The 269477-nt window shown below is 40.3% G+C and overlaps 6 protein-coding genes across 9 annotated transcripts; 4 read left to right on the top strand and 2 right to left on the bottom strand.

The window, feature by feature from the left end:
- Positions 1 to 100863: 100863 nt before the first annotated feature.
- Positions 100864 to 132039, top strand: RANBP3L (RAN binding protein 3 like). 2 transcript variants are annotated; one of them, XM_069001806.1, is made up of 16 exons: positions 100864 to 101294; positions 110932 to 110990; positions 111246 to 111282; positions 111875 to 111952; positions 112995 to 113069; positions 114860 to 114934; positions 115572 to 115696; positions 116209 to 116312; positions 118944 to 119064; positions 120465 to 120564; positions 121673 to 121803; positions 122729 to 122849; positions 123397 to 123539; positions 124904 to 125090; positions 129107 to 129171; positions 129522 to 132039. In XM_069001806.1, the coding sequence occupies exons 1-15, from the start codon at positions 101042 to 101044 to the stop codon at positions 129151 to 129153; spliced, it is 1656 nt and encodes a 551-aa protein (XP_068857907.1). In that variant the 5' UTR covers positions 100864 to 101041; the 3' UTR covers positions 129154 to 129171; positions 129522 to 132039. The 2 variants fall into 2 exon arrangements, with proteins under 2 accessions (XP_068857907.1, XP_068857908.1); XM_069001807.1 differs by lacking the exon at positions 129107 to 129171.
- A 6782-nt stretch (positions 132040 to 138821) lies between these two features.
- NADK2 (NAD kinase 2, mitochondrial) lies at positions 138822 to 171312 on the top strand. Of its 2 annotated transcripts, none has more exons than XM_069002399.1 (12): positions 138822 to 139241; positions 154836 to 154924; positions 155277 to 155365; positions 156874 to 156955; positions 158266 to 158349; positions 160592 to 160728; positions 161513 to 161591; positions 163821 to 163916; positions 166009 to 166064; positions 166148 to 166201; positions 166655 to 166778; positions 168605 to 171312. In XM_069002399.1, exons 1-12 carry the CDS (start codon positions 138894 to 138896, stop codon positions 168741 to 168743), a joined length of 1377 nt encoding a protein of 458 aa, XP_068858500.1. In that variant the 5' UTR covers positions 138822 to 138893; the 3' UTR covers positions 168744 to 171312. The 2 variants fall into 2 exon arrangements, with proteins under 2 accessions (XP_068858500.1, XP_068858499.1); XM_069002398.1 differs by having other exon boundaries at positions 163773 to 163916.
- Positions 171313 to 171844: 532 nt separating this feature from the next.
- SKP2 (S-phase kinase associated protein 2) lies at positions 171845 to 184897 on the bottom strand. 2 transcript variants are annotated; one of them, XM_069002402.1, is made up of 10 exons: positions 184820 to 184897; positions 183780 to 184036; positions 182135 to 182246; positions 181688 to 181831; positions 181069 to 181203; positions 179280 to 179378; positions 177668 to 177795; positions 176023 to 176074; positions 174751 to 174858; positions 171845 to 173799 (listed from the first exon to the last, which is right to left on the bottom strand). In XM_069002402.1, the coding sequence occupies exons 1-10, from the start codon at positions 184825 to 184827 to the stop codon at positions 173586 to 173588; spliced, it is 1257 nt and encodes a 418-aa protein (XP_068858503.1). In that variant the 5' UTR covers positions 184828 to 184897; the 3' UTR covers positions 171845 to 173585. The 2 variants fall into 2 exon arrangements, with proteins under 2 accessions (XP_068858503.1, XP_068858501.1); XM_069002400.1 differs by lacking the exon at positions 184820 to 184897 and having other exon boundaries at positions 183780 to 184296.
- A 102-nt stretch (positions 184898 to 184999) lies between these two features.
- LMBRD2 (LMBR1 domain containing 2) lies at positions 185000 to 217596 on the top strand. The gene is made up of 18 exons (XM_069001070.1): positions 185000 to 185145; positions 191640 to 191866; positions 192308 to 192387; positions 194557 to 194652; positions 195468 to 195635; positions 196455 to 196665; positions 198090 to 198164; positions 198505 to 198618; positions 199196 to 199379; positions 199702 to 199883; positions 200685 to 200818; positions 201025 to 201130; positions 201814 to 201911; positions 203696 to 203799; positions 206057 to 206103; positions 207243 to 207345; positions 208548 to 208677; positions 211138 to 217596. Exons 2-18 carry the CDS (start codon positions 191693 to 191695, stop codon positions 211196 to 211198), a joined length of 2067 nt encoding a protein of 688 aa, XP_068857171.1. The 5' UTR covers positions 185000 to 185145; positions 191640 to 191692; the 3' UTR covers positions 211199 to 217596.
- A 16544-nt stretch (positions 217597 to 234140) lies between these two features.
- On the top strand, positions 234141 to 244307 carry CAPSL (calcyphosine like). Its single transcript, XM_069001729.1, has 5 exons — positions 234141 to 234318; positions 238253 to 238389; positions 239186 to 239363; positions 240004 to 240213; positions 243163 to 244307. Exons 2-5 carry the CDS (start codon positions 238253 to 238255, stop codon positions 243262 to 243264), a joined length of 627 nt encoding a protein of 208 aa, XP_068857830.1. The 5' UTR covers positions 234141 to 234318; the 3' UTR covers positions 243265 to 244307.
- Positions 244308 to 249591: 5284 nt separating this feature from the next.
- On the bottom strand, positions 249592 to 267149 carry IL7R (interleukin 7 receptor). Its single transcript, XM_069001775.1, has 8 exons — positions 266992 to 267149; positions 262175 to 262313; positions 260712 to 260866; positions 258965 to 259119; positions 257076 to 257253; positions 256131 to 256221; positions 254182 to 254257; positions 249592 to 252834 (listed from the first exon to the last, which is right to left on the bottom strand). The coding sequence occupies exons 1-8, from the start codon at positions 267080 to 267082 to the stop codon at positions 252331 to 252333; spliced, it is 1389 nt and encodes a 462-aa protein (XP_068857876.1). The 5' UTR covers positions 267083 to 267149; the 3' UTR covers positions 249592 to 252330.
- Between the last annotated feature and the right edge of the window lie 2328 nt (positions 267150 to 269477).

Raw genomic sequence — 269477 nt, 5'->3', positions numbered from 1 at the left:
TTTATCCCTCAACCACTTTTTAGAAGATATGCCTTTGACAATTTTATGTTGATAACATTAATCTTTTAGCTGTATAAACTACTCCAAGCACATCTGTAAAACATTAGAAGTAATATCCCACTTAACTTGTTTCTTCAGACTGTAATACCAACTCACATTGGAGAGTAATGTTTAGCTTGTCCTGACAGCAATTATAAGCATATATCATAAAATCACAGAACATACTAAATTGGAAGGGACACATCAGGATCATTGAGTCCAAATCCTGGCCCTGTGCAGGACAACCCAAGAATCACACCATATCTGATTTTAAGAAATTACACACTGAATCAACCTTAAACTGTTCTAATATTAAATGTTTTTCATTAAGATATTACCTTTTACTTTAGTTGGTAGTTTGGGGTGTTTTTTTTTTGTTTGTTTTGATGACTGCTGGGTGTGAGAGCCTCCTCAAAGGTATTTTCCAGACTGAGAATCCCATTTTCTGAAGTCTTAGTTAATATACACTGGCATGGTTTATTAAAGAAATTAGAAATGAATAAATGGATGAAGTTAGGTGCTTCTGCTGAAATTTGTCTCTGTTTATAGGCAGTTCAACTCTAACATCTAATTTTCAACAAATTTAGTGTGAAAACAACTTTTTTTTTTTTTTAGGACGCACCTAAAATATAAATACGCAGGGGTTTCAGCCAGCATGTTTTAAAAAAAATCACATGCTGTAACAAGTTTATTTTGGTAGATTTTGATCACTGCTTTTACCATATGTTTCAAGACTGGCACTTTAGCGCAATATCCTCCCTGAATTTCAACAGAACACTATAAACTTTGCTGCATTAGGGAGTGGAAACATTCTGAGACCGAGCTAAATATTTAAATTACTAGGTGGTCTACCGTGGACAAGACTGCTGTGTGGAAGCAGGATTTTTTTTTCTTTTTTTTTTTTTTTTTTTTTCCTGACCGATTAATGTAAGCATTTTGTAAAAAAAAAAAAAAAAAAAAAAAAAGATCGTTCACAGTGCCTTTCTTTCCAGGATGTTTAATGCAGCTAATCTGTCCTGTACAATTTACATCAAGATCAAGAAAGAATATGGGTGCAGCCAAAAGGATCATTACATTAATTAAGACACAAAGGCAGAGTGAAAAATGCAACACTTCGCGCTTAAACCCGCACGGGAAGGACAGGATGGACTCACCTTTTCGGACCTTCCGTACTTTTAAGAGCCCGGTGGATAAAGCGGGGGCTTCCCGGCGGAGACCACGGAGCTGCGGAGCGGAGCGAGCGCCAGGGAGAAAACTGACATCTGCATGTGCTCTGGAATACGGCAACTTACTATCACTGTAACTTAAGGAAAGGGGAGGAGACTGCGAGCCCGGCGCTGGGAAAAAAAAAAAAAAAAAAAAAAAAAGACAAAACCAACCCACCCCAAACCACACATCGGCAGAGAGGAGAGAGCGGGGCTTCTGGAATATTGATTAGTCTTGGCACAGTGAAAGCAGGGTCACTTTCTTTGTTTTTCCCTTTAGACCACTTTCACGCTTTGTCAGTTCAGCTTCGTTAGAAATGCAAAATCGGGATCCGGGAAGAATTGAAGGATCGCGCACACACAGAGCAGGGGAGGCTGGAGCGCTTCTTTATTAGGCATTCCAGACTGGACATCTGAAAAGCCTAAACATAATTATATAACGCTATCCCTGTGCTTTTATAAATAAGCGATAAAATATCTGAGCATGCTGCTTTGCTCTGAAAACAGGCACGGTGTGAAGCTATCACGTATTTTCTAATTCTTAAAGACAGCTATTCAAGATCTACTCTTCCCAGGGTGGGGAACCAGACCTATCTTCCAGAAGCAACTGGAGCATTATCAAGGAAAGAGTTTTCTCTCTAACATGATCAGTTACAATTCTTTGTATGTTTCTCGTAGATATTGAAAATACATAGTAAAACTTGCCTCTTGTTTGGCAATTTAAACGCACTGATAGCAAGTCCCATTCCACCTGTTTCAATAGCAGAGAATGAATGAACGAATGAATGAATGAATGAATGAATGAATGAATGAATAGTGTAAAATATCCACTTTTGAGAAATAAGTGACTTTCAGTTTTTCTAGCATTTCAAAGTATGCATTATTGAAAAGGTATTTGCTGATGGGAGTCAGGGGAATTCCCAAAGAACTTTCCTTTTAGGAAGAGCACTTTCATTTTAAACATTGGTAAAGTCAGCTTAAAATATTCCATAATTGTATTTCAGTGCATCTTCCATGGGATTTAAAGTATTTTCTTATAAGACAAATATTGTAAATTGAAATGTATATAAGCTTATCCTAAATATATAATTCATCTATATATATTAATCTGTAAAGATTTGTTTATAGATTATGTTTAAATTCTTTCCAGAGAAGTCATTTTAGGTATACAGGGAAAAGAGTTACGTACTAGACATACAAAGAATAGTTAGGTACAAAGAAAATTAACAGCAGATTTGCTTCCACACAGTCAGTGTAAATGGTTTTGCTAAAGTGTTTTCCAATTTGAATGTGAGTCAAATAATGATGTATAATGTAGAGAAAAATAATCTAACAGTCATTTCAAATTTCCTTATGATTAATGCAGGTTTGAGATTGATCTGTGTACCACGGAATCTTGATCTTTGGTATCTAACTTAAGAAAAGAAACATCTAAATTAACTTATTAATTGACTTTAAAAATGAAGAAAAAATGTTGACAGCGTGTGTTGCAAAGACAGAAACACGTGCTGTATTTTCTTGCACCTGGCATCTTAAATGTCTATCTCATTTTTATTTTTTGTGGTGCAGTTTTTAAATACTTTCACCGTTTTTTCTGTAGATGGGGACTGACCTTTTAACTAACCTTTGGCCTCTAGCAATCTGCTCGTTTGATCTTTCTTTTTGGAGTATGTCTTGCCTTCTGCAAAACCTCCCAGATAGTTCTGCCCTCTTCTCATATGAATAGTAATGAACCACTTGACTTAATGGGACAGGGTCAGGCCCCAAGTGAGGTGATCCAAAAGTATGTCATCATTTAATTCTTTCATTAATACTGGAGTCAATGGGAAATGAGGATAATCCTGAGAGAATTAGCTATTCAGTGAGACAAAATGAAAATAAACAATAATCCGTCGGACACCTCAGTTTAACTTCAGCAGTGATACTTTTATTATCTCTAAGAGAACAACAGATATTACTACACAGCTCGTAGAAAAACAAAATATTAAGAGCTTTTATGGCAATATGTTAAAAATTTTCTGTCTTTTTTCCTCTCTCCTTCATTTTCTGATATTCATTTATTTTATTGATTTCAACTTCCAAGAGTATTATCCCTTATATTATAAAACCTCATGTATTTTAGATACCCCTGGATAGCAATAATAAAGAGTCAAATAAGTTCAAAGCATGGTGGCACCCTGCAAGACATGACACGTAATTCAAATGTACTGGAATTTCCCTTAATAGGTACAATAGATTTAACAGGTTTAGTATGCAGTATTTAATAGTAGGACAAATTTTAAATGTTATTGGCTATGTTCTTCTACCTGTAGCATTTTCAGCAGTGTTAGTTTCTAAGAAGAGCAATTTAGAAATTAGACACATTGTAGACTTTAGTTTGGATTAGCCAAGGCAAAGAATATACAAAAACATTGTTAAGTTTCGTAGACTAACACGACGTACCAGCCATAGGTGCAAACGCCAATTTTACGTAGATGAAATAATCTCTACGTGATTCAGGGTGGTATTTTTTTTCCATAAAAATTGACAAGGAATGTCCAAAGGCCTGGGTGAGCCTGTCTGTGTTGACATACTAGCTCAGCACACTAATGTGTGCTTTGGGTTCCAGCTTCAGCCCTTCTTTGATAATGCCTGAGGTGGCTTGCAAAGCAGCGAAGTGCAAGTATAGGGCAAGGACTGGCTATGACTTGAACTTCATCCTCCCAAGCAGTGTGGATTCAGCCAGCTGAAATCATGTGTTGTGGCAAACCCAAGCCCCGTTTGGTTGTGCCCGACAAAGTTAGTCAGTAGATGTACTTTGCACAGTATCTGAGTGCCTTTGTGAAATAAGTAAAGGTATTAGAGTGGAAGCTGCTGTTCCAACACAAAGTATTGTTATTTCCAGCTGACAAGAGCTATCAAACAAAAACCCATGGAAGCCAGTTGTAGCAAATGCAAAAAGTGGAAATGAAGCAACAAATCCTTTAATTTCCCAGATAGCAATAAATGTGGAATACAACTGCATGGATCCCAGCTGAAATAAACTTTACCATTCAAAGTAACTTAGGTTTCACATTAATAAGCCAGCACTATAAATTAATATTGGCTTAAAATCTGAAGTGTTGGACTTTTAGTTGGAAGCTCAGAGAAATACTGTTGATAACACAATGGTAAAACTGGAGTAAAATTCTTGTGAAAGAATATGTTTATTCATGGTAAATGGCCTGTCAGTATGTCCCCAGACTTCAAGTAAGTTGAACAAAATAAGAAAATATATGACTCCCTTTCAAGCTCCAATCCATCTTAGAACTCTTTATTACGATTATACACTGTTGTATCAGTGAAGAAGCTGAGTCTCTAAGAGGTTGAATTTAATCCATACAAGTTAGCAAATATTTGGCAGAACTAAGCCTTAGGCTCCTGAATATTTCCACAGGACTATGGCATGGTTTTCTTTCTGAGATACTTGATTGGCTTTTTTGAGCATGCTAAGATGAGTAGGAGAAATTGAGGTTTAGAGTTTTCTTCTTTTCAAATATCAGAGGGGAATTTGATTTTGGCCAGCCAAGCATGAAAAATGTACTGTATATTCTATTAAGATTTGATGCACAGAAAGCTATTACACGGCTTTATTGAAGACATTGTGCTGTGATTTATATACTTGCATGTGCACTGCATTCATCACGAAAGACACAGGCTATGTTCAGTTAGCAAGTATGAAGAGCTGCAGGAAAAGATCTGCAGATCCATAGCTGGTTCTGAGCATGACGTTTGCAGAATCTGCACAGTAGGAGTGTTACACTGAATTGCTTCTAACATTGTTTTGTGCCCCAAACACTTTTTAGTGCTTAGACTGTATGATCTGGTTTTGTTTCTACTAAGGGAATCCAGTTCACACCTTCTAAGACCACTCCAGGAAATGCATCAAGCATGTCTTGATCATTTTTAGAGGAAGCTTCCTCTACTGGTTATGCTGAACTTCAGTTTATCTTTCATATGTTGCAAACCACTGGGCAAGATCATCTACACAAAAAAAATAAAAGAAAAAAAAAACGTATTAAGATGTTCTGTTGATGGTAAGGATTAAATTATTTTAGAAAATGCTACTATTCCATCAAAAGAACATTTCAAAAGCAAAGTTTTTTGTGTAAGATTAGGATGAATGACTTGTAGTACAGGCCAATCTAACCAGCAGGGCTTTAATTTTTCAGGGATCTTTTTCTATCTTTCTATTTAGTGTCCCATTACAGTCTTAACACTGCTCACTCAAGCCAGCCAACAAATCCTCTTGGTCATTTTTATTCGTATATTTCAAGGTCTTGTGCCGTGAGAATAAATGTGATTTTACGCTTTTGAGCTCTGTCAGTAGTCAGTCGGAAGTTACAAACAAAAAGATGGCATTCCTTTTCTGCTCTGTGAAAATTCCCAGCAGAGAAACATGAAGCTTTAGTATCTCTACTCAGCATCATGGGCTGTCTGGGCCTTAACACACACTGTATGTCTGACTGCAGCTGAATAGACAACCTTGTTTCCTTTCAACACAGGGAGTCAGATCAGCACTCACTCTTGGGAGGAGGGGGAAGGGAAATGAAGTTATACCAGCAGAGGATGTGGCTCGTGAACTTTTCCCCTAACTGTTTTATCGAGGATGTGAATGTCTGTATGTACAGTGGGGCAATTCTCACTGAAGAATAGGCAAGGTTGTCTAGGAAGGATTGGGGATAGGATAGGACTGTGTCATTGTAAGAAATCTAATGGGATCTTGTTGGTAGCCAATAGCATTTCAGATGCAAAAGGCTCTACAGTAGGCTTCACTGGCTTTCCCACAGCCAGTGGCAATCACTTAAAAGGGTGTTGAGGGAGAGGCAGGGTCATTTGAAAAGTTAATACAGTATTGTGGCTAGTTACAGCATTGGAGCCGGAAATTTGCTGCTCCCTGTCACTCAGGTCCCTCTTAGTTTCCTCTTCCCGATTTCTTTTTTTTTTAAAAACCTTTTCTCTGATCAGCTGCTAAACTTTGGTAGCTTGTGAATCGACAGAGCTACTGAGAGTGCCCTGGGGAAGCTCTGGCAGAGAGCACGCACTGCCATGAGTACTTTAAATCATGACCTCCAATCCCTGTCTGTCATGGTAGCAACAGAACAATGATCCCACATGGGTCCTGATTTGGGATAAGAGCACCATTTGTGGGTGTCCCACTGGCTGAACGGTTTTCTGTCTTAATTCCCAGACCTGTTGTTGAAGAAGATCCATTTCTTGGGTCTTGTGTTGTTGGATATTCTTTAAACAAGGTACAGGCTTATCACTTGCACATGTGCTAGCCTGTACAACAGATTGGTCTCCGATTATTTTTTTCCTTTTCCACTGCTTTCGTTTTTTCTTGACATGACTTCCTTACAAAGAAAAGGCAGATAGGTGAGAAACAACACAAAAGAGGAATGGACATTCCTGAATTAGAATATGGTATTATCTGCATGAAGCACTTTTCATATAAAATACTGCTTTTCATTTGACATCTTTGTCTGTAGCTATTTTTATAACAAAACAGTGATTTATCAGCTGTTTAATACATCCTAGTTTGTTGTTAGCATAGCAAGTAAGATAAATACAGAGAAAACCACTCATTTGTATGAAGTTCATTTAAGGAAACTAATTTATCTGGAGCAGTAAGCTAACGTGACTTTTTAAATAGACATTTACTACTATGGATCATAATTACTGCAATCAAGACTCACAAAAATCTTTTGTAAAAATAATTATAATTTAAAAGCACACAGCTCAAAGTTGCTGCTATAATAATGACTATAATAGCAACTGTTTAGCATTTGGACATTTTTTTGGCAGGAGGGTTTTGCATTGTTTATTGTGAGAAAGAAACAGGCTCTGAGAAAAACATGCAAATTTTCAGCAAAGGAAAAAGCAGCATCAGGTTTGCAAAACAGAGTGGCAGAAAGTCTATTTTGCTTCTATGTCTTTAGTTTACATAGGCTAGGATGTTTTAAAGTAAATAGGTTATTTTGGAGGATCTATGTTTAATACACCATGGAAGATCTCAAAATATCTGTTTCATAGTATCCCTGGCATCCAGACAGTCAGGCTGTGTGGTGGTCAGCATTTATTTTCTTGCTGTGTTTTTCATTCTGAAATTCCATTCCCTGTTGGGATCCAGAGTTCACAGAACTCATTGCTAATCAGCAATTTGCTTAAAACAAGAATTGTCCTTTAATATTTATTACTCATTGTTCTTCTTGAAATGTGATCAAATGCCTGTCATCATATATATAGAAAAATTAAGGATTAGATAATTAGATTGTGAACAATTTAGTAGATTAAGATTGTGAACAAGTATGTTTCAAAGGAAAGATGGCATATCACTGGTGTGATATATTACCTCAATTTGTTCTGTCAGCACTCATTTCTTCACTCAGCTTCTGAAAGGGTATGGATATTATTGTTGTACAAAAGAAATTCAGATCATTGTAATCAAAAATTAATTACAATAATGAAAAAAGATACACTGAGTCCACATTTTAATGCTGTCTTTCTGTAACAAGATGAAGGATTGATACACTGTAGATTGCTTTTATTTAGATTTGTGTGGTATACAATGAAAGCTTTTCTGACATATATTGTAAATGTATCTATAGAAAAACAACAGAGTAGTCCTTTCATTCAAACCAGAAATTGTTAAAAGGAAGATGTAAATCAAATATCTCTCCCATAATGTGGCATCCTATCCCTCATTTACAGATTCACTACACATTATGTATAAGATTTGTTTTCATGCTGTCACTTACTCCACCCATACTATTCCTTTCTGAACTTGTATGCCAATACATATTAATTTAATGTCCTTGTCTCCCCTTGCCCTCTTTTCCTTGGTAAAGCAACTACTCTCCATGCTTTCACAGGTTCACTGCTCTTCTTTTCCCTTTACTTCCATTAACTCTATCTCTACTTTTACTCTTTAGTCCACCACTAGTTTCCTTTGAGTTAGAGAAAAATGGCTCAGGACAGGTCTTGTCTTTGTTTGAATCAATGAACCCAGGTTTTGAGGGAAGGTTAGACCTTGGCCCTACTTGATTCTCAGACGCCTATTCCATTCCTTATTTTATGAGCTTTTTGTAGTCTGTAATACTCCTTTTCTTTCTGTTCTCTCATGTTATTTTTTTATCCTGCCATCTTGTTCTTTTTCTTTAGTTCACTGTATCTTCTTTTTCACCTTTAGTTTTCACTTGTGTTCTTCTTATACCAGCTCTCCGTGGTTTGGGAAGCAGGATTGAAGGTCTTGTTCATACTGACGTGGATTCATGGAGGAGTTTGTATCATCAACATGTAGCCTGGGATGTCTCTACAGACAGTGGATATGCACTCACACAGCTGCATGCTGAAAACTGGCTAGTGAGAAACCTCTCCCTCCTCCGACTAAACAGTGATAGACCCTATGGACAGTGGAACAGATTTCCTTTTTAAACTGCAAGGGTGTCAATTCTTCCCTTCCAAACAGGGACGTCTCTTCCGCCTACAAACTACATGCGAAAAGGAAATTATTTTAATTAATTTGTTAAACCAAAGGGAATGTCGGAATGAACAGCCAGATACCTTTCAAAACAAAAACATTTAGGCCAAAATAAGAGGAAATAAGAGACAATGAGTTTGAAATGCTGCTTTATACAAGTCTTTCACATGGCTCCAAAAATGTCTGTGTTTCTTCCAGTTATGTCTACCACCTAGTGTTAACTTCAGAATGGTGATGTATTGGGTGCTTTGCTCAGCCACTCTGTGAATGGCTCCCATTCACCAGAAGTCTCAGCTCACTCCATATGCAGGCAAAACTCCCAGTGAAGACAATGCGAGTCCAGGTCCCCTGACTCACATTTTGCTCAGGCAAAACCCCCATTGTCCAGTGACTGCTTTGCTCAATAAGCAGTGATTCAGAAGTGCTGAATAGGAGCCCAGTCAGCTGTGCTTTGATATTATTTTCCTGATGATTCATTAATTCTGTAAAATCATTATAAATTTCTTTGTAGAATTACCCAGTAATTTTGGTTTAGGCTAAATGTTAAAAACAGATCACCTATGAGAAGAGGGCACTCTGGGAAAAGTATCACTAAACCAGGATTTTTTCTGAGATCTGAATACTTCTTATAAATTATTTGTAATTCCTGACTTCCTCCGGGACCAGCAATATGAGAGCATTTCAGTCTTTGTTCAGGTTCCTGAAAAATTATTACAGAGCGAGTTCCAGTGATTCAATGGCACAAAATAGGAGAATAAAATGAGAGATGAGTGAAATGAGATGATCGCATTCAATTGCTTTTGTCATGCTGTATTAAAACAGTTTAAAACAAGTTATGAGAACTTTTTAAAATCACAAGCTATTAAACCCTACAGTGGTTCAGTAACAAATGAGACTCAGAACTCCTATTTGCACAAAAAACATAAACAGTTGAAGTTTGACTGTAGGAATAACATTTTACTTTGATGGACCTATGTGAATACCATGAAAATCAAATATTCTTTGTCTCAGATTAAAACTTTTGGTTTTCTATTTCCTCTATATTATCAGAGATGTGTGAGGAGCTTCATCCCTTTCTTTCCTGATGCCTAAGGGCTTTCTTGATGTAAAAAATAAGTGTAAAATGCTACTAATTTCACTTCCCCCTAATTTCAGTGCTGTGAATTGTACAACAATATACTACAGAATTATGCTTTAAATAGATATGTAGCATAACCCTCAATGTATTTCATTTTCATTATCAGAAACCCCAGGAACCCTCTCTCACTGTGAGTCCCATCTTCCACAGACAAGTCCCTGCTCTGTAAAATGTGGACCAGTGATCCAGAAAGTACAGCTCTCTGCCCATCACAGAACTTTTCCTCATTCACATTAAAAATACTTAGCAGATATTTATTAAAAGCCCCTCAAAGCCTCAAAAAAGTCAGTGTAGTGCAGAGGTCATGAATCACACTGTTTGTGTTTCAGATGAATGTATTAATAGAGAATGTATTAAATTGGAATATCTAGATAATCCTGGAAATCCATTTTGCCCAGTAATCCAAGATGGACGCCATCGAGGTACCCAATTTCCACCACCTATAGTTTTGCTTTCACTTGGATTTTTGTACGAGAACATTTTAGACATAGTATTCATATAGAATATTTCAACACTCTTCATCCTGCTTCATAAACTCTCTGCTAATGATTCTTTTCACTGGATTGCTTTTACTTATTTTAACAGCTTTTTCAGGTGCTTTTTTTACCCCAGATGTAAACTTTTCCTACTAGACTCTTGTAGTTGATGCAGTTTAATGCTCACAGGCCTTCTTCCCATCCCAAATATTGTTTTCCTCAAGTTTCTTCAAGTAAAAAAAAACTAAACTTGCAAATTTCCATACAAGTTTGAAAAGTAAAAATAAACTCAGATTTTTTTTTTCTACTGTGTCAAACTGTTTTCTGAACTTTTTCCTCTGAAGCCACAGTGGTATGTGTAAAAGAAGCTATCATGTCCCTTTTTATGAATCATCTCTGTGTTGAAGCTCTTATTCCCCTTTGCTATTATGTAGATTACTGTAAAAAAGTTGTCTCAGAAGGAGCTCAAGAAATCTTTTAGCATCCTCTTGAATTTTTAATTTTTCAAAAAAATTTACTGTTAAACTGCTTTTCAGAGTCAGCTTTCAGCTCTGGTTTCCTAAGCACTGTTAGAGAAATTTACAGTCCTATTCATTGTCTGAGAGCTTCACATAAGGTCCTTGGAGGAGGAGTGTATTCAGTTCCTGCAGTAGGGCATCAGGTCATGATAATATCCCCTCTCAGTCTCACCACCTCAGAACTATTTTTATCATTCTGGTACTTTCAACAGAGTACAATATAATAGGATACTCATACTTCACATCTAGATGAGGTTCTTAGCACCCAGAATAAATAGCAATCTTCAATCTTCAAGCAGCAAGATGATTTCAGCCTCCTTTTCTTTCCTTATTCCTTATTCCTTATTCCTTATTCCTTATTCCTTATCCCTTATTCCTTATTCCTTATTCCTTATTCCTTATTCCTTATTCCTTTTTCCTTTTTCCTTTTCCTTTTCCTTTTCCTTTTCCTTTTCCTTTTCCTTTTCCTTTCCTTCTTTTCTTTCAAAATAAATATAACCTTTCCGTTATTTTTACGTTTTTAATATGGATTCCACCAGATGCCAAATTAACTCTGAGTCAGAAGGTTCTGAGGTAATTCCTAATCATCATAAAAAATAGCAGAAATTGTCCATTCTTCTAGTAGAGAATAATCAGCATATTTCTACACTCTAATGTTAAGGTCACTTGTAGATAAAAGTTTATTTTACTTGGCATTAGTATAAATCAGCGTCTTTGACTGTGTTGAAAGCTAGATGTTTTGAGAAGATCCTCCACTGTGGAGGATCCTGTGAAAATTCTGCTAAGCAGGTGATTTCAGTCTTGTTCACAAGATATTCTTCAATCTGAGAAAACATGTTAAGGTATCCACTGATTTCTTTGGGCATTTCTTAAGTAAAGATCTTTCAAAATTACTTTTACCCTCATCAATATTCTGTAGGTGGTCATTTGATCACATTACTTGCCAGGAAAAGTCCTCAGAAGAAAGAACTTTCCTGAAATCTGTATTTGCCTTTTATGAGCCTGCAAAAATTAGTTTTGTTTTAAGACCTATATGTGGCTTTTGAATGAATCCTTGACCAACCAGTGAGATTACTGGAATAAAACCTGGGCTGCAAAGTCATCTACAAATCATTTAGGAACTTTCCTATTTCAAAACTTCTCATTGCTTTGTAACTTGGACCAAATCACAGAAGGATCCAGCAAGCATCAGAGACAGGTGACAATAAAAGAGAGGAAAGTTCAGCTGGTGGTAGAAATGTGGTCAGAGCTGAGAGAAGACAACTCTTTGGAAGAGCTGTGGTCTTTGCCAGTCTCAACCAGCACTTCAACTCAGCTGGCATAGGATATAAAATTATTTCCAGAGAACCAAAGGATGGCTCTGCATGTTTACTTGCCCCTTCTTCCCACTATCAACAAATCAAAAATTCCTGAATGAAACATCAGTGAAATCTGGATACTGACATAGAGCGAGTGAGTGCAGTGTTGTGATTCTAAACCCTGACTTCAATATTTGAAGAACCTATATGTGTTAACCTTAAAACTATTCTTCTCATGCTAAGGTCTTTGAAGTCTCTCACTCTCTGGACAGGAATGTTAGCTCTACCACAGGGCAGAGAAAGCAGACGCAGTTTTACTTGGAATTAATGAGAGCAGCCAGACCTGAGGAAGTTATGTACTGCCAATATTGCAATACTAATAATATCCTTCTATTCCTGAATTTGTTCCAAAACAAACAATCAAAAAAGAGCCTTGCCCTTACTAACGTTGCTTTCTCCTTTTCTAACAATGTATGTAAGATCATTCCCTGACTTTTTTTTCTATACTCAAGCATGTGAAAGTCAGTCTTGCACTCATTTTTGAATCACAGGAGCTCTGTGTAAACCACAAAACCAGTCAGTGATTACGCAAAGAAAAAAGTTCTGGACTGATGAATTTGTAGCAGAAAAATCTTAAAAGGGATCATCAAAGAATAAATGCACTAGTACCACATTTATATACTATTTCTCTGGTTTTACTGCCACTGTGGTTTACTCACTTAAGTTGACTTGATCATGACATTTGGAAAATGTTTCTTACAGTATTTTGAGGCTCTCAATGTAGCATTCTATAGAATATTTGAACAAGAGTCTTGCAGACAGGAAAACATTAACTTCTCCCTCTAGGCACTCCTGCATTTTGACACTGTAAATTTTAATAAGAGTGAAACAAAATTGTTATTAGAAAAGTTTAATATTGCAATACTTTTGCCATAGATACTCTCACAACATTTTTGGAGAGACTGTTCAGAATAGCACACCACTTTTAAACTAGACATTCTCCTGAGTTCAGAAAAGCTTCCAAACCTCTCACTTCCAGCATGTTAATCCATCAATGATTATATTTCACACATGTGAAACTTGAGGGAGAAATCTCTCAGTTGCATTTTTCAACCTCATTATTGTCATTCTGCCTTTCCTTTTTATGCTTGCCTCTCCCTTTTGTTCACAAATGTGGTAATGAGTGAAATCTTCTTGGTATGAATGTACAATGACTTTGCATAGTTAAAGTGGTTTTGTTTTCCTATTCTTCATTGTTTTCTTGATAAATCTGCGCTTTGATCTTGAAGCTGCCTTACCCCTGGCACAGCTCTCATTCCGGTGGTGCCTGTGGATTCTTTGTGAATGAAGAGTAAAATGTTGAGTTTCTAAACACATGAAAATGTGAGAGTTATGATTCAGATGAAGTATAGAAATTTTGCTGGTTTGTTTCCAGAAAAATGTGTATCCTCTGAGCAAAATCAGAGAAAAAAACATTATATATCACACAGCTTGCAGTAAGAGCTATGAATTTCTTCCCAGGGGTATTGTGAAGAAATTTCATGTAAAACCTAGGTGCAAGTTAGCTGAAAGAGTGAAACTGGATTGAAACAGCAATCCCAGTATTTCTCATCATTATGATATCTTCTATCAAAGGTTAAAAACAGGACAATAAAAACAACTTTAGAAAAACATCTATTTTCCTCAGATCTGTTTCAAATTACATTATAACAATGAAAACTGACAATTCAAATTATTAGAATTTCTTTTGCCACACAGGTTTTATGTGAAATTCTATTCCTACAGAATGCAGCCTGCTCAGTACAGGGAGCTGCTGACTGAGGGTTCAGGGAGAGCTGTTTTTCTGGAACACTGCATTACAGGGGTACACTTTAGATATATTTTAATAACTATCAATGATTTCAGGTACACCATAATGAGAAAATAAAAACTGAAAAGGCAGCAAGAAAAGAAATTTAAACTAGATTTCTCCTTGTAGGATCTTTATACAAGTTGAGAAAAAATATTCCCATCAGATGTTGTGGGTTTAGAAATGCATAATTTTAGAGGGAAAAGGCAGTGGAACCCCCACAAAGATATTTTAATTCAGAGCATTTGCACTAGAATAATAAATACAGCATGTACCTATGGCATGATATGGTTGTGCTGCTTCTTGGTTTTCATTCCATATTTGTGTTTACAAAGGTTGATATGTTGGCTCAGCAGGAATCTTATGTTTGCCCTCTAGCCATATACACTCCTGGGTCATACAGGCAGCCACACTGGGAGCTCCCTGGTACCCTGCCAAAAACCTCAATCCTGCAATCAAAAGCAATATTTTCTTCAGGGACAACAGGTAATTCAGTCTCTGTGGGTGTTTGGTTTGGTCCTAGTGTGATGAGCAGTTTAGAAAACACTCTGTATTTGCATGGTGATTTTGTAACTCCATATGGGCAGCGGAGTCACAATGCTCACAGAGGTTTGTGTTCCAGGTACTTACTGCCATGACTATGGCATCTGCAAATTCTGCATGTTCAAAAATCCACATTTGACTGTGTATATTGGGATGTTTGGTTTCTGACTATCAGGCCAGATTATACTGGACTGCAAACAACTACAGGGTCCTGTGTGGGTAAACTGTGCCCAGATTTGGCCACAGCTTCATTGTGCTGAGACTGACATACTGGGAGACTAAGGACAAGGTGTTCTTTTAAAAGAAATAGAAGAAATGTACCTTCATTTTTATATGGATTTAATGTCTGGTGACAACTGTTGAAGAGCCTCAGCAGACCAATCATCAGCCTGATGATATCTTGTTGGGATGGCCTGACGATGAAGGGAGATAAAGCATCTCTTAGAATCCAGATAGCACCCAGGTTCCCCGGGCGGGTTGGGCCTTTTGTGTCTTTTAACCACAGAAGAGAGACACACTGTGCCCTGAAGGGCTTTCTGTCTGAAGACATCGGATAATGTAGGTTGTACCAAACAAATCAATTTGTTGGGGAATTGGGTCTGCTGTAACATTTGTATGGAATGCACTCTCTGTCTTTTCTTCTGAGTCTGGAGACTGGGGAGGAAGTACCTTTAAAAGGAATACAGGGACTGAAAACAGCCGCAAAATCTTTATAGCTGGAAATTTGCCAGGAGGGGGAGGCCTTATGGAGGGTTTTGGTGGAAGATAAAGATATGTCTGGTTATTTATTGCAATTATAAGATGCAGGCTTTTCAAACCACGATTATCATGATAGAGGAAGTTTTAATATTGTTTAGGATTTTGTTGATAAAAGGAAATAAGAAGAGATACAAGATTCTTACAGCAACAGGTATTACTTATGGCATCATTACTTTATCAATTTCAATTACTATAAATTAGCCTGGACATATGCTTTGAATTGTTAGAACTTATTATTTAAACTATACATACATGTAAGTTTCCCACTGAATCCTGTAAATTTGACTCAATTTGCCTGAAATGTTTTAGGAGGTGCTTACAGGAAAGCTCTGCTGGCAGGAGAGAAAGCATGGCAAACACTGCAAGGGGTGCACCAGTGAGTAGCCAAGGATGAATAGGAGCTGTAGCAGTGAGAGCTGGCACAGCTGCAGGCAGAAAGGACACACAGCCCATGTGTGCCCTAAAATACATTCTAGTACAAGCAGGTATCTCTAGTGGAGCATGCCAGCTCAGCCGGGAACATGTGGAAAAAGCAACAGCAAAAGAGCAGAACAATCTCCTTGCCTGCCCAGTCGTACAAATGACATCGTTTGGCTCAAATGTAAACTGATCCTGTCTGTATGTCTTCCAGGCAGGGCTCAACATCTTCATATAGTCACACTGAGTAAAAAGCTGGGCAGATCTGGTTGGCATTTGTACTGTGCAGAAATTTAAGATCATATGGCTGTACTGCTGGGGTTCAAAATTTATCTGTTTTCGGCATTCTGCTATGTTTAACAAACAGAACAGAGAACATTCCCTTACTGTTTTGTGGAGAGACAAATTTCAAGTGCAGTTTGCTAATATCTCTATAAGAGACTCAGGATTGGAGATAAATGAAGTGCTAATAATTTTTTTTTCAGTTTTTGGAATTTTTGATCTCTTCATTGCACTATGGAAAAAAGTACTTTTCTTCAGTACTTATGATATTGTATTTCATTTTTAGTAATAAAGATAATTTCCTTTTTGTTGATTTCTGCTATGCAAACACAACAACTTTTACATAACTTTATGATGGAGACTCTAACAAATAAATGTAACATCTTCTCATCTTTGTTAAGCTGTTACAGTTGACTGTCTTCATTCTTTTTTTTTTTTCACACTGCTGTGACTTTGGGACAGCTGCTGAGCATTTTTTGGTTCCATTGATAGGTTTGCACACCATCTCCACCTGCATTAGCCTCCAGGGCTGACTGTAAAATGCTTATAAAAGGCAATTAAGCAGACTGGGCATGTGAAAGCTTCAATAATAAACTCTGCTGACCTTTCTAGACGGTGCATCTTTGATCATTTTGATTTTCTCAACAGCTCTTTTTCTCAGAGTTGTTTTTTCTTGGCTCTTCTCTTGGCAGAACAGCTGCTTCTCTCTGGCCACTGGGTATGGCCTTATTTTATTTATTCTTGCCTTTAACTTTTGTAGGGCAGCCAGATACATGGGGATGGGTGTTATATAACAAATACAATAAATAAATAAAGCCCAATTTGCAACGTTTTTGCTGTCCACAGTGAAAGCTGTGGTCATGGAGAAAGGAGTTCATTTCACAAAAATGCCCTGTTTGATCCTGTTGGGGCAAATGGCTAAAAAAATGGGAGGGTAGTTTGAATAAAAAACTCGAAAGCTGAAAAGCAAAATTAACAGAAAATCAACTGGTTTAGGAACTGTTGCAAGACTTGTTGAGTGATTTTGTTAAAAAATAAATTTGAAGCATAGAATGTCTCTTTAAGCCAAACCAGTCACTGAATTTAGATTTAAATCCTTCCAAATTTAAAATGGTTGAAACTCAGGTTGCTGCTGGCACTGGCCACTGAGGAGCAATGCCAGAGTCTTAGTGTACTGTGGAAAGTTGATTATGCAGAGCCAAAAGACTGATCAAGGATTCACGCACTGCAAGCAGTCACTGAGTTTATTTGAAACACTAGGATAGATTTTATAGTGTTTAGAACTTTAAAAGGGTTTGAAAGAGGAGGTCAGCAGGGTCTGTTTTTGCAGTAGGCTCTGGGGCTTGAGAAGAGGCCTTTGCTAGTGTTGCCAGACTTTCCAGATGCTTTTAAAGACTAAAGACTATTTCTTCCCAGCTTTCACCTCTACAATAATTCTCTTGCCCTTTCCCCTACCATTTCTCATTTTGCCCTTTCCTTAGTTCCTCTTTCTTTCTTCCCATGTCATTACGTCTCCCTGTTCCTTCTCATTACATCTCTTCCCTTGAACCAGTTTTTCCTATTACACTCTTCAGTCTTTGGGATCAAATACTGTTTGTATTATTTTTCCCTTAGGGAGTAAGAACTAAGTTGCCATCTTGAGTGGAGAATGTCTCCTAAGGTGGATGATAAAGTATAAGAGATCCATGACTGTTTTGTTTGAAATCAGAGTAAGAAAGGCCTGATGATAAAATTTAAGTGTACAGTCCAAACAGAAGCTTTGTTGTTGCTGGCCTTGTAATTCAGCGTCAGTACCATAGGTACCTTTATCTCTGCTAGGAGCAGCATATTTTCACAAGATATGTTAGTGTGCCCTTGCAGAAGGCCAACCACATTAACATGATGACTTTTAGAGTGCAGCCAGTAGGTCAAAGGAGCCTATTATTCTCCTTTATTTGGCACTAGTTAAACCTCAGTTGGACTACAGTGTCAAGCCTTGCACTCCCAAGTGCAAGAAAGACATCGACATGCTGGAGAAGTCCAGCAGAGAGCTGTAAAGCTGATCATGGGGCTGGAGCACATGTGAGATGGGAGGAGAGAACTGGGGTGGTTCTGCCTTCAAAAGAGAAGGAAAAAAAAGAGGCAGATCTTACTGCTCTCATCAAGTATTTCCCATGTGGGAGGGGGTACAGAAGACAGACACAATCTATTCTCAGAGGTATCCAGTGGAAGGACAGAGGGCAATGGACACAAGTTGGAACAAGGGACTTCATATGAGATGTTTTTTTTAATGAGACGGTGATAGACTTTGAAATAGGGACCAGAGAGGTTGTGGACTCCCTATCACTGGAGATATTCAAAATTTCACTGGACAAGGTCTTGTGCAGCAAGGCCTTAAATCAAACAGATCTGTCATTGTGTTGACATATGGTTGTCTTGAGGGCGTTACCTTAAAAGACATAACAGGTTGTAATTTGGGCAGCAGCATACTACAGATAAAGGGAGGGAATCAAAACTATCTTCAGCTGCCAAACTTATTGATATTTTCCTGAAGTGAATATAATGTTCTTTAAACATGGCCTGAGACGTGCATCATCACAAAGTAAACTCAAGGTCTCCTTCCAGTCTCTGTTATGAAATCCAGCAGGGCAGACTTAGGCATTAGGGTGTAGCACACAGGGGATGTATTTGTGCTGGAAGGGAATTTCTCACATAGCCACACAGTCCTTTTGGAAAGTGTAAAAAGTGACATAAGGAATACAGAGGCAAAGGTATTGCTGACACAGGGATAAAAAATACTTAGGTCTTGCAGGACACTGGTGCATTACTTCTTGCATTCCAGATGTCAAGATTACTGTAATTCAATCACTATTAATAGTATCTCTTCACCCAAACACAAGTATTTGATGAAGGAGAACACTGAATCCGTCTGGATATGAAGTCACAAAAGAAGAGGTTTGGGAGAGTACTACATGCAATTCATAAACATCAGAATTAGGCTCACATAATTAAAATTTGTAAAGAGACAAATCCTAAATGTATACAAAATTGATGCTCTGAACAAGATCAGTTTCAACAGGATTCAATTAGAAGACTTTTGCTACTTTATTTCCCTTATGGTTCCTGTAGAATATTTAGCTTTAGGACATAGAATAAGAGAGAGTGTTCCATTCTGTTTTTGTAATTGTGTAAACTTACACTTTATTAGGGAACAATTTAGGAAAAATCTGATCTTATGAATAAAAGTGGCTACAAAACTAGTCATGCCAGCTACAGGAATAATTTGGTGTTAAGATGTCCTAGTAAAGTGGTCTAGAAGGAATTCAAATTACTGGGCAAATTTGGAGAAGATAAGAATGAGATCATTTACACCCACTTCTGTGCTGCATAAACCCTCAGGACAAATTCTTCTCTTCACTCAGAGTTTCCATCTCCAAGTAAATATTAGCTTCACTTTCCCTACTGCAGAGGACCCCTCTTTTTTTTTTTTTCCCCTTTTCTCCCCTTTTTTATTTTATTTTTTTTTTCTAAGGTCTTAGGCACAGGGATGAGTTGCTGTGAGTTCCAAGTGGCCTCAGGTGAGAGCTGCATAGCTGACAGTGCATCTGGAATGCAGAGCTTGTCAAGTTTGGACAGGTAAATAATTTTGGTTTAAAACATTTGGTACTGCAGATGTTGCTTATCACGAATGAAAGCATTCAAGTTCTGCAAAAATTACACTTTGAGTGCCTGATTTTGATCTTCTTTTGATTTTGCCAAAGATGGGGACTAAGAACAAAAGAGTTCTTTTGAATGAAAGATGAAAAAAAGAAAAAAGGGCTTATTTAATTAAGGTTTGAAATTTATTTCTACTCTGCTTCATCTTGTCCTGAAGGGGTAAAATAAGAAATTGTAACAGCTGTGACTTCAGTATCTGCATAACATGATTAAAGCATTAGCAATGACTACACACTCATTTTACTTACACATGAATTGTTTCAGCTGAGAGATGTGTGTGGAAATGCAGGAAATGCCATTTCTAGAACTGAATTACTAGAAATCACATCCTCAGTGACATTTAGAGAATCTTGAACAAATATTTCTTTTCATGCTTTTCCTTTGGTCTGAAGTTTTCCTCTGGCAACATGAAAAACAGGTTCTTTTATTCTGCATTTGTTAGCACTTGGATGTCTATAAAGACTCCTAACAATAAGTAGGCAATGGACTGAATGCCTTAAAACCTGGAGAAACTTTTTAGGGCTAACTAATGTTGCATATAAAGTTCTGAAACGGAGGAAAAGTAAAGAAAGCCATGCTATTTTGTACTCACTATTCAGGGATTTGTGTATCCAGAGTAAAGTAAGAGTCCAAAGAAGAGGAAGATAAGGACATAGCTATACTCCATGGAGTGGACAGAGTAAAAAAGAAAGTTCGTTAATATATATCTGCTCTTGTGTTGGGACAGATTGTATTTCTAGACAGAACAAGCATTAAAACATTACAGACAGCAACACAAAGGGTAATAATTTTATAGAAGGTGGGTTTATATTTACAGAATTAACTGTATTTATATTTTTTAAAAAATCTCATTTATGTTTCCCACATTATTTTGTAATTACCTCATTTATCCTGTGATGAAAAACAGAATGCTTTCTATCTTTACTGACATCTTTACTCACTCTGCAAAACCCAAAATACTCCAAAATACTCCAAACATTTCATGTGCTCACATCTCACAGTTGTACTTCATATGTGATGTAACACCAAAATACAACCCCTCTCTGAAAATAGAACACAACCAGCATTTCCCAATGACAAGGAAAGTGTTCAAATCAGTAGATTGCCATGCTAAAGATAAAACTACTGGTCTTTACTTACATAATTTTACACTTTTAGGAGAAAACAATGATCTTTGTGTCAGTATTGAAATTCTTGACTTTGGTTTTTGCTGTTAATAGCTGGTGAGATCTACTGCAAACAGTTCTGACATTCCAGCAGCAAGTCCAGCCTGTCTCCTCTTCGCTCCCTGTATATGCTGCCCTTGCCTCATTTCTCTGACTCCCTGTTGCCCTCCTCAGTGTTTTGCACAGTATGGAGGTGGATGCACAGACAGTGGGATGATCTGATGGGAATGCAGCTTTTCTCCCCCTATAATGTAGTTTTAAGTCAGTTTAGCTTCCTGACTGGGGTGACTGAAGTGCCAAAGAAGCACCATTGCTAATGCAAGGGAAAGGAACAAACACCCATAGGCCAAGAGGAGTGCTGCTCTGCCTGTTAGCAGCATTCAGCTTTAGCTGCCCTTAGCTGTACCATTATACCATATCCTTATGCTGCAGTTCCTTGATTTCTGTAAGCCTTTGCTCAACTTGCTGTCCAAAGTCTTATTTGCCAGAATGAATTCTAGCCAAGCGAAACAGTTGGCCAATTTGAGGGACTGATCTGGCTGAGAATTAACTTGTGACATCAATAACAAAACAGCAGTTTCAGCTCAATCACCTCCTTGACTGGGAAGTGTCTCCCCAGGTAAATGTGTCAGCACCACGTGTCCAAGGTCTCTGAGTTCTGAAGTTTCATCACTGCAGTTTTCAGGCAGGCAAGCCACAGAATTCTGGGATTTCTTTTTCCTTAGCATTTCCTGCCACTTGGGTGTATTGCCTCCTTTTTAGACTGGCTCCTACCTAGATATGTCACTTCTTCTCAGTCACTGTATAGGTGATTTCTCAGCACCTTGGGTTTTTCCTTTTTGGCACTGAAGCATTAAGCATTGTAATACCAAACTAATTTTTTGGATCTCACCTGATGAATGAAATTAGAAAACAGCTCTGAAAAGATTGTAGAAAGCATCTCAAAGATTTAGTGACTCATTTTATTGGGGGGAAAGGGGTGGAGAAAAAGAGTGAAATATTTCTATCTTATTACTTTTGTCTGTAAAGAAGTTCAGGTAATTTTTGAGCTCAGACCTGACATCCTTTAAAGACATTTTTCAGAGAATGATTTTTGAAGTAAGCCCATGTTTTCAAACAATGCTAGCTGACACCAGAATGTGGCATCTTCTCATAAAATACAGTTCTTAGACATAATGTATAAAAAAGAAGATTATTGATTTTCCTTGCTGAATATATTACTTTCTCAGCTACATTTTCGTTGGTTTGTTTGGTTGTTAACAGTATATTATAAATCTATGTGGAATAAAAGGCTTCCCTGTGTGTTAGACATAAATTCTGAGTTTAGACTCCTGTTTACAAATATACTAATATAAAAAATTACCTTCTTGGTCACAGTGCTTTGAAAAAAAAATGAAAATTTGATGTGATTACCTTGCATTGGCATTGTCTGCAAATTAAGCATTCTGCAAAGCTGGGTATTTGCTAGTAATTCTGTGACTCCTTATATTTTATAATTCCATTGCCAAATATTGTTAATTGTGATTGTGAGTAGTTAAATTGCTTACTTTCTTTACTTCGCAATGGCTTCTTCTTTCCACAGCTGATGACTGAGATTTACTAAATAATTGTGCTGTTTTTGACTGGGTGAAAGTTAATTTCTCCCATAGCATCTTCTATGGCTCTGTGGTTTAGATTTGGGCTGAAATAAATGCTGATAATTCAAGGATGTTTTTGTTATTGTTGAGAAGTGCTTGCACAAGGGCAAGGCCTCTTCTCACATCACCCCACCAGGCTGACAAAGCACAAGAAGTTTGTTTGGGGGGAGATACAGCCAGGATGGCTGACCACAAATGACCACAAGGACATTCCATACCATGTGGTGTCATCTTCAGAATACAAAGCTGGGGGAAGAAGAAGGAAGCAGGGGACACTTGGCATTTGTCACCATTACAAGTCACCATTACATGTGATGGAACCCAGTTTTCCTGGGGTCGGCTGAACATCTACCTGCCCATGGGAAGCAGTGAATTAATTCCTTACTTTGCTTTGCTTACATGCACAGCTTTTGCATCTCCTATTAAACTGCCTTTATCTTAACCTGTGAGTTTTCTTACTTTCACCCATCCAATTTTCTTCACCATCATGCTGCTGGGGGGAAGTGAGTGTATGGCTGTGTGGTGCTTGGATATTGGTTGGGGTTGGAACATAAAAATAACACACTAGCAAAACAAATACTTTAAATAGTTGCATTAATTACTTCTAGGAACAGATACTCCTGGGCTGCTTATTCTGCAGGCCAGATAGAGACTTCTTGAAAATGATTATGAGAAGAAAAAAAGTTGCCTTTTCTTGGTTTTTGCTTTGGCAGATCTTGGTTCTTGGTTTGGCAGATTAAAAACCCCACTAGTTGTATCCAAGAGAGGTCATACATTGCTGACTCTCTGGGGGAGGGTTTCAGAGTTTATGTACTTTCCCTTCTGTCACACTGATGTCTAAGAACCTCTGCTCTACTTACCTAAAGTCTGCCTTTCATGTGTTACAGCCTATCTTCTAAGCGTTACAAAACGCCTGCCCATGCAGGAAGCTGTTTACTTACTATCCCATTACTTCATGGACACCCTTAAGATGTTCTGTGTGCTCTCAGGAAGGTCACACCTTCCAGTTTTCATGTGGCGCTCTGTCCTCGAACTGTTGTCTTACTCAGGCTGAATCTGCACCCTTCTCTTCTGCACTTAGGATTTCTGTTAACCGAATAAGGATGTTGACTCACTTCTACATAATGTATAAAAAACATAAAGTCAGAAATGCCTATTTAGGTTGAAAAAGCTTCAGTCCAAAAAACAAATACAACCTGCTAAGAGCTGTCAATTTTTCAAATGAGTAGAATACTATTTTCCACCCTGTGACCTGGAATTTAATTTGAAACTTAAAGCCTAAATTGAAACTTAGAACATTTATAAATATGGCCATGCTGGTACCTGTCTATTTATGAACAAAAATAAGATATTCAGGTTGTTTTGAACCTTCTGAGACTGAACATCGTAGTGACAAAATATTCCTGTAATAGATTTGGGTTTCATGTCTTTTAACTTAGGATTTAAGATAACTTGAATGCTCTCATAGAGCATTTCTGAACCTATAAGGCAATGACTTCTTTTTTCACCTTTGCCATGGCTAGGACCAAGCATAAGATGGTATCATGCCTTTGCTCTCAACTGCAATTCATGACACTACATGCACTAAATGTCTGTATGTCTAAGTGAGGTTTCTGTATCTCAGTCTTCCTTCTGCAAAATGTTTGTCCAGCTCATTAGACTGTCTGTACAGAAGTTTTTTGAAGCTAAATACACTAAGAATTATCTGGTACTTACAATGTGAATGATTCATGTAACTTGTAAAAACAGTGATGGTGACAGATTTTAAATTAAGGTCTGTTTAAAAGAAGCACTTTTTTTGTCAGCAGTATAGTGAGAATTAAAAAGAGCTCTGCGGAAGTGGGAAACTTAACCTCATGGGGTAAATTAGGATAGTCTGATTCATTCTGTTAGCTTTTTTCTCTTTCAGGTCTGTGCCTCCACTTACTAAGTGAGAAAGGGGATTGGAATCTGGTCCTGCAACAAGCGAGCTGAAGTAAAAATGTTTTATCTTCCTGCAATTTAGCTCAAGATGTGTTCTCTTTTATTCCTTTCCTCTTTTCTTTTCTTTTATCTTTTCTTTCGTAGTGTCAGTTTATTAAGTGTTGCCATAGCAGTCAGCGTTGCCATAGTAATTGTAAACAAGTGAATTATATGACTAAAAGTTGGAAGAGGTAGAGCACAAAAACAGCAGCCCTGTGGGCAGTTCCTGTTACTACCAGAGAGCAAAGGGAGCATTTAAAAAACCCCAAAACCTATGAGTACTCACCATCCATAAGTGGCACATAAAAATAAACAGAGGTTTCCGTTGAACAGGATTCAGTTACAAGTGATGGGTCTCACTTTATTGAAGTCGAAGATGCAGGTATTCTGCAACTCCCCCACACTTTCTGCTGTGGCTTTTCTCTGGAATTGCATTCAGGCCCATTTGTAATGCATCAGTGCACAGAGGAAAATAATAGTTATTAGAACCCGCTTCATGATTTTGTTCTTCCTTTTTGCTGTGTCACAGGGTACATAAGCCTGTATGCTTTCATGATTTCTTGATTTTTCCATTTTTTTTTTTTCTTCTCCTTGAGAATTCTAAATTTCTCATTCAGAAGCTGCAATTTTTATCAACACAAAAAACAGCTAAAAAGGTCTAGCATTTTCTTGGTAATTTAGCTGGACTTCATGCCCAGGGTTTTATTATATCAAAGATGTAATGTGGTAAAATAACACTCATTATGAAACAAGCAGTGTTTATTTGAATTAAAAAAAAAAAAAAATCAGACACAATACATCCTCCCTCATCTTTCTGATAGGCTGGGGCTGGAAGGGAGATGTGGAACTGCTCAGTTTGGATGGTCTTTGTGAAATGGAAGAGATGTATGAACCAGGCACCTTAATTCCTCTTTGTGGATTCTTGCGCTTGCTTTACCAGCAAAAATGCAAAGTATGTCTGCATGGAAGTGTGTTTTAAAAGAAACCACAAATCATTGTAGTATGCCAGGAACAAGAGCTATGACTCTCAGAAGTAAATACCATTGATAAAAGGGAAACTGACTGTATCTTTTCCACGGATCTATTATTTCAAGCGCCAGTGCTACATATGGAGATTACTCCAGTCTCTGTTTTTCTCCTGCTACTGAAAGTAAAATTTAAATATTAAACTATTAAAGAAACCAAACACAAAGCTGATATTGCACGGAAATTTGCAGAATACTGCAACAAAGTTACAGTCCAAAAAGTCAGGATATAACTGGGAGGCATGCTCTGACTTGCCAGTACTAATAGTTTTATAAAGAGAAATTTGGAGAATTTGAACACAGGCAAGACTTTCCATAGCTAGTTCTATCTGAGAGACTTTTGCAACCTTAATGTTTTGAAACTAAGATCTGAGAAAAAGCCCAGTTATTTAAAAGGGAAACTACAAGGAGAAAATCATCAAATTTAGTAGGGTGAAACAAATATAGTTCTTTCAAAATAATTTCAAAATAAGTAAATACAAGGATAACAGTTGCTTGTTTTTTCCGACTTTATTACTTGGTCAAAAAAAGACCAGCTTCCTCTTTCTATAGACCTTCCTTGCCCATTGCTTCAACCATTTTTATCCAAGGTTTCAAGGCCTTCTATAACAATATAAAATTCTGTAAAATTCCATCAGGGAGATGCCCAAAACCCACACAAGTGACTTATACTGAATATAACACTTTTAATATAATAACTCACTACTTAGATAACTAATAGGCAGTAGGTGTAAGTTACTGTTTTTGTACTGTTGGAGGACACAAATTCTAATGCTTGTCACTGTTGTTTGTTTACTAAAATGTTGGTGCAGCAAAATTTACTGGAGGACATCCCCACCCTTCTGTTGGTGTTTGTTGTACTTCAGAGCATAAAAGGAAGATGCATACCTTTCTCATTTTCCTCTTTAATTTTGCCTGCCTTTTATGGCTTTTCAGTCATGTTTAGAAGCTGCAGGCAACCCAGCTCCACTGGCTGAATTCCTGCAGAAATTTTATATAATAAGTGTTGGTCTGCCATAGGACAGCTTCGGACAGCATGTTGCTGTTCTCTGTTTAGGTTTGTTCCTAAGCTTTGCTAGCACAGTCCACTAGTAAAATAGATGGCAGGGAACTGCTGTATTTCTATTTCATTCTAAGCAGGCTTGCACGAAACAATATCACAAAATATGCAGCAGATAATATATGGAAGGTAGTTTTTACATTTGTCATTAAGTACTGTTTGCTTGGACAGGAACATGAAATGTATTTTTCCTTTGTTCATCAGAAAAATTTCAAAAAAAAAGACAGTAATAAGAAGACTCATATCAGTCTAATTTTTCCCCAGTATATATGTCCCAGAACATTAATGAAGTTTCCTAAAGGCATTTCTGTAGAAGAGATATCCATCCAGAAATGATGCAGTATTTTATCTACCAACCAGTAATAAAAATTATTCTAGTGAAGAAATATTAGAAGGATGTAGAATAACAGTGAAATCTTTAATTTTATAAACAACCAAGCAGTTAATATCAGAAATCACAAAGAAGTCTGTTACTATCTTATCATTCACAGGTAATTCATGCAGGAAATGCTTGAGCTGCATTGTGTTTTTTGCTGTAGGTTCTTCAACTATGTAGTCAGAAATATTGCCTTCTCAAATGGAAAAACAGTCTTGATTTTTCAGAAAGAACAAAGCATGAATCATGTTAATCAAAAGCATTTAATGAAATAAATCTAAATTGAACTGTAATCTGAATCTGCAATTGAATCTGAATCTCGAATGAGGTTTAATTTTATTTGATCTAAATCATTTGATTTAGAGAGAATAGTTTATGCACATTCATACAGAAGTGTGTTCAGTAAATTTATAGAATGGCATAAAAATGCTTAAGGCAAGGGTAGTGGTTTTGACATCTTTAAAGAGATGGAATGGATGAAACCTTGCGAATGAATTAAAATGTTTTGATTTATATTTTGGTTCCAGACGTGATCCTGAGGGAGCATACCTGCACGGTAGCCAACTACTTGAAATCTGCAACAAACCCACAGCTGACTCTTCATGGAATTTATAGCTTCCAGTCCCAGTAAAGGGTACACATTTTCTGGTTTATTCACTGCTTTCATAGGCCACAGTTTCATGGGGCACTATCCATGGATTAGTGTCAATGTGGAGGAAAGAATTAGGCAAAATAATGGGCTGTGAATTACCTATAACCCAAGTGGTGCTTCTTTTGTCCAAATAGGTAAAATCAAGACACCAAAGCAAAATACCAACCCCCAAACCTCCCCCCCCCCGGAAAATCTGTTATTCACTATGTTAACAACCTGAAGAATGATGATATGTTAATATTCATAAATTAGCATTCCCACAAAGAGATATATTCTGGTGTAGAGATTAATATTACTCACTTCACAACAGCAAAGCAGTATTTTATTCTGTAGGTCAGACACAAAAATGAAAATTACCTCTAATAAAAGGTAGGCTGAACTAAATAAACAGTTTTGATATCTGAACAAAGGAAAAGACAACATTTTGGGTTGATGCTGGCCAGATGCCAGGCCCCCACCCAAGCTGATTTCACTCCTCTCTGCAGCTGGACAGGGGAGAGAAAATTTAACAAATGGTTCATGGTTTGAGATAAGGACCAGGAGAGATCACTCACCAAATATCGTTGTGGGCAAAACAGGATCAACTTAGAGATATGAAGGGAATTTTCTACTAACCAAATCAGAGTATGATAATGAGAAGTAAAATAAGCCCTTAGAAACACCTTCCCCACCCTGTTCCCTCCTTCCCAGCTCTACCTCCTACCCCAGCAGTGCAAGGAGACAGGGAATGAGGTTTGTGGTCAGTTCATCACCTGGGGCTTCTCTCACTGGTGAGGGAGAGGAGTCATTCCCCTGCTGCACCGTGGGGTCCCTCCCATGGGAGACAGCTCTCCATGAATTTCTCCAGCATGGCTCCATCCCACGAGCAACAGCTCCCTGCAAACTGCTGCAATGTGAGTCCATCCCATGGGCACCAGTCCCCAGTGGGTCACTGTTCCCTGTGGTGCAGTCCTTCAAGGACAGGCTGCTCCAGCCTGGGAGCTGGGCCCCTCTCCCTGGGTCTCCTGTGGGCTCTCAGGCACCCACCTGCTCTGGGGTGGGGCTCATCCCCAGGCTGCAGGGGCACAGCTGCCTCACCATGGGCATCTCCTCCCCCTCCTACCTCACTGGCCTTGGTGACTGCAGAGTTGTTCTTCCTACTTGGTCTCATTCCACTCTTCTCTACTCAGAATTACAACTACGCCACAACATTTGGGTTGATTTCTTCTTACGTACATTATCACAGAAGCATTACCACCATTTCCAATCGGCCCAGCCTTGGCCAGCAGCACCTCCATCTTTGGAGCCACCAGGGATTGGCTCTGCTGGACGTGGAAGAAGCTTCTGGCAGCTTCTCAGAGAAGCCAACCCTGTAGCCCACCCCCCTGCTACCAAAAAACAGGCCATGCAAACCCAATGCACATGAAAAGAGTTTTCCTGGAATATTTTAAGTACGGTTAAACCCATGTCTATTGGAAAGCTACATTATCTATGGAAAACTGGAAACTTTTATTAGACCCTCATTTTCAATTCTTAAGGCCAAGAGTGATGTCAGAGGACATGTGTAGAGTGAAAAACTATATACTGGTTGCATGCATTATCCAGATTATCATGAACATTTTCCCTAAGGTTTCAAATTTTCAGGCCTGTCTTTTCAGACTGTCTAATGTTGTTTGTTACACATCCAGAATCCTGTCTCCTATTAGACTCTGAAAGGAAAGTACGGTAAGATGAGTTTGTCAAATACTGCCTTGCTGTACAGCTGCTTGGATGAAAAGAAATATAAATATATATTTATGCTTAATCGGTGTCTCTATAAGGGTGTCTAAATTAGCAAAAGTTCTATGTGTAAACTAGTTTCCCAAAATGTAGATTTTACTCAATATCACTAATGTTAGTTATAATAAATAATATCTGGTTCCCATGCAGAGATTCCCATCTGCAGATTTGAAAATATTTCACACAGTAACTCATTATCTTCTCTTTATTTTACAGATGGAGAAACCATAGTGAGAGGACAAGGCAAGATTTGGGTTGATTGTTTCTTAATATTTCTGTATGTTCTCTACCATGGATGGCTTCAGTTATTTTATGTCACAAATACTGGTTTTGGTTGTGTAAGTGGAAGAACAAGTTTCAAATTATCAAACAGCATATCACAAATAGTATTTATACAATGAGAAGAATTATGGAAAAAAGGCATTCCTCTTCTAAAATTTTGACTTCAGTAAACCGAGAGTAAGAGGGTGTGTATGCTTATGGTGATGGTTTTTTAAGGTGACTTTTTCTTAAAAATTAACCATTCACAGCTATTTGGGAATGTTTTAACAATGCAGTCTTTCTATGCCTTATTATTTAACAAAATAGAAGTGGAATTCCTTCACCTTTGCTCACAATTCTTTGAACAGCTCTTAGTTCTCCTTCAACGGGAAGTGACAGATACATGTGTGTCATTTTAGAATAAAAAGACAGAAAACTCTTTCTCATGACTTAGATACTTGAACTATTAGCAAGTAATCCAAACACATTGTCTAAGTCACCTCAAACATTTTAAGACTAAAGGTAAGGAACACTGAACAGGAAAATTGACAACACCAGCAAAATATGTATATGTATATGTATATGTATGTGTATGTGTATGTGTATATGTATATGTATATGTATATGTATATGTATATGTATATGTATATGTATATGTTCCAGAGTAATAATCCAACCTTTTTTTTCTCAAATCTGTTGAACAGGATGAAAAGGGGTAAAATTCTTGATGTGCGATGCTCAAACATGATACATAAATATGACTTTTAAAATCAAGTTCTCACAATCTTTCAATCTTTCAACTCACTATCTTTCAATCAGGTTGAATAACTCTGTCCTTGTTCCAGACTTTTTTCCTCATTTTTAGTTACATACAATTGTCACAATATACATTAAGCATAAGGGAAAGAATCATAGGTCATTATTTATGACTCAATTCAACTCCAGATATGTGCACAAAGTAGAGCTCTGCCAAGCCTGTCACATGACAGTATCACATTTCTAAAGAGAAATAATCAAGAATCTTGAAAACCTGAGGTCCAGTAAAGTTTCAAGACTCTATTTACATTTGCCAGAATTTATAAATAATGATGGTTTAGTTGTTTGTGCCTTGAAAGCAGAGATAGAAGAAAGAAGGATCAATAACTTTTTTCAAGCCTACCACGGATTTTCCAGTAACACACTTTAAAGTGTCATCTTGCAGCTTCTCAGATCTTTCTAATCAGAGAAAATGCTGTAGGTATTGATAGACTAACCACATCCTATGTCAGTCATCAATCTAAACAGGTCCCTCAAATTATTCTGAAAGATTCAACAGTTGTATGTCATAGCCTGGAAAGTGTTTGCTGCTGCCATGTTAGCATTTCAGCTTGTAGTAGTTTCTCTGAGCTAATCTCACACATGATCTCAGTGATGCTACTTGAATGAAATATGACATCAAGCCCTTGCCCTCCTCTGAACAGTGAAAATATTTACAGCACTATTCTTAAAAGCAGGGTTATTGGCTTTGTGTCTTTGCCAAGGTTGAAAGGGAAAAGAATGAAAAGACCATCCAGTCCAGTTACCATCTTTGCACTCTTCACCAAGTTGCTGCACATTGTGAAACAACTGTGGCCTCTTCACAGGCCGTGGGGCTGAGGGGCAGGTCTGCACTTCTGCAGGGGGAGCATTCATTCAAGAAAATTACAGAGATTTCAGTGTGTTCTGGGAGTTAAAAAGCAGAGTGCACTTCTGCTTACATCTTCCACAGAGATTTTAAATCTACTGCTTATCATATATTAAAACTCCTCCAATCTTTGCAGATTTCAACGGAGGCTTACTGTTTTTAAGAATTTCATTAAAATATGCTGCTAAAATATTTTTTAAATTAATTTTTTAATTTAAAAGAGGCATTTGCAACCAGGACTTTACTTTTATGATCTGAATTTGAGATAAAATTTGAGGGTTTTGTGGGGTTTTCTGTTGTTTGTTTGTTTGTTTGAGGGTTTTGTTTGTTTTTGTTTTTTGAGCATTATACTTTATGTCTTCATTTTGATTTTGTTCATTCATTTATTCCAAGCACTTTAAACTACTTCACTGCTGTTGGAAGCATCACAGGTTATTCCATGGCTGACAACATGAGGACTGTACTCCATGGGATGGAAACATAATTGTTTGATGTTCTGAGAGCAGAAGGATTTAAGCTTGCTTGGCATGGTTAAATACAGAGTGGACCAAATAACTTCTCACACAAAACCTAGAGTATACTATTTGGCTGCCATAGTTCTCACTATATTTTTCTGACCTTGCAGTCCCGTAACATTAGAAATTTTACTTTCATCATGGGCAACTGCACATCTGGTAAACATTGAAATAGAAGAATTCCATCAACTCTGCCTGAATAATATTTTGAAGTGGAAAAACGAGGCCAGACTCTGGAAGAGTAGGCATGCAGTCCTGTGGTCTTTAGAGTGGATCTTGTTTCTGAGTTATGTGACAATTCCTGTATTTTGTATAGATCAAGATGATCCCCAATTTTTACTGAAAAAATTATGATCTTGTTATTGGACCACAGGGTGGAAGCAACACATACAGTGTCTGCTACCAGCTTTGCACAAGGGGCTTAGTGTGACCCAGGATAAGTTACCTAAATCCTTTAAGCCTGAGGGTCTCCTCATCTGCAAATATGGTCTAAGAAGAGAGACCTTTTCTAGATCCATAAAGTGCTCTGAGATTCAGGAAGAGAAGCTAGCTATTATTACTTCACAGTGCACTTCAGCAAGACAGATCCCAAAATATTTAACAAGCCATGTAGTTTAAATTTGTTTTCTCCAAGACGAAATCGCTTCTCAGAAGATACAGACTAGGTTGTACCAGAGGAACATCCACATCTGCATTTAGGCAAGGTGGACTCCATATTCCCTGCCAGCCCTCAGCTCTGTTCCACAGCCATCATAACAAGGTATACTTTAAAGTACAAACTGAAGCCATGTGGTGACTTTTGGTAAATAAGACAGGTATTCCAAAATGAAATTTGTCAGAATACCTAGTCCTGTTTTTGCAAGAAGTGCTAAAAGGGGAGATTCTCAAATGCTGAGGGCAATGACAGAGATATACCTGTGATTAAATTCTGTCAACTTTTGAAAATGCTTTCTTATACCATCATCTCATTTACAGTACATACTAACATACTATAAAGCCTTCAAAAAAAAAAAAAGCTTAAGCCATTAACATAACTAAAATACCAAAAGGCAATTTTCTGTGAGAAAGCCTTACTTCTCTGAGCATAAATCTAATTCTGATAAAATAAACAGTTTTAAAAAATAACTGTACTTCATGAAAGTGCGTGTTTAGAGTCCCAAGTACTGTTTGATTTTGTACAAGCAATTTAAAGTACAATTAGCAGTAAAATAGCCAGTTGTTAAGGCCACCAATAAATTAAAGCCAGAATACAATGGTGACTTGTGCTTAGTATGCAGATCATATAAACCCCAACTGCAGAGCCCAGCATTAGGATTCTGGACACCTGGTCTGCTCTGGCGGTGAATAAAGAGCAGGGCTGAATGTTGGGCTTCAGTTGTACACTTCTAGTGGTTAATCCTCTTTGTAATGGTCGATTTACATGTTAGAAGATCTAAAAGACAGGAAGTACAGTGTCTGGCTTTGAGTCTTGGTTCAAGAGATTTCTGTTCATCTTCCTATGGCAGGAATTGCCATTTATTACCCTCTATTTTGTAGCTTGCTTTGAAAAATTTTTGTATTTTATACAGTGATTTAGCAATCAACAACCATGAATATAGTTCAGATTGTTTGTATGCTGTGTTTTTTACAGCTGAAAATAGGGCTGTTCACGGTATATATATTAGAAACTGAATATTGTCTATGTAGTGTAACAGCACTACTGACTATGACTCAAATATGGAAAAAAATGTTCAGGAGGATCTCAAGCAACTTCATTCATAATACATAATATATTCATGCCTGAATGAAGTAACTCTGTTTTTCAAATTTTTGAAAATATTACTAAGCCAGTTATAAACCTGCTCGAAGTGCAGCAGTCAGCAGTCAGCCACCATGGGTCACAGAATAGGCAAAAATTTATCAAGGTAACCAAACACATGAACATGCCCTCCATGTGTCAGAGGGTCCACAGTTCTTAAATGAAGCCTGTGAGCAAAAGAAATACAAATCTCAGTGCCCCCCATGATCACCAGACTGCCCCCCTGCGATGTCTGTGCTGGCCTGACTGGACTTTAGAGCAGGGGGGTTGGAAACAGATAATCCTTAAGGCTCCTTTTCCATACAAACCATTCTATGACCTATGAGTCTGTATCTTTTCTTCTGGATCAAATTGTGGCCTGATGAAGCACAGGGAAGTCAGTTGAGAAACCACCATGCTGGCCAGCCCAGCTTCTGTCCTGGGCCGTGCCACAGCTTTTGCACAAGGCGCAAGTGGTGGCACTTGTTGACATTCAACTACAAGTGTGTGGCTGAACATGCTCTGGTATCTGAGCCCATTTAGTCACTTCAGTCTCAACATCAGTTTGGTCTAAGACAGACTCAGACTGGTGGTTGTGTTTTCTCCCCAGATATTTTGTGCCCCTCTGGGTCTCTCCTCACAGCAAGTTCTTTTGGAGAGCACTTTAATTACTCACATCAGTTTGAGTCTACATTTCTGTCAGGTATTTACTGTGACTCTTACCTTTTCCAGTACAGCCAAATACGCAGATGAGATTTTGTTTGTAGCTCATTAGTGAAAAAATATGGCATGTTATGCTAGATGCTGAATCGCTGCTAGTGAATGCATTTTTGATCTAAGGAGTCCTCAGACTGCACTCAAGCTGATAGGTATGTTAGCTGCTGCCCACTCAGTCAAAATGTGGAAACAAGTGCATTTATTGTTCTTTGATTGATGGCTGAAACAGTGACACATCATCCAAACACAAAACCTGGAGAATGGTTTGGATTCATCTGTAAACAAGGCTATGCTGGTTTCCCCAATTAGGAAAGAAATGTTTGCCAGAAATTTTTGAAGCATAAATGCTGCTAACATATGATACTGACTCCAGCTTCCCTTGCTGCTTCTCAGTGTTCCCAAGCTTTGCAATGTGAGCAGATGAAGGTCGATGACTGAGTAGCCTTTTTAGTATCTAAAGACTCAGCTGTTTGTAGATCAGTGTCTGAGATTTTTGGTTCTTGCTGTGTCTTGCAGAATATCTATAAAAGAGAAGACAAGGACATAGGTGTGTGTATGTATTAAAAGGATCTAAAGAGTGGAAGAATGGTGGAAACATTCATGTACTGAGATACTAGCAAACAGAGAGGGTAAGAGGCTTCTTTTCTGTGTGCTGTGTGGAAAGACAACCTTGGGCTTGTGAGCAAGGAATTCTCTGAAGTATTCTGATCTTACCACAGTCAATAAAAAGAGAGTTCTTATCAATTATGTTAAAAAAAATAAAACCAACTTAAAAAACAAACAAGCCAGCAACATCCCATCGTGTTTCTTTTCTTTAATTGGAATTCAAAATAATCTGGACAGTGTTTATATTCTGGCCACAATGGATAATAGTAATTTTCTCTGTTAATGAAGAATTGGACTAGCTTACACATGCTTATTTTCTGATCAAATTCTTGACCAACAGCATTACAAGGATACAGGTTTTAGTTTTATCACCAAAAAAATCTAGGCCAGCAATATAGTGCTGTCTACTTTTCAGATCCAGTGCTTGCTACTATTGATCTTTGCTAGCTTTCTTCATTCATAGTTTTTTTTTTTTTTTTTGAGAGATACGCAGAACTCAGGTGATCAATATAATAAAAGGTTTTATGGTAATTTGGTATCTTTGGGAATTTTCTTGTTTTCTTTTGCTGTTTTGGACTGCATCTGCTACATTTATCACAGGTGAACAAAATTCATAAAACTGCAAAAGAAGTTACTGTTTACCATTTTCCCAAATATAGTTAAATAATTTCAAATAATCACAATCAATCATTTAACCAAACTAAAACAGAAGTGAACAAATGGATAGAGGTTGGAAAAATTAGAAAATGAAGTGTAAGTGAGAAATTAATCTCAGTGAAAACTTGTCCAACTCAATAAATAATTTCAGGTATTTTGATATAGAGATTTTTATGAGCATATTTCATATTTCTGTTATAGTTTTGAAATCACTTTCCTACATTTAACTGAAAAGAAGCAAAACACAAGAAAGCAAGGGGCACCATCTTATTTCAGGCAACAAATTATCTAGCTCTTTATTAGGTGAACTGAAGGATCAGTTACTCACTCAGTTCCACAGAGTGACTTCATGCCATGCTGTTGTACAGCTCTGCCAGAATGGTAAGAAAAAAAACATTCAGAAGTGAAAAAAATTTGGCAGAGATTTCCAGAATTAGTTAACATTGGCCTTACTTTATTTTGCTTCCAATTGTCTCATCCAAAGCTTTAGAGATATATCAGTGGAATCCTCCTTTCATTTATGCCTATCCAAAAAATATTGTCATTGGTGTTAAGTTGCCATTAACTCAATCTCCAAGGATAAACAAACCTGTATTAACAAGAGGTTCAAGAGTGAGGTAACCTTCAGCTATTAAAAATTAGAGAAAGGTCTGATTTTAAGGAAGTCTAAATGTATGCTATACATTTAGCTCTAATGTATGTTGTAAATGTAAACTATAAAGTGCTTTAAGATAAGTTTCTTTAGCAGAAAATGAGCCTTTTAAGTACATAAATTATAGCCCCTTAAAGTTTCTGAAGCAATTAATGAAATATTTCTAGTCTACCATCTGACTGCATTGCTTACCTTGTGGAATAATGTCATAAACTAACTTCTGTCCCTGGTCTACAGTTCTTAACCTTGCATTTCAAGTCTTTGATAATCTCATAATCTCAAAAACTTCCTGTTTGCCCACACACTTACATCATATTGTCCCATTTAAAGTGCTGATAAATTTGACTTCTGCTGTGAATTTGACTGTTGTTTAAAACATCATGGCTGTTGGGGTTTTTTTAGTGGTTTTTGTTTCTTTGTTGTTTTTTGTTGCTGTTGCTTTCTTTCTTATTTGTCTGAATGTACTGCCTAAACTAATTCCTGTGAAATTATTTTCTCCTATCAGATAATTCCACAAGACCCACTTCCTTGAACTTGCAAGAAATAAGATGTAACTTGTATAAACTAGGAGGAGAACACATGGATGTGTAGCTGTACATATACAACAATAATTAAAGTTAGGGCTGGTAGCAGTCTTTTATGAAAGCTAACTGACTTTTTTTAGGAATCTATCATTGGTTGCTTATAAAATTTTCAAGCTTTTACTCACATTTCAGACTGAATTTCTGTTTTAATTGGGCATTTGGAGGTATGTTTTTGTATGTAATTCTTCCATTCAGATAGAAGAAAACTTTCAAATTAAGAAAGATATCCATCAACCTCTTCTTTGAACAGCCCTGCCATCTCTTTACTATGGTATTTGCAGCTTGGCAGAGTGCTTGCAGCTATTCCCATGGAGCTCCACCCACACACAGCCAAGTTACGCTTTGAATTACTTCACTTGGAATATGCTGCAAGACTTCAGAAGAGTTCAGCACCTTAATCTCGAGATGGATGGAGACGGCCTCTCGCGCTGGCCAGCCTGTACACATCACTCTGAAAACACAGCTGTGCATGCTGTGCAGTAGCCAAGGCACAAAACTTCTCTCAGCACAGTCACTCCCAGCTGCTTGTGGGCCAGCTCTGCTCCAGGCAAGCAGCTGCTGGGGGCAGAAGGGTCTATCCTGCACCCCAGCTGAGCAGGCAATGCTGGGGCAGGAGATACCTGGCTGGAATGCAGTGGAGAAAAGGACTGACCCAGGGAAAGCATGGGGACTGGAATGTTGGCTTGCAGGGGGCAGATGGGCAAGGAGAATGGAGCACTGAATTGGGGGTGGTGCATGGGATATGCACACACACACAGAGTGCAATATTATGGACAGGGAACTGACAAGAAATGGAGCTGAAAAATGCTTAGCAAGACAGATAAGAAAATATTTAGGCTGCAGTTCCTTATGAAAGTTAGGAAACCAAGATGTGCCATGTCCCTTAATCCCCACTCCCTTCCTGCTTGCCCCCCTTCCCCTTCTTGCATTTGTTATGTTATCCTATTCCTTGCTGTGACACTGGTAATTGACAGCTGCCTCAGTGCACCATACCCAGCAGAAACTACCCATCCTTTTCCACTGTTTGTCTTAAGCAACGTTAAGAGACTAAAGTGACTGTTCAAGGGCTGCAACAGGAGCCAATTCCAACATGAAGTACATTGGAGGAGGATATAGCCCACAGCACAGAAGAGAGAACGGTAAAGTGCCACCATTGAGAAAGTCTCCCTTTTTGAGGCACTTTGTTCAGTGTAATTCATGGAACAGAGTTCCAAGAGGGACTTGATGGATGCCTAAAATGGCAGGTAATGGTGGGGCCATGGGCTGAAGGTCAAGGAAGAGAAAACTGACAAGATTCCCTATGGAAGCAAGATGGGTTTGAATGGAACAAAAGAACAGAGATAAGGTCTGAAAATGGATTTGAAGGAACAAAGGAATGTTGCTGGTAATGGTAAAGTGAATGGTAAACCACGAGTGTGAATTTATTCCCTTTTAGTTTTTATCGCTGTATACTTAGGGACTGCAAGTCTAAACATGGATAAAATTGGAAGGGGAGAACAAAAGATGGACCCATTTGTTCTGTAGACTGCTTAGGTAAGGGGAATGGGACCGAAATTAGGATAACATAGATCTTTAGAACTGTAGACCCCCTCAAAGGGTGGATGCAATATAGACTGATGTTTGGAAGACCTGTGAGTGTCAATGCATGACACATTCTTCACAGCACTTTTAGCACCCTTTAGCATAATGAAATACAGAGAAGAGAGGAGGAGATGTGAAAAAGAGTACATAAAAGTACACTTATGACCCAGTTTTCTGTATTCCACTGCTCTTGTGTGAGCTAGTATATCTGTGTCTGGCCAAGTGGTAATTTTTCCTGGTGCATCTCAGGGCCTTGCTGAGGACAGCAACTGCTACTGATGGGTTACTCCTTTAGCACAGTTGCTGTGTTTTTAGCTTAAAATTCTTCTCTTTAGTTTACAAAACATAAAAGAACAAACTTTTAAAAAGGTAACAATGAAAAAAAAAGGAAAACCAGAGAGAATAAAAAGGACAAACCTCATAGCCTGGGGGCTTTTTTTGGTTGGTTGGTTCTTGTTTCTCATTTGCTTTTCAGGGAAAGCCTAGAAAAGAATGCAAACTTCAGAGTAATTGCCTAGAATATATAAGTATGTACTCAACAACTCTAATGTATCTGAAAGGTGGTATGTCCCCTTCATTCCATATCAGTGTCATAAAAGTTAAATTAACAAGAATGAACAACAGATATTGTATTAATAAATGTTAGAGAAAAACAAGGAAAGCAAAAATTCTTGTTGTCAGACAGGATTTTAACAGTATGCAGTCAATTTCTAGAGCTACTTCTAAGGGAGAAACACTGCCATTATAACTTGAATGAGCATAAAAATTTCTTTGATATATAAACAATGCAATATCATGCCTGTATGTGACAAATGTTTATTGCAAGTAAAATTGTTACCACTAATAGCATTAAGAGGAAGGAAAAAATGCCAAGTTGTCATGTCAGTGATGGTGTTGGGGACTCATTGGCTTAGCATGATTCCCACCCACTGTTTTGCAGTTTAGGCATTAGCTGAGACCCTGGTGATCTGGGATCATGTCTTGGCTAAGTTACAGATGTGTTATGAAATATAGTTAACTCATATAGACTCAGTGGCCTTAGTTCTTATCTAATTTCTCATCTTATTTCTTTTCTCTTTTACATAAAAATTTCAGGCCATAAACTCAAGACAAGAGCTATAATGCCTGTATGCACTGCCATAGCATTGGGAGGCACCTGGTGTTAACTGTGGTCACAGAGAAAGATTTGAATGGTCTTAAGACTGGAGAAACAGAATGATAGCATGAAGTGTAAGGTAATGTATTTCTAGATAATTGAAAACCTTCTTAGGAGCTTAACTGTTGGGAAAGTTCTCTCCAACGGATGAAAAAGAATTTAATGTGCTACTCTAACCTATGTGCTGAGTCCAGAATTACAGGCATGGTTGCAATAGAACTGCACAAAATGCAGACAGGCCCTTTTTGCTTAATGTCAGCTTATTTGGGTATATGCACTTCAAAATATATTGGGTTTTAGCCATCGCTCTTTGCACACTTACATGTTATTTTTCATGTGTTACTACTGGCTGTGATGCCAAAATGTTATTGGGACATTTGTCTGTCTTTCCACTCACTCCTCTTTAAGTTTATCCTGCATTTGTGGGTATAGGATTATGCTTACATGGGTTCTGTGTGTTTGTATAGAAGGTATATAACAATGTATATGTGTGAGATGCTGAATTACTTCCATAGTGGACTTGATTTTACTTTCCACAAGCAGATCCTATTTTGCTATTTCATGCTTATGTTTTATCAGTGTCCCTGGCTTTTGCTTGCTTGACACCTTTCATGTTTTAATTTCTTGCAAAATACAGTATCCCAGTTGGTTCTCTTCCTCTGTAGGTTAGTAACGTTTGATGAGGGGCACTTTGCTCCCCTCTTTACAGATTGGATGGGGAATTTAAGCAGCAAAATATTAGTTTTATAGCACAAGGATTGCTTTCTAGTCTCTCTTTGGACACATATAACACAGTGCCATTGTTCATTAAAAACACTGATAAAGATGTGCTTTAGAAAGTAATGGAACAATTACATTGCAGAAGAAAATGCAGATATAATGAGATACTAATCGGTCATTGACTCTTTTTTAACAAATGGACACAGTTTTGCAATCAATGCACAAATCAAATAACCAGGACTCCTACTGTCTAGATGAAGGGGTTATTTTGATTATATTAGTGATTCATATCAATATTAAACAGAAAGAAAGTCACTGGTACGTCAGTTACCAATTTAGCCAAATCTCCCTCGGTAATTAACTTCAAACTCTGCTGTTTAGTCTTCATGCTTTATATCCCTTTTTTTCATTTTCTAATGTTGTTAAAGATATGTACTTTCATTTCTATAGCAGCCAAAGAAATGTGATACTGCACACATTACACATCTTTTAAAGTACACAGAGCCATGGGAACTGAGCTCTGGAGTCTTTGGGGGCAGCAAATGTTTGCAATAGAAGCAATTCAAATACATCATTCAAACAAATGGTAGAAGTCCCACACAAGTGATGCAAGACAAAGACTGAGGGTCTGTGCTGCTGTAGGATCCTTCAGATATTTCCTTTTATTGCTTGTGGCCTGGGAATTTTAGGCATTCTAGTCAGAAAGATGGAACGCTATGATCCCTTTGCAATGGAAATATCTTTCTAAACCCACCAGTAATCTGGTTGTTGTGACTATATTTTTTTTACAATACTTACCTTTCTAAAACTTCCCATAGTCTTCTGTTTGGTTATGCTCTTTAATTTACTTTTATTAAGAATCTCTGATTTGGACATTGTATAATATGTTATTGCAGATAACTTTGAATGTCTACAGATGCATCTCAACTCTATGCCAATGACTATGTAGACAAAGAGAGCAAATATTTTAGAAGTTTCAGCAGAAAAAGTCAGTCCATAAGCCATGGGTTTGGGAACTATACAGACCTTCTTAATTAGGATCAACTTAAAATTCTTCCTCCTTAATTATAGCTGTTTTCCTATTTTATGCTGAGTTTGTAGACACCTAGAAGATAAAGGGGGTAATGTGTAGGTATCCAGGTATATCCACTAATAGCTGGATAGCTGTGGAGCCAGCTAAGGTTGTTGGTAATTCCAAGCAAAGATTGTTGTTAAGAACATGCTGTAAGAAAGAACAGGACGTGACTACAGAAGGTGACATACACAGCAAGGGCAGCACTTTTTGGGACAACTGTCCTTGTTCTGGCTCCTGGAGATAAACACAACACAGCACAGCACAGCAGGAATGAGGCCAAGATGTAGCCATGGACTGTAGGGGGGATCAGGACCACCCAAGACCCCCAAAGCCCCTGACCCATTTCCAGAAAGGTCTGAAAGAGTGAACTGCTCATGAGAACTGATTTGCATAGAAAGAGAGAAATTTATCTCCAGGGTGGGGAAAACTTATCTGTAAAAAGGCACCACCACCAATCTGGGTGTACATGGGCTCCAGGACACTGGACACCCCATCAGCTGGGTCAGCTCTGGAGCCAGGACTGTGATCTCTTTTTCTCTCTTTCTTCCTTTTTCTCTCTCTCACTGACTGCTTCATCTCTCTCTTTCTCTCTTTACTTTTGCCATTCTGTGCCATACCAAAAATGTCTGTCAAACTCTTTCCTGCAGCAGTGGTCATAAATGAAAGCCAGGAGAATGGAAAGAGCAGACAAATGTTACCTGTATTTTCACTCAGTTCTTTTCACCTCAGACTTGCTGTGTCTCTTTGGGTGTTATGGGTGCAGTTGAAGAGGAATAGTTGTATAAAAGAATTCTACTGATAAACGAAGTGTTTCTTTTCCTCAAATATGTGCCCAGTGTCTAAAGTAAGATTTGTGGTCTAAAGGGATAGCATGTGTGTTCATTCACCAAATCAGGGAGATAATTCTAAATAATAGAATATGAACTTCAATTGTACTTGCTCAATCAGTAAATGCACACTGGATCTACCTTTACAAACAACTAAAGTTACCTTACCAGAGTGAATAGCTGCTCTCGCTGAATCAATTGATTTCGCAGGAACTGTGATTCATCCTCAAAAAAGCTATTTCCTTCCTTTATAGATAAATTGCTTAAACTGCCTTCTTTCATTGCCAGCCTTATCATCTGGTGTTTTGCAAGACCTTTTGAACTATGTGGCATAGAAATGTAACACTGCAGCATCCCAGTTACCTGTAAATAAATCTTGCATCTATTATTTAATCCTTCTAACCTCCTGAAGGTGGGGGAGTGTCCATCCTCAGGGGACTGCCTGCATTGATGCTGAGAAGGGGAACAGGAGCCCTTCAGGGTCATTCTGAGGACAGAAATATGACCAGCACACTGGAACCTGTGCTGCTACTGTGATCCTCCTGAATTAAACTTCAAATGAGCCCTGCTATTCTCTTCAATTACTGTTGACTATTAATAGCTATTGCTTGTTCTCATGTCTGAAGGAGAACATGATCCTTTTTGTCAGGACCTGCTTGATAGCAGATATGTGATTTTAGCCTTTTCTTAGGCAATTACTAAATGTGTCCTTAAAAAATCGGTTGAGCATACAGTAGCTGCTTTCACATTTAAACCAAATGCAAATTAGAGACCACCCAAATTAGAGACCACCAAAATAAAGGAGAAAGCATAAGCCTTCAGTTATTTGCAAGATGCAGCACTGCTAGAGTACTTCCAAGTGACTCACCATGAAAGAGAGAGCAGTACCCTGAGAAAGGGAGCACTTTGAAATGAAGAAGAAAAGACAGTACAATTCCTTACAAAAAAAATGTGAATACTGCATTGTGCAGATTGGTGCATGATGAAAGTCTCACTGGTCTAAATTGAAAGAAAAAAGCATTACACCATATCCAAAAGAATGTAAGTGTTGCCATTAAAATCAAGTTGTCTGGATGTTACCTACAGTACAAGTTTATGTTATGGATGCTTCACAAATTCTTTTAAAAATTGCAAATTATACCTTTGCATATTTTAATAGCATTGTAGCTGTTAGAATGGCACAAAGTTTCCGTAGTATTTTTGCCAGTCTGGACTAGTTCTGTATATACATCTGTGCCTGCAGCTGTGTGTACATTATGTATTTGTTATTAATAAATTTAGCTCCAATTTCTAGTAAAACTTTATAAAAGCTTATTTTCCAATTGTTAGACTTTTGTGCAAATCTGAGTGTCTTGGGCTGGAGTATTTTTGTAGGAGTATCAGCTCGGCTGTTGCTAAAATGACACTAGAAGAAGCTATCTTTTCCTAAAAAAAACTCAAAAAACTTTTTGGGTCAGGAACATGTAATTTGTTCGAGCAGGATATTCAGTGTGAGAAATACAGTGGAATTGTGAAAGCCAAGGTTGCAGAGGGTATTTCCTAATTTTTCAATGCTTGAATTTTTCAACATCAGTGAAGATTTTATGGCTATTTCCTAAATACAAAACTATCCAACCAAATAGTTTGTTATTTAGGTATTGTCTCTAAGTCTTTAAAGTCTCCTGTCCTCAAGAACACAGAACATGTTCTCAAGCAGTAAACAGGGCTCTATCATGGTCTTGTATGTGCAGAATTGTACTCATGTACCTGCCCTTATAGGTGCTCTTGAACTTACATTATGTGAGAGGATAAATTTTTACTCTCTGCTGGCGACAGCAGAAAGAGTAGCAGTTTATATAGGATTTGAAATCTCAAATTCTTCCATAGCACCTGGTGGTATATCTGTTAACCAAACTTTAAAATGTGGTAGCAGTGGAGATCAGATAATTGTGGTTTCTTATCAGGACAATAAATGAGTAAAAGTTTAAAAAAATTAAAAATTCATCTAAACAGTTTGCAAATCTATCTCGGTTTCTAGGATTGGCATTTTAAGGAGGAAAGAATTTAGTCTGAGTGGGCAAAACACAGTTTTAATTCTGCATTAATTTCCTTGCTGACTTAATTTCTGACCTTAGTATTTTAAAGCAGTAATTAATCTGTTTCTTTTAAAGAATTCTTTCCATGCATCCAATGTGTAATGTATCAATCAATGCCTGTGTCACTGTCAGTCCAGCAGTTTTGTAACCCAAAGTAATGCAGCTCTCATGATACAGATTTCTCTCTCATTCCCTTGTGGAAAAAAACAGTAGCTAACACTAAGAATTATTCCTAAAAAGAGATTCAGTGTGATTTCCACTCTGAGATACAAAAGGGCTTTCAACCTTAAAATGTGTTCTGCTTTTGCACAGGTGATTTACTTGACTAGGTGTTTTGTTGAAGTTATTTTGATGCTGTGATTTCCCCGTATTTTTCACTTCTGTTTTAGTTGCTCATGCTTAATTTTGAAAGCAGATCTTGGACAGTCATCAGGAAAGCAGCACTCTTATTTTTTCAGAGATATTTCAGGAGAGATTTCTCTGTGTGTGTAAGAGATATTATTTAAGCTATCTAGCTGGAATTTGTGGTCATTATTGTGTAGGAGAGAGGAATATGAAAGGAAGCTAGAAAGAATAACATTAGTAAGTTTTGGGTGATGTGCTGTCTTAAAAGGAAAGTGAAGAAGCATTAAATAAAGACAATTTGGGAACACTGTATATGTACTACATTTTGCTCATGCTGAGGAATGTGACAGTTCTGAGCAGGAGTTGAGTATGAAGGTATGAGTGGTTTATAGTATGGTATATTCATTACAGTAATGAAAGCTTAAACACAATTTGTCTTCTACAATGGTTTTTAAAATGTCTGATTGGAACCACAGGAGTGTGCCTGAGATTTGGGAATTTCAGTGCACAGGTACATTAAAAATCGTTCTATCAGCAGATGGCAGCAGATGCAGGTATAGAGAAAACCAATCTTTTTACAGTAATGTTGATATTCTTCACTATTACCACATTTATTTTCAGGGCTTTTTTTTTTTTTTTTTTATATTCTGTCTAGGTAATGTGTCCAAGATTTCTGAAAATCCCATGGTTCTATTAGAGTTTGCCCAGTGGATCTAAGCCTTTCTTGAAGGGCAGTGCCTCACACTGGATGCCCTATCCTGCACACCCTGTGGTTTTATCAGTGCTGATCCGACCAGACAGATTACATCACTTGTTTTGTGGTATATATCCTGTTTATATAACCTAGTCTGAGTCTTTGCTTCTTCTGTAAGAGCAAGCCTGTCTTGGCTCACTTTCAGCTTCTGATTTACCCCTAGTTCCTCCTTAGCCAGCTGTTCTGTATATGGTATTTGTATAGTTGGTAGATTACCCCTGCTATTCTACTTTTATGCATGCCTGCTGGGCTTCATTCAGGTCATGGCGTCACTCAATACTGCCTTCCATTTTGACAGCTGAATATAAACAAGCACACTCTGGATATGGATTTCCAACAACTTATCCTTTCTATGTTAAGAGAGTAAAAAAACGTTCTGTAAGCTGTTGAAGAGGATGTCTTATGGGACAGTTGTCTAAAGCCTGTATAGCGTCTGGAAACACGGAATTATCTGCTGCATCCTCATCTGCAAGTCCTGGTACTTTATAGAAAAGGCTTGACATGATTTCATAGAATCATAGAATGTCTTGAGTTGGAGGGGACCCATAAGGCTCACCAAGTCCAACTCCCTGCTCCCCACAGGAATACCTAAAACATTATTCTTGACAATGTTTGCTAGTTGTTAATTTGCTAGTGGGATTTTCTCAGTCATTGAACACTTTATCTTTCTTTCTATCTCTCCAAATAAAGTTATGTATTGTATTTTCCTTCTGTAGAGGCTTCTTACCCCTGTTTTCTTTCACAAGTGCTCAGAGGACTTCTTATGTCTTGAGGTTGTATCAGGCATTTTGCTAAGTAAATTTTGATAATGGGTCAAATTGATATGAAAGCTATTTTGAGTTGTTTTCACATATAACATATTTAAAAATTGCCTAGCTTGTTCTTTCTTTATAAGTTCAAGTCTTATATTTTAGCACTCGGTGTGTTAGCTTCGTGTTCTCAAGTGATCTCTTTAGTGGTTTCTGAAGTCCTGTAGTTTTGCCTCTCTCCTATTATTCCTTCTCTATTATTCTTGTTTTGCTTATTGTTGATAATGTAATTATTGCTTATATATTTCTTTCTTGTTCTTCTTTGTCTTCCTTGCTAATTGCAGCTCTTTGTGCCTTGGCCTGAGTTTTGTATCTTCTGAAAAATACTTGTCCCCAGCAGTGTAACCTAATTTCCACTTTCTCTGTGCTCTCTTCCTGTGTTTGGGGCTAATAACAAGCTCATGACTTAGCCAGGCTGGTCTCTTTCTACGCTTTCCATCCTTCCTCTGCATTGGGCCAGTTTGTACTTGTGCCTCAATACCATTTCTTTGAGGAATTGCCAGATCTCTTTAAGTCCTTTCCCCCATGAACTTGCTTGCCATAAATTCTTAACTAATGTCTCCCCGACAGGAATCTACCTTCCTGAATTTTATTGTTTTTATTTTGCCTTCCTCTCTTTGGTTTCACTGCTCTTTACTGTTATGCTCATAACAGATTTCTCTGTGGTGAGTAGTCCTGGTACTCCAAGGGAGCAGTGGAAGGCTTCTGAAGCTTTAGAAGTACACAAAAATCACATTCAGAATCCAAGATTTATCCAAGAATCCTCCCCATGCTCTTTCAGCACTGCATGGTCCCTTCAGTTTTATCCACTTAGACCATGTAATGGGAAAGTATTTAATACATCTTTGTAGTGTCTTTTATTTCTGTTTACAAGGTTACAGCCAGCACCGTGTGACAAGCCAGCTCTCCGTGGATGACTGCAAACAATAGTTTGAAAACTACTGATTTAGAGTACAGGAGTTGCTCTATTGGAGCAAGTCCTTGGTCCATGCAAAACAATGTAGAAAAAACCCCTTAATGATTTAGAATGCAAAGCATGCATGTGAAGATTACTCAGGATAAAGTTCAAGAAAGAATTACAGGGAGACCATAATTGCAGAGAGTATTCAAAGATTGACTCAGTCCTTAAAATTCAAGCACTTCATTTTCCAGACTAATCCAAGTTTTATAACCAAAAGAAAATTGACATTCCCACTGAGAACTTAATGTTATTAGAATAGGCAGGGTTTTTTTTCCTCAGCTTTCAAACTTTTCTTTGAATTAGCTTTGTTTCATTTTCTCCTCAAGCATGTGAATTCTCTGAAAATCCTTTCCTCCTCAAAGAGGTCTCCTGCATCAAACCATCTGTTTTTGAAAAGTTAATCTAATCCATTCTGTCTGTGCTCAAGTCATAATTTCAGAAAAACTTATGATTTTGTCTATCCTGATTAACCAGTCCTTTCTCTCTTTTAACCCCATATTCATATTTCTTACCTCTGAAGAAAACATCATATGTATTAGGTGAGAGAATGAACCTATTTCTTCAATATACAATGCTTTTAAATACTAAGTATTTTGTATAAGATGATGCACATACAACAGTGACCTTTAAAAAGAAATCTTTGACTGTACATGACATATGTCACCAGGGTTACATAGGTCTTAGTTTTTTTTGTTAGAGATTCATTTCCTAAATCCTCTAGTCCCTTTGCAATGACAACCTCTCCTCAAAAACCCTTTTATTAGTTTGCATCCAGGAAGAAAGCCTGATCAATTTTTTTTTCAGTGTACTGTAAACTTCCACTGCAGTAGAATGAAGGGTTTGACATGCATGTCAGGGAAGTTGGTGCTTTAAGACATGAACTTAGCACTGTAGCAGCAACTCTTCAACTGGTCCTATAACATTTCTGGGAGGGGGAGAAATAATATGTAGTAGTGAAGTGATTAATCAAGAGGTTTATGTTAATGTATGCAGAGTGCTTGAAGATGAAAAGGAAATTTAAGAGTATTGGGCAAATATAATATTACTAGTTGTTAAAAGTCAGTAAAAGATATATAAAATACCATGTAAACATGCAAAGTGGGTGTGTGACAAACTGGGATTGTTCAACATAGGGTAGTCCTGTAAACTTCATGCTGCTACTGCATGGATGTATAGCACTATCAATCCTCCTGTAACTACTGGTGAAATAATCCTGAAAAAATTTTACAAGTTAAAAAAAAAATAGTGTTTTAATCTAATTTGACTAATGAGGGTACATTAGGATGGAAAAATCCTTACTTTGTAAAATACTGCATTTTATTTAAAGGGAAGGTTGTGACTTTGGGTTTGGTGAACAGTCTGTGCATACTCTTGTGAAAATCAAGATCTGTGGTTCAGATCTTCCTTTAGAAAGGACCCCAGTTTTCCCCCACATGTGATGCAGCAAGCCTCAGCTCTGTGTGGGCTGAATAACTCCACATCCAGTGTAGACATGCCTGTGCTCTTCTTGTCTGGAACAGTTCTGCAGCAACCATCCTGCAGTGCCTTACACCGACATCCAGGACAGAGGTTTTGGCTCTGCTGGCTGAGGGGTGCTCAGCAGTTCCTCTTGGAAACCTGGAGTAAAAAGTCTATTTCTGCCAGCTCAAGCTTTTAAAGAGCTCATAACACTTCAATCCTGTTATGTTGATAGATCAAGTAGTGATCAAGCACTGTGAGGGCAGTGACTACACAGGCCACACTTCCTGGGAAACTCTGGGAAAGAAGTGGCTATTGAAGGATTTCCAGGCACCAGGAGGAAGAGTGAGGTGAGAGGCAGAGTTACATCCCTGTTGGAGATACTGGACTGACTAGTTGGAGTAAGAAGTGGTTCAGTGAATGCTGGGCTAAGTGAAGCCTGGTTTCCTGTATGCGCTGTGTAAGTGCTTAACCAAAACCTGCTGAGGTAACGCCTTCAGCCCAGCCCTTATCAGAGCTCTGACTTCTTCAGTTTCTAATGGAAGAATCTACCTGTAGCTGGTTAAAGTAGCTTCAAGAAAACAGAAACTCATCTCTGGTTCTTTCTGGAAGCCTGGAGATGTTTGACTCAGACTCCCCATTCCTGATTCTAAAGGAGATAAACCATCAGGGCCCTGAACTTTGGCTAACTTTTTAACTCACTAGTAGTAAGAAGTTGACAGGCTCTGTCAAGGAAGCAGATAGTGTAACGAATATCCAAATTTGCATACTTAAATTAATCAGCCATTTCCCTTTGGCTGCAATTCTGATTTGGTTTTGTGGTTGTTTTGGGGTTTTTTTGTTTTGTTTTGGTTTTTGTTCGTTTGTTTTGTTTGGTTTTGGTTTGGTTTTTTTGTTGGTTTTTGTTGTTGTTGTTGTTGGTTTTGTTTTGTTTTGTTTTGAATTATTATATTGGTTCAGGTTCACAAAAGAATTGTCATACCATGGAGCTAACAATACAGACAGACACTACCCTCCCAAGAGTCTCCAGTCAGATATCTGCCTGATTCAATACAGTTACCAACCAACCCATAAACTCATCTAAATGCCTTTACCCAGCAGAGAACTTGAGCAAGACACGGGTCTGCAATGAAGGCTGCATGTTTATGGGGCGTGAACCAGGTCATGTGGCCAGGAAACTCTGTGGTGACTGTAGCACTATAGCATTTTAGGTATCAGAATAGTTTGTGTTTCTGGGGAGATGATGTGCTCTGGGTTAACAGTGAATTTATGGAGGTACAGACACTACATAAGAGCACTTCCTGTGCCTTCAGTTCCTGTAAGAAATCAGTGACTGAGGCCATCTGTTCAACGCTGTCTAAGCAGAGCTTCAGACCGGAACAGATAAGTTTTCAAGTACTTACAAAGAGCTGATAACAGAAGTAAAGGATGCAATCCTCACCTCTTCAAATTGGCTTTTGAAATAGAACTTAATAAATTCTAGATATTATATACCAAAGCTTCTAAAATAATTTCTGTGTTCCTGCTGCATGAAAAATATTGCATAAACTAAAATGCTGGTTTTTTTTAAATAAATTAGGGGTTTTATGGATTCTTTTGACACTCAGAACTTCACATTTTAATGCCAAAGAAATTATTTTGAGCTTATTTTTGTGAACATATTTTTATCTTCACTTTCTGGCTTTAGAAAACATTTTCTTAATCCAAAGTAGTAAAAATCAGTTATTAAAATTGCAGCAAGATAGTGAAGATCAGTTATCAAAACTACATCTTCTTGCCAGGTATATGTTTGTACAAAATTAAATAACCCATACTTAAAACACCTTACATGTTCTTATATTTTAACAAAAAATTATAAATTATTTCTTATTGTTTTGGGCATGGACTAATGTTCAACAACAGCCAAAACCTATTTCACTGTTAGTGCATATAAAGTGACATGAGAGCATGTTTTAGAAAACTTGGAGAAGTCATTTCTGTGGAAGAAAGATACCTGTTTGTTACCTTGACTGTTCAATTAGTCTTTTCAAAATGAAGAAGTCAGGGACCATCGTTTATTTTATGTTCAATCATGTGAGAAACTTGCCTGAAATTGGAGGACTGCGTTGTGGTTTTCATTTAGTGGCACAGAAGCACCACCTTCTGGGGAAAGCCAGTACTTCCCAATGGCTTATAGGAGTAGAGCAGATCCCATTTGTTTATTAATGAAAGGATGTATTTGAATTTTTATTGCTCTGTGATATTGTCAGTTTTTACACTATAACAAGATGAAAAGCTTAAATAAATGTATTTATATTGTTAATAATAGTCTTCATAATTATTATTCTTACCCAATTACTATTGCTACTATTGTTAGTCACATTACCTCATAGGATAATAACAGCATTACTTTAATGGCAATAAACCTGATTTATGGACCAGAAGTCCACAGAGTGATTCCTTTGGGTCAAAAATCTAATAGTAGAAAACAAATTACATTAGATACCATCAGCTAAGCCCAAGGAGACATTAAGATATCATTGGTTTGTATGACAAGCAAACCACAAACTCAATTATCATCCTTTTGTTGGCAGTCCACTGAAGAATCATTTAGAGTGCTGCTTGTAAGGAACCAGGATATTTCAGGAGAAAGTAGTTGATGAAACACTGAAGTCAGTATGTCAGTAAAAATTGGAAATAGTACACAGGGCTGTGGGCCCAACAGTCTTTGAAATGGAGAAAGAGGACAGTGGCTTGTATTTTCTAGAGAAGAAGAATATAGTGTCAGTGAAAAACTGTGTGGAAGATTGTATACAGAACAAACAAGTTGAAAAATGCTTTCTTCTTCATACATATGAGCAGAAGAACATACCATCTGTCAAAGGCAGAAAAACCCTAATAGAAATGTGAAAATAAAGCTTGGAGAGTTTTCTTAGGCAAGTGAAAAGGGATCTCTGCATCTCAGAAAAAAAAAGATATCAGTGTCAATCAAGCACAGCCTCAGTGTGAGACTGTGAAACCTTGAACAAAGTGTGACCTCAGTGCAATGGCCAGGTTACACAGTAATTCTGGTGCTCTGAACTTGCCACCAGCCAGGGGTTAGAGGGGCAGGAATGAATGGGCTTTTCAACCCCTTTTGTTGTTCCATCCCAGGGAAGAGGCAAAATGACTGTTATATTGGTCCCTTTCTAGTTCTGTGTACAGATGGCAATTCCTTATGGGAGAAAGCTGCACCAATGCTGAGTTTTCTGGATGGTAAGGGAAGTGTTTCAATACTCTTTCAAAGCTGCCCAATACCCAACAGAACAAAAAGGAAATGGGCCATATTAGACATGAGGACTATTGGTGCAATAAAGGCAGGCCCATGTGTTGCTGGGATACACTTCCTGAGAAATATCTGGCTCACTCAGGGCAAGATAAAATAATAAACAATATTAATCACTAATGTCATAAAAATGCTGTACTTTGCCTGGTGTGTCTTTGAACTACAAGCAAGGAGAGAAACACTGGCAAGACAAAACAGACTTCAGGAACTTCAGCAAGGAACTGCACAACAGGGGGTAGTTTTTAAAGGCACCAGCCACGAAAGAATTGGGCAACTTGTCAGACTGCTTCAAGATTATATTGTTAGACAGCATTTTTATTACAAAGTCTTCAGTTTGTTTTTTCAAACTTGCTCACAAAAAGCAGATGTTTTAAATTATTTGGTGTTGTTTATTCAGTTAATATTTTGCAGGTGGTAATAATTCTTCAGCCTTTGAAAACCAGCTTATCAGAGAAAGTAGAAAACCCTCCTTTTCCAAGTGTCCTACTAGGGAAATATGAGACAAACCATCTAGATAAGTACAGAGTGTAATTGAATCAGTCATTGGAATTCTCTGTAGATTGTCGTGCTATGTTTTATTAACATACAAGATAGGAGGGTACCTGTTTAGAGGGATTTATGGGGTGAATTAAATGGTAAAATCACTGAAGATTGGAGGCTGGAAGGGACCTCCAGAGAATGCCTAGTCCAACCTGCATTCTCAGAGCAGGGTCTGTGAGGGCAGGCAGCCCAGGGCTGGGCCCTTTCATGTTTTGAATATTGCCATGGATAGAGACCCTATAACTTCTCTGGGCAACCTGGTTTTGTGTTCCATCACTATATATTAAAAAAAACCTATGCTGTTTAAACTGAGTTTCCTGTATTTCGGTTTCTTCCCAGTGCCTCTTGTCATTGCCTCCACTGGGCATCACTGAGCAGAGCCTGGCTCCATCTTCTTTAGCCTGCCAGCCCCATGCTCCTGGTATTTATACTCATTGATAACAACTCCCTGAGCTTTCTCCTCTCCAGGCTGAGCAGTCCCAGCTCTCTCAGCTTCTCCTTGTATTCAGGCACTCCAATCACTTAATTGTCTTCATGGCCTCTCAGAGGATTCACTCCAGTATCGATGCCAGTACTGACCCCTAAGGTCAAGTGACTGGCTTCCAGCTGGATTTGTGCCACTTAAAACAGGGTTTTGAGCCTGAAGTCCAGCCAGCTTTCCATTCACTTCTCTGTCTACTCACCTGGTCTGTGCTTCATCAGTTTGTCTATAAGGATGTCTCAAGAGACTGTGTCAAAAGCCTTACTGAAACTGAAATAAACACCACCCACTACTTCCTCACCGTCACCAAGTCCTCTGGTTGTTTAGTGAACAGCAAAACATGCAAAGAGAAATATATGAGAGATGGTTGTAGTCATAGCATACATTAATTTGACTAAAACAGTACACTACCTGGCTGCCATTCTTTTCTAGAAAGGTTTAAAATGTGTAATTTGAGGATGTGTGATCATATCAGAAATTGAGAACATCACTGCTACTGAAACAAACCTTGAATAATCACCACAGTGAAGACATGGTCAGATTCTAAGAGATTTAAGCCCCTTTTGTAATTATTTCTGGTAAATCAGATAGAAACTTGTATTCTTTTAAAAACTGTGAGTCGGAGGTGTAAGCTTTAAAGGCATTTTTGTAATAATTTATTTTAAGTCTCTAAGAGTCTCAAAAATTCTAGTCCAAAGTAGTCATATTTGTTATCTTCAAGTATATAAACTTTAGCCTTTCTCATCACCACAAGTAATGTAGTGCTTCTAATACGCCCCAGCTTCAGATATTCTGTTACTTCTGTCCTTTTGATAAACAGGTCAGCATGAACTAGAATTTTTTACTGCACATCTATTAAGATGTTAATTTTTAAAACTAATTTAAAACTTCATTTCTGAGAGGGACTTTAAATTTTTTTCTGATTGTTAACTGTGTCTTTTCTGACAAGTATCTGCCATGATCTCAGTTATATTTATTATAGTAGGAGATGTTTTTAGAAAACCTCAGTTCAGAAGAAGATAATGTAAAGGACTTAATGCCTCACAATCAAGGTGAAAAGAGAAATGTGTCTGAAGTTTCCAGACACCAGTGACTCATAACAAATTCTTTGTTCTTGTCTCAATTCTCAAAACACAAAACTGTCGTTTTTAGCTAAATGTAACTGATACCAACGATGTTGCTTTTCAAAATAATTTCATGTCTCTTCTTCTGACATTAGAAATATGTGAAATCTAATGTTGTCTTCTGACCTGTCATCAGTTCAGAAAAGTTTTTATGATTTAATAGTAGCATTCACCATAAAAACATATTTCTTACATTTTGCTGCATTTCTGCCTTATTTTTCTTAACCTCACTAACACCTAAGTGACAAGAAGAGAGGTTGAAATCTCAGTAGAAGTCAAAGGCTTAACATATTACTTTAGAAAAAGTTTATCAAACTCTAGATGAGCTGCAGGCAGAAACCTTACCATACCTGTGCAGTTTGGTTGGCAAAAGTAATGCAGTGTGGCACCATACGATGCAGCACTTCCAAGGGGAACCACTTGCACGAGTCACAGAGGAGCAGCACTCAGGAGCTTCCCTTTATATCCTGCTTTACTTCTTCATTGTGACAATTCATTCCTTGCCATATGCCTAACTAAGATCACTACCAATTCTGTTAGAGAAATATGTTCCCCTATTTTATCTCATTAAGAGAACTAAGGCCAAGCAGATTTACCTCCCTTCCAAGTTAGATAGTTCTGGCCAATTTCCTTGGAAATTTGCTTGCAGCAGAGAGCATTTGGTCTGTTTTTGTCCATATGTCTGACTGTGTGTCTTGGGTGTGATTGTTGCATGTTTTCAATTTCCCTTAGGCTAAATTATAGGTGTCCTGTGTCTTAAATGCTCTTCTTCACATATGGATGGGAGTCATCTGGAAAGACAGGGGACACATGATACCCCATAAGGAACATGACTCCATCACTTATGACAGTTTTAATTTCAACCCCAGAAGTATGACCCTTTGTTCATTGAGTGATGATCATGATCCCATATTTTGTTGGGATTTTGTATACTTTTCATTTTAAACCCCACTTTGATGATAGTAAGTTTTCTATTTTCTAGCCTTCCTTTAAACTGGGAGGTGACAAACCAGATTTCATTAGTGCTGTTCCTGATTTAACAATACTAAGAATGGATAAGGGTCAGACTTTTCATCCTCAGTGAGTAGTTTATTTATTATTTTAGCATTGTTTTCAGTAGCCAGCAGTGGCTTCAATACATCCACTTCAATGAAACTGAAACTCATTTGGATTGAACTTAATAAAAATTGTTCAAATACATACCCATGAACCCCTTGTTAGATACAGGGTATAAGGTATCTATCAATAGCATCTGTCTTGTTTTGCTACCGCTTGCTTAAAATCGATGCGTAACACTTTGAAAAGTCTTTCAATCCAGTCTAACCTTGCCTTGATCCAAGCAGCCAGTTCTTTTAGCACTAGACTGTGTATTTCTGCTTAGCTTGGCCTGTAATTCTGGTGTGTCGATCAAAACTTCATAATTTGTTGCTACTGACACAAATCTGGCTTAAAACATTTCTCACCATTCCACTAGATTTGATTCCAAATGAAATTTATAGCTCCTCTTAATGTCTTAGGCACCTTTGTGCAACACAGGGAATCACTACTGCCTACAAATATAATTCCACAGAGGAATGACATCTTCCCCTCAAACACATACTTGGAGTGTTATTCACTTGATATTACTTGACATCCTGAACTACTGCTTTAGCTATTACAGTCCATGTTTCTTCTATGAGCAAACTGGATTTTCGTCAAGAGGATATTATGTAGCTGTAGGCTTGGTTCCTCTGTATTTTTGCAGAAAAATGAATTCTCTCTAATTTGCAACAGCAGTGATGGTTGGGTCTGTGCTTCACACCTCACTTCAGTGCAGGTGGAAGCATTGTGCCAGAAGACGAAAGCTCTGAGTCAAAGTCGGTTTGAAGCCTGTGAATCCTTTCTCAAGTCAGTATTCTAAGGCTACCAGCTGTTGTAAAGTGTAGTTAAACATGCAGTTATTTTTTCCATTAGAAAGGTGTCTGGAAGATCTGGTATTCTTGTCCCGGCAACTGGAAGAATTAATCTGACAAGTTTGATGGCTTATTTAATCTGTGTGTGAGGATACAGGGTGAATTTTGGTTTTGAAAATCTCCACTGGTAATATTTTTGGCTAATTAATTTTTAAAGGTGGATGTAAAATTAGTTAAAAAACCTTTGGGCCAGATTCAAATTTTCCTGTGAAACAGAGTTTCTGAGCTCTGTGTGGCTTCAGAATGATGACCACTACATTCTATATAGATGAAGACTTCACAAAACAGCAAAACAAATTATGACAGAAAGTGGCTGAAACAGTAATAAAACTTTACATTTTTCTTTGTATCTTCACCTAAAAATGCTTGATCAGCATAAAAAGGAATTAATAATTCACACAGTGTATAGTAAAGCATACAGGAATAACAATAGCTTAGTACTTGAACTAATAGCAACTTCATACTTATAATAACAGCAGCCACATATCACAGTACCTTAGAGTTGTAAATTATTGTAAATGCTCTAAGTTTCAGCAGAGTTGTCAAACTGAAGCAGAACACACCAAACATTTTTTCCCTTTATGAAGGATAGCTGTGACCACATAAGCTTTGTAAATCAGTGATAGAAAATTGACTTAGAAATAAAAATAGGCAGTAATAGGAGTTGGTGATCATTCCCAAGAAAAGATACAACTCTTTTTGGAACAGATGGTGATTAATTCACAGCAGGCGTATCATAAAATGCAAGCAAATGCATCTAAATGCCTTCTTTGATTTTCAAATACTTCTTATTCAAAATATATCCCAAGACAGGAGAAAACAAAAAATTAGGATTGTCAAATTGGATCCACTTCTTATTATAATCTATGTTAATATGCAACGAATTCTAACATTGGACAAGAAACCATGAGGAAACATTAATGGATTACTGCATTCTGCATTGACTGATCTCCTTAAAGAAGCAAAAAAAAATTCATTGGCAGACACTAAGTTTCAAATTTAAAGAAAATTAAAAAGCTTCATAAGAAAAAATCAAACATTTTTTTAATATTAAAGCGAGCCATTTTGCCTGCTGCCATTTTGCCTTACTACATTTTGCAGTTTCTTTTCCCTAAAATTAATTAGATGTGCAAATGTATATCCTGAGAATGAATCAGAGACGTATGGTTAACTGTTTATGTTTTTCTCTTTCATGTTGAGAAATGAGCTTACTTCTATTGAGTTGATGTTCATTCTATAAACTGCATGACCAAATGTTGTACAAAGATCTGGTATAATTACCGTGATATTATCCTAGGTCAGTCCAAAAGTCCATCTAGCCCAGAATCCTGTTCTTGCCAATGGCCAAAAGCAGCTGCTCAACGGAAGAGTTTGCAAGCAATACAGGAACATAGTGGTGTTTCCTTTGATGTGCCCATTCTATCCTGAGGCAGTATGGGACTTGTGAATGAAATTTATAAATGTGGGGGTTTTGTTTAGAAGCTTTTACTTGTGTTTTTTTTTCTTCCATTATTTTGCCTAATTGATTTTTAGCTTACATTTATAGTGTTTATGTTCAGAGAACCCTGTGACAGTTTCATCATTTAATTATTCACTGTGTGGAATACAGTCCTATCCAAACCACCCGTGGCATAGCTCTGAATCATTCCCATGCATCCTTTCACTGAGTAACAGGGAGAAGAGCTCAGCATGTCCCTGTCCCCCCCCTCATGAAGCTGCAGAGAGCAATGAGGTCATCCCTCAGCCTCCTTTTCTTCTGCTGAACAACCCAAAGTCCTCAGCTGCTCCTCACAGGACATTCCTTTCAGGCTTTCTCACCAGTTTTTTTGCCCCCCTCAGGATGCATTAAAGGACCTTCACATCACCTTCACACAGTGCCCACGCTGAGGCCACCCCAAGGCTGAGCCCAGCAGGACCATCCCCCTCTGGGCCGTTGTGCTGTGCTTGGTGCTCTGGGATGGGATTTGCCCTTGGGGCTGCCCAGGCACTGCTGACCCACACTGAGCCCAGCATCAGCCAGCTCCACATCCATCTCTGCAGGGTGATCAGTCACCAGCCAGATGTAGCCCCATTCACTACAGCACTCTGAGCGCTGTTGTTCATTTACTTTCGTTACAAATGTCTTGGTTTCACAGGTTTTAGATATTGGTGTCAGGTTATTGTTAAATGTGGCATTTTGTGTAAGTTTAGTGTAAGAAAGATTTATTTGTCATGTTAGGAAATCCCCAAGTTCTGTCTCATCTCAGAATTTTCCTTCTAGCATGGCTCCGCTGAAGGTTCTTGTGGAAGACTCAGAGAGCAAACACTCTGCTTGGGCATCCTTTCCCTGAGTATTTGCTGAGTGAGCAGCTGCAAAGCTTCACCCCTGCTCGTGAGATTCACTGCATTTTGTCACTTTCCTTTTGAAGCCCTTAAAATACTGACTACCACAACACTTTACAGCAACAAATGCCTCAGTGGACTGCATTACCTTTACAGACGGTTTTACCCTGAGAGGATCAGTTTTTCTGCTGGGTGATCTCAGTGGTGTCCTCCAGTGTTCAAAGAGAGATACATATTTAATAAGCATTTACTTCATATAGGTGACAGCCCTACCAGAGGGGCTGCTTTACTGGACCTGTCAGTCACCAATCCAAGTGAGCTAATCAGTGACATGACTGGAGGCAGTCAGGGCTGCAGTGATCATGCACTGGTGAAGTTCACAGTCCTGAGGGATATGAGTCAGGAGAAGAGTGAAGTCAGGACACCAAATTTTAAGAAAGCAAACTTTGAGTTGTTTACGGAGTTTGCCAGTGGTGCCCCCTGAGAAACTGCCTCCAGAGACAAGGGCGTGGAACAGAGCTGGCAGATTTTGGAGGGTGTGGTCCAGGAAGCACCAGAGCTCTTGCTCCCCATAAGTAAAAAATCAGGAAAGGGAATGACATGGCTGCTTGAACTAAAGGGTAAGAAGGAAATGCTCAGTGGAAGCAGGGATGGGTATCCAGCGAAGAGTATAGGGATGCTATCCAGTTGTGTAGGGATGGGTTCGGGATGGAAAAGAATTTACTACAGCTGAACTTCACAAAGGACACCAAGAATCAAGGTAAAGGTCAGAGAAAATGTAGCCCCCTGATAAGCACAACTGAGAAATTGGTGACAGCAGATGAGAAAGCTGAGGTACTCAACAATATTTTTCCTCAGTCTTCACTGGCAACCTCTCTTCCCACATCTCCCAAATTGATGGAGCTTCATCCAGGAACTGGGAGAGTAAAGTCCCTCCCACTGCAAGAGAAGATCAGGTTAAAGACTCCTAAAGAATCTGAACAGACATGAGTCTACAGTACCTGACACGCATCCCAGAGATCTGAGGGTATCAGCTGATGTAGTTCCCAAGGTGCTGTCCATCATATTTGAAAAGTCATGGCAGTCAGGTAATGTCCCAGCTGACTGGAAAAGAGGAAACATTGTACTCATCTTTGAGAAGGGAAGAAAGGAGGGTCCCTGGGAATTATCTGTCACCCTCCCCTCTGTGCCTGGGAAGATCATGGAACAGATTCTCCTAGAGACTGTGCTACGGCACTTGGAGGACGGGGATGTGATTGGGGAGAACCAGCACAGCTTCACCAAGGCTAAGTCCTGCCTGACCAGCCCAGTCATCTTCTATGATCAAGTGACTACCTCAGTGGACAAGGGAAGGGCTTCAGATGTCATTTTTCTGGACTTCTGTAAAGCCTTTGATATGGTCACCTACAAGATCCTTCTCTCTAAATTGGAGAGACATGGGTTTGATGGGTGGAATGTTCAGTGAATGAGGAATTAGTTGGATGGTCATATCCAGAGGTTTGTGGTGAATGGCTCAGAGTCCTGATGGACATCTGTGCCAAGCGGTGCCCTCAGAGGTCTGTATTGGGACCAGTGTTATTTAATATTTATGTTAATGACATAGATGAAGGATTGGGTGCACCCTCAGCAAATCTGCAGATGACACCAAGCTGAGTTGTACAGCTGACATGTCTGAATGACAGGATGCCATCCAGAGGGACCTGGACAAGCTCGAGAAGTGGCCCACAGGAATATCATGAGGTGCAGTAAGACCAAGTGCTGGCGCTTCATCTGGGTTGGGGCGACGCCTGGAATCAACCCAGTCTGGGGATGGAGAGACCAAGAGCAGCCCTGCCCAGAAGGACTTGGGGGTGCTGTGGGTGAGAGGCTGGACATGCCCCAGCCATGGCACTCACAGCCCAGAGAGCCAAACGTGTCCTGGGCTGCATCCAGAGCCCCGTGGGCAGCAGGGGAGGGAGGGGATTCTGCCCCTCTGCTCCGCTCTGCTGAGACCCACCTGGAGCACTGCATCCAGCTCTGGGGTCCCAGCATAGGAGGTGATGCCTTTTTCCTGATCTTAGAATTAAGAGTCAGACACAGTTAAGAGATAAAAGGGTTTTTACTTTGGTATTTAATAGGGATCTTTATGGTGCAACAGTTTGTCAAGGTGGAATACACCAAAATGCACACACCCCATATATCGCATATATATATATATATTTTATAGACCTTGCAAATCAGCATATCTGACAAAGATTCCCCAGTGAGAGGCTTAAATGAATGGTGTGACATCTCCCTATTCGAAAGTATTCCCCCCTCAAATGGGGCTAATCTTAGTTTAGAGAATACATTCTAGAGAGGGCCTTGGTTTTTCAAGATAGTACAAAGCTTTCTGGCCTCCAGCTGTGAGGCCTTCAGGATGTGTGGTGTTCTGGCCTAGCAGAATTCCAGGACTATGCTAAGATATCAGGCTTAAAGAATTACAAGTATGTGTGCTAAGGACACTGAGAATACATGAAAGGTATGTAAAAGGAAAAGGCAAAAAAAATCATCGTGGCATCAGAGAGACATGGACCTGTTGGAGTGCGCCCAGAGGAGAGACACAAGAAGATCAGAGCACCTCTCCTATAAGGAAAGGCTAAAAGAATTGGGCTTGTTCCGCCTTAACAAGAGAAGGCTACAAGGACACCCTGTTGTGGCCTTTCAGTATTTAAAAGTGGCCTACAAGAAAGATGGGGACAGACCATTTAGCTGTGTCTGTTGCAACAGGACAAAGGGTAATGGCTCTAAATGAAAAGAGGGTAGATTGAGACTAGATATAAGGAAGAATTTTTTAAACAATAAGGGTGGTGAGACAATGGAATAGGTCGCCTGAAGAGGTGATGGATACCCCACCCCTGGAAACATCCAAGGCCAGGTTGGACAAGGCTCTGAGCAACCTGATCTAGCTGAAGATGTCTCTGCTCATTAGGTTACATATTAGCTGGGTATGACCTACAGAACATCCCTACCCATTATCCCCCCAAGTCATTAACTGGGCATAAATTTACTCAGCCTTTGCAAGATTTTCAGATCATACCCAAAGAAATCTGTATTTCTGATTAACTTTCATTTGCTATAGGTGAAATATTTTAATAATATTTTTGGGGGGGGTTTTTTGTTTTTTTTAAAGGTATATGTTAACATATTTGTTCCAAGTGATGGGAGTGCTTGGAGGGTTCCTCATGAGATCTAACCTTTCACCTAGTCCCAAGATCACAGAATTATAGAATAGTTTAGGCTGGAAGAGATCTTTGAAGATCACCTAAATCCAACCACCCTGACATGGGCAGGGATATATTTCACCAGATCAGATTGCTCAAATCCCCATCCAATCTGGCCTTAAACACCTCCAGGGTAGCCACTAGATGACCTTTAAAGGTCCTTTCCAACACAAACCATTCTATGATTCTGTGATCTGTTGTCTATTTACTCTCAGTCAAATAATGATTTTGAGTAATTTTGATATATTTCTTTTTTTAAGATGAAAAGTCCTTCTTTGCTCGGGTTCTTTTAATGAGAAAACCATATCTTTCTGTCATTCATTTCTTTATACCTTTTCAGTTTCCAACATACTCAGTTTGGCAGTGAGAAAGGAACTGTGATCAAAATTCAGGATTTATTATCAAGATGGATTTATAAAGAGGCCTAACCATCTATTTTTCTTTTTTCCTTTCATCATAATTCACAGGGTTGTGTTATGTTCTGATTCCCACTTTTGGACAACTATTCACATTGACTAAAGTTTTATAACTTATGCCAAAAACTTAATTAAGCCCATATTTCTACATCTACATAGTGACTTTTTAAAATTCTGTTAACCCTTTCCTATCTTGTGTTTGTCCTTTCAACACACAAACTGTGTATTTTAGCAGTTCCTTTGCAGTTCCTTTAATCTTGACTGTTATAAATATCAGTGCTGCACAATCTGCTGCTTCACTACTTAAGACATTTTCCAGATCATTGACAAATAAATTGAACACCTTGGGTTCCAGTACTGAGCTTTTTTGACCTTCTAGGTAACTTCTCTCCAAGTATTCCTAACTTCCCTCTTGTATCCTCTAACCAATTACTAGTTTAGAAGCACAGTAATTACTGTTGTACAGACAGAAGAACAGGTTTTGTCCTTACACTTTTTCCCATACCCATAATTATGTATTTGCTTTGCAGAGTTTGAAAAAAGACAGTGTTACATTCAATAATAAAAAGGGTGACTGAGTGAATGGGTGACAAAGATCGGAGAATGCTACAGAGAGTGCAATGCACCAGCATGAGAAAACAGTAGAGGAGCCTGATACGGTCCTGCAGCTTGTCCTCAGGAAAATGTCCCTCAGGTTTTAGTGGATCAGTGTGCATTGTGACCCTGGAAAACTCAGGGGGACCAAAACCAAACACTGGTCAGAAAACTGGAAGGAAAAATATCGTGACACAGCATTCCAACGTGTTTATGAAGAGACCACACTCCCAGCCCCCCTTATCATGGGTAAGGCTCATTCCTCTGCCAATAAAGCATGCAGTGGAAATTTCCACTGCAAGTTACAGCACATTTCCACCCTTTAACCCTACACACACTGAAGTTTTGCAATTCTTTATGGTAGTTGAAATATATAACCTTTACTTTACGAAAGATAACCAATCTGCTTTTTTCTAACCTAAACTAATCTAATCTTGTTTAATCAAAAAAAAATTTTTTACAGTTCTAGTGAGAAATACGAGGATGTAATAATTTGAATGATGAGCAGACATGTTACCAAAAGCATAAGTATTTGTTTTAAATTGAAATAATTTCACTTAGGCATATTTGTAAATGAGATTGGTAGTCATATGTATGGCAAATATCAGTATTTTTTGTTTTATTAGTTAATAGTTGTTAATATGTAATAAATTGTTTCTTTTATTCATAGCAAATTGTTTTTATCCTGAACGTGCTGATTAGCAGGATGCTTTGTGATCAGAAGACATCTCCGTTGCTGTTTGATGGGCAGAGGTTTTTAACCTGTACAACTCATGATTGCAAACCAAAATGCATGCCAGTAAGCATTTGTGAATAAGATCATGTTAATAATCCTTAAAGGATTATTGTTTAAAGCAGATAGAATTAAAAGAATGTAGCAGATTGGCAGAGAAGTAGCAAGGAGAAATAAGCAGTAAAAGGGCATGAAGCATTTCCAGGAAAATGTTTTTTAAGGCAAAATTTTGAGAAATAAGAGAACAAAAGCTCTAGAAATGAGGATGGTTGGAAAAACAACAGTGTCTTGGAGTTGCTAAGTATGAAGAAAAAAATTATATATGGCTTGGGAGTATGAGACAAGGGAAAAGTAAAGACTGCTTAAGATACAACGGAGACATGATAAAACTTTCCAAGATTCCTTCACCTTTGTTTGTGTTTTTTTCCCCACAATATTCTGCTATGAAAATTCCTGGACAAGCTACACAGGCCTCCCACACCATCCTGAAAGGCTTTCATGTCGTGGTTTTGACTGTTACTTCTGCAACTCTGTTGTTGCCTTCCTCCACCGTGCTGCATAAACACAAAACAGTAAGGGAGGAAGGAGAAAGTGGCAAGGATGGTCATGCAGGGCCTTAATGTTCCAAAACAAGAGTCCTTTTTCCTGTGAGTCTTTGATAGCAGGATTAATTTTGTTCAGATCTGAACTATGAAGACTTGACGAAGATTTGCAAGCTGTCCACTCCTCAGACATCACCAGTTTGTCTTTATTTTATCTGAACACTCGTGATAGTATTATGTCCCTGCCCAGGGTTATGCATTCAGTGCTTTTTAGTAGAAAATATTTCCTTTTTCTTGAAGAAAGATCTCAGTATTGGTTGACCTTTAAGCCTTCCACACCTCAACTTCTCCATTTTAGTGCAAACTGGGAGATTTATATTTCTCCTTCCTTGTCTCATGTATTTAAGCTACTTTTAGTGTTGTTACTTCTACTTGTTTGACACCCCTTTTTGTTAACATTCACAGTTGTATGTCTTGATATCAAGCCTCATTACCTCTGCAACATCATTTGCTTGAGCAAATCCCTTAAAGATGCTGACACTGAAAGCCACGTTTCCGTCCCTCTATTTGACCATGGTCTTCCCATATTGGCAAACTTTCCACCTGCCATCTCATCAGATTAAAGTTTCTTGTCCACAATTTGTTCAATTTCTTATAATTCTTCTTTCTTTTTTTTTTTTTTTTCCTAGAATAAAGGGATTTTCCTATTTTCCCATGTCAGGAATAACCTTCAGGCACAAGGAATTGACTGACTCTTGTATTAAAATCTCAACTCTTGCTCCCATTCTGTCCTAGTGACCCATCTGGACTGTTGCTTACCGGTCCTCCAAACTGTGTCATCTGCAGGTTTTAACAATGATAATTTTACCTTTCTTCCAGGTAACTGGCTGAGATAACTCTGAGTACAGAGTCAGTTGTCATACACAAGGGTGAGAAAGGAACTCCAATCTTGGCATCTTAGTCAAAAAAGTCACTTGTGTAGTCAGGCTTTATTTTCCTTATGGTTATATTGACAGACATTTTTAGTACCATCTGAAAATTCTCTATTAATTAATTTGCATTGTGATTGATTTTGTAAGAATCAGTTTCAAGTGGATAAATATGCAATTATCTGGACTGCCAACCTTTTAAATGCATGTGAAGCATTAGTTTTCTTTCCTGATTTCTGGAACTTTTCCAGTGTTCCAACAGTTACTGAAAATCAACAGTTATGGTTCAGATAACTCTGAACTCTCTAGCTTGTTAAAACTTTAAGTGCAAATTACACTGATCTTCTGACTTCTCCCCTGCTTCATTAGTATGATATCCTTTCCTAGGTTTTGCATGAAAATTGTATAATTATCTCCCTAGTCTCCAGATTTTAGTTTATTTTTCTTGCTGACAGTTTCCTGCTCCTTTCATTAGAGTATATATTTTTGTATATAGATACAGATGTACATACAGATCATTGCTGCTGCCACATTTATCAGAAAATTGGGGGTTTTTTTCCAAATTTTTCATGCTATCCTTAAAATGCTTCCTACTACCATTCACGCTTTTCTCCCAGGCAGCTGATTCACTGATTTCTTTTGGCAATATAAAATTAGCCTTTTAAAACGCCAATAGGTATGCACATTTGTAACTTCAGTTTTCTTCTGTTTGACTGTGTAATCTGCTCAAATTAGAGTTCCTTGCCACTCAACTGGCACAGTTGTCTTTGAAGTTACAAATTTTTAATTGATAATTACTGTTATTGCTATTTCATTAGTGATACCTAGGAATTATAAAGTTGGAAGAATAAGCATAGATACCTTCTGCTCACACGACGAGTGGGTATAGTCCATCACCTGCATTTAGGTTTTGTGCCATTATTTATTTGCTTCTCAGACTAAGTGACTTTTGATAATACAGCTTTCTAGTCTACACATGATGGCCTGATTCTTACAGTGTTATCTCATGCTCTCTAGTGTGATAGTTACCCAGCCCCACACAGTATGTTGCTTTGTTTTTCCTTCTGGACATTGATTTGTGAGCACTCAAGAGCTCTATTTCTAACCTCCCAGTGACTTGTGAAGAAGCAATGCCCTTTTTCATGTAGGCTGAGACTCTCCTTTCACATATTGCCCCCTCAGCTCTTCCCAAGTAGTTGAGACTGAGTGTGAAGTGGAAAGTTACAGGTATGCCTGAGAGTAAACCTTCCAAATTACTGGCTGAGGTCAGGCAAACTGTGAGCAGTATCCTAACAGTTCTTTCAAATGAGAGCAAACAAAGCTTCAGACCTTGTAAAATATTTAAAGCTGTGTGAAACTCAGCAGTTTTTGCTAGCAAGGGTTCTGACTTTGGTCTGGCTGCAGTTTGCATAAGGTTTGCATACACTGAGAATTCAAACAAAAATGCAAGAGGAAACTCACTTAAAAGTATCACGGTTTTGATAAAAACCTCAAAGCAAATAATCCGGATGACTTTCACTAAAAATTCAATCATGGTATAAAAACTTTTCATACCTTGGGTCTAGGTTTATCCAAAAGCTAAGAGCTGCATTTTCCCTGTCCCTGTTGTAAGGCCAAAATTCAAGTTGTATGGAAAACAGATGAATCCTATTGAATTGTATAATTATAGAAAAATTCCCAGCTCTCAAAATATTGTTGTTATTTCCTCTGGAAATGTGGGTTCCCTGATAACCCTCATAGTACCATTGTGGAGATTCTTCCGTCTCATATCAGCTCTTAGTTTGATCTGTAGGAAACAAAATCATAGCATTAAATTTTTCTAGAAGTGCATTCATCTGACTTTGCAAAAGGATAGAGAAAGGAATATCAGCTTCCTCTAACTCAGTACAACAGTTTTAAACTGGTGGAAAGGTAAAATTGAACTATGTCTTCTGATTTCAGACCAGAGAGTTTCATTTATTGCAGTGAGTGTGGAGCATATAAGATCACTAAATTCAGCAATATTGGAAACAAAATCAATTTAAACTTTTTGTCAGTTCTTAGAGCAGTGTAGGGCTTGTTGTCATGTGCTTTCTTGCATTCTCAAACACAAATTTACATTTGACAGAAATGAAACAAAGTGGGAATGTGGAGACACATACTGTATACGGCTTCTTTCAACACATATTAAAACATATTTTATAGAGCCAGGCTGTTTTGGGTTCAGCCTTAAAAGAGCTGCGTGGTTCAGAATGTTAGAATACAATCATTATCACCTTCATAATAACAGGTGTAGAACCAATATAGAATACCTACCCTGCCTGCTCCAGCTGGTGTCACAGATAAAATTTATTTCAGTGAGACCATAGTCATAGAATCATTGAATGACCTGGGTTGGAAGGTACCTTAAAGACTATCTTGTTCCAATCCCCTGCCATGGGCAAGGACACCAGCTTGCTCAGAGCTCCATCCAACATGGCCTTGAACACTCACAGGGATAGGGCACCCTCATCTTCTCTGGGCCACCTGTCCCAGTTCCTTACCACCCTCACAGTAAAGAACTTCTTTCTAGTATCTAAGCTAAACTTGTCCTATTTCAGTTTAAGGCCACTCCCCCTTGTCCTATCACTACCTGTCCCTGTAAAAAGTCCCTCTCCAGCATTCCTATGGGCCCCCTCTGAGTACTGAAATCAGCTCTAAGGTCTCCTCAGAGCCTTCTCTTCTCCAGCTGAAGCACCAACTCTCCCAGCCTGTCCTTGTAGAAGAGGTGCTCCAGCCCCCTGAACATCTTCGTGGCCTCCTCTGGACTTGCTCCAAGAGGTCCATGTCCTCCATATGTTGGAGGTCTGAGATCTGGACACAGTACTGCAGGTGGGGTCCTACTAGAGCAGAGGAGTGGAGGATAATATGTATCTTGAAACTAAAAAATAAATGGTGGCATCTTTCAGAACGACTTTCCAATGCTCAGATATTTTATTAGATGTTCCTCTTTGTGCAGTTGGAACAGTTAATCACGAGATACAAAATCTACTGCCTGCATGTCTGAATATTATCTTTTTTCCTGTACACCAGTAGAAGACAAATTTTCAAGGAATCTCAGCAGCAGTTATGGAGTGGTTGTGGTGTCTTTTCTTTCTGGTTGAAGGTCTCTGGATCCTTGGGGGATAGATAACAATCTCCTTTGGGTTTTGCAAATAAATTATTGCTGAGGCTGACTAGAAAAGCTCCAACATGGCAATATCATGGCAAAATGTCTCTTTTTGTATAGCAGATAAATTCTCCATTGTTGAAAAATTTTCACATAAATTAGGAAAATGGCCGTAACTTAGATATTAAAACACAGTTCCATTTATAAACCACTCCACCCTCAGTTTCCTGAAGGAAAACTGAATGGGAAATCCAGGATGTTTTTCATACAAGATTGTAATACTTCTTAATGTTAAGAAAGAGACACTTGACATTGTGTTTGTCCCTTCTTGAAACTATTAATATTATAACAAACCAGCTTCTGTCATTAAACACTTAAAAATTCAGTCAGTTCCTCACTTCACTCATGGTTTTCCTACCCAGTTTACATTCTCTAACTAATCTGGACTTTGTCTATAAATTTTAAAAGATATTTGCGGACATTAAAATAACACCTGATTAATAGAATGCTGTAAAGAAAAAGAACTTTGTCTAAAGAGAGACATTTACAGTTTTCTAGCACCTCATAGGCTGTTCTTAGAGCATTTTAAGATTCTAAGGGACAAGATTATTGTCAGGTGAACAAGGGACCCAGATGGATTAAAGTATTACAATTAGAAAGGCTCTTAAGAATCTTGTAATAATTGCCAAAGAGTCAAATTTTTGTAAGGTTTGAAATAGGGTATAAAGGAAGTACTTATTATATATTTTCAAATTTTATCATTTTTAAGTTTGTTTGGTTGTTTTTTTTTTAATTGTAACTAATGGTGTTGCAGAAGCCTGGAAGATAAGGGGATATATCTCAAACATGGTTAACTGGATAGTTGTGGGGCCAACCAAGGATTGTTGGCAAGAACATGCTGTGAGAAAGAACAGGATGTGGCTGCAGAAGGTGACATACACGGCAAGGGCAGCACTTCCGCAACAAATGTAATGTTCTGGCTCCTGGAGATAAGCACAACACAGCACAGCACAGCAGGAATGAGGCCAAGATGTGGCCATGGACTGTAGGGGGGATCAGGACCACCCAAGACCCCCAAAGCCCCTGACCCATTTCCAGAAAGGTCTGAAAGAGTGAACTGCTCATGAGAACTGATTTGCATAGAAAGAGAGAAATTTATCTCCAGGGTGGGCAAAACTTATCTGTAAAAAGGCACCACCACCAATCTGGGTGTACATGGGCTCCAGGACACTGGAGCACCCAGCTGGGTCAGCTCTGGAGATGGGATTGGTGATCTCTCTCTTGCATTCTTCCTTTTCTTCTCTCTCCAACTCTTCAATCCATCTGTCTCTCTTCCCTTTCACCCCACCCTTTTGTTCAAAACCCACTTCTGTGTGCTTAGACAAGGAGATCAGGGACTGATTTCTAGCAATGCCCATGCCCAGTGTGTAATCTACTAATAAAACTTCTTAATAAGGTTTCCGTGGATCCTCTGAATTCTTTTCCTTTCTACCACCAGCATCTATGAATCTTTGATGCTTCCTTTCCCCTTAAGGGTGGGGCACCACAGATGGATGTCACTGTATTTAAATGGATATATTAAAATTGTATAGAAATCATGGCATCATATTGGTATGTTTATATTGATAGACTCAAAGTCTTAGACAAAAAACTGCAAAAGTTGCAGGAAACGTAAGTATAATTTATAAATATATATTATGACTTTCAATAAAGTAAAACTTCATTATTGCACAGGAATTTTAAAAGGTCCACCTTTTCAACATGTCCATTAAAACTAGATTTGGGTAAAAATTACCTTGTGAATATTGGCTACATGTTATCTGCTTTTGTCTTTTCTGAGCTTTAAAGGACAAAGGCACCAAAGAATTGGTTCTTATACAAAGCTATGTTGAGGTTTCACTGTTTATCATAATTACTGTGGAAAGGCTCTCCCTTCCCACCTAGATAACTGTGCAACTGTTCTTCCTAAGGCTCTCCTTGCTTCTGCTATCATTCCCCCATGGGTGTGTGCTCAGTTGTACCCTCTCACTCCATCCATCCATAATTTAGGAGTTCTAGAACCCATAACTGCATCTTGAAGTCTTCTGTTGCCCCTATCGTAGCTCTCTTGCCTGCAGTGACCGAGGGTTTCCTGTACATTTCTTTTCTCCCTTCCACACTTCAGTCTACTGGAACTACTCTTCCCCCCATCTTAGAGTGTTCAAGTCCCTTTTCTTCACTTTTCCTGGTGTCAGCGTATGGTTTGTTTTCCATGCCACTTCAGCTGATTCAGGCTGGGTTTTAGACTCAAAGCTGACCTTCTGCTCATTTGTGTATGTAGATAAGTACAGCTTTTATCTCTCCCAGAAGCTAAGTTGTGTTTTCTCACACAGGTCTAGGAAAAAAGATGCTCACTTTAATCTAAGCAGAGAACAAACAGATTAAATGTTCTTTTGGTCAGAGTGGGAACTTTAGTCAAATCTTCAATAACAACTGGCTAGAGAACTGTTTTAAATTGTGTAGACAAAATTACATCACAAGTATTGTTGGAGCCATTCGTGTGTTTTGAAATTTGGGGAAGGAACAAACTATACAAAAAGAAAACCAAATGCGTGTATTTATGGCACCAGGGAGAGCCGAAGTTCAAAGTTCTGACAGTGCATTGGAAGGGGGGAAACCTATTTAGAGATTGAAAGGTTGAAGATAATAAACTTATCATTATTTTAAAAGTAAAAAATTCACTAACAGTCAATGTCTGAGCAGTTAAGTTTTTTTCATTTGGGCTAAAACTTGTTACTTCAAAGGTACTTTTGATAATAGGTTTTCCTTTGTGTTATAACATGTACTTTTTGAAGGCCTTGAAAAATTAGACATAATATTACTTTAAACAGTCAAGAATACTAAACCAGGATGCTAAGAAAGTGCATGAAACATAGCAAAGCGATAAAAATAATCTCTCAAAACTGTTATAGACCCTGCAGTTAATATATTTGAAGCCTTGTAGATGCATTACATATGTACAATTAGTTACATTATTGTTGGGGTTTCAGTTTAGTCCTAGTTTTTTTTCTGTTAAAGGAATTTTTTCCCATAGCATGTTGCTAGGAGATAAATGGCCATACTTGAGAGGAGATAGCCATACTTAAGAAAGACAAAAGGGCCCGGCCAGGCTTTTGTTCTCACCTGGCGGGCAGTTCAGTTCGCTCTCAGCGTCTGGAGAGAGAAGCCGCGGAGAGAGGAGCTGCTGGTTCCCGTTTTCGGCGTCTTTCCTTTCTGCTGGGAACAACACCGGGGATCCCAGGGCTGCTTTCCCTGCCCTGCTGGAGGCTGGGGCTGTGGCCGCCCGCCCCGCTGCTGCTTCGAGCCTTCGCTACGCTGTAGCCGTGCTTGCCCTGCCTGCCTGGAGCCCCGGGGGGTTCCCCTTTTGGATACATCTCGTCTGCCACCCGGGATTTGTGTTTGTGCCTGCCGCTCCAGCCTACCAGTCCAGCCTGCTGTTTCCGAGACTCCGGGACCAGCTGCCCACCGGTTTGTGAAGCTCCTTTGTTCCATCCTTCCCCGGGATCCCAGGGCATCAGAGCAGCCGCGTGCTCCCCGAGCTCGCTCCGGAGCGCCCCCTGCAGCCGCGGGGGAACCATCGCACCTGCCCTGCTCCCCGGGAGCCGCCAGCGATCCCTGTCGGCTGCAAGCGGAACTGCACCCGAGGGGAAATAGCCTGACAGCCGAGAAGGCTGGGACTGGGTTTGTGTTTGCTGTTACTGCCATAGTTGTTGTTGTTTTGTTTGACTAGTTATATATATATATATATATATATATAGTAAAGAACTGTTATTCCTATTTTCCCACATCTTTGCCTAAAGACCCTTGATTTCAAAATTATAATAACTCAGAGGGAAAGGGGTTACATCTGCCACTCCAAGGGAGGCTTCTGCCTTCCTTAGCAGACACCTGTCTTTCAAACCGAGACAGATCTTGGCGCCCAACCGTGGGGCCTGAGGGCATTAAGAGAGAGAGGTGAAAAAGGAATAACAGTTCCTGGATAACTTAATTCGGTGTGTTGGATATAGGAACCTTGGTAGGCAGCACTATGTGGTCTACTTTGCCCTGGTTCGGGTGGCATGTGGCCGTGGCTATATTCTTCCCCTTTGCAGCTCCCTACTTGAATATGGGTCCTCTCACTAAGGCTACCATTGCTGTTATCCAGCTTGTGCTATGGGTCGAGAAGGTGAGGAATTCATGGGTTTTTAACTTCCTCCGGAATGTGGGCACGTGGATAAATGGCTATCACACACTGAGCGCATGTTTTTGGGGTTATGTTAACAATGGTACCTTCTGTGAGGAAATGACACCAGGGGAAGTTTTCCCCCAACCCCTCAACCAGTTATTTGGACCCACCCCATCAATTTTTGAAGGGTTTAGATTCCTTCTGAATACTAACCACCTGCTGCTGGTAGGCCTACTCTATTTAGCATTCAAGGATAAGTTGAGATTGGCTTGGATAACTACCCAGACACCAGCCCCAGAGACTAGAGATCCTGCCCCAGAGCCTGACCCTGCCCCAGAACCTGACATGGCCCCAGAGAGTAGAGTTCCTACCCCAGAGCCTGATCCTGCCCCGGAACCTGACACGGCCCCAGACACTAGAGATCCTACCCCAGAGCCTGATTCAGCCCCAGAGCCTGACACAGCCCCAGACACTAGAGACCCTGCCCCACAACCTGATACCGCCCAACAGCCCACCTCAGAAATGGACTACCCGAAATGGGTGGGGGTACTGGCGAAAGGGATGCAGGAGATGTGCCAGGAGATGGGCCAGGTGCGCAAGGAGATGTGCCAGGAGATGGGCCAGGTGCGCCAGGAGATATGCCAATTGCTAAGGGAATACACCTCCTCAGCTAGTGAAAAAACCTCTCCCTGCCCCAAAGAGGGTGAGTCCGACGGTGCAGCAGTGGAACCCACGGATGTTACAACCGCCCAGGTTTCAGCTGAACCCCAAGGACAAGTACAGCCAGCAGCAGTCGCCCCTGTGCAAAGGAGGAAGTGTAAGACCAAATCAGTACGACCAGTTAATGATGATGGGGAACCAGGGCCCTCACAACCAGCAGGGGAGCCAGAGCCAGAAATCATCATTGAGTCCCTGTCGTACGACAGTCTCCGTGGTATGCGAGACGACATTGTGCGAAGGGGGCGTGAGCCTTATACCACCTGGCTGCTTCGGGTTTGGGACCTCATGGGCACAAGTGTGCAACTGGATAGTGGTGAGGCAAGGTATCTGGGATCGTTGACCCAGGACCCAGGTGTGAACCAGATATTTGTGAGGGAGCCAGGACCCCTTTCTCTCTGGGACCGGCTCTTAATGAGTGTGAGAGAAAGGTTCATTCACAAAGAGAGAATGCAGGAGTACCATCATAGAATGCAGTGGAAGACACTTGAGGAAGGGATCCAACAGCTAAGAGAAGTGGCAGTATTAGAGGTACTCTTTGGGAGGGATGGACAGCACGGTAATGACCCCGATAAGGTCAGGTGCACAGGACAGATGATGTGGAACCTGGCAAGGCTAGGGCCATCGCAATACACCACCTTCATTGCAACCATTGATGCTGACAATAACCGAGAAACAGTGGGCTCTGTTGCCAACAAGCTCAGGAATTATGACAGTATGGTCAATGGCCCGCTGAAAACTCATGTCTCTGCTGTGGTCCAGGACCTCAAAGAGGAGATAAAGGAGATAAGGGAGGAGATGAGAAAGGTCAGTGTGGCACCAGTGCGAGTCACAGGCCCCCAGGTCAGAGCCCGTCGTCCCCCTGCTAGAGAGAGAGGGTACACCCCACGAGCTGAGCTCTGGTTTTTCCTGTGTGAGCATGGGGAAGACATGAGAAGGTGGGATGGGAAACCTACCTCTGTCCTGGCAGCGCGGGTGCGTGAACTCAAGGAGGGAGGCACTAACCGAGGGGGTTCCGCTAAAGTGAAAGTAGCCTCAGCCTCCCGTGACTGAGCTGCCAGGTATTACAGACAGGAGGATGATATGTCAGATCCCCTCGAAGGTACCTCTAGTATGTATGCCCAGGGAAAGAATGATAACCAGGGCTAGAGGGGCCCTGCCTCTAGCCAGGAAGAGGCACGGGAGAACCGGGTTTTCTGGACGGTGTGGATCCGATGGCCTGGCACATCAGAGCCACAAAAATATGATGCATTGGTTGATACTGGGGCACAGTGTACTTTAATGCCATCGGGACATGTGGGGGCAGAACCTGTATCCATTGCTGGAGTGACTGGGGGATCACAGCAGTTGACCCTTTTGGAAGCTGAGGTGAGCCTGACTGGGAAGGAGTGGCAAAAGCATCCGATTGTGACCGGCCCAGAGGCCCCATGTATTCTGGGCATAGACTTCCTCCGGAATGGTTATTACAAAGACCCAAAGGGACTCAGGTGGGCGTTTGGGATTGCTGCTGTGGAGGCAGAGGGCATTAGGCAGTTGAACACCCTGTCCGGACTGTCTGAGAATCCTTCTGCAGTTGGGCTCCTGAAAGTGGAAGAGCAACGAGTGCCAATTGCCACCTCGACAGTGCACCGCCGGCAGTATCGGACAAATCGAGATGCTGTGATTCCCATCCACAAGATGATTCGTGAGCTGGAGAGCCAAGGGGTGGTCAGCAAGACCCACTCACCCTTCAACAGCCCCATTTGGCCTGTGCGCAAGTCTGATGGGGAATGGAGATTGACTGTGGACTATCGTGGCTTGAATGAAGTGACTCCACCGCTGAGCGCTGCTGTGCCCGACATGTTGGAGCTCCAGTATGAGCTGGAGTCCAAAGCAGCAAAGTGGTATGCCACTATTGACATTGCCAATGCATTTTTCTCCATTCCTCTGGCAGCAGAGTGCAGGCCCCAGTTTGCTTTCACCTGGAGGGGTGTGCAGTACACCTGGAACCGACTGCCCCAGGGGTGGAAGCACAGTCCCACCATCTGCCATGGACTGATCCAGGCTGCACTGGAAAAGGGTGAGGCCCCAGAACATCTGCAGTACATTGATGACATCATTGTGTGGGGGAACACCGCAACAGAAGTGTTTGAGAAAGGAGAGAGAATAATCCAAATTCTCCTAAAAGCTGGTTTCGCCATCAAGAAGAGCAAAGTCAAGGGGCCTGCCCGAGAGATCCAGTTCCTGGGAGTGAAGTGGCAAGATGGACGGCGTCAGATTCCCACTGAGGTCATCAATAAGATCACTGCGATGTCTCCACCAACCAACAAGAAGGAAACACAAGCTTTCCTAGGCGCCATAGGTTTCTGGAGGATGCACATTCCTGAGTACAGCCAGATTGTGAGCCCTCTCTACCTGGTTACCCGCAAGAAGAACGATTTCCACTGGGGCCCAGAACAACAGCAAGCCTTTGCCCAGATCAAGCAGGAAATCGCTCACGCCGTAGCCCTTGGCCCAGTCAGGACAGGACCAGAGGTGAAGAACGTGCTCTACTCTGCAGCCGGGAACAATGGTCTGTCCTGGAGCCTCTGGCAGAAGGTGCCTGGTGAGACTCGGGGCCGACCGCTGGGATTCTGGAGCCGAAGCTACAGAGGGTCCGAAGCCAACTACACTCCCACAGAGAAAGAAATCTTGGCAGCTTATGAAGGAGTCCAAGCTGCCTCAGAGGTAATTGGAACTGAGGCACAACTCCTCCTGGCACCCCGACTACCGGTGCTGGGGTGGATGTTCAAAGGAAAGGTTCCCTCCACGCATCACGCCACCGATGCTACTTGGAGCAAATGGATCGCCCTCATCACGCAGCGCGCCCGAATTGGAAACCCAAGTCGCCCTGGGATCTTGGAAATAATTACGAACTGGCCAGAAGGTGAGACTTTTGGGTTATCTTCTGAAGAAGAAGAGGAGCAGGTGACGCGTGCCGAAGAAGCCCCACCGTATAACGAGCTACCAGAGAGTGAAAAACAATATGCCCTCTTCACTGATGGTTCCTGCCGAATTGTAGGCGCTAGCCGGAAATGGAAAGCCGCTGTATGGAGCCCCACACGACAAGTTGCACAGGCTACGGAAGGAGAAGGTGGATCGAGCCAATTTGCTGAACTCAAAGCCGTTCAATTAGCTCTGGACATTGCTGAAAGAGAGAAGTGGCCAAAGCTCTACCTTTACACTGATTCATGGATGGTAGCCAATGCTCTGTGGGGTTGGCTGGAAAGGTGGAATAAGGCAAAATGGCAGCGCAGAGGAAAACCAATCTGGGCTGCTGAGGAGTGGAAAGACATTGCCGCTCGAGTAGAGAAGCTATCTGTGAAGGTCCGTCATGTAGATGCTCACATTCCCAAGAGCCGGGCTAATGAAGAACATCGTAATAACAAGCAGGTAGATCAGGCTGCGAAAATAGAGGTGTCCCAGATAGACCTGGATTGGCAACATAAAGGAGAGTTGCTCCTAGCTCGATGGGCCCATGATGCCTCAGGCCATCAGGGCAGAGATGCCACCTATAAGTGGGCACGAGACCGAGGGGTGGATCTGACCATGGACAGTATCTCCCAGGTCATCCATGACTGTGAGACATGCGCTGCGATCAAGCAGGCCAAGCGGGTGAAGCCCCTGTGGTATGGTGGGCGGTGGTCCAAATATAAGTATGGGGAGGCCTGGCAGGTTGATTACATCACACTGCCTCAAACCCGCCAAGGCAAGCGCCATGTGCTCACAATGGTAGAAGCCACCACAGGATGGCTGGAGACCTACCCTGTGCCTCACGCTACTGCCCGGAACACCATCCTGGGCCTTGAAAAGCAAGTCCTTTGGAGGCATGGTACCCCTGAGAGGATTGAATCTGACAATGGGACTCACTTCAAGAACAGCCTTATAAACACCTGGGCTAGAGAACATGGCATTGAGTGGGTGTACCACATCCCTTACCATGCACCAGCAGCTGGGAAGGTTGAGCGGTGTAATGGACTGCTTAAAACCACCTTGAAGGCACTGGGTGGGGGGAGTTTCAAAAACTGGGAGGTGCATTTAGCAAAAGCCACCTGGTTAGTTAACACCCGAGGCTCCACCAGCCGAGCCGGCCCTGCCCAATCCGAGCCCCTACAAACAACAGATGGGGATAAGGTTCCAGTGGTGCACATGAGAGGTATGCTTGGAAAAACTGTTTGGGTAAAGTCTGCCTTGAGCAAAGACAAACCCATCCGTGGGGTTGTTTTTGCTCAGGGACCAGGTTGTACCTGGTGGGTGATGCAAAGGGATGGAGAGACCCGATGCATACCTCAAGGGGACCTTGTTTTAGGGTGAACTACCCATGGCTCTGTACTTGTATCAGTATCAGCATGTACATATGTATATAATTTAGGTGATGCTTGTATTTATATGGTTAAAAAGTTAAGTTTCATGTAACATGTTAGTATGGAAAAAAAAATTCGGGGTGGATAATGTTGGGGTTTCAGTTTAGTCCTAGTTTTTTTTCTGTTAAAGGAATTTTTTCCCATAGCATGTTGCTAGGAGATAAATGGCCATACTTGAGAGGAGATAGCCATACTTAAGAAAGACAAAAGGGCCCGGCCAGGCTTTTGTTCTCACCTGGCGGGCAGTTCAGTTCGCTCTCAGCGTCTGGAGAGAGAAGCTGCGGAGAGAGGAGCTGCTGGTTCCCGTTTTCGGCGTCTTTCCTTTCTGCTGGGAACAACACCGGGGATCCCAGGGCTGCTTTCCCTGCCCTGCTGGAGGCTGGGGCTGTGGCCGCCCGCCCCGCTGCTGCTTCGAGCCTTCGCTACGCTGTAGCCGTGCTTGCCCTGCCTGCCTGGAGCCCCGGGGGGTTCCCCTTTTGGATACATCTCGTCTGCCACCCGGGATTTGTGTTTGTGCCTGCCGCTCCAGCCTACCAGTCCAGCCTGCTGTTTCCGAGACTCCGGGACCAGCTGCCCACCGGTTTGTGAAGCTCCTTTGTTCCATCCTTCCCCGGGATCCCAGGGCATCAGAGCAGCCGCGTGCTCCCCGAGCTCGCTCCGGAGCGCCCCCTGCAGCCGCGGGGGAACCATCGCACCTGCCCTGCTCCCCGGGAGCCGCCAGCGATCCCTGTCGGCTGCAAGCGGAACTGCACCCGAGGGGAAATAGCCTGACAGCCGAGAAGGCTGGGACTGGGTTTGTGTTTGCTGTTACTGCCATAGTTGTTGTTGTTTTGTTTGACTAGTTATATATATATATATATATATATATAGTAAAGAACTGTTATTCCTATTTTCCCACATCTTTGCCTAAAGACCCTTGATTTCAAAATTATAATAACTCAGAGGGAAAGGGGTTACATCTGCCACTCCAAGGGAGGCTTCTGCCTTCCTTAGCAGACACCTGTCTTTCAAACCGAGACAATTATGTATACAAGGGACAGGAACCAGGAGTCATATTGTCCCAGAAATATCATCTAGCCTGGAAGAAAGCCGTTATGACTGAAATCCAGTAGGGCCTGACACTCTCAGGCAGGTTTTGATCCATTACTTGCGATTTTAAGGAATGGTACTGCCAAACTGGACTGAACCACATGCAGCACACTCCGGCACAGCAAACGTTGACTTCAAGAGTGAGCACTTCACAGTGCAGCCAGCATATGCATCTGATTTTTTTAAAAAAATTCATTTAAAATGGATCTAATTAAAGAGCAGGCTGGAAATATCCAAGCCAACTAAATACAACTTTTGAATTTTAAGTGTCAAATACAACAGGCTGTAGAAGATCAAAATAATCAACTTGACCACATTGAAGCATTAGATTTTTAGCAAGTACATTTTCTGAAATTCAATAAATGAATTTTTTTTATTAAATTTTCAGTGTTAATGAGATGATGTAAATTTTTCTCAGTTTTAAATTCTTACCTGTTTAAGGGTATGTAATACTATGTTCCTGCTTCTTTGTATCCTTTACTTTCATATTCCCTCCTGAAAGAACTTAAGTGAATTGAAGCAATGGAATAGAAAACCTTTAAAAAGTTTTGAAGTAAAATTAAAATTCTGAAGAACCAAAGTAGAAAAAATACCTTAACAGTTACACATAAAGAAGATGTGGAAAATAAGTATGCATGTGTATTAAGACTTTTGAACTTTCTATATATGTGAATTTCACTGGCAGTTATAACAAACAAGAAGCTCAGTTTTTAGATGGATAAATGGATGTGACTTCAACAATCTGTGGAATAATTCTCCCAGCAATATACAGAATGTGTGAGGTATGAAAACTTGAAAATAAAGCTGGCTTAAAAATACATGCAAACTTTTACTGTCTATCTTGCTCTTTGTAGCAGACTGTAAGAAGTACTCCAAAGAAATTTTGATCGAACATTCTCAGCTAATATTGGGGATTTGACAGAAAGAAACTAGATTTCTATCCAGTCACTGAGAAGCATCTCATGGTTTGTCACTTTATAAAGCTTTTTAATGAGTTAGAATTATTAAACTCCTTTCCATACATCATCATCCTTTAAATTGCTGATAACAACAACCATGTTTCAACTTAGTCAAAAGTGTCAGCAGAAAATTAAGGGACTCCTCAATCCTTTTAAGGATGAACTTTGGAAGTGAAATTGATGAGGAAAGCTGAAATCATAATGTCAGTTACTTTATATTATACAGTATTTTGGCTTTACACACCAACTGTACTGGGACTGTAATTGAGCAAAGAACTTAAGCATATGCTTAAATCTTGTTGAAATAAATGGGATTTAAGCATGAGCTTGTGCTATGGATATATATATATATATGCATTGAAAAGCTTTGTCACATAGGGGCAGGTTGTTAAACTAGAACTAAATCAACATTCTTTTCTTATATTTTCCAAGTCTTCATTTAAATTACACTTTTTTCTGACTTGAATTTTGCAAATTATTTTTAGGATGGGCAGTCTGCTGGCAATAAGAGTTAGAATCTGATACCTTTACTTGCACTTAATAGTATCTTCCCTGTGTTTTTTATTTTATGTACTTAAGATGAAAAATTAAAAGTCAGGCTAGACTAGAAATACTTTTTGTATGATTTAAGATTGCTGTATATTTATCCAAATTAATTGTATGATTAATTTGTCTTTCAAAAAAAGCCCTGTGTAGCCTATAAAAAATGATATGTAGTATAAACCTGCTGCATGCAGAGAAATCATATATAGTTGCCATTAGAAAAAAAAATAAGAATGCTTGTAAGAGTGTAAATATATGACAAGTACTCTTCAGTAATTTAGTAATGAATACTGCTTCCATCTTTTATTTTTGGGATCTGCATTCAGAAGGCATTTCATGTAAACTTTTATATTGAGGGTGAGAGGGAGACTAAGTCTCAAACATTTACACCTATAAGATGTCCTGTGTTTAGTATTATTTGTGTAAGAAAGGTTTCTGATACCGGAAGCCCTAACCCTGGATTTTAAAAAAAAGAATACAGTCTCAGTAAATGAGAAAAATCTTTTCATTCCACAATGAGATTATAGCTCTAATTAGTAGTATTAGAACTGACATTTGTAACACATCAAACTACACTTTTGCATTAGCTTCTATAAATAAAATATTTTCATCAACTTTACATTTGCCTGTGTGGCAGATGTACTGATTATTCTGCACTTGTCTGGAAAACACTTCAGAATCTTGATATGGAGCCAAAATATGCATGGAGACAAGTAAATTGCCAATTGCAACATTTTTTTGCCAGCAGCTTCCTTAGTTAAGCAAATCAAGTACCATTCTATCAGCACTAAAATCAGACAGCTTGAGACTCTGCTACCATTTTAAAACTTTCCCTTAGCAAAGACACTGTAGTGGAAAATCCCCAGCTCAGAGGTGGGGATAGAGAAAATGTAATCATTTACTTGTCACTATGTGCGCCTGTAAGCAGGACCAGCTTTCCAGGTATTCCAACCCCCAATTATAGGGCTCAAGCGTGGAAAAGGATCAGAAATATATTAGATAGATTAGAAATGAGACTGTTTTTCATAAAAGCACATAGCTACAGCACAGCTACATTGTAACCCTCAACAAACATGGTTTGTTAAGTTCTGTGCAAGCAGGGGAATAATGATGTTTTTGCATGTTCACCTTTCATTCCCCTCTCTGATGGAGCCTTTGGGCCCTCTGAAATAGCTGAGACAGAAAGACAAAACTTCTGGACAAATATCACAGGGTAAGGCCAGGGCATGGCTGATCTCTGAGGTGCATTTCTGTGACAATGTAGCCTAAACACTTGAATGACCCATATTTCATATAGCTACCTGTCCCCTCTTTCCAAGTACGTACTTTCCCGCTGCTGATGGTCAGTTAGTCTCTATGTTCTAGTAAAATAATGATAATAGCAAACAAAACTGGATCCTGGAGAGAAATTTTTTCATATCACAGTCTCCGTTATTTCCAGAATTAAATCCCAATAGGCATTCTCTTGAGTGACATTTTGCCTCACTCAGTTTAATTTTATAGCAGAGTTCATTCCACTCACAATGTGAGTGTTTTTCCTGCTTTTAACCCATTCACTCAGAAACCCCAACTCTTCTTTCAGCTCAGGCTGGCTGTCTGCTCTGGGGTGAACTATGGCTCAAACCAGCACAACCCACCAGCAGCTAACACAGCCTTTCTGAGGAAGAGTTACTGATTCCATTGAACACTGCTAGGCCTCCATCAGTAAAGACACAGGAGATCTTCCATGGCTCTCCAGGAAGGATTGTGGCAGGTGATTTGCTCAGCTGTGGTGACAAAAACCCAGCAGGTTGTTTCTAGAAGGATAATACCTATACAACATGGTAATACCAGCACAGACAGAGTAACCCAAGGGTTCTGACAACGGTCACAGCCAAACTCAGATCTGCCAGCTCAAGTGATTGGAATTACCAGTTTTCTGGTCTGCTGGGCCACCAGAAATCACTTTCTTGGTAGCAGAAATATTGTTTGTTGCTGAATGGAACTGTTTTGTTTGTTTTTTAGCTGCACCAGTCCATAGGCCACTACATTAAAACCGACAATGACCAACTCAGTTCTGCATTATTTTGAGATCTCTAGGCTGTAGTTGCCATGTTCAAATACCAGTTGGTGGCGTCCTGCACAAGAATTGGGTTGCTAGAAGGGGTGTTATCCATAGCTGGCAAATCCCTCTGCAGTTGTCTGCAGCACACCTGAGGTAAAACTATCACTGAATTTGAATTTGTTGTAGAGCACTGTACTGACATCAAGTCAGGTGTTTCACAAAACATCTGTTCCATCAACAGCTCAGCCACCACTGTATGAGGAATGGGCCAAATTGAAGATGGAGATAAGATTTGTCAGCTGTTCACTGATTTGGAACCTCAGGCAGATGAGTTAACCTGAGAAGATGATCTCATTCTTTTAATCACCCTCTATAAGACAAACATAGTGATTGTGTCTGAGACTGACCTTTTCAAAATATGGCCCCTCTCAGCCGTGAGAATTTGCAGGCTTGATTGCAATGCTGGAGATGATGTAAGAGCTAAAGAACTGCTGGATTTCCCCTGGTGGCATTTCAAGTTTTGCATACACATGGGTACAGTTAGGATAAAGCCATTGGAAAATAAAAGTCATTAAGCTGATACTAAGCTTTCCAGCTGAACCTGTCCCCATTACATGTTACACACATGCATTATGGAGAAAAAAGAAGTAAGAAAAGAGAACTATCAGTAAGCCTGACTTGTTATCAGAAGTTGCTGACTGGGTTTACAAAAAACATTTGTAAGTGGGTTATCATACGGCATTTCCTTCCCAACTTCCCAGCATCTCAGTCATCACAGCCTTATGGATGCTTAGGACTGATTAATTAGTTAATGACATAGATTAATCAGGTGAGCACAAGAGAAGCTTCACATCTTTCACTTTCTTTTCTTCCGCTACGTTATGCAGTATGTCCTATAATCTATCAGATAAGCCTGCCATTTTCTAGCAAGCAAAATTTCTCAAGTTTCTCAGGAACAGCCCACAGAGAGGTCCCATACTAAAAAAAAAAAAAAAAAAAAAAAAAAAGAAGCGAAACTTTAGAAATGTTTTCTCAGTTTAGCTAAGGCAGGTTGAACAATAAAAGAACCATTGCACATGAGAACCATGAATACATAAATAATAATATTGCTACAGAATTAATAATAGATTTTTTCAATTTCTTTTAACTTTTAATTCAAACTGGCCACATTTCTATGACCTTTGTGTAGTTTAAGCAAATGTTTAAATTTTGGTGCAGAAATTAGCAGCTGCCAGAATAATTTTTTGGCCATTATTCAGCATGACTGGCTATATTTTTATAATATTGTAAGCATGTTGATTCTGGGAAGCTAACAAAGACCTTCCATTTCTTAAAATGGCAGCTTGACTGTGAAATTAGGTAAAGAAAGTGCATCAGCAAAGATGGTACTTTAAGCCACATACCGCTATTTCACAAATGTATGTTGTGATTTATTTTGCGTTTGTATCATATATAGCCTCTCAGTTTATTTCTCCTTTGCAGAAACTTCCATGGAAACATTGTTTGTAACTGTAAATAGCATTACAAAATTCTATTTTCACTTAGTCCTGGCTCTTAGTCTGAAGACAGATGAAGACTTCAGTGAAAGAAGTGCTGAAGCAGATATAATTTTTCTAAAGAAAACAAATGACAAAAAGTCCACAGAGAGCATGACATTGAACAGTTTCAAGATGCTAAAATTTCCCGTGGGAGTGCCAAACCCACACAATCTACCATGATGTCTTCAGCATAGCATGCAGGTGACACAACTGTAATTATATTACAAAGGGACAAAATAGATCAGGTCAGATAAAACTGGTGGAGTTAGTGAAATTTCAATTATTGATTTAGGAGGAATATTATATAGATCAAATTTCTGATTTGCAACTGCAAATTCATTAAGTTGCTGTAGTAACTTGTGCCAGCTACTTTCGATAGATAGATAGATAGATAGATAGATAGATAGATAGATAGATGGATAGATAGATAGATGGATAGATAGATAGATAGATATGCCTACTTCACCAACACACTTGAATAAGGTAATACTTGGCACCTTCTGATCTCCATAGCAAGGAAAACAGACAATCCACTAATCCACTAACATAAATTGCATATTGCTTCTTTGATCTGCTTAGCAATTCTCAGTCAGGTATTCCTGCATACTTCTAAGCAGGGACTGACTGTAAGATAATCCCATGATCCCATGACAAACCAGTATTTATTTGTGACCTTTTTGTTAACAGATTGGATTTGTGTATGTGTTTGAACAACTGTCAAAGGACTTATACTTTGAATGAGTCAGCACTGAGTGTAATTTATGTGGTGCCTTCTTATTTTTAAAAACACACATCTAGATTTTTCAGTATCTGAGGCAGTGTGCTGAGGCAGCACAAATAATCTATTTTTCCTAGCAATGTATATTTTGTCACAATATAGGTGTATCAAGAGCATTGTATTTCTTTGTTTCTCTGTCTTTGAGAACATGATTTATTAAAGGAAAGCCTGATGTTACAGATACCCAGGACTTTGGGCAGTGGAAGGACACAAATCAATACATTAAACCACTGCAAGCTAAGAAGAGATCTGAGACTGCAAAGCCACAATTATTTATTATAGAACAGTAGTAAAAGAACATTATTAAAATAGATGCTTTTTGAGTTAAATACATGGGGAGATCATGTATCTAAAGTTATGCAATAATCTTATTGTGAAACAGTGGATCATCCTGAATTCAAACAAGACTTGCAAGAAGCAGAAGAAAATAAATCTGGCATCAGTTTCTCTCTGTCACTCAAGCATTTATATTTGAAAACTGAGAAGTACCCCAGAAGAAAATAGGGAAACATTGGAGACCTTGGCTGTCTTTATGACTGGCATTCTCTGGAGTAAACAAAGTCACTATAACTAATGATATGATTCATATATATGTGTATATAGATTTAAGATTCACATTTATTGAGCATTCCAGAACTGAAATGTGTTTAATCAAAAAAGTGAGATACTCTCGATAAATTTATGCTTGAGAATGATAATTTACATTCAGTCTTTTAGCTAAACTTGATCAATACTGACAGGTAACATTGATTCTCCTTATAAAGGAAGCCTGAGAGAGAGGGAGAATCTATCCTAAGGTGATTTGGTTTGTCTGTGATAGTTGCTACTGAAGAACCTAAATGAACAGGTAATGTTTATAACCTGAGTGTGTGAACTAGCACAGGCAAGACTAAGGAACAACCACAGATGAAATGCAAAGAGTAAATTTAATTTTATTACCTCACCAGCCAGGGTATCCCTGATGAAGCACCCAGGCAGAGGCACCAAAAAGCTTGGTCCATGCAGAGGATCAACTAAACTGCTGTTTCCACCTGTTCTTCAGGGATTCATGCAGGTGTAGTTTACTACTCTGCTTGGATCTTTCCCCCAGCAGAGTAGAAAGAAAGAGAGAAAGAGAGAGAGGTAGAGAGAGAGAGAGAGAGAGAGAGAGAGAGAGAGAGATCACCAGTCCTGGTTCCAGCATCAGTGTCAGGCCAGACACTGGGATGTCCAGGATCCTGGGGCACACACTCTGGTTTCATGGGGGTACTGTCCCAGAGGTATAAGGCTCTTGCAACTTCTTAAGTCTCATACACAGAGCAAAGTGGCCTTGAATGCCCTTGGGTGATAAATTTCATCCAAAAGTCATTGCATGACCTCATCAAGGCCCTTAAATAACCACTTTGACCCCACTTCTTATGTACATTTGAAAGGTGACCTACTTTATCATATATAAAAGATGCTGTCTCATTCCATTCATCTACCAGACTGATGCAGCAAAAACCAGAAGGACTGGCTTCTCTGAGAAATCAGAATTCTACATTCTGCCCCATCTCAATACTACCTGTCATGGCAGCCCACATAAGGTAGGACACAACCTCAGGAGAGAAAATCTCTATTATGTAAGACCACACTCCTTACTGATGAATCCTAAAAAGCCTTACAAAGGCCAAAGGATTTTTGTTTTCCTTCTAACAGTGCCTACAGTGAGAGCAGAACAGGCTCCCAAACACGTAAAACAGGGACCAAAGACAAGCATTTCCAATGCTGTCACTTGAAGCTGGTCTCCAGAGAAGATAAAAGGCTGTCTGAAAGCAGTCCAGTTTGGGAAAAACAGTGAGCAGTCTCTAGAAGAAAAATTACAAAGTTAAAACCAAATCCTACTGGATGGGGGATTTCACTAGGCTTTCTCCCTTGCCCAGAACTCACTGTGCATGAGAACGTCAAATTAGGTCCACTAAGAAGTTTTTCGGTAATTCATTTCAGTCATTCTCAAGTCTTCATATTTCAATTGACTTGGTTAGGAGAGACACAGCTCCCAAATTCCTCACAGGACCGCCAATATCTCTCAGCATAAATCATTCTCAATTCTTTTGTGTTGTGCTTTGGGAAGACACAGGGCAGTAAGGCACAGGCGAGAGCTTCTCAGTGAAGACAGAGCCCATGAATGTATGGGCTGAAGTGGCCGTTTATGAATAGAAGAAAATAGATGGATAAATAATCTTCAGCATGAAGGCTAGCTCCATCTTGTAAGCACCTGTGGAGGGGGGCATCTGTAGTGAGTCCACAGACCGTGAAATCACTGGTTGCAAGGCTGAAGTTTTACCTCTGAGAGTGCCCAAAGAGGAGCAGTGACCTGGCTTGCAATATGAACAGGACCGTGAAAGGGCACTCACAGAGCATCTTCTGCCCAAGTTTATTATCCCTCCTCCAGCTCCACTCTCACAATGGACATGGCTATTCCTGGGCAACCTGGAGGATAGGGGATACTTTCACCTAAAGGTGCTTGAATAAACATGTAAGAGGTTTTACACTCCTGCTCACAGACTGTTCTTATTATCTCATCCCTTAGTTACTTTTATTGCTTTTATATTTTCTTCTTTTACTTCTTCTTCATCTTTTTAGCTGTTCTTCCTAATAATATTCCTTCGTTCAATCTAACATAGGTATAAATATGGTTGGTCTATCAAATATGAATAATTGTCATTTATGATAATGCAGAATTATAAATTTCATTAATAAAGATCCTGCATTACTGTGAAGTAGAGATTTCCATATTTCATACTTTTTGTATTTAGAAAATATTCCATATTTATATATTTATAGAAATAATCAGAAAATTATCTGAATAGATTCTAATATCTGGGACAATTCTTGGAAGTGATCTAATACAAACCTAATGGAGATATAAAACACATTCAGCTCTGGATCTTTGAGAGTTTTAAAAAGTGTATTTCTACATATTTAGCCTCATACCTGCCTTCGTGGTTTTTGGTTGGTTTGTTGGTTTTTTTTTTTTTTTTTTTAACTGGGTCCACAATGTATTGTCTCAGAAAACAAATCCTTTGCAAATCTATGAAATTTCTGCCTAGTTTTAATTTATCTTTCATCTTCTTTGAGGTAAACTCCCAAAACAAATCTGCTGGACTTTTGGCAGAAGATCCTGTCCTTTGATTAACTAATAAATTTTGACTTAGGACCAAATCTTCAGGAAATACATTTTTAAAAGTTTATTTAATGAGATTTTATTTACATTAAAATGAACAGAAGGAACACGCACTATGAATTGCTTAAAAAACTAGAGAGGAAAGATGTCTCATACTTGTATATCCTTCACTGGGACAAGCATAATCTCATTTCCAAATCCTAAAAGTGAAATACAAGCCAAGTTATTCTGAATCAAGTAATTGTGCCTGTATTTAACACTAGGGAATTCCTGAGAAGAATAAAACTAATTAAGCTTGGGAATTTAATGGCCAATAAATACCTTTTCTTCTTGGGTCTCCTTCGGCTTTTGTGTATCAGCTCACTGTAAATTCCAAGGCTGAGCACTAGATGGTTAATTAATTCTGCAAAGAGCAGTTTTAGTCAGCCTTTCAGAAAGTAAGGCTAGGATTTCAAAGGAGCCTAACCATTTATGTACTCCTCACCTAATGGATGTCAAAGGGGGTTAAATCCCTTAAAGATTCCTACAGGGAGAGGAAAAACAGTAGGTCTTTTTGGTACAATAGTAATAATAAAAGTCTTGTTCCAGGCAGATATACAAACACAAAATATTTATTAGTCACCAGTGATAAGTTTTTTGCTAAAACTGCAAGAAAAATGAATTCTGATTCTTTTAATATTTTACTGGGGAACTAAGAAATCCCTTGTAGACAACAAGGAGCTCTCCTGGATACCATTAAAAACATTCATGCGAATAGAGTTTGAAAATTTTAATTCAATAAAAAAGTAAAACAGCATGCACAGCACTACACAGAATGAAAATAGATCTTTCCTGACCTTTCAGAAGCAAGGACAGAAGTCTTCTGGATGGCTGTAATACACTCCCATCACACCATAAATCAAGACCACCTTTCCAGACTTACTCTTCCCATTTTGATCTACAAAGGCATGCAAATTTTTTTAAAACTTAAACCTGAAAAAAACTAAAAGAGGAAGGATCCTGAATGTACTTTAAAAAATCTGAGTATTTGAACAGTCCCTTTTGGTTTTGGTAGTGAGATCTGACAATACTGACAATCTGAATTCCCTGCCTCGCACAACTCAGAAAAAAGAAACAGGCCATGCTACTTTATTGTCTGTCTGTGAAGCTGACATTTCTTTTTACATTTTATTTTGTTCTTGACTGTTCAGTTATTTGTGTTAGAACAAAAATGGTATCATTTCTATTTACAGGCAATTCATTTTCAATGGAAAAAAGATAGTGGCTGATGAGATTACAGCATGAAAGGTGTAGGCAATTTCAAATGAAAATGCATTTGAACTGAAATGTTTCTCTAGCTATGGAAAGGTTTTTTACCATTAACATTGATGAGAAAGGAACATATCTACAGATATAGGTTCCATCTGAATGAACTGACACAATATAGGTACACCACAGCAAATTCTAAGCCAGCACGTTTGCATAATAAAAACACTTTAGCTGTATCATAGATCTTCGCTGTTGTTGCCATCTCCCTGGAACATACTGGCAATATACTCCAACATTTCATGTAGACACTCTCACAAAAGCTTCACAAAGTCAAGAAATTGAATCTTGCACTGACTGTCAGAAGGTGATGAAGATTCTTGAAACAGTAACAGCAGTTACTGGGTTTTTTCTATTCAAGAAATCCTAAACACAAATTCTGATGTTAAAAAGACAGTCAATAATGATGTGTAAAGAACAGTGCAAAGGACACTTCTACAAGTATCTAACAAGTGTCTAACAGCTAACTAGAATGTAAATACAGTTAGGGTTTTTAATATCCTTAAAAAAATGTCTGGAAGGATTCCATGCTTGTAAGTACCATAAGCCATTGTGCTTTCCATCACATAGATGGCTCTGCTGCAGTACCTGTGACTTCGCACATGTTGCCTTTGGGCAGCATTCCATTGGACAGCCTTCACCTGGCCAGCCTTGGACTCTGGACTTTTTTATTCATGACAGACTATGACATACCAAACCCCTGTTTTTCTTAATATTCATTACTCTGCTGCAGATTAATATTTTCATGGGCTCACCCTTGCACACCTCACTTCTGCCGAGTGTGTGTGGCATCGGATCCGAGCAGTCTTCCATATTTAGAGCAGATGCAACACTATAGATTGAGTGCTTTATATAACTTGAGTTTGTAATCCTGTGTCCAGATGTGAAATTGATAGTCAAGATAACTTTCTTTGAAGCAGTAAGCCTTTGACTTCTGAGTACAGTTCTACTTCTGCCTCAGAGGAGGGGTGAAAAAAGTCAGAGAAGGACCTAGGCAAGAACAAGTGTGTATTCTAGTCCAAGTGAGGAACCAGAGTTGTAGCCTCAAAAGAGGAAGAAGATGCACGCCTAAAGAGATACAGTAAAAGGGTATGATTTATTTCAACTAGAGAGGTAAGGAAAGTACCTGCCTGTGTCCCTATTAGGGTTTTGTATGTACTCTTTTCTAGGACTAGATATGACTTCCAGATAAACCTCTGGAAATCACAAAGTCCCATTTATTTCTGTGGAAGTCTTGCCAGTTGACAAAGTACTGATTCAGGGCTTTTACATTATGGGGCACTGTTCCACAGTGTAGTAAACTAGAAGTGGTCCCTAGTAGATGGATTTCTATCCCTGCCCTTGACCTGGATCCTCTGCCTTGTAAGCTTCTAGTTTTCATTAACTTGTTATGTCTTAAATTGTTGGTTTTCTTCTTCCTCCAAATCCTTTATTTATTTCAACAACTTCTTCCTGTCCCCCTACCCTTATAGGTGAATCAATTTTGAGGAGGAATGTTTGTGCAGATGATTTCCTCAGTTGTTTGGTTTCCTCCATCTCTTCCCAATCTACTTTGTTATTTTATCCTTTTACCTAATTATTATCAGAGTATGCTCAGGTCTTTAGCAAAAGTCACCTGATAAATAAAGTCAGGAAATGAGTATTAACAAAATCACAGAATCAGAAAACTTATATTTTGATAGAAAGCAGAAACAGTTTCTTTGAGGAAAGACAGACATTGTGTGACTAACATATGACAGTTCTTAACATGCAGGGAAGTGACACAGCTTTCCAAATCAAAAGAAGTCCAGTGTTTCACAAAAGGTTTCACACAAATCTAAATGCAGGACTTAAAAAAAGCCAGATCCTGCTTTAAGGCTGTTATTTTTAGACACATATGAGATAAATGGTTTTTCATTCTGTCCATGAAGGTAGATTGAGTGAACTTCAGAGGAATGTGCAATACCATAATACCTCAACTCTGTATTTCTTCCCACCTCTTGTAGATGCATTGGTGGTCTATGCCTTGAGTCGTAAGAATTTATCCCTTACTCATTTATGACTCTATATAATTGTTATTCCTATATATAGGACTTTTACACACTTACTAATGTCTTGCCAGAAGTTTGTCTTGTGGCAGAGTGTTCCAAGTTGTCGTTATCCATTCTGTTAATAATGTTTTTGCTCAGTTTTAGGGTTTTTATTGTGCAGTTTCAGGATAAGCAGCTGTTATCTGAGCTGGGGCCCGGTGCAGGAACACTCAGCTCTCTATTATACACAGATGTAGTTATTCTCAGGACAAATGTTGAACAGCAAATTGGTTTGTTGAATTGCTTAATAGAGTTGTGCAATAGTGTATAACACTGGCTAGCTCTCATTTCTCACTAGTTTTACATAAGTAAAGTATCTCAAAATTTTCAATGAAGTGCAGTTGTGGAGAAACAAAGGTATGTCGTTACTTATGTTTTAAGACTATGGAAACACATTTTATTTTACTGGTCAGACACAAAGGGAGATATCTGTCATTATATTTCCTGGGAAAAAACTCACAATAATGTATGTTACAATGCTGCCTTTTTACCTTTTATCATTTAACATCAGTAGCTGTGGGTTTTATCGTTTTCATTTCCCTGGCAATTTATGTCCAGTCATATGGAGGAACTCTGTGAACACTATTAAAAAATGAAACCTTTCTGGATTACAGTGAAATTTGTCCATTATTCTTGTTATTATAATCTCCATGCAATCAAAGAGGAAACTGACAAAGCATCTGTGATTAGGAGAGACAAAACTACTTGAGTTTTTCCTCCTAATTTGTTCTGTCTAGTTTTCCCTTAAAAGAACAGAAGTGCTTCTCTTTCCCCTTGATTTTCTTTTCACTTGCTGATGTCTTACACAAAAGACCAATGTCTTAATCCCCATATTTGCCATAGTCCCAGTGACCCAAATCAGGCTTTTGACTCTGGCCTTGAGCAATAGCTTTTGATTTCAACTTTTTCTTTGTGTATTAGCCTGCTTGGTACTCTGATTTTTTTGGAATAAAGGATAATAAAAATACAGCATTTGTAACTTAGTTCCTGTTTGTGTTTGGCTAATGATGAAAAACTAATCTGATAGTAAGATAACAGTTTCCACAGTAGCAACATTAATTATAGTAATTTTAATATACTGTATCACACCTATCACATAAAAACATATTCATGCAGAAATGCTTCCTTTAACTCTTGTTTACTCTAAAATGAGCTGGCAGCTGTGAGTAGTTAGTTACTTGATCAACAATGTACATGTACACACAAAGGTAAAGTAATATAAAGATATTGACACTGAAAACAAAACCAAAACAAATTATTCACTTACAGGGAGATTATATCAGCACAGTAGCTTTCATGAGGTTTGATGAAGTTTCTCTGCTCAATAATTTAGTTTATTAAGAGGAAATTCAGGGCAACAAAATGCAGCCTTGCCATGTCTGTGTCAGCAAGGTCCAACAGCCACTTTAGGATGTGGGAAGTGATTCTTCTCTCCTTTGTGCTGAACACTGAGAAATCATTCACAGACAAGCAGAGGATCTGGGCTTAAAAACTGGCAGTCCTGCAGTACCCCTGGCAGCTGCAGGATAGGGTCTCCCAAGGAAGGAAGCCTTCTTGTGTCTAGTGCCTGCCAGCATGGTACAGCAGCAGCTGAAATTCCATTTTCTTTGACTGGGACCTTCCCATTTGTTCACCATACAAACTACAGCAGCATACTCTTGAAACTGAGCCTAAACAGCAGACAAATGAGGGAGATTTCAGTGTTTATCAGAGATGTGTGATATATGACACTTGCATCCCACAGGGCTTTTTTCATCATTTCACTAAATGTACGCTTTAACAACCCAAGGTTTGCTTTGAGTATCAGCTTCCAATGAACTCCAAAGGGTTCAGACTCCAAAAATATTAAAATATGTTTTGATATGAATATGAATTCCATATAAGGAAACCTAGTCCACAGAATAAGCCTGGATAATTTAATGAGACAGGAAGTAATAAAAAACCAGTGACTGGATTGTGTATGCGTGTTTTATACTAAAAGGACTACACACTTAATCTCTATTTAAGCAAGGTGAAAAGAGTGATATAAATAAAACTTCATGTTTCATATCACAAAACTGTCAGGTTGCCTGCTTCAAGGAATTAGAGCTTAGTATGTTTAATAGGATTTATTAAGGGTTTGAACAGTCTCGTGTGAAATAAAAAGTATTTCCCAGACTTTCATAAAGTTTATATGGTTCTGGCCTTTAGATGCCTCAAGTTTTAGTCATAATTTTTGTGAAACGTTGACCCCGGCTAGCTAACTGATTTCATGTACTGTGTTACTGACAGACAATTCTGCTTAAAAAAATTACTAATTAATCACCTTTGAAGTGGGGAGGTGTTTTGCCAACACTCTTAGAGAAATACTGTTTCATTTAGTTAGCCTCTTTGTTATATTGTAGAATTAAGGCTTTGTTTTTACCCAGGTTTTGTAGCATAGGATCAGATTTGGCCAGAGACACTATATATTTTTGGTTTGATCATACCAAGTTTGAATTAATTGCAGCAGTAGAAAGGGACCTTATGGTTATATTCCTCTCCCAATTCTTAGGTAAATGAGAATTGAGTTGAAGAATGTGATTTCCTTCCCAGCAGGAGAAAAATACTACTTTTAGCAATTTGAATATTACAGTGATACAACTTTTGCACTGAGAAAAGGACTAAGGAATTTCCTCTGCATGTCTCCAGAAGCAAAAAAAGTGAGAAGGGATTGTTCTGCATGCAATTAAACACTAATGAGACCTAACAGCTGAAGCAGCTTTTTCTATTCATTGATTTACAGATTAATACAGATTATTGCTAGAAGGGGTAATCCTGAACATTTCATGACCTCCTGCATAGTTCAGGCAAAGAATTTCAGTTATTCTTGCCCTGTACTCTGGGAAGTCACTTTGTACTTGCAAAGAACCAAAAGAAAACACATAAAAATGTATTACTATGGGACCACAAGCAACTGAATGATTCTTACAATTCAGTAATCTAATTTGCAAATGTTTGAAAGATAAACCAATGGATAATAAAACCTAGTTTTGCCTGAAGTCTGAAGTAATCATCAAAAATGTCTGTTCTACTGCACAATAATCTGCTGATAGCTCTTGCTAACTGAGTTGCCAAATGCAAACCCTTCCAGGACCAAAAAGGCCTGCAGCTTTTTTTTTTGTTTGTTTGTTTGGGTTTTTTTTGAGTTTGTTGGTTTGTTTTGTTTTGTTTTTTTTCCCCAACAAATATGAACAGTGTAATTGTCTTTCATCTGATGGGTGGGAATCTTTTGGGAAATTGCTCCTCTGACATAACACCATAATAAAATAGAAAACAATTTTTCTATCAAAATCATCCATTTGCTCTTGTCCTGACAGATAACCGAAGTGATAGGGATCCTACTCTCTACATTCTTGTCCTTAAAATATTTGCATTTTCAAGGCATAATTGTATTAGTAGCATAACTTCATCCATTATTAATCAGCATTATTTTTTGTGATGCTAAACTAAATTTTCTTGCCTATTAGCATTTACTCAAATGCTACACACAGCTTGGCGTCCTCAGAAAAGTTGCTGAGGGTGCCCTCTACACCACTGTTCAAGCTGCTAACAAAGATGTGAAACAGTGCTGATGGAAGAAGGGAAAACACAAACCATCGGTAGAAAGAAGCAAACCTACTGCAAAGAGTGTAATGGTTTCAGTTTAATACACATCATTCATAATATGCATAGTTAAACCTAAGTGGCCTGTTAATCAGTGAATTTTCTGCCACTCAAAAGCAGCTTTGCACTACAAATAAAATTTTACAGATATTTGAAATATTTGAAATACATATATAAATTACAGCATAAAAATGAGATTTATAGGTAAGTCTCGTAGACCATTGTGCTTCTGTATTTGATTACAGATCTGATGGTAATGAGTCCATTTCCTATCCCAGGAGGAATGAGAGTTCAATGACAACAGAGAATATAATGGAAACTCAGTGAAAAAGGGGTATATTAAGACTCAGACACCAAAAGAGAATACAGTACTTGTTAAAAGCAAGGCAAAAAATCCCTCAGTTATTCCTAAGCAAAAGCAGGTTTTCATTACAACTTTCAAGGCCTTAAGCTTCTGTGCACCACAAGACCTAATGGCACGTTCATTTCTTTTGTTTTAATCAGTAATATCTTGCTTTCCTAGATGTCTCTTCTTCATTCCTTTTCATTCTTTCAGTTCCATCTCTCTACTAGCTCCTAGAGAAATCTTTGAGGTGGCTGTTAAAATGGCTTGAGATCAACAGATAGAGCAGACAGAGGACCTTTTCCTGTCCTCTCCTTCTCTTGAAGAGCAAGCAAGACAGTCCATGCTCTGATCCTGTCCTGCTGAGCACAGCAGGAGTTTTACGTCCTAGTTCTCCTTCAATTTTCTTTCAATAATTATAGGAGGCAGGTTGATTAAAACCAAGCCTTTTGTACATAGCATTAAGTAATGTCAATGATGTCCAAGCATATCTATTACAGAAACACTGGAAAGTTGCCAGGATATTGCATGGAGCTAATTTAATGTGTCACTTACAGAGAACGAGCAGTATTGTCATAGCAACAATGCAGCACAGTATCAGATTTGACATTTTGCAATGCCATGATGCTGTTAATACCCTGTGAAACACATCAGTTGGATGAGGAAGGTAGTTGAAGAATAACAAGAAGTTATTCTTTACACCTGTGTATTTTTTGAATACAAAGATATTCCAAATGACTAACAAATTTAAAAAAAAGCCTGAGAAGAAGGCCCGTCTATTGTCTTTTATAATAAGTGGTGGCAAGAATTTTAATGTATATGAAAAGCAGGTATGATTCTACAAATACTTAAAGCTTTTAATGTATTTATTTTTACGCACAAGCTATAGTAAAGTATTCCACAGAGTTCAGAGGGACAGTTCTCTCAGTGTGGACTATACAAGAAATTACTCATCTTTCTCACTTGGAAGTTTTCTGAAGGGAATCCTTGAGAGTCCATGCTCCTTCCACAGTCACTGGACAGTCACAGTCACAGTGTCTGTCCAGAGGCAGCTCAGATCACTGGAATCACTCAGGTCACAGTAGCAAAACAGTTGCATCCTGCAGATAAATTTTGCCTTAAACAAGCTGTTTTTGAACTAAAAGACAAGCTGCCATTAAGCAATAGATCCTGCAGAGGCAGGGTAGAGGTTTTTTCTCTGCTGGTCTCTTTCCCACACCGTGATCCACCACTGTGCCGACGCACAACTCAGGAACTTTACTCAGGAGCTTTGTCCACGTGCACACAGATGCACAGACAGTCACACTCTCACCCCCTCCTCTCGATGCTACCCCTCCTCCAGAATCTTCCAGAAATAAGACTCTGCATGGCCAGAACTCCTGGTGGAGTTCTGGGGCATTTATGGGGAGAACCAGGGTTATAAAAACCCAATTTCCGATCTGTATCTGGGTCCCCACCCAATAGACCAGGGCTGAATATCACAACCACACACCACAATCACCCACACATGGCTGGAGCCGTGGGTAGGGATATCTCTTCCCTTATCTCTCTTTCCCTCTTTTTCTCTTTCCAATTTTCCTCTTTTAGGGTGATCACACCCTCCAGAACAGCTATATACCCCTTTCTATTCTTTTCCAGTTATGGTTTCAATGGAGTTGTTCATTGTTATATCAGTTATTCAGTGCTGTTTTGCTTTAATCCACCCCAAAGGATCTGTTAACAAGGAACCTGGTTGCCCCGCCTTGGAGGCAGATCTCAGCAGTCGCCCTCTCTGAGGTACAGAGTAGAAGCAGAGCAATGGGGCTCTTAATTTAGATGCCTGACTTGGGTGTCTAAAATTAGAAAGGTGTAACTTCAGAAAACAGGGATTTGGATACAGGAAACAGGAATGTGTATTCCTGGAGGCCTTAACATATCTTACAGTATTTGTTGACAATTATTTTTTTGATTCCTGTTTGAAATCCAGAAATGTCAGAAGTATTTTTCTAGGTTTTTACTGTGTTGAATTACTTGTTGAATACTCACTCATGATGTACTCCAAAGTGTTAGGTCAAAGTACCTACTGTTCTCTTGCAAATTGCCATGAGTGATTTAAAATAAAGGTCCAAATAATTAAAATTTAATCATAGAATTAGGCTCTGGAGTAAAAGTTGTTCTGTACATGTGTGTTTGCATTAATGATATGGTCCTTACATATTTCAGATAAAGTTTTGCAAGTCTTTTGATTTAGTACTGCATCATGTCCTGATTAAATAGCTGTATACTCTACAATACAGAGTTTATGTAGAATAAGTCAAAAATTGGCTGGTGTTGCTCCAAAAGTAGCTGTCTTTGGGGAAGTCATCTTTGGGGAAATCACCAGTGAACATGTCTGGTTTTTCTAGAGATTGGAAGCCTGCAGCTGTTCTGCATTTACACCAACAGTGTACAGATGGCATAATGATTTTGGAGTGGGTTGTCTAGCTGGCTTTGTGACTCAGGCTTATTTAAAGAATAAATGCTTTAATAAGGAAACATACAGCGTTAAAAATCTAGCAGTGGGAGCTTGTGCATCTGCTGAGAGTGGAGAAATGTACTGGGAACAGCCCTGCCTCTGGGAGGACTATGTGTGCACTTGTGTGCACTTGTGTGCAGTGTTACAGCAGCACTGCTCTCCTGCCCTGCACGTTCAGAGGATGTGCTGCGGGGAAATACAGGTTTTGTCTGCTTAGATTTTCATGCCATGAAAATAGATCATATAGGGTGTAGAGAGTGTGAAGAAAGGCATTTAAAGAACAATATAACCATCAGGCATAGGCAACATGAGTTCACAGAGGGAAATTTATGGTCATTTAATTTGGTATCTTTCTACAGGAAGTTCACCTGTGTAGTGGGTGGAGGGAAGGCAGTGGATGTAGTTTTTCTGGGTTTTAGTAAGGCTTTGGATACTGTCCTTCACAGCATCCTACTGGGCGAGCTGTCCAGCAGTGGGATGAGCAGGTTCATGGTGTGCCAAGTGAAGAACAGGCTGGATGGTAGGGCTCAAATGAGACTACACTGACAGGTGACCATTTAGCAGTGGTGCTCCTCAGAGCCCAAGTGTGGGGTCAGTTCTGTTCAATGTATTCATCAATGCCCTGGATGCAGGAGGTGAGTGCACTTGTGCTGGTTTCAGCTGGGGTACAGTTAATTTTGTTCACAGTGGCTAGTACAGGGCTATGTTTTGGATTTGTGCTGAACACAGGGCTGATAATATAGAGATGTTTTTGTTATTGCTGATCAGAGCTTACACAGAGCCAAGGCCTTTTCTGCTTTTGTACTGCAATGCTGGCAGGGAAGCTGGGAGGGCCTGGGAGGTTGGGAGGAGACAAAAAATGGACAGGTGACCCAAATTGACCAAAGAGATATTCCAGACCATATGACATCATACTCAGGATATAAAGTGTGGGGAAGAAGAAGAGGGGGGGATTATTTGGAGTGATGGGGTTTGTTTTACCAAGTCATTGTTACATTTGATGGGACCCTGCTCTTCTGCAGATGGCTGAACAGCTGCCTGCCCATGGGAAGTGGTGACTTAATTCCTTGTTTTGCTTTGCTTTTGCTTTCCCTATTATACTCTCTTTATCTCAACCCATGAGTTTTGTAGCTTTTACCATTCCAATTCTCTCCCTGATCCTGGGGAATGGGGGACAGAGTGAGAGGCTGCTTGGGGCCTGGTTGTTGGCTGGGGTTAAACTACAACAGCACTGTTATCAAGTTTGATATGAATTATATTCCCTTCTAAAATTTTAATAAGTGGAGAATGCTCACCTCAAGGGTTTGGTTGAGTGATTAATGTATCTGTAAATTAAAATGAATGTATTGTGCTTGCTTTATTCATGTTGAATAAGGAATTCTCAGATGTTATTTTTGGATAAATAGGAGTAATGTGAGTGCATCATGCTGGCATTCCCAAAACCTGTGCTGTCCTTGGAGGTTCTGTTGACAGAAACAGGTCTGCAGGGAAGAGTGCCAGAGATGTCAATGACAGCAGGACACATGCAGGCATTTTCAGGATTTTGTCGGAACACTAGTTGCAAATGCTTGGTTTTATTATAATTGAGTGCTCACAAAAGTGTTAGACTCATAATTAAATTATAATGACTTTGATCTAGGGTTCATAGTTACTTTGCCTATCAAAGAACCTTGCACCATTTGGAGCTTGAACTAATAAAGAATTTATCTTGTGACCTAGCCAAGAGTAGATCCAGATAACTACTCTGCTTTTTACTTTTCTCTCTCTTAATCCAAAATTAATTTCATCATAATGTAATGGAAAAACTACTTATGGAGAAGTTAACTGTTGGTTAATTTCCATATTCATAGTTGAAATGTCAAAATAGTAGGTATGTGTGTTTTGTGATTTTCATATTATTTTGCCTTTGTTTTACTTCTAGTTTACAGTTTCAGATGATGTGCACTTACTTGTCTGTCACAGTGTATTAAATTAAATTTAACTGATATTTAAATTCATATTTAATTAAATTAAATATTTTATTATTTAAAGAAGTTGACAAGGAAAACGAATATAGTATTAAGACAAGGATATAAGAATGGTGATGCTGAATTGCACCACAGGATCCTCTCTTGAGCAGGGGCTAGCAAGGGATGCTGAGGCCGAGAACAGGACAGAATAATGTGATTTTTCCACAGAATACTTTATCTTTCTCCAGCAGCTGTTATTATGCATATCTATTGATCCCCCATCACTCTATAAAAGACTGTCATAGGAAGTTAAAGGGGTTAATTTCAAATGTCTATATCTGTTGTCAGACAGTGCAGCTGGTTTCACTGGAGAAATTAGACATAGCTCTGTGCCATTAACTTTCCTGCAACATGGGCCACCTCCTTCTGGAGCAGGGTGTTTGTGAATTCAAAAGGAATAATGACTGAAAAGTTTTGAACAGTGATTTCAGAAGATGACTAGAATATATGACAAAAGTATAAAACAATGAAATATTGTTCAGAAGCTAGAATAGGACTGTTGGCATGTAATAGCAACAAGGCAGTATTCAACTTAAATTGAAAACTTGCAAAACAAAAATTGCAAACTTCATGCAATACTGTGACTGTGGAACATGATGACAAAGTGCACACCTCAAATCAAGGACATATTAAGGTTTATACAGAGGTGGCATATACAATTGGAGGTCACAAAAATACCAAGTTCTAACAGTTAAGGCTGAGGGTTCTGCACCCCAAATGCTATGTTCAGTTTTGGAACTCTCACTACAAGACAATGAGGTGCTGGAGCATGTCCAGAGAAGGAGATTGTAGCTAGGTGGAGCTCGGCCTCTTCTTCCAGGTAACAAGCAAAAAGACAAGAGGAAATGGCCTCAAGTTGGTCCAGGAGAGATTTAGATTGTATATTAAGGAAAATTCCTTCACCAAAAGGGTTGTCAGGCACTGGAAAAGGCTGCTGAAGGACGTGGTGGAGTCACCATGCCTGAAGATGTTTAAAAGATGTATAGATGTGGTACTTGGGGTAGTGGGTTTAGTGGGGGACATGGCAGTGCTGAGTTAAGGACTGGACTTTGATCTTAGATGTCTTTTCCAGTCTAAAAGTTTCTCTGATTCTACTGCAGAAGAGTTAAATGGTACACTTCAGAAATTATGCCAACACACACTGGGGCTCTAATGAGGGAAAGTCACTGAGCATCTGTGTGCTCTTGGACTTCTTGCATCTTTTTTCTCTGAAACATCTGATATTGGCTGTGCGAAGATACTAGATTAGACTAGACATATGATTTTGATGAACTTACAGCAAATTCCTGCCTTTTTGTCTTGAACTGTTATGATAACAGGCAGTTTGACACCAGGCCAGCAATATATAATGACCTGAAATCGCTTACACTTGAAGAATTTGGGGCTGTTGCCATTTAAGAGAACAGCAGGAGGCACGGGCGAAGCTTTAGAACTTGCAGCACAGCGCGTCTGGCAGGAGGGATCGAAACACCTATTTGTGCAGACGCTGCACTTGGTTCACGTCAGCCTGGAAACAATCATAGTGCTCGGCTGCCTTGCGTGATATTTCAGCTTCTTTTTGAAAACAAAAAGCCAAAAAAAACCCCCATAGCGGGCACAGGAGCCCACCGGTGACGGAGCAGCCCCCAGCAAGCGCCACTCGCCCAGCTCGCAGCCCGCCCTCTCTCCCCCCCACGTTCCCGTGCCCGGCTTTCCATGTCCCCTCCCATGGCCCGCCCCTCGGGCGAGGAGCCGGCCCCGGGCCCCATCCCCGAGCTGTCCCCGCCGCCGCCGCTCCATCCCTGCCTCGCTGCGGGAAGCGCCGCCCGGAACGCGCGTCCCGGGGCCTCGCTGGCTGGCTCGAAGGGTGGCAGGTTTCTAGACCCAGCTACGGCGTATATAACATATATGATCACATCTATAGAGAGATAGATGTATATAAAAGGGTACTTAGGCTGACCTCATAATGAGAAACGAGCCAATTCCTGCTTGCAAAGGGAATGTTTTCTGTGCAGGCACGCGATGCTCCTGTGCTGACTGTGAACTCTCAGTCAGACCCCGGCAGGGCGCGAAGGTGCCCGACCTCCCCAAAAGAAGAGACTGGCCCTGTGGTCCCTGGCCTATGCACCAAGCTGCTCACCTGCAAGAAGAGACCATGCTCAGGCCCTGCCGAGTCTCCCGTGACAGCATGTTAGATCCCAAGGAGGAATGCTTTACAGGTAGGTTTTGTTAGCTATTATCTTTTGCATGTCTCTTTTCTGAGGAATGGGATAAACACAAAGGATGTGCCTTGTTGGTAACAGTGTTGTGCATAATGCAGAACAAGAGCTTGGCTGGCTGTGCATTTTTATTGCATCGTTTTTACTGGTAATCTGTCGGAAATCTCTAATTTGTATTTCACTTGAGGAAAGGATACTATCAGATGTGTCTTTGTGGTCTCTCTATGTTTCTGACAGTGTTAACTCCCCTGCCATTTGAGCTTTCTGCTGCCTTCCTAAATGCTGGGCCTGGCAATGGGTGGGAATAGCACTTGCATTCCTGCCCATACCTGGAAGCAACACTCGTTTTCCAGGACATTCGTGCCCTGCTGTGCCCTGCACCTTGAGAGCAAAACTGTCCTGCTCTAGCTCCTCAGACAGATGCCTGACTACATAGGTGGACAGCAAAATCCCTTATTGAGGTAGTGAGGTGAGCCATGAATTAGGAGTGATTTATCAGTATAATTAAAAACTGATGAGGATGCATAACGAAACAAGCGCTAACATTAAGGATCTTTTGCAGATGATATCACCAGCCATTTTTTACCACAGGGGTTGATGAATGAACCCAGATTGCCTAGAGGAAATGTGCACTGTCAAGGTCTAAGCCTGATATTATGACATACACTTTAGAGCAGTTGGGCCAGTTTATCGGTGACCAGCCTTTCAGTTTGTGGTTAATATTGAGCACACAGTCCAATTTAGTCACTGAAATTTAAGGGTGTGTGAGTGTTGTTGGATCATGACCTTAATGTTTGTATAGTTCAATTCCCGCACAAAGTCCCTGAGGGTTACTTCTGTGCTACCTCATAGGGATTTATGAAATTTAAATATGGTACAACGCCCTGAAAAGAATAACATTTTTTATGCCTATGAATTTTATTGCCCTTGCATAGGGTATTTTACAGGCTTTTACAACAGATAAGACTTCTTAGTCAGAAGTTTCAGTATTTCTAAAATGATTTTTTGGTTATACTTTTTGTCACAGTCCTGCTGGTCTAGTGACACAGTTACTTCTGGTATTGTATCACTTCTATTACACTCCAGTGATGAAACTCTCAAAAGTATTTTTCTTCACTCTAATCTTTGAAATAAAGCCAACTGAGTTACATTTCTCTCAGAAATTATGGTATAGTATTTCTGAGATAGGGTGATTTTTATTGCTATTTTAAAGCCTGTTTATGTTTTGCCCATATAAAGATGAGGACTGTGCTCTACAGAGGTGAGTGAGTGTGTCATATGCTGTATTTATATGCACTTCCACAGGCTGTCAGCTGAGTTGCCATGGCTGAAGAGATGTTAAATTTTAAATCTCATATCTTATGTGGCATGCTATAAACCACAGTGGGAGCTAGGAGTATTAGATGGAATTTTTTGGATAGAAGAACCCATTCCACCCTGATCCCTATCTGTGTTTAGAATCTGTAGCATTGAGAAGAGTGACTTAAGAGAGGGTGAACATGTCTTAAAATGTTAAGAGTCTGATTATGCAGGACTGTGCCCGCATGAAGAATCATTGGTCTCATAACTGGTGTCACTGATGATAGGGAAATTATTTATGTGGGTTATGAACTATTTGTATAACAAAGAGTGTACAGTATTGGAGTCCCAACAATGTGGTAAAGCTGTCCTAGGAAAAATTCTTCAGAAATTTTATTTTGCAATAGTCAATTAGATGACTTTTTTCTTTCTGAGTGCAATGAAACAGAAACTCCCTTCTTTGATGATGTACTCTCTGCTGATCCAAACAAGGAGGTGTGAAATTATTTATTGGTTCCCCAAACGGTGTTTACAGGACGCTGTCTGAACCCAAGATAAGTGATGTGCACTTCATGTTTAGTACAGGGTGTTTATACAGCACACAGTGCTGTGTCCAGCAGTCTCTTCGTGAGCCACAGTCACTTCTGCAGCAAGTGGCCAAATATCAGTAAAATTCACAACAATGGGTGGTTTCTTTTTTTTCAAATAATAAAAACTTTGTCAAAGATTTCATCTCAATAGGTTGAAGTATTTTTTCACATAAAACACTTCAGCATGGTTTTGGACCAACTATTAGAAAAATTTCTATTGAACATATTTGGAAAATCAGAATTTGTGGGAAATTGTTGCAAATTTATTGATTCACTGACATTTAGAAGAGTATTATAAAAGAAAAAAATCCATTAGCATTCACGTTTGGAATTACAACTAAGACACTGGATGTGCATGTTGCTGTGTAGCAACATGCATCTCTGGTAGCTTTGTGTATGGAAAACTCTTCTGGTTAACATTGGAGATTTGACCAGATTAGAACTTCATTTGATTTATGACCCTATTTTATTTTCTCATTTTGTTTTGAGTGTTTACAGATTAAATAAAATGCGTTATGTACATATAATTAGATGCAAATGAATGAATCAATCTTACATTTCAATGTCTTAGCAAAAAAAGAGAAAAAGTAACTTTCCTTGGAAAATCCCCAGTCTTGGCATTAAAACTGATCAAAAGTATGGAGGGTAATAAATGAGAATCTGAAAGTAGGTTTCCAGGTTCATATTTAGAGCTTTAATTAGTGACCTGGTTTTCAAAGGTGCTGAGCAGCTGTGTATGGGAATTCCACCAGAACACTCAGCTGCCCAGTGCTTTCAGAAACACACCTGTTACTCAGGATCAGCAACATGAAATCTTATAAACCCTTTCCCAAAATTCTTTTAAGTTGGTGCATTTTATTAGGTTGGTTGCATGAAGTACTGTTGTAGGACATCCACATTTTGGCTCATCTTATCTGTCATATTTAAGTTTTGGCAGAGGAAAGCCTGGCTTATGTAGTCAGGTCACTGAGGGACCCAAGATGTTGGCTGGCAGCATTGTGGCACTCTCTCTTGGCTGTGAACTGACTCTATTTTATGTTGTGAAGTTCAGTGAGTATTTTTTAAATAGAAACTGTGGTTTTGTTGCAGGTTTGGCAATTCCTGTTCTTAGCCAGAAGGTTTTTGTTATTTTCCACCTCTTTAGATCAAAATGGTCTATCACTGGAAATACTGACAGATGTCTTTTCGTATCAAAAGCCAGAAACAATATTTAAACATGAGTCCAAGCTTAGAGAGCAAAGTATTTTGTTAATTTATCTTATTTCTTGTTTTCACTATATGTATTTCTCTTCTGCCTCTTGCAGTTTTGCAAAGTAGTTGGTAGTTTTCTATGTTTTTGCAGCATTTTGGACAAAAATTGGTCTTAGTATTCCATAGTTTAACTCCGGTGCTCCTTGAGGCCACTAATTTACACATCATCACCTAGCGTAGTGCAAATAATTTCTTTTATTAATTTCTTTTATCAATGGTTTTCTCAATCCATGTCTCCTACTTAAATGCTAGTCCATTGTTGCTTTCTTTTTCTTCATATATACTGCCAAAAGTACCACAGATTTTGTCTTAGAGGTTTTTCGAGTAACAGCTCTACATTCATTAGTCAAAGCTTTCCCTTGTGTTTTTTTTTTTTACTATTTTAGTGATATAAAACTAATTCTGGGGATGTAGCAACCAAAGTTACATTAAATCTACTTTTCTTCTCAACATCTTCCCAAATTACATGTTTTCATTGAGCTAATTTAGATGTGCAGCAATCAAAATGGCAGTTGTATATGCAAGGATTTGTTATTATTGATTAACTTTGGTTAGAGTTCTGTGGGAACCAGCAATCTAAGCTGTAACATCAAAATACAGCAGTGTTTCTGCTTCTGTTTTAAAAATTATAGCAGTAACATGCAAAGCTGCCAAAATATGCTATAGCATATTAGAGCACAGAGACTTGATAATTCTATGTCATAGCTTCATTGTTTGATAGGATAAAATTCTAAGCTGATTATAAATTTTCATGTAGTCTTCATGTGTTGTGTAGCACTTCCTAGGATGTTGTGAAGGAAAGCTGGATGTAGTTAAAGGTTTTGTAAGTCAGTGACATTATTTGGATATCATCCAATTTTCAAGTATCATGTTCTATTTGAGAAAAATTATTTCTGATTAAGATGGGTGTTTCTGTTTGGTTTTGGTTTTGTGCAGGTTTTTTTCTTTTTTGCTTGTTTGTTTTGTTTTGTTTATTTAATGTGGTATGTTGACCCTGGCTGCTTTCTAGGTGCCCACCAAAACCACTCATTCACTTCCCTCCTCAGCTGGACAGGGGAGAGAAAATTATGGAAAGCTCATGGGTTGAAATAAGGACATGGAGAGAACACTCAGTGATTACCATCACAGACAAAACAGACTCGACTTGGGGAAATCAGTTTAGTTTAATACCAATCAAATTAGAATATGGTAGTGAGAACTAAACCTAAATCTTAAAAAAAAACCCTCTTCCCACCCACTTCTCCCTTCTTCACAGCCTTAACTGCACTCCCTCCTTTCTCTATGTGCTCTTGCTGAGCAGAGCAGGGGCATGGGGAATGGGTTGTGGTCAGTTCATCACACGTTGTCTCTGCCACTCCTTCCTCCTCAGACTCTTCCCCTGCTCCAGTGTGGGGTCTCTCCCATGGAAGACAGTCCTCTATGAACTTCTACAACTTGAGGTCCTACCACAGTCCGTTGTTCTCCATTAATCATCCAGTGTGGGTCCCCAATGGGCTCACAAGTCCTGCCAGCAAACCTGCTCCAGTGTGGGCTCTTCCCTCCATGGGCCACAGGTCCTGTCAGGAGCCTGCTCCAGCACAGGCTTCCCATGGGGTCACAGCCTCCTTCGTGCATCCCCCTGCTCCAGTGTGGGGTCCTTCAGGGGCTGCAGGTGAATCTCTGTTCCATCATAAACTTCCAAGGGCTACAGGGGCACAGCTGCCTCACCATTCACCTTCTTTCTCTCCTTCACTGACCTTGGTGTCTGCAGAGATGTTCCTCTCTCACATTCTCACTCCTCTCTCACAGCTGCAATTGCCCTTGTGCAGTATTTTTTCCCTTTCTTAAATCCATTATCCCAGAGATGCTGCCACTGTTGCTGGTGGGCTCAGCCTTGCCCAGCAGCTGGTCTGTCTTTGTATAAAAAAATGTGAAAGTTTTTGCTATGGCTGTGAATTAAAGCATTTTCAGACTTCTGGCCAGTTTGGTAATGGTGAAGATGCAACAGATTTATTTTTTTTTTAAATTGAAAATATAAAAATTATCTATTTCAACATCAGAAATAAAAAACTTTTATTGAGACCACAATTTCTATCTTGCTTTCTGAAAGATCTGAGTGGGTTTTTTGGCATCTCTTTGAGAGGAATAGAGACACAATACTGTCACCACTTTTAACATGATTTCAGGCATAGGATTGCCTGAAAAGTAGAAACAGATATGGGCTTATATTCTCTCCACTGTGTCCTTAGCCCTCAAAGGTTAAGGATCATTTATGTGTCTTTAGGGCAAGATGGAAAAATAGTAATAATAACTCTAAAATTTTCCAAACCATTAGTGTCCCACTTATTTTTTAATGTATGTATTTTGTAAAGTCTCAATAGCTTTAGAAAAAGCAATAGCAGTGGAAGTGAAGAGTGGCACGTCACAGCAAAGACAGAGGGACCATTACATCTCATGGATAATGCTGGCTTTTGGGATACTAGCAAATAAAAAAAACATACAAAAAAAACCAGTTTTACGTTATTTCTTTTATGTTATCCTGGCTAGTGCTTCCAAGGCATGAGCCAGCAGTTACTTTTCCCAAAATGCTCTTTCAAATAGAATGCAGTCTCCATCCTGTGTGCAGGCACCAACCTGGGTGCCTTCCATGTCAGGTACCTGAGGGATGACTACATTTGATAGTGCTTCTGTGCAGGACAGGAGGCTGGAGCCAGGAGACCTTCCAGGTGAGATCTCAGGCAAAGGAGGTGGATGTTCCTAATGCATCTTCCAGGCAAGGGCCTGTTTTGATCTTTGAATATAGCGAACATTAAGCCAACACATTTCTAATTCAACAGCTTCAGGGGAACTGTAGCAAGGAAAAGAGAGCCCAATCTGTGGTGATTATTCATGGGCAGACAGACAGGTTCTGTGTCTGGACTCTTGGCTGAGGCTGGTGGATTATTCCAGTCCCTGCAGCCAGAGGCAGCTCATTTGGCATTATTTTCTGGTAACTTTTCCAACAAACTCTTTTATCCACAAGTGCCAAGCTGCTGAGGACTGGAGTGGCCCAGTCTGAACCAGGCACTAGCCAGCCCGTGTCTGTCTGTGTCCTGGTAGTGATGATAAGGGGGAATGGCTCCGGCCCACCTGCTCCTGTTCCTCTGTCTGCATCTGCCATTCCTCTTGGCTGCTGCTGCCTGTTCCTGGGACAGAGTCCAGCACTGTGTGGCTGGGTGCCCCCAGTGCTGCTTGGAGCAGAGGGTGCAGGAGCACTTCTCTTTTGCCCAGAACAGCCACCCTGGCAGTGGCAGACATCGTGCAGATAATGCAGGGGAGAGATGCAGAGGTACTGACCAGTGTTAAAGTCATCACGTCAACATGACTGTGGTAACTCCTTGATTGCCTTGTGTTACATCCACAATAAGTTCTGGGTGTCTTTTTATGTGGGCATCAGCTGCAGATATTTTGTGCCTGAATATCTGAGAAGCTGAAAATGTAAAAGGAAATTTATGCTTAGGATACATGTGGGGTATGCCCAGCCCTTGCCCTGGAGGGATCTCTGCTGAGACAAGAGATTTCGCAATCGCCCAGCAGGACTCCCTGGAAAGGCAACCACTTCTTGGATCATGCCAAGGAAAGGTCGACCCACAATCCTTTGGAAGACACTATGCAGATCATTCTGTAACCCATTGGTCTGTCCCAGACCCTCTGTAATCCATTGGTCCCCTTGCTGATCCCCTGTATCCCTACAAAGGCAAGACCAGTTGGCCCCTGTGCAGAGAGAAGAGCCCGTCACTGTCTCCCCCCTTTGCCAGAGGGGACCAACAATAAAGCTGCCTTCGTGCGGAACCAGCCACACGAGCCTCTCGTCTCTCTCTGGTCTGGTTTGGCCTGGAGGCTGCCCTGCAGAGCTGAGCTGGAATCACAAGCTGATAATCACTAAAGAGCTGACAGCCTGTGCAAGGGCCCTCCTGCCAGCAGCTGAGGGAAGACACCGGGCCTCGGCAAGGCGATTCCTTTTGGGACCATCTCCCTGGACCGGTCACCTCTCCCTGGGTCACAGCCTCGGACCCCATCACCAGCTGTAATAGATACATACATAGTTAACACAAATATATTTTTAAAACCCTGTTATGAATAGGCTGATTGAGGAGTGGAGATCTTACTGATGAGCTTTGTGGAGTACCCTTCAGGAATTACAAAAAGGTTTTCTTGATTTGAGTAGAAGCATTACAGAACTGTAAAAACTATAAATAACTGTGGCAACCTCAGCAAACTCTGACTAAATCTACAGGCAGCTCTTTGGCTCAAGACCAGTAGGTGGGATATATTCTTTATATTTACTGCAATATTAATATATGCGTATTTTTCTTTGAGGGGTACCATTATGTAGCTTCATGTGTTTCTGTTGGTAATCAACCAGTTATGGTTTTTTCTTCAGGAACTTCTGGGTTTTAAGATATTATTGGAATCTTCTTGCTGTTTCAGACGTAGTGAGCATTTTTAATTCCTTCAAATCCCCTAGCTCTCACAAAAGTTAACTCTGATAGAAAGCCAGTTCCTTTTTTGCAGCAGTTCACCCTTTGCTAATTCTGTTCTTTGGAGTAGAAAATGTACCTTTAAAAATACTGCAAGCTTCTGAGCTTGAGGATTACTGGGAATATGAAGGTTTCTACAGTCACTCTTTACTTTTTGTATTTTTCCTTAATTCAATAAGAATGCCAGTTTAAGGGAACAGAAAAAAGCCTATTTTCTTAAAAAAATTGTATTTAAGTGAAATACTATTGTTAATGTGTGCCACTTCCCTCTAGTGAATAGAAGTGGAATTGCTCCATCTCATGCCATGCCACTGAGCCCCTAGCTGCAACCAGTTTATGGAATTTTTCTTCAACTTTGAATGACAGAGAGTTGTCTTTTCTGCAATGGAACAATGTGAACTTTTTTCTGCTTTTTCTATTAAGGAAGAACTAGGCTTTCACAGCAAAGCATGCTAGATTTGCTAAATCTTGTCCTTTGCACACACATAATGCCCAAGTAAATATAAAATTAACTTTAACAACAGCAAAACTGTACAGTTACTACTCCTGTTTCTGTATATCCCTGAGTTTGAGTAATGGTTTCATGCTCCTTGTCCCTGTTTGCATACATGAAGCATTTATTTTAACAATGTTTACTTTTTCCTTGATAGTTGAATACATTTTTGTGTAGTAATCTTAACTCCTCCATGATGGGCTGATGTTTGCTTTATTAAACCTTTAAGTAATTGATACCAAAGCTTGAGTTGTTTGGTCACAGATAGGCGTGCAATTCTAGATAAAAATATCTAGCCACATATTTTCACTTGGATGTTTTTGTTGAAGGGGTAACAGAGGAAAAGAGTGTTACAAAAATGTTGTGTATGTGATAAATATTCTGTCAAATGTCAGCCAACAAGGCATCAAGTGTGAGATTTCTCTGGCTAGAGGCCAGTCAAATAACTCAGCAGTCACCTAGTCTGTACTCTGTACTTATGAGCCATGGAGAGAAATACATGCATTTAGCTTTCCATTTATCATCTAAAGTACACAGCTAAAATATTCTCATGGTCAGAAGCTGATTGTTTCTATTTACTGCACATGAAAGATGTATCAAGCTAGTGTGAGATGAATCCTGTATGGAGTGGTCTTTAAAAAAAGATCTATTTGTGTCTGCTTCTTTGCTCATTAATTGTGCCATTAATTAGTATAATAAATGTGCCATTAATCAGTGGTGCTGGTGAAAACAGCTTTTTCTTGTACGCTGACAACCAAATTTAGTCCATTAGAGTTGCACAGGCTGTGAAGGTCACAAGCCTAACAAAGTAAACAGCCTGAAGAAGTTGTATGACTTGCAGAAGGAGTGAACCTTAAATCAGTATGAAATCTGATGTGAGGCAAATGTATGCAGAAAAATGTTTCGTAGAAGAAAAGAGCATAGATCCAAGATATTTTTAGTAATGCCTAAGAGATGCAGAGGTATGCTGAGAATAGAATTTGCTCTGTAGAGCTCTGTATGTTTATTTATCATACTCACACATTAAAGCTGACACTAGACATCCACCTACCTGAAGCTTAAAGAGCAAAATGTGTGAATGTAGCTGAAAGGCCAAGTGTAACACATTCCCTTGTTTTCCTTCCTTTAGGGATATTTTATATTTCACATGCATGCTCTTTTCTGCTACCCAAAGATGCAATTCACCCTTGTTCTTAAAGGATGGCAGATGTTTTTTGTAACGGCTAAAAGAACTTTTTTTTTTTTTTTTTTACCAAAAGAAGTATTAAAAATGTGAGGCCAAATCCCATGGCATCTAGTTAGGCAAAACTCACACTCACATTTGAGGATTATAGGTTGTTTTTTTTTTTTTTAATGTACTGTGCTGTACATCACTGCATCTGTATATTTTCTTCCTTTGTAACAAAAGGATAAATTCCTGTTTGTTATTGCATGGCATTTTCAAAGCTCTGATTGAGAAATACTATTACAGAATTGTTATTAAAAATTATCTCTTCTCTTTCCAGAGAAATCAGTGCTTGCCCAGCCAACATTTGTTTTTGAAAAGAAAGACCACTCTTTGAAGGTAAAAAGCCTTTTTTTTCCTTTTTCATTATTGATAAAAAGTGCTGAGAAATAGAGATTCTATACACAGTTATCTTAGCAGTATAAGATCTTAGCCCCAGTTAAGACTTGTAATAAGTGGTCTCAAAATAAAGCAAGGAAGAATAGAAAACAGAAGCAAGACAATGCATATATGCTGGATTTTATACTTCGTGTCTCTGACTAGAAAATGACTCTTCTATTTTCCTTGACCTTTCCATGCTTATTTTTTTTCCAGCGGCCTGCAGAAGACCCAGTTTGCAAAGCTGAAAATGGTAATGACCACCTCCCTGAAACAGCATAATATAACTGGGTTATTCATAGGTCTGCCTGTTGCCTGTGGAAACGGTGTTTGGACTCGTTCTATGAGCAGGGGCAAATCTCAGTTACCAGACTAAGATTTTGTGGACTGCAGAGCCACCTACTCTGTCCTAATATATATGTCCCTGTCTTACCTCAAGAGTTCTTCTACCTTTACCAGAAAGACAAACTCCAGAAGCTCTGAAAATTGCCCAAGCATATTCACCAGCTGTATGAACTCATAACTGCCTTTTTCTATTTGCTCAGGCAATGTTATAATGTAGCTCCTCATTCTTAATGTTTTCTGAGCCCGTGGGCTATGAACTGATTTTAAGTGCTTGCTTTAGGTTCCCTGAACTTGGTAGAAATAAAGATGACTCCCCAGGGCTTTGTGACAGGTGTTGACTGAGATTCCAAAGCCCTCTTGCTCTTAGGTACCGCCTTAAAGCTGTTCTGTAAGTCACTCCTGGAATTTATTGTGTTCAGATCTTAATTCTGTATCATAACATCGTGCTGATGCCACCTGCCAACCTGTCCCTGCATAACATCATATTTTCTTTTCTCTAGATTTCATGAGTTGCTCTAGAAAACGTGCAAGATCATCATCTTTGACTTTGCAGAAGTCTGACTCTCAGTCTAACACTGGTATGACATTTAGCTCTAGTCATGTTTTAATTGTTGTAGTTCTGTATTCTCATCTGGTGAAGGAAAGAATGAATTCTCCTGTCTAAAAAGTGTTTCTGCATTGTAGGCATGCTGCAAGTCATGAAAACTTAAACATTGATACTTGCTGGTAATTTCCAGTAAATACCTTTTTAATTAAAAATATATTATTTTTTCCATACTTACATAATATTACATATAGTGAAAAATCTATAAATTTCATATCATTTTCTTGAATTGCTCTCACAGTCAAGGGAGGATGAGGGGTGGAAAGGAATTATATTCTCTGGCTTTTTGAAGAGATCAGTGTCCCCTGGGCAATCCTTTAAAATGTAAAGCAGTTTCCAGAAGGGCTCCCCCTTCTATCCAGCCAAGAGCTGACTGGGAAGGCCCATCAAAGACTGTGTATTGCTTCCATGGGAAATGAACACAAATCACTGAGGCTACTGTGCAGAAGGACTGATCTGTTTTTCACAATATTTATTTAACATGTGGATGGTACCAGAAAGGTACTTCTGAATTGAGGCATTAATATGTGTCCAGTGTATTTTTTTTAATGTAGTCCTGTGACACATCTGAATGTACCTAAGAGGATATAAGATAAACTAGGTTTGGTTTACTCTGAAAGTTATACTGGGATAGATATGCTAGAAATTTTAGGGCATGCCTATACCAAAAAATAAAGCAGAGCACAGGAGGAAGCTGGAGTGTCCTCCCTCTTGATTGCCCACACTGTTTAAGTGATAGGTCCCTCTCTGGTTCTGTTTTGAACCTCTCCACCTGGTGGTCTCCAGGACAGAGCTGCCACAGAGGGGATTAGCTGTATGCCTGAGCCAGGCTGTGCTGCTTGGCCTCAGAGACCTCCAGGGACCAGCAGCACAACAGTCTGCTTCAGAAAGATGGTAGGTAGCAGATAATAATTTATTCTACTGTCAATGAAAGCATGACATCAGCCTAGCTAACCCTAAAACTGGTCTTTTTTATTCTCCAAACAAGTGATAATTTCAGTCTCTTATTCTTTTAGATACAGCTCTCACACAGAAAAGAGGGAGATCATCTTCATTTAACATCCTTCCTACTTTCCCTCCCTCCCAGACAGGTAATTAAAAATAAATATTTATGTAGAAAAGCAAGTATTAGCTAAAATAAAGATGCATGCAGAAATGTATTTTGTGCAAGACAGAGCTGAAGTGTGTTGGATTAGTCTGGTATTTAGATGGGAGAAAGGAATGTTTTATAAGGAGGATTGGTAGTTCAATACAAGAAACGTTTTTTGCATTTGTAGTTGGGGAATCCTCTGGGGCAGGGGTGCACTTACAGAGTGTGATACAAGTTATACCCGAAAAAATAAAAGCTACAGTAATTACATGAATATTTTGCTTGCAATTTAACGGTGACTGTTCCTACAGGAATATAATTTTCTATCCTAGAAGCCTGTTTTCCACCTAACCAGGGACCCAGGGAATATCCTCACTCCTAGCACTAACAGGAACAATGGAGTGGTCTCAAATCCTAGTCTACGTCTCTTACCAGAGACAGGTTCTTGACAGACGCTGGCATAGAGGATTTCTAAACAATGTTAAGAGTTCACAGCACTGTAATAGCAGCAAAACATACTCTTGCATTGAAAAAGTGGTGATTGTAGGTAGTGTATCAGCATGCCATTTCAGAGGATGTGGTACACTTGTGGCATCCCACCCTTAAGGGGAAGGGAGCACCCAAGATTTGTAGGTGGTCGTGGTGGAAAGGAATGACAGAAGTCAGAGGTTCTGCAAAAGCTTAAAAAGTTTTACTGGTACATTACACACTTGGCATGAAAACTGGTATAAGTCCGCCCCTGATCTATTATAAGCACATAGAGGTGGGTTTTGGAGGAAGGGGTAAGGTGAAAGGGAAGAGAGAGAATTAAAGAGAAGAGAGAAAGCAAGAAAAAGAGAAAGAGATCACCAGTCCTGATTCCAGCATCAGCATTGTTCTGGCTGAAGGCATGTCCAGTATCCTGGGGCACACACCTGGGCTTCATGGGGTACCTTTACATAGAAAGGTTTCCCCACCCTGGGGATAAGTTTCTCTCTTTCTATGCAAATCAGTTCTCATGTGCAGTTCCTTCTTTCTGGAAATGGGTCGGAGGCTTTGGAGGGCTTGGTGGTCTTGATGCCCCACAGTCCGTGGCCACATCTTGGCCTCATTCCTGCTGTGCTGAGCCATGTTGTGCTTACAGTTGTCCTGGAAAAGTGCTGCCCTACCTCTGTATGGCCCCTTCTCCAGCCACATCCTGCACTTTCTCACAGCGCATTACTACCAGCAGTCCTTGGTTGGCTCCACAGCTATCCGGATGTCAGTGAACACACATTACCCTCTTACCTTCTAGACTTTTACAACATGGTTGCCATCACCTTCTCACTGGTGTTTGATATCTTTATTAAAACAGTGAAAGCATCAATAGTGCACTACCATCATTCTAGAAAGTTATGAAGGCCTTTTTAGCAGAACAGGGCAGGGTACATTTACTTATTTATTCCTATGTACTTGGATCTCATTTAATAATCTTAAAAAGGCCTAAAAGTCGAACAGATAGCATTGCCATTTCAATGACTTCTACAAAACAGGAACACCTACTTTTAAAAGCTGAAGAAAGATTTTTCGTTTAAAACATTCATTAATATCCAAAAGGCTGTGACATAGCCAGAAAACCTATGGTGCTTTCTGTGCCAAAGTCTGTCCAGCTGCTAAAACTGAGAGAGTAACAGTTTTCTTGAAGATCTTTTTCAAATGGTTATGTTGGAATATTGTCAAGCACTACCAAAACAGAGAGGGATTACAGAAACATGAATTAATGGTTAAAATTTGGGTTTACTCATTATTCAATTTTAAATTCCTTTTCTGTAGTAAAGAAGAATAACATATTCATGACCTCAGCTCTTCTTCAAAGAAATCCTGACTTCACCAAAAGTAGAAGAGAAGGTAACTGTCATTGTAGTATTTAGTTGCTATAGTTGCATAAAGACATTCTTTAGAGATATGGAAAATATAAAAATAGCAGCTCTTTTTCAGAATGAATGATAGGCTAGGTATCTTTATGCAGTTCATAACTTACTCGTTTGACTGTGTAAATGTCCTATGAACTCTGGTCTGAGGATCTGCTCTGACTGCTTATTTCCTGAGTGGACTAAATATAACCTTGCATAGTGAAATTTCACATTTTGAGTACCCCTGCTCCTGGAGAAGGTAATGAAGAAACCTCCTGGCATCTGCAGATGCAGAATTAAATCTGAAATGACAGAAGACATATCTAAACAAAGCAATAAATATAAGTATAAAGATACACTTAAATATATAAATATATTTTATAAGTACAAATAAGCATGTTTATGTATATAACACATTACCTTTTTTATCCCGATAGGATAACACATTGGTTTCACTTCAGAGTTGTGTATTTTAGAAACCATTACAATTTTTCAGAATATGAAGCAAGTAAACAGTAAATGTTAGTTAAAAATATTTTAAAACTTTCAGTTAAGGAGGCAAGACATAGAGGTGTGAAATAGATGTGAAGAAAAAGTATATGTTTAAATATTTTGTCTTTGTATTTTGCAAGGATCCTTGTCACCAAGTCAATTGTGGAATGTCATTAGACCTGCCACTTTACAGCCCCCACAAGCCCTGACCTGTCCTGAAATTCCTGTAGTATCTCTAGTGACTAAGAAAGAAGCATGTGTTCAGGTAAAAAGAAAAATAATTTTACTGGACCTCAAATTAAGGAAAAAAAACAACCAAACAAAAACACCCAAAACAACCAAAACCAAACAAACCAGTGCTGTTTTAAAGCAATTAATTATTCCACTGCGTGATTTTCAAGAAACTTCCCATATGAGTTTCAGTGGAATTGATGTATCACTGACGTGATTTGAAATGTTAAACTCATACTGTCTGTGTTTGAAAAATCATCTCTTCTCTGCAGGCTGTCTTACCTTTCTGATATCAGGGTTCTATGGGCAAATCAGCTTTGGGTGTTTTGGATTTTGTTTATTTAGAAAGTGAGATTTTAGTATTTTAATTGAGGGCACTGGCTTAGTACACAGCTGGAGGAAGCTCTGCCAACTACCACATCTATATCTGTAACAATCTATATCTGTCTGTCTGTCTATACCTCAGTGACTCTGGATTCTAGCAGATCTGTTAATAGCAGAAAATACAGTAGTTCTAATTAATCCATTTGATTTTATTATTCCTAGCTATCTGAAGACAGCTCTTATTCATCAGCTGAGAATTCAATAAATTCCAAAACAGCAGTGGGGTCATCTACTACTGTGAGTTTTTCCAGCTCTCAAAAAACGCAGTAAGATTTTATTTATTACATTTCTACATCATTTTGTCACTTGGCTGATGGCATGCCCTTTTGTCCTGCATGTCTAACATGGTGCTAAGCCCATGCTATCTGCACCCACACAGGGCTCAGTCATGTCTTTGTGTGGTGCCAAGATCTTTGTGTGCTGACATGAGCTTCATATACCATAAAAAATGGACTCCTAACTGTAATTAATCTCTATGGGACAGGCAGTTTCTCACTGGCAACCACCAAGCCAGAAACTATTTTGGTTTGCCATCTCTCTTATGACTGCATGTCTGCTGTATCTCATAAAAAAGATGCAGAGAAGCTCAGGAAATTTCATTCTTTTGAGGAATTACCAATATATGTCAGCATACTGGACATGAGGCATAAATAAAAAACACAGGATTGTTTTGGAAGACCAGGTGAATGCTGCAATTGATGCTCTACTTTCATTCACAAAGCAGAATTTCCAGCACAAAAAGCTTTCTGTGGTGACTGTGATAGGCTGGCATTTTTGTGCAGCACAGACTTCAGAATTTTTGTATGAGGAAGCTGACTTCCTTGGACTAGGATGTTTCCCCATCCTCTCAACATTGTATGTGATGGGAAGAGCCCCATTCTTGGAGATCAATCAGATTCTGACTAAAAGCTTGGAAGGCTTGTGTCATAAGTGACAGAAATAAAACAGTGGGAAAACTGAGGCTTGCAGTCATGTGTTCAACTTTGCACAAGACTTGCCTGGAAAACTGAAAGGGTTCAAGGCCAGCACTGGCATTGGTGGCTATTCAGACCTTTCGGGACACACTGAGAAGGCCACTACCTAAATCTATTCCCCTTCCATAATCCCATACCAGTACCTTAACCACATTTCTCCTCCCGTTGTTCCTTGTAAGTGATCATTCCCTGATATCAATGACTGTGTTTTGTATTTCCATGACAATGCCATCCCTGGTACACTTTGTTCTTGTCATGCATCAACATAAGGCTATTGAGGCTTTAATAACATTTTAAGGCTGGCACTTCCAGTTAACTTTCTCTTAAAAGAAAGATCCTGCACTGATAAATTTTTCCTACATTTCTGAATATAATCAAAATATTTTCCCACATTTTTTCTTAGAAATTAGCCTCTAGTTCTTGTTTTTTAGCTTTTTTGGTGTGCTCTCCTTAAGAAGTTGCTATTGGAGCAGCCTAGAAGTAGCAGATGAAATGTCAGTATGGAAATTGATCATAATTCAGTGAATTTTAGTGAGGGGTGTGTTGAAGGATAAAAAAACTCATTAATACGCTTCATATTCCCTGTTCACGGCCCAAAACATGCATAGAAGCTTTCAAGGCTGACAAGTATTTTCTAATTTCTCTTTATTGCTCCTAGTCTTAGCAACACATCAAGCATGAGAATGTTACAGAATATTTTTCTCATTAAGTGTAAGATTGAGATAGGTGGTACCTGGTAAGCCCTTCATCCCTGAAGAGATTTAAAGCACAGTGTAGTTGTGAACAGAGAAACTGTGTTTTAGAGGCAATCATCAAAGTTCTGCCAACAAGCCCAGCTAATTAACAGGAATATCCTCTGCATGACATATGTTATGTTAAGCTCTTCCAAGGGTGATAAAGACTGTGAAAGAAAAGTAAGTGGTGCTGAAGTATGCAGTTTGTGACACAGTGTCATGTTGCCTTCCTGCCAAGTCATTCTTCTGGAATAGAAAGTGAAAAGAACTTGCATGGTTTTGCCTGTGCCAGCAAGACATGCAGGATTAAGCTCTACAGAAAGCATAAACAACCTATAACCCTTTCGTAAAAAAACCCCAAACAAACCAAAACCAAAACCAAATTAGCAGCAGGAACAACTTCCACATAAAGGAGTTTACAAAGATTTTTGTAGTGACTTTTACAAAAAATGGACCTGTTAATTTAAAGTGGCTATGTAATTAGAAGGTCAAATCATAATTCTACTTATATTAGAGTATTCTTGAGTGTAATCTCCAAAATATAGTTGGCCAGTATCAAAGGATTGCAAATATGTAGTTTTCTTCTCTTCTCATTTTAAGTGTATCTATGGAACAGGTAATTGAGAAATGGAAACACTTTTCTCTCCCGTTTTACTTATACCTCATCTTAAGCCATCTGCTATCATATCTTTATATGTTTTCAGTATTTGTGTGTGTATGTGAACACACTGCTTTCCTGCCCTTCCAAGATGGAAGCAGGATGACCAAGGAGTGCCTGTAAGGCACTGGGGTGTACATTATTCTGCAGGGTACCAGAGCTGCACCAACACGAAAGGATAGCTGTTAATTGTTGGTAGTCCTTTGGAGAAGCAAAAGGAAACAGGGAAATGAAAGTAACTCATTAAATTTTCTGGAGTAAGACATTTTGCTGAGGAGGAAGTGGCATGTTGTTTTGCTGCTTGTTCTTCAGTCTTCAGGAACATCCTCAATAATTGTAATGAAATACAGTGTGATACTCTTTGTTCCTTTTGTGAAATGTTGCATAGAGAATATTCTCAGATTCTCTTAAAGAATTCGCCTGATTACTTACGTGATTGGTTTTTGCTTTTCTTTAATGTTAGATGTGGTGAATCTTTAAAATGCTTTAAATAGTTCTAAATCACAATCTTATATTATCTTGTTCCCACAGAAGTCAGTTGCTCAAAGAAAGAAGTGTACAAACCAGCAGCAATTCTGATTTTGTGTTTGGGGAAAATATGGTTGAAAGAGTTTTGGTTGGATCTGCACATGCTGGCAGACTTTTTATCAAGGTTAGTATACTTAAGAATATAATTATTTTTTCAGATACTGATTTTTTTTAGGTCCTCTTTCTTTTAAAGATGGGAGTAAATATGGTTCAATGACTCTTGAGGAGAAAATATCTAAGAATGTGCTGCTGGAGGTGTAGGCATTCTTATCTTCACCACCCGAGATAGGTTCTTTAATTACTAATGCATACCATTATGCGCTTCTGGTTTGCTCATTTTTTGACTTTAAAAAGAGTTTTTTATCTAATCCATGTAAAGTGGTACAGCCACAACATAAGATAAAAGAACGTGGGCCCTATTGCTCTAATAACTTCCATCATAACTTTGAAGGGATCAGGTACCTGAAGGGAGCCTAAGAAAGCTGGATAGAGACTATTTACAGGAGCATGGAGTGACAGGACAAGGGGAAATGGCTTCAAACTGAAGGACAGCAGATTTAGATTTGATATTAGGAAGAAATTCTTCTCTTTGAGGGTGGTGACACCACTGGAACACATTGCCTAGAGATGCTGCGGATGCCCCATCCCTGGAGGTCATCCAGGGTGACCATCCAAGGCTGGATGGGACTGTGAACAACCTGGTCTAATGAAGTGTCCCTGCCCATGGCAGAGGGGCTGGAACCAGATGATCATTAAGGCCTTTTTCAACCCAAACCATTCTGTGATTCTGTAATAAGTAAGTATGAGGGAAAAATTGGACACCCACCCTAGAGAGTGTCCATGTTAAAGCATATTGTGCATGCCTGCGAAACAGCTTAAGTCCTGAAGGACTCTAGGTCAAAAAGTTGGTTCCCAAGCTGAGGACTACACCCTTGAAAATTGAATTAAAATTCAGTTTTCAATAGAAGAAGGATGAAAACTGTATGCTTATCTACCAGGTAAAAAGCTTGGCAACCACAGGTTTGGGCTATGACTTCTGGCCAGGATTTATATATAAGGAATGAGTTGCGCCACTGAGCATTGTCAGGAGCCACAAGCATTTATTTAGACATGCCTAAGAAAATTTATCTGCAAAACTGAAGGTGATAGAAATTTTTAAGTCCTCTGAGGTTAAGTTTGTGCTGACTGAGAGTTTTAAACTACTCTTCTGGGAACTATGGACTTGAACTGGAAATTAACCGGTACCTTAACATCTAAGTACTTTGGTGGATTTAAATACCACTCAAGCATCCATACAAAGAGCCCATTCTTCTTGGAGGAAGAATGGTGTTCTGATTCTACAATAATAATATTAGTTCCTCTAGAGACTGAAATTGTATCATCTGGGCCAGTTTTTACTCCGAAGCTATTAAAATTGCTAATCTTCAGCCTAGCATGCATTAAATGATTCAATGTTCTGTTTGATATAAAGTCACATACCATTTTGTTTAAATAGGAATTGTTATTTCCCCCGTGTTTCTCTAGAGTCCTGAGAAGCATCCCAAGCTGCATAATGAAGCTGATTCACACAAAGGAGAAATAACATCCATGTCCTTAGGATCTTCTCATGTTGGGCCACAAACAAGTAAGCATACTAAGCAAACAAACACAGTTAGCTTTATTGTTATGTTTCACTGTATTTTAGAGGATGTCAAATGAGTGGTGGTCAATAATTTTCATCTATTCTCAAGCTATCCAGTCACGAGCACACTTAAAGTATGTGCCAAAATCTATATTCAGAAAGCAGCTACAGTTTGGTTTATGACATGTGAACTGGACTAACTTCAGAAAGTATGATCTAAATTACTCCTAAGCACAAGCGTTTCTGGTTTGCTCATAAGCACAGAGTTTTACAGATTATTATTTATTGTTTGAAATAAATGCAGCAACTTTTATGAATGCCTTGTGGACCACATTTTTGAACTACAATTTTAAGCTGTCTGCTGCTTGCACTTTGCAAATTCTCATATAAATGACTTCGTTATTTGGGATGCTAATTGTGAGACTCAAAAGTTCTATGCAGACAGATTTCAGGGCTTGTTTGTGACTGGTGTGAGATTTTCTACTAAACAAGCCATGTAAACCTAGCCTGTGAGGAAATCCCCAAGAAACCCCTATCGTGAGCCTTCTTGACAAATTTTACACTCCTCAACTAACAGATGTACTAGGGCCTATGATTTGTGTAAGCATTCTTACAAGTAAAAAAAATTATAAAAATAAAGCCTTTGGAACGTGTATAGATTATGCAAATATGCAAAGCTTTGTAATAATGTTGTTCCTTTTAAATCTTGTCCTTCTGTATTACTGTTAAATATTCATTGTATATGTATTATTATACTGAATATTGGGATATGTATTACTCTGAATAGCAATATAATACATGAGTTTAATTTGGAAAATCAGCTTCTAAATATTTAGGCCTTGTTTCTCCTTGTTTCTGTTTGTCCCTTGGGATGAACCTCTGCAACTATAAACAGCCCTGTTCAATTCTGTATGAGCCTTTTTAGTGAGGTATTTTGTGTTTCTGCCTTTTCCTATTCTGTTTATTTCTTTGGCCAAAAACTTACTAATAACACTAAACAATGTCAGATATCACAGGTATTACTGAGGTCACAGGTCATCCTCTGTACTAGTTTTGTGATCCTAAAAATGTTCCCTGTACAGAAAGAATGTCTTCTTTTTTTTCCCTACAGAGAGAGCTTTGTTGAGGAATGCAACACTAATTGAATCAGCAGCTGCTTGTATTTCCAAGCCAGTGGAGAAAATCCTGTTAGATAAAGTTGAAGTTATAACTGGAGAAGAAGCAGAACACAATGTATTGCAGGTGTGTATTTCATAAAACCCTGATGGTGAGTAGTTTTTTTCTTGAAAAGAACATCTAGATCTGTTGCAGATGCAATAATCTGAAAATGACTTCAATTTATATTTTAAATTTTGCTTTTTTTAAGCTATGCCTCAGCTAACCTATTTTTCTGTAGGTTGGTATTTTCTTTTTCATATTATATTTGTTCATTTTATAGTTCCTTTCGATCAGTGTCTTTTTCAGAATGTCCTTCTATAGTGGTATTTTATAAGCATCTACACAGTATACCAGTGTAACCAAAACCTTAGAATTGGAAGTGATTTGAGTAAAAATGGGGTTTATGAGCAAACTTTTTTGTGGAAAATAGCAATGTGTTGTTAAAGTAATTTGTTTTATAGTTCAGCTAAAATAGCAGTTATCTTTCCAACCTGGAAGGACATATCTTGCTATTCTTCATCTTCAAAATGTTATTTTCTCAGCAAATAGCAATTATGATTTTAAAAATCTTAACATTATTTTATCTTTGCTTAATTCTTCTGTCTTGGCAGAACACAAAAGTTTTACTTGGAGCAGTACCTTTCTAGTAGTGGTACTGGTATCCTAGGCTGCATAACATTTGTAATGAGTGAGAAAATAAGGTTGTGCAACTTTTGCAACAAATTCAGCTGCACTGGTGGATATCATAGTTGAAGAGTTAATGAAGAGGAAATAATTGAAAAAGTCAACTGGGATTCATGCTGAATGTTTTCTGTGATGTGAAAAAGTTGAGCACAGATCTAGGAGCCATTTCATTTTAAGTAATAATGATGATGTATCTATGTATCTACTGTTGTACATGTGCATATGGATGTATTAAAAGTCATACCAGAAGTTTTAGAACCACAAAACTTTAGAGCAAATAAAACTAGCATTGGCTGGCAGTTTTTGTCACGTATTTCTCTTCCAGATTAACTGCAAGCTCTTCGTATTTAATAAGCTTTCTTTAACCTGGACTGAAAGAGGCAGAGGATCCCTGAGGCTTAATGACACTTCTAGCAATAAGCATGGATTGTTGCGGTCAAGGCTAAGTAAGAATTAAATAATGAAATATCCCATACAGAAAACACCAAATAACCTGTATTATTGTTGGCCAGAGTTTATTTCAGAACAGTTAAATCTGAGAAGATAATTATATCTAAGTCAAGTTGCTGAGAATCTTTTTACCTGATAAAATTATCTGTGTAATAGACTGAGGAACTAGGCTCACCTATGTTGTTCGGTTCTGTGTACTTCTCTGCTGCACTGTGTCTTCAGCTCAGTCACCAATCTGACAGTTTGCTCTTTGTTGGTTCTGCTTTTTCAGCAGCACTGTTTAAAGACACTTTTGGAATTTTTTTTTTACTGTGCTGTCATTTTTTGTACTGTATTGCACAGTTGAAGCAGATTATTTCCTTTGTGTGCCAGACATATTGAAAGAAACTAATATATATGGATACTAAAAAAAAAAAAAAGATCTCACTATTATCAGGGTTTTAGACCAAATTAAAAAGAATAATTGAAGGAAATTGAAAATATTAGTTGTATACAAATGCTGGAGAAATGCTGCAGCGTATCTTATTAACCTTTTTATTTGAGTTATGCGAAATCAAGGTAGCTTGAGGCTGATTCTCAACACCCGACTCTGGGAACAAATGGTTATAAAAAGAGCAAACAGAAAGAGTCTGTGCTTCACTGCGACAGATCAAGAGGACCACTCTGTTCAAGTGTTTTTAACTCAGGTGAGTAGAAGCCAACAGCTCCAGCCAAATCCCACTTCATCTGGAATTCTGAGGAGTTGCTGAAGGTTAGTTTTGGCAAATGGCCTTCATGCTCTGTCAGACTATGCTCAGCTTAGATGTTACATGGGTTTTATTACGGAATGCATTAGAATGATATTCCAAAAAAACAGGCGATGATGTGATATGGCCTTAGGACGGACATTTCCAGACTGATTCACATACCACCAATGGATATCATTGCAGTAATATGCAGAAATGGCTTTTTTATGGAAGCAATACAGTCAGAATTTCTTCACAGGTAGTTACAATTTTTTAAGATGCTCCGGTAAAAGGCAGCAGCTTTCTGCCATGGTTCTCAACACAGCACTTGCAGTAAATCTATCCAGTGTAGGACCTGCGTTTCTCAGTTGAGAAGAATACAGAGTTTCAATATCGCCTTATGTAAGACAATAGTCTTGGGAACTCTGGTTTTCTCCAGCAAGGGCTAAATTGGAAATGGAAATGACATAGACTTATTTGCAAATAAACAGCACATATGTCCCAAGTTGGAAAGTGAGAGCATCCACATGAGTTTAAGGATGTTTACAGTTTCCCCAGTAGATACTTCTAGAAAGGATTCAGCTTGCTGGGAAAGAAAAATAAATCATCATTTCCAGGAAGTGTCACATGTCTTACACAAGCAAAGCACCATGCACTGTATATGCAAGTGCTGTAAGTCTGTCACCGCCTAACAGGGATTGACTTAACTGTGGCTGTGCTGGACTGCTGGTCTGCATGTGAGAATTAAAAATGTCCTGATTTCCAGGTGTGCTGCCCTGTTTTCCTAGAGTGTATAATTTACATTCTGTAAATTATGTCTTGGCACTACTGGGCAGTAAAAATAGACATGTATGAGGAAACCACGATATATGAGAGCTGTGTGGGTGTGGCAGAGGTTGCAGGAAGCTGCTTCTACAGTCGCTGAAGAGGCTGGTATGAGTCCCTACAGTATCCACCTGGCAACTGTATATGTTAACGTTAGTGCTTTCTTACTTCTAGAGTCATACTCAGGAGTCATCCAGAATATCAAGTGCTCCATACAAACTGACCTGTTCTTCAGGGAAAGTAATTTTTAAGCTTATGTTTCTTGTAACTATAAAGAAAATAATCAACAGCTGCATATAAAACTCAGACCACATAAGGAAACTTTACATTATTTGTATTTACATTAATATTTGGATGTTAATTATTAAGTGTGAATCTTAAATTGATTTTTTTTATTAGAAAGGACAAAATACAACTATTACATTATTTTTTTTAAATAAATTTTAAAAATAGAGATTTTTCTCAGTTGGTTTGGATTGTACGCATTTTATTTTCTGCAGGCAAGCTCAAAAGACACTGAACACCTGTTTGCAGCAATACATCATCGCCTTGTGGCCTTGCGAAGCTTTGCTGAGCAAGAGCCAGATGCTCATCAAGTAGAGTCAGAAACAGCTTTTCAGCCATTAAACTGTGATAGTGATGATGAAGATGATGAAGAACTAACTCAAGTGAGCAGCACTGGATCTGGTAAGCAGAAGTTTTCCTGGAAATACTGTAATCCTTTCAGGCTATTTGCTTAAAGTAATGAAAATTGGATTTTTCTTTTTTTAATTTTTTTTTATGCTGACCATAACTTTCATCTGATACAGATACCCCTTTTTCAGGTAGAATAGGGTGATTCCTTTCAGTATTTTGACTTAATATTATTAAAATGTAAGGTTTTGCCAGCTTAAGCATCTGCACATATTTATAGCCATGGTATACCCTTGACAAAAGCTTGAGGTTTAAGAAATTTTATATTATCAAGCCTTACCTAAATGTTTTTTCAGTATATTTCAGTAGAAATTACTAGAGATGTTGAGATACTGATTTTACCTTGAGTAAGTGAAGGATAAGTCCGTTCACATCAGAGACTAGCTTGTTACTAAAAGCCTAGAGTACAACGTGTTTACTAAGATATTTATTATGTCATGGTTAACTTTATTTAAAACACTGATTCTTGATCGGCTGTAACAACTACCTCAACTAGGAAATCTTCAGGGCAACATTTACACACCAGTTTTGCCAGCTTTCTTCACCATAACAAAAATGTAGGTTCCTCAGAGAGAAAAATGCCACTAAAATAAGATATAAGATATTAAGGACTTAAAACTTCTGTTAGTGCAACTCACAACAGAACTGCGGTCACATTTGCAGAAAGCAAGGCAGAAACAGCTGTTAGACTTAAAAGCTCTTCTATCTTAGCAAAAGACAAGTCACATTTCTGGAGCAAATTCACTGCTTGTGTCAAACTGCTACAGTGGATACAGGAGCTGCCAATTATGTGTGAATTTCCAACAGATGGACTACATGAGACAACTTTTGAGTTGTTGCTCACAGGATTAGTTTCCCTCTGCAGCTAAGTAACATACTGTGCTTATATTATAAATCTTCCTTTTAACAATTATTTATAAAGAATCAAGTAATGAACAGTAACAGCTATAAGTACTGTTTCCTTAAGGAAACAAATATTTTCCCCTTTATCATAGAACCATAGAATACCCTGAGTTGGAAGGGACCCTTAAGGATAATTGAGTCCAACTCCTGCACAGGACACGCCAAGAGTCACACCCTGTGCCTGAGAGCATTGTCCGAATGCTTGCTGAGCTCTGTCAGGCTGTGACCTGGGGACCCTGTTCCAGTGCTCAACCACCCTCTAGGTGAAGAACCTTTCCCTGATATCCAGCCTAAATCTCCCCTGACACAACTTCAGGCCATTCCCTTGGGTCCTGTCAACCCAGTCTCTGCCCCTCCTCTTCCCCTCAAGAGGAAGTCGAAGATCCCAGTGAGGTCTCCCCTCAATCTCCTCCAGGGACAACAAGCCAAGTGACCTCAGCTGCTCCTCATACATCTGCACCTCAAGGCCCTTCACCATCTTGGTTGTCCTCCTCCTGATAGACTCCAATACCTTTATATCCTTCTTATATTGAGGTGACCTAAAACTGCACACAGTTTCTAATGACTTAGAAGCTTTGGATGGAGCTTGATTCCTTTCCAGAATTACTAATGATAAGAACTCTTTCTTCTTTTAGAAAAGAAAAAAAAAAAAAGGGAAAGGGAATGTCAAAGCAATGTAGGAACACAGATATACAAGTTAGATATTTAGATTTCCAGAGATTTCTGATACAAATATTCAGATAGCAGACAGCAAACAGTTTCTGAAATGTGTGAGGTGCTGTTTTTTCTTGTCCTTTCAGTTTAAGCATCTGTCCCTCATTTATGTCCAGTTTGTAACAACAGTTTTAACAATCCCTTTCAAATGGTTTTTTAATGGCTTCTGGCATTTCCTGCTTATCTTAATCTCTTCTCAGAGCCACAAGGTTTTAATTCGCACACACTTCAGTTACTGGTATCCAAGTCACTCTTTACCTTCAGACATTGAATCTCAGTCATGATTGTCCCTGGAACTCGCATTTACAGATATGGAACAAAAATAGGCCTTATGGGTTTTGAACAGGAAGAGGTCAGTTTTAAATTTCAGCATAGAAATGTCCATTTAGATGCAAGAGAACAGATCCTGGTTTTTTAAGAGCACTTGTTTAAATCTTTTAATTTTCATTCTTACATTTTCATTGAAGGGCGTGTGTGAATAAGTCATCTTTTTATTGATGTAACTCAGTTTTGAAGATTTTATCTTCTTAAGAGTATAATGTTAATATAAATGTTAAGAAGTGTAAGTCCTCAAGGAGTGTTTCTTTACAAGAAATACAATTTACAAAACATGCCTGCATTTTATTTCGTTCCATTCTATTTGTTTTGTCTTAACCCCCACAAAAAAAGTTTTCTTAATATAGCAATTTCCTTCTTATTAAACTGAACTCACACAGTTGCCTAGATGATGCTATGTATTTCATGACACTGTAAAAGACATAAAAACTTGGATATTTATAGTGTCTTTATAATAATTGTCTTTAGTGCTTAAAACTGAAGAAGAAAGCTAATATGATATACATAGTAAGTGACACATTACAGATGTTGAAGTGATTCTGTATATTTGCAAGACTTTGTTGTAAGCATTTTTTACAGAAAATTCTTATCTACAGTATTTTAATGCTGTATACAGACAATGTATAAGGTAGTAGAGATATTTCTAAGATTTTATGAGTTCAGTATAGACATTTATTCCAATATTTTAAAAATTCTTTGTTGAATTGCTTTATTTCCAAGTAGAGATAATAATTTCATAAAGTCCATAAAAAAGAACTTGCTGTGCCTGATATTTTTACCAGATCATATTTCACCAGTTACAGCCTGAATATTTTTACCAACAAATTGCTCTGTAAATCTAAGTGGAGAGAAATAGAACAATTCATCTTTAAATAGATTTTGAGAGCGGATGAGATCAATAACACTTTGGAAAGTATTCATCTTTTCCCTCTGACTATAAAGTGAGCTGAGGAAATGGATTTAGACTAAACAGTAAACTTCTAGACTGACCAAAGTCAAACAACTAAAGTACATGGGAGGTACAAGGACGACAGTGTCACTAGGCAAAGAAAAGTTTTATGCATTACTCCTTATACTGCACCTCACCCATCTGAAATCTTCTCCTAACTTCATTCTTATTGAGGCATCCTCTCTTTTGATTGAGGTGTCCTCTCTGGAATTTTATCTTAGAAGCTATTAGAATGAATTCAAAGATTCTGGAATCTAGGACTAGGTAAGTCTCAAGAAGTGTCTCCATACACAGCCATAGACCTTAAGAGAAAATCACAGTGTGCGAAGACGTAAGAGTGTATCCCATATGGATCTACAAAGAATTGCATGGACTTTGGAGACTACTGGTATTGAGAGCCAGTCGTCTCCAAACACCAATAGTGTGTTGGTCTGAGAGCCAGATAGCATCATACCACAGAAATGCAAATGGAAATGCATTTGCAGAAATGAAAAATGTTTTATTTCAGAGACATTTTTTGGTCCACTATATATGCACTTCCCATCTCAGCTTCATTAGGACTCTCTCATCTGCTGGAGTTTATCAAGATTTAAAATGTTGAAAGAGCTTGCTTTCTATTTTGAAGTAAAGTACTTTTAAAATTCTTAAAGGAACTACTCTTCAGCAACACCACAGTGACTCCTGAAAAACTGCTATCTTTGGCATTTCTTGTCAATTTCATTTAAATTCTTATCAGTTGTTAAGGATTCCAAACCATAAAGCTAACACACACACACCTGTTAGTGATTAAAAATGAGGAAAAAAGAAAAGTTAAGAGATAACTTCTTTGTTTGTGTGTCTGTATTCTTTTCAGCAGGCATCAGTAATATCTAAAGCAGAGAAAAATGACATTCTGTGATTTGTTTTAAATGCTCTCATATCAGGAAAGAGAAGGGGGAAAATCAGATTTAATTTCTGACAAACAGTCTTTCATTTCACCTGTAAGAGACTTAAAACTCTTAGTAAGTATTTAGGGGTGGCCAGATGGTAGCAGCAATTTTTAAGCAGATACTGTGATAGTGATATTATGTGTCGGGTATTATTAGTCAGCTCTACCTACTTTCTGCAGATGAGTCAGAGTCACAGAGATTACGCGCCAAAACCACTTTGTCATAACCAATGAACTGTCTGAAGGTATGTTGGATTTCTCACAGTTTTCTGAGCATCTGTAATGAAGTCTTAAGACAGTGTATCCTCCATAGAGTGAGATAATTTGCATCCCAGGTACATTGCCCTACTAGACATCAGATTCCTTAGTGTTTATGTGCTTGTCTTTATTGACATGGAGGGTCATAGGCTTCATTCACGATTCACATGCTCAAATATTTGTCAATAATCCTGTGTTATCTAGTTAGCTATTTACCTAAACCAGGAACTGATCATATCCAAACTTTAACCTACTCCCTTGGTATTATGAAATGCTGGATTATTTCAAAACATGAAATGCTCAAATAAGCAAGACTTTTTAAAAAATTATTTTTCAGATCATTCTAGATGGAACCACAGGCGGTCTGTTGTCTGCTCATGATATCTGCCAGAGGTTACACCAGCTCAGTTGGGAACTCATCTTCTCAAAATGTCTAAACTGATTCATCAGCCCCTGCGGGGAGGAAATCAGATGCATGTTACTTTATGACTTTTAAGTAGAGATTAATTTTAGAGACAGTTTAAGTTTAACACATTGAGAAAGAACTTCAGATGCACTATTGAGGATTTCAGGCAGCCTGCTTTGCACTGAGCTGTGAATAATACCATGGCTTCCAACAGTCAAGAACTGTTACAAAGACTTCCAATTTTAGAATTAAATATATTTAGACACATTATTAGAGTAAGGAGTTTTATAGGGAATAAGTACTTATTCATCATATTGATGCATAATACCACATAAGCATGAACTAATAATATATGTGAACAGATATTTGTTACTTTTAATCTGTTATTTAAAAGGTACATTTGGAAAGCTTTAAATTGGGCTTCACTGAAAACATTTATTTAAAATTGTGTGGTAAAGTTCAGCATCCTTTTTGTAAGAACATACAAGCAAAACCTGGCCTGGCAGTTTAGCATGACCAAGGCCTAGAGAAACCAGCCTTCCTACAAGATATTTTATTTAATGTTTGTTTTGAAAATATCTGGAGTTGTATACTGGCTGTAGAATTTTGTTTAAGGGAAGAGAACCATGATCTGCATTTTTCAGCTGTACGCACCAAAAGAATTCACCATGAAGAAGTACAAGCCAGTTCTAAGGGGCATATGAGCTTTAAAATAAAAAAGTATATCTTCTTGCTCATGAACACCTTTCTAGCTGCAAAACAAGCACCTGCACTATCAATTGTCCATTTGATATACACAAATGCATGCACAGTACAACAGGATAGCTGCATTAAAAAAATCTCTTAAATGTGTGAGATTATTTGAGATTACTTCCGCCTTAGCTGTAGCTATTCCTAAGAGCATCATTCATTGATATATATGAGGATGTTACACATCCTCATGTGCACAATAATCCCAACAGGGGCCAAGACACAGTTGCTCTGTAAAAGTCATTCCACAAATTACTGCCTTCTACCTAAACATTTTTGTGAGAAAAAAAACCCCAATTCTCTCTAACACCACCTGTGAATCAAGACTTTCAGGGTCATTCATATGCCCGTGCACAGTAAAACCCACCACGTATGTTCCATGTTTTCATCCTATCAAAAGACAGAGAGAGTATGTCTGCAATCTCTCCACTGCCACTTCCCTGCTGCCTTGTATATTGTTTGTCATCCTCAGAGCTGAAACAATGTTCTGACATATCTCAAGTCCTTTTAATTAAGGTAATTGCAACAATTTCTCAGTCTGAAAAGTTGCATCACACCTGAACAGTCAAGTTAAATTCAGTTTTCCCATCTGAACACGTGTATGAAGTTGGAACAATACTAGCTTCTTCCTGCATTCTCAGCACACTGCCAAGATTAGCATCCAGCTGAAGCTGAACTAGTTACCTGGATTATGCTGAATCCTAAATGGCCTGCCAAAATTAGCATTTGTCTGACACTGATTTAGCATCTGGATGACAGTAAGTTTAAATGGAACTTGATTTTTGCCTTCAGAAAAAAAGGAGTGCTTTCCAACAGAGCACCTGTGTCAAATAGTGAAGCACTGGGGTTCTCTTTGACTCCAGTCTGCCAATAACAAAAATATTCTTTCCATAACGATCTGTACATTGTGTCCTTTGTTATCAGCCACACTCATGACCACAACAATATTTACATCACAGACCTTCATATTTCATTGCTGCAACTCATCCTCAGGGACAAAGCTCCATGTTATAAAAACTCAGGCAGTTGTAAAACACAGCAGCCCTATGTATTTAGCAACAGGTCATGGTGATAAGTTTGCCCTGGAGTTCAGCTGGCTATGGACTGAATGCAGAGTTTGATTTCAAAGTCTGTCCTGATAATCAGAGCTTTCTGTGAAACAGGATTTAAGCACCTGAGTGTCATGATACCCCTCTAAATGCCACTACAGCTGTAAAATCCTTGGCAAATGAGGGAGGGTTCCAGGGCAGGGACAACAGAACTTTTTCCAGACACAGGACTCACACTTTGTAATTTGCTCCCACAGCATATAGAACAAGGTTTATAAATAAATGCTCTTTTGATCTGCCTCTTCCCAAGATCGTTAAATATATACACAAGTATACATATAAACACATGCACTCATATACACACACACTCAAACATGAAGCTTTATCTCCTAAAAGCTGAGGAGGAAAAGAGATGTTTATTTTAAAGAGATCGGATACTTTGGTAATAGAGGACAAATTTTTGCTCTTAAGAACCTAATTATGTGTTCTCTTTAGTCTCACTGCACTAAAATTCACTCTTCCTCAAGACTGAAAAGTACACCATTATGTAATATATTAACTTGGTTTTGAAAATGTAAAGTTTGTCATTTTATGACACCTGGAGAGCAATTTCTATGCCTCAACAATAAACAATTTTCTTACCACTTAAATTTCTGTGTAACTAGTAGTTTTATTTTGTGTCCCAGTTAGAGCTTCTGCAGTTCCCTGCTGCAGAATCTCAAGTCTACTTTCCTAAGGAAACAAGATGTAAGCAGTTGTGTACTCCATCCACCCATCTGTCAGATCCACGTTGAGTCCACTGTTCAGTTTCAAAAAATTGGACAGGAGCTACAATGCTCTAAGGCAATTTAAATTCTTCAAAATTGGCAGTTGCTTAGTGACAGAAATCAGAGAAAGGCATCCTTTGAGGAAAAAGTTTCAGGGTAAGCTTGGTATTTTCAGCGATGGTGGTGGGGCTGAATAGTGCATTCCTGCTTCTGTACAAGCTGCAGCATTTTCTGGGCGGGAGGAGAAACAGACCATGGAAAGATGAGTCCCTGTGGCCTGAACAGAGGTGTAGGGACATGACCCAAACTCATATGAAACTAGAAATCATTAATATTTTTTCCAGATAAGTATTTATTTATGACAAACTCCAGTGACTAATTTATAAAGGGATGTAGAGCTGGAAGATCTTGGTATTCATGCAGTAGTAATTTCCCCAAGGAGGGAGAACTAACTGTTCTTAATAATAATGATATATATACAAATATTTTCTACTAAGATTATGAATTTCTAGCAAAATCTACTTGGATGGGACAGACTGATTGTCCTACTTCACATTCTGGAGGTGTTTGTATCTCGATGTTGCGGTGAGCCATGATCAGCCGAATTAAGTGAACCAAAAGGTCTCTTGGTTTGATGCTTCCACAGCCCAAAAGCCTTGAGCATTCAAAAGGCTGTGACAAAGATATAAATCCGTGCCTTACCATTGGCTGCAGCCCTCCCCTCCCCTTATTTCTTATATCTGGTTGTCTTTCCAGAGAGTTCTATGTTCCTCGGCAGCTAATTGGTCCTTGTTACACTTCCCCACCTATCCCTTCTTCCATTTGCTGCAATTCCATCTCCCCGCCTTGGTAGCCCCCCTGGCTGATGTTCCATTGGTTACTGTGTGTTTTCCACGCCCATATTGGGGGGGGACAAGACCCCCTGCAAGCCACGTTTTTTTGGCTTTCTGCGTGGATTTTTTGGTCCAATAAAGCCTTTCCTGCCCAGGAGAAAGTCCCTCCGCTTCTTTTCTCCTTCCTCCTTCCGCGCCCTCTCCATCGGTGGGCAAGGCAAACCCGAGCAGGAGCTTTGCCTGCCCTCCCGCGCCACGATCGGTTTCCATCCTCCCCGCTCGGAGAAGGCAGAAGATTGCCCGGTGCCGGGACAGCGTGCTAGCCGGATGGCACCATGTCTTCTCTTCATAAATCTTGTCCTTCAGGTTTTTGTGTCATGCTCTTCAGTGACCTCTGAAACAGTTTTGGGAGACTGTATGAAGTTTAAAGCTAGGTAATGTCTCTATTAAGTGAATGAGAATAGGAAAAACTAATAGCACCTTTGCTTTCACTGCTAGTAACACCCAGTACAACATGGACAGGGAGGGAAAGAGCATCCTCATTTCCCTTAGCTGGGTTTGAGAGGCCTTTGTGCTGACCTCTCTAGCGGGTTGGGTTTGTAACCGGGCGGAAACACCAATTTAGAGTAGTGGTTTGGTCCAAAATACTCATTACTGTTTACCTTCTGTGAGATAAGAATTAGGAGAAATGCAAAGCAGGCACCAAACTTGAAAGAATATAAAGAAGTTTATTAACCTAAAAGACCTAAAAGAGGGAAAAAAAACTATACCACACCTTCAGAACTCTCCTCCTCCCCCCACCTTCCTCCCTTCTCCCACTGGCAATGTAAAAAGACAACCCTTGAGATGTTCAGTCTGTTTACCACTTCCATAATAACCTTGTTTGTCCATTTAGAAAGAGAAATCTCTTCTTGCTTGTGCTTTGAAAACATGATCACAATGAGACAGCCGCCCACTTCAAATATTGTTCAGTCCATTTAGGAAGAGGAGTCTCTCTGCTCGCATGTGAGTCCCTTCCCCCGACTTGCAGCTTTTCCCACAACTGCTTTCGAGGGTCCACTCTTGAAGTTTTTGGGGTACAATTTTAAGGTTGAGCCGTTCAGAAACAAAAGTTCTCTTCACCCATCTCTGGGAGCATTTCATCTGTAAGAACAGAGGCCCTTCTCCTTCCCTGGGAGCAAAGGGTCTTCCTCATCTTCATCTTTAGGACTATCTCTGGGAGCATCTCTAGGAACTGAGATTTTCTCCTTTCCCATTTGGAGCAAAAGTCCTCATCACTTCCATCTCTCCCTGTCCAAACTTCTCATGAAATTACAGCTGTGTCAGCATCTGCCTATCTCAGCACAGGTGCTTTTGCTCACAAGTACGAGCTGAACACTCCACCCCCCATATCTTCATGAAATTACAACGGGATACTCTGATATATCATAGCTTCACAACAGAATTTCAGTTTTAAGCATCTCCTCTTTCTCTTCCCTCAGGTTTTCAGCTCTTCACAGCAATAAAAGGGTTAATCTCACCTAGGTCTTGCAGCTGGAATGTGGCTTATCGAAGTGGAGAGGGGGGAGAGCCAAGCTGGAGAGGGGGGAGAGCCAAGCTGCTCTGGCTGCCCACAGCAAGGCAGTCGTGGGGGTGGGGGGGGGGGAAGTTTCCATGGCTGGAAGCCGGGCCCATTGGCTCCAGGATGGCCGTGGCCTGCTGGCCCCTAGACTGGGCCTGCAGCCACCTGTCCCAGCACCGGAAATGAGAGAGAGCTTGGGGGGGGAGTTTGTCTATTCTTAAGTGTGTATCACAGAGGCGGTCACAACTTTAAGTGGCTTAAAGAATTGTCTATATTCAAACTGGCCAGCTGATAGGTTCTGTCATGTCATGGGGAAAACTGTAAGCAGTCCTTTGCGAGAACATCACTTCCCAGAGTAGGCTAGCTAACCCATGACAACCTCACAATTCCCCTGCTCAAACAGCATGCCTGCGGGGGTGTGCTGGCAGGAAAATCTAGAAGAAGCAAGCATGGCCCATTCTACAGCAGTTGTCTATCTAAAAAGCGGAGTTCAAATCAGAACAGTTTGTGTTTCACAAACACGAAAGTTATTACTACAAAATAATGTGTCTGCAGGTGTTTGAGCATATTCAAATCGCTTCTGAAATTTGAAGTCAATTGTATTAGACTAGGGATGGTGTAAGTTTGCTTTGCACAAGCAAAGAGTGGAAGAAAAGTAGAAAAGTAAAGTATGTTCTAATGAAAGTGTGGACTAGAAAGCTTGCTCATCTCATTGGTTTTGTGTAAAAAAAAAAATCAGGAATTTGCGTTCATAAGAATAGCTGCACTTACTATGCTTTTTCTTAAGCTTCTTCCTTGATTTTGTAATTTGGAATTTATGAAACAAATTATATGACTCAACTATGTAATCAGCGATGAGGGTACATACTTTGCTTGCAAAGTGCAAGCGCACAGATAGGATCTGGGATCAGAAATTCAGTCAGACTACACCTGCTAATGCATTTATCTATGCGCCTTGTAAGACTCTGACGTGTAACATGAGTGACATGTTCTCTAAGCATTAGTCTGGAGTTTTCCTCTGGATTATCAGAATTAACAGCTGTGGTCAGCTGGCCTCAGAATCCAAGGACTTGGGTTCACGAAATGTTACAGCGATGGTGTGTTTGCCTCCTCCCCTGTGAACGCAGTTAACACTGACAGCATTACCATTTTAAACACAAATGAACCACAATCATTTTCTGTTACCAGTAGCACTGAGGGTCACCTAGATGCACCACAATGCAAATAATTGGATAAGTTAATTATATGCCTGTTATTAATTAAAGTATCACAAGAAGGCATTATTCACAGACTTCAAGAAAGAGTAGAAATGAATAGTTGTCTTAGATTGTAACTGCACTAGAAGAAACAGATACATTCTTTTGGGTGGAAATAGGCTACATGTGGAGATCATCTTACGTAAAACAGCTGGTGCAGTCGTGCACTGCCAGTTTTGCAGTTAGTGAAATAATTTAGGGAACCATTTATTGTTTATGTAAAATTTTTTCCAGTTACTTTGCTACACAGAATAGATTATCTTGTGTATTATGTAGGGTTTTTTAAACTTTACTATATAATTTGAAGCATATAGAGCTAAGGATGCCTGGTTTTCTATGGATTTGTGTCTTGAAATTTACACAATGTATTTTAGACACTCCTTGGTGCCTAAAATGGGCATTTTCTGAAGCATTTTTCTAACTGAAGGCAGTATTGAGTATCCATTTCCATGAATAATTTTTAAGTACTCTGTACCCAGACCAAAGCTGGTTGTGGTCAGCCAGGGGTTCCGTAAGTTATTACAATGGGAATTCACTCCTAGTCCATATTTGTGTCGTATAAGGATACGAGGTTTAAATGCCTGTATTTATTAGTTTAATTTTGTATTAATGAATCTGTCTCTTAATCCACTGGGTATATTGTTTTAAAGTCATTGAAAATGGGGCATGAAGACATGTCATATGTCACAAACTGAATATATCTCAAAATAAGTAAAGGGTCATTTGACAGATATGTGTGTCTTCTTCCTGTTTATCTGTTCAAATCAAGAATTGTAGTGCGGGAAGGATTAGTGTCTAATGAACATTTTGTAAGTAGGTCCATTTTCAAATTAAGATGCAAACTGTAAGTAACATTCCACAAACTTTATTTTATATGTTGTAGAAAGTTTAAATCCTTTTCTGCAAAGACAATGGGGTATCAGACAATCTGTGTACTCTGACAAAGAGCTAGTCTGTCAGAGACTTCCTTCGGAGAACTATGATTAATCATTCCATGCCCCATGCTTCAGCATTGTTTCTAGAACTTTAAGGTATCATCTACTGATCTAAATTTACATTTTAAAATAGATATTTCATATTTTATGCTTACAAGCTTGCTGTGGGAATTAATTCAAAAGACCATAACAAGACCATAACGTGATAATTGCATGACTTCAGAATAAAATACTGTTCCATATTCAAACTTAGTGGCTGAAGCTGATTTGTTTTTCAAAGATCAAAACAATTCAATATAAATAGATAATACATGAAACACAGAATCTTAGAGGAGCAGCTACGTGGTCAAACAAGTTATAAAATAGATACTATTCAGAACAGAGTCATAAATTTTCAAAATCTCCTGTATCTTTTTCGTCTCCAAGATCTTCTATTTCCTACTGCTTTGTACAACGTAAAAGTTAATGGTTATACAGAATGAGGCATTTTCTGGTTAGCAAGGGAATTAGTTGTGTTTAACTGGTCTCCTGGTAATCTGTTTTATGATAGTATCCTTCAAGGCTAAGCTAATCAGTAGATAGAGAATCCTCCTACCCACCAGCAAGGAGGGAGAGCCTTTGCCTTGTGAGAAGGGCTGAATGGCTGCAGCTACGCTCATTTCCTTAGACCCTTGGCAAAGCACTGTAGAGGAGTGCTGCATTGACAGGCAAGAGCTGCTGCTTCAATCCCTTCCCCCAGGGAAGATCAGGAACAAGGTGAGTAATGAGAAATCCGTGTCTAAGTGAAGGCTTGAGTGCAGGAGGACCGTCTGTGGCAGTCGATGCCTGTGCAGGCAGTTATTACTAATAATGCAACCCCCCACAGAAATTCTGGACAGCTTGCTTATAATATTAAAAAGTAACTCAGGATCGATTTTTTTTTTTTTTTTTTTACCTGCGCTCGCCAGACGCTGTCTCGCGGCGCTGCGGTCTTTCTGCCCTTCCTGACTCTGGCAAATGTCACAAAGACCAGAACAGGCATGGATAACAGAAAGACCTTTTAAGCTACATGTTTCTCACCAGCTCTCTGGCCCAGATGCAGCATTTAGCCCTTCTAAAACACAACACGTCCTGTATTTTCCCACCTTTCAGAGTTCTTTTCCGAAATTCCCCCGCCCCAGGGAAGCAGGCAGCCCCCCAGCGAGGCAATCCCACCTGATTTCCACAGCCTGCGTGGTGCCGACCCCACGATCCCCCTGCTCAAACAGGGCAGTATTTCACAAGTAATGGGGCATTCTCGCTGTCCCGCGGGGTGGCGGGACACTGTTTAGGAACACTATTTAGTCTCAGAATTCTTGTAGATTCCCCAAAGCTATGTGAAGTTTTCCTGATAGACTATTATCAATTCGTATTTGCCTTTCTGCCGTGCTGTAAAACTACCGCAAAGACCGACAACAAAAGCGGCAACACGATTACGTGAGATTTCCACACACACGGTCAAACACCAAGTTATTTGTTACTCTTTATCCCTTTAATGCTGTCGCTATCTCCCAAGGCACTGGAAGTACTGGGGGCACTGGTGGCACTATCGCTGTCCCCTGGGACATTGGGGAGCACCGAGGAGTACTAGGAACACTGCGGGGCACTGGAAGTACCGGGGGCACTGTGGCTGTGCCCTGGGACACCTGGGGGCACTGGGGAGCAGCGGGAAGCACTGGGGACACTGTCGCTGTCCCCTCACGGCGCCCCGGGGCGCCGGCCGCGAGCACATCCGCCGCGCACGGCCTACGTGCCTCGCGCCCCGTCCCGCGCACCGGGCGCAGCCAGGAGTGCAGGCGGGGCCACGCAGGGGCGGGCGGGGAGCGGGGCCCCCTGCGCGGCGCATGCGCAGCCGGCGCTCCCCGGGGCGCGGGGTGGGGCGCGCGCTCGCCGCGCGCTGTGCCGCGGTTGGCCGCGGAGGGCGCACGCGCCGGGGAGACCTTCCGGGCCCCGCCCCCTCGAGGGGCGGGTGCCCCGCGGCGCCGCTGGCTATTGGCGGGAGCGGCGGCTGCGCGCGGGGAGGGCGGGGCGGCGGGCGCGGCCGGGCCATGTGTGCCGGGCGCCGCCGCAGAGCGGCCGTAGCCGCCGCCGGCAGCGCCGCGCCCGCCCCGGGGAGCGGCGCAGAGCCCGGGAGATGTTCTCCGCGTGGGGCTTCCCCTGCGGCCGCCTCCGCCTCGTCGGCCGGGCGGCTGCTCGCCGCTCCGCGCTGCTCTGCCAGCGGGCGGCGGCTTCCCCCTCCCCGCCGTGGCTGCCGCTGCTCGGAGGCGCCCACCGGCGCCTACTCGCCCTCGGCGGGCTGAGCCCCTCCGCGGCGGCGGCGCCCGGGCGGGGGGTGGCGGGGGCCGCTCCGTGCGGATCGGGGGCGGCGGGGGGCGGGTTCCGGCCGTCGCGAGTGGCGGTGGTGGTGAAGACGACGCGGTACGAGTTCGAGCAGCAGCGGTACCGCTACGCCGGGCTCTCCGAGGAGGACCTCAAGCAGCTGGTGAGCGGCGGGAGGGGCCGGCGGTCCCGGCCACCGAGGGCGTTGCCGCCAGGGCTGCAGCGGGGGTGGGGGGCGGGGGGGTACCCGGGGTGATGCACGGCTCCGGCGAGGGATGGCCGGGGTGGTGCCCGGCTTCGGGGGGCTTCCCAAGGTGATGCCCGGCTCCTTGGGGCCGCTGGGCCGCTGTGTCCGAGTGTCCCCGGGGCTTCCCCGGGCCCTGGTGGGGCGGAGCCGGCGGCCGGGGAGGTGAGCGGGGTCGCGGCCGCTATCCCTGCGCTCTGCCCCTGCTGCCGGAGGCTCTGCCCTCTCGCCGCCTCCCTCCCCGGGCCCCCGATCCCCCGATTCCGATGGAGCCGCCGAGCAGCACCGCCTGGGAGAGGGGCATGAGCAGCGCCGCTGGTCCGCCCTTCATTCATCGCTTGCAGGCTGCCGAGAGATTTGTGTAGTAAGCGTGGTTGGGTTTTACCCTCGCAGGGATTTCAGCAGCCCTCAGCAAACTGCGGGCTTTTTCTTTCAGTGTGTAGTATAAACATTAGAGAAGTACATGCCGAGGAAAGCTCAGTGTTGCGAACAATTCCCTCTTAGGTGGACTGATTCGCATTTCCTCCGTTTTCTTGCCTCACATCCTCGCTTCATCCTTACGTATTTTCCTCCATCCAGACAGCCAAATCTCTCTCAAATACGCTCTGCTTGTTACAGTTCTTAGAAAAGCCTTTTTCTTTAGTGTCTAAGAAACCTTTAAGGTAAAGGTCCATTAATGAAGGTATACTAAGGAACGCAAGCATCTCTGAGAGTTGGTATGTGCACCCAGTGTCTTGTGTCTTCATCACCATCATGCTCAGTGACTTCACCCAGTTCTCCCTTTACTCTGTGGCTGTCTCCTTCCAGTGTTCATCTGCCACCGGTGGATTGAAGGATGTACCTGAAGGAGTTACTTTGGCTGCCAGCAGTCTGTACAGTCCCTGTCACGAGCTCATATTATTATGCCTTTATTCCGAATAAGTCTATTACAATAATTTGTCCACACATTAGTTTGTGTCTGTCAGGTCTTCAGTCTCTTACAACTGGAAATATTTTAGACCTCTTTTAGTTTGCAACGTTTGGATTAAACTTGTACATGCGCTTAACTTACGTAGCAACGACAAATGGCTGCATAGCCATGCTGTGTAAAGAATTTGGATAAAGTGTACAGTATCTGCAACAATGTCTGTGTGCTTCAGTTGGTCATCTGCCTCCTATGGAATTCCTGTCCAGACATTTTTAACATGTTTTGTATAGCTTTCTAGTCACAGTTCAGCAACTTTAATGACAGTCTTGTGTTGATTCTCATGTAGGTTCCTCTTGGCTGAGATGTCCCTGTACTTCCTTTCATACACTGGTGAGGGGAAAGAAGGGTCTCTCACAGCTCATCTGTGAGACTTTTTCTCATAATTTAGCTTCTCTTGACGAATCATTTCGTGTTGTTGGGTATAGAGGTTGTCCTCAGTGTGCAGCTAAACCCAAGAGAAGCAGTGTTTGGTTGCTTTTCCCTAACCGCTTGTGTACAGGCGGTGACTCAGTGAGCAGCATTGCACATCCCTTAAGGTGCTCATGACTGAATGTAGTGGTAGATGCAGTTTCTTTTCTCATGTGAATGCATATTTTGCATGATTGGTAACCTGTATCACTCTGAACACGCATTTTTTAAAAAGTAACTGTGAACTCGGTGCTTGTAATAGTTGCAGAAATGCCTCAGAATCCTTTTGGAAAAACTTACAGGTACACAGTAATTCTTGGTATTTGTGACAATTCTAGAATTTCTGTTCTAGGACTGGTGCTATTTTAAAATCTCTCTTTCCCCTTAAAATAGTGCCTTGTGAGGAATTGCAGCAATAAAACTTGATGTCGCCAGGTAGACAAAGCCCAACTTGCCTAACTGTGTGTGTAGCAATACTGAGTTAAGCTCTTCCTGTATGGGTGGGAATACAAAGATTTGTGCAAGAACACATTTGAAAGGTCTTCCAGAATTCTGGTTTTGAAACAGAAAATAAGAGAGTGAAGGAAATATCCTTGCTGCCCATTTCTTACAATTTTTTAGCTAACCTGTAAAAATTTTTGTGTTTGCATTCTGCTGTGACTCTGATCTCAGACCGTTTTTGCTCAGACTGCGTTAATGGCAGCCTCATTGAATATGTTATGTGAAGGTTCAGAAGACTCTTACCCTCTCTGGTGGGGACAGAGATCACTTTGTAGCAGAGTGATTGCTGCGAAGTGTCCTTCCCCCACAGTGCCACTGTGGGCAGCTTGGGAACACGATGCATTTTGCTTCCTGGTGCTAGCTGCGCTGCATGCTCCCTGTGTCTCTGTTTCTCCTGGGGGGACTTCGGAAGCTGCTCCAAGGCAGCTGGTCTTAGAAATGAGCCCAGACACACTGTCTGTGGGTTTGCAGCTCAGTTGCAGTGAAGGGCCACACAGAAGGCAGGGTGGGAGTTGAGTTCGTGTGAAAGCCTTGTTTTGGGATACAGGCAAAGAGTGAAAGCAAAATAGCACAGGAGAGGTTTGGCTGCCTTGGTGGTCACAGCTGCTGGCTGATATACTGGTGGTGAGGATTGTTACATTGTAGGGGCTCAGGTCTGGGTGATCCTGGAGGAGGCTTGTGGTGTGAGGGAGCCTGTGCCAGAGGAGGAGCATGGTGCTGTCATCCTCTGTCACAGACCTTCAGATGTGCAGATGCTGGCTATCTGAAATACAGAAATTCATTTTCAAGGCAATGTTGGAGGCTTAGATTTGAGCAGCCATACCTGGGCTTGTCGCCTGCCAGTTGTGAGCAGAGGAGATGTTTACAAGTTTCTAGAAGACAACGGATGTCTCTGCTTGGAAGCTTCAGATATCAGTAAAGTACAATTAATGAGAATTGTGGGCTTAAGCAGTTCTGCGTGATCACCAAGACAGGAGAGAAGTCCTTGAACGTAGCTGTTGCAATCAATGTGTTTATGTATTATGACTGAATATGCAGTAAGTAACTTAATGCAGAAATGGTGGTGCCTTTAGGCACACATTCTAATGAGATGGGATTTGCTCCATATTTAAGGAGGCTGAAGATGAATCATTGGTATACACCAATACACAGAGATATATGATACAGATCGTAGCATATATCATATCTGTATTATACACAGTATAAACCACAGTATCTTCCAAGAAGCAAAATATCAGTAATGAAGGTGCTTGGCTGACATTTCTAATAAGCCATGAAGGCCCTGGGCATCTATAGCTTAAACCCTTCTGTGGCCTTTCTTTTGGACACCAAGTGAGTCGTATTATACAAACACTATGAAATGTTGCAAAGTCAAAGCTACATGGTCACAATTCCAGAATTCTTTCTCTGTGCAAACAGGGATAGGAAAGGTGAAGAAGCACTCTAGACAGCAGAAGAGCAAAACATCTGGAGGAGAGATGGAGAGCAAGGGTGGATACTCTTTGGAGTGTCTAGTAGATCTGTGAAAGATGAAATAAATTTTCCACTGGCTCTCTACGTGCATGTTGTGCGTGCCTGCTCCAGGTTGTTGTTTTTACCTACCTTGTGGCAGATACTCTTACATGCTTATAAATTGTTAAAATCTGTTCTTAGCCATACATAAACACGTCTGACTTTCATAATTAGTGTTCTAATTCTGACCTAGTCTGAAAAGTGTAATTAAGTGCTGTTGTGTGCCGTTGTACAGGGGAGGATTTCAGAGCCTTTAGTTCAAAAGGGAAATTAGAGACGTATAAAAATGGATTTCTAATACCACAAAACAAAAATGTCCCCAAATGACCCAGCAATTTTAAAAAAAGTGTTACATCAGTAAATTTTATGCTTCATATCATGCAAGAAATACTTTTCTTTGCCCTTATGAAATTTAAAGGGACTATTTAGTTTCTAAAACTTTCAGTTGCCAACTTTAAGTTAGATGAAAAATAGTAATCTTTCTCCCAAGTCGATACAAACATTTTGCTTACCAGAAGTGATAGCAATTTGCAGTTCTTTTGATGTGGTTTACTGGGATTAGCATCTAAATATGACTAGTTACAAAAATGCATGGTCTGGTCAACTACTGCTGAAGGCTACTGCATGTTCTGTTTATTTCATTCTCAGTAAATCCATGCAGAAGAAGCTCTGCTGTTGTCCTTATGTAAACTAAGAGAATATAATACCCCAGTAATAGATAAAGCTAATTTCCTGACTTGGGTTTTTGTTTTGTTTGATAGTGCAGATGTGATAAGCTGCTGACTTCTCACGGCTGTAAGGGAAGATGAACAATTTACCTGTCCAAACAAATTTCATAAACAGTTCTAGTTATCTCTGAAATTGTCTTGTCGTATGAAAAATTATGTTTGTCTTGGTCTTAATTGGAAGGAAGTTATTCAGTGTGGACTAGAATTGATATTCTGTTGTGGCTGGCTTTTGTGTCTTTATTTGGAGCAGGGAGGGAGAGCACAGTTGGAGCTTTGGACCACTTTTTGGCTCTTTTGGACCACTGCAGCTAATTGCTAGGGGTGGTAATCTCAGTGATGTGACGTTCACAGAGCGTAATGGAAAACTTGTGTCTGGTTAGAGAAGAGGTAACCTGTTGTCAGGATATTGCCTCCCCTGAAAGAGGCCAGCGTGAATTTGCACAGGTGGTGCATGGGGCACCAACAACATCTTGAGCAGGGCTGGTCAGGAAGGAAGGAAGAATTGTTGCCCAGCAGGTAGGTGAGCTTCAGCTGGGGCTCCTATGCTGTGCCAAAAAAACCCCACAGAACTGTAGATGGGGTGTTGGGGTGTGTGTGTGTAGCAGAACACTACCTTCCCACCCTCCAGCTTCTGCTCTGGATGTGTACAGCACCAGTTGTTGCTAGCCTGTGCATTAAAGTTTTCATGTCTCTTAGAAAATTCCCTCTTGTGGGAAGTGTACTGTTTTACCCATTACTTGATAGGTGATGGATTTTTGTTTTTAATGACAGAAAAATTCTTTGCTATTTTTTACATTAAATGGTGAAAGATACCATTTTAGTATCACTTTTTAATTACTTTTCTTAGGTACTAGTGTTACAGGCTTGTAACACTCATACTGCTACTTGAAGATAGCCTTTTGTAAAATAGCCAAGTATTTTGGTCTTAGATTTCTGTTTTAGAGGACTGCACTTCAATACTGATGCTCGTGATCCTTTCAAGCACTTATTTAGAAAATGCCACTCAAATATTTTCAGAACACTGGGATTTTTGCAAATGCAAAGAAGGTAGCAGAAGGAAAAAGTAATATGCAAACTTCAAAGTTCAACTAAATTCTAATTTTAAAATGAAGTCTGATAATTTAGCAGACAATTTTTTAAAAGTTGCCTTTCTGAAAATCAGTAAGTATTGGGGCATTTAACCCTGTGTCCTCTTGTGGATCTAGGTGTACAGGGTGTATTTGAAGGTAGTATCTTTAAATAGAAACTTAATGAATGAGGTGATACTGTGAAATTTTTCATTGTTCTGTTGAATTAAAACTACCCATCTCTTCTTACCTTGTAATGTGAATTTTTTCAGTGGATGTTCTTTTAGGTAGCACATAAAGTGTTTTAAAGCTGTTAGGACTGTACTATTCTGTATCTTATCCTGAAAAGAGGGAGAAATACTAACTCAGTTTAGTGAATTGAAGCATACAGAATTCAACACACAGGTTATATTCCACCAGGATTTTATAAAGCTAAAGACACTTTTTTTTTGAGAAATAAAATTTTTGAGCTAATCCACTGAAAACTGAGATGGGTGTAAATGCTTTTCAAGTTATACAACCATGGTGTGCATTTGTTTATCTTTACCTTTGAAATTTGATATACCTGCATCAGTGTTAAGTAACTTTACTTGCATCTGCTTTTTTAAAAAGTTCCTCCTATGTTGTTATTCCGAGAGGAATCTGGAAAATGATGGAAACAATTAAATGGTATGTAGTAATTATTTTTTCATAAGATTTGTTTTTCCAGTACACCATTCAAGTATACTCGGTCATATATATCAAATAGATGTAAAAGTAGAGCATTTCAGTGTAATTCACCTAAATTAAACTTCTGAGACTATATCACCAAGCATCTGATGCTGTATACAGCTGAAGAAGGCTGCTTCTAGGAAGTGACTTTAATGCTGGTTTTAAGTACTTCATTAATTGTGATTTACAACATCATGTTGTGCTGAATTAATGAGAATGTTTGAATTGCCTGGATTGCACAGGTTTTCTAGAAATCTGTTAGTGCAGTAAGCAGTTACCACTGTTTATAGTTAACACAACAATTTGCTCTTCATTAGCTTTTGAATTGCAACTATTGTGTATTCTTCAGATGTAATTGAAATGACAATAGTGCTTTAATGTGGTGGATGAAGAATTAGAAAACAGTTTATGGCATTTTTACTTTTGTTCATGTATGCACCAAACTCTTGCCCTAAAGCAGCATTTCTGTCAACTTCAGAACGTAATGTTGCCAGTGAAGTCAGCTACTACTGAAGTAATGGTATACAAAATGCTACAATATCTATACTTCACAGTCATTGGTGTACAGAAGATACATTAGTCTACCATAGCATTTGAAGGCCTGCCCTGACTGTGTAATGAAAGTGACAAGTCTAAATTACTGAAAAAAAAGTGAGGAAAACATAAGGAAAAAATATTCCTAGCTAAAGCAGCCTACTGGACTTCTGCAGTATGAGGGGTGATGCAGCAAACTGGTAGAAACAAAGCAAGTAGCCAGGAACAATACTGGGAAAAATTCTGAGCAACTGACAGCAAGTTAGTAAATCAGTCAGTGGTGCTCGTCAGGTAAGTCCAGCCTTCTTGCTGTTCTTGTGTGGTAGGTACTGACTTACTGCATTGGTTAACCTAGCATATTTTTTTTAAAAGCAGGTGGCTAGAGGCTTGTATAATATGTAATAATCCAGACTGGGAAGGGAGGAGGAACTTGATTTAATGCCATAACTTGCAACTCAACAGTAGTTTGTAATGGAAAACTTGATTCATGTTCAAGGCTTTATGGAAAACTTAAACCTGAGCCTTGATGCTTCTCATCCTCAGTCAGAGTTTGTTTCAGGAACCTGCTTAGGTTTCTCTGCTACTTTAGTTAAAGCAAATACTCATTATCAAAGCCATCATGTAAGCAATGTGGATTGGATTTTTTAGCTATTAAACTGTCAGAAGCCAGTGCATTTTAAGTTCACTCAGGACCTGCAGCTGCTCACTGAGACTGGTTTTAAGGTTCACTTTAGAGAGGGTTTCAGAGCACTTGTGCAAGTCTGAATGAGCTGGACTGCAGGTTCTTAAAGGTGTCCCAAAATGGGTTAATCCAGTGGTACCAGTTATTAGCAAAAGGTTGCGTGTGGCCAGGTTTTGGTAGTGGGGAGGACTACAGGTGTGGCTTCTGTAAGAGGCTTCCAGAAGCTTCCCCCCATGTCTGACAGCTGATGCTAGCTGGATCCAAGATGGACCCTCAGTGTCCTAGGTCAAGCCAATCAGAGGTGGTAGTGTCATCTCTGTGATAATGTATTTAAGAGAGAAGAAATGTTACTGTGGAATTGTAATTTCTCAGAGAGGAGAGTGTGAATGTGTGAGAGGAACAGCTCTGCAGACAGAAGGTCAGTGAAGGAGGAAGGACAGGAGGTGCTCCAGGTACCAGAGCAGAGATTCCCCTGCAGCCCATGGTGAGGCAGCTGTGCCCCTGCAGCTCTTGGAGGTCCACGGGGGAGCAGAGATCCACCTGCAGCCTGGGAAGGACCCCACACTGGAGCAGGTGGATGCCTGAAGGAGGCTGTGGCCCCATGGGAAGCCTGTGCTGGAGCAGGCTCCTGGCAGGACCTGTGGCCCACGGAGGGAAGAGCCCACACTGGAGCAGGTTTGCTGGCAGGACTTGTGAGCCCACAAGGGGTGCACAGTATAGCAGCCTTCCTAAGGGACTGTACCCTGTGGAGGGAACCTGTGCTGGAGCAGTTTGTGGAGAACTGCAGCCCATGGGAAAGACTCATGCTGGAGAGTCTTTAAAAAATTATCTCCCGTGGGAGAGCCCCCCAGGCTGGGGCAGGGGAAGGGCTCCTCTACCTGAGCAGTGTCAGAAACAACTTAAGATGAACTGACTGTAACCCCCATGCCCATATCCGTGTTCTGCTGAGGGGGAGGAGGGAGAGCTGGGAAAAACGGAGGGATGGAGGGAAGGTGTTTTTAAGATTTGTTTTACTTCTCATTATCCTGCCCTGATTTTGATTCATAATAAGTTCAGTTCATTTCCCCAAGCTGAGTGTGTTTAATCTCTGATGGTAACTGATGAGTGATCTCTCCCTGTCTTTATCTCAACTTGTGAGCCTTTCCTTATATTTTCTCTTCCCTATCTCATTGTGAAGGGGTGTGATAGAGCAGCTTTGGTGGGCACCTGGCATCCAGTCAGAGTTGACATGCCACATTAAGCCAGTGACTTATCAAACAGTATTATTCAATAAGCCTGGAAGTTTTCAGTAAATACTTAAATTTGACTAGCTTTTTTTTCTAAATGTGGTGGCAATACTGTCTTGAGTCTTTATCTGTAGCCAGACCATATGAGATCAGATGATGCATTTACTATTTCTAGTGCAAAAGCAATTAGGAGACCACATTTCCCCTTTTAAGAAGTCAAGCAGCTTCTGTGAAAGGAGGGATATTAAAGATCTCTCTCAGCCTGTCTTCACAGGAGAGGTTCTCCAGCTCTCTCATCACCCTTGTGGCCCTTCTCTGTACTCCAACAGGTCCCTGTCCTTCCTGTGCTGGGACCCCAGGGCTGGATGCAGTGCTCCAGGTGGGTCTCAGCAGAGCAGAGAATCCCCTCCCTCCCCTGCTGCCACCCAGACATTCTGGGTGCAGCCTGGGGTATCTTCCTGGGCTGTGAGCTCACATTGCTGAGCCATGTCCAGCTGTTCATTCACCAACACCTTCCAGTCCTTCTCCATAGCTGCTCTCTATCCCTACCTCCCACAGCCTGATATTGATAGTGGGACTTGCCCCCAGCCCAGGTGCAGCACTGTGCATTTGGCCTTGTTCAATTTTACGAGGTTTATACAGACCCACCTCTCAAACCTGTCAAGGTCCCATGGCTGACACCTTCACCCTCCAGCATATCAACTGCACCACACATCTTGGTGTTGTCAGCAAACTGGCTGTCATTGCTGTGAATACAGCAATTGGAGCTCACAAATGATACTTGTTTTCTGCTATACATCGAGGGTGGGTGTGCTGTCCTGCACTTACCGTGAAAGTTAGTGCCCTGTCCAAACCTGGGTATCTGTTGTGTACAACCATCTAATTCAGCTCCCTCATCAATTCCAGCTGATGGCTGGTAGAAACACCATCCAGAGTTGTGGTTCAAGCTTGCTGTGCCTACCCTAGCAGACCCTTTTGTCTGGGACACTTGAAATGTGTCTCCAAGATACAGATATCTATTGGGCAAGTTCTGCTATGGCTAGCTGCTCAGTTTATTTATCTATTTTATTGTCAGTATTTTATTATCTAAGATTCAGAAGCTGAACCATGCTTTAATCCTGTGTACTTATATGTGGATTATTTTTACATTGTGAAATAGAAAAGCTCAAATATGTCATTTGAGCTCCTTAGAAATCCAACAGTTTAGTGTGTACCTGACCTGTGAGGAAAATTGCATTTGTTTTTAGCATGACAGATTGAGCTTTGCCTTAACTAGTAGTTAACACCAGAACACAGGATAATTACTTGCATATAGATTGACAGACTTTGGTAATTAAGTAAGTTTTGAGTCAAAGTCAAGTTTTGTCAGGAAAGCTAAGAGAAGTTTATGGCTTGAAGCATGTCCTATATTCAAAACTGTTTCTAGTTCAAAACTTAATGTATTGAGAAAAATATTTTTTCTATAAGCCTGTCAAAATCTTGGGGTTTTTTTAAACAGAACAAAGCTGAACACTAACTTTGGCTGTACTTGGGACATGTGGTTAAATCTCAAGAGACAATTTCTGAAAGTACAGGACTTAAGTGCTGTACTCTGCTTAGAAAGAGATTGTTATACCTATAGTGCTCGGAGTATTTTTGACTTTAGCTTAAAATTCATATTTTTTGTATTCAGCTGTTGCTCCCTAAATACATTTGTATTGTATGGTGGTTCTTTCTGTAGAAGTTGGGTAGACTGAAAAGCAGTGATCTGCTCTTGTTTTCCAGATGGGGTGCATGTGTGGGCAAGTTCATTGTGGAAATTTGAGAGAGTAATTGTTTCTAGATCTATGCTTTTTGTTGTTGTTAGCTCCCCCCCCCACCCCCTTTCTCATCAGACAGTTTAACTCCTGAATGAACAGCAGTTATAAAACAAGTGACTGATACACCAAGGCATTAACTCCCCCTGGTGCAGTGGCAGTTTAAGGCTGCATGAAGGTTAGTGCTGTAAATTCAGGATAAGCCTAGTAATGAGAATATATATGTATTCATATAAGGCCAAAGTGCATCTGGAAAGTTTCATTTAGTCTTACTGGACAAGTCCAGGGGATGGCCACAAAGATGTTCATGGGGCTGGAGCACCTCTTCTGTGAGGACAAGACAGTTTGAGCTGTTCAGCCTAGAGAAGAGAAGGCTCTGAGGAGAGTTTATAGCACCTTCTAGTACTGAAGGGGCTCCACAAGAAAGCTCAAGAAGGACCTTTTACGAGTCCCTCTGAGTGTATTGAATGAATGGAATGGCTTTAAGTTGAAAGAGGGGTTATGGTTTAGCTATTAGGAAGAAATCATTTATTGTGAAGGTGGTGAAGCTCTGGCAAAGGTTGCCCAGAGAACTTGTGGATGCACCATCCCTCAAAGTGTCCAAGTCCAGATTGGATGGAACTCTGGGCAGCCTGATCTAGTGGAAGGTGTCCAGAACAGGGTGGCTGTAGCTGGATGATCTTTAAGGTCCCTTCAAACCAGATCATTTTGTGATTCTACTAGGATAAGATGCAGAAGGTGCTCAGTTGACAAATTCACTCCAGACAATATCCATATTGCTGTATTGAGAGAACATACTCTTTTATCCTAATGCTTAGATTAGCAATGCCATAGGACTCAGATGTCGCTTTCTTTTTCCCATTGTCTAGATCAAGGGTCATAATCCACATATGTAGACAACATTGGGTATTCTGATGTTGCTGGGCTTCATGTTGCTTCTGTATTTGTGTCTAGAAGCCATGTCCTTGTTGTGCAGCAGTGTTCCTGCAGGGCCAACATTACTAAAGGACAGCAGACCCACAGTTTAAACCAAATGAGGTGGGACTTGCCAGAGGTGCAGGCTAAGACTACAGAAGGAAGGCAGTCAAGCAAAAGTTCCTTGCTTAAGTGGTTATTAGAGGAGCTTTGTGAAAAATTATCCTTTCTTTCAAGAAGGATCAGGCCAGATTATTCAAGAAGAGCTATTCTTAGATATTTGATTTAGATCTTTTCTCCTTCAGTCTAGGAAAAATAGCTCCATTCACAGGAAATGTTCTGCTCCCCTGAGTATATTTTTCACCACAAGCTCTTCTGGAAGTCTACTTTGCATTGCATTTCTGCTGTGAGGTTTAAGACTACTACTGAAGTTGTGCCTGAATGTATTTTTGTCCAATTTGTCTTTGTTTTCATATGCTAATGAATTTTTTGATAGAATAGCTCTTGTATATATATTCATGCATTTTGCATGGTAATGAGGTCAGATTACTAGGCCTACTTGTAAATCAGAGCTTCCTCCAAAGGGAGAAGAGCTTGAAAGTTGTCTTCATGCAGAGTTTAATACCTCTGTGCCTTTCTGAGGAGTCAGTTGACAAAACCCAAACCTGGCATAGGTTTGGGGGCCTGTCTGATGATTGGGCTCAGGAGCCAGGCTGTCCTTTTGTTGTCTGTACGTCCCAAGTTCCTTCAAGGCTCTTTAGGGAGGTGGTCATGCATACAGCAATTGGACTGCCTGATCTTTGCCTTCATCTCTTTTAAAGTAAAAAGCAGGTGGTAGTCTCGGTTTGGTCTTACACTTTATCCTAAGTGCAAAACTCTTTCCAGCAGCAGCATTTGTCATAGTTTTCATGTGGCAGTCAGGTGCTGGATATGAGGCAGGAGCAGAGGCAGTGAAATACAGGTGTGTCTGTCTGAACATCAGGAGACACTTTTTCACTGTGAGGGTGACTGGACACTGGCACAGTTTGTCCAGAGATGTGGTAGGGACTCCATCTGTGAAGATCTTCTAAAGCCATCTGGATGTGGTACTGGACAGGTGGCTTCAGGTGGCCCTGCCTGAGCTTGGGGTTGGACCAGAGGACCTCCAGAGGTCCATTCTAGCTCAACCACTCTGTGATTCTGTGTCCTCTGACCACAAGGACTGTGGGCACTTCTCTGGTTCTTTGGAGTAGTTGAGTGAGAGCAGCTGATGATTAGCATTCCTGTTGGATAATACTTGACTGTGGTTAGGCTCAGTCAGGCTTTCCCTTTGTGTATTCTTAGATGAATGAACTTGCAAGTTATTAATCTCTGAACTAGAGAGATGAGGCTGGAGATGAACAGACTGTTGTAGTCTCTAGAGCCTTTTGCAAATCAGGACAATTTGTTAATTCCCTAGATGTAGCACAGCCATTTAAACTCAAGGCCCTAACTTTTCATTTTTCTTGTTGTTTAGTAATACTTGCTTTCTTGTTCTAGAGCTAAATTCAAAGGGGAGATCTACACATTCAATGCCTGTTCTAGAGTGCTGCTGAAAAGGTTCATCCAGTTGTCAGAATACTGAGTTTATTTGCTGAATGACCTCTTCTGTTTTCTGAAGCTGTTGTTGAAATAATTTAACTCAGTTGTAGCAAATGGAAGTTACAGAACAGACTCTGTTCTGTAGCAAGGGCACTACCCATACCTCTCATTCCTGGTGGTGCCAGGGAAATGTTAGCTGTAGGCTCAGCACTGATGTTGGTGGCTCAAAAACCTGCAAATGATCACACAGAGAATTATTACATTCTTATTGTTCTGAGATAAAAGCTCTCTTCCACCAAGTTGAAAGATAGTGTAATGACAAATTAGCCAAATAAATGAAGTACATAAAATTGTAATGTGGAGTTTGTGGTTTCTATTTTCTGTGGAAACAGCAGCCTGGAAAATGTGTGCTGCTGCAGCAGTCTGCTGGTCAGGTGCTTGTTTCATTTCCAGCGGATATTTCTAGAGGAACCCTAATTTTAGTAACAGTTGGTGTTTTTTGGAAATTGTTTGGTTGTGGATTTCTTGTTCTTATTGTAAAGAAAGATCAATTTGTGCTTTGAATGTGCAATTGAAAATTCTTCTAGCAAAGTAGACTATGGTGCTCAGCGGCAGATATCTGAGGGAGGCAAGTACCTCCTTCTTCCCTTTCTACCTTTTCCTTTCCCATCCAAATGGATCATGAGAGGCTGACAGCAGACCCAGCAATGGGCAGTGCAGTAACTAGCATAGCCCTGTGTACTCTTTCCCTCCTCAGAGCCCACAGGGGCACCACCATTCGAGTTCCCAGTGCGACACCGTGGACTCTGCACGACTAAGAGGGGTCCAGGGTGCACAGCATTGTAGCTCAGGAGTAGAAACAAAAGATTTAAGTGTGTGAGGCAGTTAAAGGGGCATAACACCCTGTACCCCAGTAAACCAGTGTGAGCAAGCTTTGTAAAAAAAGCCTGCATAATTGTCTGGATGTTTCCTGATCATCCACATGCCTGTGTCTGTATGTGATCCTGCATAGCTGGCAGGCAGCTACTCCCACTGTCTGCTTTTAGTGCCTTGATGCATCCAGGCACCCTGTGAGTCTGTTGGAAGTGGTTTCCTGATCCCAGCTATAAGATGACCTGAAGATTTTGTTCCTGCAAGTTACTTGCCAATTGTAAACACACTGAGTGGAACAGCAATGCTGTTCCAGAGCAGCCAAATACATACTTTTCTGTAACTTCTTCGGTGCCGAGTCTGTCTCATGTGCTTAGCTCATGGTTGGATTTCTTGATGTGAATGGGTGTCAGATGCATAAAGATTGCATTTCCTGGGTATTGGATTGTGGTTGACTTCAGTCATATCCCAGCAGTGCTCTTCCCTTCTCTCAGGAGTTGTGTAGTGTGTGAGTCTATAAAAATGGGATTAGATGAGGCTGTCTGGCACAACTTTCTCTTGGAATGGTATAAAACTTTGAACTTGAATAAATTGCTGGAAGTGCCTGTTTAGAGCCTTTGGCACAGATGAATTCCTCTACACAAACTCTAGGAGAAGTTCTGTTTCTCTGCTGATAAATTGGTTTTAACTGTTCAGGGAAAAGGAAGCAGTGACAGTGTAATGGTACTTGAATTCAGGCTAGAAGGAGCATGAGGAGCCTGCTGCTCAAAGCAGGATCACTTTCACTATGAATATATTTATAGACTCCTTTTGCTTAACATTCTTTGCACCCTCTTTCTTTCACTTTCTTTATCTCCACGCACACACATATTTGGCAGTATCAGCCCCAGATGAGGGCCCCCCTTGCTAGATAAGATAAAGAACCAATGGTGACTGAATTACTCGCACGAAAACTTGTTGAAAGACTAATCTGCAGTCAGTAGTCTCACCTGCCTGCTCGTAAGAGTGTATCTGTATAAACTGCAAAATATTTCCATGGTCTGAAGATTGTGTCAAGATTAAATATTTAAATTCTCCAGTTTCCAGGAGAGATGAGACTAGAATGCACCTGCACAGTTTGTCTTGTTATTGTTTGTTACCAACTTGTTTAAAAAATGCGGCATATAATCCAGGGAATGATTTCAAAGGTAGTAGGTAAATTGTCCTTAAGCTTTTTTTTCATGCAGAGAAAATATCACCTTTGTCAGCACTTGGCAGTCTTCCATTTTAGCTCAAATACAATTTGAAGGGTAATGCTGCAGGCATTTCAGGCTCTGTTTTCTTAATTGTCATTCCTGTTGCTTTTTCTGTTCCCTGTCTTCTCTACAGCACAACCTTGAGCTTTTAGCACATGGCAGAAGCTCAGTTAGTGTAACTTTATGTACAGTTTAAATCAATTGGCAGATTCAGGAGGAGCAAAATGTCGGAAGTTGCGTGGAAGTCAATGTAGTATGCTTGTTTGCATATTTGTGTAGTCTGTGATTATTGACTGTTGTGACCATGTGAATCATTTAATGAATTAGTCAATATAAGCTGACTGCTATGTATATAGAGATGTAATTAATGGAATGCTTATAAGAACGGATCTCTGCTGAGAGAAAAGACATGCTTTTTTTATAGCTTGTATTTGCACTGCTCAAGAGCACTTACTGTAGTGATGAACTGTTACAGTGGGGATACTGCAACACGTATATCAGACAATGAGGCCCGTGGAAAAGAATATCTATGTGGACTGATTCTTGCTAGATGTTTCAGAGAGATGTTTATTTCTCCAGCCGCGTGGCCGGGGCTCTGCCGAGGAACTGCGGCAATCACGGGACCCGAGGGTCCTTGCCCGCGCAGGGGAACACAAAACAACCAGTGGGGAACGAGGCTGACCAGGGGCAGGGAAACCCCGTGTGTCTGTGCCCTCAGGGCCCCTCTCCCAGGACCAAATGGCGGGGGGGGGGGGAGACCCCCAACAATGAACTTCTACAAAAACCATTTGTGTTTTACAGCTTGCCTTGAAGGGATCTAACTATGCTGGTCTGCTGGAACGGCATCGCATTCACACAAAAAATGTGGAGCATGTTGTAGACAGCTTACGGTAAGATTGTATGGCTATTGAGGATTTCAGACACAGTGCAAATATCCATGGATTGTGTGAAACAAAAGGAAGCCTTGTTACCAGCACTAATAAAACAGGAGTACTGAAAAGAGAGTGATGCAGTTGAACAGGCATTCCTGAAAGAACCATCATGTGAACTGGCTCAGTTCAGTTGACTAATATGCCCTATTATCATCTTGAAAATAAACAAGAAAGTTGTATGGGATTTGTGTGTCAAGTGTTTATAAGCCAAATAGGAGTGTAATTACTCCTTAGCTGCATGACAGCTTTTCGGAAGGCTGTGACAAAGAACAGTCCAGGACAGAATTCAGACTTTTTCTGAACTTTACAGGAACGAGAGGATAGAAGTTCGTCTTGTTAAGCGTCGAGAATATAATGAAGAGACAGTTCGGTGGGCAGATGCTGTTATATCAGCAGGAGGTATGACTTTATGGAAGGGAAGTATTTGTTTCACAAATATGTTCTCATAGATATGTTTCTCAAAAATACTTCACAGTTGTGAAGCAATTGGAAGTATGCACATTCTGAAAACAAATTGCTAATCTAATTGTGAGAAAATCTGATAAAATGCAGTGGTTATGACCGTCTTGTACTACCTCTAGTATCTAAAATTGAAGCCCATGGAAATGAGTCCCAGTATATGGCCACTAGAAAAGTTTGGCATGTGTAAAACAGTATAAACTGTGGAATTTACTATAGTTTTCAACTAAAGAGGATAAAATGCTTGATGTCATGTGATTTTATGTAGCCCTAAAAAACTACTCGTTTTTTGGGATATGAGGTGTAGAGCAATGTACTACCTCATGGTCCCCTTGCTCAAACTGTCTTTCTTGCTTTCACACTTAATCCAGTGACTGGCGTATCAAGTTGGATGGTACAGGTAAAAGTCTGCAACTTCTGAGCATCTTGTGCCACTGATAAGTGTTTTTCAGATGAACAACAGAGCAACTAACCTGACTGTTTATTTTTAATATTGGATTGCAGCCATTCATTCAGTGGGTTTTTTTGGGATATGCTGCAAATACAGCATTGTGTTGCTGGGCTCACTCATCTGTGGCAAATAGGCTTGACCACAGCTTTCTCTCTTCCCACTAGTCCAGTTTGCCCTTAGGTACTGGTCACTGTGAAGGATGGGTAGAAAGGTTTATGTATATATTTGTGAAGCATTCTGATACACTCTTGCAGATTTCTAAGAACTTCTCTAAAGTGCCAGTTTGTCTGTGGCAAAATTTTTTATTGTTGAGGGAAGCAGCTGGGAAGTGATACATGATCTGAGGTTTTCAGAGCTTATGTCTTCATGCTTTTCAGAGCTTATATCTTTGTGCAAAGAGTGGATGAGGTTATAGTTGTCTTCTGTTTAACAGACAGGAAAAAATACCAATATATGGAGAAGCCAGTACATTTAAAGATTTCTACTTCCAAGATTTCTACATACCTAAGACTTCTTCTCCAAGTATCCCTATCTGGGGCCAAATAAGACCTTTAAATTGCCTTCTAGGAGGGCAGCTGGGGTGAAGCTGAAGTCATTGTTTTTATGTGATTCACAGTAACATTTGGTTTTGTTTCCTGTCTCCTGTGGCTTTGTTTAGCAATACTTTCTAAATTTACTTTTGTTAAAGAATTTCTCTTACCTGCTGGTAAAAGTACAGAAATTTCCATAAATCTCTTTTAAAGCTTGCTTCTGCCACATTGAATTGCCTGGGCATGTATAGCTATCAGATAAGTTGTACTTTTTCCAGTTATGTTTGCCATCTTGAATTCAGTTGTCACTACTCCTATTTGAAAGGTGTCAGTAGTTTTGTCTCATTGTATTTTTGTCCAGCTTGCCTGATTTGTTGTTAATACAAAAGCACATAATGATAATACTGGAGTACATTCTGGTACTAGAATGTGAAGTGAAACTAACTTTTGGTCTGTCTTTTCTGTAGGTGATGGTACGATGTTGTTGGCAGCCAGTAAGGTCTTCGATAAATTTAAACCAGTCATCGGCATAAACACTGATCCTGAAAGGTAAACATATTTGGGAAAGCAGTGCTTTATTTTTTATTAGGCACACTGTGCATCTGTTTCCATGGTACATGAGGCATACCTGTAGCGTTTGGCAACATAAATGTCTGTTTTAGTGGGTTGTAGATACCAAGGCAACCTGTTGTTTTTTCAGAACAGTTTCCACAGCAAGTTATCCTGTCTCATCTGAGAGGACATTTAGTATTGGGTAAGCATAACTGTTACACTGCCGTAACTGTTCTCACACACCAGTGTAACAGCACTTGCAGCTAGCTAAGTTGAATTACTAACCAGAAATTTGAGGCTAGGGGATGGCAGTATAGAACTTAGACAGGAAGCAGGACTTCATAAAAGCAGCTAAGTGTGGTGCCTGAACACACAGAAACGTAATTTCTTTGTGAAGAGGGTGGATCCAGTAGAGCCTCAGATGAAGTTTGCTGTGGTTTCTTCATGTAAACCATGTGATACCTCAGAAGACTCAGTCTCCTGAGCCAATTGTTGGCACTTAGTTGTCCTATTATAAACTCTGCACAAGCTGCACCCACCTGCCCATATCAATCTTACAGCTCAGTGGATGCAGTGTGTTAGTACTGCTTGGTTGGTATAACCTTCAAATGGATGGCAGATGAAACTCAGAATTCACAAGGCTCTGCCTGCTGAGAAGTCTAGATTTAGATTTCTGCTTTTGATAGTGACAGTTTATTCCCAGTACATAAAGTGGTTGTCAAAAGGTTTAATTCCTTTCATACCTTACTTCTCTTCCAAAACTTCTCAAATGCTCTGAGTAGCTATTCTGTATTATCAAGCCTGACTAGCAGGGTTCAAATAACAAGTACCTTTAAATTGTCACATCTTACTCATGGAAGGGAGCAGTGTTTAGTCTTCTGGTTTTGACATGAGATTCTTTTCATCTTAGGCATGTTGTTTAGCTGTTTGTGTTGCTAACTTGTTTGTAAATGGAGGAAATTTTCTCACCTGCCAGGTTTATTAAGCTTAAATAACTTGCCAAGAATGGTGACAGGAACTATATTAGTGTTTACATATTCCTGCAGGATTACTAGCTGAACAGACAGTTTTTAGGGGAAGTGTGGGAGAAATATCCTGTCTCAGACCCACAGACTCAAGGAGCTGAAAGCAGTGTATGGTCGCTGATGTGCTACTGTGCAAGAATAGTACAGATTCATAAAGGTCTCAAAAGTGTAGCATATCTAGATGTAACACAAAGGGAGACCTACTTTGTTTCATTTTGTTTTCCAAAGGTACCAAATCTGAACAGTAATACTGTCATTTTCATTGTCATTTTTTGCTACCAGATCAGAGGGTCACTTGTGCTTGCCTGTGAGATATACACATTCATTTCCTGAAGCTCTACAGAAGCTTTATCGTGGTGAGTTCAGGTAGGATTCACTGATCTTTGGTTTTCAAAAACATAGAGGGATTGGAAAACACCTAATCATGTGCAATTCCTAAGGACCAGGTGCAGCTTAGTAAAATCTTAATGGCTCAGATTGTGAATTCTCTGTAGATGTTTAAAATGTTGAAAAATGAGTTTGTGGTCAAGAGTGAGATTGGAATACAAATGATAAAACTAGTTCCAGCAAAAAATCTTCTGGTATGACCTGCAGTAATAGATTTTCACTTCTGATTTAGTAAATTCAGAAATAAGGAACTGCATTCTTGTAAGTACGAGTATATTGGTTTGCATATTTTTTAGGATTCAAAAACATACAATACATAAGAATAGAAGCTAGTGAAACACATTCAGTTAGGAAATGGTCAGTGTGTTGCTTCTGGGGTTTTGGTGATTGAGATAAAGTGGCTTAAATTTAGTTAACAGATTAGTGTAAGGCAGAACTTCTCTTCATGCTGAATATAGCTTGATGTTTTCAGTACCAGATATTCTTAAATAGAACAATCTTACTTGATTTAAAAAGAAGCAAGCTGAATTTTAAAGGACAGACTAGGGAAGAGTTTTTAATAACTACTTAATAAGGGACATTGTTCTGTGTATATAATAACTTTCCAGAATACTTTTATGACGACAAACCATCAAACAAAAATCAGTCACTCATGTGAAAGTATACAGCAATTGATTTTTGTTTATACTTCTAGCATATTAAATTTGTAGCTTGAAATGTAGCTGTATTTGTGCCATAGAAAAGTTCTGAAATGAGTACAGTTGCCAGGATAAATAACTGAAGGAGTTTCAATGTGTTGAAAAATATGTTGCTAAAAAAACAGGAACTTTCACTCACATACTCTAAGATTTAGAAAACAGAAACTTTTTAGTCTCCATCATTCTAAGTTGCTTAAATAAAACTCTGTGTTTATGCAGATAAATTCCCTTGACATTTGGCAGTTTTGATGTTTTGCTGGAAACAAAATTGTATTTTTGTTGCTGGCACTCCTGTTATTGCTCGTTATGGAGCTGAAACCTCACCAGAGTGAAACAGAAAGGATTTCCCTAATTATTTTTCTGAAATAACAGAAACTTTATTCTTAAGCAAGGACACAAGCAGGTGTTTGATTTGACAGTTCTTAGTTTTGTTTGGCCCTAAGCAAACTTTGAAATAGGTAACTGAAACCTTGTCTGGAAGGGCTTCTGGTGTTTCTTTTCATGGTGGTCAGTGGTGTAGTAGGTTCTCTGAATAGGGGTATAAAAGAGGTACAGTCCCATTTTCTAATTTTGTAGGGAATGTGACATGTTCTAGCCATGAGCATTGTAAGGAGGCTAATATAGTGATACTTACTGCATGCTTTCTGCATGACTACCTAAAATCATATTTGGAATTTAAGGGCAGATAGGTTGTGTAAATGAGGCTCTATAAAGATGACAATGAGGAAAAACTAGCAATGTAGTCATATAAAGCATAAGTCTCATGTAATTTCAGGAAAAACTGGTTACTGTCACATGGATATCAACAGTATGAACAGAGAAAAGATGTGTTCATAACACTCACTTGTGATGTGCTTTCTTAGTCAAAACTATTGCTATTTTGTTTTATGACATCTCTTAGGTTGTAAGAGGAAAAAGGAATTGATTAGGGAAAAATAAAAAAATTGGAATGTTGTAACACGGCTTTTATATCCTTCTCTTGCTTCAAATGAATTCCTCTTAAACACCCTAAATTCCTAGGCCAGGAGTGTTTGTTAAAATGAGAGGATACTTGGGGCCTTATTTATAAACGGATGCATAGAGCTTCTTTTCTGGACAAATACAAACAAAAGATGTTAAAAGTATGGCATGTACTGCTGTATAAATCCTTGAGAGCTCTTTATTCTCAAAGCATTGCATCAGTCATTCATTCACAAGTTAGGGTCACATGCCTAAAAAGGAGAGTTGTTACATATGATTTTTATAGACTACTTTTGGCCTGTGTCCTCTTATTTTACACATTTTTACACATGCAAGAAACATTAGGTAGCAAATTCGTAAGTGTGAAGAGTTGACAATTTAGTACAATTAACTTTTTAAATTTAGAAGTCATAGTGGAAACTCTAAAACTTGAAATATGACTTTGAATATGTTTAGCTTCTGATCTTAAGATGTTCTGCTTTGAGAGTGAAGACTTTCAAATCCTATTTAATTTTGTAATGAATATTTCAGCTGCTCATACGGACTTCTTTCTCCTCTCTTAGGTGGCAGTGGCGGCAAAGAATCCGACTGTATCTTGAAGGGACTGGAATTAACACAACCCCTGTGGATTTACATGAACAGCAGCTAAGCCAAGAGCAACACAGCAGGGCTCACATAAATGAAAGATTCCAGGATCAAAGTAGGTTAAAATCTGTCAAGATTGTAATCACTTTGCTATGATAATTTGGAATAGAAAATAAAGATTTGTAAAAGTTTCAGTATTTGAAATACCCGCTGTCAAAGTACCTGATCTTAGTACTGTACTACTATCAAAGTACTGTAATTACTTGAGTATGTGTGTACACATGCTAACTTTTTAGTTAGGTTAATTCAGAGTTGTAAAAGCTGGTCTTGGGCTACCAGCAAGCAAAGAAGGCATTAGAAGTGAGAATCTGTCTGTAGGTAATTCCTGAACACTTCCAACTCTTTTCTTTATGGTGCGTTGAAGATGCATGGTTCTGTGCCTAACCTGTGTCCAGTACTGCATTTGCTCACTAAGAAGTCCTTGTGAACATGAACAGTTTGTTAATCCCCTTTAACTACCTTGTAGTATGAAGTCTAATTCTCTGAACTTCATCAGAAATGTCTGTTAAGTCACTGCTGGTGAATTTAACTTGGCTGTAAGAGTGACTGACAGAAGAGAAGACTTCATTCTGCCTGGCTGTCCATGACTTTTCAGGGAAAGCAGCGTCTGAACTTCAGTGTCATTGCTGACCTTGGTTTAAATATTTATTGCCTCCAGTAAAGGACAGTGACTGGCCACAGAGTAAATCAGTGAAAAAATAAGTTTGAAGAAAATGGAGCATGAGGCCTAGAAAACAAACCCAGGCAGCAGAATCTGTCCTCCAACAAATTGTGAGCGTTTTTTGAAAATTTTGTATTTTTAATCCATGATTCAAAACTCTTATTTTCGATATCTACAGGGTCTGATATTTCTGGTCCACATCTTTTACCAGTGAGAGCACTCAATGAAGTCTTCATTGGGGAATCTCTTTCATCCAGGTGTGTTTTAATTGTTGTTACAGCAAGGCCCAATTGACTTTATTTCTTGTTATGACATTGCAATGGACAGTCAGTGATGAGATTTTACTGTCAAATTTCAGTTCTACTCTATAAATATTTAACACTGATTGTATTATTGCTGATTGCAAAGTGTATTTTCAGAGATGTAAGTGCTGTAATGTTAATTTCTGGTTTTCTGCCTCCTGTCTTGTCATTCTTTCATTTTTCCTGTTTTCTTTCCCTTTTACTGATGATTTAAATACCTGTTCTTAAACTGCCTCCTCTCCTGCATATTTTCTTAAGTATCTCTTTATAAGTTTTTAGCATGACCGAGTAGAAATAAATTTTAGCATGATTCCTTTTTCTGCCTTTCTGTCTTTAGAGGCAAAGGTATCAGCCTGCCTTTGTCAGAAACCTTGTTATTGATGGAAAATACATCTTTTCTTCTTTTAAGAAATGAGTTTGTATCAAATTATGGTACTGCCTTATTCAGGATACATTTGACTGTCCTTTCTGTCCTGAAGATCAATGCATTTTTGGCAGCCAAACAATAAGAGGAACATGGGGAATATGACTGGGGCTGCAGTAAAAGACATGGTCCTTAGTCAGGATTTGACCAAACTTTTACTGTATTTTATATCTCTTTTCACTTTATTGTTTATCTTAAAAAACATAACAAGAACAACAGAAAAGCCACTTTAGACTTTAACAGCTTGTGTTTGTACAGTGCCTGGGACACTGATTGCTGCTGGAAACAGTATAAATGTTCTGTGAGTGCTTTATTTTTTGTCTGGACTTCAGCATCTGACTGGCAGAAGGAATTAATCTCAAAGAGATACAAATCCTGCTTTCTACTAAATCAAACCTAATTTTATCAATATTTTAAAGAGTTCCTTTAATGTGCAGTGATAGAGGAACACAAAGCTGTTTTCCAATGCTATGAGTGTCACAAATACATTGTGCTCTTGGTTCTAGTGTATTTGAGAACCACTGAGGAACACAATACCTGTAGAAACAAACCTCTAGAAATTATTATGGCGTTAATAGGACCTTACACTTGAAGACTTAAATGTCATAGACGAATGTTCTGTCAGTGTCAAATACACAGGTTTGCTGTTTATTTAGACAAAATAATTTTAGGAGATTCTTCTAAGATCTTATTCTGCATGTCAGTGATGAAAAGAGGTAAATTGAAGAAAAAATACCCAGAAAACCTGTTCTACCCAGCTTGCAAAAGTTACATTAAACTGACTCAAGCTGTGCACCTGTGTTACTAATCCACTTCCAGTTCTCTAATCTCCCCATCTTCTCAAGAGTGATTACACAACATGCCCTAAGTTACTGAGGGTATAAACTGTTTGACACCAAACAGCCAAGAGCTGTGTTTCTAGTGGATCCAGACTGAAATAATAGCTTAGTAATTTCTGTTTACTAAGAAAGGTGAAACTCAGTCACGCATAAAACAGTGAATGTGGTATTTCTGAGAGGGTATCTATTAATCTGAAGCCTGTATCACACTGTTTGAATTAGTCACTATGAATATCAACAAGTTTAGTTCATAAATATACTCTTGTATGTTCTTGTAGAGCTTGGAGAGGGAAACTTTGGTCTCTAGGGCTAACACTTGGAATCCCCTGATAGATGAACAGTAACGTGCAGGGAGATGATTGTACATCAAGACCTAGTATTTGAGTTCTAGGATTAATTTGCCCTGTAGAGAAATGTAAGCCTGCTGATTGTGTAAAGCTATTCATGAAGAATCACTGGATTTTTGATTGCTGAAGTGATCAAGAATTCAGGTTCAATCATGCTATTACTTACTGATGTTGAAATGTTTAGTGTGCCTTGACATAATTTAATGAGACCCAATCATAGCATAACCACAGTTTTTGTGCAACAGTTATGACAAGAAGGTAATTGTTTATAGTTTTATTTGTAAGTCCAACAAGCCCTGCAGATGAACCACAGAGCATAAATTAATATGAGAAGCGACTGCAGAAAAAGTGCCTTAAAGTTCATGCTGCAAATCATTTTAGTCCATTATAAAAACTGCTATAAAATAGTAAACCAGAAGTGGCTGTCAAATTGGAAACACTGTACAAAGCCTGTGAAACTGTGATCCAGATATGAAAGTCTAAATTGTTATGTGCCTGATAAGGCTGTGTGTTCTGTCTTATTCAGGGAGAACTTTAAGTCCTGCAAACCCAGTTTTAAATTCTCGCTTCATAGGGCCTCCTATTATGAAATATCAGTTGATGATGGTCCTTGGGAAAAACAGAAGAGTTCAGGGCTTAATGTGTGTACTGGAACAGGATCAAAAGCATGGTGAGTACATGTTGCTGCTTTGATATAAAATATAATTTCAGATAAGCTAGATGAGCCTATTTTGCTCATTCATTTTGTCCTTACTGAGACTCTGTTGGACTGTGGGTAAGTCAGTCAAATATTCTCACTGTCAGTATGGCTCAAGGCTGTTACAAGTATATGAGAAGAGCAGAGCACTCATTGCTTGTGGGTATGGAGAGAAGCCTTGAAAGGGTGAGGAGCTGTTGCACTGAGACAGAAGTTTGCCTCAGGTGTAATTTCAGTGAAAGATGAATGCCACATGTGAAGATGAATGGTTGGGAGTTGTGAGGGAAAGAGATTCTGCTCTGACTTGCAGAGAGCATTCATAGTGATCTGTGAACTACTCTTGTTGGCTAAAATTAGAATGCTTAGATGATGTAGCTCAGTAAACTTATAAAATCTAAGCTCTAAGAAGAATGGGAAAACATGTACTTGGAAGCAGTGTTAAGTGTTCTCTGGCACATCTACTGCCAGTTCTCCTTTCAAGCCTCTTGTTTCTTTCATATTTAATTGACAGGGGACAATCTCTTTGCCAGAATACTCCCCTTAAAAAAAGATGGCCATATCTACACAGAACTGTGCTAGCTTAATCAGAGGGATAAATTATATAACCTTCAGTTTAAATGTGCTGCAGTACTGCATGTAAGTCTAATCAATTTAGTTTTGAGATGTGAGAGATGTGTTTGTGCTCACAGTTAAAAGTTGTACAATAGGCACTGGGTTTATGTGGCAGGCTAAGATGAACTAAAACAGAAGCTTTTAATGAAATTCAAAAATGAGTATTCATGCTGTAACCATGGTTACTGGGTTTTACTCTTCATTGTAATTCAGAATTTTGTATTCAGGCAGCATAGCTTAGTCCTGGAGCCTGCCAAGGTTGAAATTGGCAGAGTGCTAGGGAAACTTCCCTAGTGTTCAATACCTTGGGAAAGTACAGTCTTATTTCAATGCTGTTCTTACACATTTCATTTGCTTATACACGGTGCTGAGCAGAACCAGGAACCAAATTCCAGGATTGCCTCTCTCCACTGCAGTAATCAGTATGAGTCGCTGGACTTCTCTAAACTGAGGCCAAGCCTCAGTGGAGTGATCTTCCTTAACTGGTTGTCTAGGAGCTCTCCTGGAACTTCAGACTTTCTGGGGACTGAGCGACATTTAAATGTCCAGGTACTTTCTGTAGCTGCCAAAACTTGGGCAAAAGCATCTGCTCAGGCTTGCAGGTAGGCAGTAAGTGTAAGAGACAGAGCCTTGGACAACCATGGTCAGCAGCTCTGTGGTCTGATAGGTGTGTAGAGGATCTGTATTGCAGTCTGAGGCATTTTACTGACATGACAATGCTGGACTGAGGATTTTGAGCTGTATTGAGACCTGGGCATCTGAGATGTTCACCCTACTGCTGCATAGTGGTGATTAGCACCTACTCCCTTTTGAGCCTGGGCAGAGGTGGAAGACATTTTTTGGGGTTTTGACTTAGTCCAGACTGAGGCTATGCTGACTTGCTCATCCAAATGTGTCAGATGCAGAAGTGTCTGATCTGACTGTTCCTTTTCTATATAGACCAGTTCTTGTGATATTCAAGGCCACACCTTAGGGTATAAATACACATATAAAATATTTATAAAGAAGTGTTGGGTTCATAAATGAGAGCTAACAGAAAGAATTAATTAGCAAGGGTTGGATAGACCCTTGGATAAGAACACAATCTCTAGAACTGTCATGCTTCAGTTTTTTAATGCAGGCTTTATTCAGCCGTTACTGGGGTTTTAAAGGCAGGAAGGTTATTGATAAGGAGACTACATCCCATGCTCTTCTTTCCTGAAGACTTCACTTAATGGGTTTTTAAGGTTTACAAAGTCACAGGTAGATGCCAAATCAAGAGTTGATTTAAGACTTGTTTTTTAAAATAAACTGCAGCATATTACTCACAGCTCACACTTAATACCATTCTTTTTTCTCCCCAGATGTTGAATTTAGTTTTTCATCAGTGTGCAAGATTTTCTGTTTTGTTTTTGCTCGACTTTCCTCATAAGTTGTACTGCGTAGTAAACAAGACTTCTACTTCTCTGTCTAGGTCCTATAATATTAACAAGGTTGCACATCAAGCTATTGAAGAGATCCTTAAGATGGGTGAGTGAACAACGTGGCATTACTAGCCAAGTTTATATAAAGATACATCTATCTAATCGGGGCTCTTTCTCTTGGCTCAACAGCGAAAAAGCATGAAAGTTTGAATATGCCATTGAACATGGAACTGGTACACAAAGGTTAGTGAAGAAGGCAAGATTTCTTTTAAAGTATCTTTGGCCAGTTCATTTTGTTTGTATTCTGTACTACTCAGCTTTCAGTATTTTAGCACTCTTGCAGTAATAGTCTTTCTTGCAGACATTAATTAGGCACAGTTAGCAAAAAATGCTTTACTTGATATGAAAGCACTTATTTAGACTTCTGTATATCCTCTTCAGGAGAATTTCAGTTCTCCTAAGATTTGAAAGTTAATATTTAATCACCTGAAGAGAACTTTTGAGTGTTCATCATTCAGTAGAACTGAAAGCAGTCTTCTCTAAAAGTAATTTTTTTGCATGTGAAGACTATTAAACATCTGTCATGACTTGATGTTCCTTCTTGATGGAGAAGCCACTCTTCCATGGAGGAATGTGTGTTTCTGAGAGTAACTAATTTTCTCTGGAAAAACTAATGGCTGATTCCTCTACTTACAGTAACAAATGATTACAATGAGTCTCTGCTCTACAGTCCAGAGGAACCAAAGATGTTTTTCAGTGTTCGAGAGCCTATTGTAAACAGAGTTTTCTCAAGTAGCCGTCAGCGTGGCTTCTCTTCAAAGTAAGTGTTGGCTGCAATAGTGAAGAGTTACTCCATTCTGTGTATGTGTCAAAGTATGAGCAGGACTTTCCCTTGAAGTGTTTCAACATCCAGTTAGTTCTTTGAGTGACTTGAGTATTGTTCTCGTAACAGCAGGAAGAAAATGTTTCCTAGTTGTGTTACGGCTTTTTAGTGTTTGATCCCTGCACAATCTCACAGAATAAAAGAATCTCACTGTGCCCAGTTTTGGATATATGCCATTCCCCTCAGTATGAGACACAGACATTGACAAACTGGAGTGAATTCAGGGAAGGGCCACTGGGGGAATGAGGAGGCCAGAACACGTGGTTTGTAAAGGAAAGACTCAAACAGTGCTTTTGTTCAGCCTGGAGGAGACAAGACTAAGGGGGAATCCAGTTGCTGCCTTCAGCTACCAAAGGATGGTTACAGAGGAGACTTGAGTTAAACTCCTTTCTGGGCAGAGTATAAGAAAACATCCATGATTTTATAGGATGTAGGATTCTGATTAAAAAAAAGAAGAAATTTTCACAGTGAGAATAGTCAGGCAGTCAACCAGGTTACCAGGTTGTCTCTATAGATTGTCTTATCACTGTTCTTGGAGAGACTCAACTTGCCTGGGCAAGGCCTTAAGCAAGCTAACCCATCTTTGAAGTAAGGTCTGCTTTGAGCAGAAGGTTGGACTAAATGCATTTCCAAATGGAATTATGAATTATTTGGTAATTCATCATTTTAACTTGGGGCACTTGTGCCAGTGGAGATTTAGATTGAATATTAAGAAAATTTTTGTCATGGAAAGGGTTGTAAAGCAGTGGAACAGGCTGCCTGTGGAAGTGGTGGAATCATTTAAAATACTTATAAGTATTTAAAATACTTGTAAGGCATGGCACTTAGGGATATAGTTTAGTGGTGGGCTTGGTAGTGCTTGTTTAATGGTTGAGCTCAATGATATTGCGTATCCTTCCCAATCTAAATGAATCTATGATATATGGAGCTTGCCACAATTAAATATAAACACGTACAGCCATTAGTTATATGATCAGAATAACTGAACATACAAACAATAACATAGAAACTATTGAAAGCAATACAGTATTTCAGTTTTATTTAAATATGAATTCAACCTTTTGTATCAAAACAAATGTTTAAAGGAGCTCTGAGCCAAATTCTTTATTCTGTCTTGTCCAGCTCTAAAAGAGATGCCTTAAATTCTATAAGCTTAAACTTCTTAGCTTAAATATGATATAGTCAGACTCTTAATATTGACAGTAATATGCTGCAGTTCTTGAAGTTGCCTGGCAAGCATCCTGACCTTCAGCTTTGTGTTTGTAATTGCTTTCCCTTCTCTCTGATGATTAATGTAACAAGATAGACTATTACTGTCCAAATTATTTGAATCTCAAGCATTGCTACTTGAAAATGTATATTTCACATAACATGAAGACCACTTATTAGAATCTTAAATTAATTGTCAGCTTTTTTGTGGAGATGAAGTAAATCACAGTTAAACTAGATCATCAGTAGCTTTCATTAAAACTTACATCTAAGCTTCAACACCAAGTGTTATATTATAGGCTGTTCTCAGACTCTGGGAGCGTAGGCTCCATTGAGTACATCCTTCAGTCCTGTCTGGGCTCTTTGCTTAGTCCATACAAAGCACTGAGGCACACAGGGGATTCGAGTAGTTTAGTACAATGTTAAATGGTGGTTAAGCATTTACTGACCCAAGCAAAAGAAAGTCCCAGAACCAGTTTTATTGTTAAGTGCTTGTGTGAAATGCCTAAAGTTTTAAGCTGTCTTGTGATAACTTACTTGTTGGGCTTCTGCAGGGTCTGTGTCCGTTCCCGTTGTTGGGATGCTTGTATGGTTGTAGATGGAGGAACATCTTTTGAATTCAATGATGGGGCAATAGCTTCAATACTGATTGACACAGAGGATTCACTGTGCACTGTTCTGCTGGAAGAATGAAGGACCCTGATGTCTTTTTCTGTAACATTTATGGATCCATAGAGGGAAACCATGGGGATATCACAATGCTGCATTATATTGGAAGCTGGCCTTTTTGGATGCAAGAGCATTTGGAGGAAGCTTGAAATGCTTTTCATTCCTTTGGGTTGGGGAAACATTAGCCTGATATTTAAGCTCTTTTTGCATCTAGTGTAAAATATGTCTGAAGTGTTACCTCTAACTTCAGTGAAAATTGACATTTTAACCTGTAAGGCAAACATGAAAACTTTGTAAACACAGGTGAATGGGTTCAAGTATTAAGTCAGTAGCATTAAATATTCAGATGTACAGTTTTTTAGTAACAGTCTGGGACTGATGAAACTAAACACTTCATACATACACTTTTGTAGAAAAGTTGACTGTCAATCTAGCAATTTGATGCAAGGATATATAGATTTTGGTAAACCATGATGTTGATGTAAAAGAAATGATAATACAAACCTTTTGTATGCTTTTCAAAAATTGTACAACTTTGTAGTTTCATACAACTTGTGGCAATTTTTTTTGTTCTTCCAATATTTTTTTCTACTTTGTAGATTTACATCAAGAGTACAAGTCTGGTTTAATACATCTTGAATGACGTAGCTTTTACTTTTTGTTTGGCTAGATAGGGACTTGAAACCCAAAGGGTTTTTTGAGCCCTTCATCAGGAATATACAAATTATAGAAATCATGTTGGAGTAAGATAAATTCCTTCACTGAATGGATTAGCTGGCAAGGAGATTATCAGTGACACTAGTGTATGTAAGTGGCTATCACTAAGAAATATATATTATATGGTTTGGAATTTAGGGTTCTGAATTTCTTATCATTAAAGAAGAATGAGATACACTGGGTACTAGGAGTTGGACCACAAGCTAATATCCGTCTTCCAGTTTTCCCAGCATGTTTTTACCTTCTCCAGAAAACTTAAATTTCCAGTCCTATGCTGAATTCTACTGATATGTAAATGACAACAAATTAATTTCACATATCTCTGCTCATATTAGGTAATAAAGTTGATATAGGAAAAAAAAAAAGCTCTGATTAAAGAAAAGCAAGTCACCTTTTAAATATTTTAGAGAAACTGTGAACTGTGACTGCCTTTTGAAGTCTGTGCTAATAATTGCAGAGATAAGGAAGCAGAATTTGACAACACAAATATTCCTACAGCAGGAACTCTTCTGCTGTGTGGCTTGAAAATAGTATGTTTTGTTTACTACAGATTGGTTTCCAAGAGTGAGTTTTCTTCAAATGACTTTTGAACGAAGAGTCTTCTGTAACGTCTCAGGTCTAATGGAAATGTTCTCCCATGTGGCCAATCAGTTTATTTATTGCCACTTGCAGAATGTAAACTGCTTTTTATTGGTGGAGGAAGTGGACAAAGGGTTTTTTCCTTCTCCACTTAGAGTTAATAGAACTCAAAACATAATTTAGAGCCTGTTGATCTGACCAGACCATTCAGTTTTAGGAAAATATGAAATTGATGGAGATTTGAGTAATCTATCACTGTGTACATTTCACCTTCTAAGTGTGCTGCAGAGTTATTTACACTGTCTGCTTATCATGACTGCAGACCCACAGGGGAATATCAAAGTAGCCAAGTAAGTTTCAAAAGTTGGTAAGCTCAGGAACTATCAGAATAAAGCCCTTATTGTCTAAAATAACTTGCAAAGCTTGTCTAAAGGTAAAGACACAAAAGACTAATCTTTATAAAAGTTGTGTGCACACAGACTAGGGTGTTCTAGTTATTCTCAATCCATCTGTAACCAGTTAAGGATTGTTTATTATGTGCCTGTGTCAAGTACATAGTCAATATGCTGTTAGGATTCAAAAAAACCCCAACCCCACCAGTGCCATTAACACTAATTTATTACTTCCTAGGACTCTACCACTCTTTGATCAGATTTAGGTATTGAACACCTGCACAGCAAATCTATGGCAGAAATCTTATCCCCTGCTTATATAAACATTTGTGTACTGCAGTGTTTTAATGGAGACTTGATTAGTCTGATCAGTTAGCACACCTCTAAAATAAGACCCAAAGTATGATCTATATTAGGACTTAGTAAATTTTCAGTGAGATTCCTAACTTAGCAAAATGGAATCCTGACCTACTCATGAGCGGCCTCTACTGGTTTTGTCTGTATTTAATTCCAGTTCTGTCAAAGCATTTACTGGTGAACACTTAAATTGATTAGGATGATTCAGAAATCTACAATTAATAGTAAGCCGCTACCTTTTTTTATTAAAGAGCTGTAGGACCCTTTTTAAGGATCCTTTATTACAAAGTGTTGCAGTACAGACAACTTACTTGGTAGACAGTATTTGAGGACAGGACTGAGTATTGGTTTAACACTGATTTAATCTGCATGGACTGGCAGTGATCTTTGCACCCGTTCTACCTGCTGAGTCAAGTCCATGGTATTTTCATTTAGTGCCAGTCTACACTGTGTTCTGCTAAACTAGACCTGTTATTCTTTGCTGCTTTTTTTTTTTCCAAGTGGTGTTTATACATTATGTAATAAAAATTAAAAGGTTAATTGATAAATGAAGCTGTCATGTGCCTTATTTTCTATCTTCAAAAGTGTTTCATGTGCTCAGTTTCTTCTCACTTGCTTTTTCAGGTTATTTTAATGGTTTGGAAGCCTTCATGCATTTACATGTAGTACAGAGACTTACCAGTGTAGCAGGTTTTGTTATGGATTGCTTAGGGCTACAAAAAAGTTATTTCCCTTAGGAAAAGGTCAGTTGTGCACCTTATCCAGAAGGCTTTCATTTTATGTCTACTACAGCTGCCATCATAACCAGACAGGCAACAGGAATGTTGATCCCCTTCCACCACTGGACCTGGTATGTAAAACTATTCCTTCTAGCCAAAGGCCTAATACTGTTCCAGTTCTGCACAGGGTTTTAAAGCATAGTCTAATAAATGCTGAAAGTATTCATGATAACACCCTGTCCTCTAAACCACCATTGCTGACACACTGCTAGGAGAAATTTCTCTTTTTAACCCATGACCCAAAGCTGGTGGCAAATCAGGGAAAGCATTCTCCCAGCCATCAGTCAATTTGTACAATCTAGCAATTTCTTAGATCTTTATTAAATGCAAGAGAAGCTGCATGGAGTTACATTGTGCATAGGGAGAAGAAGAATTTACAGTAATGCTGTGCTCCAAAGATTTACTTTTTTTTCTTGAAGTAATTCAAAGTGTAATTCTAAGGCAGCAAACTGAGGCAATAGCCTATCCAGTGTCCTCAAACCTCCCATCACTCCTCCAGCTTTCACAAGGAATGCTGCCCATTAACTCCTTTATAAGAGATACAAGTCCATTATAAACTCCTTACACTGTTAAATTTAATAAGAACAAACCAACTTAGATTACAAGATAATGCTTTATTTACTATACTCTAGAAAGTCAAGTTAAATATCAAATTCTAGTACTCATACAATCTTTCCACAGTAATTAATCTGTTCTGCACTACCAGGTATTCATTCCTGAATGCTTTTTCTCAAGACTGCAATGGGAAAAGCTATGTCCATGGAAAGCCCTACAGTCAGCTACTCTTAGAAACAGCCATGAATAAATTCAGCTGCTTGCTTACTGCATTCATGGGAAAAACAGCAGTATGTTTATGCCCTACACAGGGTCCAAGTTTTGCCCTATAAATTATCAGCTAAAACACCTGCTGGAACATTCTAGGCTTATGCATGAGGACCCTGATAACAGATGCAGATGAAAGTTTCATTTAAAGTCATTACCTGTCCCTATCCTTTATTTGGTTTTCTTTTTTCTTTCTGGACAGTTACTCAGCTTCTCCTGGGACTTTAAAAAAAAAAAATCAACACTAGACAATAGTGGTTAGTGATACAAATACAAGAACTGAAGTGCTACTACATACAAACTATTATAAAAGAGAAATTTATGTCTCTTGATAACACCAAAGCATCTCTTTGTTTTAGCATTCTTACACTGCAGTCCCAGGTTCTCATTTTTGGTCATATCTAGAACCCTTTGAGCCCTCCTCCTGCAAGACTTCTACCAATTTATCAGTTGCAGTTGAAAGATCTTATTCTTTACAGAAAGTTTTAACTATGATCAGGCTCATAGAAGCTACATTAAGGTTCTGTCATATGTAATCAGAAAACCTAGGACCACAACATGAAATAATGGATAACTAGCATCTATTTTTACAGATGCTAATTTTGAATGAGCTTTTCAGACTATTTGAACAAAAAAAAAGGCTACTGAAGACCAATACTTCCTTTATGGCCTCTTAAAAAAAACTTCACTGTAGCTCCTTTATGCTGCTTAACTGGTATGGTATTGAGCTGTCTCTTAGCTGCTTCTGTGTAGATATCCCCAATTTACTGTTTTCAAGTTTAATTCATTCATCCTACTGTACCTTTTATTCAGTTACGTAGTTGAATAGATTTAATATCTAAGTATTCATTTTGAATTCTGCAAATTCCTTAATAAACCTTATAAAGATACCTAGCACCTCTGCAAGCTGTTCCAGAAGTTGCAGACAGTTGCTAGAGGCTGACATTACTTAATTATGTTGGTTTGTTTCATAATATTTTTTTTGAAAGATCCCCTGTAAAAAAGAAAGACTGAAAGAAATATTCTGTAATTGCTCACAGATCATCAGATTTCTAAAGGCTTTAAGTACAAAAAGCTAATATAAAATATTATGAAACAACATTAAGGAGTGAGACCAAGTTAGACAGTAACAGTACTATGATAAAAGGTGCTCCAGCACTTTTTTTCCTAAGGAGCTTCAACGCAGAGTGTGTCCATGGCACCCGGTGCATTGTACATGATCACAAGAAACTAGGGTTTCTCAGCGTCAATCTGCATTTGATGCCCCAAATCTCATGGCTCTTTTTAGTGCCAACAGTTGGCCTTGCAATGCTGGTGAAGTGTGAACCATTGATCTTCATGTCAGGCAGTGCTTCCTCAAGGAGCTGCAGGGAGCTGTCAGTCACTATTCCAAATACCTGAAGAGTCTTCAGTGTTCGAATTTCACCAAGCTCTCTAGGAAAAGAAAAATATGAAATTAATCATGAAACTGATTTTTTTTTTTTTCCCCCAGCCTGTACCCAAGCTAGGTAACTCCATTTCAGTAATTTTTTAGAAGAGGATAAACTACCTAAGCACATATTTAATTGAAACAAGTACACTGTACTGATACTTCAAACTGGCTGAATAAATTACTTCTTTGCTAATCTCTCTCACAGACTGAAAACAAATTGATCCTTTCCCTTTCATATCCCTGGACTTAAAAACCTAGAACAAGTGGAGGAAATTGCCCAGATGAAGTGTCAGGATGTGTCTCAGAGGACATGAGCCCTTGAGTACTATCAGTCAGTCTCCAATTTGTAGCAATATTTTGGTGAGTAGCCAGACCCAGCTTTTTGATTGTTTTACATTTTCCCAGTCATCATCCGAACTTTGTATCTTATAAGCAAGTACTGGACAAAATCTAAAGGCTGAGGCAGATGCTGCTACAGAGAAGGTTCTTCAGATCCTCATCTTCAATAGTCCTGTTCCTCTCACAACCTTTCTTCTTATTGTTGACCATTTCCTTTGGGTTGACATCCTTCCTGAAACTATTAGGACTGAAAGCTTCTATACTAGTAAAAGGCAGAATGGCCTCATGAACAAGTCACTCTAAGCCATGTTTCAGTCACAATCAATAACTGATAAAGGTGCACACAAAAGCAAATATACACAGCTTACTAGGCCAGCCAGTATTGTCAACTCTGCCAACTTTTTCAATCCTTGCTGCACACTCAGAAGTCTGGTACTGACATTGATACTGGTCACTGGCAGGACTGCAACCTCCCGTTCCAGCAATGAGTATCAATTCCTCATACCAGTAAGTTTTGTGAAACAGTTTGCAATTCTAAACCTAAAATAAAGCAAATTTAAATTAACTTACCCTCTGCATGAACAGCAAACCAAAGCTATTTAGAGGTTACTTACACTAAGGCAGCAGGTGATATCTGGTAACATCGGCTAAGGCACAGATGTTGTAGGAACACGAGTTGTTTAAAATACTGGAAGCATTCAGGCTTTAACATCATGCTGTCACTGTAGAGAGAACACATTAAATAAAGGTGTAAGTATAAAGCAGCAGTAAATCTGGCATTTCCAAAATTCAGGCAGAGAAATTAATTAAACATCTACTTTTTCTGCCACTGAAGTATGTTTTTGCTGAATATGGAAGCAACCCATCTCTAGTAAGTATGTATTGTGGGGGGAGGAATTTTGAGTTTCACTGAAGGGCAAGTGAAGCAGCAGTTTCTCTTCCCACAGATACTCTGCAGCAGAACTTATGCCATGAATAGGCAAGTTCTTCACACAGATTTCAAATTACTGTGATGCCATGATGATTTTTTTTGCCTTTTCCTTTTACATACCTTTCATGTATTCTCAGTGTCCTTAGCACACATACTTGTAATTCTTTAAGCCTGATATCTTAGCATAGTCCTGGAATTCTGCTAGGCCAGAACACCACACACCCTTGAAGGCCTCACAGCTGGAGGCCAGAAAGCTTTGTGCTATCTTGAAAAACCAAGGCCCTCTCTAGAATGTATTCTCTAAACTAAGATTAGGCCCATCTGGGGGGGAATACTTTCGAATAGGGAGATGTCACACCATTCATTTAAGCCTCTCACTGGGGAATCTTTGTCAGATATGCTGATTTGCAAGGTCTATAAAATTGTATATGCGATATATGGGGTGTGTGCATTTTGGCGTATTCCACCTTGACAAACTGTTGCACCATAAAGATCCCTATTAAATACCAAAGTAAAAACCCTTTTATCCCTTAACCGTGTCTAGATCTTAATTCTAGGACTAGGGATAAGGCATCAACTGTAACTGACTAGGTCAAAACCAAAATACACCTTTTTTTACAGTTACATGGCCAAGCAACAAATTTGTATCAGAGATGACTTAAACCCTCTCTAGGGTGCTAGGCTGAATAACTCTAGGCATCAAAATACTTCCTTCCATTCTACCTATCAACTACTATCTCTTGATAGTTAACAAATCCTTTAAGTATTTATGCTGGGGTAACAAAGACATCTTCAGGTTACTTACCTTCTCCAGATTAGGTCATGCCAAACAGCAAATCTTTTGTAGGTTTAGTTTGAGTGGTACTTCCCAGATGTGCAGTACTATACAACCTTGCCTCAATGCTAATCCCTTGAACCATAAGGATTTAAGGACTGGCTGCACAGGTCTTCTTACCTGAGATCTAAATGGACAAGCAAAGGACACCTCTCCACCAGTGTTTTCACATCTGAAAAGATGTCACACAGAGTCAGTCCCTCTTTCAGTAACAAGATGAACATGTTCACAGTCTACTCACTTTCCACACATTTCCACTATCTTCTCTATTGAAACTCCACAACTAAAGCACAATTTTTAAACTAAGATACATGCTTAAGACTTACAGCATATGACTATGCCTATCAAGATACCTTACATGGGCTTGTTTTAACCCTCAGCAATACAGAAACATTTAGTTCAGCAAATTGTCCCTAGACGTCAGCTACACCAACCATCAACTTAGCAAGAGAGTAATTAAAATGGTATTTCTGTGAAATCTACTGAAACATAGTAATGTTGAGCTGCTGCCTGAAATACTTACGTGTAGTGAAAAAGTAACAAAAACTTTCCATACATCAAACACCCTTTCACAGCACCAAATCCTTTAGGCATCTCCATTTTTACCCCCAAAAAGTTCTTTCCTCATGACAAAAAGTTATGGTTTTCCTGATTTAAACTAGATTTTTGAGACTTTCTTTTCATTTTCTGCAAGTAGCACTGACTCATCTGTGGTTCAGGTATCACCTAAAAGCCATTGCAAGGTGCTCAACAACATGCAAGAGAATTTTGGTATTTCAGAATTCATGTGCAGAAATTTAACAAAACAATACCTTAATTATGATCATTAATTCAAGTCTTTTGCCTGATAAATTGCACTAAAACAGAGTAAAGTCACTCAGAGAAAGTGTCTGACAAACAGAAGAGGTCAGCACATGGTATCTAACGGCCCAATTAGAGGCCCCAAGGTTCAAATTCCTGATGTGGATAAGATTATGCAGCTTATTTGTTTATGGGTTTGGGGCTGAGATAAGAAGATTTACCTATTTCCCCACAAAGCGAATGCATGAAGGGGTCTGTGTGATGTTAAACAGAAATGAGAGGTCACCCTCTGTATGTCATCCAATGTCCTATTGTCATATTTCACTCATTGCGAAAATTAAATTCTCTTTACCACAAAAGGACTTTCACCCTTTAGCTATGCACTTGTTCATTTTGATGTACCCTCCCCCAAATCTAGATTTATCTGCCTTTTCTATTACCCTCCAACTTAACACAACTTTTCTTCCCAGAACTATTAGCAAGTAAATGGTTAAATGTTGATTACTGAGATTATGTGCCTTCCAAATTAACTGCTATCTGGATGTCAGTCAAACTCAAGCACTTACTACTTACTACAACTGTTCTCCTTCAGAAGATGCTTTCAGCAGCCACAACAGCAGAAGCTTTAAGAAAGCCTTCCAGATACTGTTCCTGGAACTAAATCATAGCACACAAAGTCCTGCTTCCAGGACTTACTTCAGAAGTAAGTCTGTTCCTTTCAGCTGAAGAAGAAATGAGCTTTCACTTGACTTCCTAAATTCAGAAGAAAAATCATCTCACCCTTCATGACTGAGCCAGAAATATGAGTAAGAGTCTCTGACAGCAAGAACTTCAAGCTATACAGAGCACAAAAAGTCACTGTTAGTACATGATTCTTCTATACAGTGAATGCCAACCAGAAGAAACCGTAAAGCCTGATGCTTTATCCCATAGTGGGATAAAGGTTTGTCACACTGCTGTTTACCTGCTATTTGTAGATTCTCTCTGTATCCACTTAAATTTAACTGGGTGACTTTCGAAGTAACATGACTGACTGCTGCTTTCACATGAGTAGCTGTGAATTCACACCAGGACAAGTTCAGCTCCTCCAGCCTACAGACAAATGAACAGAGAGTTGTTAACAGGAATGGCTGAAATGCAGTTCAAGTTCTGGTGTTTTCTATTACAGTTGGTACTTTTAAAGCAAATACTTGTATCATGCCTACTGCCAACTTCCTGTATTCATGACTAGAAATCCTAGTATGACAATAATTAAGCACTAATGAATGAAGCAGGTTATCCAGGAGAATCTGTCTTTAAAGATTTTTAAGATCCAAACAGAGAAAACCCTCATCCAACAGGACAGCGCTGATTTTAGACCCTGATCAGGGAAAGGGGTTAAAGTGACTTCCCAAAGCCACTTTCAACTGGAGGGACTTGGTAATATCTTAGGAAGTGAAGGCTCTCTCCAGGAACTGCAACAAGGAGACACTGTCTTTTCATCGGGTTTGTGACCTGAATCTGTTACAACTGAACAGATGGTCACATTGAGAGGAAAAACCACCACCCATTATTAGCATTGGTCAGATGACCAATTAATCCTAATTAGCATAAAATAATTCACCGTTTTATATAAACACTGGTCATGCTGTGAGCTTAACTCTCTTTACGTGCTTGATTACCTATAGCCTGTCACCATGGGGCTGGGACAAAGTATTGTTCTGTGTGCAGGTGTTGTAGCTGTAACCAAGGGACAAAAACACAGTGAACGCACAACCAGAGCATTTAGCACTCTCTACATAAAATGAAAAAACAGTTAAATTGCCACTAGCGTTCCTGGGATCAGGTTTGCCATCTGCTATTCACTGTGCACTGCACAGACTGCCATCCTCTAAAGAGCTCATGATCTGAGTAATGAGACCAAGCAACAGAAAGATTAAGGCTCTGGCTGCCCACTAATTCACAATTTGATTAAAAAACATGCTTTTGCAGAAGGAAAGATGACGTATGTAGTCCTGCAGGTCACAGGAAGTCAGCAGAAAGACTGGGATATAAATCCCAAACTCACTGGGACCCAGTTCAATGATGTGCTGCCAGCAGATGGTTTAATCACTGGAGCTGTCAATCTGAACACAGCCTTTCATAAACTAGAAGGTTACGGAAGGATTATTCTACCATGGAAAAGCACAGTGTTCTCTGCCACTCATGCTGTACTCTGATTGCAAAGGGACCTCTGGAACTTCACCTTCCAGTTTCAAAACGCACACTTTGTCTTTGTGAGAATCACATGCTGTTTTCATAAAGAAAATCAAATTTACATGATATCAAAGGAGCATAAATTTGGTGTTTACCCACCCAAAAAGATGACTCAGAAAACTCATTAAAAACTACAGAAGTACATCTTTGCTATAAAATGAGAAAATTGCTTGATGGAAAGAAATTACCTGACTGTTTAGGTAATAATCAACTGTTAGGCGTTTAGGAACAGAAACAAGCACATTGAAAAAGAGTATTACATAAAAGTATAACTGGGATGCCTAAGGGGAAAAAAAATAAAACCTTCTTTCAGGAATAGCAAAAAACTGGTTTTGTCTTACATAGAACAGCTGCTCAACATCAGCTCCAAGGTTTCTGCAGAAAACCCTGAGCACCCACAGAGATTTAGTCGTATCAAATTGGGATTCCTAGCAATGCTCCTGTAGAGAGAAAAAAAAGAAAAATCTCATAAAATTTAAATGTTGTAACTGATGCCTTTTCCTGGTCTTAAAATCAAGAGTCATACACGGTTAGAAGGGGAAAAGGGGATTTTACCTTGGGTGTTTATTTTAAGAATCCTTAGGTGTACACGTCCAGGTCATATACATCGACATGCACCCCGCTGAGTCCCTCTGTCTCTCCCTCCCCAACACTGGGTATAACATTATAGGTTTTACTAATTAGCATATCCATCAAAGATTCCCCAGTGAGAGGCTTGAATGGGCCCCCCTCCCCAAGGAACCTTCCCCTGGATGGTTCTATCTTGGTTTACAGAATGTGTTCTGGAGAGGACCTTGGAGTCTGGGGCACACTGATCCCTAGCTACGAAGCTTCTAAAATGTTTAGTCTCTCAGCTTGACAAACAAGTCCAAGAATGTAGGCAAAAAGCACTAGGAATACAGAAGTTGTAAAAAGGTATAACAGGGGTAAAAAAGAAAAGGCAAAAATCTTCATGGCATCATAACATTGCTTGGTTTACTAGGATGTGACTATTTTTAAGACCTAATTTCCTGGGCAGGGAATTGTTCATTCAACATGAAGTACTGCATCTTTAATCAATTGACCAACCTGAGTCACTAAGGGTCTCAAATCTACTTGCTGCACCAAGGCAAAACCTTGAAAGGGATACCTGTCCATTTACTTGATATTGCTGACAAGTCTGCCTATTTATAAACTACTAAGTTTACAAGGAAATGGTTTCTTTTCACCTTTTCCTGTTGTATGCCAATAAATATACACCACAGCTTATCAGAGACTACTACACCTTTACCAAAGACAAAGCAACCATCCCATTTCTGTATCACCCCTCTGCAAGACAGGTTATTCCAGAAGAAAATACACGTCCAATAGCATCTCTAAATGCATTTGTCTGCAAGACTAGAGCACACATGCAGTTAGCAAAACCTGGAAGAACCCTTACACTTAGTACCTACATTTGTTCAGAAGGCAATAAAATTCCATCATTAGTGCCTGATTAGCACCCAATTTTTAGACAGTTACCCAGTATCAAAAGCCAAGCCATACTGGTTTATTTGTGTTCTGGTTCCCCCTCCCTGGAGTGAGGAAAGCATCAGAAAGCAGGACAGACAGAGTCTCTGCCACCTGACCTATGACCACTGGCACCTCCACAGTCACCGGGTGTGACTGAACAGGAGGCTGACTGCACACCCATTAGTGTCTTTGCAATCTAACCAAGAAACACTTTGTCTGCTTGACAGAATCTGTAATATTCCAGGACTTCAGAGTGAAATTCAACAAAAAAGTGAGCAATAGTGCAGAAGCACAATGAGCACCTGGTGGAAGAGCCACTGAGAGCCCTTGGAATGGAAAAGAACCTGCACACCAAACACAGAGTTCTCTTGGGAGCACAAAAATGGAAAAATAGAAGTAGCTCTGCTGTACATCTTACATGGACACATAAACCCTAGAGAGATGAGCAGTTTCTCCAACCTCCTGCTACTCTGGGGAATTGGCAGGGAGAAAAGAAGGAAAAAAAAAAAAAAAGGCACCTGGCCATTTCAAAAGACTCCCACAATGAACAACTTTCCACTGCATTCTTTCATCAGCCTGCACAAAATGATGGCACCAAACAGAAGGTATTTACTGAATATTCCCACACATGTCACTCACTTGATGATGCTGTCAGAAAGCACTAGACCCTCCAAGCTGAGGTTCAGTAGCTTTTCACACAGACAGAGAATACTGTGGAGATCTGCAACCGACACTGTGCAGTTTGACAAATCCAGGTGCTGAATTTTAAGAAGACTAAAAAAAAAAAATACGAAGAAAGTGACATTTCTAAAATTGCATTAAAACCTGCTCCATAAATTCCCCATATCACAAATATATCCCATACACTAAAAGCATGCAGAACGTGCAGAAAATATTTCTACTGATTCCTCATAACACCTGAAAGTCTATCCTGCTGAAGTTAAATTATTTTTTTGAGTGTACCATAAAAGAACACTGGAGATGATACTTCTTGGGTCTACAAGATACAAACTGCAAGTGCCTTATGGTGCTTGATATCTTAAAAAAAAAAAATCACATCAACCTGGTTTTAAATAACTGACAGGTGAGTGCAGATCATCCTGTTTCAACACATGCCTAACCACGGATGAGCTCTTCCACATGCCAGAGACAGCAGAAACACTGCTGCTGGTTACTACTACCTTAAAACCAAAAACACCCAGAAAGACTGTGAATATTTGCGACGTAGTTTCTGCAGAACATGCAGAAAAAGCCTTACTTGCTTGTTTTAAACAATGGATCCCCAATGCAAGATCTTGGGCAGCGGAAGACAGTAACTCCTGCAGGCAACAAGTGTCCAAGCACTCCTGGCAGCAGATTACCACCAGTCAAATCAAGAGTCTGCCAGAGAGATTCATCAAACCTAAGGCATAGAATTTTACTTGTTAGTGAGCTCAAACGGGTCCAAGCTATGAGTACAACCACAGCAAGTTTTCAGTGTCAAAAACAGACAGAGAAGGGAAAGCTATTTAATAGATTACAATAATGTTAAAATACGTGAATCATCTTTTGGTTATACATACCCACATATGGCACAAATTCAATTGTATTTGTATATGTATAAATATACATATGTATATGTATAAATAAGGTGAGAACTAGACCACTTAATTGTCTATGGAAACAAAGATTTTCCTTAGTACTAAATGACAGAAGTAACACTTACGAAAGTCGATGCCATCTCTTGCAAATCATAGAAACTTTCAGCAAGTCCCTTAGGGGCAGATAGGCAAAGATTGCCAAGAGCAATTCATCTGGAAGTGCATCCAAAGAAATACCTTTAGGGAAAGAACGAAACACGTTCTAGTTAAAGCTGGTTCATTTTGCCTGCTGGTCAGATGCGTTGTTTGGTTTGGTTGTTAAAAGCACCTCTACAGTTTCTCTACAGAAAAATATATACATCAGCCTACATCAGACATCAGCCCACTATTCATAACCCTTGCAGCTCATCATTGTAGGATTTTACCATCTTTGCCTAGGCACAACTGGCAAATGCAAAGGTTCGTGTAATATCAAGTTTGTACACACACTAAAGCCATGGACACTACTCATATACTCATTTGGGAAACAAGAGCATCTTAGTTACTGCCTCCATAATCTAAGGCTTGTATGATTCTCTGGTGTTTCCCCCCCCCCCGCTAAAATGCTCACTCTTCCTATGCATACAAAGGTCCCAGAAGGGAGCCCAATGTAAGCTATGCTTCCATGTGATACACAGGAAAAATGAGATACTACAAACTGCTTACTAAAACATGTGTGTTATCACCACTCCAAGAATTATCTGAAACGATAGGTTCAATTGCAGCTTCTCTCAGGGCTCCAGAAGATGTCGTGATTCACATGAGAGATTTCTGGGTGGTGAAGCTCAGTAACAGCTGCCTCTGACCCAGCACTCTGTCTTATATAAAAACAGGATTGTCTGAAGGCACTCCCACCTTCTGTGTGACAGCACAATGTCTGGAAAGAGCTGCTTATTTATTTTGCATCCCATACTCTCGCAGACTAAAACCACATCTAGACACCAGGGAAAGAACCCAGCATTCGATAACCCCCTTTTCAAGTGTCCAAGAGCCCTGCTATTTCCCTGTCAGTCCCTTTCCAGCCCAACAGCCTTCCATCCTTTGGTGTACTTTCCCTGTAGCTCTCTGGCACAGTCACTCATATCACTCAGTGGTTGCCTCCACTGGCAGCTGAGACACATCCCTGCCGGTACACCTCAGGCTGCACTCCTTACCCTTCCCCTCCCGCCTCCAAACAGAAAATTTTCAGATTGAATTTGGTTTTAGACTGATTGATTTTAGCTTTCTTTTTCTCTGTGTGCTTTAACCATCTAGTAACTACAGTGAACATTGCAAACAAACTTTTTCATACTTTCGCTTTTACATTAAACCTCATTTTGCTGTTACCTTTGCTGATGATTCTTTGAGTGACCTTAAAACACTGATTCACAACAGGGCCCCTGCTAGGCCAAGGTGCCACCCATGTCCCACACAGACAGACAAGAGCAGGTGGACAGAGGGACATGCAGCACAACCCTCCCCAGCACACACACACAGGAGCTCACAGGGGTAGGCAGCAGAGAACCATGCTTTTTGTGGACCTCAAATCTGGAGCCAGACACACCACCCCTGTTTAAATGGATACATAAACCAGAATTTATCATCCCAAGCCTGAAAGCCACTAGATCTAAAAGTGACATTCTGGTGGGTAAGAGCAAAAAAAAAAGTAAACAATGAAGCAGGGTGGACTTGTAATGCCCACTCTCCACCTCTACTGAAGGGCGAGCAGAACCTGGAGCAGGGTGACAGTACCTGACTCTGTCTCTCGGAGCAGCCACGGCCGGCGCAGGATAACAAAGTCCTTTTCGTTGTCCTTCACCTTCTGCCGTTTTGGAGGAAGACAGGGTGACGACACCAGCAGGTCCTGTGGTGTGTTTTCATTGCCCAGCTTGTCTTTCTTAGGGGCCGACACTCCCATGCCCGAGAGAAGCTCCGAGGTCTTGCCGGAGTCCCATTCCAGGCTGGTGGAAACATTAGTGCTAGAGGATGGGATCTCCTGGAGGTGTTTTCTGCAGACACAGCAAAACCCAGAGGATCTGAGGGTACTGCCAGACTGACACCAAACACAGGGTGGGGATCCTTGAAGCATTTCAGTCACTCGTACTCCACATCCACACGCAGGGCGACTAAGTGTGGGAGCTGCGGGCGCTGGAAGCACAAGCAGCGGCCACAGCGCAGGCGTGTGCTCCGTCTGGCAGACTTTGGGGAAGATCCCGCCAGGGATTGAGCGCGCCCCGCTCCCGGATGGGGCGGGCGAGGGACCGGGGAGTGGAGCCAACGGAGGCGGCGGGATACGGCAGCCTCCCGACACCACCAAACCCGGACGCAGCCGCGACAGCACCGGGCGGGACCCTCGCACGGCGGGGCGGCAGCGCGGGCAGCGGGGCGGGATGCACGGGCAGGCGGGAGGAGCTCCACTCGCGGCCGCCGCCCGCTGCGGGCGGGAGAAAGGCGGCCCCCGCCCCGCCAGCTCCAAGGGCAGAGCTCCCCGCACTCCCGGGACCACCCTCGGGGCCACACATATACACGCACACACACGTGTGATCCTCGCACCGCTCCCACGCCCGGGAGCCCATTCCCGCTCCCCAGGGACCCAGACCCGCTCCCGGTTCCCGGGGTTCCCACGCACAGCCACCCAGCCACCCCCGAGCAGCCGGGGTACCGGCCGCGAGGGTTCACGGGCAGCCCAGGCACCACGCGGCTCCCTCGCAGCCCAGCAGCGGTACGGCCGTGTCCCTGCGCATCCGCGCATCCCCGCATCCCGACGTTCCCGTGTTCCGGTGCCGCCGTACCTGTACATGGCGCTGGAAGGCCCGCGCGCACCGCCGCGCACCCCGCGCCTTTCAGCACCGCGCCATCCCGGCACCGGCCGGAAGCCGCAGCGGGGGAGGCCGCAGGGACTGTCGGCAGTTGTAGTTCGCAGCCGTGTGCCCGCCCGGGGGCGGGGCTGTGCCGGGCCGGGCCGGCGGCGGCGGGCGGCGAGTGGCGGCGGCTCCGACGCGGAAGAAGCCGGGAGCGGCCGCCGCTCTCTGCGCCACGCTCTGAGCCCGGTGCCGGCCGGGATGGCGGGCGGCGGAGCCCCGCGGGGGACGCGGCGCTGAGCGGCGGCTCGGCCGTGGTGAGGCGGGACGCGGGGCCGGGCGGAGCGGGGCCACAGTGCCGAGTCACGGCCGGACCGGTTCTCTTGAGCAGGGACGAGAGCCCGGTGGGAAGCGGCAGCCCCCGGGCACGTCCCCTGTGACAAGGACGCGGAGGGAAGGGTGGTTGCGGAGCAGTGCTGGATGAGGGGGTCGGCGCGTTCGTTTCCCGGCTCTTACCGAGCAGGTAGCTCGGGTGTTGGCTCCGTGTCGGCGGAGCGCGGTCCTGTGCCGCACAGGCCTGTGCGCACACGGCCGGGCGGGGAGCGCCGGGGAGCGCCGGCACATTTCACCGTGGAAGGTTTTCTCTGGGAGGACCTGAACCTCCCTGTGTGTGGCTGGTCCTGACCCTCACCATGCTTGTTCAGACCCTGCAATCTTTTCACACCGTGATTCACAGCCAGCGCGACTTTCAGCAATGCAGCTCTTCCCTGCGTTTTTTTCCCAAACTGCTTGTTTTGAAATTGGTGGGGATGGAGTACTAATTCTGAACACACCTACAACCCCGCTCTTAGTCAACCACTTGCTTGCAAATGCTGTCCTTTGTTTACTGCATAACGATGAAGAGACGTGCCTGTAAAATTGAGGGTGGTAATGGAACCCGTGGCAAAGAGAGCACAACTTCAAGTCACGTACAGAGAATGATTTGACTCAAATTAACATGCATATAATCTTTAAGAAATATTTTTCTAATCGTTTCCAGTTTTAACTTAAGTCACGGAACGGTTGTTCAAAGATTATTTAAGCAGATAATAAGATGAAAAAGAGGTGGAGTTTCGGTTTTAAAAAAAACCCTGAATTTATTTCACCTTTTCTGCAGGCCCTTTTTTCTTTGTGAATCATGTCACTATTCTCTATTAACGTATGGGAAATCGAAAGATGATTTTGCGGAAAATCCAATTATTTTTTACAGTCTGGAAATTAACACACAGTCTGTTTGCCTGAATGCAGTGTTGGGGCAGTAGTCATGTGACTGCCTTACTGACACCTGCTTTGTGAGAGTGCATTAGTCTGCTAGCCCAGATAGCGATTTCTGTTCTTTTTTTAGATTCTGCTTGCAACTGTACAGCACTTGTATTTGATTCTATTTCAGTTCCTCTGATAAGTGAGTTATTTTCTTCTGTGTATTATTTTAAGCATACTTCCCTAAACTGTTTGAAACCTATGGCCTTTGTGGTACTTAATATATTAAAGGTTGGACTTGATGGTCTTGGAGGTCTTTTGCAACCTTAATGACTCTGTGGTCCTTCAGAAGAGGACAAGAGAGCACCATGTAAAGCAAATGAGCTTGCCATGGTTTTGTGCCGATGGTCCCTGCTTGCATTTGAACACAGAACTCTTAATGTTCCTTGGTCGAGCATTTGTCTTTCTTTTAGTGCTACTGTGTAGAACCTAGTCTCCTACAAAATTAGAGAGTACTGCTATTTTGAGTGGTGTCAGCACAGCATTTTATTTTTTCTTTTAATTAGAAGATACAAAACTTGTTTCCCTAAATGTCAATCTCTTATCAATTAAATGTTTAGTCAAATTTAAAATTTTTCTTTGCTGCAAATAGTTGAACTGACAGGTACTAATAAAATATCTGTCAGTACATAGATTGACTAGTGGGTCTTAGAAGGACAAAGCCATGCAAATTGCTTTCTTCACTAATCTCAGAGGTTGTTTCTCTCAAATAGTGCAGATAACTTCTCTGGTTGGTCGTCTTGGGCAGTTCGTGGCTATTTTCTTTCTTTAGATAGCCCTTTCACTGTGCTGAGATAAAGCAGCTCTTTGTTGTCTGTTTATAAATACTTACTATTTCCCCCAAGCTGTAAGGGCCAGTGTGTGATAAAAAAGTAAACAGAAAAACCCAAACCAATCAACCATGCAAAACCCACAATGCCACGCCTCCCCTAAACCTGAAACCAGCCAAAAAGAAATCCCCACAACACCCTCTGCACACTTGGATATTAAAATAGCTGAAGGGACTAATTTTACTGTTGCTTTGCATCTCGTTCTTCTCTCTTTGTGAGTTCTGAAGTGTAACTTAGCCCATTTTGTTGTTTAAAGGTGGAAGTGTCAAGGGCTCTTAGTGTGGGGCAGTTCTATCAGTACTAAAGGCTTAATCATGTCTGTAGAGTGAAGTCTGTCTTTATGATCCTTCGCAGCATAATTTTGCCGAGTAGGGCAGGCTTCAGAAACCAAACACTGAGTTTTCTTGCCAGGTGAAATGTGCTGGTAGAACCTCAGTAAGAACTAGCAGAAAGGCAGAAGCTCATCACTGAGCTGGCCATTGATACATTGCTGGAGATGGCAGCTTTTATACTTGCAGGTGCATTGTGAATTTAGCTTGAGGTGGGAAATGCAGTTGCCCAGATGTTTCTTTTGGTATGTTGAGGCTCTCGGTTCTGTCCACGACTGTCTCTGATATCCCTTTCATAGTTTGGCAACTTTTTTGGTGACAGGTTTTTTTTCAGATGTAATTATGATCTTTGAAAATACAGAGTAAGGCTTCTTGGTTTTCCAGGTGTTTCATCTGAAATATCCAGGATGTCTAGAAATGCAGCTTTTCCAAATCTATTTGATCTCTACCTGAGAATGCTTCAAGAACAAGAAAAAAAAGTCTTTAATATTCTAGAAATGTCTGAGGTACCACAGACACGAAAACCAGAAGCATGGTGGCTGTCTTTATTATTAATGTTAGAAGCACAGGCAGAGCTATGGATTGGCAAACTCCTCTTCTTTTGAATTCCTGAAAAAAATTCTGGCACTAAAGCTGTTTGTAAGTATGTAGAATATAATAGCTGAGTTTGTCAAGGACAAATAGTTGAAGTAATCTAATCTGTCTCAGTAATGACTGATAGACCGACTGTATACAAGAGGATCAGTTGATAATCTTATATGTTGCTTAATAGGACTTTGATTCTGTTCCTTAGGATGTTTTTGGTTGGGAAAGAAAGCTGGGAAGAGTCACTGTTGTGACTAAGGAGGCCATTCCCTTGTCAAATACTTTCCATGGTTTTCAGTTTCCCTAATGAAATTGTATGATGATTAAAACTATAGAAGGCACAAAACTATGAGAGATTTTGTGTCTTTTTGAGTGTGGTAGTGTAAATCAAAATGCCTTAAAGATTTGGAAACTTATGAGAGAGGAACGATTATAAGTGATTGGAGATTTTTGCCTGTGTTTAAGAAGCAGCAATCAACCACAGAAATACAGGACAGAGAAGTAGTGCTGTGTTTCCTGGAGGGGAAGAATTTGGAGGCCTTAATAAAGCTGAATTTGTGAAGGAAACATCCTGCAGTCCTATTTACACTTTATAGTCAGGCATGTGAGGCAGTGGTTACCCTCAGTTCAGGCCTTCTCAGGCTTTTGTTGGGAGACTGGGGGAATCCTTCACAGATACGCTTTACTCTTTTTAGCCTTCTTTGAGAATATAATATTGGTATGTCTTTGTTAAATTTGGTGTTGTATAAAAACTCTAAGGAAAGTGTGGGGTTTTAAATTCTCTGCTGTTTCATTTAGTAACTTGAGATTTCTGTACCAGGCAGAGTAGTTAGTTCATTTGTAATGGAGATGTCATGAGTGCAGTTGCTCTTAGGTTGGCAGGGTAATTTAATACTGTTGATAGCAGGGAGTCTATCATATAAAGGGAATTAAGCCTGAACTGAGCCCTTTATGATGCTTGCAGAATTAGTAGCTGGGTAAAATTAAAGACTTAACTGATTTTGTCTGTGTCTGAAAAGAAGCAGGAAAATCCTAAGCTAACACAAGAGCATGTCCTTGTATTTTATAGGTTAAGGTGCACTTCCCGTGCCAGTGTTTCAGCTTTTAATCGTATTTATATTAATCTGTAGTTTCCTGGTTCTTCAGAGACTGAGTATGCCAATAAATACTTCTCCATTCTTGGTGAGGGCTCTTGTTACTTTGCCATTGCTTTAATAGGAGCATCTTCTAAGCCATTGAAGGTTGTACAGTCAGTACAAGAGAGCTCTTCTGGAGTAGTTATTTCAGGCCAACATTTTTTTAGAGATTCTGGAATTTGAGCTAGCTGATACTAGGTAGCTCTATGCCAATAGTGAGATGGCAGTCTAAATAAAGTGAAGAAACACGATGATGGGTAAGGAGCTTACCTTTCTTTGAGCTAACAATCAGGTTCAGGAAATTCTGCTTTCTAGAGGAAGTCATGGCTTTATAGCCTGCTGTAATATATTTTAAGGTCTAATTCTAGTAACACAGGTCCCAGATAGGTCTGCATTATTGGGTTGGATTTAGTTCACCAGAAGAGCTCCTCTCAAGCATTGCAATTTTAACTTTGTGGATTTTCTTCCATTTAATTTTCCATTTAATCTCTTTATGTGGAGAGCTGGCTTTAAATGGTTTCTATCAAAAAATTTTAAACTGTTGAAAATGTTTGAAAATGTGTATACATTAATTCAAGACAGAGTTGCAGTCTTGTGAAAAAATAGGCCTTTCTTTTTGTATTTTAAGATTAGAATAGGAACCAGGGAAGAACATAAAGATGTAGTTTACTGATAACTGCAAAGTCACTTTCGTCTTTGAAAGTGAGTTAAGTTGTGGTAGGACTCAAGTCGCTCTTTATTTTAGCATATTCAGTACATTTTTATAATATTTCTGGAAGTTCCCTCATAATAGTAGCTGAGTGCAGCATCTTGCACAAAAACTTTTCATCTTCTGTTTTGATAGCAGCTTTTTAGGCGTGACTGTAATAAAACTTTGTGACTAATGAAGTGTATGCTGTATAATTTTTTTGTTTATGTAGCAAAAGGTGTGGCTATAATGGGCACCAAAAGCTACCACTGCCAGATAGCAGTGCCTTAATTAAGCTGATACATAATTGTTTTCCTATTTTTGCTTCTTTGGAATTTGCTGCTATACTGTAAATATGAAAGACTTCTCAGAAGAAACAGGAATGGTACAATAGAACAGTCAAGGACTTGCTTCAAATAAGTGATTGGGAAATGGATTAGATATCCTGGATTTTTAATGTACAAATGATCTAGCTAAAATAGAGTATAGACAGATAGTAAGGGGATGCTTTGTCCTAACAGAAATGTAGATAGTTTGATAAACATGTTTGATGAAAGGCAGTAAAGAAAAATTATGTGCATCTTTGACAACAAACAGGAAGATAACCTGAGTTATTTTCAGAATATGGAATGCTCTGTGTGTCGCAGCCAATATGGAGTAAACAGACTCCTCTTACTGTTTGAAATTCAAAGAGGAAAGTAGAAACTGAGGAGAAACAAATTTTTGAGGGGAAAAAAAAAATCACAGAATAATTGTTCCTCTGTGTCTTCAAGGTAGTAACAGCATCACAAACTTCAGAATAAGAGAGTTTTCACTGCTTAGTGCCCTCAAGCATAACAGATCTGCTTAAGGAGTTTACTGAGAAATTAGTAGAAGAAACGGTTCACTTTACCAAATTCTAAAGGGATTTAAAAGTAAGTAGAGGGGAATTTTAGTAATAGCATTTCTTCTAAATCTCCAGAAAAGTGGAAGTACTGAAAGTCTTAACAGCAAAGCCATAGCAAAAACTATTTCACTTAAATCAAACCACCTAAATGTTAATCTTGATGGAGGCAAGTCAGACTGGCCACAGTGATAAACTTCTTTTTTTCTTTATAATGCTTTAAATGCCAGTGGTAAAATGATGCTTATTAAAAGGTTTGAAGCAGTTTAAATAAAAGTGTAACAAGTCAGTGAAATTTTCTGTAATGGATTTGTGCAGCTCACTGTCCCTTCACGTAAACAGCTTGTCTGTATGAAGCTGTATGAACTTTCTAGCCACTTACAGCAGTCCTGACTGTAACAGAGTAACTAAACACAGAAGGACGAGCAAAGCAAAAATACATCAGGGCTAACTAATACCAAATGAATTGAGACCCTTGTTTCTCTGAAGAGCACAAGAGGAGTAGGAAGGTGAATTGAAATTCCTGAAATTTCAAACCTAAGAGAAGTACATTACAAGTAGACTAACGCATACTTTGCTGTGATTTTACGCTCTGTTAACTCTTGTGTACAGACTTCAAATATGTATTTGAGGTACGTTCCATTAAAAAAGTTGTTCATTAGCTATCCAGAAACATTTAATTGTAACATTTAACCCTTTGTCCAAATTAGTTGATTACTTCTAAAAGGGAAAAATTAGAGCAGGATAGATTTTCATCTTGAAGTTTGTACTGGACCTAAAGTTGGGCTAGTAGTCTGTTCAGGGGCCAAGATTTGCTTCCTGAATCTATTGTATATCAAGGTGATGAACAGTAGTTGTCCTAATATGTTGCTGGAAATTTGATTTCTGCAGAGGTCTTCAGGGCACCTTGCTGAAAATCTTTTGTCTTTTGTCTGATCAGAGTCCTGATCATGTGAAGTACGAGAAGTCTGTTAATACATTTTAAAGTGTCCATTCAACAACTCTTCATGCAAGTATCTTCCAGAGATTTTAATGTCATTAAATGTCTTTTTGTCTTGCAGTTCTGATCTGCTTTCCCAAGCAAGTGCGGTGTGGCTGGAGCCAACATTTAACAATGAGTGGTGCAGCGTTGGGCCTCGAGATAGTGTTTGTCTTTTTCCTGGCCTTATTCCTACTTCACCGGTATGGAGACTTCAAGAAACAGCATAGGCTGGTGATCATAGCAACATTATTGGCTTGGTATCTCTGTTTCCTGATTGTATTCATACTGCCTCTGGATGTCAGTACGGTAAGAAACGTGCAAGACTTCCTGCTTAATTGCATCAAATGGGTATGGTATTTCTCTAAACTAATGATTGCAAAAGACCATCGCTTAGAAACACCAAAGAAATCTTCTATGTAGTGTCTTAATAAATTAAACATGACAGTGTCTGTGTTTATAATTAATTTTACTTTTTGTTGATCTCATCAGGTAACAAATAGATTTCAAACATTTTAAAATTTCCTTATTTGGCTATAACAATTCTTTTTATTTGTTTAGGCAGCATAAGGACACTTTCAGCATTTTTCTTACTTGACTGCTGATTGCATGTTGATTTGAATGTTTATTAGTATAATTAATTCCAGATGTAAACCTGGAGTATAGGAAATGTCTTTAAAATAGGACTTACTACTTTTAAATAAGTATTATACCTCTGTGGTCACTGATATAAAATAAATTGTCTTTTAGACTATTTATAATCGATGCAAACTTGCGGTTAACTCCAGTCCTGCAGAAAGTAATGGCTCTTACGTTACTCTTGCTCCAAGGTATGAGCTACATGTTTTTTTCTTTAGACTGTATTTTATGATTTTCTTTTTTAAAACTAATAAAAAAGTGTTATCTGTGTGATGAAAAATTTGAAGTTTGTAAATCTACAGGACAGTGAGGGAAGAGGTGAGGAAAAGTGTATCTGTATCTGGTGGGAGTAATTACACTGTAATTATGTAGTAGTTCTAGCTGATTAGGAAACTATTCTTTTTTTGTGGCACTAGATGCCCTTTTTTTGTTAAAGCAACAGGACTAAGCTTTTTGAGCAATCCTGGTTATGAGGAGAGGCTTTGGTGAATGCTTATCTTTTACAATCTTAAAGACTTTAAACCTGAAAATCTAATTTTATGCCTTATAAATGAAATTAGCATCTTATCTTATCTGTAAGTGGCATATCTAATTGCTTATTATAATTACATATGTAATTATAATAAGCAATTATATATATATGATATTTGATATATGATAATTGAAGTTATATGAAATCTCCTGTATTCCACCGGAGTAATGATAACCTGCTAGTTTTGTCCTGGCAGGAAGAAAGGAATCCTTAAACTTGGAGATTTTTCCCTAAACGTGGGCTCTTTCCTGTGGCTGCTCATCTGTTAGCCTACACGGGCTGTTTCCCTGTGTTGTTGATGTGTGCAGTGTATCTTACATACATTATGTGTAAGATGATCAGAGCCTTTAAGATGTCAGCTGATATGTCAGTGCAAAGTATTGCCAGTCTTGCTGCCCCAGAACAGGGCTTTGAAGAGTGGTGAAATGGTGAAGTGACAGACTTAGTGCTGCAATATTGCACCCTAGACTTAAGACCACACAGTCCATGTTAATTATAACATAATTAACTAGTCCTAGTTAAGTATATACACAATTTGAAAACTATTCAGTAACCTTTCCATTTGCCTATAGCTTCAGACAAACTTTTTTTCATGGAATCACAGAATGGTTTGGGTTGGGAGGGACCTTAAAGATCATCCAGTTCCAATCCTCTGCCAGGGGCAGGGACAACTTTCACTAGCCCCATCCCGCTTGGCCTTGAACACTGCCAGGAATGGAGCATCTACAGCATTTCTGGCAACCTGTGCCAGTGCCTCACCACCCACACAGTAAAGATTTTCTTCCTAATCTCTAATTTAAACCTGCCCTCTGTTCGTTGAAAACAATTGCCCCTTGTCCTGTCACTCTGCCCATATAAAATGTCCATTTACCTCCTTTCTATAAGCCACCTTTAGGTAGTGGAAGGTGCTGTAAGGTCTCTTGGCACCTTCTCTTCTCCAGGCTGAGCTGCCCCTGCTCTCTCAGCCTGTCTTCATAGGAGAGATGTTGAAACCTTTAGTCATACCTACCTGTCATTCTGTCTTAATTTGATAGTTTTGAAAATATTTAGGCTGTGCACATAAAATCTTACAACTCAGGCTTAACTAGTTTGACCCTGGAAAACTCCAATTATTTCTCATTAGGTAATCCTATCTAAATTGACTTTATTGCCCCTTGACTCACCCTTGCTTCATTATCCAGACAGGTGTGTCAAAAAAAATTGAACTGCCTTTGTGTAAGGTGGACACCTTGTCCTTTGTTTTTTGGGGTTTTTTTACTGCAATGGCTCATATGGCTTTTCTGGTCTTCTGAAGTAAACAGTACCTGTCAGAAGAGTATTGGCTTACTGAATCAAAATTTATATAAGACTGACTGAATCCAACTGGGTGGCAGAAGAAACAGTTAATGTGTTTTTTGTACAACTAAATTCTTTAGATGATGGTGTCCCTAGATATCTTTTAAAAACCTGCTGTACTAACTAAAGTTTAATGCTTCTTTGTCTGAAAAAGCGTTCTTTCTGTGCCTGAAGTAATTACTGCTAAAAACCAAAAATTGTAACCTTAAAATTCTTTATTCAGTATTCCTCTTCAATCTTTGAGCTTCGTTTTTTTTCTCTAAGAAAGATGTCCTGTCTAGAAACATTATTTGTGGTTAGGAAAATGATAAATAGTTCTAGGTGATCATTCAGTTTATGTATTTGGGAGATGGTTGATTGTTGACTATGTACTTGAATAGTATTGTACTACTTCTATGCTCTTTTCAAAGACCTTTCTAGATAGGAATTTATTGAAAATGCTTTTTATACTCATGCTCTAAAACTAACAATAATCTTCTTTGCATCGTAACAGCAAGCAAAAATGTTTCAAACCCTGGAGTTACATTCCTGATGGAATTATGCCAATTTTCTGGCGTGTTGTATATTGGACGTCTCAGTTTTTAACATGGTAGGTAAGGCAAAAGAATATGGTGAAGACTATGATACAGTTTTTAAGTGCACCATTTTAACAGTCATAGCGTTCCTTAAAAATGTGTATCACTATGGCAAAGAGCTTTTAAATTGTATATTATTTGCTAGTGTGAAATTTCTGTAATAATTACTATACTAACTTAGGCGTATGCTTTTTTCTTGCTTCTGCGGAAGCAAATTTCAGGTGGCAGCCATTTACCCTTGGTTCACTTTTGTAGTTGAAACTGAGCAATTTACACATGTGGGTGTTTATGGATAGATTATCTGAAAAAAATGAGTTTTAGGCAACCAGATGCCAAAATGATTCCATGAATAAGTTGGGTGATTTTTGAGTAATATTGTAAATTATTTGGTTTTATTGGATATATTATATAAAACTACAGAAAAAAGATTTGTCTATGGGGGTTTGGGTTGTCTGTGCTTTGTGTGGTTTCTGATCAACCTGTCAACAAATAATTATTTTTGTAGTTACTCAAGGATATCAGGGTTAGTAGTTCATTCTTATTTATCGCAGATTTTTCATAGAAAAGCTAACTGTATTGTTTTTATCTGCAGCTTGTTTAAGGTTTGCCATCAGACAGGTACATCTAGAATAAAAACATTTAAGTAGCTAATTTCTTAGAAGCTTGGGAGTCTTAAACTTTAACACCTCTGCCTCAGTAACCTGACACTGCTAAAGTACTCTTTTTGGGGGGGTTGCTGGTTTGGGTGTTTGGGAGATTTTTTTGGTGGGGGTTGGTGGGGTTTTTTTGATTGGTTGATGTGGTTTTGGTTTGTTTCCTTTTGTCCTAGGATTCTGCTACCTTTCATGCAGTCATATGCTAGATCAGGCGGGTTCTCCATCACTGGAAAGATCAAAACTGCTTTGATTGAGAATGCCATCTATTATGGCACTTACTTGCTGATTTTTGGAGCATTTCTAATATATGTGGCTGTAAACCCAAACTTCAATTTACAATGGTAAGAATAATGTAAGCACTTGCATGAGTTCTTACAGAAATGGGTCTTTCTAAAAAGACTAGTTTTATTTACAATATTTTGCTAGGCAGTTAGAAAGTTATGTTAACTTTTTATATGAAAAGGTCTTTTTTGAGTACTTATACAAATTTGGTTCTTGGTTTTCTTATTTTGTTATGTACAGCAGAGGAATCCTCTTGTATTTGCAATGGTGCTTTTTTCTCCATACAAACACATTTACAAAGTTAGTGCAGAAACTTTCAGTGTTTTCAGAACAACACATTTCAAAAAATCAGTATTTCCTGTGTAATGCATCTGAATGCTGTAGACTTTGAAGGTGAAAAGGAAAGTTAAAATAATTGACATCTGTAAATTGCTAATAGTCTTCCATAGGAGATGGAATACAAATCTGAATGCAAATTTCTGAACACAATATTCTGAATACAAATCCTGGGTTCTGAGGCTGTTTCTTACAGCGACTGCCATTATGCTGTTTTGACCTCACTTTCAGTAAGTTTGATAAGTTCATGTTGTTTCCTAAGGGAACATATTCCCTTAGGAGAACGGTTTGTTTGAGAACAAACAAATTCTTGTCTTCCCTTCATAGTGGGCAGAAACATGGGAGATACAGGGAAATTGTGGCAGCTTTAAATATGGCCAAGTAGCAGGCTGCCTCCAGGCAAAAATTTAGGTGATAACAAGTCTGTTCCTGTAAACTTGAAAGCCATACTGGTACGTCTTGATACATCAAGGCTGGTTTCTTGCAGGCAGGATAGGAGGATGGTATTTGTTTGGGTTTTACATAATTTTTTGTTTCCTTAGGAACCAACTTCAGACTATTGGAATAGCTGCTGCAAACACATGGGGTCTGTTCCTTCTTGTGTTGCTTTTGGGTTATGGTTTGGTAGAAATCCCTCGTTCGCACTGGAATGGGGCCAAGAGGGGTTATCTACTCATGAAGACTTATTTCAAAGCTGCCAAACTGATGACTGAAAAAGCAGATGCAGAGGAGAATTTAGAGGATATTATGGAGGTAAGTAATGAGCTTTCCCTGTGAAAAAAGTGAAGACTGTTGTTAGTTGTGTCTGAATTTGCTGGTGTTGAACACTTGTAGCATGACCTTACTGTAAAATACCTGTAAACTAAGAAAATGATCATAGCGTGCTACTTGATAACACTCGACCCTGTGCAAAAGTCAAATCAAAAATAGTCCTTGCTGTGATGAACTTAAAAGTCATTGCAACTTGATAACCATTATTTGTTGAGTCTATTCTTTTATTGACCCTTTTGGAGCAATACTGGTCACTAACAAATAACATTTCAGAGTGAGGTTGGACAGTCAGTGTACAGATGTTTCACTAGTATTCAAATTGTGTGCTTCTTTTATGCTCTGCTCACAGTGTATATCTGGAATCTTGAGAAGAGTTTCCACATTGTGGGGCACACTTAAATGCTTTTTGATATGAGAATAGATAATTGTTTTTTTCAAACTTTCTGTTGAGACTCTGTTGTTAAATGCCAGTGAGTAATAGGCTCTAACGTAGTTCAAGAACAGAGTGGAAATCCAGCCCTTTGAATAGCTGTTCCTTGTTCTACTGCTGGGGTACCATGGCTTGGAATAATATGTGTGACCTGTTGTAGGGTAGGGTGGAAATTGTGTTATGTGTCACTATAAATAGTAATAGAATCTTCATTCATCAGTAATAGCATTTTGAAGAAACTGCTAAAAACAGCTAAAAATGCCTAAGTGGGACGTAACTACAAAACTTCCTAGAAAATGAGCAATGAAGACTTTTTTTTACAAGGATAGCACTTAAAACAGAGTATTTCCACTGGAAGGGACCAACAGTGGTCACCTGATCCAGCTGTCTGACCACTTCTGTGCTGACTAAAAATTGAAGGAAATTACTGAAAGCATTGTTCAAATGCCTGGAGAGGGAGATGCTCTGGTAGCCAGTGACAGGATGCATGGCAGTGGTTCAGAGCTGTGTCTGGAGAGGTCCAGACTGGACGTGAGGAAGCATTTCCTTACCATAGGGGTCGTGGGTGGTCTCACACTGGAACAGGCTTCCTAAAGAGGTGGTCAATGCCTCGAGTCAGTCAGTGGGACTTCCTCTTTATCTCTTTTTTATCTATAACTTAAACATGAAAGTGTTCTCCGTTTCAGCCTTCATGCACAGAAACAAATCTTCCACACATTTGTATAGTAGTGTTTGTTTTTAAAATAATACAAAAGGTGTTCTTTACAAATACTTCACTTACCTTTTATGAGGTATTTAGTAAAGCTATGGCTTTTAGGAAGCTGTATTTTTCTTTAAGCTTTGACGGCTATCTTTTCCAGTTGGGAGGGCTGCAACCCTAATTGACCAGTAAAAAGATATAATTTACAAAAAATTTATTTAACTCACATTTTAAATTTAGCAGCATTAAGCTACTCTGTTTTTTTTCTCTCAATAGGAAGTCCGTAAAGTAAGTGAGAGTATCAAATATAACCACCCCTTGAGGAAATGTGTTGATACAATACTGAAAAAGGTAACCAATTGCTCATCTTCAACCATAATTATTAAGCTGGGGGGAGGTGCTTCCCGCACATACAGAATACTTGTACATTACTTTCTCTTGCTTTTAATATAAAATCTGTAGTTGACATCTGAGTTTCTGAAAGTCTGAGTGGAAGTGCTTTGTGAAATGCTTTCTTATGACATATGTAATTATCAGATATATTTTGTATAGAGAGTGCTGTAGAAAGAGAAAAATGTATGCTTAGAGTGAGCTTTTCAGTTGCATGAAATGCCCCAAATTTTCACAAATAATAAGCAAAGACTGCTTGCTACTCTTTCATCTCCCAGTTAATTTTCCCTTTTCCTTCCAGTGCCCTACTGAGTACCAGGAAAGAATGGGTAGGAACATGGATGATTATGAAGATTTTGATGAAAGACAGAACAGTTATCCCAGTGAAAAAAGTTTGGCCAAACTTCACAAGCAGGTATACTAATAGATAGGAGAATGCCTCTCTTATGCTAATGTAATGAGAGTAAATGATAGTCAAAGATTTTGAATGCATTTTGTCTGGATGGTTGAGTATAGTGGGTGTAAGCTACTTAACAGAAACTTCTCTTGGTGAAAGAAAGCATAGAAGTTTAATATCCCGAGTGATCAAAGTTCTGGATGTGTAAGAAGTGTCCTTCTTGTGTTACATCTTGATAGTATTATAGCTGTCTGTGAATAAGCCTTGTAATGGTTGATTAACAGTGCATTCTGAAAAAAAAATTTTAGGAAAAGTTTGATACTCACTGAGATGCAAAAATAAAGTGGTAGGTTGGAAAAAGTAGGATTTAACTGCTACAAATGGTTTGTGATGAAAAAGGTACAAAACTCAGTAATCATGTATGTAGTCCTTCTATGACATACATTTAGAGAATTAACTACCTGGTTTTTTTGAATATACAGAATTGTTCTTTGCAGTTGTGCAGTGCACACATTTTCAAGAGATTTTGCAAGGATTTTCTGCCATTGTTTGAAATGAGTACCTTGTAACCCTGATTTCTTTCAATTTATTGTAGGTAATCTATTCAGTACAGAGACATCGTCGTACACAGGTCCAGTGGCAAATTCTTTTAGAGCAAGCATTTTACCTAGAAGATGTGGCAAAAAATGAAAGCAGTGCAACTCGGCAGTTTGTTCATACCTTTCATTCCCAGGAACCAGAAAATAAAATTATTCAGTATTTCTACACACCAACGGTGGGTAAGTGCTGTCATGCAGATTTTGAGTATGTCAAGCCATAAACTGATACCATTCTGTAAAAAGAACCAATTTTATGTAAAAAGTTCAGCTGCAGTAGAGGGAAGCAAGTCTGCAATATTAATGCATTTATGTAATGGAATAGCTATCATATACTAATTTATGCTGCCATAAGCCTAAATTTTATTTACAAATTTGGTAGCAGCTGTGTGTTGCAATAAAGCATTAGCAAAGTTTGAAGCCTTTTGTGAGGGAGTTCTGTTTCTGTTTGTGTAATTTTCATTAACCTGTTTTGGATATGTGTGTGTGTGTTTGTTTTTTCCAGAGTGGTACTGGGAATGCCTTCTGCGACCATGGTTTTACAGAGTTCTCGCAGTTGTGCTGGCCACATTCTCTGTAATTGTTGTGTGGTCAGAGTGCACATTTTTCAGCACAAAACCAGTCCTGTCGCTATTTGCGGTTTTCATACAGCTGGCAGAAAAGACATATAATTACATATACATAGAGGTAAGTTGGAGATAATCACTTGACAAAAATATTTTCAGATAAATGGTTCTGATAACAGCAGTAGATAAAACAGATTTAAAAAAAAAATCTCTGTATAATCTGTGAACTTTCAGAAGGTCTCTAAATGTATGGTAGCACACTTTATATCTGTGGAGGAAGTCTGCCTTTTGTGGCTTGTTAAAACTCTCAAATACCAGGTGAAGGCATGACCCTGAAGGCTGAAGGCTGGCTTGAATATCATGTGTAGAGTAATTTCTAAAACACTAGCTTGGAGCATAGGTGTTAATGACTTTCTGTGTAATCAGCCGTGTGTGTGACCTCAGTTTCCTAAACGGGAATTTGCTGATGACCAGGAATCCTGTCACAGGTGTGGCTAGCATATGTGTGCACAAATTTATTTATTAGTAAAGATACTGAGCTGAAAAATTCCAGTATACTTAGGAAAAGTTGATTCAAAACCACTTGGGTTTATGCCTTTTTTTGGGGGAAGAAATGCCAAATCAGTCATAGTGATTACTGAGGCAATTACAGCAATTTTATTTACATAACAAGAAGTAGTAGAATGTTTCTAGGGTCAACTGTGTTAGCTTATGTGTAGAATGTTACAATTATCATTCCCAGTTTAAATTGTTCAGAAAAACTCCTGAAACTCTTCTTAGAGCTGGTGATGTTCTCGCATCTCAAAATGAAAAATTATGGCTGGAGATGGTCTCTATATGTGACAGGCTATTGCTGAATACATTGAAACCTTTAGTAGAGTTCTACATTTAAACAACTTAACAACACTTTTTTTTCCCCCAGATGGCCTGTTTTCTTACCATCTTTTTCCTAAGTATCTGTGTTTACTCTACTGTCTTCAGGATCCGTGTATTTAACTATTATTACTTAGCTTCACATCATCAGACAGATGCATACAGTCTTCTTTTCAGTGGCATGTGAGTATTTGGTATATGTTTTGCAGGTGTTCTATCAAATACTGAATTGAAAATGTGCTTGAAACTTCCATTTACATTCTTTAATTTGTAATTTATGGGTTTAATTCCTAATGAGCTCTGCATCATTATTCTGTGATAGATCCAGTTACGATTTTGTAGTAAATGTAAGAAACTTCTAAATGCTGTTGCCTCTTGTATTTGTGCAGGTTATTTTGCCGTCTTACTCCACCATTGTGCTTGAACTTTCTGGGCTTGACCCATATGGATGCAACAATCTCTCACAAAAACACTCAGCCAACTGCTTATACATCTGTAAGTAAGAAAATGTGGATTTGAGCTTTGAATATGGTTTGGAGAATAGACCAAGTATTTTTAAATCAGTCTTATAGATAAGATTCAGATATTCAGATCTTTTCAATCTTTTCAACAGGGTGAAAGTACTTGGTTATAGACTAGGAGTTTGGTAATGATTTCTAGGAGTCATCATTTTTGCCTCTTTATCTTAAGAAAGTAAAGTATTATATTTTAGAGTTCAGGGTGCTCTTCATTTCCTAATACAAACTCCTATTAGTTTTAGCTTTCAGTGTCTTTAGCATGTAGGGCATCCCTATTGATTGGGAGCAATCCTAACTTCCTACTGAAAACCAGTGAGTTTGGTTTTATTGAAGAACTGGTTTCAGTTTCATCTCACATCTTTGTTGTTAGTAACTAAATTCTTAGTGTTGTCTAGAGACTCTTTTTCACAGCAGATGAAAAAATCCACCAGATTGGCCCTTGTTCTGGAGTAGGTAAGACTGCAAAATCCAGTATTTTAGAAACCTCAAAGTGCTGGAGGTGACCTTTACATCTGCTTATTCTCAAGCAGGTCTGTGGTAATACTGCCTTTGTTTCAGTAACTGTAAAGGATTGTATATTTATGTGAGAAGGCGCAATCTTCATGGGTTTATGTAGAATATAGCTAATTAGAGCTTGTTCTTGTGGATTTTTTTTCCTAGATAATGGGATCCATGAGAGTGCTGTCCTTTGTTGCAGATGGATTCTATATATACTACCCAATGCTTGTTGTCATTCTCTGTATTGCTACATACTTCAGGTAAGTGATTTGCAAGACAGATCCTCCATGCTTCTTTAATAAAATTTGTTTCTAACTCCAGAAGAGATTCAGTACTCCTTTTTCCAGGAGTTGAGTTGTATCATTTTAATAAAAATGCAAACCTAAATCCGTAGATTGCTATTTTTATAGGTGAAATGTGTACATTTTAAGAATATAGATTGTATTAACTCATAACTGAGTTAATTTAAACTTCATTCCTAGATTTTGAAGGATGATCTGTTCAAACTTTGGAGCCTCGGGACATTCAGATTCTGCTTTTAAGATTAAAATTACCATGAGGAAGCTGTTTTCAGCAAAGTTTTCTAATAAATTAAGAAGCACTAGCAGCAATATTAGGTATTGAACTTTCTAACAGACTCATAACAAGTTTCTGATGTGTTACCAAACTCCTGGTAACGCATACTGGTTTAAATCATTTGATCTTGTTTCCCTAAGCCACAGTTTGTTGGAGGCTGGGAGGGTAATTGGCGAAAACATTGTTACATTATTGCTTTATAATTCTAAAATGTCTGCTTTTGAACACTGTAAGGGATGAGATACTCTTGGTCTGACCTTGCTGAACTACATTTGTGTAATAGGTTCAATTTTGTATTACCATTCAGTCAGAAGCAATGTATGTTTTTAGTCAAGTACAATGTAGTGAAATGCCTTGGATGTCCATTAATACTGTATGTGCATCTATAGGTATTAAAACAAGTATCTAGTTGTGAATTCTTCCTGCTTACCTTTAGATTAAGTGACAAAAGTGGTGGTGGAGCTAAAAAAACAAACAAAACAAACAACAGACAGGAAAGCCAGTGACAAGAAAAGAGAAAAGAGTTTATGTGACTTCTTGTCCATGATGATTGTCCTGGGCCTTGAACGCCATAGTGAAAAGGAGGAATAGAAATTGAAATAGAGTTTCTTTAATGACCTCTGCTAATTCAGATATATGCAAAACTGAAGGTTGAATTAAAATCTATTGAGGAAAGCTGTCTCCTGTGTTTAATCCAGCAGTCTTAAAGTTTAGGTAGTTTAAGAAAAAGAATTTTCAGCCTAAATGTACAATAAAGCTGACTTTGAGCTTGATATCAATGCAGTTTGGAGGAAGGAAAACAGTACAAAAACAGCAGTTGTGTTTTCTGGTAGGAAGTTGAAAAGGTGAAAGTCGTTTCATGCTATGTAGTTCCAGGACTGGCTTAAAAAAGGGTGGAGCAAGCTTGCTATCTGACTGCTGCCCAATGGCTATCCAAAAGGGCATCCAGCATCCCTACAGCTTAAAAGTGTGCCACATATTCTTCCGAGTGAAATCTGAAGTGAAAGTGGCTTTCCTATGTTATTACTGTTTCAAAAACACAGAAATCATAATAAGCAGAATTTTTATAGTAATGGTTTTCTGGCAAAAAAGAGTTGATGACATTTTACAGGTACAAATTCTGTTATATCTGAGAACATTCAAAGCAAGTGTCCTTTGCACTACTCTCAGACTATATGCATTTCAATCTTGCCGTTTGAATAGGGTTATTCCATCACTTTAGTTGTATTTAGGAATGTGTTACTGTTCTGGGTCACCTAGGTCACCCTACTGTTCTGGGTCACCAGTTATTGTTCTGAGTTCTGAATTTTCTGTTTTCTCAGCTGGTATAATAATTTGTCTTCTGTTCTTTTCCTTTTTAGTTAGATTGTCCATACAGTTCTGAATAGTTTGTTTTACATTTTGTTTTGTAATATATCCAAACTACTAATTGTAAATTAACAAAGGAAATTGCTTCTTCTTTTACCAGTTTAGGAACTCGTTGTTTGAATCTTTTGGGATTCCAGCAGTTCATGGGGGATAGCGAAATGACCTCTGATTTGATTGATGAAGGAAAAGAGCTAATCAGAAGAGGTAAATTAGGTCCTCTGTCATAGTCTTCCAATAAAAACATACTACCATAGAATTGTCAAGGCTGGAAAATACCTCTAAGATAGAGTCCAGTCCTTAACTCAGCACTGCCAAGTTCACCACTGACCATGTCCCCAGGTGCCACACCTACACATCTTTTAAATATTGGCAGGGATTTTGACTCCAGACTTCCCCCAGCAGCCTATTCCAATGCCTGGCAACACTTCCAGTGAAGACTTTTTTCCCTAATACCCAAATTTCCCTAGCACCATTTCCCTAGGCCATTTCCTCTTGTCTTGTTGTTTGTCACTTGGAAAGGGAGACCAACCCCTACCTCACTACACCCTCCTTTCAGGGAGATGTAGAGTGATAAGGTCTCCCCTGAGCCTCCTCTTCTCCAGGCTAAACACCCCCCGCTCCTTCAGCTGTTTTTTATCAGACTTGTGCTCCAAATCCTTCCTCCACACTAGTTGTACTTTGTCTGTGAAATACATCTCAAAGAGTTGTTCTTGACCTTGGTAGCCAGGAAGAGCCAAGATGGAATGAGGGCCTTGTACCCCCCAGGGCTTGGAGCTCTGGAATTTGTTTTGTCTTTCTGCCTAGGGAAAAGCCACAGAAGATTACTGGAAAAACTAGCTACTAATACAAAAAGTTACAAATAAATGTGTAAACAATACAGAGAATATGTAAAGAAAAAAAGGCGAAAACTAAAATCACAGTCACTGCCCTGGTCCTGCTGGCCAAACTGTTACTAGTACAGGCCAGGTGCCACTGACCTTCTTGGCCACCTGAGCACACAGTGGCTCAGCCGCTGTCAACCAGCATTCCCAGGTCCTTTTCCAACAGGCCTTCCAACTGCTCTGCCCCGAGCCTTTAGCATTGCATGGGGTTGTTGTGACCCAGCTGAAAATTTAAAGGGAGGTCGTTTTGTGAGCATTTCCACCAGCTCCCTCCGTGCTTTTGGGTTGGTCCCATCTGGCCCCACAGACCTGTGTGTGTCCAAGCAGTGTAGCAGGTCACTGACCATTTCCCCTTTGATTTTGGGGGCTTTATTCTGTTCCCCATCCCTGCCTTCCAGCTCAGGGAAACTGGTACCCAGACAACAACTCGTCTTAGTCTTAAAGACTGAGGCAAAGAAGGCATTAAGTACCTCAGCCTTTTCCTCATCATATGATATATTTCTGGATTAAATTTGTCTGAAATATTGCAGGAAAAAAAACCATACTGTCCGTCACTATTTTGAAAGCTATACTGAGGAAGGTCACAGCACAAACTGCAATAAACTTACAGCATTGTGGTCGCTATGTAAAGTCTACTGATGGACTTCATTTGACATCTTAAATGAAGTACCAGTTTTAGTACCTGAATTTTAGATACTTCTAAATATTTTACAGTGTGTTACTGATCAAATAATACCTAAGCAGGTGCTTGTGTAATCTGTCATAAAGGATGGTTAACATTTAAATTGTCTTTATCATCAACAAACTAATCTTCTTTTTTAAGTGTATTGATTGAGCTGCCCAAATTCAGTCATTTCCTTTTGTCTTTTTTGCTATGTCAGCTAGCTGTGTTTTATTAGAGAAAGCATGTTTTTGTGCAGAACTGGAATTATCTGCTGGCTTGGAAAGCTTCTTATTTTACATTAATTTTTATTTAAAGTGTTTCTTAGAAGTTGCTAAAAGCTTTTGTGATTTTTGAATAAATGTTTAGAAATTAAAATTTCTGGATACAGTGTTATATTATGGAATACTTTTATTCCCATAGTTGATGAAAAACAAAAGCTGTGTTTACTTAGAGTAGTAGTATTTCCATTTTTTGGAGAAAGATTGAAGTCTCTCATTCCCTTATACAAGAGGTTATGATGACATTGATACTGTGATGTTATACTTCCAACTTTATAACAGATATGAACACAAAGTATTTGGGTCATAGGCTGGGCCTCACAGAACTTCATCAAGGTCTTGATTGAAAAATGCTGAAGTTTTTTCTTAATGTCATAACTTTTCCAGTTATTTCTAAGGGTTTGTTTTTTTGGTTTATTTTTGCTTTGCCAGCTGGTCTCCATATGTTACACTATGACCCAGGATACCATCATGACAATAATTGTGATGGTTTTTGTTTTGTTTTTGTTTAATTGTAAGAGTCAAGTATTTCAATAAGACTTTTTGCTAGTTAACTTTGGATTTTTATTGTTTGTTTAAAAAAATTGCTAATGATCTTCCTCGTATGGTGCTCAGACAGTTTTGTTTTTTATTTTTAGAGAAAAGAAAACGACAGAGGCAGGAAGAAGGTGAAAACAGAAGAAGGGTATGACATTTGTTTAGCTAATTGTAATATTATACTGCAGTATCTGATAGGATTTACCATAGCTATTTAATTCAGAATGATCTATTTCACAAAGGAATTAGTCCCAAATAATTGATGGAATCAGTTTAATCTTGTTGAATAGTCTTGGCTGAGGGTAATTGTAGATGGTAAGAGGACAATTTTAGTGATACTACTTGGACAGTTTAGTAACTCAGTGTGCTGTGGTATATGACAATAGGTATAACAAGCATTAAAAAGGTTCCTGATTTCTAGGACGCAGAATAATCTGAAATGGCATATTACCAGTCTCTTATACTGCTACTGCTCTGCTTGAAATAACTGCAGTTGCAGGGTTGCTGTACTGAAATATGGACTCCTCATTTGACTTGTTTTGTGTGCTCATTGGAAAGTCATTGGCACAGGTTCTATTTTATTTTTTTCCAGAAGAAGGAATTACATTTTTGGCAGAATTAATAGTTTCTGCTGAATAACAAACAGAATGTTTGATTCAAATCATGTTTTCTGTGCATACTGTATTGAAAGATTTTTGAAGTTTTCATTTTTCTTTAGTTTATAACAAAATCTAGTATAGGAAGTCACAATAAAAGACATAGATGAGAGAAAGGATGCATGCAAGATTACTAGGACTAAAACCTCTTGACTTTTCAAGCTCAGGTGTAATTTAATCCTAGATGGCAGCCAGTACTGTATAGACCTTTCTTCTGATCCTTTCCTTCCATCTCATAATTTTAAAACTTGAACTTGTTGGGATGCAAAATAGCAAGTGTATGATACATTTAATACACACTGAAATGACTTGACACAAAGCTATGAATTTCTCTGTGCTATGTGCCTCTCGTTATTTTTCCATTTTGCCACTAGATGGAAGTAGTAATCAATAAAAGCAGCGGTTCCCACCGTAACTTAGAGCAGTGGAGTGAACTCCTGAGTGCAGATTTGAGATGAAATTTGTTTTCTGGAAGTCTTGTTCTAAAGAACAGTTATGGTAACCAGTTCAGTGAAGGAACATGTTTTGAGTTTAAAACAAAACAAAAATTCTTTCTGTATCAAGACACTGAACAATTGTTGTGTTGCTTTTTCCTCACAACTTACTTTTTCCTTCATGGTCTTTTTTCCAGGAATGGAAGGAGCGGTATGGAAATAGAGAAGATTCTACCAGAAGCAGAGCTGTCCACACAGACCAGAAAGAATCCAGCTTCTCAGAGACCAGTGCCAATAGACGTAAGCTCTGTGGGCTGGAGGGGAAGTTCGTTTTGTTTTTCAGTATCTTGTCTGCACACCACTGGCTATGAGAGTAGTTTCAAATATTTTCCTTTTTGTCTTAGATGATGTGTTGATAACATTCACTTCTGTGGCTCAGGGCCTCCTTGCCACTTAAGGCACTGGGAAGAGTTCTGTGTTTCTTTCCATCTCCAACTAGTTGGAATCAGAGGTTCTGGCTACTCTTCAGACCAAGTGCTTGGTCTTACAGCATATATAATGTTTGCCATTAGAGTAGCAGTTGTCAACAAAGAAACTTCATGCTACATCTTGAAGTTGGGTGTTGTAAATCTTAAAATTTACGTCTTCTGCTTGCAAATGAACTATCTCAGACTGGAATAATGAAGCAATCAGTTGACCAACAAATGTAAAACCATATAAGTGTATATACTTTATTAGTAATGTCTGTTAGCAAAATGCTTTTTTTGTGGATACTTTAAACTTCCAAAAAGTTTGTCTGTGTTAATTTTTTTTCCTGTATTTTTTGTGCTCTTGTAAGCTAACAAGTAAAATGAAACTGAAGAAAAAGGAGGAAGAAGGGGAGGAGGAGGGAAGCTTTGAATATGCTTTTAAGAAAACACTGGTAGATTTCCCCCCTCCTCTGTACAAAGTTGCAAACCCAGATTTTTAGTGGTAGACTAACTGAAATTGCATTTTAATGTTCATCATGTGATTATGTAGCATTCCAACACTAAAGCAAGCCATAGGTACTGACCTAATGAAAGTCACAGAGTGAACTGCAAAACAACTCTTTCATTAATTCATGAGATTGATTTTTTTTTTAAAAAAAACAAACAAAAGCAAACAAAAAACCCGTCCAGACAGCTTAATTGAAGCATGAAGCTGGGAGGATGAATGGGTGATTGTTTGATTTGAAAGTAGTGCTTGCCTGTAGTTTTTCATTTTCTTCTGATTCTTTGCAAGGTAGATTTCAATCTATTTGAGGGGCGAAAGTTGTAGTTGCATTTCTGTTGAGATACAAAATCAAAATACTACAAATTTGAGCAAGTTTGGTTTAATACTAAATCTCCTCTAAATTATCTCACTTTTGCTTTGGATGAGGTTGCTTTGTTATTCTTACATTTTTTTAAAATTGATGTCTCCATACATGCCAGGCTGTTCACAAAGCAAATAAGTGTCTTTCCTTCCTTTTACTTACTCAGCACTATCTAAGTATACCCGTTCAAATGGTAGGACTGAAAGAGATAGAATAGAACTCCTCCAGGATGCAGAACCTTTGGATTTTAATGCAGACTCTGTTAATGACGACCCCCTTGAATCGGACTCAGGAAGGTGAGGAATATTCTCTGTAATTTCCAGTTAAAAGTTTCTAATGTCTTCTGTTTTCTGACCTATGACAGCTGTATCAGATAGTTTCAAAGTAAGAGGTTTTTAAATGAAGTTTATAATTTAATCTAACTCTTTTCCTTTCTTCCTTTTCCCCTATGATAAGGGAATTCTTTTAAAACCAATTAAAACCTGAAGGTGTTTCAGGCTTTTTAGAAATGTCAAGAGTAAATCGGAGCTGGATATAACTTCATATATGGCATAATCTGAAAAATGCTGCGTATAAAACTGGTGAACCACCTGCACGTTAAGGAAACATCCCAGTGTGACCATTCAGGGGGCAGTCTGGTAGTCACACTCGTGCCACCCCACTCCAGCTTCCCTGTGGGCTTTAGTCGCAGTGGGACTAAAGCCCCTTCACCACAGGTAGCTTCAGTGACCCAAGGGGACCCCTTTCACTCCCTACTCACCCCACTCTCACAGTCAGAAAAGTTGTCCTTTCCATCTCAGTCTCGGGTTTCCCATAGCAGAGTCCCAGATATCAGGTTCCCTTAATTTAATGATGGTGCAGTGGCGGCATAACAACTCGAATTTGAATCCTTATGCTTTTACACCCTCACAGTCTATGTGCACCATAATCCAGGCTCTTCCAGCTGAGCCCTTGGCTCCTGCAGAGTCTCCAAGTGTCCAGTCCCCTGGCTGGACCACAGGTCCCTGTGCCCTTTGTTAGTTGTTTGTGGCACCTTGCCTGGGGCTCCAATTTCCGGCCATCCAGGGCAAAACCTGCAGCTGCACACTGAGCTACCTAGTCTAGGTGCATGCCTCAACAAACAGATGTACAGTGTAAGGTTTTCAGTAATTTCCTACAAAGCTCAACTTCAGAAAGCTCACTTGATTTCCCAGTATAAAATTAATTATGAAAAGGCTGCAGGAAAGAAAACTGAGTGTTACAGCATTTGTTGCAGGAATACAGCTGGATATTAGATCTTGGAACTACTAAAGTAAATTAAAATATGAACTTCCTGAGCAGAGAGTACCAGACAGCACTGTGTAGCTCTGTCTGTAATAGAGGATTTTGTGATTCTGTGGTTGTGACTCCAACACCAAATTTCCTCAGTCACAGAATACCTTACGTAACTGCTAAGCTCTGCTCATATTTAAGAAACAAGCAATACATTGTATGGGTGCTTTTTTTTTTAGGTGGTTATTGTGTTGAACCACTTAAATAATTTAAAATTCACATATAAAATACTATCCATTATTTTTCAGCTACAACTAGTTTATCCAATCAAAAAGACTCACAAAAAGTCAATGTTTCAGAAGACTTCTAAATATAATGTCAATAAACAAATGCCAGCTCAGAAACATGAAATGAATGCTGTTAAATGGCACTGCCAGGTTTCACAGGTTGATTCAGGCAACTGGTTTAGTCTCATGTCACCACATCTGAAAAGCTGGGTGTTTTTAAACACAATTGTTTAAAGAGGAACTAGCCTAGAATTTCTGTCAGCAGTTGGCTTCTGTGCAGTATGAAAGGGATTTTCTACTAAAAATAAGAATATGCATTTGTAATTATTCTGGAGCAAATAGTTTTCAAGCACAGTGTCTGAAGTCTTCAGGCATATATACATACTTTGCAAAGTGGAACATCCTAAACTTCTTCTTTAAAAAGAAAACCAGGAGCCACAAAGCATAGTTGAGCTTCCCCTAGTAACCTTCATTTCATTTCTTGGAGGTAATAAATCAAGAGTAATTACTTACGGAATTTCAAGTAGTTTAAAAGTAGCTTATGTAACATTGGTTTTCAAAACTAGAGTTCCTGCAATAGATAGAACATTATAGGACAGTAAGGACAGTCAGCACACCAGGTTCTGGCTTTGTGTTTATTCAGATTTTAGTAAATGCTCCAGTGAGGAGCTACACTGTGCTTGTGTTGGACCCTATTTGTGCTTTTGAAGTGTTTCTAAAATATATTTGACTAACAGTTTGTGAAGTTTATCTTTTCACACTAAGCATGCAGGCATTTGTTTTCATTATCTTTGATACTGTATTTCTTCTAAGAATACCCAATGATATGTACTGTTAAGCACCCAAACTACTTTTTCGATGCAATTGTTTGTTTGGGTTTATTGTTTTTTGGGGTTTTGTTCATTTGTTTTAGTTGTTGGTGTGGTTGGGATTTCTAAGAAAAAAGTCCTGCTCAGCCAAAATATCCAAGTTCTTTTTTTTGTATTAGGAAACATAGGTCTTTAGGATTCCCAGTATTCATATCACTGTTTCTCTTGGTCATATGAGGTTTAATTTGATGGTCTTTCAAATTCTCATGGCAACTAATTCAGTAGAACATCAAAACCTGTAAGTCACTGGAGTTAAGGAGAAAGATTGCAATGAGAGTTAGATGATTTCATGGGTCTTTATTTTTCTATCTCCTGTGACACTTTTTCATATCTAAAATTGATTCTACAGGTACCAGCCTGGTGGAAGATACCTGTCAATGTCTCGAAGCAAAATATTTGATGATGTCTAAGCTCATCAAAGCTAAAGGAAATTCAGTGGAAATCTAGCTCCTACTCATTGCTTGGAAAATACTGTATTTGTGATATATCACTGAACCGTCAAAGACTCTTTAAAAAACATATGAAGGAACAACTCTTTTGGAAATGCACGTGTATGATAACTTCACCACTTGTGATAGAAATATGCTTCTGCTATTGTAGATACTGTTGTGCATCAGTGTGGGCTTTTGTGTCATGACCAAAAGGAGAAAACTGTTTAAAGTTAATAGATGGTAAACTCATAAATATACCTAGGGCTCAACTTGAACTGTAACAGACTAAGTTTGGGGAAGAGATTTTTTTGGAAATTTTTTTTTTTTTTTTTGTATTTTAACTGATGCTGTGAGAGCATATTGGTACATCCAAAGTGCAGTTATATCAATTACTATAATACTTTCTATAATTTTTTTATTTTAACTTTATGCATAATCCAAAATCTGCTGAAGAAGACTAAGGCTTCTTTTGCCTTCAGTGGTATTTGAATCAGACCCCATATAAGGAGAAAGCCTGAATGGCAGGCTTTCTTCATAAAATCAGAAAATGTGAGTTCCAGTATTTAGAGGGTGGCTATGAAGGAGATGGCAACTTCCTTTTTTACAAGGAGTTACATGGAAAAGACATGGGCACAAGTTACTCCTGGTGAGATTCCAATTGGACACAATTGGATATTTTTGCACAATTAGAGCAATCAACCACGGGAATAATCTCTCCAGAGAAGTGGTGGATTCCCCAACACATTGGACACCTTTAAATTTTGGCTGGACAAGGTGCTGGTCATCTTGTCTACACTATGTTTTTGCTGAGAAAGGTTGGACCATAAAATCATAGTCACAGAACGGTTTGGGTTGGAAGGAACCTTAAAGGTCATCTAATCCCATCCCCCTCTGCCATGGGTAGGGACACCTTCTAGACCACATTGCTCAGCCCTCTATCCAGCCTGGCCTTGAACACTCCCAGAGATGGGGCATCCACAAGTGCTGTGTGGCAACTTGTGCCAGTGCTTCACCACCCTCACAGTAAAGAATTTCTTAAGATACCTAATCTAAATCTGTCCTCTTCCAATTTGCACCAGTTTCCCCTTGTCCTATCACTACAGCTCCTGATGAAGAGTCCCACTCCAGCTTCCCTGTGGGCACTTTCAGACACTGGAAGGTTCCTATGAGGTCTCCACACAACTTTCTCTTCACCAGGCTGAACAGCACCAGCTTCCTCAGCCTGTCTTCATTGAGGGAGGTGCTCCAGTCCTCTCGTCAACTTGGTGGCCTCCTCTGTACTGGCTCCAGCAGGTCCCTGTCCCTGCTGTGCTGAGGACCCCAGAGCTGGATGCAGTGCTCCAGGTGGGTCTCAGCAGAGCGGAGCAGAGGGGCAGAATCCCCTCCCTCCCCTGCTGCCCACGGGGCTCTGGATGCAGCCCAGGACACGTTTGGCTCTCTGGGCTGTGAGTGCCATGGCCGGGGCATGTCCAGCCTCTCATCCACAGCACTCCCAAGTCCTTTTGGGCAGGGCTGCCCAAATTCATTCTCTGCCCAACCTGTAAGCTGTGCGTGGGATTGCAATGACCCAGGTATAAGACCTTGAAGTTGCTTTGCACAGACCCCCCTCTCAAGCCTGTCCAGGTCCCTCTGGATGGCATCCCTTCCCTCCAGTATCGACAACACCACACAGCTTGCTGTCAACAGATAATCCTTGAGGTTCTTTCCATCCTGGTATTCTACGATTCTGTGAAATTTTTTGGCATAAATTTTGGAGTGATGCGTTTTGGTCTAGAAAGCCTGTATTTTTTCTTTTCCAACATTATATGGAGATACATGATTTTAGCATGTGTAAATAGTTGAAATTGAGTATGGACCCAAGTGTCACTTGTCATATGACCATATGTGCAATAGCAAGAATACATTATTGGAGATACAACATCTGCTTAAGATCTTTACAGATGTAATATTTCAAAATCTTGGCACACTAGTGTTTTTGTAACCGTAAAAGAAATAGACTATGAAAATGGAGTTAAATACTGAAACTTGATAATTTGCACGCACCTCAGGCACGGCTTCAAACTGTAGAGTATTTCTTTAAAAGAAGAGAAATACACAGCATGACTTGGTAATGGTAAACATTTTTAATATCCTAAATACCCTGGTTGTATTATGTATCCGTTTTTAAGGTGCCTGTATTTTGCAGTAAGTTGTTGCAGAAAGAATAATACTTTGCCATTCAAAAATGCCAATTATTAACAGTGTAAAAAAGCTTCACATTAATTTCATTAGTGTAGGCATATTTTTAAACCACAGTTAGTTGAATGAATTTTCAAATGTAATCATAAGGTAAAAGATGTGGTCAAATTCATGATAACTTTGGTAATTTGAATAATTTAAAATGTTGCTTTTTTCCAGTTTGTCTGAAGTCTTTACCACTTGGGAGCTTTCTTACGGGCTTATTGCAAAGTTATGTTGAAAACTTAAAGAGGATGTGTTTCTATCATACATTCTTTATCATGCTTAAAAAACACACATCCCTTAAAGCAGCTAGGAATGAGTTATTCTGAAAAGTAAGTTTTCATGAATGACATATTTTACTAATTTTTTTAAATAGTCTGTGTTTTCTCAAGTAATTGTTAATGGGGATCTAACTCTACCTCCTGTGATTTTAGTACATGTGTTCTAACCGTAGTGGTATTTGTAATACATTGATATGCCTGTTTTAAAACTGAATTGTTACTATGAAGAAGAAAAAGAATCTCTATTTGTATAGAAATAATTATGTTAATAAATTGGCAGACATACAATAATTGTCAGTTTTGTTCTTAGGTGAATACACTGAATGTCAGCCATGCCCACAGGCATTCAAGCTCATGCAATTTCCAGATTACTCATATGAGGCCACTTTTTTAGTTTGAGTATTTTGTATTTGTAAAAGCTTTTTCCAAGTCTTAGGCTGGAAACTTAATCAGGGACAGGAACTTGAAAAAATGAGTCTCTTTATTCGGATATTTCTTTAGCAATTCTATGTTAGCACCTATTTAATTTATTTTTGAGCTACTTAACAGTGCTATCATGAATTCAGCCTTACATGAAAGGGGTTATATATGTCCTTGGGCACCCATCCACATGAATGTTCTTAGGCTCTATATTTCTGTTTTAAAAATTTGTATCTCATTTAATTGCTCAGCAGTTTATTTATAAAAATCTTTGATGGAAATAAAAGTCAAATTCTTTCTTTAACTCTTGAGGTGTCACTGCAAAGGGATCTAATTCAGTGCCAGGAGAAAAGCTATAGAAGGAATGTCTGTTTTTCTGAACGTCTGTGAAGTAACCTTACCGATTCCCTGGTGACCAGACAGTTGGATTGAGCCTTCTTGGGGCCTGGCTTTTCCCTTTTTTTGAGATGGCTGCAAACAGAATTTTCAGGGGGGAGCATGGTCAGGATTTTATACACAGCAGGTAACTAGTCCCTGGTGCAGTTTTCATTGGAATGCAGTAATTTCAATAGTTGACTGTATAAATTAGTGGTGCTGGGATTTCAGATTCTAACACAGACATTTTGAGCTCATTGAAGTAGGAATCCACTGACATTTTTGATGTTGCAGTGGAGTAAGGGAGTAACCAGCTCTTTTTTGAGCTCTGAAAAGCTCTAGAGTTCTCTGTATTGTGCTTGGCAATACCAGGTGTCACCTCCTACCTGGATGCTGTTTGGTTAACCAAGGAGTTGTTAAGTGAAGTCAGGTTTCATCCATAGTGTGCATTGCTGACCAGCAGTTATCCATTACATGCAATTTGTTGCCTAATTAATTTAAAGTGTGTTTTGAGAACTCAGTGTCGGTTCATATGACTAAATCTGGAAGACTTTCAATGAAGAAATAGGGCATACAACTATAAAAGAAGATTGTAGAAATAAGGGATGTGCCTGCACAACATTGGCCATTCACTTGAGCTAGTTTCAAAAGTTTGGTTACTGCTAGTACACATAATGCAGAACTTGTCTAGGGGCTATGTCCGTAAAGACTTACCCCACTGCAGAGAGGTGTGGATGCCCCATCCCTGGAAACATTCAAAGTTTCAGTTCACACATCCAGGTTCGATGGGGCTCTGAGCATCCAGATCTAGTTGAAGATGTGCTGGCTGATTGCAGAAGGGCTGGACTTTACAAGTCCCTTCCAACCCAAACCCTTCTGGGATTCCATGGTGCTTCCCAGCCAGATTGTGGCAACTCTTGATGGGTTATTTGCTGCTATAGCTCCAGTCCCATCAGCACTGCAGCTAAATGAAATTAAAACTAGCTGTGATATGTATAAGCAGTGACTGTACTGTAGGTTAATGGTGTTCCTGCATCACATTTGATGGTCCATATTAGGTGACTTTAAATACAATTCCCTTGCAAACTGTGCTTCTGGGAACTGAGTGTTAATGTATTTTTATGTCACTGTACATACAGAGTCATATTTATTTGCAGCTAAAGAATGTCAATTATATATTTGTTATTTCACTTCCTGAATTACTGAGCAGCTAGTATATACATTTTGCCATCATTTCTGCAGTTTTCTCTCCATCAGTGAACACCAAGACAGCCCCCCAAAACACCAAAAATCCCACCCAATTTAAGTACAGATGTTTGAATGTCTTCCTCTCAAAGATTTAAATGAGTGAAAAGAATGCGTGCAAGTCTCAATGAACTTCAAAAAGCAGCGTGAAAACAATGCCTGATCTGGAGTGCTGGAGTTCATAGAAAGTATGGATAGCAAAAAGCTGAAGTCAGACTTACTACTCCTACTGGAGTTGTAGTTCTCCTTTTCTTTAATACATATTTTGATATGTATATTGGGAAATAAGTCCCCTACTCTGCTAAAGAGGGGTGCATCTCTCAGCTGTGAAGTGAGGGACTCTTTTTATGAGGGAAAGTAAAGAATTAATAACTTCTAATCTGCGCTCACAGTGACACTTTGGGCAAACAATGACATAGCTTCTTACTTAACTACAGTAACATGTTAAGAAAAAAATAAACTTTATTCTTCTATAAATTACACTACTGGAGGAATCATGGTAGAAAATCTGCCTTTATTTTTCAATCAAGCGCTTGTAAAGTAGTCATTAACAGTATTAATAGGAATGGTGGAAAGCTGCTGTCTTCTCAATATTTATTTGTGCTATTTTAAAATATAACATGAACAATGATTTTTACATAGGAAGTATTAAAAAATTACTATGATTTTCAATAATTATGGTAATTTGTATTTTATTAAATTTGTCTTGGAATACTGTAAATACTATGTGAAAAATACTACACTGTTTCAGTTTTCATTATTGCTTTAATTACTTGAATTCTGAGGGACATTCATAATACCAAATAGAGATCACTTTATGAAGGAAAACTTTTTATGAGGCTTCTTAAAGAAATCTGACTGGTTCATTACAGACAAATAAATAGGTGCATCTTAATTATTAACAAAAGCATTACTAAGGGGATATATTGTGTCCTAGCTTTTTAATTTTTCTTTGAAATTCAAAAAATTGGTACTTTTTTCAGAGCAGCTTAGTTGTGAATCTCGTAAACTTTCTGAAACTTTTACATTCCTTTTCCCTAATGGGCTCTGCAGGAATATGTACTGCTTCACTGCAGTTACCTAATACTAGCTGTGCCTCTAATTAAGTAGTCTAATCTGAAGCTGAGACACTCCTACACCATTTGATTATTTTAACAGAAATTCAGCATTCCTAGGGAAAAAAAAAAAAGGCAAAAAAAAAGCACATTGAACTAGATCCCTTTTAAATACATTAATTGTCTTGTTGATTTTACTGCATTATATTTGGTACCCTCTGTTTGGGTCATATTGGTAAGCCAGTTAGGTTTATTCTTTGTTTCTCTTAGAATGCATTGGAATGTAGTCTTCAGCATGCTTTTGTGTGCATGTGTGTGTTTTAATTGTAATTGACAGGCAATAATAATATGCAGCTTCAGTTATTTCCTCAGGATAATGTTATATTTGACATACTCCTGTGAACTATAGTAGTTGCGGAGTGATAGCTTAGCTGTCACTGTAGAAATAAATTATTTTCTATAGAAAAATATGGTGTTTCTGTAGAGGTATCTGGAAGGTAAGGGAATTCATTTTTAAGTATAGATTTAGTAATAGACCTTCATTCTCCAGTGTGTATTAAGATAGGCTGTAGGAGTGCTGCTTATGGATAGACTATCTTCTTTTGCCTTATGATACAAGTCTGTATGCATAAGTACCTTGTTTTGAAATTCACTGAGTTATACATTTTTCTCTGTAGTGTTCTGGATTACTGTTGTACTGGATAATATTTTTGAAATGTGTGTTACAATATATATAGTCAAATACTTAAGTTGGCATGAAATAAATCATTTCTGCAATACATTTTCCCTGGTGTATTTTAGATATTCATACTTCTCTGTGCTGTTTTTGAAAGTGGTCTTTTAGAGAAATATGACATACTTCTTTTTTTCCAGGTAAGTTATGTTTATACTTCAGAAGACCACTAGAAAACCAACCTTGTTTTAGTTATCATTTTGAATCTTCTTGAAGGCAGATTTAAAAGGGAAATAGAAGAATATTGCATACCCCATGTTGTCAGGGAAGCCTGTGAGGACCCTGTGTGCTCCTGGGACTGACCAGGTGCTGGGTATTTCTGTGGGGCATAAGGTGGGATGAAAGGTAGGGTCCCTACATCTCTCCCTCTTTTCTGTAAGAACTCAAACTGGGACATAATTCCTTCTAGTTGATCCAGGCCACTAGTGAGAATAAAGGCAAGAGACTGATCCACTGCAGCTGTGAGGAGATGGGCACAGCAAAGGAGTTGACTCCATCTCTTCTTCTAATGCTTGCATACTTACTGCTTTTATTTTCCCTACAATAAACAAAAAAAAAGGTAAAAGAAGAGAAAGAATTTATTTTTTATTTAACTATTTTACTATTTTAGTGGCTCTATATAGCTACAGAGTAAGTTGAAGGAGGTGATTCTGCCCTACTGCTCTGCTCTGGTGAGACCCACCAGTGCTGCATCCAGCTCTGTGGTCCCCAGCACAAGGCCATGGATCTGTTGGAGCAACTCCAGAGGAGAGACACATAGATGATCAGGAGGCTGGAGCACCACCTCTGTGAGGAGAGGCTGTGTTGGGTTTGTTCAGCCTAGAGAGGAAGAGGCTCCAGGGAGATCTCACTGCAGCCTTTCAGAACATCGGGGGGGTTTGCAACAAAGAAGGGGCCCACAAGGGATAATGGTTTTAAACTGAAAGAGGGTGGATTGAGGCAAGATACAAGGAAGAATTTTACAATGAGAATAGTGAGACACTGGCACCAGTTGCCCAGAGAGGTCGTGGATGCCCCATCCCTTGTAACTTTCAAGATCAGGCTGGAGGGTGCTCTGAGCACCTTGATCTAGCTGAAGATGTTGATGTTCATTGCAGTGAGGTTGGAACTAGATGACCTTTACAGGTCTCTTCCAACCCAAACTGTTCTGTGATTCTGTGAGTGATCTATGTATGTTTATATTTTTTGTCCCAGAGGTGGCTTGAATAGTGAAGTGAATCATTCTCCAGATTAACCAGCCACACTTTTCCTCCAGACTTAGTGTGATAAGTGACTACTCTTGAATCTACCAATCCACCATCTATGCAGTTCAGATGATGGGGATTGTCCTTATTAAATACTAGCTTTCAGTTATCATATTTTGTTGTCAGACGTTTATTTGCTCAGAGAGCAATATAAATTCTGGTGTTTAGTTGTTAGCTGTTGCTAATGAAACTACATTGACTGTTCAGTGGATTGTACATCTTCTGAAGTACCATCTGCCCGATTGAGAATTACCAGGCTTGTCAATTAACCCTATCCTTCCCTCTGCAGCTCCACCTGCACAGTGCCGTGGTGCTTGTTCATCCTGGTCTCTGTTCTGCATGCGGTGAGAAAGATCTTTATCCTTTCGCTCCATAAATGTCCTGTCTTTCACGCCTTGTTCTGCACTGGTTCATTACATGCCATTGCCTTCAGGATTTTTTGAGAGCTTTGTCAGAAAGACAAAGTTGGTCAAGGTCCAGCTGGGAGAGAAGACAATTTCTCTTCCCTGCTCGGTCACCATGACCTGGACTGCAGAGGGAGATTCAGCTCATGAACAGAGGTCAGGTATTGGAGTGATTTATGAATGTGGGCTGTGTGCAAACACAAGAGAAGCTCTCGGGTTCCTCCCACAGAAACATCTGGTTAAAAGTGGAGTTGCTCAGTCAACATTAAAGCAGGATGTTGTGCTGTAACTGAGGCAGTGCCTAAGCATAGCTGTGGAAACCTGCTAAGCCTTTGAAATCCAAGTGAATGCTGATAGTTAAACAATTCACTGTCGAAAGAATAATTTCCAAAGTTTAGGAAAGGTCATCTATTCTAAGTAAACTTTATAAGGGCCAGATACTGGTGGGAATTTTTCTTGTGTATTCTCCATTCCTCTTTTCCCCCAGAGGCTGCTCCTTCCACAAGCATTTGCACTCCTATAAAAAACATGCTTTTTATTTTGGAAGATTTTGCTGGTTTTAAATCTATGGGAATCATGAAGAAAATGCAAAAGTGGTATACGACTCCCAACATGTTTCAGTGAGCAAGCAACAGCTTTCTAACCCAGGTTTCACAAATAACTACCAGGTCTATGGCAAGAGGCCCGTGGCAGCCAGTGTGGCACAGCACCACCCCCTCCAGAGACAGCCTGTGTGTCACAGCGTGTGGGAAGAAATGAGGCAAAGCTAACCTAGGGCAGAAAGACAGGACAAAGGAAGTGGGCTGAGAGGCAAAGCAAAGCATGGGAGAGTATTTGAGCAGTGGTGGGAAGGGAGGTGTGAGCTCTGCTGCCTCCTGGCGTGAGTTTATCACCTTTTGCTGCTCCCAGCTTCATTATGCATTTTCTGTAGGAAATCTGATAGCAACATGCTGATGGCTGGCCCCTGAGGCCTAAGAAAATGCAGGTTTAGCTGCAGAGAAGTGACAAAAGCTAGTGTTGGGCTCAGTACCGTGCTACCACCTTGTAGCTTTTGCCTCTCACTTCTGATATCAAACCCAAGCACAGTTCATGGCTTGAAGTTAGGAGTATCCTAACATAGGGAAACTGAGGAAGTGGTTGGGAGTGTGGCCAATCGCTGTGCAATTCAGACCACCAAAATAAAATACTTATCTTCTCTTTTTGCTTCTCAGACAGTTCGGTGCTGGATTGGGAAGACATAGGCAGTGGGAGTCGGGCCTGAACTAATGCTTAGAAGGGCTTCCCAAATCACAAGAAACTTGTTTTCTCTGAGCAATAAACATTGCAGAGACTGTGGTTAAAGGCTTGAGCACTGATGGGCTGTAAAGCAGCAGCCAAGCCACTGCAGAACAGCAGGATTGGGATCTGCAGACTCAGGGGAGCAAGTGGCTGGGCAGTGTCTGTCCCAGGTACCCACAGAGGTGGAGCCGTCTGCTAGAGGGAATGACAGCATGAATTATGGTGAGTGTACCCCTTTTGTCGGTTCTGAGTGATTTGGAACAAATTAAGATCTAGAAATAAATAAAAACCTTAAAAACACTTCCAGAAAATTGGATGAACTTTTTTCCTGTTGAAATGCTTCTGAAATATAATCAGATATTCAGTCACAATTTACTGGGAACAATAACACTAATAAGCCTTAGGAATTGCCAGGAGCCATAATTACTAATGAGCTATAAGAATTAACAAGCTTGATTCTACTCTCATTGCAATGAAGGCCTTTGTCAGCAGCAATAACCTATGTCTTATGTGGTTATTTCCCTGGGAACTGTTAATGGGCTTGACTGAGCTCATTAGAATATTTGAATAAAGAATAAATATGAAACCAGTCATTACATTAGCTATAGATTCTATCCATTGGAGCCCATAGCTTGTTGATCCTTCAGAGGGATCCAAGCTGTTCAGTGTGGCAACAGTGAAGGGCTGAGCTCTTAGCATGGGCAGGAGTTCAGTGTTTGCTCTGGTTTGGATCTGAGCTGTGACATTTCACAATTCATATGTCAGGAACCCTTAACACATTGTCCCTTTCCAGGAAACTTTTCTAGGAAAGCCCCTAGGCTAGAGAGTCAATGAATTAAGTGCTTTGTAAACTTTGCAAAAGAATCCTCGTACCACCCTAGGGTTGCTCCAGTGTGCTCCCTGACTTCTGAGTTACACAATAAGGCAGGGGACTAATGCATTATCCATTCCACATACAGGAGATTTCTCACACTGATGATCAGGGATGTCCCAAGCAAACATCCAAAACCTTGAGAGAAAATGTCACACTACCCAAGGAAGAAATGTGTTGCTTTTTGTGCTTCCTTTTCTTCCCACATGCCTCAGTTTGGGTAGCAGGCACCTGGATTTCATACCTAGAAATGTTTTGTATTTTATTCAAAGTACAAGGTCCACCAGGGAAATACCTGGGCTTGACTGCAGGACTGAACTCCCTGAATGTGTTAATCTAAAATCTGTTTTATCTGGCAGCATTAGCTTTGAGTAGGAATAATGTGGTAAAGGCTTGGAGGTGAATGGAGAAGGGAGAGAGAACTTCCACTTAACGAGTTTTGACACCTTACTTCATTATTTGAAGCCAGTTATTTAAAAAGCCTCTGTCTGGGACTGTGAGGAATGGAGATGGCTTTGCAGATAACCCAACCTGCTTAAGAACTGTACACAGAAATGACAAAAACAGTGTACCTGCCTCCACAAACCTGTCAGTGCTGCTGGCAAACCCTTTTTTATATACAGCAGTGCAGTCCTGGCCATGACAGTACTTAGTACCTTGCCAGGGACTTGACTACTCCCATTTTGACTTCCATGATAGTTGCAGTATTTTCAAGTGGGAGACATTTTAGCATACTGCTTTTAACTCAGCCTTCATTTCTTTTTCCTGTGGATTCATCAGAGGTTAAAATTTGTTTCTTCACAAACAAGGAATAAGTAACAATAATAATAGTACATGCTTTTTCACCACTCTGGGATAAAAGGAGGCAAGGGGTTTACAGTTTGTTCTGATTTGAATCACATTTGTGACAATGTCAGTTGGAGAAGAGGTAGATGTCAGGCACCAAACCTCTCAGAAAGACCCACTGCCTGGGGACAAGTTAATCCTCCCGATTAACCCCCTTTGTCCCTAACTAAGTTAGGGACATTTAGTTCTTCTAACTAAGAAACAAGCATTGCTTTGTGCCATGTAATGACAAATGACAAGAGCTTGGAGCTCCAAATTTTCCAAAGGTCCAGGGCCCTCTGTTTTGTTTTAGATGAGGTCTTTTCCTTACAGGCAATGAGGGACTGGGATGACAGTGCAGTTAGGAGTATTTACTTGACATTTGTGCCGAAGCATTGCTGAAAGCAGCCAAAGCAGTCCCAGGATTCTGCTTCCATCTTCTTTCTCAGTGCTGAATGCCACATTGGTGGTAACAGGACAGGGTTGTGCCACATCAGGCAGTGCAGGCAGGGAGCTGTGTCAGAGGAAAAGCTGGATTCAAACACTGTAGGTTCTTGCTCAGAGGAGCCTCTTACAGCCCAGGAAGCTGCATGTCACAGACTGCAGCATAGCACTGCAGCCTCTGTCCTTGGCAGAGACAACTGGTGGTGGACCAAATGTGCCACTCCTAGAGCTTGCATAATATTTACAATGGTAGTATAATTAGAATTAACATTTGTCTTGTAATATTCTATTCTAAGAAATGTTTTATTACTTTTTGTGAGCTGTTTTTTTGGTTTTGGGTGGGTGTTTTGATTTTTTTTCTTCTTGGCATCACTGAAACAGCCATCTTTGGTGGCATCCGGGTGGTATGACTGTTTGCACAGAAACTTGTGAGGTTTCATCCATCAGAAGATAGTGACTTTCCCCTGCAGATAACAAACGTGCCAGATTATACAATTTCTGGGTAGATAATGTTAGCAAATTCTTGTTAGCATTATCTGGCCTCAAATGCAGGAATGGTGTATTGAAAACATGGCAGTTATTGTAGTCTGGTTTCTTGTTCACATGGCTGCACTACATTTTTCACTAGCATGAATCCATTTGAGACAGTATGACTAATTTGTTTTTAAAAAGGATAAGTCTTCAGAGAGAGAAGGTAATTTACAAACACTTAAATGCTGACTTGTGGCAGTATCCTAGACTTGATTCTGTGTAAATGATTGTGTCCTGGTAGCTGCTAGTGGCTTGTACTGTGGCAGAGTCCCCATCAACATCAGTGTCTGTAATGGAAATGCACAACAAGGCACGGGGCAAGAACATTCTCTTGTGTGAAGGGCCGTGGTTTGGGTGACTAACTCTAGGGAGCAGTACAGATACCAGGCACTTCATTTCTGTTGCCTCAGGCCTAACCACACAGGTTAGATGCTACACTTCTAAAATCAGCAGGAACTTTGCTAGAGAGTAAAGTTATGACTTGACAAGTGAAAAGGATTGAACCACAGCAGGGTCTGTAACATGTTGTAACTTCGCAAATGGAGTTAGAAACATTTGGAGAATTCTGCTACCATTTCTGCAGCATGGGGTGTGCCTGCTCCTCTGCATTTCCCTGTCTGATGCCCTCTCCAGCATGTCCCTACATATCTGTGCCACTGTCCCATGCTCCTTGGTCCCTTCTCACACAAGCCACACAGGTTTCTACTGCGCTGTAGAGGTGGGGTCATGAATGATGGCCTGGGAGCAATGCTCTCCTGCTCCTGGTGGCACTCCCACTCAACCTGCTGCTAGACAAGAACACCTGGTTTATAACAGAAAGCCTTGTGTGCCTTTGGGGAATTTAACATAGATTTTGTTGTTCCCAGCACTTCTTAGACTAGAGGTCAGACAGAAGGTTTCTTGCTGGCGTGCAAGAAAAAATATGTCACAGATAGGGCATGTTCTCTCACAGACTGGACAGGAGGATCTATAGTGGATGATCCAAATAACTGATGTCAAAAGCTGCTGGGCATCACCAAGACATACTATCACCTCTATTTTAAACCATTCTTGATTATCTTCTAAACAGGGTCAAGTAAGGGGCCTACACAAAGACATCACTACCCTGCAGCCCACAGAAAGACATATCACCTACCTAACTTCCCAGCTAAGAAAACCACCATCCCATTTCAAGGAAAATGGTAGCAGGGCGGGGCAAAGCAATCTCACTGCTGAGACAGACCTCAGCTCTGTGGGTGTGAAAATAATGACACACAACACAACAGTCTAACTTCCCATTAAAGCAGTTTGCAGCTAGCAAAATATGTCAGGTACCTCAGAAAGAGAAGTGTTAGAGTGCCTTTTGGCTCCCTGCTAGGAGCTGAGTTTGAAGATGCCCTCATCCTCCTCTCTCCTGCCTTGTGTTATGCTCGAGGTCTTGTTTATGGGCAAAAAGAAAGAACACCTTACATATAAGTAAAGCCAAGAATCTATTGTTAATTGAGATCTGCAGAGTATATTATCTCTAATCCAAATCTAACTGATTCAGAAAAATAAAGAATAACAAGGCAGTTAAAACTACAATATGGTGAAAAGTGTCAATAGTAATATTAATAATACAATTACAGTACACTTACTTTTTATCCATTTTTTTTTTAGGATTATGCTTACCCTTCCATTGTTCTTCTATGTCTTAAAGTCATACAATCATAGCACAGAATACGATGAGTTGGAAAGGACCCATCAGGATGATAAAATCCAGCTCCAGGACACCCCAAGAATCACACCGTGCCTGAGAGCATTGTCCAAATGCTTCTTGAACTCTGGCAGGCTTGGGGCTGTGACTACTGCCCTGGGGAGCCTGTGCCAGTGCCCATACACCCTCTGGGTGAAAAAACTTTTTCCTGATACCCAACCTAAACTTCCCCTGCCACAGCTCCAGGCCATTTCCTCAAGTCCTGTCACTGTCACCCCAGAGAAGAGATCAGTGCCTGCCCCTTTGCTTCCCCTCGTGAGGGAGCTGTAGCTGCAATGAGGTCTCCCCTCAGTCTCAGCCACTCCTCACACAGCTTCTCCTCCAGACCATTCATCATCCTCCTGGCCATCATTTGGTTACTCTCTAAGGGTTTAATGCCTTTTTTACATTGCGGCACCCAAAACTGCCCCCAGCACTCGAGGTGAGGCTGCCCCAGCTCAGAGCAGAGCAGGACAATCCCCTCCCTTGCCTGGCTGGCAATGCTGTGCCTGATGCCCCCAGGACAGGGCTGGCCCTCCTGGCTGCCAGGGCACTGCTGACTCGTGTTCAACTTGCCATTGACCAGGACCCAGAGGTCCCCTTCTGCAGTGGTGCTCTCCAGCCTCTCATTCTCTAGTCTGTCAGTATACCCAGGGTTGCCCCATCCCAGGTGCAGAGTCCAGCACTTCCCATTGTTGAGCTTCACGCAGTTGGTGATTGCCCATCTCTGTGATTTGTCTCAGTCTCTCTCCAGGGCCTCTCTGCCTTCGAGGGAGCCAACAGCTCCTCCCACTGCTGTATCATCTGTGAACTTACTCAGTATCCCTTCCAGTCCTGTGTCCAAGTCATTTATGAAGATATTGAAGAGCACAGGGCCAAGGATGTGGAACCCCACAGGTGACAGGTCCCCAATCTCATGTCACCCCATTCACTGTAACCCTTTGTGCCTCACCTATGAGCCAGCTGCTCACCCATCACATGATGTGTTTATCCAGCTGTGAGCTGGGCATTTTGCCCAGAAGGATCCTGTGAGAGACAGTATCAAAAGCTCTGCTAAACCCCACAAAGGTTATATCAATTGGCTTCCCTTGATCAGCTAGACGGACTACCCTGTTGTAGAAGGAAACCATGTTCCACAAGCAGGACTTTCCCCTCACAAAGCTGTGTTGGCTGTGACTGATACCTGCGGTGTCCTTCAAGTGCTTTACAATACCTCCCAGAATAGTATTTTCCATTATTTTACCAGGCACTGAAGTGAGACTGACAGGCCTGTAGTTTCCAGGGTTCTCCTTCTTGCCTATCTTGAAAACTGGGACAATGTTGGCAGTCAGCCAGGATCTCTCTGGTTTCCCAAGACATTTATAAATCATCAAGAGAGGTCTTGTGGTGACATCAGCCAGCTCTTTGAGGATTCTCAAATGAATCCCATCAGCACCACAGCCTTGTAGGGATCCAGCTAGAGCAGCAGACCCCGCACAAATTCAGGGTCAACGAGGAGTTAGTAATCATTCTCACAGTCATGGTCCTCCAGCTCAGAGCACTGAGACCCCTTGGTCCATCATGGATATTGAAGACATAGACAAAGAATGCATTAAACAAGTCAGAATCTTCAGCCTGCAGACTTAAAACTGTAAATCTTCAGCTTCTGGTGTCCTTTCTTGAAAAATTATCACACTGATGCTCTAGGCTCTACTTGAGGTAGTTTGTCTGTGTTTCGTAAGATGCAATTACACCTTTTTCTTTTTCACTGGTCTGCAGCTACATGTTACAGCTGAATTTACTGTATGTGCTTTATTCCACATACACCAAAGGCTCTTCCTTTCTTCTCGTTACTCCTAAACCCAGTTTTGTCCAGCTTCAAGTCCATGTTTCTCTAACTGACCGCTGATGGGGAGCTGCAGGGTCTCCACTGTCAAGCCTGTGCCCCAGATATCATCATTTCATGCCCTGTGCTGCTCTAAGCTCCATGCTGTATCTCCATCCTGGTATTTTTCAACTCTGTATTGTATTACATGTCATAGAAGTACCAATTGTTACTTCTACTGATATAAATCTGCACCATACGAAGAAAAACAAAAATAAAATTAATTACTGAAGGCGACTCATCACTTAGAAAAACTGCTGTCATAGAAAGAAAACAAACCTCTGGGCAGATCAGGAAAAGCTCAGACAGAGCAAGCCTGCAGGCCCTTGTCCTGAAGCTCTGCAAAAGCTGGGTGCCTGTTGCTAGCAATGGCACTGCCAGGTTACAAGGCTACCCTGCTGCACTTCCTATCTGCCCTCTCACTAAATTAGGCAAGCTGTCATGTGGAGGAGGCCTTTAAATTTTTATGAAGTAGTACATCCAGTGCAAGTCCATATGCCTCAAGTTGAATGTTCACTGATGAAAGAGATTATCCAGATTTTGGAAGTTTTAGAGATCAATAGCTATGAATGAAACATCAAAGCAAGAACCTGCTCTTTTTAATTTTTAATTTCCGAATTAAACCTTCGGTGCATAAACATGTATTTCAGGACCTGCCCTACCACTAATACTTGCTGCCTAACTGGAATCAAAAATTTATGTCAAAGGCATGAGAAAATCTTCCTTGTCAGATAATTCCCTCAGCACTGTGATTTTTTCATTTCAGTGGTTTGTAATACACAAGGGGTAGTAAGCAGATGGAACTAGTTTACATTTGCCCATTCATGTGACTTCTTTTTAAAAAGGATTTTTATAGTAAGATCTGTTTTGCTGAAGCCTTTAAAGCCATTGTAATAGACAGAGACAGAACAGTATAGAAAGACATCTATAATTGGATTCCCGTAACTGCTGTGTGGGGATTTGGCAGTTTCTCCCAGTCAGCATTGACAAAGCCACAGTTCACGAGTTCTAGCTGGAGTCTCCTGGCTCAGTGGTCTGCTTCATCTGTGAAGAGCATGCCCAGACTGGATGCTGGAGGTTGATACTGGAAAAAACAATCCACAAGCAAAACTATAGGGAGCCAGAGATGGTGGAGAAGGAGTCTGTGTTCATCTTTATGCCATATGCATGGCCTGTGAGAGCTGTGGGCTCAGGTCAGTACCCCATGCTGTGACGGCAGGTGGGAGACATTTGCTCCCTTGGAAACTTCCCTTGGGCTTGTCTGGAATGTGTCAAAGACACCTATACATGTCCACTGCTCAGGTAGGGAATGCATGCATGCATTTATTTTAGGAGAGACACTTTCCCAGAGATCTAAAATTTAGAGACTTGTGAAACTGGATGAGGTGCTAAGCAATCTTAATTCCACCAAAGCTGAAAATTAGCATGCTCAGAAAGCCTAATGACCTAGCCTGGAATACAAACCTTTAAGTCTGACTTCTCTACCAGGCAAATGGGAAGAAATGAGGAGTTTTCCAGCTTGTGCCAAGAAGGCCAGTGGCATTCTGGCCTGGATCAGCAATAGCGTGGCCAGCAGGACCAGACCAGCGAATGTTCCTCTGTGCTGGGCACCACACCTCAAATTCTGGCTTCAGTTCTGGGCCCGTCACTTCAAAAAGGACATTGAGGTGCTGGAGAGTGTCCAGAGAAGGAGAGTAGAACTGGAAGAGTCTGGAGCACAGGTCTGATGAAGAGCAGCAGAGCGATCTGGGTGTGTTTATCCTGGAGAAAAGGAGGCTCAAGGGAGACCTTATCACTTTCTACAACTTCCTGAAAGGAGGATGTAGCCTCCTTGAGGATGTAGGTGGAGTCAATCTCTTCTGCCATGTGTCAAGCCAAAAGGTGAGAAGAAATGGGGTTAAGTTATGCCAGGGAAGGGTCATACTAGATATTAGGAAAAATATTTTTCTCTGAAAGGGTGGTCAGGCATTGGAATAAGTTGCCCAGAGAGATAGTGGAGTCACCTTCTCTGGAAGTGTTTAGGAGGCATCTGCATTTGGGAATATGTTTAGGGTTAATTATTGAGGTGCTGGGTTGATAGCTGGACTCAATGATCTTGAAGGCCTCCTCCAACCTTGATGATTCTGCGATTCTGTCACTCTGAGGACCGTGCTTAGACTTTTGTCTCCTGTTCTTCTTGTGCACGTGCATCTGTGCTATGCAGGCCACTTGGCCTGTTTGCCAGCAGTGCTGCTTCCAGTGCTGCAATAATGTTAGGCCCACTCCATACATCTCCTTCTCCTCAGGCTTTTGGTCATGAGTCCCAGCAAATGTGTTAAAGCCCTCGTCACAAGGCTGGCAAGCCTGCTGGCAGAGACACTCTTGCTGGACTTTTACAACCACATCACCTCTTTCCTTCCAGCCTGTATTTATGAGTGACAATGCATTCATCTGTTCTGAGACCTGACTGTATCTTCAGTGTGCTGACTCATCCCTGAGTCTCAGCCTGAGTCAACCCTGAGTCAACTCAACCCTGAGTCCTCACAGCCAAAGAGACCTTCACTGAAGGCAACAGCAGCTCCTGTGCTAAGGTGGCACCATCTCAGGCCTGCTGTGCAGAGGAGCCTGGCAATAACTCATCCTCTGCATGACAGAAGTCACTTCTGAAACGCAGAGGTCGTGGACAGAGGGGCTCTGGGACATCACAAAGCTCTCTAGAGTGATGGTGTATCACCAGCCATGCTGATGAGTATCCCCAGCATGCTGAGTGCTGAATTGTGCTGCCATGTCAAGCACGCCCTGGCCGGGAAAAGCATCCAGCTCACATACCACCGGTACATTTCCAGAGTCAGGAACCAAAACTGTTCCTGCTAATTTGGAGAGGAAGCTCAGTGAATAACAAGAAAAGAACACATCCCATTTGTGGTTGTTTAAGAAATGACACCACACAGGCTGAAGTCATAGCTGCAGCGAGTTTGGCTCCACGGGCTGGCAAGAGCAGCGCTCCCCGCCCTGGCAGACAACACAGCTCCCCCCTCGCCGCCTCCTCCAGACACTCCTGCAGCAGTGCTTGGCCTGGCTCTGCCCTCTCCTGTACGACTACTGACATTGCTTCCCACCACCTTTTCCTCTCCTGCCTAGCGGTGCCTGCATGATCCCAGATACCTGTAGAAATCCACGTTTCAGAGGACTGGGAGGGTTGTGAAAAAATGATCAACACTCCCCCTATTGGCATATGCCTGTGCCAAGAGCAGAGACTTCACAACCACTCTTCCTTCCCCAGGCCATTCCAGCACTTTGTGATCGTCTTCAGGGAGGCCTCTCTGAAGAGCAGCATGCTGAAACCTTCTCCTCTCTGGTTTTGGCTCCCCCCTCTTTGCCCCCTTCAGTGAGGACAGATTGTTCTGGTTGTTGTTGGAGCAAGCTGCAGACTGTTCTTGTTCTATTCTTTGCTACTTCCCCCACTTTGCAATGATTAAGGACAGCTTTTCAGCATCAAAACCTATTTGATCCCACTAAATGCTGGGTCCACTTAACTGTTTTCTTCTGTGGACAAAAGAGAGAGAGGGTTGAGTACAGAAGTTTCTCATGCGTGTCAGACCTTCATTGCATTGTTTCACTGTGGTTAACAGAAAGTTGCCAATATTTTTGAGAAATGTAGTAGAATTTAAAAAACCCTAACACCCACAACATTGTTTGTTCCACTTGGCCTGAAATATTCAAGAACTTAAAATTGTCATTATTTCAAGGCACAGGATAAAAATAATCAATTTTTAGTAAACATTAGTTGCTTAACTTCTTAAAAACTGAAATATCTAGTGTCTTCATTTTCCATTCTCCAACTGAAAACAGATTTATGGTAGATTTTGAAGAAGAGAAAAATTGTAAAGATAACTGCATCTTTTTCTAGAATGCTCCTGGTCTCAAATCACCTTCAAAAAAACTTGTCAAGTGCATTTAGCACCTGACACAGCATTAAAAAACCAAAAATATGCTTGTGCTTCCTGAGAGCAAGGGAAAAAGGCAAGTAAAGGTTAGGAATACTGTAGTTGTTTAGCCAGGCAGAGCAATCCATCACACTGCTGCTGGCAGTGTGCACCCTTCAGGCTGGAAACGTTCCTCTGCCCAGAGGGGTGAGCTGAGGGTCACTGCTGTGGGGTCAGACCTACGTGGAGACTGGGCTGGGGCTCTGTTACAGAGCAGGTCTGGGGACAGGACCCAACAGGCAGGTTGGTGGTGACCACCGCCTTAGGAATTAGCTCAGTAGCATGAGCACAGTCTGCATGTGCCAGCTGGTCTCTGCTCTGGAGAGCAGACAATTAATTTCAGCTGGAAAACTACAACCACACAGAGCATCTTTGGACATAAAATGATTTTATTTAGACTCAGAGTTCAGCTGGGTTTGGAACTAGATTATCTGTAAGGTCCCTTCCAACACAAACCATTCCGTGATCCTGTAATTTAATTGGATTACAGCTTGGTTTAAAATCAGAATACTTCTCCCTTGACAATCTACTTACCCCAGAGTTTCTTTTTTAGTGTATGTGAAATTGTCTTAATTTTAATGGCAGGAAAAAACCACAAAGGGTTCTCCTGTAAAATTAGTCCTCTTTGCTGCATAATGTTCTTCATAGTGGACTTCATGGTTGCTGGGGTTTTTAATTAACCTCTATTCCACACAAACAACCCTGCTGATTTCCCTACCAAGGACCAGCAGATATGCTCATATCTGTTCTTCTGAGAGCTGAATTGCTCCACAACAATGGTCACATGTAGTGCCTAAAGGAGCAATAAACTAAACTGCAAAACAACCAGAGACCCTTTTTTGTCTGATACTTCTTATGAACTTTATAAGGCATTTCTTATACCTTTTCTCCTGCCTAAATTCAACAAGAAATGGGAATTTTTAGAAACTTCAATTGACTTAAATTGATTCTGTCATGAGTTTATAGATCATGGTAGGCTTCCTAGTATGCTTTTCTTAGTAGATTCAGTCCAGTGCTGAACTACTAAATGAGCAGACACTTCAGGCTGTTCAGACAAAACCAACAATCAAATAGCGGTGTATTATTCAGTACTAGATAGAAAATGATGAGGAAAAATTTCAGAGTTCTGATGAAATCTCTGTACCCTTTATGAAAAATTCTGGATTCACTGAATTCTGCTTACAGCTTTGTGGACAGTAACAGAGCAGGTGCAACCAAAGAAATTTCATCACACCCTGATGTAATCTGAAACACCTGAAGGCCTGTTAAGAATTTTTCAGATTGGTAACTCATTAACCATCTCAGAAACAGCGCAGACCAGTTTCCAGAGAAGTGTAGAGTAAACATTCATGTGTGTCTGTATGTGCCGGGTGTTGTAAACGAGGCTGAGACTTTTAAAGGAAAAGTCAACTCGTTTATTTGTTAACCACTGAGAGCGGGAACCCAGGATAAGCCCAGGCTCCACGCCACAAGCCAGAATAAAACAATACACCAACAAGACAGTGAGACCCACTGGGTGCTCCCTTGGATCCCAAGTTCCGCAGGAGGACCCCCCCTCCCGGGTGCAGGTAGCTTTTAAAGTCTTTGGTGCCACTGGACTGGTGCATTTCTTAATCCTCGTGGTGACTGGTCCCTTTCCTGTTCGCTGGTTGGTCTATACCTCCGTGCATTCCTCATCAATAATTTTCAGACAAGTCCACGTCATTGGTTGGCTTGTTCTCCAATCACAGTCTAGGGCATCGTCCTCATCCCTTGTACCCTACGAAGCAATGTACTACTAGAAAGTTCCTTCTATTAAACCCATTGGGTCCTTGTTACATCCCCATCCAGTGGTTACATTCCAGCATTACATCCGTACAGTCTCACAACTTCCCTTCAGTTAACATGTCCATCTATTCCACCCTCAACTCCCCTCTTTTACATCCCACCCAAACAGCAATAACCAACACCCTGAAACCAATTCATTTATTACACCGGGGCTCACTGGCAGGGGGAAGGAAAGGCAGCAGAAGGCATATGACTATTCAGATATTAATTTTTTTTTTTTTTTTTTTTTTTGCTTTCAAGAGCATCCCTGCTGTTTCAATCTGCTGCACTCCTCTGAAAGTCAATGCAAATTCTGCACCTGAAGAATTCTTAACACGGGTAAGAGACTGAATTCCAAGGACAAACTTGTTTAGTGAAAACCATTTCTCCAGCCTTCAGTGCCTCTGTTTTGTCTTTGCAGAGTGTGTGAAAAGGGAGCAGCCCAGATAAAGTCCATTGCCCTTTTTATCTTATGCATTCCCAGGAGGTTTCTGAAGATCGATTCACAAAACAAAGGTAGTGGATGGAAGGATGTTACATTTTCACAAAGGCAGTATTTCTGAATCAGTAAATTATTAAATAAGCATTGTTCCCTGCTTGTGCATTAATGTGCAATCACCTGCCAGATGAGAGATATGAAAGTATATTCTAAGTCTTGCACAAGCTTCTCTTTAGTACCAGGAAGTACCTGTCGGTGAGAGATAAGCAGCCTGGCAGGATGCAAGTGGTATTAGTCTAGCAATTGCCTAAAATAATTTTCTGCTTTTGCCAGGAAACAATGCACTTTTTCATTCTTGCTCAGTGTTTCATCCATGGCCAGAACAGGACTCTCCCTGCATTTCCCACGTTCTCTCACACTGACTTGTACGTGCTGCCTTTGCCATCAGCCTTGATCTTACATGTTTACCGAGCTGCTGGCCTCCCCAGAGGGCCAGGGAACACACACAGGCTATCTCCTACCTCTAAGGAGTCTATCGACATCCTGACTCCCTACCAGAGTGTTACATTATCTTACTGACAATGCTTGTGACCTTGTGCAGACCGAGTTACTAATAGCTGTGTCTAGGCAGAGAGAAATTTTTTCATACCTGTGTTTAACCTTTTCAGCTTTCTTCTTGCTGCAAATGAACAAAACCTCAGCATCTCCCCAGAGGTTTTAACCACCAGCGGGTCTTTGAAGTGGCAACTAATCATCAGGAAAAATGTATGGTGGTGAGGGGTTTTTCTTTGTGAATCACAACCAACAGTCTTTTACTTACATGCATCTATTATGTTTCAAGTAAACAGTCGAACCAGAGAATTTTTTCAACGCTATCAACTATGAAAGCAGAGAAACATGTTCTAAAAATGCAACTGTGCACAAGGCCTCCAGGATAATGCAGCACTTTCCCACAGCCACTTTCCCTCGGTCTTCTCACTCAGCAGCACAAGCGGTCTCCCATTCTCCAGCCCGTGTGGGCAGAGATAAGAAGAAAAGGCAATATTTTTAAAAGAGGTAAAACAAAAAGGCTCTCAAAACCCTATGGCAATTGTCCAGGGAAGCAGCGTAACTGCAGGTTGTGCCAGCCGCAGCCTCCAGTGTCACCTTGGAGACCAGCTGGTAAGTTCCAGGCCTCCCAAAAGAGGGGGGCCAAGGCAGCCGGGTGTGTAAACAAGTAAAACGAGATGAAAAAGGAAGCTTTGCAGTGAGGCAACGGCCCATTATCACCTAACTTGTTGCTTGAGCCCAGCAGTGAGGAAGAAAGGCAGGCACAACACCATCCCAGGTGCCTGAATACGTCCCTAGTCCTGAGTGGAAACTCCAGGTTCAGGATAGCATCGCAGGTAAAGGATTTTTTGTCCTTTTTGCTACCTCACAGTGAGTTTCTCTGATCAGGCAAGAGTGGTTATTTTTAATATAGATAAATAATTATATACATATATTTATAAATATATGAGATATATATATTTATAAATATATTTATTTATATATACATATGTACATATATATATATGCACACACACACATATATATATATGCAAAAGAGCAATTGCAGTAATGTCCACCTGCCAGAAGGCTGAAACTGGATGATGCTGGTCATGATGGAAAGAGAGATGGGAGGCTGTTGCAGAGGGGTCAGTGGGGCTGGGAAGCCAGATTTTTAAGGAGGTGTTTAGATGGTTGTCAAGTACTCCTGCAGTTTTCATGCTTTTAATAATTTAATGAAACTGTAACTAGTAAACTAAACATGTGCAATTGGTTTGGGCCACTTAATCCATTCTTAGATCCTGAGATCTTCTGCCCTGGCGTGGGTGGTGTGCCACTTGTGTCTTTGGCCACAAAGGGTTTTCAGGAGTGTGGGCAATCCAGAGGTAATTATGGGATTCTGCCTGTCATACTGCAGGGCTTTTTCGGATTTTCATTGGAGGCTCTTGTGCTCATCTGGAGGTTAACATCTAAACAAATGTTGCAAAGCTTAGACTGAATCTGACTCTTTCCAGGTTTAATCCTCAGGTGCAGAGGAAAGTAAAGGGGTCTGGCTGTTGAACAGCCTAATATTCTGGGAAAATCCAACACAAAATTTAAGGTTCTGTATTTGTTAGGAATAAATGCAATCATTTCTGTTTGGCCTGTACAACACAACATCACCCATAGAAACAAACAATGCTGACAGCGTGTGGTATTGTAATTGTTCATAGCCTAGGCTGTTAAGCAAAACAAAACTCTCTAGCATTCAAAATTAAAATAAACACTGCTGCTTAATTTCACTAAGGGAGACATCTGATAGTCTTGGATAAGACATACAAATAAAAACCATGTGGAATTATTGCTATGACTTGTTCTGGTTTTATTAATGGTATTAATATGTAACACATTTGTACGCTATGCAGAGAACTGTTATATTCAACAAACTCTGATTGCATCTTAAATTACTTCACATTATCCAAAAAGAGGCAAGAGCAAAATTAAAGGAGAGGATAGAGTGTGCGAATGACTGTGATTCCTCCCTCCTTGCACTGATTTGGAATCTCTTTTCTTACAATATGGCCTAGGAAGGGTTTACCTCTAACTTAAGCCTGCAGCCAACAGAAATAGGAAAGTGGTAGAAGTGTCACCATGGATCAGGCTTGCATGTAGCAGGTTTTATATTTAACTGGCTTTGTGTATTTTCTGGATGTATAAAAAGGGTTCTCAAATGCCATGTGCTACAGGAAGACAGGTCCTGCTTAAGGGGTTTTAGTGCGATGTGAAAGTGCAATTACTTGACAAACAGACTTTAATTGCTGAGTTTTGTATAGAAGTAGAACGTTGGTGATTTTGTTACTGAGCATTATAGAGAATATATATTTGCAAAGATCAGCAGAAATATTTATTATTAGTGTTTTTAACCGTAATACCTGGGGGGGAAAGAAGTGGGAACATCTTTACCTATGGTATTAGTGAGATTAGTGAGAGTGGGTGTTCTGACCCACTTCAGACGGAACACTGGGAAAAAAATTTAAAAGTTCAAGAGCAGCAGCAGTCATATGACATCTGGAAATTCATTTTGTACCAGGAATCCTGAGCTCTGCCTAATTACTAAGCCAAAGTGAGTTTAAAAGGGACCTTTAAGTACTTACATGTGGGCACATTTTTAGTAGGTAGCTCTTTAATCTTGTAAAATAGAGTAGAAAAGCATCTAATATGGAGGAAATTCAGACTAGAAACAACATATATTAAAAGAAAAGTGATTCAATACTGGAACAACTTAGCCTAGAGATGGTGAGTTCTGAGGTAGAAATGCTTGTAGATGTAGAAGCAAACTTTATTCTTACCACAGAAATAACAGAGGATAGGCCAGTTTCAGTGGCTTTTATTGAGGTTCAGGAGACCATAATAGATACCAAATCAGATCATCCCTCCCTAGCCTCAATTCATGAGTCTTACTGCAATGATTATTTGACACACATTGTATTATTCTGGAAATTACTCCACTGAACCTGAGGCAACTCTTTTCTTTTTCGCTACACTCTTTTCGTGGTCTGTGTGTGTTTGTGTGGATTTTTGCAGCATGCAGTGAAGATTAATTATGTCCTTGTTGGTCTCAGTATCTATAGATGTCTATAAAGAAATAACAGTGCAGAAAGAAGCACACTGACCCATTATATGCTTGCACCATGCACTCTGTGTATAGATGTATAATTGCTATATATTATATTAAAGCAGTAGTACATTATTATATAATGTCAATGTAGTTTGCACTGTGTTTGTGTAACCTCACTGTATTTTATAGTCTTTCCAGCTAAACATTTCCTCTTAAGGACAGGTCATTGTTTGCAGAAAATGTTTTTGGCTGCTGATCTCTTCCTGTAAGATCAGCTGTAAGATCTTCCCGGTCACTGGTTAATGAGTTCCCAGAAGAACTTTGCTTGTTCTGTCTGAAGAAAAGCCCAAAATACTCTATATTTTACCTCTCTAGACTTCTACAATAACCTAGTACTGAAACCATTTGTGGAGTACAAAACCATTTTATTTTTCTGTTTTTCCAAGCCCAGCTGGAGTCATCTGAAGCAGTTATAAAATTCAGCATATGTGACATTACCAGTAGCCATAGCCAGTGTTCTGTAAACAGGAGTGGAGTAGTTAAGATGAAACAGTTTAATTCCATGTTTCTTAGAAGTATTGTCTGACCCTTTCAATTCACAGTTCTGCACATGGAATGACAACGGGATTGGAAGTGCCACGTGCACTGACAATGCCTCACAGAGCTGCTCAGATTCATCTCCTCAACCCAGCACTGCCTCAGCAGAGCAGCAGCTGCCCTTTGAGTCTAGAGCTCTGCAGTAGATTCTGTAACTCTTTTGTGCCCTGATCCCAAGTGGCTCTAAAGGATGGAAGATATTTTGGGAGTCTTCATGCTCTGCTCCAGACCCATCAGCCAGGCTATGGAACAGCAGTCTTGGCCCTGAGGATTCACTGTGCCCAGGATTCACTGTGGCCCTAAAATATCAATATGGGCATGGGCAGTCCTGCTGTTCTTAGCACTAGGCACAAATAATCCCTGTGGGAGAGGGAGTGGGTCTCTGCCAGCCCGGGTATGCTGCTCTTGGTGGTGCTGTTGCAGCACTGCAGATTCACAGGCTGGTTTTCCCTATTTTTATTCTGCTGTTTTCCTCTGAGGGAAGCTGCAAGGCATGTGTTGTCAGCATGTGCTAAATACTGTGAAAGTTTAAAGTATTAATTTGTTCTGCAATTGTGTTTAAAAAGCAATGGGTGTCATGTGTAGTCAACTGCTGTTGCTCAGACATGCAATGGGAGAAATCTCTGCTCTGGAGAATCAGGACTTCAGTGGAACAAAAGTGAATCAAAGCCAAAGGTCCTCAGCCAGGGTCATTTTTCTCTTCCTGTGGTCAAATGCTAGCTGCAGACCTGGCCAGGTGGAGGAGGTTTGGAAAGGATGCTGTGGACACAAGGCAGCCACACACTCCTGAGTGCATCCACCAGCTGTCACAGTGTTCTCACACTGTAGGCAGAAAATTCTTACGCACAACCTCCTGTCTGCATTTGGATTAATCACAGAGTGGTTGGCTGAGCCCTCCTTTCATGGTTGGTAGCCTATAGTGGCAATTTCCCTTTCTGGTAGAAGGATATAAGGAGAAGGAAATAAGAGGGTCAAAATGGAAGAATTGCCACCAGCAGCTTATAAGTGAGGAATTTGGGATGCTCTGTATGCTAAGGCAGGTTTCAGCACTATGTCTGAATGTGAATCCATGCCACATCAGTGTTTTGGTCTTCCAGATGCCGGGCACAGCAAGACATGACCGAGAGATGGCAATCCAAGCAAGAAGAAGCCTGTCCAAAACCACTGACCCTCTAGAAAGACTTCGCCTGCAGTGTTTAGCAAAAGGATCTGCAGGCATCAAAGGACTTGGCAAGTGAGTATAAGAAGTCAGACCCATTATTCAGCCTAATAGTTTTAGCTGCAAGAGGCTCACAGGCTAAACAGGGGCCAAAACTTGAGTTTCCTCATCTCAATGCAAATGCCACAACCCACAGAGCCTGGCATTGGGGCTCATGTGTTTTGGGACTGACCTGCTCACCTTTTGAAGGATTGAAGACTGTGAATCCCTCATGAGCAAGTGCGTCTGTGAGACCCAGAACAACTCCTGCCAGGGAAAGGAAGGAAACATAAACCATATATCTCTCTTTGGTGTTTTCTAAAATTATCTTAAGTATCAGCACTGGAGATTTTATGTTTCCTTGCCCTTGTTGTAATGGTCTATTAGCTGTCTAGTTTGTGGGAGGCACCTAAAATCTTTTTGCAAGCATCCCACCCCTAGGAAAGGGGAGCTGCATCACACCCTGAGACCCCTGCCACGCCCCATAACCACAAAGGAATCCAGATGGTGACCAACTGGAACTTCATCTAAATGTGCAACTTGCAGAGGGCAGAGGGCTATCGTGAACAGGGATATACCATGGCAGCCTTTCCCTTGTTTAACTTCAGATATGTAATATTCATGTACCCAATCTAAACAAGTTGTCTCTACTGCCAATAAGTGTAGGGAGTTTGTTGGTGGTTTTTTTTTTTCCTTTTTTTTCCTCTCAGAAGGGAACAAGGAGGAAATGTTACCTCAGTAAGGTGACTCTCTAGTCTAGTCCTATGCTAAACCACTGCAGCACTCTCCATGTTTTCCTATGCATTTTCCTCAAATTTCATGTTTTCCACAGAGCATTTAAGATTATTGATGGTAACAACAGCAGAACCCTTGATTTCAACGAGTTTCTGAGAGGACTACATGATTATGCTGTGATGATCAGTAAGGAAGAAGCACAAGAGCTTTTCCAGAAGTTTGATAAAGACGGCAGTGGAACAATTGATTTTGATGAATTTCTTGTTACACTGAGAGTAAGTCTGGGAATTGATGTTGTTATTGCATTAAATGGATTAAAATATAGCAGAACAGAACAAAATAGAATAGAATAGAATATTTGCAAATAAACAGTTGTGATTTTTTTTCAATTAATTGTGGCCTTGATTTAGATACTGAAATTCCTGTGCTGCAGTCTGGGTACCTATGTGGTTCAGCCCATCAATCTTACTTCTTTCTTGGCCATTTTATGATGCATGTCTTCATAACATGAGCTAATTCAGGGGAGCCTTTCTCTAATCCACCACAGTGATTGATTTTGTCTGAAGTTTTTTTGCTCTGCTGAAGCCTGAACAATTAAGATAGAAAATATTAGCACTTAGGGTAATTAGTAATTTCTTTTTCGAAATATTTAAAATAGGCAGATCAGAAAAGTGTTCTAGGTAGCATTTTCTCTCTTATTGTCCATTTGCTATTGTATGGCTAGACATTGAATAATCAATAACATTGCTCTTTTGAGGATATATTGCTCTTTCTAGCTCACAGACAGTGTAGATTATCACCAGTTTATTGTCCCATGTTCCTTGAAAGTTTTACTGCTAGCAACAGCAAGTAATTGAGTTTGGAACTGGGCAAGTAGTTGGCAAAAATAAAATGATTGTTAATATTTCTTTACAGCCTCCCATGTCCAATGCAAGAAAAGAGATCATCATGCAGGCGTTTCGGAAGTTAGACAAGACTGGAGATGGTGTCATAACAATTGAAGACTTACGAGGGGTGTATAATGTAAAATATCATCCCAAATACCAAAATGGAGACTGGACAGAAGATCAAGTTTTTAGAGCCTTTCTGGATAATTTTGATTCACCCTATGAAAAAGATGGGAGGGTAAGTGAAGCACCAAGTGTCAAGCCATGAAATCACCATCTGACTCAGAATTTGACTTACGTTATTAAGTGTGGGAGTAATTGCAGTACCAAACATCCATTTGCATCACATTTATATGGAAAATCGAAGTAGATGCTTAACCTGCGCACAGCACTCCTGATACAGCTAGCTTGCATGTTCTGAGGCAAAGGGGCTCTGCAGGAGGTACAAAGGTGGTTGTGAGATTGCACTAAGGCTTGTAGCCTTAATAATATAATTTTGTAGATTACACTAAGTACATATTCAGAGTGCCCCACAAAATCACTGATTTTCAAGATCCACATAAATTGAGGGATTTTTCACTTCTTAGGAGAATAACTACTAGGATCCAGTTAAAAAGCAGGTTCCCTAGTACGTTAAATACTTTACAGTTCTTCTCCAGTGTAATTACTGAGACACTTGACTTGGAAATCAGTCCATTATAGAAACAGGTTTATCTACAGAGAGCTGGAGGGAGGATGGGGCTGGGGCTGCTGCCACCAGCTGTGTGCCCTGCGGAGCCATGAGCTGGTACAAAGCTGGGTGCCCTTCCTGCACTCTGGCTCAGCTTTCTGGTTCAGGTGCAAAGCCTGGGCACCTTCAGTGATGGACTTATATACATCTGCTTTGCAACCACCTCTGAGCCAAGCATGCTCTCTTTCGCCTTGTTATGTGTCTGCAAATTGTTTGGTCTGGCCTTACGTCTGTCTGACCATCTCAGAGCAATCCGGTACCTCAGTGGTTCACATGGTGATATTCTCAGTCTGAGCAGTTAATAATAACAAACAAGGCTGTAAGTTTTTTATCACTGCTTTGTGGGATGTGTTCAACATTTCCCACTCTCCAGGCTGCACCTGGAGACTCCTCGTGACTCCTGCCTGTCTAATGCTCCACCCGAATCCTTCACTTGCTTTGTTCTCAACACCCAGGCTCTCTGGCGTAGAGAGTAGGGGAGTTTTATTTACTTTGGGCATGACTTTGCACCTAGTAGAGCTGAATTTCATCCCTTCTGCTGCAGTGTCATTCTTAGAGGTACCAGTTCTGAGCCAGCTATCCCCTTCCATCTCCACAGCTGTGGTGACATCTAGAAAATGTCAAACAAAATGTTCCTGCTTTTTGTTCTGAGGTCGCACATGAACACATTAAATGAGTCCCCAAAGTGATCCTTGATGAGTTAAGTGCCTGGTTATTCTGAGCACTCACCTCTTGCTCACCAATCCTGATACTAGCTCACCTGATTGCTGTTTCTTCTGAGAACAGACTGTTGCTTTCCTGAATCACTACATGATACGCTAATGATACTGGATACCTAAAATGTTTTTAGCAGAAATGCCTCAAGGTTGAGCATTTGCTAAAAGGGTCCTCTTCACCATGATCTTGCTAGGTGCCTCTGAAATAGGCAGGTTCAGTGAGGCTTGTAATCAGTTCGTGTCTGGAGTTGTCCCTTCTCCCTATTGTCATGTTTTTCTAAGTTCTGAAACACACAACACAATCAGAGCAGATACCAAGGAACCAAAGAATATACTGAGTTAGAAGGAACCCATCACGATCATCAGGTCCAACTCCTGGCCCTGCACAGCACACCCCAAAAATCACACCCTGTGCCTGAGAGCATTGTCCAAATGCTTCTTTAGCTCTGTCAGGCTGGTGCTGTGACCACTGCCCTGGGGAGACTGTTCTACTGCCCAACCATCCTCTGGATGAAGAACCTTTTCCTGATACCCAACCTAAACCTCCCCTGACACAACTCCAGATGATTTCCTTGGGCCCTGTCACTGGCCAGCACATAGCAGAGATCAGTGCTTGCCCCTGCATTTCCCCTCATTAGGATGTTGAGGACCACAATGAGGTCTTCCCTCAGTCTCGTCCAGGCTGAACAGACCAAATGACCTCAGCCACTCCTCACACAGCTTCCCCTCCAGACCCTTCACCCCCCTCCTGGCCCTCCTTTGGACACTCTTGTCGGGGTCTCCTCCCCCCTGCCATGGAGCCCTGGGAGAGGGGCCCTGGGGGGGAGACACGGGGTTTCCCTGTCCCTGGTCAGCCTCGTTCCCCATTGGTTGTTTTGTGTTTCCCTGCGCGGCCAAGGACCTTGAGTCCAGATGGTGAGGGTTCCTCGGCAGAGCCCCGGCCATGCAGCTGGAGAAATAAACATCTCTGAAATATTTACCAAGAATCCATCCATGTATATATCTTTTCCACGAGACTCCTGGTTTGATATAGGCGTGTTACAGTAATCCCTGCTGTAACACACTCTCTCATAGCTTAATGTCTTTTTTATATTGTTTTATATTTTTCTATGTGATATTTATTCAAATAATGACCTACATGGTTTGAGAGTTAAGGCATCACAAGAGACATGCACAGTTTTTCTGTCAGCTAATTTGATGATTTTTTTTTAATGGTCATTTTTAAATCTCAAAATACCCATGAAAGCTATTCAAAACTCTTAGGTATTTGAAAGAACATTTGCTTCATTAAGTGAGACTTGTTTAGAGCAATGATATTTTCTCTCTATGGGTGGTTATAAAGTTCCAAGCTGTTTCTGAATTGCATCACAAACCCCATCCACTTTAATTAATAATAATGCAAAGAACCAGATTATACCATCCCTGGAAAAAGACACATTAAAACATTTGTCTTCTTAGGCAGCAGTGATTTTAACTTCGGTTCCTGGTAAGATTAGTTAAACTTCACATGTTTCATCTCCATCCAAGTGTTATGGAGAACATGAGCTCTTGTTTCTAGCAAAGTGAGATTAAGCAAATTCTAAGTGTCTTAATTCCTCCTGTTGGTCTCCTTTTTGTTAGCAACAACATGAAATAGCAGATGTTCAGTTTCATTAAGAGTTCTCCTCAATGTGTGGTTTTGACTTACATCATTAAAAAAAAACAAAGGTTCATTTTCCTATATTTAATTTCTCTGTCTCAGGTCACAACAGAAGAATTCATGAACTACTATGCCGGAGTCAGCGCTTCAATAGACACAGACGTCTACTTTATCATCATGATGAAGAATGCTTGGAAACTCTGATCATATAGTTAAAGAAGCAAGACTTTACTTTCACCTTTTGTAGGTTCCTCTGATGAAGTGTATACACAACAACACCCTCCTCTTCCATAACAACAGTTTCCAGTAACTGTGCCAATTACATTCAATCTGCAGAATTAATTCCCAGATGCTTCAGTAGGCTCAGCCTCAGGGGATCAGAACATAATCAGAGAGCAGATCTGGCATCCAGCCACCTCACACATCTGTCTTTTTTCTCTTTGCATCCCTAGCATGTCTTTTCTGAGATGAGCTTTTCCTGCTTTTCTGACATCTGCAGTAGGTCGTTGTGGCTCCTGAGCATACCTCTCTTGGAGTGTTAGATACAGATCTGTTTGGCAGAGGATGCAATAGGAGGAAACCAAAATATTCTGGAAGCGTGGTGGTCTTGGACAGGCTGTTATAAATGGAAGGAAATCTGACCCAAGAGGGTCAGGTAGACTTGTCTCCTGTAGCACTGTAGTATCTCTTAGCTTCTTGAGTGTCACTTGTGTGATGGAGAAATTGCTGATCTTGCTGCTGGGAACCAGCAGTGAGTTGCCAGTACAGGGAGGCTGGAGGGGTAATCCAAGAACGGGAGACATGGATCAGGAAAAACACAAAATGCTTTTAAAAGCCCTGTTTTATTTTCCTGGCTCATGACTAAACATATAGACAACTTTCCTGTGCACACCATGTTTCAACCTCCTCTGCAGCCTTTTATAGATTTTCACTCCCTTCTGCCTGGTTTGATTCCTTTATTTCTGTACTGTGAGATCATTTTACTTATATTTTTCTTTAAAGGGGATACATGTGTTACAGTATTTTTTTCTCTCTGTTTCTGGAATGTTTGCTGACCTGGTAGCTGTTGCCTGTACACACCTACACTGAAAGTTGCTTACTACTTATTTGTATTTGCAGTGTTTTATGACCAAGCTATGACTTCAAGGAGCTTTCTGGGAAATACAGAACTTGTAACGTTCTTATCTTATTGTCTCTATTTCTGACACTGAATAAAGACTGGGAACCTACCATTCAGGTCACACCAATGAGGCTGTCTCAGTTCATCTTTTGTCCTTCGTCCATACAGACAGTGAGGAAATAGCACACAAAATAAACTGTAAAAAGAAAAATCCCCCAAAAACCTGGTGTGTGAGTGTGAGGTGTCTAATTTTCCCTGCTTTGATACCTTTTTCTTTTTTTCTTCTACTTTCTGCTCCTCTCTCACCATTGTGCTACTCTCCCAGACTGAGAAGCTGCTACTGTAGCAAAGAGTAAATGGCTTGTGCATGGCAGCATTTGCTCCATTTCAGGCTGGCAGGCAGCTGAGAACAGTACAGGGTTATAGAATGGACTTTCAAAACAGCCTTTCTGATGAAGTCTCAGCTCTTAACCTGGGTTGCTAACAGTTCAAACACTGAAGTCCTCAGTGCTTGCAGCACTGATCCTCTGCAAACCCTATTTTTCTTTTGTTCAGTGATGATCTCAGTATGAGCAATAGCTGCTTGCAATTCCTTAGTGAAGGCTCTGCAAACTCAGTTATTTTCTTGACCAGTAATCCTCCAGAAACTTGCATACTGGCTGACACTGGAAACTGGTGAAGAAATTCTCTTTATTACTGCCAGCTATCATAAGAGGAGCCTTTACTTACTGCAATGCCAATATATATGAAGAACAAAATTACTATCAAATAGGGGCTGAACAGGTTCTGGCAGCTTGAGTAGAATCCATTCACTTCTCTTTCATTAATTGATTTCACAAGTTGTCTTGCTATGTGTCTTCTCTTTCAAATAGAAAGAAAGTAATGTAGATGGACTGTGGGAATCACAAAATGAAAGAAACATTTCCTTTTCACTTGCTATATCATGTCTTCACACCCTGCAGTGATCTGGCAGGCTGATACTTGTTCAAGTGAAGTGGAAGTTTTAATCTGAATAACTGCAGCCCGTTTGTCTTTGGTACTAATACCTTTCTATTTTATTTAATTCCAAACCAATTTACATTTTCAGAAGGGAGGATTGGTACTGAAAGCAGCAGTGCTTTTTTAAACCAGCAAAAGTTTTGTCATTGGCCTCTGGGAGCCTTAGCTGAGCCTGTGGCAGCTGGGCAAAACCCTGTGCTTCAGGACAAGATTTCTACACTGAGATGGACTAATGGGGTTTTGTGTGGGGAATTGAAGGACGTGATCCAGGAGAGCTCAAAACCCCTCACTCTGGGGGCGTATCCCTGGTGCTCTCAGAACAGTTCCCAGCTCAGGTCTGCCTGTGTGTGGACCTCATTGCTCACTGGATATGTTTCCTGACAGCTGAGTCATTTCAACATCTGTACAGAACCGTGTTTCCAAGGGCTGGTTTCAGGTGCCCTCAAAGCTAGTGGCAAAGTTTCCTTTCACTTCTGCGGAAACAGAGTTGCTCTTGGAGCAATCTAAATAACAACTGGTATCTGCAGGAAAGGTATAGTGATTTCAGGACAAAAAATAAATAATCTGGGAAGCAAAACCATGATTTTTCACTTGTAATTTGATGTTGTAGAACTCAAATTGGAATCTGTCCTGTAAGAAATGTAATTTGATTAATTTGTGTGCAAATTAATAGAACAAACACAGGCATTAACTGCTAGGTAGTAAAATATCTGCTGGGGAACATGCAGCCATAATGACACACTGGACACACACACTGGGGATTCAGAAGAAGCACTTTTCAGGGGTTAAAGGAAAGTTAAAGGAATCTGAACCAGACAAGAGTGCCCAGAGCCTTCCTTTGGCACTTCACTGTCCCTCTCTGCGATCTGGGAGACCCAAAACTGAAGCTGAAAGGCCCCTGTTCAGCTGCAGCTGCTGTGTGCTGATTACAGACCCAGCAGATGCAGGAGATAAGTGGTGATGCAGGCTGTCCTGCCAGCCTGTGGCTCCACAGCACACACAGCAGAGCACACACAGCAGATTTTGGGAGATAGGTGGCAATGCACACCATTGTATCTGGTGCTAGCATCAAGATGGGAGATCTTGGTTGGTGCTTCATGTTCAAAGCACTATTTCTTCTTTCTGATTGTGCAACAGATGCTAAACAGGATGGCACAAACCACAGGAACATCTAAGTCTGCAGGGCTGGGGAGCAGTCCCAGAGGTGGAGATTTTGCCTGCACCTTGAACTCCAGCCTGCCATGTGGCACAGCATCTTGTGAGGAATAAGGTCTGCCCTCCCCAACAGCTGGCACTGAAGTTTGCTCCAAAAATGTTGGTGGAGCCCTGTGGGAAAGAGGGAAAAGGCTTCCTTATAACTCTTCCAGAACTCTGCCCCCACTTCCTGCCTTTGCATGAGCCATCAGAGCACCTCCATGACACATCATCCCACTACCCCAAAGGAGCACAAGATACAGGGATGAAGAGGTGTAGGACAGCCTTTTCTTCTGGTGTGCTCCTCTGGGAAAGGTGGCACTTCTGCAGCTTCCTTCACTACATTTTGATTTTGCCCTCTCTGTGCTCTTTGTGGCTTCATGTTTCTGTCTGGGAGAGGAAATTTTTTGGCTTGATGTGATCCAGAATTGCTGTTCGGCTTGTACTCTCTCCTGCAGCATACAATTCTGATTCAAGCACCTGAGTTGTATGCAAGCCCCACTCTGCCATATATCCTTGAAACTAGGCCACAAGAGATTTTCAGAGATCTGATTCATTCTGCTGCTCTCCTGGCACAAAGCTGCCTTGGCAGAGGCAGATGGCAGCAGCTGGAGTTTTGCAGATGAAACCACCTGTGTGCATTGTTGTATAAAAGCCAACTTGCCTTGATGTAATTCCTTGTACACAGTGACGCTGCAAACCTCTGCAGCCATGTGGGCAGAGCACAGCTTTGCCATCCCAGACCTGTCACCGGCTGGCAGAAGGAGCAAGACCAGTGAATTTGCTGATTTTTGGCTTGCAGCTCCTATCCTCCACACTGGGAGCAGCAGCAGACTCAGGTTTCCGCAGTAAACCAAGCAATGCCAAGAGCAACCTGGCATTGCCAGCAGTGCCCACTGTCCATGGCTTTCACTGTGGTTATAGCCCGCCCTGTTTCTTTAGCTTTCCTCTCTTGTAGCGTGAGCAGAAAGAAGGATTCCCAGTAGCCTGTGCTGAACACCAAGTCCTCAGGTGGCTGAAAACGGCTTCTCTGTTTGCAATAGCACCTCGGCCATACTGGTGTGCCTCAGCTGAGTCTGAAATCCCTGTGGTTTCAAAGTGAGCTTGGTTTTAGCTCTAGCATCTCTTCCACACTCATGCGTGGAGGTTGGCAGCCACGCCAGGTACAACAGCCCCACCTTCACCAAAACCTGGACCCAGGTTTCCCCCAGCTCACAGCACTGCTGCTGATCTCAACAGGAGCTGCAGCTGGAGACTGGGGACAGGATCCAGCCTTCGTTGGACATCTTGGAAAGAAAGGAAGCACAAGGTTTTGCAGAAGCTGAATCAAGTCTGGTTTCCTGTGGAAAAGCAGAGACTATGGGAAAATGTGAGAAGTGTTTATTTTCTTGAGATAAATCTGTTCCTTTATTTCATTAAAAATGTGGCATTTTTTCCAAAAGCTGCAATATATATATATTTTTACTTTCAAAAGATGGGCTTGGGGTTTTTTTTAGCTTATGTACATTTTCTGGGAAAACAATTGTCAGACGGTTTTAGAGAAGCTCCAACTTTGTGGCATACATTTATTCCTTTAGACATTTTCATCAATGCATTTCTGCTTTGTGTCTCACTTTTTCTGTTGTTTGACAGACCTTTGGGGCTTTTTACATGGTGGTGGTCCTGATGTTGGACTAATCTAATTTTGCTGTGACATGTAAGTTATGCAGTCAATATTTAACAATAACTGGATTTTTTTTCTTTTTTTTTTTTTTTTTTTTGGAGCCCATGGAAGCAGCTCTAGAAGCCAATGAAAGAATCTCAACCCATTGGCCTTAGCGTCATACAACCAAATTCTGTGTTAGAGCTTGCTGCAGCAATACATCCTAATACCAGGTTAGGAGAGTCTGATATAAAAAACAGACTTCCCTGGAAGCTGCAAAAGAACTATTTGGAAAATACAGAGTCTGTTGAGCCACAGTATATAGCCATCACCCTTGTAAACACTGCTTTTCTCATTATTAGGTTACGAAAGATGTATTTCTGAATTACTGGTATGGAGTTAGTGCATCTGTGGACACTGATGCCTACCTCATTTTAAGGATGAAGAAACCCTGGAAACTCTGACTTTTGCTTTCACTTGCCCAAACTTCTTTGGGGCCATAGACTATAAACAAGTGAAACGCTGCTTAGTTTGTTGTGGGCTTGATTTTTCCCCCAGGTCCCACGTGAGAAGCACTTTTGGAGCTGTACAATGTGATGGCAGCAGCAAGTGTCCAAGTGCTGGGCTCCGACTTGTGGCTTCGTGTTTCAGCAGGTGGCGCTTAGAAGCCAAGGAAAGCCATCCTGACTGAAACCTGGAGCTGCCGCATGAGCAAGGGATGAGACAGTCGGTATAATTCAGCAATTGCGTTTTCTGGCATCATCAGTTGTTTTCTTGTGTGTCTGTACATTAGATTTGTTTTACCAATGCTCTGTGACACACAGGAGTGATAATTTGAGTGGCTTCATAATTGCAGTAATAAGGAGGTGTTTTGACTAAAATAATTCTTCACAAAGATGGTAAGTCTTCTTTATGCCACATTTTAGCTGTTTTTTTTAATGATAGCTTTAGAAACCCCTCAACCACAGAGATAACTAGCTTGACTCAAAAGCGTATTGACTAAAATCCAACTGCTGTTCCCCCCAGGCTGCAGCACTGCAGTATTACTGTACAAATACAGACCTTCAAATCAATAAACACTACTGGAAAGAAGCTGAAAAGGGACTGTACTCCTGCCCTGCAGAAATGCCCTGTCTGCATCACCAGGTCCCTTGCTTCCAGAAGAGGTGTTTTCATGGTCAGCTTCTGCCTGCCAAAAACTGCCCTGAATTCAGCCATGTGTGCCTGCAGCAGCAATTGTCAGGCCACCCATTCACCATTTATTTCATATCCCAGACTTCACTGCACACCACAGGCATTTTAGCCATCCCTCCACCCTGGCAGCAGCAGTCCTCCTGCCTTCCCACACTTAGCTGACCTTCTGCTGCCCCACTGACACACACAGCATTTATGTGTGTTTTTTCAGCTTGTCTAATGGATGTGCACAAGGGGAGGAGACATGGTAAACAAACTAACGCTTTAAGCCAGGGATGACTATTGCCTTGAGATGTAATTAGCATTTTTCAGCGTCATTAGAATTAGACTGTGACTCATTGTGATAACTGACAAAAGTCTAAGTTTATTTGTGTATAGCTAGGAGATGTTTGCATAGTGCAGGAGAGGAGAGCTCATAGAGCTAGGAGGCGTTTGCATGAGCTGCACAGAGATGAGGGGAGAAGGAAAGATGGGAGGGTGTCTGTGTGGTACCACAACTGCAGGAGAGGGGCCGGACCCCAGTGGGCACAGGGCAGAAAGGAGCAGGCAGCTCCAGGCACTGTGCCATAAAGCAGCTACAGAGAAACCAGTGTCACCAAGCTGCATCTGGGAGTGCAGCTGAGTAAGAGCACTGGAGACAGAAAGGGGAAGAAGGAAAGTTGTGCTGAACTAAAGGAAGTGCAAGGAGTGTGTGAAAGCTGAGCATACTGAGGCAGATGGGAATTTGTGAACAGCTCGAGAGAAGCTGTCACGTAGAATAAGGAAACTACTTGACAGATTGTCCAGACATAGCCACGGCTGTATCTTCATATATGAACTATATATAACTTGGCCATAGACAGGAAGTGCTTGTGGTGTTTCTGGCTTTAGTGCATATTTGTCTTTATTTTTTTTTCCAAAACAAAGCTGAAAGTGGTTATATCTGCATACATCCAACAAATCTGTTACAGAATTACAGAATTACAAAAACTGAAGGAAGCATAGCACATACTGCAGAGGATTTTCCTGATGCGCTTTTGCTTCTTCCTCTATCCCCTTTTTGTTTGTCATTGTGTCCCTGGAAGAAGGTATTGTTACAGTATAGTCTGTCTGTATCTACACTCACACTGTGCAAGTTCTCACAGTATAAGCATTACCAGCAGCTCTTTTTGAAAGGAAATACAAGCACTATAAAGCAAATGAATGCCCAGGGCTTTGGTCTTTTTCTTCTGTATCAATTAATGCTTCATTCGGCAATAAACGGCAATAAAAACTTTTCTGTAAAATCTCACTGGAATGCCTTGAGCCAAATCCAAGGCCCCTTTGCACACAGTAACTGTTAGGTTCTCCCCACTTGAAGGTTTCCCTGGTGCTGGGTGGAGGTGGAGGAGGTGGAGTGCTGTCTTGTGAGGGCTGGTTTTGGCTTGACGTGGTCCAGAATTGCTGTTTGGCTTGTACTCTCTCCTGCAGCATACAATTCTGATTCAAGCAACTGAGTATAATGCAAGCCCCAGTCTTTGCCATATATTCTTGAAACTAGGATCTCTTGAAACAAGAGATTTTCAGAGATCTGATTCATTCTGCTGCTCTCCTGGCACAAAGCTGTCTTGGCACAGGCAGATGGAAACAACTGAGGTTTTGCAACATCTCTGTGACTGTTAGCAGTCAGAACAAATCCGAGCATCTCTGAGGATGATAGAGGATTCTTTTCACCCTTAGACTCTGGGAATGTGAATACAAATAGGTAAAGGAGAATTTCATAGACCTAGAGGAACTGAGACTGCACAGTGAGGTGAACCCCAGTTCCAGAGTGCAACAAAGCAGCTTGGATGTCCCATGGCCACATTGCTCTACTGTCATGCAACCATGTGGCTGTAGCAGCTTTATCTCCAAGTGTGTGCTCCAGAATGTGTCGCATCCAAGGAGGAAGTGTGAAGTGGCTCAGCCATAATGTAAAAAAAAATAATAAATGTAATACCATAAAGAAAAAAAGTCACAATGCCAAAAAATTTAAAAACTTAAAAATAAAATAACATTTAAAAGAAAGAACCCCAACAAACCAAAAACATCTCCTGGCAAATTATAAGTTGCTTTAAAAAACAAGAATTAGGATCACTGGCAGGATCCACGACATTCCATCTATCTTCCTATGCTGGATGTTGCTTGAGAACATGGCCTGTCCAAATTCATAGTATTTGTGTGCAGTCACAGCCATTGGGAATAATGCTAGTAAACAAACATGGTCAGCCCAGCCTCTGGCCTGGAAAGCACTTATGCTACACTAGTGCTTGCATAAGAGCTGCAGAAAAAGACAGCATCATGCAATTTACAGCCCTAATTCAGCTTCTAGGAAGAGAAAGGACTTTGCTTCACATAGTTTGTACATGAAATACTGAGTATTAGCAGAAGTACCTGTGGATCCTCTAATTGGCTTAAGGGCAGATCTCTACCAATAGCAAAAAATAGTGGCATTTAGGGTTTGCTTTGTTTTAATTTGTGTCTCACAAAAAGCCCTCAGAAATTTAAATCCATCTGAGGAAATATCTCCCTAAAGTGGGCCCATGTAAAGTTTTTGCTGGGCACTCAGCTGCCACTCATTGTGGTGCTCAGGCTTGTGAATCCCCAGGCACCTAATGCTGAATAGCAACTCTAATTTACTGTCTTTTTGCAAACTCATGGACTTAGACTGACTGGGGGGGAGTTAGTCTTGACCCAGCAGTGTTTAGAAGAGATTGGGCTCTATTTAAGTGGAATTTATTGCCATATTTCTTGCTAGGGCATTAATAAGAGCTTAACTCTGTAACCAAGAGGGTAACAAAAGAGTTCATTAACTTCTTTGAGACATGCTGTGATCCTCAGCTGGGACTGCATTGTCACTGCTCTGGATTAATCAGATTTGAAGATCAAAATCAAAATTCAATTTCTGCTGCAGTGAGACTGCTAGCAGCATACTGAGTGCCGAGATAGGCTCCTTCTCACTGGAATGTAGGAGAACCCACTTCCTTGCAGGTATAGCATTTCACTGAGCAGAGTGTGTGAGGGAGGTGGGAACTCACAGGATATAGGGAAACAAAAACAGAAAGCTTCAGCAACCTGCTTGTGTTGGAGAAAAAAAGACATTCTGTAATAATTCTTGTGAGATTTACTGAATTTTGTAGAAGTTGGACATTGTGACATAGGCTTCCTCATTCTTTGGTGATCTCATGTCACTGTTAGGCAGCATCTGGGAGATGGTGTCGTCATTTAGGGGCTCTGGATTGGTCTGGCCAGAAGGATCCAGGGAAGGTGTGGAGAAAAGGTTGAAACCATCATTGTGCAGAGGCACCCTGTTGCTGTGGCAAACCTCGTAGGTGCTGGAGCTGCAGCTGCCCTCGGTGACTGCAAACTGGCTGGTGCCCAGGAGCCTGTGCAGGGCTTCAGCTGGCCAGACTCCTCCATAAGACACGGGCGGGTTTAGGCTGTTTTTGTCTGCCATTGCAGGGATCACCTTCAGGTCTGATCCACTCCTGAATTTTTCTGGAATGCTTGTCTCTGGAGCAGTTGATGGCTGAAGAAAATTTTCCAGTTCAGCTTTTGCCCAAAGGCCATCCACTTTATGGATATGAACATAACCAAAACTGTCTGGGTTAAAGCTTATATCAAAATTCTGTGTGGAAAAGGGAACAGCACAATTAGTCAACAGTGGGTAGTAGCTTAAGAGAAAAGGTTCTTTGATAATTTATTTGATTTTAGAAGGGTGTTTATTATTTCTTTAACTCTAGAGGTAACCCTGAGCAGGCTGAACAATAGGTTAGCACAGAATAAGCTATCACAAGGCTGAAAATCCCTTTCCCTATTAACTTGGATCTGTCCTGTGTCCTCCTCTGGGCAGTACCCCTGGAGAGTGTTTTATGCTCTGTACAGTGTTTCAGAGACTTTTCTGAGACACGATGCCTGCCATTGCACAGGAAGGAGTGTGCCCACCCAGGTGGTTTCTTTCAGTTTTACCTTCCTAATTTAGCAGCAAGGGAAGTAAAAATTTGCCATGACTTTCTGAAACATATTAGGAATCCCTGAACTGGGGAGCCCAGGGGCTGGGAAAGCTGTGTTAGGTCTCCTATTAAATAAAGAACATGCTAATAATGTACCTGGAGTGAACAGCACTAATTACTTTCTTTGTGAAAAAAAATGAACTAGGTATATAGTTTTAAGACAACAGGTTAATCTCACATCTCATGGTTTGTAGCCTTTGTCCATCTGGCTTTTAACTGGCAAAGCAGTGCATGATGTATGAACAATGCTGCTGGCCAGGTCAGGGTGCATGGACATCACCAGGGATGCTAGCAAAAGTTCCCCATCCAGACCCATGATCACAGTTTCATCAAATCACCAAAGCATCTTGGTTGGAAAGGAGCTGTGGAGTCCAACATTCTGCCAGAAGCAGGACCTGGATTAGGCTATTCAGGGCTCCATCTAGACAAGCCTTAAACATTTTCCCAAAGGAGAACCTACCTTGTCTTTGGGCAGGCTACACAATTTTAAATTATTTTTACAAGGAAGATTCTTTCCTTATATCCAGAAGAAGTTTGCCCTGAAGCAACACATGCTTGTTGCCTCTGGTCCTGTCACCATACAACCTTGTGGTGAGAGCACCTCCCCCAGCTCTCTACATACACCTTAGGTATTGGAAGGTTGTAGGTAGTATTCCCCATCCTGAGCTTCTTTTTCTTCTATAAACAACCTTAATTCCCTCAGCCTTTCTTCATACATCAACTTCACAAGACCTCTGTAGTTACTTTGCACAAGTCAAACCTCAGGCACTTGTTCAATTGTGTGTTACTTCCATACCCTTGGCTGACATCTGCATGAGAAAATGTGGGCCCTCTTCAGTGAAATGTAGAATTTCTGAAACATGTCCTAGTTCATGCAGAAAATGCACATAGTGCCTCTCATGAGCATTAGTTTTGTCCCCAAGAATCTATACTCAGGTGGAAAGAACAGAGGAAGAACATACGTTTTTTGGCTTCCTGCATAGTTGCTCCAGGGTTTTTTTGTGGTCAGGAAGGTTTGGCCATACAGCAGGCTTGATCCTGAAACAGCAACAATAGACAAAAAGCAGCATAAGAGGGCTGTGTTGAGGTATCAGAGGTTCATATTGCATCATTTGTACAAGTTCTCACAAAGCCTTAGGACTAGCTGGGATTACCCAGAATAAAGACAGAAGCCTCAGAATAAAACAGAGAAGAGAAAAGGAGTTGTAAAGGTCACCAAAAAGTCATTGTTCTTTTGAGTACACAAATTGTTACAGTCAAAAGAAGACACTTCACTAAGTACTGGAAAGGCAGCAAATTATGCTGGCAAAGAGCTTTTTGCTCATTTTCATCTGGCTGTGTTAACAGGGTTCTGCATGGTGAAACTGGTTTCTGCAAGCACAAGAAGATGCTGTGGTTAAAGTGCAAATTTTCTGACACTTGCTTCTGCGTGTTAAATTATTTCGAAGAATGGCATATTGTCCCATTCCTTGGCCAGGAATTTGGGCTTCAGACCTCTGTCCTGTAACCTTCCACAGGTCTCATTTTTACTGCCTTGATTAGCAAAGTGCTCACGCTGTGCTGCCTGCTACCGTCAGCTGTGATGCATCTCGAGAATATTGTCCAACTGATATTCAATCATTGCATTGATAGAAATATAATTCTACATGTATATGAATATGCATTTCATTTTATTTCTGTGTCTGTGTGGCTGTATATACACACACATGTATAAATCCCTCTTCTTTTTAAAATGGAAATATCTGGGATCAAAACGTCTGAGCTGTTTTTGCTGCAGTTTTCTATAAGCAATACTTGTAGAAAAGTTAGAGAACTGCAGGTTCCCAGCAACAGTAAAACACAAGAGCTAGAAATCTCAAGTTACCTCTATACTTGTGAACAAAGTAGCACCAGGGCTACCAGTAACTCCAGTGGTCTAAAATGTTCCATTATTAAAATTGTTTGTGGCATGGGTTGGCTGAGGTCAACTAGCACTGGCCAGGTAATCCCCATGTTTAACATTGCCAGGTAATCCCCATGTGTAACGCTGGAGTTAGCACAGCCCAAGCGTTGTCCCAAAAAAGCAGCTCACACACAGCTACCTCTCTTGAGCTGGGTGTCATGGACAGGCTGCTCTGAATGTCATTGAACAGTTCTGGGCTTTCTGTCTTACAAGGGGTACATCTTCTATTGTTAAACTTGGATTTTTTCCCATCAGATCCTAGTTTCATAAGATTATCTACATATATGTTCATTTTCTTAAGCTTGTCAGCTCTAGTGAGTCATGTCATTAAAAACATAATCTACAGTTATCTATCTACTGCTGTGTAGCAAATATATGAAATAACCCTAATGCAGACCAAAGACTGCTTTGGTAATGAATGTATCCCTAGTCCCACTTCTGCCTGATCTCACCTCATGACTGGCTGGAAGTGGATTTGGCCAGGCTGGTGTCTGACACCATCAAGCCTCTGTTGCAGAGGACTCTGCCCTGCTGCTTCTGAAAGCACTGCAGAGCAAACACCCCTCTGACTTGGCCTGTGAAAGGGAAAGAGGTCATCATTCTGGAATGCTGTTTCCACACTTCTTGGGACTTCACTGAAACCCACAGGTCCCTTTCTTTTCTGGATTTTGGTTGAAGTTTGTGAGCCAAATTTGCCTCCAGTAGGACACTGAGTTTGTAAGCATTTTGTGGTGACTTTGGCTTGCCAAAGGTCCCAATGTTTTGAGCCCAAGACTGAAAACTGCTCCAAGTGGCAAGTCATCTTCTGCCTGCCAACACTGTCTCCTGTATTGCCCATTTGCTTGCCATCAGCTTGATACAGAACTCTAGAGATGGAGAGAGAATAGTTCACAAGTATAACAGGGAAAGCAATAAGACTTGTCAGAACAGGATTGGGTTCCAATACCTTTTCTGATACAAAGAGATTACCTGTTTTCCCAAAAAATTGCGATCAGTGCAATCATAACAATAGACAGTATGAATCCCACGATGGAGAGTATAATCATGACCACAGTGCTATCTAAAGGAAAACAAAGAACATGAGCCAATGCATGTAAATGTCTCACTGTTAAGCCACCACAACTGTGATGTCTTTTCAGACGATAAATTAGGAATTAACACCAAGCATTGCACTTCCTTGTCACTGGGCTGGTGCAATGGCTCATTTCTCCTGCCTCCATGAAGGAGGTAAAAGACAGGCTGCTAGAGCATCAGCACTTGGCTGAGTTTTCAGCTGGGTTCACAGACTGGATTAAAGCAGCTTGAAATGTGCTGTCACCTCCAGTGCGTTGAAACCACACTCACTGGTGTGTCCTCAGAGCAGCACAGAGATGACTTCTAACACACGTAATGCTGAGGTGCCCCTGGGGACTGAAGGGACCCAAGCAGCACAAATATTATTCATGTGCAGTGATGAGATTTTATCCTGTGTTGCATTTGTGATTCAAGTGCCACATTCACACACAAACCCAGGCTACTGAAATGGTTTGTGTTTCACAGCTCCTTGTGCCTTACCCAAAATGCCTGGTGCAAGCTCTTCCTTCTCCTTGTAAGCCAGCCAGCAGCAAGCAGTGAGTCAGCCTTCATCTCCCTCTGCACCCACGCCCTCATGCTCTCATGGCAGCATTTCCTCTGACCTTACTGCCCTCCAGAGAGATTTAAATTTTCATGGAGAGCCAGCCCCAGACCAGTGCAATCCAGCTGTTCTGTGAGTCACCTCCTTGGAGTGCCTGTGTCTGTGAGGACTGACCCTGCTGTGGCTGTGGGCTCTTCCCTCCCCATTCTCTCATCCCTGCTGCTGCTGACACTGGCCAGGGAGCCCAGGCCCCAAGCTCTGCTTTCCTCCAGGTGGACTAAAGTGTTTTCAGCACTTACAGCTCTCCATGGAGTCGTGCTCTCTTTTTGTCTTGAAGCTCTTGGAAGTGCTCCATTCACTCCATGTGCCCTTAAAATAATCTCCATCGGGCTGAGAACGTACTTTCACCTCATATGATGCTTCACTTTCAAGGTTTCTCCCCAGCAATTTTATCTGAAGGTATGGTGACTCTATTGTCTAAACACACACACACACACAGACACAGACACACACAGACACACACACACACAATCCAGTTATTTTTCCAGCAGACAGTGGAGAAGTATCCTCGAGTTCAGCAAAATATGTGAGATCAGGTGCATCCCTGAAATGCTGTGCTCTTTACTCCATCTCTCTAGCTATGACACAGGTGCTTATCAGGGCATCAGCCTAGTTAAACAGAGGCATAGTCCAGATAGTATTGAGAAGAGAGACAAATGCCGGGTAAAGGCTTTTTGGAGAACAGCTGCAAGTATTAACTGTGCTTTGCAGCAGCTGACACCACAGTAGGAAATATATGCTTCCCTGGAAAGGCTCAGAAGAGAGGTGGAGAAAAAATACATTTCTGCAGCATAAAAAGACAATGTCTGAAAGGGCAGTTACAGGGAAGGAGCTGAAATCCTGCAGTGCAGCTCCGGTGCTCTCCATTTCAATGTATTTGGCTGCCTGAGTCCATTTTTTTCCCCTTGAGTTCTTTGATGTTTGATCTTTGTATATTTTCAAGCCTACTCAACAAGGAGGGAGATTTAATCTGTGAAATAGAGAGCAGTTAATAAGCAAGTGATGTCCAGCTGTTCGAAAAAAAATTACTTGTGGGTAGAATTGCCTTGTTAAGGTTTGGGTCTTGGCATGCTTTGATGATCTGAGACCTGGGGGGAGGTTAACAAAGCTTGGGAAGAAGGATGTAGCACTGGTAATGGACACAAAGTGTGCAGAATTTATGGGCCATAATAGAGGACATTTGGCAGAACCCCCAAGATAAGGAAGAAACAAATAAAAACAACTCAGTGACTGTGCTAAATCAGCTCAGACTGGGTAGAAGGTAATTCTGGCAGGAGCAGATCACGACTGCTGACTCATGGCCCACCGGGTCACAAGAGCCACTAACTCAAGAGAAGACAAAACTGAGCCTGCGGGCTAATTAGCATGAGACATGAGAGAATCATTAACTGATAGAACACTAATTAGTAAGAGAACTACGTACCTTGTAGCCAACGAACACTAATTAGTTTGTTTGCTAAAATGTATAAATAGTAAAAAGTTTTTGCAGCTGGTGTGCTTGATTTGTGGAATACCACTGAGCACCCAGGCTGGAACAATCAATGTCTCTTTCAAGTGTGTAATTACTGGGTTGGTGCACTTCAGGTAAATAATCTGATTTTTGTGGACAACACTGTGTTCCCTCTGTAAAACCCAGGTGTAGTCCAGGCTTTCAAACATCGTGACTAACTTTTGCATAGCTGCCCTGGTGACAGAGGACACAGAGATCCCTGCGGCTGGGCAGCCTAAATCAGACCCAGTTCACAGGCAGCTGCAGCCACAGATAGCCTGCAGGGCTGCATTGGAAGCCTGGAAGGACTCAGAGAAAAAGGAGACTTGAGGAAACTTGCTAAATAAGTAAAGAGGTCACACATTTTGCTGACTGATGAGCACAGAAAAAAACAGCAAAATCACCGCAGCAAAGAGCTAACTTAGAATAGTTCAACACATTATGTCTTCTCTTCCCACTCAAATGAAGGAAACCTCTTTTGACTGATGAAATATCCAAATACCAAATATTGCACCTTTCCAAATTTTCAGATGGAGATCTGCAGAAGTGCAGATTTGACCATTTTTGCATGGTACAGGTAATTATCATAATGCTTAATTTTGGAAATTAGTGCAAGCACACCAGTACATCACCACTTACCTTCCAAGTACCTTCTTTCTGCCGATAGGCTACTTGGTGTACTAATTTGTCCTTTAAGTATTTCTTCCTTGAGTGTGGCGTACAGTAACGAATAAGATACTCATTTGCCTCCCTTTCATATGTGATGTTTATAGCAAAAGGTACTTCGGGCTTAACTGCAAATGACAACAAACCAGTATATAACAGGAGCAGAATAACGGTACTAGAAAATAAACAGGCTTTGAAATGTAAAAAAAGTCCACTTCAAGTTACAGCCCTGCAGGGTGACCTATCTTGAGCAAGAGCTGTCCTGAGCTGGGCAGTCCTCATGCTGAATCTCAGCTCATCCTTACATCCTGATCCTGAGAGGGGCTTGGTTTTGATATGCTAGAGAAGTTTGACCAGCAGGGGAGGTGCCTGTGAGGGATACGGCATTTAGTCTTGGAAAGCAATTCCTGAGCATGCCCACCCCTGTGGCAGCTTGAAAGCCTGAAATCAGTACCTCTAGCTAGTGCTCTGCGATGGAGGTCCCCTGGCAAAACCCAGCTGGGAGGAGGCACTGGGGAACAAACTGGGCTCGGATACCACTGAGGCTGGCTGTCAGGGCAGTGGGACAGAGGAAGGGACAAAGTCTGACAGTGCTAGATAGAGCAGAGGGGGCTGTGGCTCCAGACCATTGCTGTGAGCCCACACCTGACCTGGTCTGCAGGCGACTGTGCCAAAGACCATCCGTGCAAGTACATCAAATCTGAAATGCAGCCGTCAGGGCTCTCCCCAAGCTGAGCCTGAGCAGGATGTGCTTGAGACCTGCAGGGACTTGTGGCTGTGACACTGAGGTTTCCTGAATTCACCTTGTGTAAGTACATCAACTCTCACAGCAACAGACAGCCCACACCTCTCTCCTCTCTGGACAGCACATTTAGCTATAAATTGTCCTCACTCTTTCTACAATCCTTAAACACTTAGTCCTTCCACAGTTTTTAGAGTAGAGACTGCCAGAGATGGTCCAGGTTCCCTTGTAAACTGAAAGGTAGTGCAAGGTTATTACAGAACTATTGGACTGTGGCAGAAATGCTTCACAACAGAGGGATGTTGCAGTGCCTACTGCCAACATGAGACAAAGCAATGTGGCACCAGAGAAGAACAGAGAAGAATCTGTCCTACGCAGGCTTTTCTGCCACCCTTGAATGAGACTGGTTACCAAGAACAGTAGGTTCTGTGGATCCCCTCTTCCCCTTGAGTCTCCTATTCCCTGGCTCAGGCAGGTCCCTGGTGTGTCTTTGACTGGCCTGTTCACAGTCATCAGTGCAGGATGCACCTTCTTCAGACTACAGGATACACAACGATGTGAAGCGAGATCTTGCAACCTTGTGTTCCCAGTGCTACTGGGCTCATGCTGTGCATGGGGTGGCCAGTCCCTAAACTGCATTGTCCCTAGTCAGAGATGAACAAAATGTCCCTGCTTGACAGTTCATCCATACACAGGAACAGCTGCTTCAGCCATGGATGGGATTCAGTCTATGTCCCAGTCTGGGCAGAGTGTCACAATAAGCCAGAATTCAGCTACACATTTTGAATGGAGATTAATCATGTTTGGCTTTGAAACACCACAGCCTGGTAACACCCCAATCCAGGCTACATACCCTGCTAAGACGCTATTTTATGGTGCCTCTATGTCATCCAAATTGGCACTCAGGCTTTCTGCTGGGCTATTTTTTCCCCAGTAACCCCTATAACTCAAAAACATCCAAAATGTTATGTGTCTCACCAATGTCAGTTACAACCAGACTCCTGCAGACCCTTCTCTTTGTCTCAGAGTACATGCAAACATCTCTGTTTGAGAGTATATCATTGAACTGTAAGAAGAATGCATCTTCCTGTTTCTTCATGTTGGAGCAGGCGTAATTGTTGTCTTCCTTGGTACTGTTGGCCAAAGTGACAAAACATTAATTTCTTCTCAGCCTTATTATAACTTGACTACTTACCACAAAGGATGAATCCTGCTTGCTGATTTCACTTTCTCTGAAGTGGAACTCCATGTGAAATAAGAAATAATGCAATGCAAATAAGGAGTTTGAGAGACTGATATTGTTTTTCCTTCTGGTCTTTGAGCACAAAAATAAAGAGATGTGAATCACATTAAGCATCATGGAGCTCTCCATGTCATGGAGAAAAAAGTGCAATTATTTAATTGGAAGTATATGTGTTAAAACATTTGTACCTTTAAAAACTACCTTACTGCTGCTATTTTTAAGTACGGGGAAATAGGTTCTGACACTTTTTGAAGATAAGAGAAATTCCTCACTGACTTAAGTGGTAGCAAATGAGGGTCAACAGTCAGCCTGGCCATGAAGGAATCACATGGCAGTTTCAGAACTTTTTTTTCCATTTCTGTGGCTCTCATGTTTGAGAACTGCCATAAAACTTCAGTCAAAACCTATAATAAGTCCCATGAAAATAGAAAAATTCTAATAAACTATGAGGGAAAAAAGGAAATAATTAGTGATTAGTATATAAAGATTTTTTAAAAATATATCCACTTCTTTTTTTGGCTGCTACATAACTTTGAGTTTCAAGAAAAATAGAAAAAGGGAAAAGTGTCAGTATGCTCAAGAAACAAAATTTGATTTTCAGCTTGGTTCAACAGTGAAAAGAAAAGGTGGAAAGAGTTTCACAGCCTTGATAGGAAGTGGAGATGACTGATGTGTTTGGTAGCTGTTGGGGGTTTGTGTACTTGTTCTAGTGTATTTCTTGCATGTCTGTGTGTGCGAAGACAGTAGCTGAATTTTTGTCTTAACCTACATAAAGACATTTTCTCTGATGTGGAAAATGAACCTTCTGCTAAAGAATTTTCTGTGGCAAGGATCTCTGTCTTCAAAAATATTTTTTAAAATACTATTTAATTTAAAGTAAAAAGTTCTCCGTTCATGCTGGGCTACATTCATATTACAGGTGTTCTGGAGCAACAGAGGCAAGATCAGAACTATTGGAGACATTATAATCCTCTTTAAAAATCCTTCCAGCTTTCTTTTTCTCATTAGGCGGCTATGTTCTGCTTCAGTGAACTCTTCTCCTTTGCTGAATATAGCAGTCAAACTTGGCAAGACACTCTGAAGCAGGATTTTGTCTAGCTCTGTTGCCCCTGTTTCCTTGCATGTGGCAACGTGACTCACTAGTGCTCAGCATTTCCCTTCCCAGGTGTTTACTGAGGGACAGACTGACAGCACTTACCACAGAGACAGGGTATAGTTAGTGTTGTAAGGAGGCAGCTCGGTGAAATTGCAGGTCAGGCTGCTAAAGGAGTCCTTAATTTCCAGCTGGCTGAAGCAATCAATGTCAAAATTGTCTGGCTCATCATCCCCGAGAGTCCCTAAGGAGATATTCACAAGATGTTACTGAAGTAGACCTGTGAGTGTATTGATTGGCAGCTCCATTGTATGGGATGCTTTTTCTTCAAGTGGTTGCCTGAAAGAAAGAGGATCAACCCACCTGTTTTGTAAGAAGCAAAGAAACCTTGTCCAAAATGAAGTTAAAAGCCATTTGCACCTTTCAAGGTTGCTCTCCCTGCATGCCAGGATGAAGTTCACCCACTTGCAAGAGTATTTTTGTGCCATAAGGAAGCTAAGCCACACTTTGGTTGTACTGAAAAGCTTTCTGAAATGTCAAGAATTTGGGGTGAGGAGGGAAATATCAGACCTTCTGCCAGAATGCATGGCTTCTTGCAAATTTGCTTCAATGACTAATAACACAATAATGATTTGACTAAGGGCATAATTCTAAAATCCTACACTTGGCAGGTATGAGGCCAGTGACGCAAAAACTGATGCTTCTGAGAGGTGTCCTCTCTGGCAGAAACTGCCAGTTCAGCCTCATTTCATGAAATCTCACCCACTGTAGCCAAGTGGATGGGGAAAGGGTTATTGTCATGACTCCTTGAATGGATCTCAGGGGCAGGAATGCCTCTGACTCCTTTCACCAATGGTTAAGGGTAGCTGTCATGTTAAATAAACCTGAGTCAAGGGATTATCCTCGATCCCCTGCTCAGTCCTCTGCTACCCATTCCTTAGAAAGGTCCTTGCCATGTAGGGCACCTGATGCAGTAAGTAAAATAATTATAGAATCAAAGAAAGCTTTGGGTTGGAAGGGATCTTAGAGATGATTTACCCACCACGGGCAGGAATGACAGCCACTGGATCAGTTTACTCGGGGCTCATTCAAACTGCCCTTGAACACTTTCAGGGATGGGGAATCTGCAACTTCTTGGGGCAGCTTGTTCCAGAGCTTCACTGCCCTCTAAGTATAGAATTTCTTCCTAACATCTAATCTAAATCTCTCTTTTCACAGTTAAAAACTGTTCCTCCTTGTCCTATTGCTATCTGCCGTGGGTCATCAGTGACTCAGACTTGCAAACGGAGTGGAGAAATGCCTGTTGAAAAATTTCCAATGGAAAATCCCTCCCAGAGAAAATAATGGTCAACTCTCTCATCTGCAGTCAGATTTTGAGTAAGAGAAGAAGTCCAGAAGTCAGTCAGAAATGCAGAGAAAAACACAAAAGAAGTGCAGGCAGAGGCTAGGAAAGGGACTGCTGCCACCAGCACCTGTGATGGGATGGGAGCATCTGATGCTGTGCTAATCCACGGGCAGATCTCTTCCCCCATGAGCTAAGACTCAGTGGCCATTTGTCACCATGAGCAAGTGGTGCTAAGAAATTATTACTGGTCTTTTCAGCATAACTCAGGCACCCCAGATCTCCCTGAAGGACCACAAATACAGTGTCCTGTACCAGCATTGCTACTTTGAGGGGAGAACCTGTGCAGCACAGACACAGACACAACAGATCCTGTACAAATCTGCTGCATTTAACCATCACATTCAAGACAGAACACAGAGGTCAGTCCAACTCTGGTACAAGCCCTGCAGCAGTTTCACAGAGGTGACAGTCTTGTCCCGTGCAGCCGTGTGCCATAAGGGCAGACATACTTGTACAGAAATACATACCACATAGCGTTGCAAATTTGTGGGTGAAAGTGTGTACATAAAAATGTATGTGTTTTCAAAATTTGAGGGATACCAAGTAAGCTGAAATGAATCTGTTTAAAATGGAAAAAACCAATGTGCCATATTTTTGTATAGATATATACACCCAAAGCTGACACGCACAGATATGTCACGTTCTAAGCCTCTCTTAACATTTTACTTGTTACCAGGGACTTGCTTTATGCTCAAGGCAATACTAAAACTTAAAGATTAGGATGACTAATCTTCCTTTGTATAAGACTGCTTGGTGATCTCCATATATGCAAATTATATATAGCAGATTTTTCATCAACACAAAAACCTGACAATCATCCTGTTAATAAATGACTTATTTTAAAAAAATGCAATTATTCACTACTGATTTGCTGAAAAGTTACACAGATTATAATTAGTTCTCTATCAGTCTAGTTGCAAAATAAAAAGAAAGAAAAAGTTTAGTCTTGCAGTTCAAACAGCCATTCAAGGTTTAACTAATACAGCGCAGCTCTGGTGCCACACTGGAAGGAAAGCTGACTTTACCTCTTAGACACTGAACATTCACATTGTGATTATATGGTTCCTTATTCATAGAAATAACATAATACCCATAGAATATATGATAACTAAACCTCAGGAACAGTGTTAAGCAAGCAACTTGAAATGTTATTTTTGCTGTGGTTTTTCCATGGGCTGACTAATTTTTGTCTGACATAAGTGTGCACATGGTCTCAGCCTCACTTCTGCCCTAAACCTCAGAACCACCACGCACAAATGTGTTTGCTATATAAATGGTTTTGGTGAGTCTGACATGACTCATACTGCTAAGGACTCTTCACTCAATTAAAAATTTACAAGACCATTGTAATATTGGCCTTGAGAAGCCTAGACCAGGCAGAGTCATGAACCTGGCTCTGGTGGAATCAAGGCAGGGGTTGGGAAGGAGTGATTCTAAAGTGGGATAAAAACTGCTTTCATAGCTACAGCCATGGCAGATCCTTCACAGAAATTATTCTCTCTTGGGTTTGGGCAGCATCCAGCAGGATGGTTCAAACCACAGCAGGAATCTCAGGAGCCTTTATGAAGAGTGTTACCAGAGGCTAAGGATGTGCTTCAGCTTTATGCTCTAAAGCCACCAGGACTGACAACAACATGTGACACTGAGGGCACAACTAAGCACTGACAGTCTCCATGGACAGAGAAATGTGAGACCTTTAGCACTGATGTGATTCAGGCAGAACCTGTTTTAGTTTAGATGTGGGCTGAACAAACCGTACAAGTGTGGGTAGGAGGACCACCGAAGGTGTCCTGCCCATGAGACCCCACAGCCTCTCGTGCCTGCCTGCACCCTCCCTGCCTGCCCCTCCTTAGCTCTGCCTGTAGCTCTCTGAGGCCTTTTGGGGGTCTCCACCTCTTCTGCCTGGCTGGGGGACAGCAGCTGGGAGGCAGTCTGATGCTCAGAAGAGAGGAGGAGATGGAGTCAAGTGCTGCAATTAGCTCTTCCCTTGTCTGCCCATATGAGCGCCCGTAAGGGCAACTTCATGCCTGAGTTGGCTAGGGACACTTTGTCAGGAGGCAGAGTGAGTCAGAGTGGCAAACAGTGAAAGTCAAACATCTGTCATGGGTGATTTTACCCCGAGTTACTTAGTTTGTTGGCCAAACCCAGGAGATGGATGAAGAAATCATAAAAGCTTCTAATTGCTCAGTGGGGATTTTTTGAATCTGTTTGTCTAAGGAAATTTTGATTTACTCACGTTAGTGAGAAAGCAAGCAAAGGTCTGATCATATCTGGTTTTGGGAAGCCCTGAAGATTTCAGTGACATCAATAATAAATCACTAGTATTGAACATTCATCACCATAGGTGCTTTCCAAAGCTGGCTCTAAACAGCTGCCAGTTGTACAAATAAATGACAAATAAAACCCACAGGGTGGTTAGATGCAGTTCTGAGCCAGTCCCTGTTTTCTTTGAATTAAAAAACTTATCATGCATATCCTATATACATACATAGGTATGTACGACTGTCTAGATACATGTATTAAAATAAACCCAGGGAAAAATGAGATTCCCTGAGAGATAGCATAAAAACACAACCATTCTGCTAAAAACTGAAAACTCTTTTGTTCCCAAACAATGGAGCTCTAAACTACCAGTGTCTGAGTGATAGCCCATGTCCTTCAGGCATAGTGCACAAACTCTTGTCATTGCTGTTTGTTTAGTATCAGACAAATAAGAGTTTTGGGACAAATAAGCAGATTTGGGACTGAATCTCTAAATCAAATTTTTCATCTCCCTGTTGAGAAAAGGAATGGCAGCCTGAAACAGTGGTTTTATTTCTGCTTATTATGTTTTTATATTTGATCTTGATGCTGCTAAATATTTTTCACTTCTCTGACTGAGATCATAAAACCTACAAAATGGCTAAATTTAAGCTGTTATTAATTTATTATTATTTGCTGAGTAAGGGATGAATGCTGTTAGTGATGAGCTGTGAGAACCCCATGGCTGAGTTGTTGCATCAGCCATTCTACAAGGGAGACTGGGACTATATCCCAGATACAGCTGATGAAACTGCTTAAAGAAAACATAAAAATTTGGCTTTTGATGTGGAACAGTTTGGAACAAGTTTGAGTTACATCAAAACATTTTACTTGGAGGAGACTCGGTACGTCACTCCTCTCTAATGGCAGCTCAGAACGACCACTGGCTGCAGAAGGGTGAAGTTATCCCTGTGCCCAGGCATAACTCCCCACAGGAACATTAGGTACAACAAGGAGTAACAGGTCTGGCCCTGCATGCCCTGTGCATACAGCTGTGGTCTCCCTTATTTCATATGGATTTGAATGTTATAAGGACAGCAGATTAGGGGATGTAATGAAATAGGTATCCCCCCATCTCCACCTCAGGCACTGGCACTAAAGAGAGACTGGAAGTTAAAACACTAATGTATTTAACCAGACAGTTGCCTTTTGGAGCTCTTAACTGAGGATTTTCAAGATCATACGTGAGCGGAAAGATGAAGACGAAATGACTCACCATCACCGTCTGCTGAGGTGCAACCACTTTCCCCAAAAGTGGTGTGGAGGAACATGGCGAAAATGCTCAGTACTGTACTGGGCTGTGTCATCCTGAGCACGCTGCATGTGTGCAGTGGGGGTGTGTGCGAAACCCGCGCCGCTCCTTTATAGTTGGCCCCGAGCAGCCCCACAGCCTGCCAGCGGGACCTCAGCGAGGGGAAATGTAAACATGCCTACGCACAGCAGGCTGGTGGCAGCGGGCAGGAAGTCAAGGTGAAGATAATTGCTGAGCTTTTACTGTGAAACAGCTTCCCGCTTCAGCACGGAGCACGTTCTGATCAGCCCCGCCAGCTCGTTTGGGCAAACCTGGTAAAGCCCAGTGGGAAAGGGAGCACGTTTCATGGGCTGTGCTCCTGACTCGGCTCATGTGATTTGTGCTGCTGGTTTCCCTAAGAGCATGGCTTAGTCCTGGCATCTCCTTGGCTCCCAGGAGAGGCGCACAGGTCCAAGGGAGAAAAATCTTCCAGGTATGAACTATTAAGTATGATTGCTTTTGCTTATTCTTTAACTACCAGCATCAAAAGCAGCACTGCCAGCAGTTTTCTTTATTCTTGTGAGACCCTCCCTCCATTCAGCCCCAACATTAGAAGAACACAGACATGTTGAATCAAGTCCAGGGAAGCCAGTAAGATGAGGAGTGGGCTGGAACACATCTCCTGCACAGAGAGGCTGAGAGAGTTGGGGTTGTTCATCCCAGAGAAGAGAAGGCTCTGGGGAGACTTTATCATGGGTCTTTCAGTATGTAAAGGATGCTTTTAAGAAAGATGGAGAGAAATTATTTACCAAGGCCTGTAGTGACAAGACAACAGGCAATGCTTTTAAATTAAAAGAGGGTGGATTTAGATTGGGTACACAGAAGAAATTCTTCCCTGTGAGGGTGGTGAAGCTCCGGTACAGGTTGCCCAGAGAAACTGCGTCTGCCCCATCACTGGAAGTGTTCAAGGCCAGGCTGAATGGAGTTCTGAGTAACATGGTCTAGTGGAAGGTGTCCCTGCCCATAGCAGGGGGGTTGGGACAAGCTGATCTTCAAACCCTTCTGTGACTCTATGAAGTCCTGCACAGGCAATGCTGACCCAGAAAAACCTGTGCTTTAAAAGACTAATTCTGCAAAACCTGGCTCCTGAGAGCAAAGTGGCACATCTCGCATCTTTTCAGGCTTTGGACAAAACAAAGGTGGAAAACGAAAGATAAAGAGGTGTTAAATATTTCCTTCACACACTTTCTGTGGCTGAATACACCGACGCACACTGGAGCGTAAAGCAGGGCCGTGCACAGGGCTGACAGATGTGGCTAACTACAGGTGAGCTGAGGGCCTGAAACAGAAGAGCAAGCTCTGGCACAGCCCTGGCTGCACCAAAAAAAGCTTCAGGTTGGAGGTGTAAAGGAAACGGAGGGCAAGATTGGTAACAGTGCCCGAGTAAACAGAAAAAATGATGACACTATAATAATGAGGCTCAATATGGAAGCCACATCAGCTTTTTTGTTTGCAAAGAAGTAATTCAAAGGGCTCACCAAAGTGACAAAAGCTCAGGTCTCACAGCTAGAAAAGCGTCCTTCATTCCAGGACATCAGTGACTGTCCTGCAGTGTCTCTTGCTGCCCTAGGCAAGGGGCAGTGGGTAGTCAAGCACTGTTTCTGGGCTCCCCTGCCCAGTTTTTTTAGGAAGAAATGGTCCCCTTTCCACAAGAGTTCAGCAAGGCTGACTGGAAGACGGACATCTCCAAAATCTGTATCAAGGCCCCCTTGTGGAGCCTCCCCTGGGCTCCCCACCAAAGCATTCCCTGCAGGTGCACTAAGCCTCAGCAGGTACAGAAGGGTGGGTCTGGGCTCTTTGGCCAGTGTGTAGGCATTTGCAGAGTGTATTGCTGTGTCAGGACTCTCCACGCTTCACTTCTGTCTGGCCAGGGAGGAGCACGATTCATCTCGTCCCAACACAGACATTAACAAGATGAATCTAAACCCCTAAAGGCATTTATTTCTCTCCACTGAGTTCAGAGAGAGCCCAGGGCGAGGCAGGATAGATATTTGCTGAGCAGACCTCTATGATACCTTCCACCCCCCAATAGGAGAGGGACCTGCCTGGCCACCCACACAAAGCAGGAGCTGGACTCAGTGCAGGGGCCACGGAGCCACTGGAGGTGGCACCACAGTGGGCTGACTGACCCTCACTTAAGAGCTTGACTTCTTTTACAGGACTGTTTGTGTCACTGCCAAATTCACATGGTATCCCTTCAAGAAACTCCCTCTTTCTGAGGTAGCTGGGGGGACGTTAGCAGTTATTTGTCCTCATCTCTCACGCCAAGTTTTCTGTGCTTGACCAAAGTACATAGCAGGCAAATTTTAATTAGTGAAATTGGGTCCTGGTGATTTCTAATCCCTAAGGCCTACCCCTTGCTTGCATTAGAAAGGACTATTTGAGAATGTCAACATTTTCCTTAATAATCT

The sequence above is a fragment of the Aphelocoma coerulescens genome (genome assembly GCF_041296385.1).
Source record: "Aphelocoma coerulescens isolate FSJ_1873_10779 chromosome Z unlocalized genomic scaffold, UR_Acoe_1.0 ChrZ, whole genome shotgun sequence".
NCBI lineage: Eukaryota > Metazoa > Chordata > Aves > Passeriformes > Corvidae > Aphelocoma > Aphelocoma coerulescens.
Note: the sequence above shows the minus strand (reverse complement) of the source record. Positions and strands in the feature narration are given on the sequence as shown.

Bases quoted from the DNA above. Each gene is read 5' to 3' on its own strand.
- SKP2 (XM_069002400.1), bottom strand. From the start codon at position 184,116: ATGCTTCAAGGATCCCCACCCTGTGTTTGGTGTCAGTCTGGCAGTACC. The intron at 176,075-177,667 runs GTAAACAGCAGT...ACATCTTTTCAG, and splicing joins AGAGAATCTACAAATAGCAG to ATGTGAAAACACTGGTGGAG. The intron at 173,800-174,750 runs GTAAGTAACCTC...TTCTTTTCCTAG, and splicing joins ATATCACCTGCTGCCTTAGT to AGAGCTTGGTGAAATTCGAA.
- LMBRD2 (XM_069001070.1), top strand. From the start codon at position 191,693: ATGAGTGGTGCAGCGTTGGGCCTCGAGATAGTGTTTGTCTTTTTCCTG. The intron at 194,653-195,467 runs GTAGGTAAGGCA...CTTTTGTCCTAG, and splicing joins ACGTCTCAGTTTTTAACATG to GATTCTGCTACCTTTCATGC. The intron at 199,884-200,684 runs GTAAGTTGGAGA...TTTTTCCCCCAG, and splicing joins ATAATTACATATACATAGAG to ATGGCCTGTTTTCTTACCAT.
- CAPSL (XM_069001729.1), top strand. From the start codon at position 238,253: ATGCCGGGCACAGCAAGACATGACCGAGAGATGGCAATCCAAGCAAGA. The intron at 239,364-240,003 runs GTAAGTCTGGGA...ATTTCTTTACAG, and splicing joins AATTTCTTGTTACACTGAGA to CCTCCCATGTCCAATGCAAG. The intron at 240,214-243,162 runs GTAAGTGAAGCA...TCTCTGTCTCAG, and splicing joins CCTATGAAAAAGATGGGAGG to GTCACAACAGAAGAATTCAT.
- IL7R (XM_069001775.1), bottom strand. From the start codon at position 267,082: ATGACACAGCCCAGTACAGTACTGAGCATTTTCGCCATGTTCCTCCAC. The intron at 257,254-258,964 runs GTAAGTGGTGAT...GTGTGTGTTTAG, and splicing joins AGAAAGAAGGTACTTGGAAG to ACAATAGAGTCACCATACCT. The intron at 254,258-256,130 runs GTAATCTCTTTG...TTGCTGTTTCAG, and splicing joins GCAATTTTTTGGGAAAACAG to GATCAAGCCTGCTGTATGGC.
- NADK2 (XM_069002398.1), top strand. From the start codon at position 138,894: ATGTTCTCCGCGTGGGGCTTCCCCTGCGGCCGCCTCCGCCTCGTCGGC. The intron at 163,917-166,008 runs GTGAGTACATGT...TTCTCTGTCTAG, and splicing joins GGAACAGGATCAAAAGCATG to GTCCTATAATATTAACAAGG. The intron at 166,202-166,654 runs GTTAGTGAAGAA...CTCTACTTACAG, and splicing joins CATGGAACTGGTACACAAAG to TAACAAATGATTACAATGAG.
- RANBP3L (XM_069001806.1), top strand. From the start codon at position 101,042: ATGAGAAACGAGCCAATTCCTGCTTGCAAAGGGAATGTTTTCTGTGCA. The intron at 110,991-111,245 runs GTAAAAAGCCTT...TTTTTTTTCCAG, and splicing joins AGAAAGACCACTCTTTGAAG to CGGCCTGCAGAAGACCCAGT. The intron at 120,565-121,672 runs GTAAGCATACTA...TTTTCCCTACAG, and splicing joins TCATGTTGGGCCACAAACAA to AGAGAGCTTTGTTGAGGAAT.